Here is a 288,358-nt window from a genome sequence, read left to right on the forward strand (position 1 = left end):
GTTGTGGCTCAGCGGAAATGAATCTGACTAGCATCCATGAGGATGCAGGTTCAATCCCTAGCCTCTCTCAGTGTGTTAAGGATCCGGTGTTGCCATGAGCTGTGGTGTAGGTCGCAGATTCGGCTTGGATCTTGAGTTGCTGTGGCTGTGGTGTAGGCTGGCGGCTACGGCTCAAATTTTAACCCCCAGTCTGGCAAGCTCCATATGCCACGAGTGCGGCCCTAAAAAGACAAAACCAAAAACCAAAAAAAAAAAAACAACAACCTAGTGCCTCAATGAATATTTTGGTACCTGTGTCCCATTGCACATATATGAGTTTCTCTAGTCTGAGGTATTTATCTAGAGTTGGAATTGCTGGTGAGTGGGTATATTTTTAACTTTACTAGATAATGTCATATTATTCTCCAAGGGGGTTACACGCATTTACCCACATATGAGTAGTATTTAAGGCTTTCTGTTGTCCCTCATCCTCACAAACACATTGACTTATCAGGCTTTAAAACTGTGGCCAGTATTTTCAGGCTTTACACAATTACAAATGAAGTTGGATATCTTTTTATTTTTTTAATTTAATTTTTTTTATTTGGGGGGGTTCTTTTTAATGTTTCCTTTATCATTGGTTTTTCCACTTCTGTGAAATGGGTGCCCAGGTTTTTTGCCCATTTTTTAAATTCGTTTGCTTGTTTTTTGTTGTTTTTTTGTTTTGTTTTGTTTTCACTGGAGTTTATAGATGTATATAAATCTAATATTTTGCTCTAACTAATATGTATGGAAATATATCACCCTGGTTTATATCTTGTTGTTTCACATTTAAAAAATGGTGTCTTTCAATAAACAGTTCTTATTTTAATAAATTTGGATTTGTTTCTTTACTTTATGGATTCCGCTATTTTTCTGTCTTAAGAAATCCTTTTTGTGATACAAGTTAGCAAAGATAATTTATGTTTTCTTCAGAAAGTTTAGAAATTTGTATATATTTAATCCATCAGAAATTTACTTTTTGATTATGGTGTGGGTCCATATAGAAAGCGAACTGTGGATGCATTATTTACTATCACTGGTTCCTTCCATACTCCTCTAAAATTGCAGCTCTGACTTCTTTCATGTACATATGTGAGGGTCTATCTCTGAGGTTCCTATTTTTGTTGCATTGATATATTTGTCTATCTCTGCACTACTAATGGATCAGTAAAACTAATTCTCGAAATCTGGCAGATAGATTCTCTTCATCCTCTTATGCACATTTTTTCTTCAATAGTGTATTGGCTATTCTCTTTTTTCCTTGGCTATTCTCAGTCTTTTGCTCTTTTGTTTCAATTTTAAATTAGCTGATCACATTTCACGAAATCAATATGTGTGCAATATTTTTTTGGCCTCACCCATGGCGTATGGAAATTCCTGGGCCAGGGATGGAACATGCACTTCAGCAGTGACCTGAGCCTCCTCAGGGACAATGCCAGGTCCTTAACCCACTAGGCCATAGAGGGAACCATCTCTCAAAAACAATTTAATAAACTTTTTCTGTAGGTGTACTTTCTTTAATTATAATTTTTCTATAACATAGACTGAGTCTGCCTACACAAATAAGTGTTCAGTCATTTTCAAGGAGTGCTGAGAGATTGAGGAATTAATTCAAGTAACATCTATCCTCAGAAATTTAATTAGTAAGATTTTATTTTGTTTAAAAACATGAAACATCACAGCCTATAGAAAACCAGCCAAGGTCAATGAACGGAGATTTTATATGTTCTATCTCAGATATCTCGTTGTTTTTTTTTTTTTTTGTCTTTTTGCCTTTTCTAGGGCTGCACCCGCGGCACATGGAGGTTCCCAGGCTAGGGGTCCAATCGGAGCTATAGCTGCTGGCCTATGTGCCACAGCCACAGCAACGCGGGATCCGAGCCGCGTCTGCAACCTACACCACAGCTTACGGCAATGCCAGATCCTTAACCCACTGAGCAAGGCCAGGGATTGAACCTGCAACCTCATGGTTCTTAGTCAGATTTGTTAACCACTGAGCTGCGACGGGAACTCCAAAGCCAGCTCATCTTTGAATCAGGCCTGTCTCGGGAGAATCTAGGCTTTCAACAAAATCAGTGAATAACTATATTTATTCATAAGCAATTATAATGTGCCTAGCCCTGTTCCAGATAATATAAAAATATGTAAATTAAGTAAAATAGGATTTAGGTCTTCTAAAGATTTATAATTTATTGTGAAAACAATGGCTTAGCAATAAAATTCCAAACTTTGTAATTCTGACCATGAGCTACTGTGAATTAAGAGTTCAGAGAAAGGAGAAGGAATTTCTCATTGTGGCTCAGCAGGTTAAGGACCCAACGTAGTCTCCATGAGGATGTGGGTTCAATCCCTGGCCTTGCTCAGTGGGTTAATGACCCAGCATTGCTATAAGCTGTGGCATAGGTCATGGATGCAGCTCAGATCCAGTGTTGCCATGGCTGTGAGATTTTACATCTGCTGCATGTGTGGCCATAAAAAGAAAGAGAGAAAAAAAAAAAGAGTTCAGAGAAAGGAGAGAATGGTGTGGATTGAGTAATCAAGGTAAATTTCACATTAAATAGTATAATTTTTTAAAATAAGGAAAGGAAGAGCAAGGTCTGGTACATAATGGACATCCAGTAAGTGTATGTAAAGTGAGTGACATCGAGGAAAAATTGACCAAATAGGTACAGCAGTGTGCATGATGTCCAATAGAAAATTAATTTGATAGATAAGTTGGAAGGCAGAGTTAATCAAGGAGAAATGGAGTCACAAGGTTGTTGATTAATCCAAGGTTAAGGCAATAATTGTCTAAAAAAAGTGTCACAGCAATATGAAAAGAACAGAATTGGCAAATTAAAACATATTTGTAAAGGAATCATTGAAATTAGTGACAGGTCACTTAAAAGGAATTATTAACATATAGTAATTAGTAGCTAATTAAAAATAAGAAATGGAAGAATCAAAGATTACTTCAAAGTTTTTCATGAAGTATGATTATGAAGTATGATTACTGATTCTTCTCCCCATCTCCACAAATTAAGAAATTGGACTTTTTGGTAGATTTGATTGAGAAAGATAATTTTGTTCGGGTTATTTTGAGTTTGGGACAGTAGAAAAACATTAGCAATTGGAAGCATGAGATGACCACAGTGTTAAGATTTCAACTAAGTTTTTAAAAGCTAAAATTACAGAGGAGTCTCTCAGCCTGAGAATTTAGATAAAATTCGGTTTGGATGGGACACTTTTTTTCTTTGGCCTCTCCTGGGGCACGCAAAAGTTCCCAGGCCAGGGATCGAACCTGAGCCACAGCAGTGACAGTACCAGATCCTTAACCACTAGGCCACCAGGAAACTCCTGGATGGGATACCTTTGAATTTATCTAGAAGTCTGGTAGAAGTTTGGTTTGATACATGAATTCAAGATCAATCCAAACCTAAATATTTGGTATTTTTCATCAGAAAACCGGAGTTCCCGTCGTGGCGCAGTGGTTAACGAATCCGACTAGAAACCATGAGGTTCGGTCCCTGGCCTTGCTCAGTGGGTTAACGATCCGGCGTTGCCGTGAGCTGTGGTGTAGGTTGCAGACGTGGCTCGGATCCCGCGTTGCTGTGGCTCTGGCGTAGGCCGGTGGCTACAGCTCCGATTCAACCCCTAGCCTGGGAACCTCCATATGCCGCAGGAGCGGCCCAAGAAATGGCAAAAAAAAAAAAAAAAAAAAAAAAAAAAAAAAGAAAACCCTGCTGTCGTGGAATCCAGAATCCGGAAGGCATTGAGAGGCTTTTGGAAAGTAACTCATTCTAAGGGAGACGAACGTTGAATACAGGTTCTGGGATGACAGGCTAGAACTCTTAGCTCCATCCTCCTCACCCCAGAACTAACCATGGCATACCACTCATCTCTTAGCACTATATTGACTGGGAAAAAAAAAAAAGGGCCTAACCTAAAAGTTGAGAGTTATGTTCTGTTCGGTGGACATTCTGAGGACTTTAAGCCCAGGACACAGCATCTCAGAATTGTTGAGAAACTGTTCCCAAGAGGCAAGGAGGAGTCAGGATATATATACAGGAGTTTTTGCAGCAAAAGACCAGGTAGTCAGAACATCAGAAGATTAATTAATTAATTAAGTTTTTTTAGGTCTGCACCCACGGCATATGAAGTTTCCAGGCTAGGGGTCGAATCAGAGCTGCAGCTGCCGGCCTATACCACAGCCACAACAATTCGGGATCTGAGACACGTCTGTGACCTACACCATGGCAACACGGGATCCTTAATCCACTGAGCGAGGCCAGGGTTCAAACCTGCATCCTCATGGATACTAGTCAGATTCTTTTTCACTGAGCCACGATGGGAACTCCCAGATTATTATTAATAAAAGAAAACAAGACATCTCAGATTAACGAATTTAGTGCTTTTCTGTGTATGGGAAGATGTAAGATTCTGGGCTCACTGAACTCGTCCTTGGTGTGCGCCCCAGCTATCTGGGGCCAGTATCCTGTGCTTTCTCATTCTGAGTCTCCTTGGCTGCAGCAGTTGGCTGCTAGATGATGGGCATCCTGTTTCCATCCTGAGTTCTCTCAGGGCTCACCATCAGGGCAGCTGTAATGTGATGGCCTGATGGCTGCAGCATCCTTTGTTTATTTCTATGACAGCAATATTTTGATTCATAACTAACTGTAAGAATGTGGAGGGAATTCCCACTGTGGCACAGTGGGTTAAGAATCCAACTGAGCAGCTTGGGTCTCCATTGTGGTGCAGGTTTGGTCCTCAGCCTAGTGCAGTGGGTTAAAGGATCCAGCATTGCTGCAGCTGTGGCATCATAGGTTGCAGCTGCAGCTTGGATTCAGTCCCTGGCCCAGGAACTTCTATATGCTGGGTGCAGCCATTAAGAAAAAAAAAAGAAAGAAAAGAAAAAAAGAATGTGGAAGATACATGCAGGTTCTGAGAAGCAAGTAGTACCAATGAGTATCTGAAAAGAACTGTAGCAGGAAAACGCACCAGCCATTGATGGACATCACTGCAGAAGTTTGAAGCTGGAAGAAGGAAGTGAGCTGCTGCCATGGGGGAGAGGAGAGGTTTGTGAGATGCCCCCTAGAAACTCCTGTAGTTCATTGCAAGAGATCTAGATCTAGAAGGACAGAGAGAGTTTGGGATGTCTCAGTTTGCACTGTATCATTGAATCTCCCTCAGTTAAGGTTAATACCATACTCTCCAAAAGGGTAATTATAAATGTATGTGGGCATTTTTCCTTATCACAATGACTCTAGGGTCCTGTAGTCATTTAGTGTGTTGGGACCAAAAAAGATAAGTTAATGCAGTGCTCAGAACAATCTCTACATAGAGAATTATCTTTCTGGCCAAAATGCTACCAAATAGTGCTCCTATTGAGGAAACCATGCATTATCTATATATTTTATTTATTTATTTATTTATTTATTTATTTATTTATTTATTTATTTATTTATTTTAGTCTTTTCTAGGGCCGCACCCTTGGCATATGGCAGTTCCTAGGCTAGGGGTCTAATCAGAGCTACAGCTGCCAGCCTGTGCCAGAGCCACAGAAACACGGGATCCGATCCGCGTCTGCGACCTACACCACAGCTCACAGCAATGCCGGATCCTTTAACCCACTGAGCAAGGCCAGGGATCGAACCTGCAACCTCATGGTTCCTAGTGGGATTCGTTTCTGCTGCGTCACGATGAGAACTCTGGAAACCATGCATTATAACCATACCAAATAATATGATAAACTATGAGGTTGTGCTCTAATTTGCTTTCTTTTTTATTTTTTTATTTTTATGGCTGCACCAGTGGTATATGGAAGTTCCTGAGGTAGGGATTTAATTGGAGCTGCAGCTGCTGGCCTATGCCACAGCCATGGCAACACCAGCTCCAGATCCAAGCCGTATCTGCAACCTCCGTAGCAGCTCTTGGCAACACTGGGGCCTTAATCCACTGAGCAAGGCCTCAGATTGAACCCGAATCCTTACAGAGATAACATTGGGTCCTTAACCTGCTAAGCCACAATGGGAACTCTTAATTCTCTTTCTTCTACAAAATTTCAGATATTTGAGAAGTGACGCAACAACTGTGTTTGATGAGCATTAATTTTTTAATCAAATTTCATAATGGAAGTAAAAGACATGATTTGCAAACTCAAGGAAAGTACAAATTAATGTTGAATTACAAAAAAATCTAAACATTAAATAAAGTACAGTGCAGTTTTATATTTTCAATGTTTCCTCTGCCACACATAAAGGTAGGCGGCTTAATTATTATTGTATTCATGTTTTTAAGAGGTGGAGCATTTTCTCTTTTACAAATCCCAAGAATATGGAGATTTTTGTGGACATTCAAAGAATAAAGGACTTAAATTTATTTTATATCCTCTGATTTCAGGGAAAGTAATATATACATTGTTCCAAAAATAGACTTCTCTTTTCTTTGTGGAGAGGGGAAAGAAAAAAAAGAGAACAATTACTTTAACTGGATGTATTCTTCCCTTCCTAAGTAGGTTTAATGTAATATCCTCCTGTTGTTGAAAATCTGTTTCTGAGAGTTCCTGTTGTGGCTCAGCAGTTAATGAACCCGACTAGTATCAATGAGGACATGAGTTCAATCCCTGGCTTTTCTCAGTGGGTTAAGGATCCGGCACTGCTGTGAGCTGTGATATAGGTTGAAGTCAAGGCTCAGATCCCGCATGGCTGTGGCTGTGGTGTAGGCCAGCAGCTATAGCTCGATATGACCCCTAGCCTGGGAACTTCCATATGCTGTGGGTGTGGCCCCAAAAAGATGAAAGAGAGAAAGAAAGAGAAAGAGAGAAAATCTGTTTTTTCCTTGTTCTCCTGCCAGAGAAAGTTCCATTTCATTAAATCTAAATGTGATTTTCCAAATAAAAAAGAAAAAGTGCTTATCCAGAGAAAGAGGAAGATGCTAAGCTATAAACAGAACATGTACCAGGGGAGCATTCCAGGTCAGATATCAAAGAGAGGCTACTTTCAACAGCACAAACTATTGGGCCACCATCATTTCCTCTCTATTATAATCACCAAAGTGGCAAGCATATTGTAGCCCTTTATACATAATGTATCATTATGTTACCCATCTTGACTATTAAGAGGGTTTAGTTCAGAGTTCCTGCCATGGTTTAGCAGAAACGAATCTGACTAGCATCCATGAGGATGCAGGTTCGATCCCTCGCCTTGCTCAGTGGGTTAAGGATCTGGCATTGCTGTGAGCAATGGTGTAGGCCAGCAGCTACAGCTCTGGTTCAACCCCAGCCTGGGAACCTCCATATGCCGTGTGTGGCCCTAAAAAGAAAAAAAGAAAAAAAAAAAAGAGGGTTCAGCTCCCTGAAACTCGTGTATTTTTTGAGAATCACTATCTGTGGAAAAATAGTTTACATTTTATTATAAGTCAAATAACTCAAAATTGGAAGACTCTCCTTGTTGATAGATTGGGGGAATGGGGAAGAAGGAAAGGATACTCATTTTGAATCCAGTTGGCTTGAGATCAGATCCTGACTTTACTAGCTGCTAGGTACTTGGGTAAATTTCTTAGTTTCAATTACTTCATCTGTAACCTCAGAGATTTGCTTTTTCTAATGAAACATGGCAAAATTTATAAAAGAATTTGTAAACTCAAGAATTTGTAAATTCAAGGAAAGTAGAAATTGATATTGAATAAGAAATTAAAAATTGAGTGCAATTTTATATTCTTAAAGTTTCTTCTGCCAGACCTGAATATCTTTTTTTAAATTTTTTAAATTATAGTTGATTTACAATGTTGTGCCAATTTCTGCTGCACAGTAGAATGACACTGTCATACATATATATACATTCCCTTTCTTATATTATCTTCCATCATGGTCTATCCCAAGAGATTGGATATAGTTCCTTCTACTGTATAGTAGGACCTCTTTGCTTATCTATTCTAAATGCAAGAGTTTGCATCTACTAACCCCAAACTCCCAGACCATCCCACTCCCTCCCCCCTCCCCCTTGGCAACCACAAATCTGTTCTTTATGTCCATGGGTCTGTTTCTGTTTTGTAGATGGGTTCATTTGTGCCTTGTTTTAGATTCCACATACAAGTGATGTTGTATGGTATTTGTCTTTCTCTTTCTGACTTAGTTCGAGAATCTCTAGTTCCATCTATGTTGCTGCAAATGGCATTATTTCCTTTTTTTTTTTTATGGCTGAGTGGTATACCACTGTATATATGTACCATATCTTCCTCTTTTTTTTTTTTTTAGTTTAACTGTTTTGTGTTTATTTTATTTTATTTTATTTTATTTTTTCCACTGTATAGCATGGAGATCAAGTTACACATACATGTATACATACTTTTTCCTCCCATTGTTGTGTTGTGATATAAGTATCTAGACATAGTTCTCAATGCTACACAGCAGGATCTCATTGTTAAATCCATTCCAAGAGCAATAGTTTGCATCTGTTAACCCCAAGCTCCCAATCCCTCCCACTCCCTCCCTCTCCCCCCAAGCAGCCACAAGTCCATTCTCCAAGTCTATTATTTTCTTTTCTGTGGAAATGTTCATTTGTGCAGTATATTAGATTCCAGATGTAAGTGATATCATATGGTATTTGTCTTTCTCTTTCTGACTTATTTCACTCAGTATGATATTTTCTTAATCTTTTCATCTGTCGATGGACATTTAGGTTGTTTCCATGTCTTGGCTCTTGTGAATAGTGCTTCAGTGAACATTACTGGGGTGCATGTATCTTTTTGAATTATAGTTTTGTCTGGATATATGCCCAGGAGTGGGATTGCTGGATCGTATAGCAGTTCTATATTTAGTTTTCTGAGGAACCTCCATACTGCTTTCCATAGTGGTTGTACCAATTTATATTCCTACCAACAGTCTAGAAGGGTTCCCTTTTCTCCACACTCTCTCCAGCATTTATTTGTAGACTTTTTAATGATGGTCATTCTGACCAGTGTAAGGTGGTACCTCACTGTAGTTTTTACTTGCATTTCTCTAATAATTAGGGATGTTGAGCATTTCTTCATGCGCCTACTGGCTATCTGTATGTCTTCTTGGGAAAATGTCTATTGAGGTCTTTTGCCCAATACTTTTTAATAGGCAGCTAGAAGAAACCAGTTGGCACTGCCTGGAAATCTCCATAGTAAGTTGCATAAGTTTATTAGGTATATTTTCTATCTTCCAAAGTACCACAGGTGACAGATATGAATTGTTGCACCACAATACAAGTGGGCCACCATTTTCTCAGCCTGCTGTAATAGTTTCTTTATTGTTCCAGTTTTTGTTAATAGTTTGCTCAACCTTCTTTCCAGCCTTTGCTAAGGGCTTTCTTGTTACTATTCCAGGCTTTGCTAACAGTCTTGGTCCACAGTATTTCCTGCTTCTTCAGGCTGCCTAGCCCTAAAGCTGCTGTTACACATTTTATTTTTTTTATTTTTAAAATTTTTTTATCTTTTTATAGGGCTGCATCTGTGGTCTATGGAGGTTCCCAGGCGAGGGGTCCAATTGGAGCTGTGGCTGCTGGCCTATACCACAGTCAGCAACACTAGCAACACAGCAACACCATGTCTGTGACGTACACCACAGCTCACGGCAACGCTGGATGCTAAACCCACTGAGAAAGGCCAGGGGTGGAACCTGCATCCTCATGGAAACTAGTCAGATTCGATACCGCTGAGCCATGAGGGGAACTCCCACTGTCATACATTTTATTTATTTATTTATTTATTTATTTATTTATTTATTTATTGTCATTTTAGGGCTGCACCCACGACATATGGAGGTTCCCAGGCTAGGGGCCTAATCAGAGCTGTAGCTGCCGACCTATGCCACAGCCACAGCAACACCAGATCCGAGCCTCCTCTACGGCCTACACCACAGTTCACGGCAACACCGGATGCTTAACCCACTGAGCGAGGCCAGGGGTGGAACCCTAAACCTCATGGTTCCTAGTCGGATTCGTTTCTGCTGCACCACGAAGGGAACTCCTGTCATACATTTTAGATGTTTTTTATAGCAACACTCCACTTAGAGAATAAAATTTTTATATCAGTTCATTTTTGCTTATAGCAAACCACTCCAAAACATAGGGCTTTAAAGGCATCATCATTAATTAGCTCACAAATCTGTAGATTGGTGACTTTGGCTGGACATATATGGATGGTCTCATTTGGATGCACTCACGTGGCCACATTCAGCTAGCGTGTCACTGGGTTCTGGTTGTTTACGAATGGACTCACATATATGGCAGGTGACAGGAGCAAGAGGGACAGTTGGGCTGTACATCTCCAACATGTAGCAGGGAAGCCTAGGCTCCTTTACATAGTTGCTGAATTCCCAAAATAGCAAGAGAAAGTAAGTTTCAAAGTATAATAACTTTTCAGGGCTTCCCTTGTGTCACATTCGTTATTCTCATTGGCCAAGCAAGTTACTTGGCTAAATGAAAAGTCAGTGTGGGAGGGGAATATCCTCATGGTATAAGGAGAGGAATTTTGTAAACCATCTGTAACAGATGGTAATGACTAAGGCTTGGTTTTGGATACATAAGATTTTACAAATAGACCAGTGGAAGGGAAATTCATTGCAAAAAGAGGGAACATTATATTAAAAGCCATGGAGGAATAAACATCATAACCTACCCTGAAAACTTGATTTTGCCCTTTCTTAATGTTGACACCATGCAATCTTGCATATATAAAGCTTAAAAATAGAACTTATTTTTTCAAATGTCAAACTTGATTTCCAACCCATTTGCTTACCCAATGGTTAAGTTTAAAACTTAAAAATCACAAAGAAAATAGTAAAAAGTATAATTCCTAGGGTTGACATACTTTGCCTTTCAGACTTCATATTGTCATTACTTTCTAAATATGATACAATTTCAAGAGTTAACTCACAAACAACTCATAATAAAATGAATCATTTATGTATTTCCATTGAAGACATTTCAGACTGGGAGTGGTGGTCAGTACATGAAACCAATAAGCAGACCAATGGAAATCCTTGAAAAAATAGACTGTTCTCTATGCTGGATTTTATGTAGCTAGGTAGAAGGGGAACCACTGACTAACTCCAGTTTATTAGCGATGGTCAATTTTATGCAGAAAATAGTTTAACCAGTGAAAGTGTTTGACCTCTTATGTTATAAACCCACTGTATTCTTAAGTGACATTAGTAATTCTCCATGTTCTAATGTTCTCAAATTGAAAGAAACATCTGCGTTTAGATACATTTCACATTTAACTGCAGAGGCTAGCAAATTTTGCTACTAGATTTATTTTATGCTACCATCAAGGTGTCTGTTTTTCATCATTTTACCTCTGTGCTCCAGATGATGAAAATTGTTGCTCAGAGCAGTTGTAGCCCAACTTTATGTCTTGGCTCCCTGGTAACCTATTGGATACAACAATTTTCAGAAGAAGGATGTCATCATTCTTTGAAAATCAGTGAGTTACTAAACCGTTACATCTTGAGTCTTGCAGAATTATCAATATTTTGTCATATCAGTATGCCAAATTTTTTTTTGGCAAAGATGTGGGGAGATTAATCTTTGAGTAATAGAGGTGAATTGGAGATGGGAAATATAGTTCAACTTTTTGTTTTAGCATTGCCCTGGAGAGCTGAAGGAACTTACCCAAAACTACAAAGTCAGTTAATTACAGAGCTGAGATGCTAACCCAGGCCACCCAACTGGACTAGTGTTCTTTCTACCACATAATCCTGCCCCTGATCAAAGTAAAGTTTTTTTGGTACAAATAAATCACTATTTCATAGCTATTTCAAAGAGTTATTTAAATATTTGATATCAGCCCAAACTTTAGGTGCTTAGGATAGAACAGTGAACAAAATATAATACTTGCCTTCATATAGTACAGCTTAGCTAAAATAGCGTATAACTGATGGTTTTGATATCTTACAGCTGTTTGCCCTTACATCCATTCATGCAAGAAATATTTTATAAGTACCAAATATATGTCACTGCTTTTCTAGGCACTGGGAAGATGTCAGTGAATCAGAAAACAAAAACAAAACCAAAAACTTCCATTCTTAGAGGTATACTGTGAGTGCTCATTTTATAGCATTCATTTTTGAATGATCATGTCTTAAATCAATGAGGTTCAAAATAATAAACTGTCATATACACTGTAGTCTGTCCATTCTAGCCTGATTAATTCCAAACTCCCTGCCATCAGGATAACTTCTCCTAGAAGCATTCTGGAAAAAGTTTTGCATGCCAAATGGGACTCATAAATGAATAATTGTCTTGTGAAGTGTGAAAATTTGCTTAGAAAAAAAGACATTCTCTGGATATCCAATGTTTCCTGGCTGAAGCAAGATTGTATCCTAGCCAACATATCCACTACTGATTACAATGCACTTTCCTCCAGTGTTCATTTAGTCTGTATGTAAATATTCCAAACATAATTACCCTTGGAAAGCTGTTACATGGTAATGTTTGCTATAATCTGGGAACATTCCTGGTGGAATAGCTCCACTTTTCTTATTTCTCTATTAATAGTTCTCCACAATTTTTTTTCATGTTACAGATGTTCTTTGAAAATCTGTGCTGGATGCTTTTTGTTTCTCAATAAGAATTTTAAATCTTATACTTTAATCATGATTTGGAAAAATTCAACATCTGTTCTATAGTCACAAATTTAAATTTTTCTTGTCAACAACCACTAAAATGATCAGGGATTAAATAATAAATGAAAAAAAATTACTTACCAATTTTAATAAAAGTTAAGATGTGATCCATAGTTTCAATTCTGTATTTCTTCTTTTCCCGATTATCTTATTTATTATTTAATTTTGAAATGATCTATAAAATATTATAAATATAAATTGCAGGTACTCTTTATATCTGCTGATTAAAACTAAAAAAAGCATGTTTTTAAATCAAAGGTTATTGAAATGCATATAATATCATTTTACTTGGACTCCTAAGAGTCTATAATTACACATGTGGTCTGGGAAGAAATATAAATTGACAATTGTTATTTTGTGTATTTCTCACATAGGCAGAAAAGCATGAATTGTTATAAAAGCAGATATGTTTCTTTCTGAGTTTTCAAAAGTACTTTATCTTTTCTAGCCATAAAAGCTAACATGTTCATAATAGACAAATTAGAACATATATTAAGGAGTTCCCACTATGGCACAGTGGGTTAAGGATCTGGAGTTGCTGCAGCTGTGGCATAGGTTGTGGCTGTGGCTTGGATTCAGTCCCTGTCCCAGGAACTTCCATAGGCCAAGGGTACAGCCAAAAAAAAAAAAAAAAAAAAAAATAATAATATTATATTAAAAAAATACAAAAAATTCCAACAGTTCCATCATCCGAAGACAGAGTTAAAATATACATTTATTATAATTGTATATTGAAGTTTGTTTCTTTTAAAAAATTATTTCCTCTCATCACTAGTAATTTTACATTTTTAATGTTTACAAAATTTAATCATATACCATAATATTTAATTACACTACTATTTATGGTACCTTCAGTTTATTTTTTAAAATACATTTGTGGCAAAAAAAATTAAAATACATTTGTGGGAGTTCCCGTTGTGGTGTGGCGGAAATGAATCCGACTAGGAACCATGAGGTTGCAGGTTAAATCCCTGGCTTTGCTCAGTGGGTTAAATATCTGGTGTTGCCGTGAGCTGTGGTGTAGGTTGCAGATGCAGCTAAGATCTGCTGTTGCTGTGGCTGTGGTGTAGGCCAGAAGCTGTAGCGCCAGTTCAACCCCTAGCCTGTGAATCTCCACATGCTGCTAGTGCAGCCCTAAAAAGCAAAAAACAAAAAAACCCAAAAAAATAAAAACAGGAGTTCTCGTCGTGGTGCAGTGGTTAACAAATCTGACTAGGAACCAAGAGGTTGTGGGTTCGATCCCTGGCCTTGCTCAGTGGGTTAAGGATCTGGCATTGCCATGAGCTGTGGTGTAGGTCGCAGACACAGCTCTGATCCCAAGTAGCTGTGGCCATGGTGTAAGCTGGTGGCTACAGCTCCTATTAGACCCCTAGCCTGGGAACCTCCATATGCCGCGGGAAGCGGCCCTAGGAAAGGCAAAAAGACAAAAAAAAAAAAAAAGCCCCAAAACCAAAACCCAAAAAACAGCATTTGTGATTATTTAAAAAAATTTTTTTTGGCCACACCTGCAGCATATGGAAATTCCTGGGCCAGTGTTGGAACCCTCACTGGAGTTGTGACCTGCACTACAGCTATGACTGGCATTTGTGATTATTGCATATTAGCATATTACAATTTCTGTATGTAGGAGTTTCTTCAAGGAGAATAATTTTAAAAGTGGAATTATTGGGTTAAGGGATACATCGTTTTAAGACTTTTGATGTGCCGCTTATACTACTAACAAAATGGTTTAAATAAGTTTATACTACCAGAGTCTGAGAATGCCTGTTTTACTACTTCTTTACCAGCAGTCAGTATTTTTATTCTTTTTTTTTTTTTTTGTCTTCTTGCCATTTCTTGGGCCACTCCCAGGGCATATGGAGGTTCCCAGGCTAGAGGTCGAGCTGCAGCCGCCGGCCTACACCAGAGTGACAGCAAGGCAGGATCTGAGCCGTGTCTGCAAGCTACACCGCAGCTCAAGGCAATGCTGGATCCCCAACCCATTGAGCAAGGCCAGGGATCGAACCTTCAACCTCATGGTTCCTAGTTGGATTCGTTAACCACTGAGCCATGACGGGAACTCCAGTATTTTTATTCTTGACATAAGAAATAACTGGAGAGATAAAAATGGAATCTACTTGGATTTAATTATTTCCTTTAGAAAAATTTTAAAGACTTTTAATGAAACTAGATTTTTCTACGTTTCTAACATGTATTAATTTCTCTTTGGGTAATTATCTATTCATGTCTTTTTTTTATATGCTTACTGGAAACTTCTTTCACTATTTTTAATTTGAGGAAGCTTCCTCCTTGCAGAAATTTGATAAATATTTCATTTTATGCTTATTTTTTATATTTTGAACATTATATGTAATTCTTTTTAAAAAAGTTTTATTAAAGTATGGTTGATTTACAACATGATAATTTCTGCTGTACAACAAAGTGCTTCAGTTATACATATAGACACATCCATTGTCTTTTAGATTCTTTTCCCACGTAGATTATTACAGAATATTGGGTGGAGTTCTCTGTGCTATACAGCAGGTCCCCATTGGCCAATCATTCCGTATACCTTAGTGTGAATATGCCAATCCCAAACCCCCAGTTTTTTAAAGTTTTTGCATAGCAAAAGAAACCATAAACAAAATGAAAAGACATCACACAGAATGGGAGAAAATATTTGCGAATGAAGCGGCTGACAAGGGATTAATCTCCGAAATATACAAACACCTCCTGCAGCTCAATATCAAAAAAAACAAACAACCTAATAAAAAAAAAATGGGCAGGAGATCTAAATAGCCATTTCTCCAAAGAAGACATATGGATGGCCAAAAAACATATGAGAAGATGTTCAACATCACTAATTATTAGAGAAATGCAAGACAAACTACAATGAAGTACCACCCCTTACAGCAACAAGAATGTCCATCATCAAAGTCTACAAACCATAAATGCTGGAGAGGGTGCAGAGAAAATGGAAACCTCATACACTGTTGGCGGGAATGTAAATTGGTACAACCACTATGGAAGAGTATGGAGGTTCCTCAAAAAAATAAAAATGAAACTACCATATGATCTAGCAATCCCATTCCTGGGCACCTCTCTGGAGAAAACCGTAATTCGAAAAGATGCATGCACCCCCATGTTCATAACAACAGCCAATATATGAAGCAATGAAAATGTCCATCAACAGAGAAATGGGTAAAGAAGATGTGGTTCATATATACAATGGAATATTACTCAGACAATAAAAGAAGGAGATAATGCCGTTTGCAGCAATATGGATGGATCTAGAAATTATCATACTACGTGAAGTCAGTCAGTCAGACAGTGAAAGACAAACATTATATGATATTACACATGTAGAATCTAAAGAAAAGTATACAATATCCAGACAAAACTTTCATTCAAAAAGATTAAGTACCCCCGTGTTCATTGCAGCACTATTCAAAATAGCAAGACATGCAAACAACTTAAACGTCCATCGACAGATGAATGGATTAAGATGATGTGGTACATATGCACAATGGATTACTACCCAGTCATAAAAAAAAAGAATGAAATAATGCCATTTTCAGCAACAAGGATGGAACTGGAGATTCTTATACTAAGTGAAGTAAGTCAGAAAGAGAAAGACAAATACCATTTGATATCACTTATATGTGGAATCTAAAATATGGCACAGATGAACCTATCTACAGAACAGAAACAGACTCACAGATATAGAGAGCAGACTTGTGGTTGCCGAGGGGGAGGGAGTGGAATGGACTGGGAGTTTGGAGTTAGTAGATAACAAACTATTACATTTAGAATGGATAAGCAATGCCATCCTGCTGTACAGAACAGGGAACTATATCCGATCAGCTGTGATAGAACATGATAGAAGATTATGTGAGAAGACGAATGTATATGTGTGTATGGCTGGGTCACTTTGCTCTATAGCAGAATTTAACAGAACATTGTAAATCAACTAATAATTTTTTTTTTAAAAGACATTTAAAAAGGATACAGATGAACTTATTTGAAGACTAGAAATAGACCCACAGGAGTTCTCGTTGTGACAGAGCAGAAACTAGTAACCATGAGGTTGCGGGTTCGATCCCTGGTCTCAATCAGTGGGTTAAGGATCTGGTGTTGCTGTGAGCTGCGGTGTAGGTGGCAGACACGGCTTGGATCCTGTGTTGCTGTGGCTGTGGTGAAAGCCTGTGACTACAGCTCCAATTCGACCCCTAGCCTGGGAATCTCCATGTGCCGTGCATGTGGCCCTAAAAAGCAAGAAAAAAAGTAGAAAGAAATTGACCCACAGACTTTGAAAAACTTATGGTTACCGAAGGGGACAGGAGGAGGGGAAAGGATGGACTGGGGTCTACTTGTAATTCTTAAATTCATTTTGTATGTATTTGATGAAGTAGTGTAAGGTGTGGGTTATAAATAAAGATCTCTAAGTTTATGACTTTTACCAGAATAATTTAATGAATCTTTTCTTTTTTTGAGTTTTCTTTATCATATATTTTAATTTGTGTTAGTATGATTATAAAAATTTTGGCAGCACTATAATATTTAATGTTTGAACATGTTATATGTGTGCTCATAATTATTTTTTGTTTTTAAACTTTGCATGTTTATTCATCTAAATGTATTTTAAGACCATTTTGAAAAAAAATTTTTCTTTTTATGGTTGCACCTGCAGCATATGGAAGTTCCTGGGCTAGGGGTAAATTGGAGCCGAAGCTGAGACCTACGCCACAGCCACAGCAACACCAGGTCCATGCTGTATTTGTGACCTACACCACAGCTTGCAGCAACTCTGGATCCTTAACCCACAGAGCAAGGCCAGGAATCGAACCCATATCCTCAGAGAGACAGTATTGGATTCTTACCTTGCCAAGCCATAATGGCAACTCCCATTTTGAAAAAAAATTTAAATAGTTTTTGGACTGACAGTGAGCCTATAGATCAATTTTGGATGATTCAACACCTCTAATTATTCAGTTTTCCTTTCCAGGGACATGGTATATTTTTAGCTTTTCCTTTATGTAGGTCGTGAAATGTGACTACTGTGAATGAAATGTCTTGTCTTTTACATTATCTAGCCAGATATTGGTAGATACATAATAACAACGTCTATAATAACAATATTTATCTGAAGAATAATACCTCTTTCATTGTCTAACTAGATATTTCTAGATATTTAATAATATAATTATATGTTCTTTGGCCTTGGGGTTTACAAAGCAATTATGTTATTTAATTTTAAAGGCAACCTGAGGAAGTGGACATTTTGGTTTCCATTTTACAATTAAGGAAACTAAATCTTAGCGCATTGGGATAACTTGCCCCAATTTGCAACTTTTGAGTAACAGAGCCAAATCTCTCTGACCTCTGACCTCACAGTCTGTGATGCTAACCACACCCCTCTGCAGTGTGAAAGCGTTCAGTTTTGTGTTTTTGACTTATATTCTGATGGACTGAATTTTAGGATTTAGAGGAAAGTACATTTGAATTACAAATTTCAAGTCAGCATTCTTTATCCCTGTTGCAGGCTCCTCAGTAAATCCTCAATTGAATTTCAAAGAATACACCAGAAACAAGAATTCTCAAATGACTGTCAGTAGAACTTGTCAAAAGAAGATGAGAAAGTCTCTATTAATATTTTTGCATACATTATGTCCTTAACACAAACTTTGCTATTTAAAAATTGTCTCTCCCCCATCCCTGGAATTTGTTATATAGAGAAGCTTCTAGGAGTTTCCCATTGTGGCATGGTGGAAACAAATCCGACTAGTATCCATGAGGATGGGGGTTCAATCCCTGTTCTCACTCAGTGGGTCGGGAATCTGGCATTGCCATGAACTGTGGTGTAGGTCGCAGACGCAGACGTGGCTCAGATCCTACGATGCTGTGGCTGTAGCTCCTATTTGACCCATAGCCTGGGAGCTTCCATATACCTTGGGTGTGCCCTAAAAAGAAAAGCAAATAAATAAATAAATAAATAAATAAGCTAATTAAAAAAAACTTCTAGGAGTTCAGGGGTTGAAGATCTGGCATTGTCACTGCAGCAGCTTGGGTCACTGCTGTGGCTTGGGTTTGATCCCTGGTCTAGGAACTTCCACATGCTGTGAGTGTGGCCAAAAAATTTAAAAAATAAAAATAAAAAACCTTCTAGACACTTTCTGAAATTCCTACTTAATTTTTTGTCATACATTAGACAACCACCCTCATGACATAGTATTGATATACCTACTACAAAGGGAAACAAAAGCAGGCAAAACAGGTCATTTGCCTGTTCAAAGGCCATTGAGAATTGTACTTTTGAGCTCAATCAACCATATAATTAAAAAATGACCATTAAAGGAGTTCCCATGGTGGCGCAGTGGTTAACGAATCCGACTAGGAACCATGAGGTTTCGGGTTCGGTCCCTGGCCTTGCTCAGTGGGTTAACGATCCGGCGTTGCCGTGAGCTGTGGTGTAGGTCGCAGACGCGGCTTGGATCCCGCGTTGCTGTGGCTCTGGCATAGGCTGGCAGCTACAGCTCCGATTAGACCCCTAGCCTGGGAAACTCCATATGCCGCGGGAGCGGCCCAAGAAATGGCAAAAAGACAAAAAAAAGAAAAAAAAAGACAAAAAAAGACCATTAAGGAATGGGTGATGACATATCAAACAATAGGTTATGAATAATAACTGTAGCATTTCTTCATAATAAAGAAGAGTCCTTAAAAAATGAGACCAGACCATATCATTTTCTCAGAAACTTGTACATTATCAAAGATACTTAACGGAAGAAGAAGGAAAATGTCTCAGTCTTACAGAATTAAGGCATCCAGACTCTAGCAGGGTGCAGATGGTTTCTGTCCATCACATCTGCACCCTTCTTGTTTTGATATATCATGTGTGTATGCTTGTCCATGGGGTGGAAAACAAAGAAACAAACCCAACCCAAACAGGCTCAATTTTGGGTTCCCTTCTTTTCACTGGGGTCACAGCATGGATCACCTTCATTTAGATGATGAATGCTGTTGCACTCCCTTCTTTTAACATGTGTGTATCTTGGCTAAAACAGGTTTTATTGTGATTTTGAAGAGGTTCCTCAGAATCCAGTCATGTGTAAAAAAACATGGAAACAGCATCTTCCTCAACAGTCTATACTTTTTTTTTTCTTTTTTGTGCCTACACCATAGCTCATGGAAACGCCAGATCCTTTAACCCACTGAGCAAGGCCAGGGATAGAACCCACATCTTCATGGATGCTAGTCATGGATGCTAGTCGGGTTCGTTACTGCTGAGCCACAAGAGGAAGTCCTAATGCTTTTTTTTTTTTTTTTTTGGCCGCATCTGCCAAAAAAAGTTCTAGGGCCAGTGATCAGACCTGAGCCATAATAGTGACAACACCAGATCCTTAACCTGCTGTGCCATTAAACACAAGGAACGTCAATGTTTTGTGCTTTTATTCAGAGTAACTTTGGGACTGTTAGTTACAATACAGAGGTCATGGCAGATTGGATGGTAAAAATAGAACTTTGTTCTTTGACTTGCATCAGCTGTGAATCTGTCTTTGCTTTCTTCATTTAGCTGTGTAGATTATACAAATGCTTCTCAAAGGAGAATTCCAGCAATGATTGAAAAGCAGCTTCTATATCAAACTGAATACACTTTGGGAGATGAAGTCCTCTGATTTATTACAATTACAGTTGAAAGGGTCTGAATCACCAAGGCAATGAGGAATTGATTCCAAACCTTTTGGCACAGCCTCTCATACTGATAGAGTAACTGCAGTCTGAAATGCTGCATTACCCATTATGAGAAGTATCTGACCTACCTTGACCATCAGTTAACCAGTATAGCATGCACAGAAGTTTGTTGTGAAATTCATAGATGTAGAGCCTTTGTTTTGACAGCTGAGAACATTCCCAAAGCAGACTTGGAATTCTCCTAAATCAGTACTTTTCAAACTTTACTATGCGTACAAATAACCTGGATGAAAGTTTTTATTCTGCAGGTCTGGGGCGGGGCCTGAGATTCTAAGTGCTGTGTGGAGATGCTGACTCTGCTTATTCGTGGACCCCGCTTGGAGAAGCAAGATCTTGGCCCCAAATATCCCAGCTGACTTATAGATAGCCCACTGCAAAGGCAGCCATGGCTCCTTTAATATTTCAGTACCTTCTACCACTCCATTATAAAGAATTCGAGAGATGAGGCTTTGTAATGCCAAAGAACTTGTACATAATTCAAAATTTCTTTACAGCCTGCAATAAAAAAAGCCCACAAGAGGTTCAGTAGAATGCATCGGTCAAAAAGCAACAGTCCCCAGAGTTCGCATTGTGGTGCATCGGAAATGAATCTGATTAGGAACCATGAGGTTGTGAGTTTGATCCCTGGCCTCACTCAGTGGGTTAAGGATCTGGCGTTGCTGTGAGCTGTGGTGTAGGTCGCAGACTTGGCTTGGATCTGGCATTGCCATGGCTGTGGTGTGGGCCAGTGGCTACAGCTCTGATTCGACCCCTAGCCTGGGAAACTCCATATGCCTCAGGTGCAGCCCTCCCAAAAAAAGCAAAAAAAAAAAAAAAAAAAAAAAAGTAATAGTCCCCAATATTTTATGTAGTATAAATGGAGAAAAATCTTTAAAAATTATGAATCACTATGTTGTACACCTGAAACTTAGATAATATTGTACATCAAGTATACCTCAGTAAAATTCTTTTCTTTAAATAAATACGGGCTTGGCAATGGGGGTATGGGGAGACAGTGGTCCTTCAAATTTTGAAATATTGCACAAAAATTCTCATTTGGCCTTCATCAAGAGTCCTTGAAATGATAGATATTTCTTTCTTTCTTTTTTTTTCTGTCTTTTTAGGGCCACACCAGCAGCATGTGGAGGTTCCCAGGCTAGGGGTCCAATAGAAGCTGCAGCTGCCAGCCTACACCACAGCCACAGCAAAGCCAGATCTCAGCTGCATCCTTTTTTTTTTTTTGCATTTTTTAAAAATTATTATTATTGGTTTTTTTAATAGTTATCCCCCCAATACAATTTTTTTCTACTGTACAGCATGGTGACCCAGTTACACATACATGTACACCTTCTATTTTCACACATTATCATGGATTAGCAATGAGCTCCTGCCGTGTAGCAAACAGTGGCTCTTTCAGGAAGAAACTACCCCAGCAGTGTGTCCTTGGGTAAGTTTCAGCTGCATCCTTGACCTATATCAGGCTTCATGGCAATGCCTCATCCCCAACCCACTGATCGAGGCCAGGGATCGAACCTGTGTCCTCATGGATGCTAGTCAGACTTGTTTCCACTGAGCCATGACAGGAACTCCATGATAGATATTTCTAAAGGGGCTCTTTCTCTGCAGTGGGTTGGCATACTCCCCTCGTGATGTTCAAATAACACTGCATCCTTGATTACTGACTTTTATAGAAATTCTTTGCTAGATATTGCGTGGAAGGACATGCTTTTCCGGGACATTGGCGGAAAAAAGTATTTAAAAGAAAGGCACAGAGACAGATGCCATGGTCATAACTTTGAAGTTCAAGAAAAAAAGGATTGCTGGAGGCATTGAAAACTGTGCTAGCGTGGGGGCTGCTGGGCAGAAGCACCTTCTTTGGTAATCAGTTACTTTCTGATAACATTCTGCACTAACCACACCATATGTGATGACCATCCCATAGAAGAATTTAACAGCCTGCATGATCTCGTTTGATTGGGAAAAAAAAAACAAAACAAAACAACACAACCTAAAGTTTGAGAATTAGGTTTTATTCAGTAGACTTAGTGAGGAATGTCTTAAGCCTGAAAGACAGCTTCTCAGCTCTGAAGGAAGAGGTAAGGGAGGAGCCAAGATATATAGGAGTTTTTTGGTTTTTTTTATTTGTTTGTTTAGGGCTGCACCTGAGGCATATTGAAGTTCCAAGGCTATGGGTCAAACTGGAGCTTTAGCTGTCAGCCACAGCCACAGCCATAGGCACAGCCACAGCCACAGGCATAGATAGCAATGAGGGATCTGAGCCAAGTCTGAGACCTACACTGGCAGCTCTGGGCAATGCCAGATCTTTAACTTACTGAGAGAGGCCAGAGATCTAACCCGAGTCCTCACAGATACTAGTTGTTACCACTGAGCTGCAGTGGGAACTCCCAGGATATGTAGGAGTTTTTGCAACAAAAACCAGGTGGTAGAACATTAGAAGATTACTGTTAACTGAAGAATACCAGACATCTCAGGTTAATGAAATTGGCATGTTTCTACCTTAGGGAAGATGCAAGAGTCTAGGCTCATGGAAATCATCTTAGCTATTTAGGCCAGCTATTCTGTTCTTTCCCATCCTGAGTCTCCCCAGGATACACAATTGGGCAGCTGCAGTGGCTGATGGCTTGATAGCTGCAACATCCTTTATTTACTGATATAACAGATGACATTCTTGTCCATAGCCCTGACTCGACCAAGTAAGAACAGCAGTCAGGTGGTCCTGAGGCTAACTCTGTAAGATCATGTCTGGTTTATATCAGGTAGGACCAGCTAGTGCAAATCCAGGCAGCAGCAACTCCAGATAGAGTAGGTCCTAACAGGGAAGGTGATGTTTGTGATTTCAGCAGTAGTCAGGTTTTTATCTTGGTCATATTAAATAAGGCAGGAAAATGGATATGCATGCCTCATCACATGTAAGAATCTAGAGAAGCAGAGGGTCATAGTGGGGGAAAAACCAGGAGTGGCTCAGTGAACCCCATGGCGGGTCAAACTCATGGCTGGTCAAACTCACCATTCCAGTGTCCATGCAGAATTTATTCCTTTTTGAAATCAGTGCCAGCTTCCTCTCTTCAGTTCCAATAGTTCCAAATTTCTGCCTCTTCCTGTTACCAGGAGTTGCCAAGTCCAGCCTTCGCTTTTGGCCTCCTACCCTCAGCTGCAGATTGTTTTAAAGTCTTTATCTGCATGATAATACTTTACAGCAAACCCATGGTTGTGAACTTTCTATGTGTGTATGTGCTTTAAAAGCCTATTTTTTTTCTTATCTTTAAAATATTTTAAATTTTGTTTTTATTATAATTTTATTTTTTATTGAGGCATAGTTGATTTACAATATTGTGTTAGTTTCAGGAGTGCAGGAAAGTGATTCAGTTTATACATATATGTGATGTATACATACATATGTGTATGTGTAATATATAATACCTATACATATATATATTCTTTTTTATTTTTTATTTTATTTTATTTTGTCTTTTTGCCTTTTCTAGGGCTGCTTCCACAGCTTATGGAGGTTCCCAGGGTAGGGGTCTAATCAGAGCTGTTGCTGCCAGCTTACGCCAGAGCCATGGCAACGCGGGATCCAAGCCGCGTCTGCGACCTACACCACAGCTCATGGCAACACCGGATCCTTAACCCACTGAGCAAGTCCAGGGATCGAACCCACAACCTCATGGTTCCTAGTTGGATTCATTAACCACTGCGCCATGACAGGAACTCCATATATTTTTATATGTAGGAATCTTTTCAGATTCTTACAGGTTATACAAAATATTGAGTATGGTTCCCTGTGCTTCTGTCATGGAAAAAATTGTTATTAATAACATGTTATTAATAAAATGTTATATAACATTTTATACATTTTATTATATACATTTTTATTTATATACATTTTATTATATACATTTATATACATTTTATTAATAACATGTTATTAATAACAATTTTTTTCCATGACAGAAGTAATGTAGATAGGAAGGTTGGAAAATGCAGAATTGTAGAAAACCCAAAATTATCCATAATTCTTATCCTTTAAAAACCAAACCAATATTAACCTTTTAGTGTTTCTTTCTGTTCTTCTCTCAGTGAGCATTTAAAAATTTGTTTCATTAAAGCAATATAAAAACTCAGAAAACCTTTTAAATTAATGTTTTAATTTTTATTTTTAAAAATTTTATTGGTATATAGTTGACCTTGTTGTATATATTTTTGAATTATCGACATTTATAATGCTGATATTGAAAAAGAATGGATATATGTATATATGTAACTGAATCACTTTGCTATACACCTGAAACTAACACAGTGTTGTCAATCAACTATACTCCAATATAAAATAAAGACTAAATTAAAAAAAAAGTGCTGATATTGTCTCGTGGCTCTAAGGAGCCCTTCCTTGCTGTATTTATAGGCTGAATTTGGAAACATAAACCCAGGGGAAAGAGAGAGAGAGAGGGGAGCAGGGAGGACCCAGCTGTCTCAGTACTTCTGTAATTAATTACACTGGCGACATCCTCATCCTGAACTGACTTTGCCAACATTACGTCTGAACTTGGAATTTCTCTGGGCCTCCATTAGAAAGGACTCTTACCTATGAAGTTTTGGACTGTAGTTTTTCACTGTTTCCTCCTTCAATCTGATCCTAATTAGTTTCTGTCTTCTAGAATTTCTTCAGACTTTGGTCAACTGCTATCTGCATCCTGTGGAAATATGTCATGTTTTTAAAAATGTTTTTTAAAATTTATGTAATGGCTCTTCTGGTTATTTCCCTGGGACTTTGAGGGGGGCAGGGGTTAGGTGTGTGTGTTCAGTTCACTACTTGACAACACTAGGAATAACTTCCCTTGCGTGGTTGTTGCGTGGGTTCAGCCATATCATGATGAGCCTGATAGCTTCCTAATTGAATTAGTTAATTTAGATCTTAATAAAAATGAAGCTATAGGATCACATCAGTATCTATTCAGATGCCAGAACCTGAAGCTCCCTCTCTCCTTTCATCTCTGTCTTCTGCTATAGGCTCTTCCTCCTCCATTTTCTTCTACTAGGTCCATTCTTATCCTAACCACCTACTACATTGTTCCCATAAATGCACTCTGCAAAAACCGAAGAGAAATTGAGGAGTGATTATGTCTCATTCCTACTTAAAACTACAGTAATTCTTTTTAAAAGTATTTATTTTGGTGCTTACCCTGTGCTGAGCCCTGTTCTAGGTGCAGGGCATAGAGCAGAGACTGAAACAGAGACAAATTTCCTCCCTTATGGTGCTTATATTCCAGAAGGCAGACTATAGCCATCAACTCCATATAAATTGGCAGATGCTGCAAGGATAAAATGTGTAATGCTGCCAGCTTAGTAAGCATCATCATCAAGACTCCTGGCTGGCTTATCAATACCTTAGACTGTGCTCTAATGGATTACTAGGTAGTTAGAATCTCTTTGTCCATGGATCCTTGGATATTTGATAATGATAATGATAATCACATTTAAAGGAACAGTTCAATATTATAATTCAATTCTTAAGACTTCAAAACAAAACAAAACAAAACTAGAAAATAATGACGCCCTACTGTAGAGTAATGATTAAAAAAATTGTGACATATCTGGAGTTCCTGTTGTGGCTCAGTGGTTGGCGAACCCAACTAGCATCCATGAGGATGCAGGTTCGATCCCTGGCCTTGCTCAGTGGGTTAAGTATATGGTGTTGCCGTGAGCTGTGGTGTAGGTTGCAGACATGGCTCAGGTCCTGCGTTGCTGTGGCTGTGGCATAGGCCGGAGGCTGCAGCTCCGATTAGACCCCTAGCCTCGGAACCTCCATATACTGCTGTTGCGGCCCTAAAAGACAAAAAGACAAAAAAAAAAAAACGTGATGTAAAATGGAAATATGAGACTATTACAAATAATATGAAGATTTTTTTAAGAAGATGAGAAAATGATTAAATGAAAAATCATGATATAAAATTGTATATATAGTTTGATTCTGTATATTAATTGAATTGTCCTATTATTACTATTCGTCTTTTTTAAGGCCGAACCTGCGGCACATGGAGGTTCCCAGGCTAGGGGTAGAATCAGAGCCATAGCTGCCGGCCACAGCCACAGCCACAGTAATGTGGGATCCAAGCTGCGTCTGGTCTGCGACCTGTACCATAGCTCATGGCAACACCAGATCCTTAACCCACTGAACGAGGCCAGGGATTGAACATGTGTTCTCATGGTTACTAGTCAGATTTGTTTCTGCTGGGCCATGACAAGAACTCCTATTATTTATTTATTTATTTTTCTTTTTAGGATTGCACCTGTAGCATAGGGAAGTTCCTAGGTTAGGGGTTGAATCCGAGCTACAGCTGCTGGCCTAAGCCATAGCCACAGCAACTTGGGATCTGAGCCATGTCTGTGACATACACCATGGCTCACGGCAATGCCAGATCCTTAACCCACTGAACGAGGCCAGGTATCGAACCCCTATCTTCATGGATACTAGATGGGCTGGTTACCACTGAGCCACAACAGGAACTTCCTATTTATTTATTTTTAAGGGCCTCACACACTGCATAGGGAATTTCCCAGGCTAAGTGTTGAATCGGAGCTACAGCTGCCAGCCCACACCACAGCCACAGTAATGCCAGATCCCAGCCTTTTCTGTGAGCTACACTACAGCTCACAGCAATGCTAGATCCTTTAACTCATTGAGCTGGGCCATGGATCGAACCTATGCCTCCACAGTGACCAGAGTCAATCAGATTCTTAACCCACTGTGCCACGGCAGGAATTCCTCAACTATGCTCTTTTGAATTCCAGGTTAACATCTTGGACAGATGCCATAACATCATGGTTATTTTCAGGTTCTGAAGTACAGTCCAGTTTTAAAACTTCAATCTCAGAGTCCCTGTTGTGGCTCAGAGGGTTCAGAACGTGACTAGTATCCATGAGGATGCAGGTTCCATCCCTTGCCTCACTTAGTGGGTTAAGGGATTTGGAGTTGCTGATTAGGTCACAGATGTGGCTCAGATCTGGCATTTCTGTGGCTATGGTATAAGCCAGCAGCTATGGTGTGGATTGGACCCCATCCTGGGAACCTCTGTGTGCCAGGGGTTTGATCCTAAAAAGAAAACAAACAAACTTAAGTCTCATTTCCGATTTAGTCTTATTTCCTTCCTTCCCTCCAAGCAGTTGAAACTGGAACTCTGAACATAGCAGAAGTGGGAGAGGTGGTAGAGCTGGCTCTGGGGATGGAGATGGTCAGCATCCAGCTTCTGTGATTGGCCCATGGGTCAGAGGGGAGCATCACCAGTTTCACTCTGGTTCCTTAGGTTCTTCACTGACACCAGTGTCCCAGAGAATAAGATGGTCTCCAGGCAGGTGCAGTGTGGGTCCCTTGGGTCGATGCCCAGCTCTCCTCAGGTCCCCTCTGTTGCTGTGAGGACGAGAAGAGCAAACTAGACTTCCTTCAGATTGCCCCATCATTTGCCCTCCTGGTTCCTCTGCAGCTCCAAGCTCTTCTTCCTCTCTCACTCCCTGTTCTTCCACAGGGAATCATGAGACCTCGGATGTCCTTTCTCTAACCTGTAAAATCATGGCAAACAGATGAGGGCACCTCATCTTCTTCTGGACATACTGTATCTTCAAGTCTTACTGATGTGGCTTTTCTTCTCTCATTTCAGAAACTTCTAGGTAGTGTCTATGCAAGCCCCATAAATAATGGAAATCACTCCCCGACTGTCTCAGATACTTTATGCCAGTGGCAACACGAAGTTACAAAGCAGCTATAACTTAGCAAGCATCAGTCAGGGAGAGTGTTGCCATTCTTCTCTTCTTCAAGGAATTCTTCTCCTAGATTTCTTCCCCTCACCCCACGTACCAGGCCTTTCCTTTGGTGAGGGGAAGGCTAAGTAAGGAGTTTCATAGGGTGGTGGTTGATAGTAATAAGGTTGGGTCTATACTTTTTTTTTTTCTTCTCTGTTTAAAGCCATACCTACGGTATATAGAAGTTCCCGGGGCAGGGGTTAAATCACAGCTGCAGCTGTGACCTATGCCCCATCTTGCATCCACACTGGATCTTTAACCCACTGAGCAAGGCCAGGGATCAATCTGGCATCCTCATAGAGACCTCACTGGGTTCTTGACCCACTGAGCTGCAACAGTAACTCCAGTTCTATACTTTATGATAAGCTCTGGTGGAAGGTTTTGAGTCCTAATTATTTATGGCTCTTTTGAGAATGATATCAGCTTTGGGCCATAGCCACAATTCTGGGGCTACAGGAAGAACCCCATGCAGCATTTCGCTTAGCAGGAAGTGGGTAACGGGAAGGCTGGAGACACTTCCAAGTTTAATAACTTGTACCCTACTGTTTCTGTAGTTTAATTTACATTATCTTAAAAAAGTCTTCTCAATGCATCCAATTCTTATGGGTTTTCTTAAATATCTTAGGTAATATCATAGTGTCAGAGTCTGCTTGGCTTCTGGTCACAGTTATTGAAGTTATTGTTATAAACTGGGACATGGCATAAGAAATAACTACCCTGGTCTCCCCAACCTGTTACCTGTCCAGATACCATGACCTCAACCCCATTCTTGCCCTGTCACTGGGAGCAGGCAGATGGCCACCATGACTTTGATAGGAAAAAAGAGAGTTCAGGGATGTCACACAGGACAAGTGGGATCTTGTTTCCTGCTATCTGATGTCTTCTCTGATCGTACATGTCCAGGTCCCTTGTTCTTGTCTCAGGGACCTGAATTGCTGATTCTCCTTTCTTAGCCTTCACCTCACCAAAGGAAAGGCCTAGTTGTTACTGATACTCAACTGCAGCCTGGACTTGCCCTGGGTCCTGCTTTGCCTCTGAATTTTCAGGAGAGCTATTCTGTGCATGTTAGCCTCCCTAAACTCTAATGACAGATCATGACCTATCAATAGCTTCTGACTGTGTTAGTTCACTAAAATTTCTTCCACCAAGGATAAGAACAGCCAGGAATTGCAATATTTTTTAATTGTAGTGAAACCTATACACACACACACCATTTTAATCTCTTTAAATGTATAATTCAGTGGCATTAAGTAAATTCGAATGTTGTATAACCATCACCATTTACTTCCAGAAGGTTTTCATCATCTCAAACAACAATTCTGGAGTTCCCGTTGTGGCTCAGCAGAAATGAATCTGACTAGTATCCGTGAGGATGAGGGTTCGATCCCTGGCCCCACTCAGTGGGTTAATAAGGATCTGGCACTGCTGTGAGCTATGGTGTAGGTCTCAGACCCAGCTCAGATCCCACTGTGCTCTTGTTGTGGTGCAGGCCAGCGGCTGAGGCTCTGATTCAGCCCCTAGCCTGGGAACCTCCATATGCCTCAGGTGCAGCCCTAAAAAGACGAAGGAGGAAGAAAAGAAAAACAAAAAACCCAATTCTGTATCCATTAGACAGTAACTCCCATTCCCTGCCCCCTTCTTTTGTTTCTGGTTATTACCTCTGTTCTATTTTCTGTCTGTATGAGCTTCCTATTTTGGATATTTCATAGGATATTAATGTTTTTTCTCCAAAGCTTACTCACCTCTGGTTATGTTGATCGTTGAGAGGTATACTCTTGTGGTTTTTTTTTTTTAATTGAAATCTAGTTGATGTACAATATTATATGTTACAAGGGTACAATATAATGATTGACAATTTTAAAGGTTATATTCCATTTATAGTTACTATAAAGTATTGGCTATATTCCCTGTGCTGTACAACAAATCCTTGCAGCTTATTTTATTTTATTTTATTTGTCTTTTTAGGGTCATACCCCCAGCATATGGAAGTTCCAGGTTAGGGATCCAGTCGGAGCTGTAGCCACTGGCCTATGCCATAGCCACAGCAACACGGGATCCGAGCTGCGTCTGCGACCTACACCACAGCTCATGGCAACACTGGATCCTTAACCCACTGATCGAACCTGCATCCCCATGGATGCTAGTCAGATTCATTTCAGCTGAGCCACAGCAGGAACTCCATGTTCTTGCTGTTTTTAAAAAATGATTTGTAAGTATTAGCAAAGTGCTAAAAACTGCCACCAGGATGAGATTTTTCTCTTTCCTGAATTCAGAAGGATTTGAAACCAGTTATATAATACTATATCTATAGACCACTGGAGTGATTCCACATACTACTAATATTAAGAGGCCAACATTTTTGGGCAGCACTACTTTGTAAATGTTTTACAGTTTTCTCATGTTTTCCCTAGTGTAATGAAGGTCCTCTATACTTTACTTAGCCTAATACGAATTTCTTATGCAACTGTAGTGAGAAGGCACTTTAAATGATGTCTTTTATAATTTCTTTTCATTTGGAATCACGTTTCTGCAATTATTTTCCTATTGATTTAATTATCAAGAAAAATTTCAGGTGCAGAGATCAAAAGGATTATTTGAATTTACCAAGGCAAAAAAAAAAAAAAAGGTTTGAAAAAAGGAACAAAGGAAAACAAAAAGCATGTTAATACTTCTTTAATAATTCAAGATTTCAGTGATCTGAAAATATTGGGGGGGAAAATCACCTGAGTAATAAACTGTGCATCATTTGAATGGATTAAAGTTCAAATCACTGCAAAGCGGCTTATTTTTCATCCATCACCATGGATACAAAAGGACAGCTCAAGGGCAGGCATCTGACATCACAAGCATGTCCAGACAGGCCAGGGAGGGGAGCTGCAGCAATGCCACAAGGGACTGGAAGAAAAACCACGAAGGGAGGGGAGGAAGAGGCAGAGGGAAAGGGTCATTGTTAAGACGATGAATCAGAAGTTCAGTTGGGAGGATTAAATAGGGGGAGGCTGAAGGCCAACTGAGAGGCTTGGAGACCAGCAGTTGTTTACACTGACCTTTAAATACCTTCTTAGCCAGAAATAGAGCCAGAGAGAGACTGCTGAAAGAAGGTGTATCAGATCATTTGCTACTCAAATGGCAGTTTCTTTTATGGTCTCCTTATTTTATGTTTAGGCTTTAACTGATGTCCTAAGGCTTTCACCTGCCTGGCTCGCTCACTGAAGCTCCATCGCCAAAGTAGCTGAAGTTAACAACAGCTGGAAAGATCCACTGGGACCAGTACCCATAGGACAGTAGGAAGTGGTAAATATCGAGACGAATGGCTACTATAGATACTAAGCTTTTCTTCATGGACAGATACAATTTTTATTACAGTTTATTTTAATTTTTTTATAAGCTCAAAATTTTGTTTCCTATCAAGAGGCAGTGAATGCATCTTATTCACAGGTTGCTGCCTAGTGTATAGAGACCTTGACTCAGAAACTCTGGGTTTGGAGGTATGCTGGTCAAAGTTCAATAACAGTTTGTTACTGAAAGCCAGTGCCCAAGAGGTGAGCTTGGTGGAAAGGAAAATCTGCTTTATTTTGGAGGCTGGTAACTGGTGGAGAGGGTGGACTCATGTCCAAAGGCTGACTCCCCACCACTGACAATCAGGGGGCAAGAGCTTTTAAAGGGGAGATTCAGGAATGCGTAGGCAGAGGGAGGGGGCTACATGCAGAAACAGCATGGTCAGCTCTGACAGTCATCTTGAAATTGGTCATTGTTAGTCTGAGCAGCATCATCTTGATTGTTTTAAGTACAGTTAGACTTCAGTTCCAGGGTCCATTTGTTCCCATTTCTTTGAGATGAGTTCTCAGAATTGTGGCAGCTTATATCATGGTTACAGTTTGGTCATCATGTAGTTAACTTTTTCCACCTGCTGGGGGTTTCAGTATCTACACAACAGCTCAAAAGAGATGGCTCAGAATATTATCTATGGCCCTTGAAGAATAGCTACAGGTCCTTGAGTTTGCTTCTATATTTTCTCACTTCTCTGCTTAAACTTATTCTTTGGGTAAAGTTTTTCTATAGACAAAAGGCAGGTAGAGGACATGGCAGGGGAAGAACCACAGAGTCCTGCTCTGTTTCAGGTTCTCTGAGGAAAGCCCTGATTTGTAGCATTTGCTAATTTGTGGTGTAAGTATTTTCACCATGACTGATTTCCAGCTACCAATGTGATGTCCCTTGGCTTGCAAAGTTCTGAAAATGTAATAGTTGGCTCCTGGGAGCTGGTACCAGTGAGCTCCCGTGGATCAGTGATTGGATTCTGTAGCTGCTCTCATACCAACTTGCGGTGGAACTTTGCGTACCTAACTAGGTCTAGGTTTCATTCTTGTATGAAAGGGTTGGAGCTGTGCTTAAATGTTAAAAATTCTGCGTTGGTTTGTCCTGGTTGTTTGAGAGAGGATTCTTGGGGGCCTTGCGCCTGGGAGGGTTGTTTGGGAGATCCTCACATGTGCTTCATCTTTGCAAGGCTGTCCTGACTCTGTCATAGAGGTATATTTTAGATTTCTTTGTATGCTTCTATTACTAAGGGAAAAAAAATCAGAAAGCCACTTTGAATAATTGATCTTAAAGACTCCCACTTTTAAAAACTGATGATTCTATGAAACTAGAAATGTGAGTCAAATGCTTATATACTGATGTTGGTGGATTGAACTTGGCTTACAATAGTGCTTTTTCTGGGTTTAATCTTTTTTTTTGGATTTTTAGGGCTACACCCATGGCATATGAAAGTTCTCAGGCTAGGGGTCAAATTGGACTTATGGCTGCTGGCCTACCCCACAGCCATAGCAACACAGGTTCCAAGCTGCGTCTGTGACCTACACCACAGCTCACAGCAATGCTGAATCCTTAACCCACTGAGAGAGGCCAGGGATGGAACCTGCAACCTCATGGATACTAGTCAAGTTCTTTAACCACTGAGCCACGAAGGGAACTCCTCTGTGTTTAATCTTAAACTAAATGCTGGCTGAAAGAGTCAACCATACCTGAGTGGAATTGTATCCATGGAATCATAGACTTTAAAATGAGAAGGATCTTAGAGATCATTTTCTCCAATGGTTTTCAAATATGCCCAAGGACTTTGTCCAAGTCCTCTCAGAAGATGCTCTATGCATGTGCATCTGTGTGCGTGAACATGTGTGTACCGTAAACAGATTGAGGAGCCACTTCTCATCCCCACCTCACTGCCACTGAGGGGAGGGACCAAGCAGCTCCCTCACTCACAGGTTAAGGGCCATGCCTCCTTAAGCAGAAAAACAGATTTAAGTTTGAAATATTGGTGTTCCACTCAAGATCTCACTTGAGGTAAGGACTGTGTTATGTGGGAAGGGGGGAGACTGGGAAGGAAGTGAAGACAACTGATGAATGACATTCACTTTGTTTTAAGAGGAAAGAATGCCTTGTCTGTTATCCCACAGCCAGTAAGAGGCTAAATCATATCTGGAATTCAGGTCTCTAGGTTTCCAGACCATTGTTTCCTTTTTCAGAAGCTGGATGGCTGTTACATGCCTCGGGTACATAATCCAATCCTATATTGTCTCTTAGGATAGCCACAACCCACTGTTGTTTACTTGAAGTATGGCTAGTCTGAATTGAGTTGTGTTGTTGCTACGGAGTCCAAACTCATTCTGCTTACTGCAGGATGGGCCAACAAATTGGGAGACAAGTTGCTGGGGCTAGGAATAATGACTTTATTTGAAGAGCCAGCAGACGGTGAAGATGGCAGACCAGTGTCTCAAAGAACCATCCTCTCCCAGTCAGAATTCAGGCTTCTTTATACAAAAAGGGGAGGGAGGTGTGGTAGGTGGTTGCAAATTCCTTGGTGCAGAAATCTTTTGTTCTTGCAGCTGTCCTTGTAGGTCAGGTTAGGGTCAGGTGATGCTGTAAACCTCCAACAAAACAAATATTATTCTCTGTTCTGAAACTTTTACTCTTCATGTGAATGGAAAAGTGTTATACTCTTAAGGGTCAGAGCCCTGAGAATAGATTATCTTGTATATTTCAAGCTCTAGGCAAGGTTCTTTTATAAAAGGTGCAGGGCTGGCATGAAGCACAGGCAAGAGAGCACAAAGATTGAAGTAAAAGAAACAGATCTAGTATGGAGTCAGATTTGTTCTTCCCACTTGCACTGTAATTGTAAAATAGACACTTAAGTGTCAAAGTCTTAGAAAAAAAAAAGGTGAAATATCTCATTGATAAATTTAAAATATTGATTGTGGGAGTTCCTGTTGTGGCTCAGTGGGTCACAAACCCAATTAGTACCCATGAGGATTCAGATTCCAGCTCAGTGGGTTAAGGAACTGGCTTTGCCACAAGCTGTGATGCAGGTCACAGATGCGGCTCAGATCCCATTGCTGTGGCTGTGGCCTAGCCTGGCAACTGCAGTTCCAACTAGACCCCTAGCCTGGGAACTTCCATATGCCATAGGTGTGGCCCCGAAAAGAAAAAAAATATATGTTGACTGCATTTGAAAATGATCATACTTTAGATATGTTAAGTAAGATATATTGTAAAAATTGACTTTAATGTTAAAAACTTATTTTGATGTGACTACTGGACCATTTAAAGTTAAACATAGGAACTTACATTATGTATCTATTAGAGAAATCTAACTTAACCTCTGTCAGTTTACACATCTATTGAAAGAACATCTCCTCAGAAAAGAAAATCATGGACTTGGAGAAGAGACTTGTGGCTGCCTGATGGGAGAGGGAGGGAGTGGGAGGGATCGGGAGCTCGAGCTTATCAGACACGAGCTTATCAGACACAACTTAGAATAGATTTACAAGGAGATCCTGCTGAATAGCATTGAGAACTGTGTCTAGATACTCATGTTGCAACAGAACAAAGGGTGGGGGAAAAAATGTAATTGTAATGTATACATGTAAGGATAATCTGACCCCCTTGCTGTACAGTGGGAAAAAAAAAAAAAAAAAAAAGAAAGTGGGAAAGAGCTGCTCTTTCTATTTCTCAGAGTTGTTTTAAAATCAAATGTGGCAATCTTTCTGAAAGATGCCACACAAATATAAGATCGTACTCCAAGGCATTGATGCTCGTTGGGTCACCCATTGTGTTAGTTGCTCCCTGGAACGTAGTAAAGGTTTCGTGGAGTTCTCTCTTTGTTATCATTTATCTGTTTTTGGAGGGTGGGGCGGGGAGAGGCAAAGTAATGTAGGCTGTAAACATAATAATAAGCACATTCTGTCAGTCTCCTCATTTATATTCGGTATGTGCCTGGAGTCTGTCAACTCATTAGCCTTGGTACTGAGCTGCGTAGATGGAAGATGCGACTCACTTGCAGTGAGGATCTCAGCTTGAAGCTCAGACCCATTTCAGTCCAGCTCCCTACTGTGTGTATCATCAGGCAAGAGAAGTGTAAGCATTGTTTCACTAAATTATGTAAAACGTCTGGGCATCATGAGTGTCTTAGTTCAGGCTACTGTCATACTATAGACTGGCTGTAACAACAGAAATTTTTCTCACAATTATGGAGGCTGAGAAGTGCAAGATAAAAATGCCACAGATCTAATGTCTGGTAGGAACCCACTTTCTGGTTTGCAGATGGCTAGCTCATTGTATCCTCACATGGCAGAGAGTGGAGAGCTAGCTTTCTGGCCACTTATAAGGGCACTAATCTCATTTGTGAGGGCTCCACCCTGATGACATAATTACCTCCTAAAAGCTCTATTTCCTGGAGTTCCCATTGTAGCTCAGTGGTTAATGAATCCGACTGGGAACCATGAGGTTGCAGGTTCAATCCCTGGCCTTGATCAGTGGGTTAAGGATCCGGCGTTGCAATGAGATGTGGTGTAGGTTGCAGACGCGGCTCGGATCCCCTGTTGCTGTGGCTCTGGCGTAGGCCGGTGGCTACAGCTCTGATTGGACCCCTAGCCTGGGAACCTCCATATGCTGCAGGAGCGGCCTGAGAAATAGCAAAAAGACAAAAAAAAAAAAAAAAAAAAAAAAAAAGAAAGAAAGGAATCAAAAAGCTCCATTTCCTAATACTATCACATTGGGGATCATATGAATTCGGGTGGGAGGGACCACAAATATTCAGTCTACAACAGCAAGTAACCCTTCACTGGGATCTGTCTAGCAAAGAGTAACATACAGGGAAGGGGGCTTATCATCTTCACATCCAAATCTTGGCTCTACAAAACTAGGTCAATCAGGATGCTGTTGGGAAACCTGAAACTGCACTAGATTTAAATAGAGGGTACCTAATACAGGGAACTGGTATACAGGTATCGAAAGGCTGAACACTAAGCCAAATATTTATTACTGCAAAAAGCAGTTAACTTGAATGATGCCACTGGGATAATCTTTCTTTCTTCTTCTTTTTTTTGTTTTTTTTTTTTTGCCTTTTCCAGGCTCACTTCCTGCGGCATATGGAGGTTCCCAGGCTAGGGGTCTAATCAAAGCTGTAGCCACTGGCCTATGCCAGAGCCACAGCAACTCGGGATCCCAGCCATGTCTGCAACTTACACCACAGCTCACGGCAACGCCAGATCCTTAACCCACTGATCAAGGCCAGGGATCGAACCTGCGACCTCATGGTTCCTAGTTGGATTCGTTAACCACTGAGCCACAACAGGAACTCCCAACAGTTGGATTCTTAACCCACCATACCGTCGGGAGAACTCTTGAGGTCATCTTTCTAAAGTACAGATCAAATCCTCTATCAGTCCTCTGTTCAAAAATTCATTAGTTACTACTTTTGGCTCTGGGATTAAATATAAGCTTAAAAAAACATTTAAACATCTAGCCTTTGCCTACTCACCAGCCATGCCCTGGAGAGAGAGGGGCCACTCCCTCTCCCAGTGTATTCTTTGTCTTTCCCCACATTTTCCCCTGTCATGATTTGCCCCATCTCTCTAATGCCTGTGTACATACTGATTTATTTCTACTTTATATACCTTCCCACTTCTGGTTAGCTTTAGGTAACATAGGCTCTAATCCAAGAGTTATTTCTTCTGGGAAGCACATCCAGGCCACCAAGCTAAGAGTCCATTCTCAAAGTTCCCTTAGCACCATAGGCATACCTTTATAATTGCCTTTATTGCAGTACCTACAATCAGAGAGCTTATCTTTCCTGTTTATTAGATAGCAGGCAGCTGGAAGACAAGGACTTCATTTTTCATGTCTGTATTCCCCAAGTACTCAATATGTATTCAATGAATCAGAAGGTTTCTAACTCAGAAATTTTCCATTACAATGCTGCTATGCCATCTTCCTGAAGAAATAGCTATTTTATTATGCTAGAACTTCAAAATAGTAAAAACACTTTCTTTCTTTACCTAGCATATTTATTGTCAATTAAAAATACAGTCACTGATTTTAAAAGAATATCCTGTGGATTATTTTCACTTTAGAATAGGCAATTGTTGGAGTTCTTGTCGTGGCTCAGTGGTTAACGAATCCAACTAGGAACCATGAGGTTGCGGGTTCGATCCCTGCCCTCGCTCAGTGGGTTAAGGATCCCGCGTTGCTGTGAGCTGTGGTGTAGGTCGCAGACATGGCTCAGATCCCGGGTTGCTGTGGCTCTGGCATAGGCCAGTGGCTACAGCTCTGATTAGACCCCTAGCCTGAGAACCTCCATATGGCACAGAAGCAGCCCTAAAAAAGGTAAAAAGACAAAAAAAAAAAAAAATAGAATAGGCAATTGTCTACTAAGAATGTTGTATTAATATTCTCCCTTTCAAATCTAACAATGTGAATACAAATAGAATTACGTTTTCCTTTAATGTTAGTCCTACTGTGTTGGAGAGAGCATTTGATTTGTAGGTCAATTTACTTAAAATGTAATTGTGGAGTAACAAAACATGAAAACATGTATTAAAAACTTGCTTATGAGTTCCCTGGTGGCTTAGGGGGGTTAAGGACCCAGCACTGTCACTGCTGTGACTTAGGTCACTGGTATGACTTGGGTCACTGCTATGGTGAGGGTTCAATCCCTGGAATGGGAACTTCTTTTTTTTTTAGGGCCACACCTGTGGCATATGAAGTTCCCAGGCTAGGGGTCAAATCAGACCTGTAGCTATGACTACGCCGAAGCCACAGCAACACAGGATCCGAGCCAGGACTGCAACCTACACCACAGCTCATGGCAATGCTGGATCCTTAACCCACTGAGCGAGGACAGGGATCGAACCTGGGCCCTCATGGATACCAGTCAGTTTCATTGCTGCTGAGCCATGATGGGATCTCCTGGAGTGGGAACTTCTGCATGCTGAAATGCAGACCAACCCCCCCCCCCAAAAAAAAAACCTAGCTTAAATAAAATTTTGGTTTAGTTTTTTTAATGCAAAAGAAAAGCAGAAGCCCCCCCATATTCAAATAAACTCCATGAAATTGAGAAACTATTATTTACTCGCCAGTATGAAAGAAATATACTAGTAAACATCTCAAAAGTTTTCTTTCTTTGTCCACTCACAAAATAATTAACTTATTAATTTCATCAGGTGATCAAAAGAGATTTATCCTCTAACTAAAGAAAGAAATAGTCAAAGAGTATCTTCAGCTTTCCATACTGCAAAGGCAAATAATATCAATTAGATTAAATTTGTTTTCATAAGAACAGACCACTTTCTGTGTCTCTAATTTTACTGTTCTTTAAATCCAACTCAAATTTTCCTAAGCCATTCAATTTCTTTTTAAACAGCTGGTGTCTTTATTAGATAATGTTTAAAAGTTAATATTATATGCTGGCAATCTACTATTTTTAACCTGGAATTTATAATAAATTTAAAAATCTCTAGCAATATGGACATCAAGAAGTTAGATTTAGAGTTTTTGAACTTTCTAATATTTGTCATGCATTTAGTAAAATATATAAAACTGTGACAGTGTGGGTTTTTTTTTTTTTAAAGAATTATATTAAATGGATAACAACTTTAGCTAGGAATAATTATATGTTGGTGTGCTTTCCAGGTTATTATTTCTAGTACTACCCTTTTAAATTATAGTCTTTGTAATTTCTGGATTTTCTACAGTCGGAAGGTCTACTTACTGATTTTAGGAAACTTCTAACAAATTGTTCAAACTCTATAATTTCTCCATATGGAAAATGGGAATATTTTTAGGAAGTTTTTTTTTTTTTTTTTTTTGGTCTTTTCTGTATTTTTAGGGCCGCACCCATGGCATATGGAAGTTTCCAGGCTAGGGGTCTAATCAGAGCTGTAGCCACTGGCTTACGCCAGAGCCACAGCAACATCAGATCTGAGCCGTGTCTGTGACCTACACCACAGCTCATGGTAATGCTGGATCCTTAACCCACTGAGCAAGGCCAGGGATTGAACCCGAAACCTCATGGTTCCTAGTTGGATTCGTTTCCGCTGAGCCACAACAGGAACTCTGGAAGATTTTAATTAATATCATCTGAATCACTGTCACACAGCACTAAACAAGGTAATAAAAGTCCTGCAAAAAATTAATATTCTGTTAATCCTGGAAATACTGCAAATCAATATAAGCCCAAAATATTAAAAATAAAACTCCAAAGTGCTTAACGATTATTAGCATAATTTTTTCACAAATATAATCTTTAAAAAAATAATAAGCTACCTGGTTCCTGCTGATTGTAATTTCAAGTGGCTGAAATACAAAAATGTAGTTTTGTTTCCTTTTGTTTTCTTTTTTAAAAAAGCAGAATTCTGTGTAGTATATAGTGAAATGAAATGTACAATCTTAGAAAATTCCAGTCCTATCAAGATGGTATCAAAACCATGTAAAATCACATAAAAACATTAGAAATGTTGTCATATTTGGGGATAACCTTTTAAAGAATTAGTTCCATAAACAGATTTTTAACTTCTGTAGGTTTATAAATTCTTTTGGTCTTTTCCCAAGGTCAAATACATTGACAGTCACTGCTATTCCAAATAGGATAGAGTGAATAAACTGTACATTGTAAAGATCTTGAAAATGTTTTATGTACAATTAGTCAATTTTGAGGACACTCCTGAACTTTTAAATTCTAAGAAATTTAACTATCAATACCAGCAACTGCCTATAGGTGAAACACATTGAAAGCATTACCTTTGAAACCTGGGATTTAGCCAACCTAGGCGTGAATCTTGGCCCCAACACTTAGGACTCTAGTAACTAGTGGTAGATCCATTCACCTCTCAGAATCAGTTTTCTCAGGTAGAACAATGAATAAGAACACCCGCCTAGATTCTGAATGAAGATGGAATGTGATTACACTGCCCAGAACATTGTGAGGGCTATGAATAAATATTGTTTCATTCTCAACTGTCCTTGAGTGCTAGCAAACCCCAGCTGACTCTGGGGATATACTTTTTTAATTTGGTTTTTTAAAAAATCTAATTATGAGCATGTTTTTTGACCCTTTAAAGCAACGTCCTTTAAAAGTAATCCATCGATGAGTTTATTAAACTACATAGTATTAACTTTAACCAGGTAATAAGCAGTGAGCTATTTTAACGAAGAGTATTAGCAAATTTAAACAAACTAATGAAAAATTATTTCAGTTCATTTTTTTTTTTTTTTGCAGTACTCATCTTAATTTTTCACTGACAGGTTAGAGCTATCTCCTACCATTTATTGTGGATATAGAAAATTACCTTTAATTATGGTATTGCTTAGGTGGGTTAATCTTTCACTTAAAGTAAAATATCTTGACAGAATAAAATGGAGGGTTTGAAACAGTGCAAAGATGAAAACAAGGTCAAGCAAGAAAAGGAATTACCCTAATTCATCGTCAGAAGATTGATTAGAACGCTTTTGCCTTCAAGAATTAGATTCTCTGCAGAATGGAGATTGTAGAGAAATTAACAATGGCGAGAAAAGCAGACTCTGGTGTTAAACCATCACGATAATCAGAAGGCTCAAGAAGGCTTAAAGAACCGTCGTCGAAGAGAGGATTTTCTTCCTTGCCTCCCTCAATTAATGCCTTTTAATGCACTGTCAATCATTTACGGGGACGACACGGCACGCAGTAGCTCTCAGTAGGTTACTGAGACCCACAACAGATGTTTCCTTAAAAAAAAAAAAGTGTGCAAACGTTTCAAATGTCATTCCAACTCAAACCCGTTCCAAAACCCAAGAGCCACTTTCAAACCAATCTCGGGGTGCTTTCCTGACTCACGAAAGCTACGAGCTCGAGGCAAGAACATTAGGACTCTAACTCCTGAAAATCAGCAGAGAAGCAAATAGGTTTTTGTTCATAATTACTAATTCAAAACCAAGCGATTTCCAAAAAAATTCGAGTCAATTTTCAGTGTTTTCAGTTACTCAAGTCGCTAATTTCTACAATTCACTCCACGAAACCCCCTTTCCCCTCCCACCAGCCGCGGCCCTAGACGCTTCGCTGTTGCTCTTCGGTTCCGCAGAGCCTAAAGGGCCGAGCGAAATTCTCAGAGCTTCGGCGCCGGACCATTCCATTCTCCGCAGCGGCTGCAGCCAGGGCGGTCAACCAATGGCCGCCTTTTCTCGAGCTCATCGTTCTGCTTTCCAGTTCCACTGAAGCCAATAGAAAGAGCCCGCTGGAGACAGTAGCCAATAGGAGGCCGGGGGCGGGTTTACAATTGGCTGCGGGCGTCCCGCGGTGCAGTGTGGGCCCCCGCCTCCGTTACCCTGGAGCCGAGGTCGCCGCGCCTCTGCCACCCAGGAGCTGCTGTCCCCGCCCCTACCCTAGCCCGGTGTTCAAATTTCCCGCACCCCGGCCACCTTAGCGCCAGCCCCGCAGCCCCTGCGGGAGGCAGGCACCCCTCTTCGGGGGCCGGACGCGGCCCAGCGGAGAGAAGGCAAGGAGGCGAGCGTATTGCCGGCTCCGAGGAGGGGCCGCAGCGGGTTGGGGGTGGGCTTTAGGGTGGGCGTGGAGGCAGTGGGGGCGCTGGAGGGCGGCGAAACGGAGTCCGTGGACCGGGACGTGCGAGTGGAGATGTTAAAGGATTAGGGGCGAAGGAGGCTTTGGGGACGCGAGGAGAAGAAATCCTAGAAAAATAAGAGAGCTTGGCGGCTGGGAGAGGGCTTGGGAGGAGGGGAGGTTACTGCCAGTTGCGGGATTGGGAGATTCCGAGGAGAAAGCAGGGGGATCTAGAGAAGGGATTAGGAGTTAGAAACCCTCAGAGGTCTGTGGGTATTGAAATAGCAAAGGAAAGACAGGGCCAAGAAAGGGAAGGAGGCCCTGAGGCTTTTGGTAGCTCTGGGGTAGTAGTAGGAAGACTGTGGTTAGAGTGGAAGACTGTGGTTAGAGTGCACCAGCCTCACTGGTGCAGGCTGTGAAATGTTTGCACATCCTTCAAAGAGACGCTGAGAGGAGGGAAGAGTTGGCAGAAAATGTGCCTTCCTGGCATTGATGAGTTGGAGTGGGTGCTGAGATAATTGGTGTTTTACGTTGGCAGGACCACAGAACAGTGTTTAACAGTGAAGAGTAGGCGTCCAGTTTACTTGAGCTTAAACCCCTCTCATTCACTTTCACCTGAGTTTAGACACCTCTTGCTCGCTTTCACCTGAGCTTAAACTCCCTCTCATTCACTTTGTGACCTTGGACAAATTGCAAACATCTTTTGGGAACAGATTACTAGCCGGGATCAAGTTACTAGCATCACTTTCCCCCTCATTTCAGAATGGGAATAATAGATACTATTGTGAAGATGAATTTTATTGAGATGCTTGCATCAGTACTCACATACATGAAAGACATTGGGTGGTTTTGTTAAAGTAAATTTGTTATTGGAATTTGGTTTGTGTGAGTTATCTTATGGTCTGCATTGATGGACGATTTTTCTTACTCTTTCTGCGCTCCCTCTGAAAGTCTGAACAAGGTTTTGACTTCTTTCTCTACAAAAGTACACTTAATTACATACATGTTTATGATAGTCCTTTACACTCAGTTTAAGAACTGGATTAGGTATCTCTTTGGGATCAAAAGTTATCATTTAAATTATTTTTGTTGTTGAGTGGGCTATAGGCAGTTTGGAAAACAGTAAAATTGAGAAAAGGATCCAGTTCTGGAGATTGTTTTTCTCCTCTCTTTCTTTAGCATGTTTTTTATTTTAACCTATTTTTTTCCCCAGTTGTAATTCTACACTTGAATTTTATATTACTACTCTCAATATTTCACTTCTGCGGCATGTTGACTTGTATGTTTATCCAAAACGTAATAGGAAATAATAGTTTGTTTTGATTCTCTAACTTTACAGAGTGTCATTTCAGGTATGAAAAAAATAATTGTGGGAGTTCCTGCTGTGGCTCAGTGGGTTAAGGACCCAACTTTGTCTCTGTGGGGATGCAGGTTCAGTCTCTGGACTCACTCATTGGGTTAAGAATCCAGCATTGCTGAAAGTTGCAATGAAGATCACAGGTGCAACTTGGATCTGGTGTTGCCATGGCTGTGGCATAGGCTGCAATCTGTAGCACTGGTTCAAACCCTGGCCCAGAACTTCCATATGCTGCAGGTTAAAAAAAAAAAAAAGAAAAAAAAAAGTAATTGTGACTTTGGAAAAGAGATTTACCTTCTTTTATCAGAGTTACCATGATATTCCATATACATATCTAAGCATAGCTTAGATATGCTTTCTGATTCATTTGAAACTTAATTTATATATCCTTTTTGGAGGCAATTCTGGTACTGCAGGAGCTTATGGTAATCTTTTTCTGACCTGTTGTGTGTGATGTGTACTACTTTGGGCCTTTTTAAAAATTTTTTATAAAAGCTTACTTTTGGAAAAATGACAAGTGCTAGATTTGATAGCTTTCTGGCATTGCCATAGTAGCACTCTTGGCTATTTTTAGAAGATAAACAATTCTTAGAAATTAAAATTGGACAAGGCTTGTAGTTTTTATTTTTATTTTTTTTTATCTAGTTACCCCTGTATAAATAAGGGAAACAGACGAACAACTGTTAAGTGGTTCATTCTCTGATAGAAGGAATTAGTTTAAATTAGCTGTAGAGCTATACACAGAATATAAATATTTTGTGTTCTGTCTGTTGATTTAGATAACTTTTCAAAAAAATATTATTCACTTAATAATATTGTGACTAGTTTATATGAGTCTAATAGAAATTATTGTTATATCTGCAGGTGAAATTTATTTTGCCTGAAGCCCTGTAAGCCCATCTCTGTCATTGAAATTAACCCAGTGAGAATATTCCAATTTTATGATGGTAATGGCTCTGGGGAAAACTTTTTGATTTGCTCACTTTTCTCCTTTCTTAGGCATTTTAGAGATTTAAGCACGTCTTGACGCAATTATATGAGAGAAGATTTAATATTTCCTTAAAAACAGGCACATTTTATAGAATCAAACTATTAATATTCTGTTGGAAATAGCATTATAGAATAATCATTCATTCCACAAAAAGTTAATGAGTGGTGGTGTGGTTACTGTGGTGAACTAAACAGATAAGATTTTTGTTCTCATGGGTCTTGTATTTAATAGTAGAGAAAGACAATAAAGGTGAGATTATTCCCAGTAGTAGCAAAGTCTGGGAAGACAACAAAACAGAGTGGTAAGATAGTGACTGGGCTCACTTTAATAAAACTGCCAGGAGAGCCATCTTTGAGAAGGTGACATTTTTGGTGGGACCAGGATGAAGAGAAGGAGCCACCTTTGGGCTCCTTCTAAGCCACCCTTTCTAAGGGCAGGGCCTTCTAGGTAAAGAGTGCAACGGGTCTGTGAGTTGGCAACACGTTTGGCATATTGGAGGCACAGAAGAAGGCCACTGCAGCTGAAAAAGCAGATGAGAAGGGTGGCATGATGTAAGGATGGAGAAGTAGGCAGAAGGGCCAGGTCTTACAGGAGTTGCAGGTCTGGGTAAGAAACCTGATGACTGTTGAGAGCCATTGAAGGGCATTAAGCAGGAGGCTAATGCTGTCTGATCTCTGTGTCAAGTAGCTTTCTCTAACTGGGGCAACAAGAATGCAAGCAGGATATTAGGAGACTATTGCAGAAGTTCAAGTAAGAAAAGTTGGTGGCTTGGACCAGAGCATAGCAATGGGGATGGTAAGAAGTCATCAAATTGGGAATATATTTTGGCGATAAAACCACCTGGTTTTACAGATGGCTTGAATGTGGGATGTGAGGTTAGGAAGGAATCCAGGATGATCTTTAGATTTGTGACAAGGATAATCTTGTAGATGTAAGTGCCGTTTAATGAGGTCAGAAACAGCAAAGAGTGAGAGTAAAAAGAGGACAGATCGTGATTTTGGTTTTGGACATGTAAGGTGGAAATGATGTTTAGATACCCAGCTGGGGCTGTCAGATAAGAATGTGAATATGTGAGTCTGGAAGGCAGGGTAAATGAATCCTAGACGAGATCACCTACGGAGAAAGTGGATAAAGAAAAGAGGGCCAGATAGGTGGTGCCCTTAGAGATCAGGAAGAGGAGGCAGATTCAGCAGAGGAGACTGAGAAGAGAGAGCCAGTGAGGTAGTGAGAGAACCAGGAAGGCAGGTGGAAGAAAAGAGAGTGTTGTAGAAAGGAAAGAATGGTTAGTCTCATCAAATGCTACTCTAAGATTAAGGACAAATAGGACAGAAAATGGTTATGTGGTTTCACCAAGATAAATGTCATCGTTTGCTTGGACAAAAGCTGTTTCAGTGAAAGGGTGAGGATGAAGACCTGACAGCTCTGGGAAAACATTGCTCTTCAATTTTTTTTCTTTTTCTTTTTACACCCCCCCCCCCTTTTCTTTTTTTCTAAGGGCAGCACCTGCGACATATGGAAGTTCCCTGAGCTAGGGGTCAAATCCAAGCTGTAGCCACACCACAACCACAGCAGTGCCAGATCTAAGTCACATCTGCAACCTCTGCCACTGCAGCTTGTGGCAACTCTGGATCCTTAACCCACTGAGTAAGGCCAGGGATGGAACCCGCTCCTTATAAATACTAATCGGGTCCTTAACCCACTGAGTCACAACAGGAACTCCAACTTTTCAAAAATTTTTCTTGGCAAGTTGGAGTGGAGAAATTGGGTTGTAGATGTAGTAGGACATGGAGCAACAGCTGTGTTAGAGCCTCTGCTGATAGGAATGATCTTGTAGAGAAGGCAGAGGTGTAGGAGCACAGTCCTTGGGATGGAGAGAAGGTGTGGGAAAGAAAGAAGTTGTGGGAAAAGTTTAGTTCTCAAGGGGCCCAGACGTGGTGCTTCAGTTTTAGCGCAGGGAGTACAACAGTAGGATGGATGCAAACGGAGGGGGCTTTGAAGATAAGGTAGTTCTCATCTGATTGTTGATATTGAAACATTAAATAAGGTCCTCAACTATTCCATTTCAAGTGGTCTATTTCATGTTTTACTAACTTAGCTCTGTGACCTTAGATAAATTGTTTTTAAAAATTTGTTTTAAGTTACAGTTGATTTACAATGTTTGGTCAATTTCTGCTGAAGTGACCCAGTAATGATAAATTGTGATCTTGGGTAAGTCATTTTGTTTTTCTGGGTCTCAGTTTCTTTTATGCAAAGAAAGGAGTGTTTCTGCAGAGTTCCTTCCAGTGCTAAATTGTTATGTAATCTTATTAGCTATAGAAATTCATTTGTTAAAAAAAATTTGTTATTTTTCTAAAAGTTACCTTATCTCATCTTTATCTGTTTCTTCCTTTTTTTCTTTTGGTCTAATATTTGATGTGTTTTCATTTTTTCTTTAACTTGTTAACTTTTGTTTTCCTGTCTGCTTGTTTGAACTGTTTTCCTGGCAGCACTGTCAGCCAGGCAGCAATGTTTCTATAAGGACCAAGGATAATTTTATAAAAGAAAATTTTTAGAAGTGTCTAAATTTCCTTTCTCTAGGAAGGTTTAAACCTTTGGTTGCTATGTTTTCTAAGGAATGCTTGTTTGTTGTCATAAAGAACTGTAATATGAGATACATAGATTAGAGATACCTACCCTATATCAGCATAGAACCTCAGTAATTAGAAGTTTGGCAAAAGTAAGAAAAATATTCCCTAGTGTCCCTAGGGCTATTCTTGAACTTATCACTCTTAAATTGTTCTCATGTAATTAGCATGTAAAATTTTTAGAGAATATGTAAAGGCTACGTATGTAATTTATTGTGACTGTTTTTCTTACTTATCTCTCTCTGATGGAATAGCCACGCCCTGCCCTAAAAGAACTCATGATGTATTCTTGCTCATCTTGGTTTCCTTATTGTCTAAAATGGCATCTGTATCACCAGTACTTGTTCATGGAATAGGCCTATGGGTTGAATATCAGTTTTATGAACTTTGGAAAAGTAATGGCTTAAGTTGTGTTAAAAGGTTGAGAAAAACTGTTAGAAATAATTGGCCTAAAGATGACTTATATTTGCTGTTAAAGATGTTGATCTGACCATATGTATTTGTCTCCTCTGTCCTTGAAGATAACATTAAAATCATACTAAAGAATAAAAGAGGCTAAACCTCTAACACTGGAGGGATGTTAGAGCACTCTAAGTGGACGAGAGATTGCAGCACATTTCAGAAACAGGAAAGAGAAATGAGAGCAGAGAGAACTATGTACTAAGACATTCAAAAGGGAACTGCAGCAAAGAAATAGTCTGAAGTATCCAACAGAGTCTCAGAGAATCTAGGGATTTATAAAGAGAGAAAGGAGAATTGAAAATGAGAAGGAAGAATAAATGAAAAACCTGTAAATGGAATAGTTGTGCCTCCTTTTTCACCCAGGCCTGGGCACAGTGACTGTCAGTATAATATACCACCTGCCTTCCTTCCCCTGGCCTTTTCCCATCAAAAAATGCAGAAGTAATTTCTTCTGGAAATTGAAAACAGTGATGACACTAAAGAAGAAGTAGAGTTGCCTGGGTGGACCTGTGTTTGGAGGGGCCCCTCTGCATGACTAGCTTTTAAGGTGTCCCCCACATAATGTTCTCTGCTGTTTCTCCTGAAGCGAAGCATGCTTGTCAGGAAGCTCTGCTCACATGTACATGGTTTGCTCTGCTGTTCTTCCTGAAGCGAAGCATGCTTGTCAGGAAGCTCTGCTCACAAGTACATGGTTTGCGTTCATTCTTTCTTTTCCTTCTTTCTTAAATACTAATAGGCATCCAGAAGTTATCTTCAAAGAAATAGCACCAGCAGTATATACGTAAAAAGCCTTGATAGATAAAAGGACTAACTGTGTGAAATAAAGATAATTTCTGTATCAGAAGGGACCTTAAAAGAAACTGTTTCGTGCTCTTGGAATTGACAGAGTAATTATTTAAAAAATCAGAACAAGGAGGAGTTCCTGTGGTGGCTCAGTGGTTAACAGACCCGACTAGTATCCATGAGGGCTCAGGTTTGATCCCTGGCCTCGATCAGTGGACTAAGGATCCAGCGTTGCCATGAGCTGTGGTATAGATTGCATTACTGTGGCTGTGGTGTAGGCCGGCGGCTACAGCTCCAATTTAACCCCTAGCCTGGGAACCTCCATATGTCGAGGGTGCATCCCTAAAAAGAAAAAAGACAAAAGAAAAAAAAAATCAGAACAACGAGTTCCTGCTGTGGCACAATGGGATCAGTGGCGTCTCTGGCACACAGATTCTATCCCCAGCCCAGTACAGTGGGTTAAAGGTCCAGTGTTGCCACAGCTGTGGCTTAGGTCGCACTGAGACTGGATCTGATCTCTCTGACGTTGTAACTCCATATGCAGCAATGCGGCCAAAAAAGAAAAAAAAAAAAGAACAAGAAAAAGTTCTTGGAAATTAAGTTGTTTGCACAAGTTTTAAAAACTCCTGGATGGTTTAGATGATAAATTGAGGAAATGTCTTTGAAAATAGAACAAAAAGACCAAGAGAGCAAGCCTGTTATTTAACTAGTAGAAGTTTCAAAAAGAGTAAAGGGAGTGTCAGCTATCAAAAAAGTAACCTAGGAACATTTCTAGTTCTTAAAGACACAAGTTTCCAGATTGAAAGGGAGAGTGGAAAAAAGAGCAACACATGTGACACATCATTGTGACATTTCAGTATAACAAGAGGGAAAATCCTAGAAAGCTCCTTGAGAGTTAAAAAAAAAAAAAAATTCCCTGTGAAGACTGAGATGAACATAAGTAACTAGGGTGTAAACTCCATAAGGGCAGGGATTTTTTTGCTTGTTTTTTTCATTGCTGTTACTTAGTGTGAGCTCAAAATTATATGACTGTCACATCTCATAAGCAACTCTGAGGGTTTAGAAGACAGTGGAGCAGTGTCTCCAAAGTTCTGAGAAAGAACTAGAATTTGGAACTTGTGAAAACTATCAATTGTGAGGCAAAGACATTCTCAGACATGCAAACAGTCAGATGTTGTACCTCAGATAATGCTTACTGAAGTTACTTGAAGATATGGGACAGTAAAATAGCAGTGAAAAGTAATAAAGATGATGACACAGGTTACTGGAAATGGTGGATTGACTCAGGAGTACAATAAAAGTAGTTCCAAAATGACAGTGGTGCAGCAGGTGGAACGTAATTGGTTTATGTCAAAAGAGGATCTTATTGCTCTCCAGGAAAAATGTTTTTAGGAGGAAGAATAATGAATTTCAGGATACAGATAGAATAAGAAGCTGGTAGAGATCAGCATATGCATAATAAGACGGATTTTTTTCCTCTAAAAAAAGACAATTAGGAATTCTATGGAAAAAACTGCATAACCAATATGTAGTTGCAAGTTGCAGCTATTTTAAATGAGGTGTGAGTTAAATCAACTTTTGGAAATTCCCTTGTGGCACAGTGTGTTAAGGATCTGGCATGGTTACTGTAGCAGCTTGGGTTGCTGCTGTGGCATGAGTTTGATCGCTGGCCTGGGAACTTGCACATGCTGTGGGTGTGGCAAAAAAAAAAAAAAGTTTGGAATTCCCGTCGTGGCTCAGTGGTTTACAAACCCAACTAGTATCCACTAGTCTTGCTTAGTGGGTAAGGGATCTGGCGTTGCCATGGCTGTGGTGTACGCTGGCAGCTGCAGCTCTGATTCGACCCCTAGCCTGGGAACTTTCATATGCCGCAGATGTGGCCCTAAAAAGCAAAAAAAAAAAAAAAAAAAAAAAAGTTGTTCCCAGGAAACAGGACTTGGATGATTGGGCAGTGGATAGATAGTCCTTAAAACAACAACAATTTTATGCGTATATTTGGGGTGGAAGGTGGGGAGAGAGCTGTTGTTGTCTCATAGGAGATAATTGGGCAAATGGTGTTTTTATGGATTCTTACTCTTCACAAGAGAGTTATGTAGCGCCCCTGGCTTAGGTGGGTAGGTCATAGGGAGCTACTTCTGCTATGTGCATATAAACAGAAGTAATCCTTATCCATACGATAAAGTAACTTTCTTTTAAATGAATTCTTTTAACTCAATGAATTTATTACGTTTATAGTTGCACAACAATCATCACAACCAAATTTTATAGCATTTCCATCCCAAACCCCAGCGCATCCTCCTGCCCCCAGTCCTGTCTCATTTGGAAAACATAAGTTTTTCAAAGTCTGTGAGTCAGTATCTGTTCTGCAAAGAAGTTCATTGTGTCCTTTTTTTAGATTCCACATGTAAGTGATAGCATATGATGTTGGTGTCTCACTGTCTAACTTCACTTAGCATGATCATTTCTAGGTCCATCCATGATGCTGCAAATGCCTTTATTTCTTTCCTTTTTATGGCTGGATAATCCATTGTGTATATGTACCACATCTTGATCCACTCCTCTGTCGATGGACATTTAGCTTGTTTCCATGTCTTGGCTATTGCAAATAGTGCTGCAGTGAACATTAGAGTGCATGTATCTTTTCAAGTCATGGTTTTCTCTGGATAGGTGCCCAGGAGTGGGATTGCTGGATCAAATGGTGATTCTATTTTTAGTTTTCTGAGGAATCTCCATACTGTTTTCCACAGTGGTTATACCAAATTACAATCCCACCAACAGTGTAATAGGGTTCTCTTTTCTCCACCCCTTCTCCAGCACTTACTGTTTGTAGACTTTTTGATGATGGCCACTCTGGCCAGTGTGAGGTGGTACCTCCTAGTGATTTTGATTTGCATTTCTCTAATAATGAGTGATGTTGAACATCTTTTCATGTGTTTTTTGGGCATCTGTATGTCCTCTTTGGAGAACTTTCTGTTTAGATCTGCACATTTTTTGATGGGGTTGTTTGGTTTTTTTTTGGTATTGAGCTGCAGAAGGTGTTTATAAATTATGGAGATGAATCCCTTGTCAGTCGCTTTGTTTGCAGATATTTTCTCCCATTCTGTGGGTTGTCTTTTCGTTTTGTTTAGGGTTTCCTTTGCTGTGCAGAAACTTAGGTTTAATTAGGTCCATTTTTGTTTATTTTTGTTTTTATTATCATAACTCTAGGAGGTGGTTCTGAAAAGATACTGCTATGGTTTATGTCAGAGAGTATATGGCCTACGTTTTCCTCTAAGAGTTTTATAGCAGATGCTCTTATATCTAGGTCTTTAATCCATTTTGAATTTATTTTTGTGTATGGTGTTAGGAAGTATTCTAATTTCATTCTTTTCCATGTGGCTGTCCAGTTTTCTCAGCACCACTTATTGAAGGGGCTGTCTTTTCTCCATTGTATATTCTTGCCTCCTTTGTCATAGGTTAGTTGACTGTAGGTGTGTGGGTTTAATTCTGGGCTTTCTATCCTGTTCCCCTGATCTATATTTCTGTCTTTGTGCCAGTACCATGCAGTTTTGAAGACTGTAGCTTTGTAGTTTAGTCTGAAGTCAGGGAGCCTGGTTCCCCCAGCTCTATTTTTCGTTCTCAGAATGGCTTTGGCTATTCTGGATCTGTTGTGCTTCCAAACAAACTTTAAAATATTTTGTTCTAGTTCTGTGAAAAATGTCCTTGGTAGTTTGATTGTATTGAATCTATAGATTGCCTTGGGCAGTATAGTCATTTTGACAATATTGATCCTTCCAATCCAAGAGCATTGTATGTCTTTCCATCTGTTTGTGTCATCTTTGATTTCTTTCATCAGCATCTTATCATTTTCAGAGTACAGGTCTTTTGTCTCTTTAGGTGGGTTTATTCCTAAGTAATTTATTCTTTTTGATGTGATGGTAAATGGGATTGTTTTCCTAATTTCTCTTTCTGATCCTTTGTTGTTAGTATATAGAAATGCAGTTGATTTCTGTATATTAATTTTGTATCCTGTGATTTTGCCAAATTCATGGATGAGCTCTAATAGTTTTCTGGTAGCATCTTTAGGATTTTCTATTTTCTAATCATTGATTTTCTACAATCATGTCATCTGCAAATAGTGATAGTTTTACTTCTTCCTTTCTAATTTGGATTCCTTTTATTTCTTTTACTTCTCTGATTGCCATCGCTAGGACTTCCAAAACTACGCTGAGTAAGAGTGGCGAGAGTGGACATCCTAGTCTCGTTCCTGATCTCAGCGGGAATTCTTTCAGCTTTTCACTATTGAGAATGATGCTAACTCTGGGTTTGTAATATATAGGCTTTATTATGTTGAGATAGCTTCCCTGTATGCCCACTTTCTGAAGGGTTTTTGTCAGAAATGGGTGTTGGATTTTGTCAAAGGCTTTTTCTACATCTGTTGAGAGGATCATAATGGTTTTTGTTCTTCAGTTTATTAGTGTGGTGTATCGCATGGATTGATTTGCGGATATTGAAAAATCCTTGCATCCTGGGATAAACCCCACTTGATAATGATGTACAATCCTTTTAATGGTTTGTTGGATGTGGTTTGCTAGTATTTTGTTGAGGATTTTTGCATCTATGTTCATTAGTGAAATTGGCCTGTAATTTTCATTTTTGTGGTATATTTGTTTGGTTTTAGTATCAGGGTGATGGTGACCTCATAGAATGAGTTTGGGAGAGTTCCTTCCTCTGCAAATTTTTTGGAATAGTTTCAGAAGGAGAGGTGTTAGCTCTTCTCTAAATGTTTGATAGAATTTGTCTGTGAAGCCATCTGGTCCTGCACTTTTGTTTGTTGGAAGTTTTTTTTTGTTTGTTTGTTTGTTTGTTTTTGTTTTCCTTTTCTAGGGCCATTCCCAGGCTAGGGGTCTAATCAGAGCTGTAGCCCCTGGCCTACACCACAGCCACAGCAGTGCCAGATCTGAGCTGTGTCTGCCACTTACATCACAGCTCTCGGCAATGTGTCTGCCACTTATGTCACAGCTCACGGCAACGCTGGATCCTTAACCCACTGAGCAAGGCCAGGGATTGAATCTGCAACCTCATGGTTCCTAATCGGATTTGTTAACCACTGTGCCACGACAGGAACTCCTGTTTGTTGGAAGGTTTTAAATCACAGTTTCAATTTCAGTTCTTGTGTTTGGTCCATTCATCTTTTCTGTTTTGTCCTGGTTTATTCTTGGAAGATTGTGCATTTCTAATTTGTTTGTTTTTTCTAGGTTTTCCATTTTATTGGCATATAGTTGCTTGTGGTACTCCCTTATGATCCTTTTTATTTCTGTGATGTCCATTGTAACTTCTCCTTTTTCATTCTAATTTTATTGATTTGAGTCCTCCTTCTTTTTTTCTTGATGAATCTGGCTAAGGGTTTATCAATTTTGTTGATCTTTTCAAAGAACCAGCTTTTTGTTTCATTGATCTTTTCTATGGTTTTCTTCATTTCTGTTTCATTGATTCCTGCTCTGATCTTTATGATTTCTTTCCTTCTACTAACTTTAGGTCTTGTCTCTTCTTCTCTCTCGAGCTGCTTTAGATGTAAAGTTAGCTTGTTTATTTGAGCTTTTTCTTGTTTTCTGAGGTGGGCTTGTATTTCTGTAAACTTTCCTCTTAGAACGGCTTTTGCTGCATCCCATAGATTTTGGAGTGTCGCATCTTTGTTGCCCTTTGCTTCTGGTATTTTTTAATTTCCTCTTTGATTTTTTTCAGTGTCCATTGGTTGTTTAGTGCATGTTGTTTAGTCTCCATGTGTGTGTGTTTTGCAGATTTTTCTTGTTTTTGATTTCTAGTCTTATAGCATTGTGGTCAGAAAAGATGCTTGATATGATTTCAATTTTCTTAAAGTTACCGAGGCTTGATTTGTCACCCAGAATGTGGTCAAACCTAGAGAATATTCCGTTTGCACTTGAGAAGAATGTGTATTCTGTTGCTTTTGGATGGAATGTCCTATAAACAATAAGTCCATCTGGTCTAATGCCTCATTTAGGGCCTATGTTGCCTTCTTGGATTTTCTATCTGGATGATCTGTCCATTGCTGTAAGTGGGGTGTTAAAGTTCCCCACTATGATTGCATTATTGTCGATTTCTCCTTTTAAGACTGTTAGCTGTTGACTTATATATTGAGGTGATCCTCTGTTTTAAATTTAAATATTTAAAATTGTTATATCTTCTTCTTGGAGTGATCCTTTGATCATTATGTAGTGTCCTTCCTTGTCTCTTAAAATATTATTTATTTTAAGGTCTATTTTTATCTGATGTGAGTATTGCTTCTCCAGCTTTCTTTTGATTCCCGTTTGCATGGAATATTTCCTTCTATCCTCTCACTTTCAATTTGTATGTGTCCCTAGAAGTGAAGTGGGTCTCTTGAAGATAGCATATATATATGTATCTTGTTTTTGTATCCGTTCAACCAGTCTGTGTCTTTTGGTTGAGGCATTTAGTCCATTAACATTTAAGGTAATTATTGATATATATGTTCTTATTGCCATCTTTTAACTGTTTTGGATTTGTCTTTGTCATTCTTTTTTCTTCCCTTCTTCTCTTGTTCTCTCCTCTTGTGGTTTGACGACTATCTTTAGTGTTGTATTTGAATTGATTTTTCTTGTTTGTGTGTTCATCATTTGTATTTTTTCAGTTTGCAGTTGCCCTCAAGTTTTGATATAGGTTTCTATATATATATATATATACACACACACGAGATTATTTTAAGTTGTTGGTCTCTCTCTTTTTAAAATTTTTTTATTTTTGTCTTTTTAGGGCTGCACTCATGGCATATGGAGGTTCCCAGGCTAGGGGTCAAATCAGAACTGTTGCTGCTGGCCTATGCCAGAGCCACAGCTATGCAGGATCCAAGCCGTGTCTGCAACCTACACCACAGCTCATGGCAATGCTGGACACAATCCCCACTGGCCTTCAATGACAGATGCTTGGGGGCTCTTTCTCCCAATGTCAGATCCCCTGGCATGCGGACCTGACATCGGGCTCAGAACTCTCATTCTTGTGGGTGAGTCTCTGTGATACAGTTACTTTGCAGTCTGTGGGCATCCCACCCAGTAGGTATGGGATGGCTTATCTTGTGTGTTTGCCCCTCCTGCCCTCTTCATGTGGCCTCCTCTTTATCTTCTGGAGTAGGATATCTTTTTGAAAATTTCCAGTTCATTTGGTTGAAGGTTGTTTATCACTTTGTTGTAATTCTGTTGTTTTTATGAGAGAAGGTGAGGTCCAGTCCTTCTATTCCACCATCTTAATGCCTTTCAAAAAAAGGCTCTCCATAAATCAACTTTTGATTATACTGTTGAAATTAAAATGAAAGAATTGATCAAGCATCTTTTATATTTGAATTAGAAATATAATTACTGACATTTATGAAATGCTTATTATATGATCGGTATTATCTCATTTAATTATCACAATACTCTAAAGAAGTTACCATCAGCATTCCCACTTTACAGCTGAGAAGATTGAGATTTAGATTGAGATTGTGAAGTTAGGTGACTTTTCTGGATTTGCACAATTAGTAAGTAATGGAGCCATTTAATTGCTTTAATCCATCATCTTTTTTTCTTAGACAGTTTTTTTTAAAGGTATAAATATTTTTTTCATGATTGCACAGTGAAAAGATTCAGGCTGATTTATATATATTTATGTTATTAGGGCTTGTTGGAGTTGCTGATTTCAGTTCCAGTAGCTAATTGTTTCAGACTGCGAATGCCAGGTACTAATAATCTACCAGGAAGTGAAATCAGAGCTCTAAATTTATTTGCCGGTTTTTTTTTTTTTTTTTTGGCTTTTTCCCCCCTAGGGCCATACCCGAAGGCTAGGGGTCAAATCTGAGCTGCAGCTGCCAGCCTACACCACAGCCAGAGCAACACTAGATCCCAGCCATGTCTGTGACCTACACCACAGCTCATGGCAATGGTAGATCCTTGACTTACTGAGTGAGGCTGGGGATCAAACTCGTAGCCTCCTGGATACTAGTTGGATTTGTTACCACTGAGGCACAATGGGAACTCCCTGTTTGCATGATTTTGATTTTGATTTTATTTTTAATATTTTATTTATTTTTTTGTCTTTTCTAGGGCTGCACCCACGGCATATGGAGGTTCCCAGGCTATGGGTCTAATTGGAGCCGTAGCTGCCGGCCTATGCCACAGACACAGCAATGTGGGATCTGAGCCGTGTCTGCAACCTACACCACGTCCAACGGCAATGCTGGATCCTCAACCCACTGAGTGAGGCCAGGGATCAAACCCACAACCTCATGGTTCCTAGCTGGATTTGTTAACCACTGAGCCATGATGGGAACTGCTGCTTGATTTTTAAAAAACCTCTTTACTAAAGAAAATTTCAAACAAATATGAAACAGAGATAGGCTAATGAAGCCATATTTAATCTCTACCTTTATCTAGATTATTTTGAAGCAAAGCCCAGACATTATGTGATTTTACCTATAAATATCTCAACATGTATGTCTGAAGTAAAGGGTCTCTTTAAAAAAACCCTCCAGGAGTTCCCGTCGTGGCGCAGTGGTTAACAGAATCCGACTAGGAACCATGAGGTTGCGGGTTCGGTCCCTGCCCTTGCTCAGTAGGTTAACGATCCGGCGTTGCCGTGAGCTGTGGTGTAGGTTGCAGACGCGGCTCGGATCCTGTGTTGCTGTGGCTCTGGCGTAGGCCGGTGGCTACAGCTCCGATTCAACCCCTAGCCTGGGAACCTCCATATGCCGCGGGAGTGGCCCAAGAAATAGCAACAACAACAACAAAAAAAAAAAAAAAAAAAAAAAAAGACAAAAAGACAAAAAAGACAAAAAAAAAAAGAACCCTCCAAACCCCAAGACCATTATCTCACCTAAAGCAATAGCAATTTGTTAATGTCATTAAATATCCATTACATTTTATAAATTGTCTGTTTTGAGTCAGGATTGAAATAAAGTACAATTTGCAATTGTTTTCCCTAAGGCTTTTAAAATATATAGATACCCTCTTCCATCTCTTCTTTTTCTGCTTGCAATTTATGCATTCAAAAAGCCAACTTGTCTTATAGAATTTGCTACAGTGGGGGTTTTGCTAATTGCTTCTTTATACATCTATCCCTTGTATCTTCTATAAATTGTTATTTCAATTTAGAGGTTTGATCAGAATCAGATTTTATTTTTCTTTTAGGGAAGTAGATTACTCCAGAGGTAGAGTTATGTCCTATATGGAGGCACAAAGTGTGAGATTATTTCTTTTCTCTGGTGGTAGTGGCCCTTAGAGATCATTGTCAAGTTTCATTAGTGGCTGCAAAATGCAATGTTATAATTCTGTCATTGCACTATTCCCTTTAAAATTTATTAGCTAGAATAATTCTGTAAAGAGATACTTCCCCTTATGCATTACTTTGTTATTTTAAGATGCAATATCAGCAGGGTACCTGGTTGATTTAAATGATTGAGTTCATCCCTTAGTATCTTTCAAAGGTGACTAATAAGTTTTTTTAAAATATATGAGCTCATGAATTTAAACATACTATATGTGTTTTAATCTTTTGCTGATGTAGTTCTTACAGTTGTCCCATCTTCAGCTAGTAGGAGCTTCTTGGAGTGTGGGCCTGAGCCCTCTGACACACCAACAGTGTATCTCATAGCTTTCTTGGTTTCTAGTAAGACCACATTTCTAGATTCTTGAGTTCACTGTTTATGTTTCCCCTCATATGTGGAGAAAGACATTTTACAAGGAGCTCTTGTTTCTTTTAAAGAAAAATGGTATTTAGACACTTCATTTGGGTGCTAGGAATATTTGTTGCTACTAGTTCTTGTTTCTAGGATTTTTCAATGGACAGAGCTAGGAAATAGGTTGTTTTTTTTTTTTGTTATGTAAAATCTATTATAAGTTCATACTGGTACTCCAAATTCACATTTTGTGCTCCAGAGTTTTAAAACCCATATTGGCTTATATTTGTTTATTCTCAGGAAATTCTGATGCTTAACTGCACCAACATAATTATTCATATGCTTTATCTCACCATGCACATGTACTAGTCTGAGAATAACAATGCCAACAAGGCAATTACAGAAAACAGTGTTAAGAGAAATTTTGTACTTTTTGTTAGTAGGATGTATCTTACTAGGGACTGTGTTTTTTGTTTTCCTTTTTTTTTTCCTTTCCTTTTTTCTTTTTTGTTGGCTGCACCTGTGGCTTGCAGAAGTTCCTGGACCAGGGGTCAAACCTGAGCCACAGCAGTAACAATGCTGAATCCTTAACCACTAGGCTACCAGGGGACTATGGGATTGTGTTTTAAAGTTGTTTGAACTGGTTAATCTGTGTGGTTTTGCCACCAACCGTATATATAGTTAGATTTATTTGTTGCATTTTCTTTTGATTTATAGGAAATGCTTTTTAAAAATCTAATATCTAAAAATCACAGTTTCCAAAGTGTGTCTTCAGAAATTATAAAGAAGTCTAACTCCATGTCCCTAAATCTGCTTCTTCCTTTCCTCTATAGCTATATTGTACAGCTCACCACCAGGACATGTGGCTTTTAATATTTAAATTAATTAAAATTCAGAATAATTAATTTTTTCCTCACACTGGCCACATTTCAAGTGCTCAGTAGCTACATGCAGGTAGCTATCATACTGAACAGATTTTGGAACTTTTCCTTTGTTGCTGAAAGTTCTGTTGGACAGCCCTGCCCTAGGGAACCCACTTTTTTTTTCACTGTTTGTTTATTCTTCTACTTTAAAAAACATAAAACTTATGTATACAAATGTATAACCCTCCTTCTTTGATAAATGGGAGCATAAAATACATGCTTTTCTCCCTTTTCCTTTTCTTAATATATCCTGGGGGTCACTCTAGACTGCAGAGAATATTTATAGATTGTCCTCATTCCTCTAATAACTTGGTGATGCTGTACTTCACTGTGTAGGGCTTTACCCTGTATGGAGCCTGGTCTCTATAGATGGTCGTTTTGGTGGCACTAGTCATTTACCATGACAACAGTGCTGCAGTGAATCATAGTAGCACTGCCTTGAGCATGTGTCTTTTTTCATCTGTTACTAAAACCAATATACTTTTAACACTAATTTCATCAATGGGGTTCTTGTTTCTTCTAAATATTAAAAACTACTCTAATTATAAAAGTAATTTTATAGGAGTTTCCGTCATGGCGCAGCGGAAACGAATCCGACTGGGAACCATGAGGTTGTGGGTTGGATCCCTGGCCTCACTCAGTGGGTTGAGGATCCAGTGTTGCCGTGAGCTATGGCATGGGTCACAGATGCGGCTCGGATCTGGCGTTGCTGTGGCTCTGGTGTAGGCCAGCAGCTCTGATTAGGTCCCTAGCCTGGGAACCTCCACATGCCATGGGTGTGGCCCTAAAAAAAAGGACAAAAGATACACACACAAAAAAGTAATTTTATAATTACTTTTTTACTTTTAGAAAATAAAACTGTTAAGAGACAGATAAAATTATCTAAAATTGATGTTGCCTACCTAAAAATTGATGTTGCCCAGACATAATTTTGGTCCATATGTATACCTTGGTTTGTAGTTGTTTTCAGTTCTTGATTTCATTTAAAAAGAATACTCAGTATTTTCAGTATTTTTCAATGACTGTGTATAGTTGAGATCATATTGTATACACCAGCTTGGATTTTTCTTTACCATAGTAATGTAAACATCTTCCTTGTTAACACAAACTTTTTGTAAACATTTCTAACAGCTGCATATTATGCTGTATGGATTTTTACAATACTTTTCTTAGCTTCTTAATTATTTTGCAATAGTTTGACCTTTAGATTCCTTCCATTTTGTTGTTTTTTTAATTGTACTGCATTAAACATTTGTGCATAACTTTCCCCCTATTTTTAAGGTAATTTTCATAGTATCCAGGAATGGAATTATCGAATCAAAGATTAAGGCATGATTAAAGATTTAATGCATTTTGCCAACTTTCTTCCAGTTTTTTCTTGATAATTTTAGAAGCACTTTCTTCCAGTTTTTTCTTGATAATTTTAGAAGCACTGAATGTTACTTTGAGAAATCTTTTATAGTTTGATAGGTTTAAAAATGGTATCTGAGGTTGAAAATTTTTATGTGCCTATTGTTTGTATTGCTTGCTATGGGTCTTAACATGGTATTTGCCCATTTATCCCCCCCGCTTTTTTTTTTTTTTTTGCTGCCCTGCCACATATGGACTATAAAGTCCTATAGTCCTGACCTAAGCTTAACGCACTGTGACGGGCTGGGTATCAAACCTGTGTCCCAGCACTCCCAAGATGCAACCAATCCCATAGTGCCACATTGGGAACTCCTGCCTATGGCATGTGGAAGTTCCTGGGCCAGGGATTGAACCTGCGCCACAGCAGCAACCCACACTGCTACAGTGACAATGCTGGATCCTTAAACTATTGCGCCCAAAGAGAACTCCTAATTTAAGTGTTTTTTTTTTTTTTTTTTTTTTTTTTTTTGTCTTTTTTAGGGCTGCATCTGCGGCATATGTAGGTTCCCAGGCTAGGGATCTGATCAGAGCTACAGATGCCAGCCTACACCACAGCCACAGCAATGCCAGATCGAAGCTGTGTCTGCCACTTACACCACAGCTCACGACAACACCGGATCCTTAACCCACTGAATGAGGCCCGAAACCTCATGGTTCCTAGCTGGATTAGTTTCTGCTGCATTGCACCATGACGGGAACTCCTAATTAATTTTTAACATGTTTTAGTTTTACATTTTTATGCAATCTTAGATGTTTTTCTTTGTTAACAGACTTTGTTGATTTCTTTGATATCCCCACACCACCAAAAAAAGAAAAAAAAAAGAAACTGGTGATTTGATCATTCTTCACCTTTAAAATCAGCATTTATAAATATTTATTTATTTATTTTTTGCCTTTTCTAGTCCTGCTCCCGCGGTATATGGAGGTTCCCAGGCAAGGGGTCTAATCAGAGCTACAGCTGCCGGTATATGCCAGAGTCACAGCAGCTCGGGATCCGAGCCGCCTCTGCGACCTACACCACAGCTCATGGCAATGCTGGATCCTTAACCCACTGAGCAAGGCCAGGGGTTGAACCTGCAACCTCATGGTTCCTAGTCGGATTCATTAACCACTGAGCCATGACGGGAACTCTGGCATTTATAAATCTTAAGATTGAAAGGAGTCAAATTCACTTAACATTTATTCAGAGAGTTGTATGTCAGGTACTTTACATCTTCTCTGTCTAGTCTATAACAGTCTGCCTTTGCTCCAAATACTGTGAATAACTGTGTGAAAATATAGATGAATTAAATTATAGCCCCTTTTAAAAATTACAAGCAGTATATTGTTTTGCTTTTAGTATCTTTCATTGTAATTAGCTGTAAAAATCCACTTCGTGAAATATGATGAGTTTCCCTCCCCTTCCTTAATTATAGCAGAAAAAGTATTTCTTCTAGTCGCGCTGTGGATTGCGGACTTCAGAGACACAGAGAAAGCAAATTGCACAGACATGAATATAATCCCCAGGATCTGAAGACTCTAAGAAATGGTCTTCAGGTTTGGATTTTTCTGAAGAAAAGAATCTGTGAAGTTATGTGAATAGAGACCATTTTTCAAAGCCATGGGGGAAAGAGAAGGAAGTCCAGATACTGATCGAGAAAGTAAGGCAGGCAGACACTGTTACTCTGACTGCTCATCTGACTTTGGAGGTACGCCACGGTCCTCCAGACGGTCATCGCTGGTTCACCCTTCCTCACCTACAAGTATTAAGGGCAAAAATTCTAAAAAACAAATTTCAGATAGCCAAGTGCATCATCAAGGTAAGCATCCTTTAAAATAGTCTCTAGACCTAGCATATTCATTTTGAGTGCTTGAGGAAAACTCGTATGAATGATGCTCTTCTATTAATACATATAATGCTGTGCATGGAAATGGGCTGATTTGTGTTTAGAAAAGGATGTATTTTTATAAATATATATAAATGTTGCTTACGGTATTGTGTATTAAGTATCCTTTGTTATTTTCAAAGTCATGCTATACATAGAAGAAAGAACCATAACTAATTTTGTTTTCTCCTGTTCCTAAATAAATGATTGTCTTGGGGTTTGTGAGGTACTGTAAAGGCCAAAAAAAAAAAAAAAAATCACAAAAACATTTGTATCTTTATCTTCATTTCTAAAAAGTAGTGAAAGGCATTGATGTAAAGTGGTTAAGGGGCATTTTTATAGATTGAGTAAAATTACTTCTGCCTACCTACTGCAGAAGTTCAAATTCAACCTAGAAATGTAGTTTGGGACTTGAGACCACCAGTGTGTTTTTTTTTTGTTGTTGTTGTTGTTAAACTGTGTTATCATGAAAACAACATAAATAATTAGAAACTTTTTTTTAAATTAAAATGTTACTAGTCTGGAGCTAGGTATCAATACATATTTGACCAGGTAATGTTCTAGAAATCTCTTCTTCATCTTTTTTTTTTTTTTTTTTTTTTTTTTTGTCTTTTTTTGTTGTTGTTGTTGTTATTGTTGTTGTTGTTGCTGTTGTTGCTATTTCTTGGGCCGCTCCCGCGGCATATGGAGGTTCCCAGGCTAGGGGTCGAATCTGAGCTGTAGCCACTGGCCTACGCCAGAGCCACAGCAACGCGGGATCCGAGCCGCGTCTGCAACCTACACCACAGCTCACGGCAACGCCGGATCGCTAACCCACTGAGCAAGGGCAGGGACCGAACCCGCAACCTCATGGTTCCTAGTCGGATTCGTTAACCACTGCGCCACAACGGGAACTCCTCTTCTTCATCTTAATAAATCCCTGGTCAGTAAAACCCTGGTGTACTTAATAACAAAATATCTAAGGCTTATTATCATAGAAAAGTAAGTTAAATGAGGTTTTATAGTATACATTAATAAATGCAGCACAGCTATAACAGCAGTTGCTTAGAATGATTGGATTGCATAGTGGAGAGTGGTAAAGTTGGGAGTGAAACAGGAAAATGGGGGCGAGGCATGAAATGCCTGGAATCCTATTAATATACTGACAGTTTCTGTTGGAAGGAATAGTTAAGTAATTGAAAAGATTGATGCAGGGATATGATTAAATTTCCCTTTATGAATTTTTACTTTGAAAAGTAATACTTGCTTTTTTAAAATCTGCAAACAATGTGTGTTCCTTTAGAAAGCAACCCTCTGATTGGACCCCTGATCTAGCTTCCCAGGGATGTCGAGGCTTTTAACAATTAGGTGCTTTTTCTTTTTTTCTTTTTTTGCAAGGGCAGTGCTACAGATTTCTTGGTCTCTTCCTCCAAATCTGTCTCCATGCAATTTTCTTATTTTGATTTGTTGTTGAGAACATGATGTGATATTAAACTTTTGTTGTATAATTAAGAACAAACAGACCTTAGGGTTAAACCTTAGAAATCCACAAAATCATTTACATACCTTGGGAATATTGGCGGGAATACTTTAATTTTTCTCTCCTTACCCAGAAGCATTCTAGGAGGCTATCCAATTAAGGAGCCAGAACTTTTTATGCCTTATCTTATTTAAGAAGATAATTGAGAGAAAGCTGTGAGAAATAGTTTTAGCTAGCATAGCCCAGAAAAATTTCAGTTGTCTGCTTTGCATTGTCTTGTGAATTAAAATCTCTGTGGTAATTTTTAGATCACTCAACAGGACCATACTGATAACTTTCCTTAAACATTAAGTAAATTTCTTTTGCTTTAAGTTGCAATTTCCAGTGTAGTCTAAACTAAGGAAAAGAACAAATGTAATTAAAAAAGGATCCTGAACACTTGAATTTGTGGAATTTTGTGTTTGACAACATATTCTTCCTTTAAAATTTTCAGCACATTTTATTATTTTAAAAAATAAAGTCTGTGCTCTATCAGAAGTTTTATATATATAATAAAATTTAATAATTTAGGTTATACATGTTTGTATATTACATGTTACATACTTGTTCTATTTCTTGTTTTATCAGTAATATAAGCATATTGAATTTTTGGTAGATGCATAGTTTATCTTTGTTACATGTTTTTTAAATGGAGTCATTGTAATTTTAACACCTCAAGGAAGGAAAAAAGCAATATTTGCTCACTTTTTTGATGGTGACTTAACAAGGAGAGGATAAAGAATGATAAACACAACAGTCATCTTCATTTTTACTCTTATTAGCCCTGTACTTCATCTTAATGTTTCTAAAAATGAAAAGGCAAGAGGTAGATGAAAGCTGAGAAACATTTTTGAGTTCTGGTCAAGTATACTTTGTAGACGTAAGTAGAATATGCTACAAATAAATGGTCAGATATTTAGGATGTCAGAAGTTGGTTGTGGAAGCCCTTTCTGTCTGGCTAAATAGTTGAATAAAATATTAGTGGAAAAATTTTACCCTAATTCATATATCTAGGCTTTTGACTTTTCTAATTAAGTTTCCATTTATATGAAGTCTTGTCTGTTGAGCAATACAGTTTTGTACATAAAAGCCAGAGATTTGGAATGCTTAATGAAAATCCATATGTACAGTCTTTTAATGTATAAAGTTTGTCACTCCAAGAGATGAGTACATATTCTATAGTAGCATATAGATACTAAAACTCTTTTAACCCAGTATTTTGGAAAAGAAAGAAAATCGAAATGATGAGGCTCCAATTTAAAATTGAAGCAGTTGTCTCCAATGTAAATGCAAGTCACAAATACAAGCTACACATATAATTTATATTGCCACATTTAAAAAGAAAAACAGGTGGAATTAATTTTAATAATGTATTTTATTTAACCCAGCATATCCAAGATATTATCATTTCTAAATATAGTTAATATAAAACATAGTGTGTGGAATACTCAGCCTTCTCTTTTTTTTTGAACTAAGCCTTTGAACTCTGGTGTGAATTTCACAGTTGTGGGTATCTCGCTTGGACCACCACCATTTCACATTTCTCAATAGCCACATCTGACAACTGACTACTATATTGGATAGTGTAGTTTGTTTGTTTGTTTCTTTTTCTGTCTTTTGTCTTTTTAGGGCAGCACCCACAGCATATGGAAGTTCCCAGGCTAGGGGTGGAATTGGAACTGTAGCTGCTAACTTGTGCCACCACCAGAGCAACCCCAGATTTGAGCCGAGTCTGTGACCTACACCACAGTTCTCAGCAATGCCAGATCCTTAACCCACTGAACGAGGCCAGGGTGGAACCTTCGTCCTCATGGATGCTAGTCAGATTTGTTTTTATTGAGCCACGATGGGATCTCTGGATAGCGTACTTTAGAAGTCACCAGTAGGTTTTCCCTCATTTCTTTTTATTACTACCTCCTTTCATGTATTCAGGCATTTATAGAGCTGGAATCCCAAATCAGTATACCTTCAATATACTTTCTCTAAAACTTCCATCTCTTTAATAAAACTTTATAATGTTAGGTTGTAAGTATTACTTGTAGTATTACTTGTTATCTTTTGCTTGTTTACCTAATCAAATCAAGATGTCCACTATCTGGTGAGATGGGTAGGGAAACGTTGGGTTTTGGGGTTTTCTACTTTTTCTCCATCCCCTCCCCCCACTGGAATGCATTTCCTTCTTGAAAAAATGCAGTCACCTTGGAGATTAAAGTTGGTTAATTCTCAACTGTGGCAGATTTCCAGATGCCTCTTTTAAAGGGCAGGTGTTCTGTATATGAAGGGCTAAGTTTAGTGGACTTTTAGTAAAAATAGTAACATTCTAAATTTTTGTGAAATGTGAGTTAATAAGATTTCATATGTTTATATTTTTTAGGATGTAGTTTTTTTGTTTATCTTTTTCTTAAATTATGAAGATTTTTTGTTTTTGGTGGTTTTTTTTGGCTTTTTTTGGCCTTTTTTTGCCTTTTCTAGGGCCACTCCCGTGGCATATGGAGGTTCCCAGGCTAGGGGTCTAATCAGAGCTGTAGCCACTCGCCTGCACCAGAGCCACCAGCCTGCACCAAAGCCACAGCAGCGCGGGATCCGAGCCGCGTCTGCGACCTACAACACAGCTCATGGCAACGCCGGATCCTTAACCCACTGAGCAAGGCCAGGGATTGAACCCGCAACCTCATGGTTCCTAGTCGGATTCATTAACCACCACGCCACGACGGGAACTCCATGAAGAAGTTTTTGATTCGACTATCACACAAAAGCAAGCCCTGGGAAAGCATTTACAATCACATCTGTACTGCTGAAGTGTTTTCCATTTTCAATCACTGATACATGGGATTAAATTTTTATTACTGACAGAGAATATTTGTGGAGAATCTTCTATCTTACATGCATACTTCAGTTAATCCTCACTGTGAAATGATATCCTCATTCTATAAGGGGGGGGGGGAAATAGACCTGGAAAAGGTTTGGTTGAATTGCCCAAGGATTTATTAAGTATAAATCTGAGTCCCAAATCTTCTTGCTGTCGTATTGTCATCCTCTTTCCCCAAATAAAGATTTCTAATTAATTTTTTTTAAAAAACATACATTTCCACATTTCAAATAATGATCCCAAATATCTTGGCACAAACGACTTGAGTATTACAGTGTTTTGTCCAGTGTTTATCAGGCACCATGCTAGTGCTGACAGTGTGTCTATTTGAATTCTGGCTTGCCATCTTATCTATAAAGTTAAAAATGGTAAAGCCTAATATCTCCATCTTTTAAAGCAATGTAAAGTAATCCCCTATAAACTATTGGGATATTATTTTGATGGATCAGAATATAATTCTTGAAGTTTCTTAAAAGATTTCAGACCTTTCTTAAAAACATTGTATTAGGTGCTCTAAGTAAAACCTGATATTTAACTAAATATTGTAAAAATCATTTTTTAAGGAAACAAAATGACTTAAAGAATATTATGGATCCACTTGTGTTAGGATAAGTAAATAATACTGCATCTGGTGCAGCTTCTACTTTACCTTATTACTGTTTCTTTTTTAGTCCCTAGGAAACCAAGCCCTAAGGGTCCGCCACACAGAAAGGGAGTCCAAGTGGGATTTCGCTCCCAGAGCCTCAATAGGGAGTCACTTCGGAAAGATACTGATCTTGTTACAAAACGGGTTCTTTCTGCAAGACTGCTAAAAATCAATGAATTGCAGAATGAAGTAACTGAACTCCAGGTCAAGTTAGCTGAGCTACTAAAAGAAAATAAAGCTTTGAAAAGGCTTCAGTACAGGCAGGAGAAAGCCCTGAATAAGTTTGAAGATACCGAAAATGAAATATCACAACTTATTGCTCGTCATAACAATGAGATTACAGCACTCAAAGAACGCTTAAGAAAATCTCAAGAGAAAGAACGGGCAACCGAAAAAAGGGTGAAAGATACAGAAGATGAACTATTTAGGACAAAATTTTCCTTACAGAAATTGAAAAAGATCTCTGAGGCTAGACACCTACCTGAACGAGATGATTTAGCAAAGAAACTTGTCTCAGCAGAGTTAAAATTAGATGACACCGAGAGAAGAATTAAGGTAAAATTTCTGCAGTGTCTAATTGTGCTGTTTTGCGTTGTTTTTCATTGAGCATTTAATGTGCTCTTTTAAGACTGCTTTTGAAGTTCAGCATTTACTTGGAAATGAAAACTAACTTTTTAATATTATTTTTCTCAGAGGTTAGGAAAAATTTAGGGTTGTATCCTTAAGAGCAAGGTGTAAAAGACTGTATACATTATTGGGCCACATATTAATGGATGTTTAATTCTGTGGATCCTAGCCATTTGGGGAAAATATAGTATTTGATTATGTGATTGTTTCTCTAAAATTGAAAATGATACTATAATAGCTTTAGCATATAAAACTGACATTTGGGACCCATTGTGTAAGAAATACCACGTGAACAATAGTTTCTATATTTCTTTGAACATTTGTGAAAGATATATTTTGGAACAGGGTATGCCTCTGCCAGTTCCCTCCACCCTCCTCCCACATGAAAACTGATGTGAGAGATTTAGTTAATAGTTCGATGTTGAGTTAATAGTCTGAAAATACCATACACACACACACACACACACACACACATATATATAATGTATCTCACAAATCAGATAGTATATTTCCTCTAAATGGCTAAGATCCATGGAATTACATGTCCACTAATACATGGCATGTGTGCACGCATGTGCACGCTCTCTCTCTCTGTATATACCAAACAGAAGCCCTGAGTCAGAACTTAGGAGTGACAAAGTAGCTTGGAAAACAAAGGTAGAGAAAAAGTATAGGAATAAAGCCTGCTATCAGAGCTCTCTGACTAAGGAAAGTCAGAACTGCAGATAAATTAGCCTTCTGCATTGTGTTAGGTGTTTTTAGTACATGTTAAGTTATAGTACTTTTTAGTCTCTGTGTAACATACCATGCTCAATATACAATGCTATATGCCCAGGGTACCCTAGCTTATTTTCCAAAATTAGCAATCATTATCTTGTTTCAATGCATAGAAGATAACTTTGTTGGATAGGTTCCACCACTGATCAACTCAAACTGCAAGAGCAAACATATGAAAAGTTTTTTTAAGGGCCACTCACCTAGTGAGATCGGGGGTAGGGGATGAAAACAGCTGTTGTCATAAAGAGCTGACATTTCCATTATTTTTAAAGTGAAATATAAAATATACCACTTAATGGATTTTAAAATTAGAGACCATGAGCATAAAATGCGAATTAATAAGTATTATTAAGAAACTTCCATACCTCTGTCCGTGTTTGTATGAAACTAGAGAGTGCATGGAAACATGTGAGCACAAACACACACACACTGCAGTTCTCTTCTAACCAGTTATAAATGGAATTGATGGAGTGGTAGAGAAGGAGGAGAAAGAAAGGAGAGAGGAAAAATGGAGTAAGTCTGTGGATTCTGAGTTGTAGATGGGGTGAAATTATATGTCTTGCCCCCTCCAGAGCATGAAAATCAGTCCTCTGTGATAATAAGTCTTTGAAATGCTAAATTGTATTCCTACTTATTTTCTTACTGATTTAAGGAAATTTAAAACTTTTGGAGTTATAGATTGACATGGAGTTGTAAGAAAATCATATAGAGAGATCTCATATAACCTTCATTTAGTTTCCCCAGGGGGTACATAACTGCTTAGCTATAATATACAGTTATAATCAAGAAATTGGTAGTGATGCACTGATAGAACGCATCAACCTTATTCAGATTTTACCAGGTTTACATGGACTCTGTGTGTGTGTGTGTGTGTGTGTGTGTGTGTGTGTGTGTGTGCGCGCGCGCGCGCACGTGCATGCATTTAGTTCCATGCAGTTTCATCACGTGGGTAGGTTATGTGACCATCGCTGTAGTCTGGATGTAGAACAGTTCTATTAGAGGGATCCTTTGTGTCACCAACTTTTATAGGCACAGTACCTTCTGCCTCCCCCAGCTTCTTGACCTGTGGCGTCTACTGATCTGTTCACCATTTCTATAATTTTGTTTTTTTAATGATATAATGTAAATGAAATTATACAGTGTTTAACCTTTTGAGATTAGCAGATTTCTTTTTTTTTTTTTTTTCCTTGAGCTCTATCCAAGTTGTTGCATATATCAATAGTTTGTTCCTCTTTTAAAATTTCCAAGTAGTATTCCATGGCATGGATATACAACAGAGTGTTACGGTATATCCCATTGAAGGACATTTGGGTTGTTTCCAGCTTTTAGTTATAAACTAATAAAGCTGCTGTGACCACTCATGTATAGGTTTTTGTGTGAACATAATTTTTCATTTCTCTGGGCTATATGTGGGAAAGTGTGCTTGATGGACTGTGTGATAAGTACATGTTTGGTTTTGTAAGAAAGTGCCATTCTCTTTTATAAAATAGCACTACCATTTTACATTTTTACCAGCAATGTATAAGTGATCCACTTTCTCCACATCCTTGCCAGAATTTGGTGTTATCACTTTAAAAAATTTTAGCCATAATTTAGCCATAGTATGTAGGTAGCGCTGTCTCCTGGTTTTAACTTGCATTATTCCAATGGCTGATGATGTTGAACATCTTTTTATATGCTTATTTGTCATCAGAAGATCCTATTAATTTTGTTCATGTTTTTTGCCTGTATTTCTAATTGGATTCTTGTGCTTCCACTGTTGATTTTTTGATAGTTTTTTTAGTTTTAATTTTATGGCTGTCCCCACAAGCATGTGGAAGTTCCTGGGCAAGGGACTGGATCTGAGCTGCAGCTGTGACCTGTACTGCAGCTGCAGCAATGCCAGATCCTTTAACCTGTTGTGCTGGGCTGGGAATCAAACCCACACTTCTGTAGCAACCATAGCCACTGCAGTAGAATTCCTAACCCACTGCCCTACAGTGGGAACTCCTGATAGTTCTTTATCTGTACTAGATACTGGTTCTTTTGCAGATGTGTGGTTTGCAAATATCTTCTCCCAGTCTGTAGCTTGTCATTTCATCCTCTTCACAGGGTCTTTCAGAAGGAAGGTTTTAAATTTTGATGTGATCCAGTTTATCACATTTTTCTTTTATGGATTGTGGCTTTTTGGGTCAAGTCTAAGAATTTTTCCCTATCCCTGTCACCTTTTGCCAGTAGCCTCAATGATTTTCTAGTATATTTTTATTCAGAAGTTTTATAGCTTTATGTTTTACTTTAAAGTCCATGATTCATTCTGAGCTAATTTTTGTATAAGTTGTGAGGTTTAGGTCGAGGTTCATTTATTTTTTTCCTACCCATTTGTGGTGCCCAGTTGTTCTAGCACCCTTCATTGAAAGGCTATTCTTCCTTCATTGAATTTGGCACCTTTGTTAAGAATTGGTTGGGCATGGAGTTCCCGTCGTGGCGCAGTGGAAATGAATCCAACTAGGAACCACGAGGTTGTGGATTCAATCCCTGTCCTCGCTTAGTGGGTTAAGGATCTGGCATTGCTGTGACTCTGGCGTAGGCCAGCAGCTACAGCTCCGATTAGACCCCTAGGCTGGGAACCTCCATATGCTGCGGGCATGACCCTAAAATGACAAAAAGACAAAAAAAAAAAAAAAAAAAAGAAAGAATCAGTTGGACACATTGTAATGGGTTTATTTCTGGATTCTTTAGTCTGTTCTGCTGATGTATGTGTCTGTCCCTCTGCCAGTACCACACTCTCTTCATTGTAGGCTCTGTAGGGAACGCTACATATATGATTATGGTAGAGTAAGTCCTCTCATGTTATGCTTTGTTTTAAAATTTTTAGCTACTCCAGGTTCTCTCTCTTTCTACGTAGACTTTAGAATAAGCTTGTCTCTGTTTGCCAACCCCTTCTTGAGATTTTGATAGGAATTGCATCAAACATGGATCAGTTTGTGGAGAATTGATATCTTTATTATGTTGAATATTTGATTTTTTTTTTTTTTTTGTCTTTTTTAGGGCTGTACCTGGAGCATATGGAAGTTCCCAGGCTCAGAAATGAATTGGAGCTGCAGCTCCTGGTCTACGCCATAGCCACAGCAACTGGGGATCTTAGCCACATCTGCAACCTACACTGCAGCTTGCGGCAGCACAGGATCCTTAACCCGCTAAACGAGGCCAGGGATGGAACCCATGTCCTCATGGATGCTAGTTGGGTTTCATGACCGCTGAGCCACAGTGGGACTCCTAAACTGCTTTGTTTCTATTGTGATTGAAATGATATTGGAGTCAACATGTAATCATTATTATGAACCTGCTTCTCCTAAATCAATCTCACATCAGCTGTCATACCTGTACTAACTCTCTTCTGAGTGGAGGAGCCCATGCAACCCACCTGAAGGTGATTATTTTCTACTTTTTAGCTTACCTTGTCATACTTCCTAAAGTTTTTGTCCTCTTGTGTATAATTATATCTTTCATAATCTCAGTCATCAATCCAGACTTTGAAATTTTATTAATTTTCTTAATTTAGTGTAAAATTTAGCTTTAGTTTACATGCTTCAGTTTGTCAAATTTTCCTTCATTCAATACTAGGTTAATCATTTTTCTTCAGACTCGGTACCACTGATTGTAAGGGTAAGGGAGCAAGCTAGGACCTCAATTGTGGCAAATTAACTAAAATCTAGAAAGTCCTGAATAGCCCTTGCAATTTCAGTAAATTCCTAGTAGTGCTATTTCTAAGTTCTGTGCAGTTCTTCCCTAAGAATGGCTGTGTGCTGCTTTTTGTTTGTTTGTTTGTTTTGTTGTTTGGTGTAGCATTTTGTTTTAAGAGTATGTCCTTAAACTGGAACTTGTGACAGGCAGCTTGGTGTATTTGTTTAGAGGTAGCCTCATTTCAGGACTCAGGCCACATTTTCCTTTTTTGGTCTTTTTAGAGCCGCAGTTGCAGCACATGGATGTTCCCAGGCTAGGGGTCCAGTCAGAGATGTAGTTGCCAGTCTACACCACAGTCATAGCAACTCCAGATCCGAGCCATGTCTGTGATTTATACCATAGCTCACAGCAATGCTGTCCTTAACCCATGAATGAGGCCAGGGATTAAACCCGTGTCCTCATGGATACTAGTCAGGTTTGTTAACCACTAATCCATGATGGGAACTCTCAGGCCACAATTTCTTATTCCTCTTGTGAATTTCTTTTCTTAGTTGAGGGGGGCTCAAGTTTACCTCCAAATAGGTCAACTGTGAAAAACTTCCCTTTGCACCCTCTCTGTAAGTTGGATATAGGCTCATTTTGTTCATTGGTGGAAGTGACTGAGTACAGTCTCACTAATTTAAGACCTCAGAGGTTAACATGGTTGAAGAGATGGTGGTTAACATGGTTAACATAATTAAAGAGACAACCACACGCATGACTGGGGACAGTGGTCTGTGTCAGTTGTTTTTGGCCAGCCTTGCACAGTGTGGTCTGCCGGATCCTAGGTGTGTACCAGGAATGGAGAGCTGCTTGACGTGTTAAACTTGTCGAGCTCTGTATGGAGGGCAAATAGCTAAATCAGACTACGTGTTGATTTCGTAATTTATGGTTGGCTTTATACTTTCGTTTTGGCTTTTACTTCAATACGTTTATTAAGTAAGGTCCTGTCAAGGTATCAGCCTCACTTAAGTATATTTATTTTAATATTAGTAGTTTATACATTATTAATATTTAAATAAAGCTTCAAGAAACTGTAAAAACTGTCACAAACTGTTAAAGTTGTGCCAATATTTTTAGCAGAAAAACATTTTTAGTTATATAATGCAGTGGTTCTCAAAAGTTTTGGCTTTTAAGACCCTTTTGTACTCTTAAAAATTATTGCACATCTCCCCCCCCCCACAGGAGCTTTTGTGTATTTGGGTCTAACTATTGCTATTTACCACATTAGAAATGAAATAACATTTAAATATACTGCTGTATTTAAAATTAATAATAGGAGTTCCTGTCGTGGTTCAGTGGTTAACGAATCTGACTAGGAACCATGAGGTTGCGAGTTCTATCCCTGCCCTTGCTCAGTGGGTTAAGGATCCGGCATTGCCATGAGCTGTGGTGTAGGTTGCAGACACGGCTCGGATCTTGTGTTGCTGTGGCTCTGGCGTAGGCCAGTGGCTACAGCTCTGATTCGATCCCTAGCCTGGGAACCTCCATATACCGTGGGAGCGGCCCAAGAAATGGCAAAAAGACAAAAAATAAAAAATAAAAATAAATAAATAAAATTAATAGTAAACAACTCACTGCATGGTATCATAAAATCTTTTAATGAAAAATAACCATTTTCTGAGCTCAAAGTAAATTAGGATAAGAGTGGTAATCATATATTTGCATTTTCTTCAGTGTCAGGCTTAATAGAGGACAGCTGTGTCCTCATAGCTGCTTTTGCATTCTGTTTGTTGCAAGATGTTATGGGTTGATAGGAGTTAGAAAATGGAGGAATATTTGGCAGTTCCCATCATGGCTCAGCAGTTAATGAACCTAACTAGCATCCATGAGGACATCCATGAGGCCAGCATCTCTGGCCTCACTCAGTGGGTTAAGGATCCGGAGTTGCCGTGAGCTGTGGTGTAGGTCATAGATGTGGCTCAGATCCCACCGAGCTGTGGCTGTGGTGTAGGCCAGTGGCTATAGCTCCGATTGGACCCCTAGCCTGGGAACCTCCATATGCCACGGGTGTGGCCCTAAAAGACAAAGAAATGAAAAAAAAAAAAAGGAAAATGGAGGAATATTTAAAAACTTTTCAGATAACTGCATATTCTTTGATACTACATTAAAACTTAAAAGCAGTGTTCTCAAAGGTTTATGAAAGAACTTTTTGTACTCTATCACATAAAATCCATCAGTCTTCTTCAAATGAATGTTTTACCCATGAATGATTTTGTAATACCATGCATTAGTCATATGGAAAATATTCATCATTTGGGAAATGTTTCTTCATTGCGTTAGATACATTTTGCAAATGTTGACATGTCTCATTATGTAACATCATAATGTTACATATAGCCTTTGGAAAACTCCAACATACACTCATGAAAAAAAGTGAAAACAGCAAATAATATTGTCTGATAAAACACTTCTGACCTTGCAAACTCCCAAAAGTGTCTCCAGGACCTGATTTAATATAAGTGGTTCTTTGTTAATGACTTCATTAGTGATTCTGCAGTTTGCAGTTTCTATTAATGACTGCCAAACTGCACCATTGCTTACTAGTCCTGGAACTGGCCTCCAGTAGGGCTGAAGGTAAGGCATCAATTCTGTCCCATCTCGCATAAGAAAGACAGTTGGGGTTGCATTCCTGATCTAAGGATGCAATAGCAGATTAGTCATAGATATGACCGACAATCTGTCATAAAGCAAATACTGTGAATTGTTAACTAGCATAAGAATCCTAAATCACTAAAATGGGGAATTATCTATTAAGTTTTATTAAAAGATCATAAATGTAATAGCATGTACATGATTATTAAAAGTACTCCAATAAGCTAGGCTACACATTTAATACATTAAAAATCCAAGTGTATTTTAACATTAAATTGGCACAGAGTGAATTACCTTGTCAGAAAAATGTAATGAAACTGTTAACAAGACTTTCTCTCCCTTTTTAGAAATTTATGGGAGTTCCCATTGTGGTGCTGTGGAAATGAATCCAACTAGTATCCGTGAGGATGTGGGTTCGATCCCTGGCCTCACACAGTGGGTTAAGGGTCTGGTGTTGCCGTGAGTTGTGGTGTAGGTTATGGACGTAGCTCAGATCCTGAGTTGCTGTGACTGTGGCATAGGCTGGCAGCTGCAGCTCCGATTGGACCCCTAGCCTGGGAACCTCCACATGCTGCAGGTGCAGCCCTAAAAAGCAAAAAAAAAAAAAAAAAAAAAAAGAAATTTCTGAAGATTTGTGGGATGGATTTGAGTAGCCTGAGTATCATAGTATCATAGAGCTACAAAATAAAGTTTGAATCAATGTTTCCTTTATGGTTTTTCTTGTAAGAGATTGGTATTCAAATTCCCTTGGCCTTAGTGCTACCCTCAAGTAGGTATTTGTTTCTTGTTGATAAAAAATAGTGTAAATCACTTTCAGAGGTAAAGGTTGCTACAGCTTATCTTCTCTAACTCTTCTTAGATTATTCACAATGAGAATTGAGCTGGCTAATATTGGTCAGGTAGATTCCTTTTCCTGAATCTTTCTATGTCATACCTTAGTCTTGTGGCTGGGTCTTTGCTCTTAATGTTTTTCTGCCATCTCACCCTCTAGAAACCCACATCCAGATGGCCTGCCTTTGCCTCACCTACCTACTATGTTTCTTTAAAAATGAAGCTATTAGGACAGAGCAGTGGAGGTCAAAGCAGGAGACAGCTGTGTTCTTGTCCTACTCTGATGTTGGGAATACTTCATTGTGATTTTGATTGCATTTATCTAATAAATAGTGGTGTTGAGCATCTTTTCATGTACCTGTTGGCCTTTCATATATTTTCTTTTGGAAAAATGTCTATTCAGGACGTTTTTATATTTTAAAATTTGGATTATTTGTTTTTTTGCTGTTGAGTAGAATGATTTTTTTTAAAAATATATTTTGGATATTAACCACTTACTAGATACATTGTTTGCAAATATGTTTTTTCCATTTCACAGGTTGTCTTTTCATTTGTTGATTCTTGCCTTTGCTGTGCAGAAGCTTTTTAGTTTAATGTAGTGTCATTTTGCTTGTGTTTTAGGTGTCATATTCAAAAAAATCATTGCCCAGATGCATATCAAGTTTTCCCAGAACCACTTATTGAAGAGACTGTGTTTTTTGCATTGTGTATTCTTTCCTCTTTTGTCAGATTAATTGACCATCTGTGCATGGGTTTATTTCTGGGCTTTCTCTCCTGTTCAATTGAGCTGTGTTTCAGTTTTTGTGCCAGTACCATACTGTTTTGATGACTCTAGCTTTGTAGTATAGTCTGAATTCAGGGACTCAGGTTCCTTCAGCTCTCAAGATTCCTCTTTCTCAAGATTGCTTTAGCTATTTGGGATCTTTTGTGTTTCCATGTGAATGTAAAAATGTTTTATTCTAATTTTGTGAAAAATGCTGTTGGTAATTTGATGGCAATTGCATTGAATCTGTAGATTGCCTTGGGTAGTTTAGTCATTTTGACAATATTGATTCTTCCAATCCAAGAACATTGTATATCTTTTTGTGTTCATTTTCTTTCATCAGCATCTTACAGTTTTCAGAGTACAAGTCTTTTGCCTCATTAGATAGGTTTATTCCTAGGTATTTTTATTATTTTTGATGTGGTGATAAATGGGATTGTTTCCTTCTCTTCCTGATCTTTCATTGTTAGTGTATAGAAATGCAACAGATTTCTGTGTATTAATTTTATATTCTGCAGGTTTACCAAGTTCATTGATGAGCTCTAGTAGTTTTCTGGTAGCATCTTTAGGATTTTCTGTGTGTAGTATCATGTCATCTGCAAGCAGTGACAGTTTTACTTCTTCTCCAACTTGGATTTCTTTTTCTGCTCTGATTGCCTTGGCTAGGACTTCAAAAACTATGGTGAAAAAAAGGAAACATAAAATAAAAAGACAACCCACTGAAAGGGAGAAAATAAATTTACAAATAGTGTGACTGACAAGGGATTAATCTCCAAAATACACAAACAGCTCATACAGGTCATTATCAAAAATGAACAACTCAATCAAAATGTGGGCAGAAGATCTAAATAGACATTTCTCCAAAGACATACAGATGGCCAAAAAGCACATGAAAAGATGTTCAGTATCACTAATTATTAGAGAAATGCAATTCAAAACTACAACAAGGTATATCACTTCATACTGGTCAAAATGGCCATCATCAAAAAGTCTACAAATGATAAATGCTACAGAGGGTGTGGAGAAAAGGGGACCCTCCAACACTGGTACAGCCAATTTGGAGAACAGTATGGAGGTTCCTTTAAAAACTCAAAATAGAGCTGCTTTATGATCCTGCAATCCCACTCCTAGGCATCTACTCAAAGAAAACCATAATTTGAAAAGATATATGTACCCCAGTGTTTATTGCAGCACGTTTACAATAGCCAAGACATGTAAGCTACCCAGATGTTCATCGACAGAGGAATGGATAAAGAAGATGTGGTACATATACAGTGGAATATTATTCATCCATAAAAATGAATGAAATAATGCCATTTACAGCAACATGGATGGACCTGGAGATTATCATACTAAGTGAAGCCACACAGAAAAAGACAAATATCATGTGATATCACTTAATGTGGAATCTAATAAAAAATGATACAAATGAACTTATTTACAAACACAGATTCACAGACTTAGTAAACAAACTTATGGTTACCAAAGAGCAAAAGTGGGTGGGGGGAGGGATAAGTTAGGAGTTTGAGATTAAGTTATACACAGTACTGTATATCAAATATATAATCAACAAGGACCTACTGTATAGTTCAGGGAACTCTACTCAATGTTCTATAATAATTTATGTGGAAAAGAATCCGAAAAATGATGTATGTGTATGTATAACTGAATCATTTTGCTGTATACCTGAAACTAACATAGCATTGTAAATCAAACTGTACTCCAATATGAACTAAAAATTTTAACAAGACCCATATCAGGGGGCTTATTTCCAATGTTTTCTTCTAAGGCTTTAATGGTTTTGTCTTACATTTAAGTCTTTAATCTGTTTTGAGTTAATTTTTGTGAGTGGCTTAAGATAGGGGATTTAGTTTCATTCTTTTATATGTGAATGTTCAATTATTTTTGCATTTGTTGGAGAGACTGTGTTTTTCCCACTGAGTATTCTTGACTTCCTTGTCAAATATTAGATTTTTTTCCATCTTTTGTCTTTTTAGGGCCACACCTGCTGCATATGGAGGTTCCCTGGCTAGGGGTCTAATTGGAGCTGTTGCTGCTGGCCTACACCAGAGTCATAGTAATGCCAGGTCCAAGCCACATTTGCGACCTATACCACGGTTCATGGCAATGCCAGATCCTTAACCCCCTGAGCGAGGCCAGGGATTGAATCCAAAACCTCATCGTTCCTAGTCGGATTCGTTTCTGCTGCACCATGACAGGAACTCCTGGTTTGTTTTTTTTTAAGGCTGCACCTGCAGCATATGGAAGTTCCTGGGGCTAAGGGTAGAATTGGAGCTGTAGCTGCCAGTCTATGCCACAGCCACAGCAACACTGGATCCTTAACCCACTGAGGGAGACCAGGAATTGAAGCTGTATCCTCATGGATACTATATTGGGTTCTTAACCTGCTGAACCACAATGAGAACTCCCTCAAATATTAGATTTGCCCATATATACTTGGGTTTATTTCTGGGTTCTCAGTACTATACAACTGACCTCGTTTTTATGTCGCTACCATACTATTTTAATTACTATAGCTTTGTAGTACCTCTTGAAGTCAGGAAACAATGATGAAAGAAATCAAAGATGACTAAGTAAGGGGAGGGAATGGGATGGGCAGGGTTTGGGGTTGGTAGATGCAAACTATTACTTTTAGAATGGATAAGCAATGAGGTCCTACTGTACAGCACAGGGAATTATGTCCAATCTCTTGGGGTAGAAAATGATGGAAGATAGTATGAGAAAAAGAATATATGTGTGTGTGTGTGTGTGTGTGTGTGTGTGTGTGTGGAGAGAGAGAGAGGGAGAGACTGGGTCACTATGCTGTGCAGCAGAAATTGGCACAACATTATAAATCAACTATACTTAAAAAAAAAGAAAACAACCTAGTGGTTACTGGTAGAGATAAGGAACAATATAGGAGTAGGGAATTAGAAAGTACAGACTATTATGTATCAAATACAAATAACATACTGAAGAGGATGTGGAGGAAAGGGTACCTTCCTACACTGTTGATGGGAAAGTAAATTGGTACAACCACTATGGAAAATGTATGGAGTTTCCTCAGAAAACTAAATATAGAACTACCATATGATTCAGCAGTCCCACCGTGGGCATATATCCCAGATAAAACTATAATTCAAGAAGGTACATGTTTTCTATATCTGTGAGTATGCTTTTTTTGTTATATTCATTAGTTTGCTGTATTTTTTAGATTTCACATAAAAGTGATACATAGAGTATTTGTCTTTGTCTTTGACTTGTATTGCTTAGCATAATGCCTTCCAAGTCCACCCACATGGCTGCAAATGGCAATATTTCATTTTTTTTAATGTCTGAGTAGTATGCCATGGTATAGGTATAAAACACATCTTCATTTAGCCATTTATTGATGGACGCTTAGATTGCTTTCCTGTCTTCGCAGTTGTAAATACTGCTGTGAACATTGGGGTGCCTGTAGTCTTTTAGAGTTAGTGTTCTTGTTTTTTTCTTCATATATACCCAGGAGTAGACTTGCTGGGTCTTATGGTGGTCATATGGAAGTTTTGCCTTTATGTCACAAAGCTACAGTTACCAAAACAGTATGGTGCTGGTACAGAAACAGATGCATACATCAGTGGAACAGAATAGAGGGCCCAGAAATAAACCTACAAACTTATGGTCAATAATCTATAAGGAAGGAGGCAAGAATATACAATGGAGAAAGGACAGTCTTTTCAGTAAGTGATGCTGGGAAAACTGGATAGCTACATGTAATAGAATGAAATTAGAACATTCTCTACTACTATATTAAAAAACCCTAAAAACGTACTGAAGACCTAAATATAAGACCGAAGTACTATAAAATTCTTAGAAGAAGACACAGGCAGAACATTCTTTGACGTTAATCGTAGCAGTATTTTTTTGGACCTGTCTCCTGAAGCAAAGGAGTAATAAAAGCAAAAATAGCCAGTGGGATCTAATTATACTTAAAAGCTTTTGCACAGCCAAAGAAACAATCAGAAAAACGAAAAGACAACCTACTGAATGGGAGAATGTGTTTTCAAATGATATGACCAATAAGGAGTTAATATCCAACCTATAGAAACAGCTCATAGAACTCAATATGAAAAAAAAAAAAAAAGCAACCTGATTAAAACATGGACAAAAGAACTGGATAGACATTTTTCCAAAGAAATGCACGTGGCCAATAGGCACATGAAAACATGGCACATGCTGAGCATCACTAATCGTTAGAGAAACAAAACCGTGATGAGATGTCACCACACACCATCAAAATGGCTGTCATGTAAAAGAACACAAATAACAAATGCTGTCGAGAAAAGAGAATTCTTGTACACTATTGGTGGGAATGTAGATTGGTGCTGCCACTGTGGAAAATAATATGGAGGTTTCTCACAAAACTAAAATTAGAACTACCAGTCTTGTTAGTTTGTTTCTAAGAATCTGTACATTTTCTAGGTTGTCTGGTTTATTGGTATATAGTTGTTCGTAGTAGCCTTTTAGGAGATTTGTATGTCTGGTGTAAGTTGTAATGTTTTCTTTTATTCATATCATTTGTTGATTTGCACCCTCTCTCTTTTTTCCCTTGGTTAGTCTAGCTAAAGGCTTGTCAATTTTATCTTTTCAAAGAACCAAGCCTTAGTTTGATTAATCATTACTACTGTTTTCCTGTTCTCTACTTCATTCATTTCTGCTCTAATCTTTATTATTTTCTTTCTTCTACCAACTTTAGGCTCAGTTTGTTATTCTTTTTCTAATTAGTTTAACCACGCAGTTATTGAGATCCTTCTTGCTGCTTTTTTCTTAAATAGGGGCACTGCAGCATGTGTGTGTATCTATTGTAGATTTTTGGTTTGCAGTTACCCTGAAGTTTTGATATAGGAGTCTCTCTATATCTCATTGTTTTAAATTGTTGGTCTCTTAATTGCATCTCCAGGGTCCTCTGTTTGTACCCTCTTCTTTTCATGGTTTCTGATTTTGGGAGCATATTTGTGTGTAGATGATTTCCTACCTTTACCATATTTATGACTTTAATAGTGAATCTTGTCATTTGTAATTTTTTTGTTTCTGGTTATGGCCTTTTCTTTTCCACCTAGAGAAGTTCCTTTAGTATTTGTTGTAAAGTTGGTTTAGTGTTGCTGAATTCTCTTAGCTTTTGCTTGTCTGTAAAGCTTTTGATTTTTCCTTCAAATCTGAATGAGAGCCTTGCTGGGTAGAGTAATCTTAGTTGGAGGGTTTTTCCCTTCATCACATTAAGTGTATCCTGCCACTCCCTTCTGGCCTGCAGAGGTTCTGCTGAAAAATCTGCCGATAACCTTATCGGGGTTCCCTTGTATGTTATTTGTTTCTTTTCCCTAGCTGCTTTTTGTATTTTCTCTTTATTTTTATAGTTTTTGTCAGATTGATTAATATGTGTCTCGGAGTGTTCCACCTTGGGTTTATTTTATATGGCACTCATTGTGCTTCCTGGATTTAAGCTGGTGATTCCTTTCCCATGTTAGGGAAGTCTTCAGCTATTGTCTCTTCAAATATTTTTTCTGGCCCTTTCTCTCTCTTCTTCTTCTTCTGGCATCCTTATGATATGAATGTTGGTGCATTTAATGTTGTCCCGGAGTTCTCTTAGACTGTCTTCATTTCTTCTGCATCTTTTTTCTCTTTTCCGTTCCACATCAGTGATGTCCACTGGTCTGCCCTCCACCTTGCTTATTCATTCTTTGGCCTCCTGTATTCTGCTATTGGTTGCTTCTAATGAAGTTTTTATTTTAGTTATTGTATTCTGCATTTCTGCTTGCTTAAGTTTTAAACCTTGTATTTCTTTGTTCAGTGTTTGCTGTAAATGATCAATCTTGCTTCCAGTTTATTTCCAGTATCTTGAATCATCTTCACCATCATCAGTCTAAAGTCATTGTCATGGAGGTTGATAATCTCCAGATTACTTAGCTTTTTTTTCTGGGTTTTTTTTCCTTGCTCCCTTTTCTGAGTTATAGTTCTCTGCCTTTTCATTTTGTATAGATTTTTGGTGTGGTGTCCTTTTTGCAGACAAGAGTGTTGTACCCTCTCTTGCTTCTGATGTCTACTCCTCTGGTGTCTGAAGTTGGTACAGAGGCTTGCTTTAGGCTTCCTGATAGGAGGGACTGGTGCCTGCCGACTGGTAGGTGGGGCTAATTCTTATCCTTCTGGGTGAGATGAGAGGTGTCTGTGTGCCTGGGGGTTCTTTAGGCAGCCTGTTTACTGATGGGTTGTGCTGTGATCCTACCTGGATTATTGTTTGGCCTGGGGCTTTTCTGCACTGATGGGTGGGCCAGGTTTTTCCAAAATGGCCACCTCTAGAGCAACACATGCTGATGAATATTCCAGAGACCTTTGCCTCCAATGTCGTTCCCCTGCAGTGAGCCACAGTCACCCCTATTTTCCCAGGCAATCCTCTAAGAACTGCAGTCAGGTCTGACCCAGATTGCTACAGTGTGTCTTCTTTGCCCTGGGACCCAGTGCACATGAAAGTCTGTGTGCACCTTTCAAGAATGGGGTCTTTATTTCTCTCAGTCCCATGGAGCTCCTGCGTACAAGCCCTACTGGCCTTCAATGCCAAATGCTCCAGAAGCTCCATCTCCCAATGCCAGATCCCTAGGCGTGGTGACCTGATGTGGGGCTCAGAACTCTCACTTCCATAGGTGAGTCCCTGTGGTAAAGTTACTTTCCTTTCTGTGGGCTGCCCACCCAGTGGGTATGGGGTGGCTTATATTGCGTAATTGCCCCTCTTATCATCTTGATGTCACCTCCTCTTTATCTTCTGGAGTAGTATATCTTTTGATAGTTTGCAGTCTGGTTGGAGGTTGTTCAGCAGTTGGTTGTAATTCTGTTGTTTTTATGAGAGAAGGTGAGCTCCAGTCCTTCTGTTCTGCCATCTTTAATCCCCTGCATTGCAGTATATGGAAGTTCAAGCCGCAGCTACAACCTACACCACAGTTGTAGCAATTTCGACTCCTTTAAGTAGTCTGCTGGGCTGGGGATTGGACCCATACCTCTGCAGTGACCCAAGCCACTGCTGTCAGATTCCTGACTGCTGCAGTGTTAACTCCTTGCTTAATGTTGGCTTTTATTCCTATGAACTGCTTTTGGTGTATTCCATAAGTTTTGGTATGTTTTCATTTGCTTGTCATGATACTTTAAAAATTCTGCTTTAGTTTTTCTTTGATCCATTGGTTGTTCAGGAGAATGTTGTTCAGTTTCCATGTATTCATGAATATCCCAGTTTTCCTCTCATTATTTATTTCTGATTTCATACCATTGTAGTCAGAGAAAATACTTGGTATGATTTCAGTTTTCTTAAAATTTGTAAGACTTGTTTTGTGGCATACCATGTGATTACCCTAGAAAATGTTCCATGTCCACTTGAGGAGAGCATATATTCTGCTGCCAGATAGAATGTTCTGTGTATGTCTGTTACTCCCATTTGACCTATAGTACTGTTCAAATCTCCTGTCTTCTTATTGATGCTGTCTGAAAATCCCCAACTACTATTATATTGCTGTTTATTTCTTCCTTTAGCTTAGGTGCTCTGATGTCTGGCACATAAATATTTATAACTGATACACCTTTTTGATGTATCAAACCCTTTTTCATTATTTTATGTCCTTCTATATCTTTTAAAAAAAATATTTTTACTTTGAAGTCTGTTTTATCTGATGTAAGTAGAGCTTACCTGTGCTTTGTTTTGGGTTACCATTTGCTTGAAATATCTTTTTCTATCACTCAGTCTCAGTCTGTGTGTCTTTAAGGCTAAAGTTGGTCTCTTGCAGGTGGAGTATTGTTGGATCTTGTCTTTTAACTTATTCAGCCTGTCTGTGTCTTTTGATTGGAGGATTTAATTTATGTTTAAAGTAATTATTGATAATTTAGGACTTACTATTGCCATTTTGTTTTATGGTTGTTTTGTAGATCCATTATTCTTTGTTTCTCATCCTGCTGTTTTTTCTATGTGTTTTGATGTTATGTGGTATCAGTATGGTTAGAGATTAGCATGTTTTCTTGAATAATTAATACAGAATTTTCTCGTCTGGTTACCATGGAACTTACCTAAAATTTCTTAAAATTATAGTGCACTATTTTATTTTACTTTTTCATTTTTATTGAAATACAGTTGATTTACAATGTTGTGCTAGTTTCAGGTGTACAGCAGAGTGATTCAGTTATACATACATACATATATATCTTTTTTCAGATTCTTGTCACTTATAGGTTATTACAAAATAGTATAGATCCCTGTGCTATACAATAGGTCTTGTTGGTTATTTATTTTATACATAATAGTATGTATATGTTAATCCCAAATTCCTAACTTATCCCTCCCCATAGCATCTTATCTTAAACAAATAACAACTTCAATAAGATTCCTGAACTTTACACTTTTACTTTTACCTCAGCTCACGTTTTAGGTTATTGACATTACATTTTGCATATTTTTTATATTTTGTAACTAATAACGGATTACTGTAGTAACAGTTATTTTTCCTAAGTTTGTTTTCTTAACTTTAAACTAGAATTATAAGTGAATTATTCACCACCATTGTTATATTACGGAATCCAAATATACCTACATATTTTCCTTTACCAATGAGTTTTATATTGTTGCCCTCTGTTTTTATGACATTAATTAGCATCTTTTTATTTCCATTCAAAGAACTCCTACTGGGGTTTCTTATAAGGCAAGTCTACCGGTGATGAATTTCCTCAGCTTTTGTTTATTCGGGAAAGTGTTTTTCTCTCCTTCATTTCTGAAGAATAGTTTCCCCAAGTATAGTTTTCTTGGTTGAGATATTTCTTTTTTTTTTTTTTTTTCTTTTTGGCCTGCCCATGGCATGTGGGAGTTCCCAGGCCAGAGGTCGAACCTACGCCATAGCAGCAACCTGAACCATTGCAGTGACAGTGCCAGATCCTAACCCACTGTGCCACAAGGGAACTCCCAGATTTTTTTTTTCTTTCAATATTTTGAAAGTGTCATTCCATTCTCTTCTGGCCTGAATAGTTTCTGTTAGGAAATCTGCCAGTGGTATTATGAGGTTTCCCTTGTATGTCACTTCTCTCTTTTTTTAAATTGCTTTCATAAAATCCTTTGTCTTTGACTTTTGACAAATTAATTATAATGTATCTCAGTCTAACTTTATTAGAATGCAACCTATCTGTGGTCTTTTGGACCGCTTAGATGTGGTGATCTGTTTCTGGCCAAGAGATTGAGAAGTTTTCAGGCATTATTGCTATAAATATACTTTCTGTTCCTTCTCTCTCTCTTTCTCTGGAATTCCTATAATTCAAATATTAGTTTTGTTTTCATTTTGTCCCATAAGTCCCATAGGGTTTCTTCACTCTTTTTCATTGCTTTTTCTTTTAGCGCCTCTGACTGGATTTCAGATGTTCTACTCCCAGGTTGTGGGTTCTTCTACATGTTCGAGTTTGCTTTTGAAGCTCTCTGAATTCTTCGGTTTAGTTATATTATTCAGCTCTAGGATTTCTGTTTGTTATGGTTTCTATTTCTTTGATGAACTTCTTGTTTGTACATATGATGATTTCCTCTTTTTCTGTTGTTGTTGTCTATGTGTTCTTGTAGTTCACTAAACTTATTTAAGAGGAAGATTATTCTGCATTCTTTGACAGTTCATGAGGTCCGATCATAGTCCCTTTCCTTAGGGTCATTTATTAGAGCTTTATTAGTTTCCTTGAGTGGTGTCAGATTACTTGATTGTGTGTGTGTGTGTGTGTGTGTGTGTGATCCCTGATTCCTTGCATTGGTTATCCGTGCATTTGAGTAAGTGGTATCCACTTCCTGACTTTGACTTTGCAGGTTCGCTTTGGTATCACCACTTCTTCACCAGTCAGCTCAATTTGGGTTTCTGGATGTTTCTGCTGGTCACGTCCCTGGGCAGCAGGGCCTGCTTTTAGGGTCTGTTTTTGGCCGAGGCAGCTATTTGAGTTCTGAGGCCGGGACTGGTGGGGTGTGCCGCTGGCTGGAAGCAGCCGGATAGGACTGCTGACTTGGTCCTCTGCCCAAGTGAGCCTATAGGATGGCCTTGCTATTGCCTGGAGTCTCTGGTCAAAATTCCTAGAGAGTCTGGACCAGGTAGTGTCCTCAGCAGTAGGTGGGGCTAGGAATCAGCTTCCCATCCCTGGTGGGGTCACAGGACTAGACACAGGGCCTGGGTGGCTCATTGTTTGGGGACCCACCTCAGGCAAGCGTGTGGGCTGAATATCCTGGTCAGGAGAGGCCACGGGTTTGGCCCCGCAGACGGGGAAAGCCACGGCTGGGCTCTCTGTTCAAGTGCCACTGTCAGCAGGGCTGTTGGCTGGGCTCTCAGCTCCCCATGTGCCCTGTTACAGTCCCTGGTCAGTGGGCTGAAGGCTATCTTCAGCTGGAAGTGGGGCTAGGATACTTAGTTTCCCTTCTCAGACTCATCAACTGAGTATCTCCAAGGCCATGAGTGCTCTGGACTCAAGCCTGCCTGTGCCCCAGTTCTCAGTGGCTGGACAGTGCTACCGACAGCTCTGGGGGCCACCAGTTCTGCCCACTCTCCCGCCCTCCCGCCAGGTCAGGAGTTGCTGGGTTGTGCAGCTTCCAGGTGTTCTTGTCAGCCCTTCCTGTCAGATGGGTCTAGGGCCCACACTCCATGGGTGGGGGGGCTCTGACCCAGACTTCTTCCTGGGTGGGACTGGGAGAGCCCACTTCAGGCAACTGCCCCATTTTCCTGCAGGGGCTTTCTGGTTGGGAGGGGCTGAGAGCCCCTGTGACCTGCAGCCGGCGGGGCTGTGACTCAGCTCTGCCACTGAAATGGGCAGGAGCAGGCTCCTGGGCTGGCAGATCTCTTCCTTTGAAGACCTGAATTAGGTAGGCTTGCAGGTCACCGAGTTTCCTCGCCAGACTGTGCCGCCAAATGGGGCTGCAGGTGAGCAGAGATGCTGGTTGGGTTTCCTGCTGGAGCTCTGCAGGTGGACACTCAGTCTGCCCAGCTCTGAATGCTGCTTGCTGGAAGACCCCGCCCCTACTTCCTCCATCGCCATCAGATGCCCAGTGGTTGAGCCCGCAGGTGCTCCTGTGATCCCCGGGAAGTGACCCACAACTGCTGGTGGTGCTGGATGTCATTGCTGGGCCCTCTTTTGCCACAGGAGGAGCCGTGGGAGTGGTGCCGGGCTGGCCTTGGGAAAGGGCCGTGCAGTCAGTGTGCCGCTGTTCCCCTCACCCTTCACTGCAGTCTCTCTGGGTGTGTGTGGGGCGGGAGGTGTCTCAGCCTAACTCCCGTGTCCTGATAGTCTCTCAGTGGTGTCTGTACATGCATAGTTGTCTGTTGTTCTTCTTGGGAAGAGGAGCCAAGTCAGGAAGGAGCTCTGTCACCATCTAGGTTATGTCATTCACTCCAGTCTCATTCTTTTTAAAGGCTTTTTACTATGCCATCTCACACACACACACACACACACACAAACACACACACACACACACACACACACACACACATTTCATAATATGTTGATTCCCTTCCCTTATTATCGTATATTTTAGTTTCTTTTTTTGAGGTGGTCTAGATATGCATGGCAGTAAATGTCAGTTTTTGCATGCATGTGTAAGTGTATTAATGGAAAATTCCTGCAGGTTAATGTCTCTGTGTCAGTAAGTTATTTAAAAATTATTTTTGCTACTTGTTAATATAAAAACCTAAAGAATGCTACTGGATAATAATTTTTCTTGGAGTAATAAAACATATTCTATTTTTTTAAGGATTAAATTGCCCTTCCTTGTGGTTAGTATCACTTAAGAAGATTCTAAAATGTATGCTTTTTATGTAAGCATCTTTAACATGAAAACATTGAATTTTACCAACTTAGTTGTCAGTAGTTATTGCCTTAGAATTTAAGGCCACATAAAAATTATTTAGTTTATACTTTATGCTATTAATTAATACCTACCTCTTAAGCTGTTAAATTCCTAATGAAACTTGGAATTTTATACACACACATTATATAAACAAACGAGGTTCAAAGTCTCATTCTATACTGGATTAGCTTTATGATGTGCTTTAGCACTTAGATTAGCTGAACCTCAGTTTTCAGTCTTTAAAAATCTTGCAAGTGGTGATGAAACATGTTAAAGTTCATAAAGGGTCTGGCTTAGTGCCTGGTGTTTATTGAGTGCCTAAAACATGGATGAAAGGAGAAAAGAAATGCACTGAAGGAAAAGTACATTATTTAAAAATAATACATCATAACATGTTAGTAGCCTACAATTTGGATTTTTTTTTTTTTTTTTTCTGGCGTGGCCTGCGGCATGTGGAAGTGGGCCAGGGAGCAAACCTGTACCACACCAGTGACCCGAGCCACTGCAATGTCAGTGCTGGATCCTTAACCCACTGCACAACAAGGGAACGTTAATCTTTTTTTTTTTTTCCTTCGGCTGTGCCTGCAGCACGTGAAGTTCCCAGGCCAAGGATCAAACCCATGGAACAGCAGTGACAGCACCAAATCCTTTGCCCTCTGAGCCACCAGGGGACTCCAGTATCCTACAGTTCGAAAAGACTATAGAAATGGTTTAGTGCATTGATTTTCAAATTGAGCTCGGTGAACTTTAAGGGTTCTTTTTATTATTGTTATTATTATTATTATTATTATTATTTTTAAGTTTATAATTACCAAACTGGTCCACTGGTTTTTCACCTTTTATCATATCTTCATGGGCAGCCAGACAAAAACAACTTCACCTACTCTGTGTGATCATTGGTGAGTCATGCTGCAAAGAGGCCTTTAGAAAGTCACTTGCCCAGCACTCTTAAATTCCTTCATGAGGGAACTCTGTAGTCTAGTCCAGATCAGCATTATTAAAAAATAATACATCATAACATGTTAGTAGCCTACAATTTGGATTTTTTTTTTTTTCTGGCGTGGCCTGCGGCATGTAGAAGTGGGCCAGGGAGCAAACCTGTACCACACCAGTGACCCGAGCCACTGCACTGGTAAGTTGAAGAGGCAATGACAGAGAGCTGTAATTTGCCATGTTCCAGGTCAAGGAGAGTTGCACAGGGCATTAGAACCACTGCCTAGGACCAGTGCTGCAGTCTTTGTCTCCCCTTCTGTTGCTCTATTAGTCTTATTTTATAAAAATCTTGGGGTTGTATTATATAGCTAAAAGCTGAATAATTTGTTCCTCTTATAATAGTGCATTTTTTCATAATTTTTAATGACAGCATGAATTAAGATACTAAAATTAACAACTTTATCAGTATCCATGCGTTGTTAAAGAAACCATTTTTTCAAAATCTCTCATATTAATTTTTTATTTGCAGTTTTTTGAACAAGAACCACTCCTGAAATCTTGTTTTATTTTTGGTTCTGATAACTACTATGGAGTAAAATCTAACAATGTTGGAAGACAAAAACTCAGAGTAAGCAAAGGTTTACAAACATTTTAAAAGAAAATGGTACAAGTTTCATTAGAGTAATACTACATGAAGTGGTCAAAGAAAGCATAATTTTTGGATTCTCTGTTGCTTCTTACTTGTCCTGTTTAAAGCAGATAAAGAAATAATAAATGTGTCAGTATACTTTGAGGATTTAGGAAGCATAAGAAAGGAGAGAAAAGTAACAAAAAACAAAAAAGTAACAAAAAACAAGCATAAGAAAGGAGAGAAAAGTAACAAAAAACAAGTATGTTTTCAAAGAATGGTGGAAGTAGATATTAGAAATTATCGATCAATATACTTAATGCTAACCGCTACCAAATTTTTGACTATGTTTCTTACTTAGAAGTATCCTCACTTTTATCCCCTTGAGATTGTTATTGTTAGATTGGTACATCAAGGTGTACTTTATCTCTTATATTTTACTCTATACATGTACTATGTTCATCTATATTCTAAACTATATGTTATGCTCTATACTTTATAATATATGCTTCATATAATCTATGTACATCTGTATTCTATAGGTATATACTATAGATACTGAATTCTAGTAGATATATCTCGATATGTAGTAGATATGGTATATCTTGATATATAGTAGCTACAGTAAATTTTTTATTTTTATTGAAGTATAGTTAATTTACAAGGCTGTGATAATTTCTGCTGTATAACACAGTGACCCAGTCATACATAGACATACATCCATTCTCTCTCAGATTCTTTTCCCACATAGATTATCACAGAATTGTAGAGTTCCCTGTGCTATGCAGCAGGTCGCCATTGGCCAGTCGTTCCATATACCTCATTGTGCATATGCCCATACCAAATCCCCAGTGCATCCTTCCCACTACCGCCACCCGTAAGTTTTTCAAAGTCAATACAGTAAATTTTTCATGTTTGTGATTCAGTGGAGCAATGTGGACTCGTTGAACATCATGTTGGAAAGCTTTAAAATTATATCAGTAACTGGACCCAAAGAGGGCAAATAAGTAAACAGCTATCAGCTTGAAGAGAACATGTCTAGGTGGGTACTTTGGGGTGCCATATTTGGCCCTGGCCCTTTAGCATGCTTATCAGTGAATTGAGTGTGCTTCTTAAAGGCAAGAATAGGTCTTATTTGATTTTGTACTTGGAACATTTAACACACTGTCTGGCTAGAATTAGTGTTGGTTAAAGGAACGAACAAATGGATAGATCAATAAAATAAAGTGGCACTCATGCCAGGTTCACAAATAGGAGGGACAGCTAATTTGATGGATGAGAAGATTAAGATTGAATTGATCTCCTTAGGTTCACAGTCTGGCAGAAAACAAGATAACATTTAATCAAGTTAACTGTTAAGTCCTGAATTTTTTTCCATCCATTTTATGGATACTGTATAGGGATACCTGGCTTGAAAGTTGTTCCTGTTTTTTTGTTTTTTTGTTTTTTTTTTTTTTAAGTATATAATGTTTTAGTTGGAGAGCCTGTAATCATATAGCTGTTTTATTTTATTTTTGCTTTTTTTTTAGGGCCGCACCCATGTCATATGAAAGTTCACAGGCTAGGAGTTGAATCAGAGCTGCAGTTGTAGGCCTACATCATGGCCACAGCAATGTGGGATCTAAGCTGCGTCTGAGACCTGTACCACAGTTCTCAGCAACACCAGATCCTTAACTCACTGAGGTCAGGGATTGAACTTGCATCCTTGTGGATACTAGTTGAATTTGTTATTGCTGAGCCACAGTGGGAACTCCTAATCATATAGCTTTTTAAAAAGATAACTGAAGAAAAAAAAATAGCTACCTGTGTCTGGTGGTGCTCAGGCTCTCGAAATAATATCATAATATCAAGTAATTTTATTAGCCAAGTCACATTGATAACAGGTACCCAATTTTAGGTAAAAAAAAAAAAAGAAAACTTGACATGTAGAGAACAAGCAGGAGAACAGGGGTGTCAGAACTGGCATATAAGAAACAGTGGAAGAAACATGGAACTATGGATAAGATTCAAATTAAGGAAAAATGTAATGGAGTATTTAGGGAGCTGTTGTGAGGAAGAGGAGAAATAGATACGCTTTTGGTTGTTCTTGAAGGCAGTGTGATTGTAATAGATATTTCTGGGAAACAAATTTCCACTCATTAATAAAGAAGAGCTTCCTAATAGTTGGAATTGTCCGAGGATAAAGAAATCAGTATTCTTTTTTTTTTTTTTAATTAAAATTTTTTTTTTTTTTTTTTTTTTTAGGGCTGCACCCGCTGCGTATGGAGGTTCCCAGGATAGGGGTCCAATCAGAGCTATAGCGACTGGCCTATGCCAGAGCCACAGCAACTTGGGATCTGAGCTGCATCTGTGATCTACACCACAGCTCATGGCAACACTAGATCCTTAACCCACTGAGTGAGGCCAGGAATTGAACTTGCATCCTTGTGGATAATAGTTGGGTTTGTTAACCACTGAGCCACAACAGGAACTCCATGAAATCAGTATTCTTAATTATTGAGCTTTTCTGTCGCCAGAGGCATTTTCACACAAGCTGAATGACCACTTCCTGAGAATGTAAAAACTGTTCCTATAAGGTATTCTAGGGTCTTTCCTTATACAAGAGCCTAAGGTCTTCAGAATTGAGTTATAGTAACACTGAATGACAAATAAAACAATAGACATTTATAGACCTGTTTGCACAAATGCAGTATTGTTATTTAAGTATATATTGCTTTATTAATTAACAAAAAATGAGGTAAGCTCAGTAATTTTTTGGGTTTTCTTTTTGGGTTTCTGTCTCTTAAAGGGTTAGAATTCTGCTCTGTTTCCTTTTGGGAAAATACCCAGTTAAGAAATTAAAATATTTCTTGTATTATGAAAATGTTGGTTAAAGACATTTTTGGATTTGCAGTGAAGTAGAAAAACACCTATAGTCCTTCCAGCCAAAGATGTTCTTTTTTTAAATTCTGTATCTTTAATTCTTAAAGCTTATGAAATATGCTGTACTTATAGAAAAGAGAATAATGTTTAAAACATTCATCTGCCTACTCAATTTTTTGCTTTAGGTCATTTTTTAAAAAATAATATATTACTTTAAGGTTCTCCTGTACACTTTGTCCAAAATATCCCTCTTCTCTTCTCCTTTCTCAGAAGTAACTATTCTGATGTTGATAGATATATCTTCTTCCTATTTGATTTTTTTTACATTTAGATGTATTTTTAGATATTGTCTTTTTAGTTTATGTAAGTAGCACCTGTACATTTTTTAAAACCTGAGAAAAATAAAAACTTAACATTCTTACCATCAAGATATCAACAATTTTAGCATCTTCTTGTATATCCTTCTGGATCTCTTCTCTCTGTGTGTAATAGTATGTATCATAGATGAAGAAATTTCCTTCTATTACTGACCTGCTTAGATTTTTGTTTTAAATCAAAGATAATGTGGAACTTTATTGAATGTTCTAATGCCTTTTTTTTTTTTGCTTTTGTTAAAGTGAGCGAGTATTTTTTTTCTCATTTAATTAACATGGAAAATTATATCTATGTGTTTTTACTGTTACACTCACTCTCATACATTGCTTTTTTCGGAGAAGTGCTACTTATTTGTGATGTAATTTCTTTTGCTAATATTTGTTTGGGATTTTTTTTTTCTTTTTGTGGCCACACCTGTGGCATATGCACAATCCCAGGCTAGGGGTTGAATTGGAGCCACAGCCACAGTGTGTAGTACCTTGCAGCAACACTGGATCCTAAATCCACTGAGGCCAGGGATTGAACCCATATCCTCACAGACACCATGTTGAGTTCTTAATCTGCTGAGCCACAGTGGGAACTCCATTGTTTGGGATTTTTGCAGCAGTATGCATATATTTAAGAATAGTTAATGATGCAGTTTTTTTCAAGCTGTTCTTATCCAGTTTTGGCATCAAGGTTATGAAAGTTCTCACAAGGGATGACTTGGAGAATTTTTCCTTTTTTGTTTTACAGGTTATAAAAGATAGGGAATATCTCTACCTTAAAATTTGGTAGATTCTGTTTTTGAAAACTAGATCTAGTGCTTATTTGTAAGTTTGTTTTGGAGGTTTTTTAAAATTTGAAATATAGTTGAATTACAGTCAGTTAATTTCTGCTGTATAGCAGAGTGATTAAGTTACACATATATATCTACATTCTTGTTAAAAATGTTCTTTTCCATTATGGTTTATCACAGAATATTGAATATAGTTCCATATGCTATACAGTAGGACTATATTTATCCATTCTGTGTATAATAGTTTGTATCTCCTAACCCCAGACTCCCAATCCATTCCTCCTCTACCCCACCTTCTCCCTTGGCAACCACAAGTTTGTGTCTGTGAGACTGTTGCTGTGTTGTAGATAAGTTCATTTGTGTCATATTTTAGATTGCATATGTAAGTGACTTCACTTAGTAAGATGATCTTTATTTAGTTCCATGTTGCTGCAGATGGCATTACTTCATTCTTTTTTATGGCTAAGTAGTAGTCCAGTTCATGTATATGTACCATATCTTCTTAATTCATTCGTCTGTTGATGGGCATTTACATTGTTTCCATGTCTTGGCTATTGTGAACAGCACTGCTGTGAACATAGAGGTGTATGCATCTTTTTTTTCTTTTTTTGCTGTTTAGGGCTGAACTCATGGCATGTGGAAGTTCCCAGGCTAGGGATCAAATCTTAGCTACAGCTGTGGGTCTGTGCCACAGCCACAGCAATGGGGGATCCAAGCCATGTCTTCACCCTACACCATAGCTCAAGGTAATGCCAGATTGCTGACCCACTGAGCGAGGCCAGGGGTCAGACCGACATCTTCATGGATGTTAGTTAGATTCATTTCTGCTGCGCCACAATGGGAACTCCCAGGTGTATGTGTCTTTTTTTTTTTTTTGCTGTGTGTGTGTCTTTTTGCCATTTCTTGGGCTGCTCCTGCAGCATATGGAGGTTCCCAACTAGGGGGTCAAATTGGAGCTGTAGCCAACGGCCTATGCCGGAGCCACAGCAACACAGGATCCGAGCCACGTCTGCAACCTACACCACAGCTCAATGGCAACGCCGGATCCTTAACCCACTGAGCAAGGCCAGGGATCGAACCCACAACCTCATGGTTCCTAGTCGGATTCGTTAACCACTGAGCAACGACGGGAACTCCTGTATGTGTCTTTTTGAATTATCATTTTGTGCAGCTACATGCCCAGGAGTGTGTTCGGAGAGTTCCCTTTTCTCCACACCCTCTCTAGCATTTGTTATTTGTAGAGTTTTTTTATGTTTATTTTGTTTTATTTTCTCTCTCTTTTTTGGTCTTTTTGTCTTTTTAGGGCTGCACCCATGGCATATGAAGGTTCCCAGGCTAGGGGTCTAATTGGAGCTGTAGCCCCTGGCCTACACTGCAGCCACAGCAACACCAAATGCCGAGCCGCATCTGCAGCCTACACCACAGCTCATGGCAACACCGGATACTTAACCCACTGAGTGAGGCCAGGGATCAAACCTGCAACCTCGTGGTTCCTAGTTGGATTCATTTCCGCTGCACCACGGTGGGAACTCCAAGTTTATTTTATTTTTATTTTATATTGGAGTATAGCTGATTTACAATGCTGTGTTAGTTTCAGGTGTACAGCAGATGATTCAGTTATGCATATACATATATCCATTCTTTTTCAGATTCTGTTCTCATACAGGTTATTACAGAATATTGAGTAGAGTTCCCTTTGCTATACAGTAGGTCCTTGTTGATTATCTATTTTATATACAGTGTGCATATATGTTAATTCCAAACTGCTAATTTATTCCCCCCCCCCCACTTTTCCTCTTGGTTAACCATAAGTTTGTTTTCTAAGTCTGTGAGTCTGTTTCTGTTTTGTAAATAAGTTCTTTTATATAATTCTTATTAGATTCCACATATAAGTGATATCATATGATATTTGTCTTTTTTTGTGTGACTTAACTTCATTTTTAGCATGATAATCTCCAGGTCAGCATTATTTTGTTCTTTTTTTATGGCTGAGTAGTATTCTATTGTCTATGTGTACCACATCTTCTTTATCTCTTCCTCCATCAATGGACATTTAGGTTACTTCCATGATTTGGCTGTTGTAAATTGTGCTGCAGTGAACTTTGGGGGTGTATATATCTTTTAAAATTATGCTTTTCTCTGGGTTTATACCCAGGGGTGAGATTGCAGGATCATACATTAGCTCAATTTTGAGTTTTTTAAGGAACCTCCATATTCTTTTCCATATTGGTTGTACCAATTTACATTCCCACTGATAGTGAAGAAAGGTTCCCTTTTTTCCACCCCTTCTCCAGCATTTATTGTTTGTAGACTTTTTGATGATGGCCATTCTGACCGCTCTGAGGTGTTAACCTCATTGAGTTTTCATTTTCATTTCTCTAAAAATTAGCAATGTCAAGCAACTTTTTAACAATCTTTCAACTGTTTTTGTTTTTAAAATTTTTTTCCTTCTTCATTTATAGGTTTAGATCTTGTATTTTTTGTTGCATTTAATAATTTATATTTTTATGGAAAATTATTTTATCACAGATTTTGTATTTGTTGGTATTAGGTTTTTCACAGTATTTATGATTTTTAAATTTCTATAACTTCTATAGTTATACACCCTTTTATTCCTATTATAGTTAATATGTATCTCTTCTTTTGCTTGGTAAAGCTTGCCCCAAAATGTAACATGTTTGGAAGCTTTGTTATTTATAAGTTCAGAATTGAACCTAAAAAATGTCCAGGGTTGTTTTACCTTTCTGGTAAATTTTTTTTAGTATTAAAAATTCCTGTCTCTCCATAATAATGCTTTTTGTCTTAAAGTCTATTTAATCTACACTGCTTTTCTTTTATTTATTTTTCTTGCCTGATACATTTTTTCTTTTACTTTTGTCTTTTTATGTTAATGTTTTACCTCTGTGCTTGTACAATATTTTACTAAATTTATTTTTAAAAGGAATCCAACATTAGAGTATCTTGTTCAACCATTATAGTTATTTATTTATGTTTGTTGGAATTACTTATTTAGATGTACCTGAGTTATCTTTAAAAACAAAATTATCATTTGGTTTTTTTCCCTTCCTGCCTTTTACACTTTACCCTGCTTTTCTACTGATTTCAGAGTAACACATTCTACTACTATTCTTTCAAAGTTTATATCCTTGAGTTTTTAAGTTATGTGTACTTAAAGAAGTCTAAAGGAATTAATATCTATATTTTTCAAATTCTGTCAGTACAGTAGAATACTTTCTCCAGTCTCTTCTCAGGTCATCATCTTATTTTGAAACTCAGTTTTTTAATCATGCTTATGAGGTTTGCCCTTAGTTTCTTTGTTCACCATTGTTGCTTGTGTATCACCATTGCTCATTATTGCTCCTTTCCTTCAGGTTTTTTTTTTTTTTTTTCTTTCTTATCCTTCGTTCATTCTGTCAGTGATGGTTTCTGAATAGTATAAGTTTCCAGTCTTCGCACATAATCTATCTTCACTCTTTTTTTTTTTTTTTTTATATGGAAGTTCCCAGGCTGGGGTCAAATCTTCATTCATGAATGATAGTTTTACTAGGTCTTGGAGGTTGACAGTTACTGTCATTTAGAACTTGAATTTTTTTTTCTTTTACCTCCAGTAGCTTTTAGCATTTTCTCTTTGGGTTTAGTGGTTTCCTGTTTTTGTTTCCAAATATCTAAAGGTACATTGTACACTATTTTTTTTTCTTTTTTTCTTTTTATGGCCACACTCACAGCATAGGAAGTTTCCCAGGCTAGGGCTCTAATCAGAGCTGCATACACCACAGCCACAGCAACGCAGGATCCAAGCCACATCTGCAACTTACACCATAGCTCACAGAAATGCCAGATCTTTAACCCACTGAGAAAGGCCAGAAATTGAACCCGCAACCTCCTGGTTCCTAGTTGGATTCATTTCCACTGTGCCATGAGGAGAACTCCATTAAATTAACTTTTTGTATGGGAATAATTTTTTGTTTGTTTTTAGGGCCGCACCTGTGGCATATGGAGGTTCCCAGGCTAGAGGTCAAATTGGTGCCGTGGCCACTGGCCTAAGCCACAGCCACAGCAACGCCAGATCCCAGCTGCATCCTCAACCTAGGCTGCAGCTTTTGGCAGTGCTGGAAACTTAACCCACTGAATGAGGCCAGGGATTGAACCTGTGTCCTCATGGATACTATTTGGGTTTTAACCTGCTGAGCCACAATAGGAATTCTGTGTATGGGGATAAGTTTAAGGTTACTGAGAGTTCCAAATATATATGTAGTACTAACAACATTCTCATACTCTTTGCACAGTTCATGTTTTGTTAACATTTTATCCCATTTGTCTTATGTACACGTTTTCTATCATGTATGAACATAGACACATTTTTTTTCTTAACTATTTGAGGGAAAGTTCATCATGTCTTTTCCTTCTAATACATTATGGTTATATTTCCTAAGAATAGGGACATGCCCTTGTGTAACTATAGTACAGTTATGATATAAATTTACATTTATAAAACAATTTAATCTCTCCATAATACGGTTTTTTTAGTTGACATATTACTATCTTTTATAGCACTTTACTCCTTTAGTACAAGATCCAATCTAGAATCAAGTATTATGTTGATTCTCCAGGTGTCTTTACCCTTCATTAGTCTGGAACATTTCGTCATACTTTTGTTGTCTTTTTTATGACACTCACATTTTTAAAAGTATGATACCCCGACCCTTTTTGTTTAACAGAATATTTTAAATTTGCATTTCTGTAATGTTTTATTGTTATTAGACTGAGGTATTCAGTTTCTTGGCCAGAATATTGAATAGGTGATGTAGTTTCCTTCTTAAGATACCACGTCTGCAAGTATGTGATGTTCATTGCTGGTTAATTATGATTGCCTTGCCAATGTATTGCTTGGTTTGTCTATCATGAAACAAGGTTTTTCTTCTTCAGTGAAATCAGTAAGCACTCTGGTGTGCCACTTGGAATGTGAATATCTTATTGCCTATCAGAATTTAGCATCTATTGAGGATTCTTTCCTGATCCAGTTTTTATCATTATGATTTTTCCAGCTCCTCCTCTCTTCTTATATCTTCAGTTATAGAAAATTCTTAGTCTTATTGTTTATTTGTTTCATTTTTTTTAGCATTGCTTCCTCCCCATTTTGTCGTTATCCTTTAAATTCCTTTTACGCCATATAAAAGCAGTTTATACAGAATATGGATAAACAGTAGACATAAAAATTGACTCCAGTAATAATCCAAGAAATATAAATTAAAATAGTTGGATCCTTTTGTTGCTAGTCTAATAGATTAAAAAATTTCAACATCCAGTTATTGCAAGTGTGTAATAAAATAAAGGCTACTAGACTTTTGAAGAGAATAAATTGTTACAAATCTTTCCAGAGGACATTTTGGTTATGCTTTTCAAAACCGTTAAAATTATACAAATGTTTATCAACCCAGAAACTTTATTTCTTGACATTTACCCTGAGGAAATAATAAAAATATAAGCCCAACTTTATATATAATAGTGTTCACTATAGGAAGAATTGGAAGCACCTGAATGTTGAGCAGCAGAATATAGTTAAATAAATTATGATCTGTAAAATAGAATATTATTTCATTGAAAGTTTTTGTGGTATTTATTGACATAGAAAGGCATTTATGATATTTGCAGAGAAAAATATATAAAAGTATCAAATTATATACACCAAAATATTGGCAGTGATTATCACAGGATCATGAGACTGTTGCTTTTTAAAATTTTCTATTCTGGGAGTTCCCGTCATGCCTCAGTGGTTAACAAATCTGACTAGGAACCATGAGGTTGTGGGTTCGATCCCTGGCCTTGCTCAGTGGGTTAAGGATCCGGCATTTCCATGATCTTTGGTGTAGGTTGCAGACATTGCTTGGATCCTGCATTGCTGTGGCTCTGGTGTAGGCCGGTGGCTATAGCTCCTACTGAACCCCTAGCCTGGGAATCTCCATATGCCATGGGAGTGGCCCAAGAAATCATAAAAAGACAAAAAAATAAAATAAAATTTTCTGTTCTTTGTTATGTATAATATTTTAAGATAAATGCTACGTTTGTCATCAAAATTTTAAATTATAAGATGGTAATTTTTTTTGCTTTTTAGTGCTGCACCTGCAGCACGTGAAAGTTCCCAGCCTAGGGGTCGAATCAGAGCTACAGCTGCTGGCCTGTACCACAGCCATAGCAACGCAGGATCTGAGCCCTGTCTGTGATGTGCACCACAGTTCATAGCAATGCCAGTTTCCTGACCCACTGAATGAGGCCAGTGATAGAACCCACATCCTCATTGATACTAGTTGGATTTGTTTCTGCTGCCCTACAACAGGAACTCCTTAAGATGGTGATTTTTAATTACCATTTCATCCAGATGTTAGAAATGGTATCTTGACAACTTATTTTAAAGGAAAAAAAAATTTATTGTTTTCTTTCTTTTTCAGCTGCCTTGCAGTATATGGAGTTCCTGGGTCAGGGACTGGATCAGAACCACAGTTGCAACCTATACCACAGCTTCAGTAACACCCGATCCTTAACCCATGGTGCCAGGCCAGGGTTGAACCTGCATCATGGTGCTACAGAGACATCACTGATCCTGTTGCACTACAGCGGGAACTCCAGAAAAAAATTTTAATTGGCTGTTTGACATGTAACGTTTTATAAATTTAAGATGTATATTGTATTACAATGATATACTTAAATGTTTATCAATATTATATAATTATAGTACAGTATTGTTGTCTGTATTCATTATATGGTATATTAAACCTCTGTGGCTTCTTTAGTACTCATTACAAGTTTTTACCCTTAAGCACCATCAGTCTTATCTCCCTGGCCCTCTTCCCCTGGAAACACCATTTTACACCGGTTTTTTTTTTTTGACTTTGGTTTGGTTTTGTTTTAAAACTAACTTTATTGAAGTGTAGTTGAGTTAAAATGCTGTGTTAATTTCTGCTATACAGCAAAGTGATTCAGTTATACATTATATACACACACACATTTATTTTCATATACTTTTCTATTGTGATTTATCACAGGGTATTGAATATATCCTGTTCACTGTGCTATACAGTGGGACCTTGTTTATCCTTTTTTTAAAAGTTTTATTGAAGTATAAATAAATATTTATCACAGTCTTATACATTAATGTGCAAGGCTGTGATAATTTCTGCTGTACAACAAAGTGACCTGGTCATACATATACACATACCCATTTTCTCTCAGATTTTTTTCCCATATAGATTATTACAGAATAACAGGTAGAGTTCCCTGTGCTATACAGCAGGTCCCCATTGGCCAAATATTTCAGAGTGCATATGCTATTCCCAAAACCCCAGTCTATCCCCCCTGTCCCATGTCCCCTTTGGCAGCCATGAATTTTTCAAAGTCTGTGAGTCTGTTTCTGTTATGCAGATAAGTTCATTTGCATCCTTTTTAAAAGATTTCACATATAGGTGATATCATAGGATGTTTGTCTTTCATTGTCTGGGTAACTTCACTTAGGGTCATAGTTTCTAGGTCATCCATGTTGCTGCATATAGCATTATTTCATTCTTTTTTATGGCTGAGTAATATTCCATTGTATACCACATCTTCTTTGTCCTTTCCCCTGTTGGTGGACATTTAGGTTGCTTCCATGTCTTGGTTACTGTAACTGGTGCTGCAGTGTATATTAGGGTGCATGTATCTTTTTGAATTATGGTGTTCTACAGATTGATGCCCAGGAGTGGAATTACTGGATCATATATGGTAGTTTTATTTTTAGGTTTTTGAGGGCATATTGATCTCTTATCTGATAATTGGTTTGCAAAAATCTTCTCTCAGGAGGCTGACTTTTCAACTTGTGAATTGTTCCTTTTGCTCTTCAGAAGCTTTTGAATTTTATGTATTGCCATTTGTTGATTTTTGCTTTTGTTGTTTGTGCTTTTGATGACCTGTCCAAAAAATCATTGTGGAGATAAATATCGGTGAGCTGCTTCTCTGTATTTTCTTCTAGGAGGTTTATGGTATCAGGTCTTATATTTTAAGTCTTTGATACATTTCAATTCAATTTTTGTTAAAGGCGTGAGGTAAGGGTCCAGTGTCATTGTTCTGCATGTCTTTTCCACTTTTCCCAGCACTATTCTTGAAAATACTATCCTTTCCCATTACATGTTCTGGCTCTCTTGTCAAGTTATTAGTCGACTGATAATGCTGGGATTTAATTTTGGGCTCTCTATTCTGTTCCTTTAGTCTAGGTATCTTTTTTTCTTTCTTTCTTTCTTTCTTTTTTTTTTTTTTTTTGTCTTTTTTGCCATTTCTTGGGCCGCTCCCGCAGCATATGGAGGCTCCCAGGCTAGGGGTCGAATCAGAGCCATAGCCGCCAGCCTACGCCAGAGCCACAGCAGCGCAGGTTTCGAGCTGCATCTGCAACCTACACCACAACTCAAGGAAACGCCAGATCCTTAACCCACTGAGCAAGGCCAGGAATCAAACCTGCAACCTCCTGGTTCCTAGTCAGATTCGTTAACCACTGAGCCACGATGGGAACTCCTCTAGGTATCTATTTTTGTGCCAGTGCCATATTGTTTTATTATTTTGGCTTTGTAGTTAAGTTTGAAATCAGGAAATGTGCTACCTCTCTCCAACTTTGTTCTTTTTTCTCAGGATTGCTCTATTTGTGTTCTTTTGTGGTTGTACACAATTTTGGGATTGTTTCTTCTGTTTCTGTGAAGAATGGTTTTGGTATTTTAATGGAGGTTGCATTGAATTTGTAGATGGCTTTGGGTAGTACAGCTGTTTTAATAATATTTATTTTTCTGATCCATGAGTAGGTATGTCTTTCCATGAGCCTGGCTAAAGCCTCAAATTTATCAATTTTCTTTAAATAAATAAACCAGCTCTTAGTTTCATTGATCTTTTCTGTTGTTTTTTAAAATATCTTTTATTCTGTGATTTTTATTATTTCCTTCCTTATGACTTTGGGCTTTGTTCTTTTTCTAATACTTTTAGTTAGTAGGTTAGGTTGTTTGAGATTTTTCTTATTTGTTGAGGAGGGCCTGTATTGCTATGAACTTCCCTGTTAGAATTGCTTTTGCAGCATCTCATAGATTATGCATAGTTGTGTTTTCATTTTCATTTATCTTTAGGTATTTTCTGATTTCCTCATTGATCCATTGTTTATTTTATGAGTACTTTGCTTAATATCCACATGTTTGTTCTTTCCCTGCTTTTCTTTATGTAGTTGATTTCTAGTTTCATACTGTGGGGTTGAAAAAATTTCTGTCCTCTTAAATGTGTTGAGGCATGTTTTGTGACTTTGTAGATCTGTCCTGGAGAACTTTCCATGTGCACTTATATGAATGTGTATTTTGCTTTTCTGCATGTCGTCTCATGTAGGTATCAATTAAGTCCAACAGGTCTGTTATATCATTTAAGGCCCCTGTTGCCTTATTGATTTTCTGTCTTGAATATCTGTCCATTGATGTCAGCGGGGGTGTTAATGTCTCCTACTATTATTATATTATTGTTGATTTCTCCCTTTATATCTGTTAGTATTTGCTTTATATATTTAGGTGCTCCTATGGATGTGTATATGTTAACAAGTCTTCTTGTATTCTTCTTTTTATCATTTTATGTAGTCTTCTTTATCTTTCATTTTAGTCTCTATTTTAAAGTCTATTTTGTCTTTAGCACTAAAGTAAGTCTCTCTCTCTTTCTCTTTTTTTTTTCTTTGGTCTTTTTAGGGCTACACCCTTGGCATATGGAGGTTCCCAGGCTAGGGGTCTAATTGGAGCTGTAGCTGCTGGCTTGTGTCACAGCCATAGCAGTGTGGGATTTGAGCCACGTCTGTGACCTACACCATAGCTCACGGCAACGCCGGATCCTTAACCCACTAAGCAAGGTCAGGGATCAAACCTGCATCCTCGTGGATACTAGTCAGGTTCGTTAACCATTGAGCCATGATGGGAACTCCCTGAAGTGAATCTCTTGGAGGCAGTATATTCAAGGGTCCTATTTGTTTTAATCTAGTCAGCAACCTTATGTCTTTTGATCAGAGCATTTAGTCAATTGACATTGAAAGTAATTATTAATAGGTAGTACTTATTGCCAATTAATTACTCGTTTAATCATTGTTTTTGTTGTTCTTTCCTGTTCACATTCTTTCTTTTTTTTTTTTTTCTACCCTTATGTATGATGGTTTTCCTTAGTATACTTTTGTTTCTTTGTTTTTGGTTTTGTGTATTGGTTATAGGTTTTAGATTTGAACCATGGGGTCATATATGTTGACCCATAATTATATCTTCTAGTTTTAAAGTGGTAATCATTTGAAGTTCAAACAGATTATAAAAGATCTATATTTTAAACCTCCATAAACCCCATTTTATGTTTCTAATATCATATTTTACATCTTCATGCTTATCCCTTAACTTTATTTTAGTCATAGTTGCTTTTGTACTTTTTTAATCTTTTAATCTATGTACTGGTTTATTTATGTGATCATTCATCTTTACTGATATATTTGCCTTTTCTATTCAGATTTTCCCTTTCCTATAGATTCTTACTTCTTTTAAATTTAAAGAAGACCCTTCAACATTTCCTTTAGGGTAGGTTTAGTAAAACTAAATTCTTTTAGTTTTTGTGTGTCTGAGAAGTTAAATTAGCTCTCCTTCTATTCTAAATGATAACCTTGTTGGACAGAGGATCCTGGCTTGCAAGTTTCTTCCCTTTCAGCATTTAAAATATGTGATGCCACTCCCATCTGGATTATAAAGTTTCTGCAGAGAAATAGGCTGATAACATTATGGGGATTCCTTTATGTATAACTGTTGTTCTCTTGCTGCCTTTAGAATTTTCTCTTTAACTTCTCCCATTTTAATTATATGTCTTGGTGTTGATATCTTTCAGTTCATTTTATTCGGGACCTTCTGTGCTTCCTGTGTCTGGATGTCGATTTCCTCCTTCGTTTGGAAAGTTTCATCTATAATTTGTTCAAATATATTTTTGGATCCTTTTCTCTCTCTCACTCTCCTTTTGGAACCCCTATAATGTGAATATTGGAATGCTGAAAGTTATTGGAGAGATCTCTTAGATTGCATTCTTTTTTTTTTTTTTTTTTTGGTCTTTTGTCTCTTTATGGCTGCACCCTTGGCATATGGAGGTTCCTAGGCTAGGGGTCTAATTGGAGCTGTTGCTGCCAGCCTATGCCAGAGCCACAGCAACACCAGATCTGAGCCACATCTGCGACCTACACCACAACTTACGGCAATGCCGGATCCTTAACCCACTGAGGGAGGCCAGGGATAGAACCCACAACCTCATGGTTCCTAGTTGGATTTGTTTCTGCTGTGCCACGATGGGAATTCCACATTCATCTTTTAAAGTTTGTTTTTCTTTTTGCTGTTCTGATTTGGTGATTTCCATTATTATATCTTCCAGGTCAGTTTTGTGGTTTTCTGGATCACTTAGTCTGCTATTCATTCATTCTAGTGTGTTTTTTATTTCACCTGTTGAATTCTTCATTTCTGATGGGGTCTTTTTTTATATTTTCTAGTTCTTTGTTAAGATTTTCAGTGTTTAGATCAATTCTTTTACCTAACTCAGTTAACCTTTTTATTACCACATTTTGAATTACTTTGTTATTTATTTTGGTTTCATTATTTTTTCAGGGTTTTTCTCCTGCTCTTTCAATTGAGAGTGGTTCCTTTGCCTCTTCATTTATACTTTATTTTTTTCTGTTTCTATGAACTTTGGTGAAACAGTTAACCTATAATGGTCATAAAAGAGTGTTCTTATTTGGGAGCATCCCTGTGCAGACAGCATTTGCACAGTGCCTTTGGTAGGAGGGCTGGATTTGATGTAGATGCCAGCCACATCTTTCCTGAAGTTATTCTGGCAGCTTTCACCTTGGTAGTGGTTGCAGCTGGAGGTGGTGTGGCTAGAGCTCACTCTTGGTGTAAAACAGAACTTCCTTTCTGCTCTGTGGCTGTCACCTCCCTGTCAGGGGTGGGATCTGTTTTCAAGTTGCTGAAGCAGAAGCCCTGAGTGTCAAGATTAAAATACCTCTGTTCCCTTTAAGTGTGTGTATTTCTCTCTCCCAGAACCGGGGCCTTTGCCTCCAGAATAGGGGAGTGCTGAAGCAAATGTGGCCTGTTCACATATAGAGATTCAGTGTACTTCTTGTGTAGGTGTCTGTGGCTCTTTTCAAGTGCAACCCATGGTCAAGTCTTTTCCCTGGTCATGGCTGTCTCAGATCCAGTGCTGCACTGTGATGTGGACTGAACAGGGCCAGAGCATTTGCTTGGCTTTGGCTGGGGCTCACAGTGAGATGGTCATGGGAAACCCAGAAGCCACTAAAGCAGACTTCTCCCAGCCCTACTTCAGGGGCAAGACCCCTTTTTTTCCCTCAGAGTTGGTTACTTTTCCCAGCTTCCACCATGTTCCATGGGGGGGTGTGGCCTGTGTGGTTTCTCTGTGTTTGGGGGTCAGGGTGTTGAGGTGTGGTGGAATGGCTGTTATCAGATATCTGACCTGCTTTGGTGTCACTTAAATAAGTGCTGATAATATCTACTTCAGTCTACCCAGCCTCTGCCCTGGGACTGGGTTGTCTCTCTTCCCCAAAGTTTGAATCTTTACCCTGGTCCTGGCTATCTTAGAACCACTGCTGAATGATTGCATGGGGTGAGCAGGGCTGGAGTGTTCATTCAGCTTGAGCTGGGGCCCTGAGTGATGCAATTGTGGGAGACTCAGCAGCTGCTAGAGTGGACCTCTTTCCACCCTGCCAGTGATCCTCATGATTGGAGTCTGGGCTTCTCTAGCCTTTTTGTCTGCACCAGGGTCCTCCAAGCAGCCAAGGAGGCTTATCTCCTCCACATAGGTCCCCAGGACTGGGACACCCAGTCTGTGGCTTGACCTACTCACTCTCCAGGCATGTGTTCACCTGTGCAATTTCTCATTTCCTCCGAGTTCCCTCCTAGCAGCACAAATCCCTGCCCAATCCCCTTTCTTCCATTCCTATCTGATTACCTATGTGTCTTCCTCATAGCCTAGGTTGTACAATCCTGTTTCCAGTTTTCAGTGAGAATTGTTCTACCTGTAGATGTTTTTTTCTTTTGTTTTGTTTTGTCTTTTGTCTTTTCTAGGGCTGCTTCCTGCGGCATATGGAGGTTCCCAGGCTAGGGTTCTAATCAGAGCTGTAGCCTCTGGCCTACACCAGAGCCACAGCAAAGCGGGATTCGAGCCGCGTGTGCGACCTACACCACAGCTCACAGCAACGCCGGATCCTTAACCCACTGAGCAAAACCAGAGGTTGAACCCGCAATCTCATGGTTCCTAGTCGGATTCGTTAACTACTGTGCCATGACGGGAACTCCTGTAGATGTATTTTTGATGTGTATGTGGGGGGAGGTGAGCTCCATGTTCTCTTACTTTGACATATTGATCTCCTCTCTTCCATGTTGAGAAATTTTTGATTACTGATTGAATCTCTTTACTCATTTTTAATCTGTTTAGGTTTCCTGTTTCTTCTTGATTCAGGCTTGGTAGGTTGTGTGTTTCTATAAATGTATCCATTTCTTCTAGGTTATATAATTTTTTGGCATATAATTGTTCATTGTAATGGCTTATAATTCCTTGTGTTTCTGTAGTATCAGCTGTAAGCTCTCCTCTTTCATTTCTAATTTTATTTAAGTCTTCTCTCTTTTTTCCTTAGTCTAAGTAAAGGTTTGTCACCTTTGTTTATCTGTTCAAAGAACCAGCTTAATTTCATTGATTCTTTCTGTGTTTTTTTTTTTTTCCTGGTTTCTTTTTCATTTATTTCCACTTTGATCTTTATTATTTCCTTCCTTCTGCTAACTTTGGGCTTAATTTATTTTTTTTCTTTCAAATTTCTTGAGGTGTTTATTTGAGATCTTTCTTATTTCTTAATATATGCATTAGTGCTCTAAACTTTGTTTTTATTGCACCCCCTCAATATTTTGTGTGTTGTGTTTCCATTTTTATTTGTTGCAAGATAATGTTTTAATTTCCCTTTTGATTTCTTTTTTAACCTAATGTTGTTTAGAAGTGTGTTGTTTAATTTCCACATGTTTATAAATCTTTTCACTTCCCTCTTGTTGATTTCTATTTTTTATACCACTGTAGTCAGAAAAGATAAATTGGTATGATTTACTCTTCTTAAATTTACTAAGATTTGTTTTGTCATCAGCATAATCCATCTTGGAGAATGCTCCAAGTGTACTTGACAAGAATGTGTATCCTGCTGCTCTTGGGTGCAGTGTTTGCTCTATTTCTATTAAGTGCATTTGTTCTAAAATGTGGTTCCAAAATTTCCCTGTTGATTTTCTATCTGGACAGTCTTTCTATTGCTGATAGTGTGGAACTGGAGTCCCCTGCTATTATATTGTTGATTTCTCCCTTGAGATCTATTAATATTTGCTTAATATGTTTTAGTGCTTTGGTATTGGGAAGTGTATGTATTATGATTGTTGTATATCTTTGTATTATGATTGTTACATATCTTCATTTTTTTAGTTATTTTTATTTTTTCCTTTACAGTTGGTTTACAGTGTTGTCAGATTTCTACTGTACAGCAAAGTGACCTAGTCACACATATATATACACGGTCTTTTTTCTCACATTATCCTTCATTATGCTCCATCACAAGTGACTAGATACAGTTCCCAGTGCTATGCAGTGGGATCTCATTGCACATCCATTCCAGTGCAATAGTTTGCATCTGTTATATCTTATTGATTTATTGTCCGTTTGTCATTATCTAATGAGCCTCTTTGCCTTTTGTTACTCTTTTTGGCTTGAAGTCTATTTCATTTCATATAAGTATGGTTATACCCACCTTCTTTTGGTGTCTGTTTGCTTAGAATATCATCCATCCTTTCACATTGACCTTACTTGTGTCTTTAGAGCCAAAATAAGTAAAAACTGGAATGATAATCTCTGCACCTTGAATAGTGCTGTGTAATTTTACATAGCTGTCTCAGTATCTATTTGCCCATACAATGATTCCCATTTCCCAGACAGTGACTTCCCCCAGTGTTTCTCATCACATCCTTTGGCTGTCTCTTGCTCTCAACTTAAATGACTCTTCATGCAGATGCTTAAGAATTTATCTATGAATCCATTGCTAAAAACAAACAAAGGAATAATAGGCTAAGTATGTTACTGAACTGTAGGTAAATCTACATCCTATTTTATTTTATACTTACCAACACTAAGCCCAACCTGATTTGTATGTCTTGTTCAGTACCACTAAAAATATCATTTGGACACTAAATGCAGTATTTTACTGTTCACTGAATTCTTTTTTTTTTTTTTTTTTTTTTTTTTTTTGGCTGCACCTGTGATCAAACCCGCACTGCAGTTGTGACCTGTACCATAGCTGTGGCAATGCTGGATCCTTAACCTGCTGCACCACATGGGAACTTTCTGAATTATTTTTTTATGTACTATTTTTTATCTTTATATACATAGGAACTATCAAGAAACCTTGAGCTAAGTACTAACAGTTTCCAACGACAGTTGCTTGCTGAAAGGAAAAGGGCATATGAGGCTTATGATGAAAATAAAGTTCTTCAAAAGGAACTACAACAACTCTATCACAAATTAAAGGTAAGCACTTTATTTTAAATTGCATCATTTCTCCCTTTAATATATTTTAGATGAAAAGTCACATTTTAAAATACTTATTTATATTTGGACCTCTGGTACAATATCATTTACCAAATTTGAATATTTAACATTTGTAAAGAAAATATTTGTTAATATAATCACTTATAGCCAAAAATGAGACATTAGATACACTAATAGGAATGACGTAACTGGAGAAAGTTATAAAATCCTGGAAGGAAGTTATGTGACCTAGAGTTTTTCTGAGTTGCACAGTTGGATAATCTATTGTTCTTCCTTCAATGATACCATGATTGATGATTTTTGAAGTTCCAAATAATGCTCTTCATTTTCACATTGTTAGAAGATGCTTTCAAATTATTTAATTTTGTTAAAGTTGGTGTTCTTAATTCTATCCAGAGGTCATTGATGGGTTGAAATTTTGTGCAAAATTGTTTATGCATTAACTTGCATAGAATTTTCATTTTGTTAATCAGATTCTCAGAGAAAATCCATAGCTGCAAAATGGTCAAGAACACTTGTGTTTGAAAAAGTAGTCTAATTTTTACCTCACTGTTGTTAATTTGGAGCCCACATTTGAGAGTTGCAAACTAAATGATTTGCCTCTGTGAGTAAACCTAGAAGTCAGTTGAAGACAGTACTACCTGTCATGTGAGAGTGGGTAGAGAATGAATTTTGCCTCATTTGTTCTGATTTTCTTTACTGCCAGTGCCTTTTGGATTTTTAAGGAAAATCATCGTTCTACCCTAACCTAAATGTCCTAAAGACCGTCCTTTCTGTAGTTGGTAGTTACAAAGGGAAGCCGAACTTACATATATTCCAGTTTGGTGAGAAAAATACTACTTGACAAGGTGAGGGATTTTGCTTTATTTTAAATTGAGACTCTACATTCTTAATTATATTGGGGTTTTTTTCAGGAAAAGGAGAGAGAGTTGGACATTAAAAACATTTATTCTAATCGTCTTCCAAAGTCTTCTCCAAAGAAAGAAAAAGAACTTACATCAAGAAAAAATGGTATAGTAGTTTTTATTGTTGAAAAACATATTGTTTTTAATAATAAATTAATTTTGAAGTAGAAGGAAGATAAAAGAAAAAATATATTGAAATAAATTTTAATGTCCTTTTAGGTACTTTTCAGAAATCTTTTCACTTTCTCAGTTTTTTCCTCCAAGGTCATTAAAATTATGTTTTTCCTAATTTAAAAATTTTTTCTTATTATAACTTATATTTAAAATTTTTGTGAAAACATAAGCATACCCTAAATAGAGATTATAGTATATAATAAACCTTTATTTATGTATATAACTTATCTTTAACAGTTAAATATTTTACTAATTTTATCTATTTTTCTCCACATTTTTTCTAGAGTATTTTGAAACAAATCCCAGCTGTAATTTCATTTCACTCATAAATATTTTATTATTTTTATGCATATGCTTTTTTAAAAAAACAAAAGTATAACTTCGTCTCTGGAATATAAAAAGTTAAAAACATAAACTTTGTAAAACTTCAATAGAATTTATCCCTCACAGTTGTCCTCAAATCAAAAATTGCTAGTAAATCCTAGAAGTAAAAACAGTAATAGTGAGTAGTCATGGAGCTGAGAAACGTGTGTTATCTCAGTTAGAGGGTGAATTCCATATGTCTTAGCACTGTTCAATACGATTAGAAAAATTCTTTTATAATTTTCATGGTAGCTGCATGCCAGAGTGATATTACAAACCAGTGTACAAAAGGAGTACAAACCAGTGAAGACTTGGAGCTGAAGGAATATCCTCTAACACCACAGACAGTTATGTGTTATGAAAACAAATGGGAAGAACCTGAACGTCTTTCTTTGGTGAGTTTAGCAATATGATGAGGTACTAAACTCTAGGTTTGAAATTATTCCTAAATACCCAATATCAAACTTTTAAAAATTTCAGCAATGAAGCTAGTGTCGCTGTATAAATATGCAACTCACCTTTTACAGAGAAAGAGATAACATCTGTGCATTTTATTAAACTCCTTTGGATTGACTCTTAGTTAACATTGCATCTTTCAGATGCTTTCAGAAAGGTTGGTTGTACTTTCTGGATTGGAGGAAGAAGAAGAAAAAAATGTCTAAGTTTCTTACCTTTTATATCTCCTACCAGATAGTCTCTAAAAACCCTTCTTGCTTTAATGTTTAATAGCAAGTTATAGTAGCTTTCAAATGATTTGTTAGAATTTGACTATATGAATTTTTTTGGCCTCCTTTACAAGAGAATTTTATAGGTTAACTGAATGTTGAGCAAAGTAATTGCAGTGGAATCAGACTTTAGAACATTCAAATTAGAGTGGAATTCAGGGGGATATGTTGGAGCTTCATTTAAAAAGACTCAGTACTGGAAGGTCCTTTCCTCTAAGAGGGTTTTATCTTTAGTATTTACAGTTGAAACTCTAAAGAAAATAAAGTATGAGGGATTCTGTATATTTCATATAATCCCATGTTTTTGTGCCTTGTAAATATCCCAGTGATCCTTAGATCTCTTCCTGTGGTATAAACAGAAAGGATGGGCTCAATTGTTTCCCATTGTACTCTAGTTTTTTGTTTCTTCATTTTTGGTTTCCAATTTGGGTAAGTTAACTGTGTCTGCTAAGTGTGTTTCTTCCTGTATTTATGTATCATTAAGACTAGGTCATGTTAATTTGGTTTTTTTAAAGGTAAAGTGTGGAATAGCAATGTAATTCTTAATTTTAGAAGAGAAGAAAAAAAATTGCCCTTTGTATTACAAGCTTCATCAGAAGCAGCAGCAGTGTGATATAGGGAGAAATGATATGGCTCTGGAGTTAGCACTGCTTTTTAGTTAAATTATGGTTCTGACATTTTAGTGACTTGTGTGACTTCTTGGAGCTTCAGTTTCCTAATCTATAAAATGGGTGCATTATACTTTAGGGTTGTGGAAATAACTAATCATGGAGTTTATAGAGCTCTTAAGACTAATCCTGACTCTTTAAGGGGTCTTGGCAAATGGGGGAGCTGTGTTAAAGCAGAGGCTGTTGCTATTAAAAAGAGACCCAGGAGTTCCCCTTGTGGCTCAGTGGTTAATGAACCTGACTGGCATCTGTTAGGATGCAGGTTCAATTCCTGGCCTCCCTCAGTGGGTTAAGGATCCAGCATTGCTGTGAACTGTGGTGTAGGTCACATACACGGCTTGGAATCCATGTTGCTATGGCCCTGGCGTAGGCTGGCGGCTACAGCTCCAATTGGACCCCTAGCCTGGGAACCTCCATATGCCCTGGGTGCAGCCCTAAAAAGACAGACAAGAAAAAAAAAAAAAAAGTAAAGAGACCCAGAATACAGTAGCTCAAGCAGGATACAAGTTTCTTTCTTTGGTAATATACTGAAGGTCACTCAGTAGTCCAGGATAGGCAGACTTCTTTGTTCCATAGTAGTCACCCTAATCATTCTCTGTCTTGTCGTTCTTCAATCATAAAGAGTGTAATATCATCTTTGTGGTTGGAATTGGCTTACCACACCTGGGAGGAGGAATGCGGAAGTGGAGAGCAAGCAGCTTTTGTTTTTATAAATGTGACCAGAAGTTGCATATGTACTTCCACTCACACCCCACTGGTCTGTCTAGCTGCAAGGGAGGCTAGCAGAGGTGGTTTCCATTTGGGCAGCCCTATGCTCTGCTAAAACTCAAGGGATTCTGTAACTCAAAGGAAAAAGGGGAAAATGGACTCTACCAGTCCACTAATGATAAATTTTACTTTTATTAAGAAAATTACACATACACATGTGAAAGGGACCATAAGAAACAAATTTTAAGCTTTTAAAAAAATTGATTTAAATATAAGATTTATTAGTTGAAGGCTTTGGACATAGTATAAACTCAAAAGATTCACTGCAATTGTCACTGAGGGTGTTATAGTTCAACACTGTCTCTCTCGGCTTTTAATAGGTTATTAATAGCCTTTTCTGGTTAACTTAATTCATCAGATTTTGTTGTGAAATGTACAAAGCAAGGATGCTTCAGATACTTGTCTCTTCAAAGTTTTACATAATGGTTTTGCTTCCATTATATTGGTTCTGATATGTCTTCCAAATGCCTCTTTAAAAACTTTAACTAAAGTAAGACAATAACCTGTGTGCTTTTGAAAATATTTCAAAAGGTGGGTAATTGTGTCTTGCTAAGAAATTGAATATCTAACTTAGTTGGTATTAATGGGGCATAAATCTTTGCTCTTTAAATTGCTTTCCCCCTTTTCCTGCATGTGAACGTGCATTTTTTCAAAAATTGTGTAATAGGATCTGAAATCTCAAAAGGGAAATGATCATGAAGAAGCAGGGATTCTAAACCCAGTTGTGGAAAGAGAAGACAAATTTGTTAAAGATCAAGGACTCCGCATTGTGAAACAGGAGGTTGAGAAGCTGGAGGATGGTAAGAAAGAATTTGTTTAAGTGAGTGATGATGAGTCAGCATTCCTTGGGAATGAAAGGGCTAGATTCCCTTGATATTTTCTAGCTGAACAGTGAATTGATTATACAGAACAAAAAGAGTGATTCAGGTGAGGGGAGTCTATCAAGAGTCACAAACATTTGAATGAACTTACTAAGGAAAGAAAAAGAATAAAGGCGTCAGTTATTATTTGGGGTTTGGGGAAAAAGACAAGTTTACCTTCAGGAAATTCAGATGAAATAGGACTCAGATGAAAGGGGGAAAATTCCTTGTGTATTAACTGAAGCTTGATGTAGAGATAACTGAAAGGCAACCCTATTTTATTGGTTTGACCTTGAGACGCTCTAGTTTATAGACGAGCCCAAACATTAAAATTAATGAATTGGGAGTTCCCGTCATGGCTCAGTGGAAACAAATCCGACTAGGAACCATGCATGAGGTTGCAGGTTCAATCCCTGGCCTCTCTTAGTGGCTTAAGGATCCAGTGTTGCCATGAGCTGTGGTGTAGGTCGCAGACGTGGCTCAGATCTGGCATTGTTGTGGCTGTGGCGTAGGCTGGCAGCTATAGCTCTGATTAGACCCCTAGCCTGGGAACCTCCATATACCGCAGGTACAGCCCTAAAAAGACAAAAAATAAGTAAATAAATAAAATTAGTGAGTTGTGAAGCCTTGAATATATTCCTATAATTTTTCTTTGGTTTTAGTATATAAAATAAATCTTTAACATATTCATCCACCAGTGTGCTAGTGTAGTGAACCAACTCACATAGTTTCAGATATTGGAAATGAAGTTCATTTCCGTTTGGATAAAGTGTCGTAAAGGTATAAATGGGAAGGATCCCACACTCTAATCCTTTGCATGCGTTTTCTTAGTTATATATCAGCTATCTCCAGAGGAATACTTTTTCCCCTCTTAAAGTTAATGGAATGTAAAATCATGACCTAATTGTTGTTTAAATTTGTGTGTATTGTGTGTGTATTTAAAACAATATAGCAGTTGAAATAGAACCCATATTTATATCACTATTGGCTAACGCACAAAGGGAAATGCTTCCATATGTTAAAATATAGAATAGAAAATTGGGTAATGTGGTCAGTTCTGATAACACAACAGGAAAGGGAATAAAGTAGCAGAGGACTATCACTTTGTCATTTTGACCGATATTTTACCCCTGGAGTCAGTGTAGAACAACCTGATGTCAGAATATATGTCATTTACTGAAGTTATTAAATGTGTAGTAGTGTTCTTAGATATTTTAATATTTTTAACCTTTTCATTTAGAAATCCTTAGAAAATTTTAGCAAAGTGGCACTAATGACTAAAGAATCATTTAAGAGTAAGTTGCATACCTCATACCCATACTCTAAAATACTTTCATATGTATTTCTCCAAATAAGGACATTCTCTTTGATTATGCCAGTCTAGTTTTCAGCTTCAGGAAATTTAACTTTGATATAGCACATTTCTCTAATCTGCCATCCACATTATAGTTTTTGTTGGTTGACAAAATATTGCCCTTTATAGTAGTATCTTCCCTCTAGGATGGGATCATGATTGCATTTAGTTCTAATATCTTTTCAGTCTCCTTTAATCTAGAACAACTTCTCAGTCTTAAAAATATTTTGTAAGATTAACATTTGTGAAGAACACAGACTCATATTTTTAAATAGATTTTTCTTATTTGGGGTTTATCTGACGTTTTAATTAGATTGAGGTTATTGCGTCTCCTGTCTGAATACTACATAGGTATTGTGTCCTATGTGTCGTCCTCAGGTTATGACGTACAGAGCTTCGGTTTCTTTTTAAGATAAAAGTCTCAGGGGAGGGAGTTCCCATCGTGGCTCAGTGGTAATGAACCCGACTAACATCCATGAGGATACGGGTTTGATCCCTGGTCTCGCTCAGTGGGTTAAGGATCTGGCATTTCCATGAGCTGTGGTGTAGGCTGGCAGCTGCAGCTCCAATTCAACCCCTAGCCTGGGAATTTCCATATGCCACAGGTGTGGCCCTTAAAAAAAAAAAAAAAAAAAAAAAAAAGATAAAAGTCTTTGCTTCTTCCATCCCAGCACCTTCCTTCAGTGTACAGGAAATACTAGATGTGAAAATGAGGCAAGGGAACCTTCTTTCTCACCACTAAATTGAAGAACAAAATTTTTCTATAAATGTGAATCTTAAATATGTATAAATTTTTTGAAACCCAGAATATCAAGTATAAAAATGAAGCTTATGGTGTCCACCCTTACTGTACTGATCATACAGAAATTAAAGATTATTGTTTTGTAAAAGATGAGAGTAGAGTTTTTAATTTAAAAATATTGACTACTATAAAATGCAATTTTAAAAATTTGATTTCAAACAGAGTGGGAAAGAGAAGAACTTGCTAAAAAGCAAAAGGAAAAGACAGCTTTGTTGGAGAGAGAACAAAAGCCAGTGTTGGAAACTGGAAGATATCAAATGGAAATGTACCAAATTCAGAATATGGATAAACTGGAAGAAGAGGAAGAAGAAAGGCTGAAGAAAGAAATGCTACTTGCTAAACTGAATGAAATCAATAGAGAGCTCCAAGATTCTCAGAATCTAAAATATCCTTCTCTGCCATTGCTTCCCCATTTGGAATCAAAACTGCACTCCCGAGAGAGAAACTCCAGAACATACATGTTCTCTGAATCCTCCGAGACATCTAATGGGCATCATTTGCAAGACATTGGTCTTTTAGCTGCAAAAGGAGATGGTCCGAATCCAGGAGACATCAGCAGCCCAGCCTCTGCGGATGAACTTGCATTTGGTAGCTATGTGCCTTCGTTTGCAAAAACATCAGGGAAGTCAAATCCACTTAGCCAAAAAAGTGGCCTTTTGGATTTCCAAAGAAACAATATAGAGAAAGTTAGTAAAGACAGTGTAGATTTAATCACAAGAAAAGAGAAAAAAGCGAATCTCATGGAACAGCTATTTGGTACCAGTGGCCTCAGCAGCATTTCCTCTAAAAGCAGTGACCCAAATTCTCTGGCTGCCCCCAAAGGAGATTTGGACCCTCCAGATTTTCTCCCTGGGGATAAAAGCAGCAGGGGTAGGGAACATGATGATGATGATGACAGCTTTTTCCTCAGCGAAGGGAGAAGTTTTAATTCGAATAGACACCGGTTAAAACATGCAAACCATAAACCAGCAGTAAAAGCAGTTGATTCTGTAGAAGATGAAATTGAAGAAGTAGCACTGAGATGACTGACTAAAATATATGTTTTTTCCAATTGTAAATATTAAAGTATTTTAATACAGTATTTTTTTATTAAACATTTAGACATTTTAATATTAAAAAGTCCTTGTTAAGAAATAATTTTTAATGTATGAATACAGTGGAAATAAGAAGTAGAAGATCATATCACACCACATAACTAGTTTGCCAAAAATGCAAGAGGTTCTTTTGATTGAGACCAAAAGTAAAGATTTATCTTACTTGGTTTTGACTTTTTATTTACAAATAGGTTTTACCTCTTAGATTAGTGATGGAGGAGTTTCACTCCATTGGCGTCCATGTTCATTTTCTGCTTTATCCCTGTTTATTTTTGGTCCTGTCCTCACTGAATTAAATCCAGTCTTCCTGATGATTGCGGAATGGAAAGTAAGAGTGAGAGGCTCCAATCAGGGCATAGCTCCCGAGAGGCAGGGAATGGTGCCGGGAGCCCTGCCCTCTGACTAGGGGTGGGGGGTCCCTCTGTGCACAGCAAGGCTGAGCTGCTTCTAAGGAGGAAGCGGTGACAGCATTGTGATTTACCACTCTTCTGGAAGTGACCACACTTAGATGCTGCTCCTTCCCAATTTAAATCACTTACCCACAGCTGTGCTGACACACAGTAGACATTTGTCTATTTGCATGGACAGTTGCCTGTCACGGCTCCCAGAGGCTTGGGTACAGTGTAATCACTAATTCCTCTCCTTGACCCCTTACATTTTTAGTATCTCAGTGACTGGATGTGAGATTTCATACCAAATACAAAGAATAGAAGACGTTTCATTCCAGTTTTGCAAGATTTTTCAACACAAGTTTCCAGAGTAATGTAACTTAGAAATTTTAATATGTCCTTTTAAGATGTGAACTTGCTGTCAAACCAAAGAGACAACAGTAACGTGATATATTGGACTTTCAGGACTGATTTTAAATCACCCTCAGTTAAAAGTGCTGTGTAAGATGGGGCTCCTGCCTCGCAGAATAGGGGGAAGAGTGTGTTCTGTTGAAAAGCATTTAGTCTTTGCTCTTTGTAGCTCACTTCAGCTGCAAAGGAATAGATGACCTTGAGTCATGCTGGGCATGACTGGTCTTTGAGAAGCAGTAATATATACCACCAACCAAGGAGAAAACTCTCAGATGAAGAATAGTGGGAGTAGTGTGTCAAGGGAAGAGTAAATAAATGTTGATTGACACTTATACTAAAGTGACCTGTTGTTTTCAAAAATTTACCACGTATTTGCTCATAGATTTTTGATGCCAAGCATACATACCGATGAGGGAACTAGAGTTAACGTTTTATCTTGAGTTCTTATAAGTGCTTATTGAATATAATTTCATAATTATTTGACAATACTTATGTGGTTAGGTCTTTAATTAAAAGATGTGCCACCTAGCATCTTCGAAATTGTGTTCCTCTTACTTTTTGGGAACTGAATCTGCTGCTGAATCGACTCCTGAACTATATTAAATTTTTTAAATAGATTTTTTTATGACTGATATTAACAAGCATTTAGTATGTTGTAAATCATTCTTATATATAAACTACAATATTATTGTAATGCAGTTTCTGATAAATTATGTGATATTAATTTTGTTCATGCTGTGCCCAAAGTATTCTTATTTTTAGGTTTTTGGTTTTAAAGGCTTTTTAAAAAAAGTAAAGCTTTATATTCAGGTCATTTTAATTAGTCTCTTGCTGTTTTCTACCTGATGTTTTTTAGTCTCTATAATCAGTTGCAATCAGACAGAATTATTAAAATAAACCTAAAATTCAGTTGTAGACCTAGAAGCATTATGGTATTAAGCTTTAATTGGAGATTAAAATGTACAGAACAGGCTTTTCTTTGTGACAAACCTTAGTGAATAACTTTTTTTCTAAATGTCAAGTGAAATTTATTTGTACTCAGAACTCTTACTAATAAAATTGTAAAACACACTGTGACTCTTTTATTTGAATGATACCTTAAGTCACATCACAGTGGAAATAGGACCTACAGGGTTTTTATGTCATTATTCATCTTTTTTTTTTTTTTTTTTGGTTCGGTATTTTTAGTTGAAGTAGATGAATTTTCCCTAAATCAGGTTAGTGTGCTTAGTCTTATCAGGTAATTATCGTTTTAATTAATCCTTTTACCCTTAATAGCTATCAATATGGCATATATTGCTTATAATGTAAAAAGTTGGGGTAAGGAGGATTCGATTGAATCATAAACTTATTTCATGGCTGACTCACTGTTTTTCGTATCCTCCTTTCCATCTCATATTCAGACATAGTAAATTTCTGGTATTCCTGGTTGGGTGTCAATTAAGTAGAGCCTGCAAGTCTGCCTGGTGAAAAGAAAAGGGAAATAGGTATTACAGTGACCATGCGGATTTCTTTTTTTAGGATTAAAGAAGTTACCATAAATTGTCAAGAAAGGATCTGCTTTGGAACTTTTTCCTTTTTACGCAATAAACGCCCCTTTAACATTAAAGTCCCCTTTTGTACGATTTGAAGGAACTCTTTTTCAGAAAGAGCATGTCATGTATTCATTCATTAACCCTTTGTTTGAGTGCTTCCTGGGGGTGCCTGGGCACGATGTCAGTGCAGGAGGTAGGACCCTGCCCTTGTGGTGTGGGTGGAGCACGGCAGATGGGCTGCACCCGGGCCCACCCCCCCTCCTCCACCTTCTACCTGCTCCCTGGGTGGTGTTTGCTTCCTTAGTTGTTACTGATCTTTCCTAATACTTCTTAGGGTGGCTGTGAGGAGTAAATTCATTACTTAGAGTAATGCTTTGTCAGGTGCCTAGTGCATTATAAGCACTCAGTAAACATCAGCTGTTGTTATCACAGCTGTTAAGAGTTTCCTTTAGGGAATAATTGAAAAAAGAATCAAGCATAAGTGTGTATATATAGACACATTGACACTATACTTTGAGGAAAATACAGCAAACCTCCAAATTAACCATCATAAAACATCTGTACTAAAATGTATCCTGTCCCTGAGGTCTGCACTTAGAATCGTCCTTTATTCAGCACTAACTATGCAGGATGATTGATGATCTTGTTTCCTAATCTACAGCTACATTTTGGAAAAGTTTTCTAAAGATAAGTTTGGTGACATAAGGAGAGGTGGGAGTTGGCCTCAGAGTAAAAAGACTGTGAAATCCAGAAAACCCAGGACTTTGATTGTATAACGTGACTGACTGTATCCCTGCTCTCTCAATGAGTGCGTCCTTGGGTACAAACAGGATGTGTGTACCCAAGGATACACAAAGCCTCCCTGCTTTTCCCCTGTGTAAGATGGGGCTAATGATAGTTCACACCTCCTGGTTTGCAGATCTTCAATGAGTTGACACATGAAAAAACACTCAGAACCATTTGATGCTCAAACTGTGGGTGATATCTTGAGAAGATAATGGAGAAAAAGGGGAAATGAAGTGGTATTGTTGAATTCTGTGTGGCAGTTGGTGTTTTCATTGGCTTCTCACAAAGTATCTTCTAAAGAAGGCACTTAATGCTCCCATTTTACAGTCGAGACTAACAGGTTGTAATGTGTAAGTGATTGATTACACACGTGATAGACTGACTGCATCCAACAGTCTCAAGCCATCCAAAGAAATAAAATACTTTAGGAAGAGTTTTACATTAGTACTCTCTAAGTGGTTAAGTCACAGAAACCCAAAGAGGACTAGCTTAAGCAAAACAAGGAAATTAATTTTGACTAGAATCTGGAAGCTCAAGAAAGTGTGGTTTGCTCCAGAGGTTACAATAGTAGCGCTTACTCTGTCCACCTCTTAGCCTTGCTGGCTGTCCTTTCCAGATAAACCCTACATTTGCTAACAGTATTGGAATTGGCATCCCTTTGGCTGGCACCCATCTCAAAACAAGAAAATCTTTCCTGTAGTTTGTGTTGTGTGCTCACCTATAGGGCCGGTGGCACCCTGCCTACCCCTCTTCATGGAATGCTCGGTGTTTCTGTGCAATGGGGGAGGCCTTTTCCCCTGATGAAGACATTTTGACATATAAGAATATAACCATATTTCCTCTATTTTCCAACTAATTAAAAAAAATAACATGGAGAGGCTCTTAATGAAATGAGCATTGGTTACTTAACATGCCTTATTCCTAGGGACAAGCCATTTTTGTGATAAGATCAGACTACGCCACAGGGTTGTGCTGTCAAGTTCAATTTACTATTCAAGGTGAGCAGGTCAGCAGTAGGTAAGGTGTGTATGCAAGACATTTAAACTACACTTTAGAGCTCATAGAAAAGGCTTAGAGATTCAGACCCGCAGCTCCGCATACTAAATGCTACATACGTGAAATCCCCTGTAGAAATGAAGATATTCTATCTCAATCCAGAACAACCCCCAAATTAGAAATGGGTAACCAGGGTAGGGTAGCAAGAACACGGGCCTGGGGGTTGGAAGATTGCCACTTACTAATTACAACTTTGGTCAAATAATTGAACTTTTCTTAAGGTTCCTCAGATGTGAAATAGGGCAGATCATATCTTACAAGGTTATTATGAGGATTAATGAGATGGTGTGCTCTTGAGAGATGAGAATAAGAACAGTGTGGCCTGTCAGCAGAGGGAGAGCGTTCCCTAGGCGTATTTTATTTCTGTCTCAACACGCCAAACTTTTTTATTTTATTTTATTTTTTTACAACAGACGTCTGTTAATGTGGAATTTTAAAACCTAAACATGTTGTTTTGCCCTATAATCAGCCATGTTTGAAATGGCTCTTGTCTTCACAGACCCACGCAGAGACTAGTCTTGCAGAGAAGGTGCTTGGCTGCTTGTTTCTAGAACTGTGGGGGAAGCAGTTTGAAACACATCGTTTTGCTTCACCAGCCGTTTCCATGGAGGAGGAATAGATGGAAATCAGGAGCCCACATTGTGGTCTGAAGTCAGGGCACTGACGCTCAGCGTGCAGGCTCCCTGCTTCAGAGCTGGGGTCGCCCAGAATAACACGGCCAAAAGCAGCTGCCTTTCCTCTCTCATTCACTGACCTGAATATCAAATTTCAGAATTCCTGTCCCAGTTGGTATTGATCCTGGCTAGACATACTTTTCACACAATCTATATATAACAGTACGTCGTGGCTTTCAGATTTTTTTCATCCTGATAAAAAAGAACTCAAGAGTTAACCTACATGGGCAGTCATGGATACTGAAAACTTCTGGGTACAACTGATGGAAGTCTTTTTTTCTTCTCTAAGAACTAGCCCCCCATCTTAAATTTAGCTTCTAATTTCAATAACCTGTAGTATTTACTCCCATGAGCACTTAGAGAGGAGTTCCTTGAAGTAATCAGCCAAAGCTGTTCTTTATCTAAGATATTTTCCGTAAAGTGTAATCAGCAGAACCAAAGAACAGAAGCAGGGAAACAGTTAATGTTATCACCTCCAACATTATCAGTGGGGCCCATGACTCTGAAATCCAACTTCATAATAAATAAGTAACCTTTGGTCAAAGCAGGAAATGGCGCTTTCCTGGACAGTAACCATGGTTTTCCTTTTTAAGAACAGATTCAGCATCATTCATTCATTTATTCATTTATTTATTTAGGGCCGAAGCTGCGGCATATAGAGGTCGCAGGCTAGGTGTCAAATTGGACTACAGCCGTCAGCCTACACCACAGCCACAGCAACGTGGGATCCAAGTCGCATCTGCGACCTACACTGCAGCTCACAGCAATGCCAGATCCTTAACTCACTGAGTGAGGCCAGGGATCGAACCCACATCCTCATGGATACTAGTCAGATTCATTTCCACTAAGCCACCAAGGAAACTCCAGATTCAGCTTCATTTAAATAGACAATCGTGCTTTCTACTTGAGGCAATAGTTCTCATGTGTGTGCTCACCGCCCACGCCCCCAGAGCTGCAACAGTGTCCCCTAGGAACTTGTTTGAAATGCCAGTTCTTGGGCTCCACCCCAGACCTCCTGAATCAGAAACTCCAGGGATGGGGCAGGCTGTATTTGAAGAAGCCCTGCAGCGGATCAGAGTGCAGCTCAAGTTTGAGAGCCACTGCTCTAAGATAACACTCGTAGGTGGTGGTGGTGGGGGGTGGGGGGTCAGACAGAAGTGGTTTCCCGCAGGACTTGAGAAATCCAAATCTAACGCTTGGGGGTCCAGTGTGCAGGTGCAGGATACGGACCCACCTTTGCCCCCTCACACTGCACACTGTCTAGACTAGAAATAAGCCACTGTCTCTTTTATGTCTGTAACCAGATATGGTCTGTCAGCTCTCTCTGGTTAATATCAGAAGATTTAAACTAGTCAGGAAAGAAAAATGCTATTGGAACCACCAGAACCAAAAAATTGTTTAGTTCATGGAGTTCCCTGGTGGATCAGTGGTTTAAGGATCCAGTGTTGGCACTGTTGTCGCTTGGGTTTGATCCCCAGCATGAAACTTCTGCATGGGCATGGCCAAAAAAAACCCTGGGTAGTTAATATGTCATTCCTCTGTCATAGCCTTTAACCCCTAAGCTTCCAGAAAAGCCTTCAAGACATCTTATAGGACTCCCTGAAGGAAAACTAATCAATACGGTTTAAATTTGATGTTCTTTGTGAACATGCATTTGATTATAGCAACAAATTCCTTAAATTTGCAAGCTCAGCTTTTTCAGTGTTCAAGATGTGTGTATTTACTAGTAATTTCTGTGCCCAAGGTTTAAGAAATACTGAATTATCTGAAAGAGGAGTTCCCATTGTGGCACAGCAGAAATGAATCCGACTAGGAACCATGAGGTTGTGGATTCAATCCATGGCCTCGCTCAGTGGCTTAAGGATCCGGCATTGCCATGAGCTGTGGTGTTGGTCATAGACGCAGCTCGGATCTGGCCTTGCTGTGGCTGTAGTGTAGGCCGGCAGCTATAGCTCCAGTTAGACCTCCATATGCTGCTGGTGTGGCCCTAAAAAGGACTATATATATATAATATACACACACACACACACACACACACACACACACATATATCTGAAAGAAATTAACCTATATACAGGGAATATGTTAAATAAAAGAAGATTTTGAACTAAGCATTCAGATTTCTCATGTGTCCATTCCTTAGCATCAGTGAAGACAGATGTATATAAACAAGAATGCCTATACACATTCAGGCGAAGTTTTTATTTATAGACAAAGTAGGCCATGTGCTCACGAGTTTGGATTTTGTTTGCTGTACAAGGTCTCCATCTGTCTTTCTCTGGCTTCCTTGAATTATGCATTAGCCCCCCCAAAACCCATCTCATCTAGGACAAACCTGTTTTCCGTGTAATCTGTTATAAATAGCTATATATATACACAGATAAAGATGGGACCAACATGTCTGGACTTGTAAAACAGTGGTGGTGATTCTGGGGTGTGGGGACTGGCAGTTGGAGGCAGTGGTGATGAAATTAGCTATTTCCAAACGTGTACTCAAGAGAGATATATTTCTGCAGGGCTCGGTTCCCTGAAAACTTTTCACCACTAGAAAATGTACATTTAGATAATCCATTGAAAATGTAGTGAGGCTTCAGGTTTGAATCTATCTATAAAGCTATGATTATTTCAATGTAATTTTGATCCTGGGACTAGCAATCTCTTAGAGTAGTTAATATACTGGTTCTGACACCCTACTGCAGTCATAGCTTTTCCAATTTCATTGCTACTTGGCTTATTGATAACTGTGTTCTAGAGTAGAAAGTTTTTTTTTTTTTATTTTTTTTATTTTTTAAGAAAATCTTCCCTTTTAGGAGTTCCCATCATGGCTCAGCAGAAATGAATCTGACTAATATCCATGAGGACGCAGGTTTGATCCCTGGCCTTGCTCAGTGGGTTAAGGATCCAGTGTTGCTATGAGCTGTGGTCTAGGTCGAGGTTTTGGCTCAGATTGTGCATGGCTGTGGCTGTGGTGTAGGCTCAGATTCGACCCCTAGCCTGGGAACTTCCATATGCCATGGATGTCGCCCGAAAAAAAAAAAAAAAGGAAAAATAGAAAAACTTCCCTTTTGCTCCTGCGGCAGTAATTCTCATTTTCAGCTGTGGCTTAATTTCTCTTTCTGTCTTTAAGTATCTTTTTGATTAACTGCAAAGTTTGATGGAGACCAGTAGCATAATTAAATCAGTGCATATTGTCAGCTGGGTCTTTCCTGAGCTGCTGAGAGGTTGCTAGGAAACTCTCTTAAAGGTACAATTGCCTTAACTGCAAAACCCCAAATGCCCAAATAAAATTTTTATTAATTCATAAAAATACAGGCAGGGATTACATTTAAATTTATAGCAAGATGAGCACTACATATCTCTGGATGCTTTCAGCTTTACAGAAATGCATTTAGATCCACTTACAAAGAATGTGCTTTGAATAACAATTTAGTGGTTGAGAATTACTCACTTTTTTTAGGGAGAGTATTTCTCTGTGTTATACAACTTGTATGGATTTAGAACTGAAAGAATTCTGAATTTTAAATTACCACTAGGAAATACAGCTTGATGGTGCCTATAGTGCTTCAGAAACCCTATTGTGGTTATTATGATTATTATTTGTCAGTTTTTTCAAGTTCATAAACGTGCCATCATCTCTGGTTGATTTAACAAAACAAAATCAAGAAACTTACAAAGAAAAACAACTTCATCTGCAATAGTTTGATGTAACGTGGACAGTTGTTTCAGAGGTTAAGTTCTAGCCAGTGGCTTTAACTGATTGACATTTCTTCTAACAATTGCTTTATGGCTGCAAATTATTTTGATAAATCTACTCACTGCCCATCATCCAGGTGTTCATTTATTCATTCATTGAACAAGGGTTTGTGGACCTTCTCTTATGTAAATTGCAATTTACTAGAAGTCAAGAGAATTTTAAGATGACAGTTCTATACTAATGTGGAGAATGGATTAAAACATACAGGAATTGCAAATAAGAAGTAATGAGAGAATGACATCACAAAGACGGTCCTTCCTGACTTGGCTCCTCTTCCCAAGAAGAACAACAGACAACTATGCATGTACAGACACCACTGAGAGACTATCAGGACACAGGAGTTAGGCTGAGACACCTCCCGCCCCACACACACCCAGAGAGACTGCAGTGAAGGGTGAGGGGAACAGCGGCACACTGACTGCAAGGCCCTTTCCCAAGGCCAGCCCGGCACCACTCCCACGGCTCCTCCTGTGGCAAAAGAGGGCCCAGCAATGACATCCAGCACCACCAGCAGTTGTGGGTCACTTCCCGGGGATCACAGGAGCACCTGCGGGCTCAACCACTGGGCATCTGATGGCGATGGAGGAAGTAGGGGCGGGGTCTTCCAGCAAGCAGCATTCAGAGCTGGGCAGACTGAGTGTCCACCTGCAGAGCTCCAGCAGGAAACCCAACCAGCATCTCTGCTCACCTGCAGCCCCATTTGGCGGCACAGTCTGGCGAGGAAACTCGGTGACCTGCAAGCCTACCTAATTCAGGTCTTCAAAGGAAGAGATCTGCCAGCCCAGGAGCCTGCTCCTGCCCATTTCAGTGGCAGAGCTGAGTCACAGCCCCGCCGGCTGCAGGTCACAGGGGCTCTCAGCCCCTCCCAACCAGAAAGCCCCTGCAGGAAAATGGGGCAGTTGCCTGAAGTGGGCTCTCCCAGTCCCACCCAGGAAGAAGTCTGGGTCAGAGCCCCCCCACCCATGGAGTGTGGGCCCTAGACCCATCTGACAGGAAGGGCTGACAAGAACACCTGGAAGCTGCACAACCCAGCAACTCCTGACCTGGCGGGAGGGCGGGAGAGTGGGCAGAACTGGTGGCCCCCAGAGCTGTCGGTAGCACTGTCCAGCCACTGAGAACTGGGGCACAGGCAGGCTTGAGTCCAGAGCACTCATGGCCTTGGAGATACTCAGTTGATGAGTCTGAGAAGGGAAACTAAGTATCCTAGCCCCACTTCCAGCTGAAGATAGCCTTCAGCCCACTGACCAGGGACTGTAACAGGGCACATGGGGAGCTGAGAGCCCAGCCAACAGCCCTGCTGACAGTGGCACTTGAACAGAGAGCCCAGCCGTGGCTTTCCCCGTCTGCGGGGCCAAACCCGTGGCCTCTCCTGACCAGGATATTCAGCCCACACGCTTGCCTGAGGTGGGTCCCCAAACAATGAGCCACCCAGGCCCTGTGTCCAGTCCTGTGACCCCACCAGGGATGGGAAGCTGATTCCTAGCCCCACCTACTGCTGAGGACACTACCTGGTCCAGACTCTCTAGGAATTTTGACCAGAGACTCCAGGCAATAGCAAGGCCATCCTATAGGCTCACTTGGGCAGAGGACCAAGTCAGCAGTCCTATCCGGCTGCTTCCAGCCAGCGGCACACCCCACCAGTCCCGGCCTCAGAACTCAAATAGCTGCCTCGGCCAAAAACAGACCCTAAAAGCAGGCCCTGCTGCCCAGGGACGTGACCAGCAGAAACATCCAGAAACCCAAATTGAGCTGACTGGTGAAGAAGTGGTGATACCAAAGCGAACCTGCAAAGTCAAAGTCAGGAAGTGGATACCACTTACTCAAATGCACGGATAACCAATGCAAGGAATCAGGGATCACACACACACACACACACACACACACAATCAAGTAATCTGACACCACTCAAGGAAACCAATAAGGTTCTAACAAATGACATTAACAAAATGGAGATCTATAAATTGTCGAAGAATTCAGAAGTTCATCAAAGAAATAGAAACCGTAACAAACAGAAATCCTAGAGCTAAACAATGCATTAACTGAAGAATTCAATAGAGAGCTTCAAAAGCATATTCGACCATGCAGAACCAGGAATCAAAAATCTGGAAGTAGGAAAGTAGGACTTTTGAAATTATCCACTGAGGGGAGCCAAAAAAAAAAAGGAATGAAGAAACCCTATGGGACTTATGGGACAAAATAAAAAAAAAAATCCCAATATTCAAATTATGGGAATTCCAAAAGAAGAAAGGGATAGAAAGTATATTTAAAGCAATGATGGCTGAAAAATTTCCAAGCCTGTAGTGAGAAACAGACCCCCACATCCTAGAGGCTCAAGGGACCCCAAATAGTTTGAATCCTAATAGGCTACAGCAAGACACATTTTAGTTCAATTGTCAAAAGTCAAAGTGAAAGTTTTTTTTTTTTTTTTTTTTGCTCTTTAGGGCCATACCCATAGCATATGGAAGTTTCCAGGCTAGGGGTTGAATTGGAGTTACAGCTGCCAGCCACAGCCACAGCCACAGCAACATGGGATCCGAGCCATATCTGCGACCTATACTACAGTTATGGCAACACCAGATCCCTGACCCACTGAGCAAGGCCAGAGATTGAGCTTGCATCCTCATGGATTCTTATTGGACTCATTTCTGCTATACCACAATGGGAACGCCCAAAGACAAAGAATTTTAAAAGCAGCAAACAAGGGAAACCCCATAAGGCTATGGGACAAATTTCTCAACAAATCAACAGAGTGAAAGGACTATGGAATGTGAAAAAAATATTTGCAAATGATATATCTGATAAGAGGTTAATATCTACAATACATAAAAAACTCATACAACTCAATAGCAAAATTCAAATAATTTGATTTAAAAATGGGCAAATGACCTGAACATTTTCCTAAAGAAGATACGTAAAGCAAACAGGTACATGAAAAGATGCTCAACATCACTCATCATCAGGGAAATGCAAATCCAAACCACAGTGAGATATCACCTCACACCTATTGGAGTGGCCATCATCAAGAAGATAAGAAATGACAAATGCAGGCAAGGATGTAAAGAAAAGGGAGGCCTTGTGCACTGCTGGTGGGATTATAAAATGGTACTGTCACTACGGAAAACAGTGTGGAAGATCCTAAAAAAAAATTAAAGACAGAACTACCATATGGGCCCCGGCAATTCCACGCTGGGGACTACGTCCCAAGAAAATGAGAATACTGACTCAAAAATATAGCTGTACCTCCATGTTCATAGCAGCACTATTCACAATAGCCCAGGCATGGAAACAACCCTACTGTCTTATCAACAGATGAATGGATAAAGAAGTTGTGAGATACACACTATTCAGCCCTAAAACAAGAAAATCCTGCCGTTTGCAACAACATGGATGGGCCTTAAGGGTATGACATTAGGTGAAATTAAGTGAAATAAATCATATAAAGACAAATACTATATGATCTCACTTATATGTGGAATTCAAAACAAAGTCATAGAATAAGATCCTACCCCAAAGAAGGCAGGATAGGCCCTGGGGTGGGTTGGTGGGCAGGTTGGAGGAAGGTAGTCAAAAACACAAACTCCTAGGAATTCCTGCTGTGGCTCAGCAGAAATGAATCTGACTAGCATCCATGAGGATGCAGTTTCGATCCCTGTCCTCACTCAGTGGGTGAGGATCCAGCATTGCTCTGAGCTGTGGTGTAGGCCAGAGCAGCTACAGCTCCGACTGGACCCCTAGCCTGGGAACCTCCATAAGACACGGGAGTGGCAAAAAACAAAAACAACAACAACCAAAAAACAAAAACAAAAAACCCCCACAAACTCCTAGATTATAAGAAGCATTCAATATGAGGGCACATAAAATCTGATGCCTATAGCTAACGTTGCTATATATTATATATGACAGTTTTTAAAAAAGCTCTAATAGTTCTCATCACAAGGAAAACAATTCTTGTCTTTTTTTGCTTTTTCTTTTTTTGAGTCTATATCAGATGAAAGACATTCCCTAAACTTGTTGCAGGAGTCACTGCACAATATATAAGTTAATCCATCATGCTGTACCACTTAACCTTATACAGGAAGGAATGTCAATTATATCTCAATAAATCTGAGAAAAATAGAAATAACAAGAGAAAGAACCAATGGGATACACTATTGATGAACTGTTGAGTTATTGCTGAGAAGGAATTGACAGCACGTGGTAATTCATTGGGTATGGGGGAGAGAGAAGAGGCCTGGAGTAACTGACGCTATGAGAGTGACATGGCCTGATGGGGACTATGACAAGAGCAGGTGTGGGAGGTAAAGGGGGATGGGGAGCTGCAGTTTAAGCTGTTGAGTCTGTCATGGGTTGTCCATATGGGCATGTCCAGCAAGCAGAAGGAAGCTCCACACCTGAGATACCGATCTGGGACTCAATCGCACATGTAGGGAATTTGTAGCCCTGCAGAAGATTATCAACTGTGTAAAAGGTATAAATAGAAATGTCTGGGAGTTCCTGCTGTAGCACAGTGGGTTAAGGAACCAACTGACTACAGTGTCTTGGGTCGCTGCAGAGGTGTGGGTTTGATTCCCAGCCTGGCACAGTGGGTTAAAGGATCTGGCATTGCTGCAGCTGGGGTGTAGGTTGCAGCTACGGCTTGGGTTCAGTCCCCGGCCAAGGAAATTCCATGTGCTGTGGGGGCAGCCATTTTAAAAAATGTCAATAATAGCAAAGAGATGATTTTATCAATTTCTTTAAAGACCATTACTCACTTTTAATTCTGTGTTTCATAAATACCTAAACTGTACAATTAATGAAACTGCTGGATCTTTCTCCTTTCTTTTGCCCTTCAAATCCTTCAAGGTTAGAAATGTATTTTTTTTTTTAAAAAATAGGAGAGGCTATCACTTTTTGAACATTTTCATGAAGATGAATTCTCTGATTCTCAAAAGGCTTTTGATCCATAATTGTTTGCCTCTGCTAAACTTTCCAAGAGGGATTAACAACATTTGTTTTTTTTTAATGCAGCCAAAGAAACGAGTTTATTGAGGAAATAGGCAATACAGATAGGGAAAAAAAATGGTGTGTGTGTGTGTCTGTTTGGGACTTTGTATCTTGTTCTAATGATCTGCCTTTTCTTACACCAGTACCACAGATTTTTATGGTTGATTCTTCTTTTTTAATTTTTATTTATTTGTCTTTTTAGGGCTGTAACCACGGCTTATGGTGGTTCCCAGGCTAGGGGTCCAATCGGAGCTGGATTGGACAGCCACAGCCACAGCCACAGCAACATGGGATCTGAGCCACGTATGTGACCTACACCACATCTCACAGCAACGCTGGATCCTTAACCCACTGAGTGAGGTCAGGGATCTAACCTGCGTCCTCATGGATGCTAGGTGGGTTCATTAACCACTGAGCCATGACGAGAACTCCACATCTTTTTTTTAAATTAAACATTTCACTTGCATAATACACTCTATGGTTCAAAAATTAAAATATGACAAAGTACATAGTATCCCAACCAATTACACATGCATACATATAACTATGAGACTCCTTCCAGAGTTTATGCAAATGCAGGCAGTATGAATTCTTGTTCTTACACTTTGTAAATATAGCATATTTTACTCACTACTGTTTATCTTATTTTCACTTAATATATTTTTTGGTGATTGTGATGGTTGGTTTTACACGTCAGTTTGGCTAGCTGTGGTACCCAGTTGTTCAATCTAGAGAACACCATATGAGGGTGGAGGCAGATACTGAAGTGGTGTCTACAAGTCTAGAACTGGCAAGGATTGCCAGCAAGCAGTAGAAGCCAGGAGAAAGGCATGGAGCAAGTCCTGCCCAGGAGCTTCAGAGAGCAGTGGCCGTGCTGAAACATCTTGATTTTAGATTTCTCCTTTCCAGAACACTGAGAGTATTTATTTATTTGTTTATTTATTTATTTATTTATTTTTACAGCCTCACCTGTGGCATGTGGAAGTTCCCAGGCTAGGGGTCAAACAGGAGCTACAGCTATAGGTCTACGCCTTGGCTTGTGGCAGCGCCAGATCCTTAACCCACTGAGCAAGGCTATGGATCAAACCTGCATCCTCATGGAGACTATGTCAGGTTCTTAACCTGCTGAACCACAACAGGAACTCCTCTGTTGTTTTAAAAACACCTGATTGGTGGTTATTTGTTACAGCAGCCCTGAGAATCTAATACAATGATATTTTTACATTATTACATAGAAAGCATCCTTATTTTTAAGAAGTAGCATCATGGAGTTCCTGCTGTGGTGCAATGGGATTGGCAGCGTCTCTGCAGCTCCAGAATAGAGATTTAATTCCCTGCCTGCACAGTGGGTTGAAGGATCCAGGTTGCTGCAGCTGCTGCATAAGGTTGCAACTGCGGCTCAGATCTAATCTCTGGTCCAGGGAACTCCATATGCTGCAGGTGAACAAAAAAGAAAAAAATAGGAGTTCCTATAGTGGCTCAGTGGTTAATGAATACCCGACTAGCATCCATGAGGACTTGGGTTCAATCTCTGGCCTCACTCAGCAGGTTAATGATCTGGGCGTTGCCATGAACTGTGCTGTAGGTTGCAGAGCTATGGTGTAGGTCGCAGACACGACTCAGATCTGGTGTTGCTGTGGCTACAGCTCTGATTTGACCTCTAGCCTGGGGACCTCCATATGCTGTCGGTGCGGCCCTAAAAAGATAAAAAGAAAAAAATAATAAAATAAATAAAAATATCTTCACAGTACTCCACTGTTATGAATAACCAGTTAACTTCCTGGTCCTCTTATTGATGGGCATTTGTATTTTCCAATCTTTGCTATTACAAACAATACTTCATTGAATGACTTTGAATGACAGCTTTACATCGAAATATATCTGCAGGACAAAGTCCCAGAAGAGGAACTAATGGGCCAGAAGATACATCGTTTGTTTTGACAGATACTAGGGTATTACCCTCTGTGGTTTTAATTGATTTACACACTCATCAGCAATATAAGTGCCTGTTTTGCCTATTTGAAAATATCTCAATCTGCTTTTCATTTGCATTTCCCCTCCCTAAGTGTGGGATTGTGTTTAAGAGCCATTTACATTTCTTTTTTTGTTTGTTTGTTTGTTTGTTTTTTTGGGGGGGTTTTGTTTTGTTTTTTTGCTATTTCTTGGGCCGCTCCCATGGCATATGGAGGTTCCCAGGCTAGGGGTCGAATCGGAGCTGTAGCTGCCAGCCTACGCCAGAGCCACAGCAACGTGGGATCCGAGCCGCGTCTGCAACCTACACCACAGCTCACGGCAACGCCAGATCGTTAACCCACTGAGCAAGTGCAGGGACCGAACCCGCGACCTCATGGTTCCTAGTCGGATTCGTTAACCACTGCGCCATGACGGGAATTCCCCATTTACATTTCTGAACTGCCTGGTCATATATATATTTAAAAATTTTTCTATTAGGTTATTCATCTTTATTTCTCACGTTTATTTATATAGTAAAGAGATTAGCTCTTTACCTATGATATGACTTGAAAACTTTTTCTTCCAAGGTATCTCTTATCTTTTGATTCCCTTAAGTGTTATTTTTTTCTTTTCATCATGCATAATTCATTTTATGTAAAATTTATCAGTCATTTATTTTGAATCACTGTAAGGTTAAATTAGAATTCTTCTTTATTTTCAGCTTACAATTTTGTGGTCTTATTTTGTATAGAATGTATACCTGTATGTACTCTGAGATATGATTGCAACTCATTTTTTTCCCCCAAATGGCTATCCAGTGATCTTGACACTATTTGTTAAAAGCTCATCTTTGGATTTTGACTTGAAATTCCACCTTCAAAATAATTCCACTAAATTATTTTTATGTATTTGGATGTATTTCTAGTACTTCTATTCTGTTTCTTTGGTCATCTGTCTATTCATTTCCTAGTATTACAGTGTTTTAACTTTCAAAACTATAAAATATATTTTAATATCTAGTGGTAGTAGGCCCTCTACCCCCTTATTCATCTCATGTTTTTCAGAGTATTCCTTGATATATATTGCTTTTTGCCTTATATAATTTAGAGTCATTTTGTTAGTTTTTAAAAATACTTTTGGGTACTTTTTATTAAAATTGTATTAAATTATACTTTTATAAATTTGGCTGACTTTTCTAAGAATATAGTTTTGTTTCCATTTGTTCATTTTTTTGTATCTTTCATATGTTTTAAAATCTCATTGTTATTGTTTTTGTCTAGGTCTCACACATTTCTTGTTAAAGCACTCCTAGGTTTTTAATCTTTTTGTTGCTGTTGTAACTAGCAACTTTACTTTCTTCATATTTTTATCTAATTACTATCTGTATGTGTAAAAGCTACTCTTTAAGTTTTCAGGCTTGTGATAATTTTGTTAAGGGTAGTGTTGCCTCCTTGTTTTCATTCCACCTCTATAATTTCTTTCTCCTGGTTGATTGCATAGGCTTCTTCCTCAAGCACAATTTTATATAATAGTCATAATAGTACTCATACTTGTTTTGCACATAATTTTTGGTTGGACGCTTCTTTTGTCTTTCCTTTAGCATGATTCTGACTTTTGGCCTGGAATAGATTTATTTTATCATGGTAAGCAAATACTATTTTCCCTTTTACTTGAGGGTTTGTAATCAAGAATGATTGTCCAGTTGTTTTCCAAATGCTTTTTTTGTGACTATAGGTAGGATTATGATTATCTCTTCAGGTTTAATAATGTGATGAATTATATAAGTATTTTCATTCTATTTCTCCTTGTAGGTTCTGTAATTTTTGCTTTATAAAATTTGCAGCAGCATTAGTTGGTGCATGAAAGACTCTTAACTATATAGTCACCATGAATTGTGCCCATTAGGTTTAAGAAAACCCATTTTTGGGTGTATTGCTTACTGCTTTTTGGTATGAATTCCATTTTTTTTGATATTAACATCCTTACCCTATTTTTATTTTGCAAGTGTTTACTTAATATTTATTTTGAAACTTTCTAGATCATTTTGTTTTAGATATGTCTCTTGTATAAATGTCTTTCATTATGTGGTTTATTTTCTTTCTACTTGCATAGGCCGCTGTGTATTTTTTTCTGACATTAAGAAAGGTTTCTGTGGAGTTCCCATTGTGACTTAGTGGAAAAAAACCTGACTAGTATCCATGAGGAGGCAGGTTTGATCTCTGGCCTTGGTCAGTGGGTTAAAGGACCTGGTGTTGCCATGAGCTGTGGTGTAGGTTGCGTATTCGACTTCGATCTGTTGCTGATCTGATCCCTGGCCTGGGAACTTCCATATGCCACACCTGCAGCCCTAAAAAGGAAAAAAAAAAAAAAAGGTTTGTGGGTTTTTTCTCCTACTGCCTAATACCCTTACTCAGTCTTCTACTACTTTGGACAATATCTGTTAATTTCCTACCCAGCAGGGTTAAGAATCAGCATGTTCCTTTTGTCTGACCCCTTTTCTCCAACAACACATTTTAGCTCATAATATAATCTTCTTTGTGTATTTTTTTTTTTTTGTCTTTTCTAGGGCTGCTTCCTGCGGCATATGGAGGTTCCCAGGCTAGGGGTCTAATTGGAGCTGTAGCTGCTGGCTTACGCCAGAGCCACAGCAGTGCAGGATCCGAGCCTCGTCTGCGACCTACACCACAGCTCACAGCAACACCAGATCCTTAACCCACTGAGCAAAGCCAGGGGTCGAGCCTGCAACCTCATGGTTCCTAGTCGGATTCGTTAACCACTGTGCCACAATGGGAGCACCTGTATATTGTTAACTATTATTATATTTCTACTTCTTGGGTCATAAGCTTTAAATTATATATTCTAACTTGATTACAGATGAAGAAATCAGGTTCTATGATAGCTCCTATTTTTCCCTTCTTTTCTCAAGTTTTATTCATTTTATAATTTCCATAATATCAGAACATGAAACATTTACACACTCTTCCGATACCATCTTCTGCATCTGCCTTAGTCATAGTGCTACCAAGGTTACATATATTCTGCACTCAAGGGCCACAGTTCTTCCATGCTGATACTCAGTGGAGTTCTTATTGCCTTCTGACTGGCACACTGGGTCCCAGATAACACCCTGAGGGTAAACATTCCAGAACCATTCTCAACCCGCCTTGTGCTCCTGAGAAAAGGAGTAAGCCTGAGACAAGAGCTGGTGTACAAGTAGTTTATTAGGGAAGTGACACCAGGAGAAGGAGTGAGAGACCAGGAAGAGTGACACAGGGAAAGGAGGGACACTTAAGGTGACGTGTCATGGAGTTGATGATCATTATGTGAAGATAGTCCTTGATCCCATGAGGACATTCTGAGGACTGTACTCTGTCATGGAATTGTCTCCCCAAAGATCAAGGTAAGAAGTAGTTCCCCACTGAGTCCAATCCCCATTGGCTGAAGCCTTAACTTCCCTACATGTCTGGTTGAGAATCCGTGAGTGCTGATATGACCCACTCTTGAGGTGCACGGCTATCAGCACAAAACAGGCACAGAACAAGCCGTGTGGAAATATTTGCCACAGAAATAGACGGAATCAGAGGTGAAACCAAGAAGGATGTGAGGTACGCAGGAGGCATCTGATGTAATTTAACTTTTCTGAAATTGAAATTTGAATTGTCTCTTTGCCTTGAAGTTTAAGATTACTGAATATTTCTTTTTTGTCCTTTTGTCTTTTTAGGGCCACACCCACAGCATATGGAGGTTCCCAGGCTAGGGGTCTAATTGGAGCTACAGCTTCTGGCCTATGCCAGAGCCACAGCAATGCCAGATCAGAGCCGCATCTGTGAAGTACACCATAGCTCACGGCAACACCGGATCCTGAGCCCACTGAGCAAGGCCAGGAATCAAACTGCAAAGTCATGGTTCCTAGTCGGATTTGTTTCTGGTGCGCCACAACTGGAACTCCCCTAGGATTACTGAATATTTCTAATCTGCTTAAAATTTTGCGTTACTATTGTTTGTATTGTTAATCTTCAGCTTTATTTTTTTATTTTTTATAGTCAGAGAATATAGCAGAATTGTCTTTTTTTTTGGCAGAGGGGAGCTGTGTCCACAGCATGTAGAAGTTCCCAGGTCCAGGGATCAAACTTGTGTGAGAGCAGCCACCCAAGCCACTATAGTGACAATGCTGGATTCCCACAAAGGAATTTCAGAATTGTCACTTTTTGAATTTTATTGAGTTTTTATTTTGGGGCTTAGTATATGATCAAATTTTGTAAATTTTTCCATAAATATATGAAAAGAATGCATATCCTTTTTGTAAAGCACAAATTTCAAAGTATCTTTTCATTTATATTATTTGTTCAAAGCCTCTACATCCTTTTTTATTCTTTGTCCTTTTGTTCAGTTATAGGTTGAAACAGTTTATCCCTTCTAGTTCTTTTTGGTCTTTTTAGGGCCACACCCACAGTATATGGAGGTTCCCAGGCTAAGGGTCCAGTCGGAGCTATAGCTGCCGGCCTACACCACAGCCACAGCAATGCAGGATCTGAGCTGCATCTTTGACCTACACCACTGCTCATAGCCACGCTGGATCCTTAACCCACTGAGTGAGGCCAGGGATTGAACCCACAACCTCATGGTTCCTAGTTGGATTTGTTTTTGCTGCACCACGGTGGGAACTCCCCAATTTATTCCTTTTAGAATGGAGTTTTGTCAATTTCTTCTTATGTATTGCTTTAATGTATTTTGATTGAAGTTAATGGTCCCCATTTTGAAGGTTTGGAGGGTCTGATTACCAGCTGAGGGTCTGATTACTCTCCTTTCTCCTAATTGGGGACAATATTCAGAAATCACATTGGGATGAAATATTAGTCTCATTGCGAATTAAACTGAATTGGAGGATTTAGCTTGCATTTCTAGCCAAAATAGACTTTCTATTACTCCTTGACTTTATTTAGTCCTAAGTGGAAGAGCCAGGATAGGAACAGGTGGTGGGCCCAGGATTTCTACATAGGTGGTGGTGGGGGGTACAGTAAGGTTGGAAGAGCACCCCAGAGAACAGATCATGAAGCCATGTAAGCAGAGCAAGTGCACTGTTTTCACCCTTCTTTCTAGTGGCTTCCGCTGGGAGGGGCTGTACTTCTCCAAAGCCACACCCCAGTGGTATCATTCTTTGTTCCAGGGAGATCTCCACGTGAAACGCATTGTGTTGCTAGGTAGGTGGCTCTAAGAAAGTGTGCCAAGTCAGGAGTCCTTGAATGAGCAGTGATCCTTGTCTCATTTCACTGATCTTGGGACATTGGAGAGCAGCGGGCAAGTCACCACTGGAGGCTGGGTTCTTAACACTTCTGAGAGGTGGGGCAGAACTTCAAGAGGGAGAAAATAGTATCTCTCCCCGTTGTCATCACTGTGTAATTTTTAGCAACATTAAAATCTCTTCTTTCCTCCAATTTTTCTTACCTTGCATTTAATTTTTGTGTTGATATCAAGATGTCCTACAGTCTTTTCAGTTCGCATTTCTCATATCTTTGTCTATCCCTTGATTTTATGCTTTCTCTATGATTTTGTTTTTGATAGATGGCTTATAAAGAACACAGTGGATTTCTTTAAAAGCCAGTAAAATGTTTTTGATTTTTACACATATAGTTGTCACTATTGGTTTTGTTTTGTTTATTTATTTATTTTTGCAATGGCCACACCCATGGCATATGGAAGTTCTGGGCGAGGGACTGAATCTCAGCAGGATCTGTGGTAATGCTGGATCCTTAACCCCTGCATCAGGTCAGAGATGGAACCAGCACCTCTGTAGCCACCTGCGCTGCTGTAGTCAGCTTCTTAACCCACTGTGCCACAGTGGGAACTCCTATTGGGTTTTATTTTACATGCATCATCTGACACTAGAATTTCTTTCCTTTAAAAAAATTGATTATAGTTGATTTACATTGTTCTGTCAATTTCTTCTATATAGCAAAGTGACCCAGTCATACATCTATACACACTCTTCTTCTCATATTATCTTTCATCATGTTCCATCACAAGTGATTGGACATAGTTCTCTGTGCTGTATAGCATGACCTCATTGTCTATCCATTCTAAATGTAGCAGTTTGCATCTATTAACCCCAAATTCCTATTGGGTTTTATTTTACACTTGTCATCTAATACTAGAATTTATTGATTTTTTTCTCTATTATTTTCCTTTATTTGAAAGATATTAATCCTAATGCTTTTCAGTTACCTTAGCATTAAATAGGTATGTGTGTATATATATGTATGTATGTTACCTAAATTTTCCTATCGGCATCAAGAACTAATCCAAATCTGTTGACTCCCTCAGTGTAGAATATAAAAAGTATGTCATTCTTTTTTATGGCTGAGTAGTATTCCATTGTGTATATATACCACATCTCCTGAATCAATCATCTGTCGATGGACATTTGGGTTGTTTCCATGTCCTGGCTATGGTGAATAGTGCTGCAATGAACATGCGGGAGCATGTGTCTCTTTTAAGTAGAGTTTTGTCCGGATATATACCCAAGAGTGGGATTGCGGGGTCATATGCAAGTTCTATGTATAGATTTCTAAGGTATCTCCAAACTCTTCTCCATAGTGGCTGTAAGGGGGAGGGAATGGGAGGGATCGGGAGCTTGGGCTTATCAGACACAACTTAGAATAGATTTACAAGGAGATCCTGCTGAATAGCATTGAGAACTTTGTCTAGATACTCATGTTGCAACAGAAGAAAGGGTGGGGGAAAAATGTAATTGTAATGTATACATGTAAGGATAACTTGATCCCCTTGCTGTACAGTGGGAAAAAAAATATAAAAATTAGCATACAAGTAATTGCATATATTTCCCTGTGCTACATAGCAGGATCTCATTGCTTATCCACTCCAAATGCAATAGTTTGCATCCAATAACCACAAACTCCATCCCCCTCCCCCTTGGAAACCACAAGTCTGTTCTCCATGTCCATGAGTTTGTTTCTTTTCTGTAGAAAGTTTCATTTGTGCCATATAGTGGATTCCAGATATAAGTTATATCATATGGTATTTATCTTTCTCTTTCTGCCTTACTTCACTTAGTATGAGAATCTCTAGTTCTACCCATGTTGCTAAAAATGGCATTATTTTGTTCTTTTTTATGGTTGAATAGTATTCTATTGTGCATATGCACCACATTTTCTTAATCCATTCATCTGTCAATGGACATTTAGGTTGTTTCCATGTCTTGGGTATTGTGAATAGTGTTGCTATGAACATAGGGGTGCATGTATCTTTTTCAAGGATATATCCTGATATATGCCCAGGAATGGAATTGCTGGATTATGTGGTAGTATTGTATTTAGTTTTCTGAGCTATCTCCATACTGTTTTCCATAGAGGTTGTATCAATTTACATACCCACCAACAGTGTAGGACGGTTCCCTTTTCTCCATACCCTCTCCAGCATTTGTTATTTGTAGACTTATTAATGAAAGCCATTCTGACTGGTGTGAGGTGGTACCTCACTGTAGTTTTGATTTGTATTCCTCTAATAATTAGTGATGTTGAGCATTTCTTCATGTGCTTGTTGGCCATCCATATGTCTTCTTTGGAGAAATGTCTATTTTGGTCTTCTGTCCATTTTTCAATTGGGTCGTTGGTTTTTTTGCTATTGAGTTGTATGTGTTGTTTGTATATTTTGGAGATTAAGCCCTTGTCAGTTGCATCATTTGGACTATTTCTCCCATTCCATAGATTGTCTTTTTTTGTGTATGTGTGGTTTCCTTTGCTGTGCAAAAGCTTGTCAGTTTGATTAGGTCCCATTGGTTTATTTTTGTTTTTATTTCTGTTGCCTTGGGAGACTGACCTAAGAAAACATTTGTAAAGTTGATGTCAGAGAATGTTTTGCCTATGTTCCCTTCTAGGAGTGTGATAGTGTCTTGTCTTATGTTTAAGTCTTTAAGCCAATTTGAGTTTATTTTTGTACATGATGTGAGGGTGTGTTCTAGTTTCATTGATTTACGTGCAGCTGTCCAGGTTTTCCAGCACCACTTGCTGAAGAGACTTTTTCCCATTTTATATTCTTGCCTCCTTTGTCAAAGATTAATTGACTTTAGGTGTCTGGGTTAATTTCTGGGTTCTCTATTCTTTTCCATTGGTCTGTATGGCTGCTTTTGTACCCAGTACCACACTTGTCTTGATTACTTTAGCTTTGTATCATGTCATCTGCATATAGTGACAATTTTACCTCTTCTTTTCCAATTTGGATACCTTTTGTTTGTCTGATTGCTTTGGCTAGGACTTCCAATACTGTGTTAAATAAAAGTGTTGATAGTGGGCATCCTGTCTTGTTCTGGATATTAGTGGGAAGGCTTTCAGCTTTTCTCCATTAAGTATTATATTGGCTGTGGGTTTGTCATAAATGGCTTTGATTATGTTAAGGTATGTTCCCTCTATATCCACTTTGGTAAGAGTTTTTATCATGAGTGGATGTTGGATTTTGTCAAATGCTTTTTCTGCACCTATTGACATGATCGTGCGGTTTTTGACTTTTTTGTTGTTAATGTGGTGTATGATGTTGATTGATTTACATATGTCGAACCATCCTTGTGAACGTGGGTTGAATCTCACTTGGTTGTGGTGTATGATCTTTCTTATATGTTGTTAGATTTGGTTAGCTAAAATTTTGCTGAAAAATTTTGCCTCTATATTCATCAAAGATATTGGCCTATAATTTTCTTTCTTGGTAGTATTTTTGTCTGGTTTTGGTATTAGGGTGGTGGTGGCGTCATAAAATATCTTTGGGAGTGTTCCTTCTTCAACCTTTTGGAAAAGTTTAAGAAGGATGGGTATAAGATCTTTGCATGTTTGATAGAATTTGCATGTCAAGGCATCTTGTCCTGGACTTTTGTTTGTAGGGAATATTTTTATGACATATTCAATTTCATTTCTAGTGATTGGTCTATTCAATTGACCTATTTCTTCTTGATTCAGTTTTGGCTGGCTGTATATCTCTAGAAAGTTGTCCATTTCTTCTAGGTTGTCAAATGCGTTGGCATATAATTGTTCATAGTATTCTTTAATTTTTTTTTTTATTTCTGCAATATCCATTGAGATTTCTCTTTTTTCATTTCTTATTTTGTTTATTTGAATTCTTTCTTCTTCTGGGTGAGTTTGGCCAGAGGTTTGTCAATTTCGTTGCTGTCTCTTTCCTCAGTGTGTGCAGGGTGTTATCCCTGTGCTGGTATACAGCCCGTGGTTGCTTCCAGGGAGACAGAAACAATGGGCAGGACTAGTAGCCACTACCTGGTTGCTGGAGAGGTGGTGCTGGCTGTTCCTGGTTGCAGGGCCCTGGTTGCAGTGTCCCTCAGGCAGGTGTAGGTAGCTCCCAGAGTGTTTGGCAGTGGCAGCAGCAGGGTGAGTACATTTCCAGGGGAGTAAGAGCAACAGTGGGTGCTTGGTTACAGTGCCCTCCTCTGTGCTGACCTCTGAGGTGAATGGGGCCGCAGGTGGTGCCTGTTCACAGACCCCTAGTGGTGGCAGGCCACACCTACCTCTAGATTCTGAGATGGCTGCAGTGGTTTGCCTCTGCTGACCTTAGCCCACGCAAGAGGTGCCCTGCTGCCCATAGCCTGCATAAGAGGTGCTCTGCTGCCCAAGGGCCCACATATGCACAGTGAAAGATATTCCTGTGGCAGTTTGCCCTCCTTCTCTGGCCCTGCCCAACAATGGTGCTTGCTTCTCCTTTGGGCCCAGGCCTCCTCCTGGGTTTCCTCCACTGTGGTGTTCTGCTCCCCAGACCATGGTGACTGCTCCATAGCCCTTCAGGCTATTTCTACACAGCCAACCCTAGTCTTCTCCCAAGAACTGACCTCCAGGGCCTGAGTCTCAGCACCCAGCCCCCACCAGAGTGTCACAGGCTGTGATGTCCAGGGATCGTGGAACCCATGGTCTATGTGGCTCTCTCTCTGCTTTGCCCTCCTGAGTATGACAGCTGCACTTTTTTGGAGTCTTTGAGTTCCTTCCATTTTGGCTGATCTCCCTGTCAGTTAGGTGGCTTCCCAGGGTGTGGGTTCCTTTTCTCTTTCACAGTTCCCTCTCAGGAGTGCTGATTCTGTCCTGATTCCTTTTTTTCCCCCCTGTTCTTTCTCTCTTTTTTGTCTTTGTTCTACCCAGTTATGTGGAGGGTTTCTTGCCCTTTTTGGAGGCTTAAGGTCTTCTGCCAGTGTTCAGTAGATGTTCTTTGTGAATTGTTCTACATGTAGATGGTTTTTTAAAATGAGTTTGTGAGAAGATGAGTGCCATGTCTTACTGCTCTGCCATCTTGATCCTGCTCAGCCTACTTTCTTCATTCCTCTTTTCCCACTTAGTTTTTTGTTGTTGAAATAGCATAGGATTTTAAATTTGTATTGTTATTTTACTTGAGCTTTTAAGACTTTTGCTTAATATGCATTTTAAGTTTAGTAGCCATTTTACAATATTTTGACGTTAACTATTTTATTAGTTTTACTGCTTGCCGACTTTTCTTCTCTACCCTGCTTTGCTTTTCAAATTTTTATTTATTTTTTTTTTTGGTGTCTCAAATGTTTCCCTAGTAAGTTACTATAAAGTACTAAGTTACTTTAGGTGTGGCTACTAAGACTAAGACTATTTATATATTTACCTCAAATTGAAGTAAACTAACATTTCCCAAATAATGAATGACTGTCATTCTGAATGTGTTTGAAGAATACAAGGGTAAACAAAATTAAGCATGCTTCTTTATTGCAAGCTTCTCAGAGTCTGTACTATGCAATTACATATTATGAATCTTTAAGTGGAGCATGCATCATTTCCTAAATTTGATACCACTCCAGTTTTCTTGCTACTTAATATTATAGAGAAGAACTATTATTCTAATTCCAATTTCCTCCCCTCAGTAGCTTCTTTGTTTGCCTAAATTTCCTTTCTTTATTACTGAAACTAAAATATCAACAGGCCATGTCTCCTATTTTTTCCTGGTCCTCTGCGTATCAGCGTTTAGCATAAAACAGAAACCACTCTAGAGATATTGTGCAGAAAGGCTTTAATACTGGGAATGAGGTGATTATGAAAACAGACGAACAGGAGGAGCAGGCTCCAAACTGACTCTCTAACAGGTAAGACTTCAGAAATAGCTTAGAGTTTTCTCCTCAGAAAACTCAGAAAGCAGTTCTATTTGCCATGAATATTGTGAACCAAGGCTGGTTTAGGTACAGGGCCCACAGACTCCTGCCTGCTCTTCTTTCCTTAATCTGTCTCACAGCACTTCGAAACTGTCCCCCAAACTGTTTCTGCTATTCCGGTCACCAGAGCTCAGATCCAGTCCAATAGAATGAAGTTTGTGAGAACAATTGCCCCCTTGTATAACAGAAACATTCTGAATGACTATAATTGAATGACTGCAGGGTTCTGGCAGCAAGTTTCCACACCGTCGGTCACAATCCTTTATCTAACTGATGTAGTGCTCACATCCTGTCTCCTAGTCCCATCCCCACACCCGTGACCTGACAAAGAGCAGAATCCTATGATCTGGGCCAGTTTTCTTGAACCACTGAAAGAGCTGTGGTGTGTTCCTGAACCTCCTATATGAGACCTTAAAAGGTGTACATTTACACATTGCTTTTCATCACCCCTAAAAGGCACAAGAAACAACTGTTTTTTTCCAGCCTCGCATTCTTACTGAGATGGTCAACATTTTAAGATACTATCTCCAGAAAGATCTTCAGAGGTGAGACCAAAGGGAATCACTCTCGATCTCCTCCCACTGGCTGGTTCTTTTATCAGATCGCCTCATGGCCACATGGCACAGCAGGGAAGGGAGGGTGGGAAAATGATGTAAAGCCAAGAGCACTGCTTACAGGGTGGGAGCCAAGTATGGCCAGCCAGTGGTGTCCTCAGGCCCGATCATTTCATTTCTCGCTTGGTTTCCTAGCAGCAAGAGGGGGATAATTATCCTTGCTCTCCGACCTTGTGGATTGGCTGTCCATGCCAAATCCAAATGTGACAACTGTATAGAGCAGAATAATAATGATCCACAGGACAAGGTGGATCTGGTCTGTGACAGTGAGGTGACTCAGTGGTTGTGGAGTAAGTAGGAACTTAGCAGCCCTCCTCAGGGCCACAGGCTCTGGCCCCAGACAGAGTTTAATGCAGAAAATACAAAGTACTCTTTCCATTCAGTGACCTAGGTGCCAATGGCAGATAGCTTCTGGCCCTCAGTTGTACCTACACTGTTTCTGTGTTGCTCAGGCTAGAAACTTTCTGGCTCATCCCTCCAGAACCCCCCCCCCCCCCATGAGCAGAAACCCCATCAAGAGCCATTTTTCCCAAAGCAGAGCCTTGGTTCTAGAAGAGAATTCTGGGAAAAGGCTGCCCATATCCTACCCCACACTGAGATGGACAGTCAGACCCAAGGATCTCTGGGATCCTGCCCTGCCAGTCACAGTGCTGTGCTGTTGTGGTGATAAGCCCTTTGAAGTACATCTTTGGCACCTGCTTTAAAATAGCCTCTTAGCTAAAAAGATTTAAGTCATGGAAGGAGGGATTTTGTGTAACCTCCTGCCCTGGAGATTTAAAGAAATAGAGTTTCTAGGATCTGTGTTTTCCAAGAGCCATTTGGAAGGGAAACCTAAATGAACATATAAAACCCCTTTTAACTCTAGCCCGTGAAGTTCAAAATGCATCCTAGGAGGCCTGTGAGTCAATTCAGTGCTGTGAGTGAGCCAGCAGCTCTCGGCAGCTCCTGCACACCTGCTGCTTCAATGATGTACCTTTTTGCTTTGGTTGCATTTTGAGGAACCTGCTAAGAAGGACGCCAGTTGCCATAATTCTCATCTAATGGGTCACATCTAATTAAGATGAGACGGTCCTTACTCTGCTAACCACGGCCATCTCTGCTAAAATGTGCCACTTCATCTGGACTGTTCCAAAAAGTGGGACACAGCTTTGCTGTGGCTAATGGATCATCTTAGCAAATTTTAAAAATTTCCCTTTGTATTGAACCTCATACATCTTCAAGTGTTTTCATATCCCAATCAATAAGTAGAAAAAAGGATACTGGAAAATTAATTTTCCCACACAATCTTACTCCTACTCATGTAATTTCTTTGTGGTTCTGCCATTATAGTAATTGACCTGCTGACTTCACTAGATCAAGGTGAAGCTCAGGTGACATCTTATATTTGGATACACCAGGTAAGCTGTCTCACAGGCTGCAGGTGTTTGTGCTGAGTGCCAGCCTAACCATGATCTTCATTGTCTGACAAAGCTGGACTTGAATCCTGAAGGACAATTTTTGAAACATGCATAATGCTCTATCCACGTAGTTTCGGCAATAGAAGGAATGAAATATTTTAAACTTCATTCTCAACCATCTCATCGTGACAATAATAACCTGCTGTGGCAATTTACATCTGGGATTAACATTTTGGCACTTCTTGACTTTTTATGCCTCTAAGGCAAATGTTAATCTCTAAGGCTTATCTTGCTCCTAATTGATAGTAACAATATAAAATTTTGCCCAATATTTCTTGTAACATTATCAAGTCATTTGTGACTCATTCTCTGTGTATTGTGCAAGGTGGATAGAAGGAAAAAAAATGTTAAGAATAAGCCACAAAATTAGATGGACAGATACAAATCCATGAATGCCTTTTTTTTTCACTTTTTTTTTTCTTTTTCAGTCACCCCCTTGGCATAAGGAAGTTTCTAGGCTAGGGATCGAATCTAAGCCAGAGCTACAACCTACACCCCAGCTCCAGGAACACCAGATCCTTAACCCACTGTACTGAGCCGGGGATTGAACTGGTGCCTCAAAAGAGACAAGCTGGATCCTTAACCCACTGCTCAACAGCGGGAACTCCTATCACCTTTTGCTTTTAATTTCGTTTGTTTCAGTCAGAACACACTCCCTGTCCTCTGTGAATTCAGCATATTTGTCTGTCTGCCCGATATTCAGGTTTTTGGTGTTCGAGCAGGACAAAAAGGTGAGAAGGCTTCTTTAGGACCCACATATTTTTCCTTTCATGCAGCACATTTTCACAAAACACACACTTAGATTCCTTCCTGAGTTTCCCATCCCTCAGAGACTAGGTTGTCCAGCTCACAACTCAGAAACCATCACCTTTTCCTTTTCTAGGAATTTTCCATAAAGATGGTGACAGTAGTTCACAGTGGGCAGAAGCAACCAGGGCTGAAGAATTGTCTTTCCTGCTCCAGTAGCCTAGGACTGGTATGGGCAGCTACCTGGGATATTTATGATAGAGGTTGGCCTGCATTCTTCTTTATAATTCTGTTTTTTGTTTGTTTGCTTGTTTGTTTTATCTTTTTAGGGCTGCACCCACAGCGTATAGAAGTTCCCAGGCCAGGGGTCAAATTGAAGCTGTAGCTGCCAGGCTACACCACAGCCACACCAATGTCAGATCTGAGCTGCATCTGCAGCCTACACCACAGCTCTTGGCAATGCTGGATACTTAACCCCACTGAGTGAGGCCAGGGATCAAACCCAAGTCCTCATTGGATACCAGTAGGGTTTGCTATCACTGAGCCACGACGGGAACTCCATTATAATTTGAATCAATTTTTTGATTTACAATTGAGTAACATTTTGATAGAATAACTGCTGATTTAAACCTGGATATTGAATGCAGCTCATGTGGAATTCCTTTAGAGGGCACTATTTATTCTCGGGAACTATGGAAACCTTCCTATTTCCTTGGTAAAGTTGGCCAATTTTGAAATCATACTGGGTTCCACATCTTCTTGCGTGGGAGAATATTAGTACTATACTCATTACCAAATCGACACTTTGCAGATATTGTCTGTGTACAGAATAATTCAGAAGCTAAACCAGAAAGCTGATTGTTAGAAGTCATTGATATAACCCATATCATTCTATATTTAGAAACCTCAACTGGTTTATTTGCTTTTGAAAATCCTCTAAATGGCAATTTCTTTTTGTAGGGTGACACAAAACTTAAACAATTCAGTCTTTTGTTTAAAAAGACAAATTAGCATCTCTTTGGGAACTGTCTCATTCTAGAAATGGATAATTGTTAACATACTTTTTGGAAAAAAAACATTTATGGTATTTTCATTCACACATTTATTAAAGTCTAGAGTTAGTCTATTAAAATTCGTCCTGTAAATTTCTGTGTTTCATAGCCTCTGTCAGTTCATAGAATTTTGATAAAGGCCACAAGGGAGAAAATTTTCTTTCTTTTTTTTTTTTTTTCATTCCACAGAATTAGTAGAAATAGAGGTTTGTAAGCTAGCTTACCTCAGTCTTTGTCTAATGTCAAAATAATCAGAAAAACCAAATATTTCAAAGCTCAGAAACATACTTTTTCCAGATGTAAATACAGTCATGCCACCATTTACCAGAAGATCACCTAACTTTCATATCTTGAGATATTACTTCAACACATGAGCTTTGTAGAGTAATTTTTTACTAAATAACCAATATGCTAGGAAAGTAGTGGGTAGTAATTCCACAAGTTTTTTGTAAACAGGCAAATTAACAAATAAAAAGATCATGTATGTAATAAAAATCAAGAGAAAAAGATGGATTTTCATCATCTAATGATTTAAATATAAATTCATCAGATCAGCCTTTACAACTCAGAGTGGTCCTAGTCTTTCTTCTTAGCCTCAGCTACCTCTGCCAGGAACCTAAGCTCCCAGCAATGATATCACCCACTATTATCTGGACGGTCATGTTTTCCCACATTCCTGCCTTTACTCACTCATTGTCTTCCACCTGGAATGCATTTTCCTCTCCAGCTGCCACCCCAGACCCAACAAAATCCAATCTATCCTTCAAGGGGCATTTTTTTTTTTTTTTTTTTTTTTTGGTCTTTTTCTAGGGCCATGCCTGCTGCATATGGAAGTTCCCAGGCCAGGGGTCTAATCAGAGCTGTAGCTGCTGGCCTACACCACAGCCACTGCAACGGGATCTGAGCCACATCTGTGACCTACACTACAGCTCAAGGCAACTCTGGATCCCTGACTTGAGCAAGGCCAGGGATCGAACCCACAACCTCATGGTTCCTAGTCAGATTCATTAACCACTGAGCCACGACGGGAACTCCATCAGGTGGCATTTTGAATACAACTCACTCCCCTGAGTCCCTTTCAGAAGTGATCTACTTATCCTGTGACTTTTTCTGGCTAGTTAGGTATAATTTCCAAGTGGAGTGTATTGATTTTTTGTATTTAAATGATTTCAGTGTTCATCACTCTTTCTAAATTACAAAATTTTTAGAGTTCATTTCAGAATCTGTGTCAAGTTTAGTATCCAACAGAGGGTAAGTGCTCAGTACATATTTTTTTTTCAAATGAGTTGGATTAAACTGAGACGTTCCTGCCATTTGTCTAATGAGGGACTTTGAAGGCAGAACTTGGTCAGTGTTGGAAAAGGGGTGAGGATAAATGCCAAAGGCATTAAAAGTGAAGGGAACTTATTGGACATTGCAAGCAAGCACTCTGTCATTCTTAGGCTCTTTATCCTATTGTATTTTAAATCATTCCACTTATCTAATGCCATGTGTAGTCCCTCACTATAATGACGCAGGCACTTTGTTCAGATCATCACTACATCTATAGCACTTAGAAGAGTTTAAGAAATATTGTAGGTGCTCAATCATCTTTGATGGGTAAATGAGTGAACTAATAAGGATGCAGAGGTGACAGCAGATTGTCCAGCTAAAAGGATAACAGCACCACCAACAGATTAAGAGAGAGGGGGGTGGGAATAAGTTTGGAATGAAGACAATGATTTCAGTTTAGTTAGAATGGGTAGGTGGACATCCAAGTAAAGGCATTGAGGAAGCAACTGAAACTTGACATTGGAATTTGAGAAACAAGCCAGACTCAGATACGTAGATTTGGAGCTTATGACATGGTTGTAGTAGTTGAAGCCATAGATTACATAGTGTTATGAAGGGAAGAATACAGGAGATCTGCTCTGACTTTATCAATGGGAAGCAGCTCCACTCCAGGGCTGGGCTAAGAGCCCCAGCATCAATAAGAAGTGATCATAGAAGTAAGGAGAAAACCAGGCATAGCCTCTCTTCTTTTTGTGACTCGGCTCTCTGCTATTTGACATTATTGAATTTCTCTCTCCACTTGGTTTCTCTATTTTTTTTAACTAGTCCTGACTTCCTATTCCACACTAAATGTCTTATGTGTTTATTTCCTAAATATCTTTTGAATTTATTCTACTTTCTTTACATCCACCACCATAGTTATTGTTCAGAAACATCATCATCTTTACCCAAATTCTTTAGCACCTTCCTTACTGGTCCTCCATCTTCTGGGCACCTGCCTGCCTATTCCATACCCCACTGGAATGATGAGAAAGAAATAGATCAGAAAGAAATAAAATCTGATTGTGCCGTTAAATGGCTCAGACTCCTTCAGCAGCCACTCACGACCCATGTCACCTTGTCCAAACCCTTGAGTGACCTGGCTTCTACCTTCTTGAACAGCTTAATCTCCCTCCCCTCGTTCACCTTCTCTGCCATGCCCCCCACCCCACCTACTCCAAGCCACTTGTAGTTTCCTGATTGTTCCATGCTGTTCCTTGTGCTTTTGACATTTTCCAATCAATAGTCTCCTAACTTTTTAAAAAAACAGTCCAAGAACTGCCTTTTTAAGAAGCTTCTCTTATTCCTAGCAGAGTTAGATCCTTGCTCCACTATGGCTCTACCTATTGTTTCATTGGCTGCCATCCCACTGCCTTTATCACCTCCTTGAGGGCAAGGACTGGATTCTTTTAAAGACATTTGCATTCTCAGCATCAACTCTGGTGTTTGGCACATGGCAGAAGGACAATTAAAATTGATCAAATAAATGGACAGAAAGGAAAAGAGAGTTTCAAGGAAGAAGATGTGGTGATCAGAGAAGTTGGAAGCGGCCTGATGTTCAGGTTTATAGAAAAATGATTCTAAGAGAGCAGATTCAGCAGAGTACAGGAGGCAGAGAAGCCAGATTACTGAGTGGGGGCAATGAATAATATAAACCATGCTTTTAATAACTGTGCTGGGGAAGCCAAGGTAGCTTGCTGGAGAAGCAGGTATGGAGAAATTTTAATTTTTAAATTTTAATTTAATTTTGTTTTTAGTTTTGCTTTTTTTTTTCTTGCTGCACTTGTAGTTCCTGGGCCAGGGATAGAGCTTGTGCCATAGTAGTGACCCAAGCTACTGTAGTGACAAGCCAGATACTTAACCCACTTAGCCACATGGGAACTCCCTGTTTTTGGTTTTGGATGAAGAAGAATGAGCACAAACAAATGATCCAATAACAAGGGAGCTGATGCTAATTCAAGAAAAATGACAAATGGGAGTTCCCGTCATGGCTCAGTGGTTAACAAATCTGACTAGCATTCATGAAGGTGCAGGTTCAATCCCTGGCCTTGCTCAGTGGGTTAAGGACTGGCATTGATGTGAGCTGTGGTGTAGGTCGCAGACGCAGCTTGGATTCTGTGTTGCTGTGGCTGTGGTGGAGGCCGGCAGCTACATTCCAATTCCACCCCCAGCCTGGGAACCTCCATATGCCGTGGGTGCAGCCCTAAAAAGCAAAAAAAGCGAAAAAAAAAAAAAAAAAGGACAAATGAACAGGGGAAAGAAAGATCCATAGGTAGGAGGAAGAGACAGACTCAAAGGCACATGGTGGGAGGTGGACTTTGTGATGAGCTATCCAGTATCTAGTACCCCTTCATGCCTTGAACTTCAAGGACCTCTTTCTAAGTCCAATGCCACCAGCTGAATAACTCCAGAAAGCACCATTCCCATTGTATTTTAGGTGGATAACATAGAACACAGATCTGGAAAAGAAATCCATAGGAATCACACCTTCTGGAACTGTGCTATTGGACAACACAGCCTAGTATCCCCAAACCCTGTATGCAATGGGAAAATGTGACTCCACCTTGTTTCTAGAATGCTAGCATGAGGTTCTAGACTAAAATGGCATGGACTTATCACCTGACTAGTTTAGGGAAGGCATTTTTTCTAACTTAGACCAATGAGATTTGAGAGGGATTTTCTTTAGGCTTTTGAAAAATTTTTTAATTTCGATTTTTTTTTTTTTTTGGCTTTTTAGGGCTGCGCCTATGGCATATGGAAGTTCCTAGGCTAGGGGTCGAATTGGAGCTGTAGCTGCTGGCCTACACAACAGCCACAGCAACTCGGGATCCAAGCGAAGACTTCAACCTACACCACAGCTCACAGCAACGCCAGATCCTTAGCCCACTGAGTGAGGCAAGGGATCAAACCCGCATCCTCGTGGATACTAGTCAGGTTCATTAACCACTGAGCCACAGCAGGAATCCCTTCTTGAGGCTTTGGAAAAAGAAGCTTCTTTGCTCTTCTGAATAATGTTCTGGAAGCAATTCTCATTCTCTGTTGATTGTGAAAAATGAAGCATGGTGTCCTGAACTTCTGCAGCTCCCTTTGATCCCAAAAGGCCCTACCTTAACCTGAAGTTCCAGTCAGCAAAGGCAGGGGAGAGAGGCAGAATGCTATGCCTCATGGCGCTGTTTACAGCTGAAGTCTGTCCTCCCTCTGGAACTTTTTGCATTATATGAACCTGTAATTCCTCTTTCTTGTTTTAAGCTGGAATAGAAATGGATCTGCGATAGCCTCAGAAAAAGACTATGTACCCTACTTCCTCCTCCTCTGAGACCAGGGGATGAAAATGCAGAGAAATTTTAGAAAAATGTGAAGGTGTTTCTTTTTCTTTCTTTCTTTTTTTTTTGGTTACCATCTATTTGTGTGCTTTCTATGTGCCAGACAACATAGTTAACACTTTACACTCTTTCTTGAACATATCCTCATCATGGTCCCATGAGAATTTGCATCCCTGTTCTATATGAATAAATGGAGGATCTGTAAGTAATTCAGGGATAGGCTCTGTCCCTCGGCAGAAAGAAGCAGAGTTCACGGTGGAAGGGTGGGCAAGTCTAGGCCTGAGAGGCTGCCACAGCTAGACCTCAGGTGATTTTCCCAGAGAGCAGGCAGTGGGCACAGGGGTGGGTGGCAGGGGGAAGTGCCCAAAGAGCGTAGAAAAGGAGGAGTAAATTTGAGACAAGTGAAAGAATTGCTGAGCCAGAGGCAGGTTCTGGAAACATCAAATCTCTGTTCCACAGAGAACCGTGCACAGCATGATGAGCAAAAAACTGTAAACTGCCCCTGGACGGTGTATCAACTTATCTCCACATCAACAGTATTGAGCAGAGAAGACTTGAAGTTCACCAGGTTGAGTTAAACTTCCTCACTGCATGGAAACTGTGGATGCTGTGGGATCATGATAAAGACAAGAGAAATTCACAGTTGACTAATTCTCCCAGGAACTGGGTTCCCCCATCCAAAGATTTTCTGGAGGGCACATCCCAAACAAATGGACCAGATAGCAGTGGCATTTACAGGGGAAGTGAGGCAGAGGTCCAACCCATCACTCTATTTATAGCGTCTTAGCTTCTCAGTGGTAGGTTTAAGCGCTGATTGATACCAGGCATTTTGTCCTCTCACTCATTTTCTTTCTTTTGGGAAAACTCCACGAGAAACTTTAGTTTTGTCTCTACATATGTATTTTTATGATGGAAGTTTCCGGGCTGGGGGAGCCACTGCAGTCAGATGCTTAACCCACTGCACCACAGCAGGAACTCCACTTTCGTACTCTTTATATAGTGCCTGGTGCTGGGAAAAGCACTGCAACTCGACTGTGGGAAATTCAGGGCTGTTTCCTCCCAGGCTGCTGGCCAGGCCTGTGGGAGGTGCCTCCTCTCTCTCCTAGCAGATGCCTGCTGGCTTACCCCAGAGTCGTGGTACCTGACTAGGGGGGTTGTCCAATGAAACTCTATACTCAGGTCCTCTGTGCAAAGCAGGTTTGGAATTTCAGAGACTTTTGGTCTTTGCCCATGATTTTTGGAGATGAGTAAAGATAGAGATGGTGCACTTATCAACACAGGAAGGAAAAACTCAAAAGGAGGTAACATATTGCCAGACAGGATGAAGATTTAAAATGAGTCTGATAGGAGTTCCCCCTGTGGCACAGTGGGTTAAGGATCCAATGTTGCTTCAGCTGTGATGTAGGTTGTATCTGTGGCTCAGATTCAATCCCTGGCCCAAGAACTCCCATATGCTGTGAGTGCATCCAAAAAAAATTAAAAAAAAAAAAAAAAAAAAAGAGTTTGAGGAGTTCCTGTCGTGGCTCAGCACAAACAAATCTGACTAGCATCCATCTGAACCCAGGTTTCATTCCTGGCATTGCTCAGTCGGTTAAGGATCTGGCATTGCCATGAACTGTGGTGTAGGTTGCAGACGTGGCTCGGATCCTGTGTTGCTGTGGCTGTGGTCTGATTAGACTCCTATCCTGGCAACCTCCATATGCCCTGGGTGCAACCTTAAAAAGACACACACACACACACACAAAAAAAAAAAAAAAAAAAAAAAAAAAAAAAAAAAAAAAAAAGAAAAGAAAAAAGAGTTTGTTAGACTTGGATATAGAATAAAACAAATAAGATAATGACTTAGTAAGGGTGACTAGAAAGGCTGGAAACTGAATCTCAGCTTGTTATATCTGTGTAGCTCCTGTGTTGGAGTCAAAGAATGAATGAATGAATGAATGAATTTGCTTTTTAGGGCTGCTCCAAGAGCATATGAAACTTGCCAGGCCAGGGGTTGAAATAGAGCTGCAGCTGCCAGCCTATACCACAGCCACAGCAATGCCAGATCCAAGCCTTTTCTGCAACCTACACCATGGCTCATGGCAATGCTAGATCCTTAACCCACTGAGCAAGGCCAGGCATCAAACCCACATCTTTATGAATACTAGTCGGTTCATTACCACTGAGCCATGATGGGAACTCCGGCGGTCAAAGAATTAATAGAATGAATTTAAATGGGGGGAAATGGCCCTTAATAGTTGCTCATACAGGAATTCTCTGGAAAAGTTTTAGTTGACTTCAAGTTGATATGAACTATGGCCTTTATTGGTTAGAGATCAAAAGAGCAAGCAGGTCCCCTGGATTCTGGCTGGCCTGCGTGCACTTGGACGTGGAGTTTGCTCTGGATGCTGACAACTCATCAACCTCCAGATAAATGTGTCAGGGCCTTGGGACAAATTGGGAAAGCACCAAAAATATTGAATGAACTGGGGATGTTACACTGAAGAAAGAAGATTAAGTAGGAGTAGGCTTTAAGTACCTGAAGAACAGTGATGTATAAGGAATTGGATTTTGTTTTTCTTTTGAGGCTGTACCTGCAGCATATGGAAATTCTTGGACTAGGGGTTGAATCAGAGCTGCAGCTGCAGGCCTACACCACAGCCACAGCAGCACCGGATCCAAGGTGCATCTGCAAATTATGTTGCAGCTTGCAGCAATGCTGGATCCTTATCCCACTGAGCCAGGCTGGGGATCAAACCTGCATTCTTGGGGAGAAAACATCAGGTCCTTAACCCATCAAGCCACAAGGGGAATTCCAGGAATTGGATTTATTCCACAAGTTTCCCAAAGGCAGAGAGAGCACCAGCTACAGGAAGGCAGGTGGGAGTTCCATTTAAGAGAAAACTCCCAAATATTTATTGGGCTCAGTCTGTAAATAGGATGAATGATCTGGTGAATTAATGAGTAACTGAATTCAATGATCTCCAAGCCCCTTCAACTCTAAGATTTAATGATTTATTATCTTTTCAAGTCATGTCTGGTTTGTGCAGAAACCATGACTAACCTGGTATAAAGAGCCTTTCAGGGTTTTCTATGCATGTTTATATTCATTATTTATTCAGTCTACATTTTTTCTTAATAAAATAAGGACTCTATTATGTATACTGATTATAGTCTTATTTTTTTCTCTTAATGTATAGTAAACATTTCTCTATGTCACTACATGGTCTGGATGCTACATAACTATGCAGCCAGCTCCCTATTTTTGGACACTTATATTGTATTCTTTTTTTAAAATTTTTAGTTCTGTGCCCATGGCATATGGAGGTTCCCAGGCTAGGGGTCGAATCAGAGCTGTAGCCACTGGCCTACACCACAGCCACAGCAATGCAGGATCTGAGCTGCATCTGTGACCTACAGCACAGCTCATGGCAATGCGGGATCCTTAATCCACTGAGCAAGGCCAGGGATGGTATCTGTGTCCTCATGGATGCTAGTCAGATTCTTTAACTGCTGAGCCACAACAGGAACTCCCTGTATTAAATTTTTAACGATTACAAATAATCATGGAATAAGCCTTTATGCCTTCTCTTCAGCAAAAAGGGCCTCATCTTTAGGAAGATGTTTCATGACTATATCAAACAAACCAAAAATCAAACCAAATAAAATAGCTAACTCTTGACATTTTAAAAGCATCTAATTTTCCTCATAATTTCACTTTGCCTGGAAACATTTTGAGGCAGGAATTCTAGCTTTTAAATGTTCTGTGCAGCAGGGAACCCACCAATCAATTTGGATGGTTTTCTTTTTTTCCACTTATAAAATTGTCCCCTTCATGTTAAAATTGCCTAAGGGTATAAGCACAAAATAGAAAACATTTAATTAAAATATATAAAGCAGAACCCCAGAATGGTAGCATAATCAATGTTGATGACAATATAAGAATATCATGGTGACTTTCAAAAACGATGGAGAAAACCCTAGGTTCGTTTTTAAAATATGGGATATGAAGTATTTCAAATTACAGTTAAATGTAAGAAGTTAAGAATACCACGTGTGACCACATTAGATACAAATTGCATTATTTTAAAATAATGCTTTTTACTTTCCCTATTTATTTCATTCCACGATTCTCAGATAAGTGCTCTGGAAACAAAACACTTAAATCAGGAGGGTTATTGACCCCAAGAACAAAAAGCAGATGTGGGCAGGTATGAGCACTTTTGAAAGGGTTTTCCTTTGCAAATAAACATCATTTTTGCCCATTCAAGCCCTCTTATTTTTGTACTGTATGATTTGGTTAGACAAGTACTTGTGGAAAACATTTCATCTGAAAATGAAGCCCTTTAGCATTTATAATGTAGGCCTCAGCCCGAAGCTGGCTCAAGTCTGCTTTTTCCAAAGAATTTTAAAAAATTTTAAGGCAGGCAATGCTCATGGAAATCTCTAAGGATGATGAAGGAAGCCTGAAGAGGTGCTGTGTTTCAAGGTGACAAAATCTCCAGGAAGAAGACATCTCCCCGCTATCTCAGAATGTTTCCTCTAGGCTGAGCATCCACTGAAGGAAACAGGTTGGCCAAGAAAGGAATTGCAATAAAATAAAAAGCCACCTAGGAGAGCTTTGAAAGGAGCTGTCCTAAGGCTTTGAGGCAGACTTATTTGAATTACTTTCTTTGGGGTAATTTTTTAAAAAGAAATCTTGGAGTTCCCTCTACAGCACAGTGGGTTAGGTATGTGACTGCAGTGGCTCAGGTAGCTTTGGAGGTGCTGGCACAGTGAGTTAAAGGATCCAGTGTGGGTGCAGTGTAGGTAGGTTGCAGCTGCCACTCAGATTCAGTCCCTGGCCCAGGAACTTCCATAAGCCTTAGCTGTGGCCAAATAAATAAATCTCATTGTTTGAGAATAGATGGCCCCAGAATAAGTCTTCAACACATTCCGTTTCAACATTCTCCATCCAAAGCAGAGCTCCATCCATATGTCACCATGGAAATCAGACTTTTAGTCCTTGGCCTTGGAGATAACTTGTATTTGTTGTAATTTTCCAAGTTAGTAGAAGTTATCCTTGCAGCTCACATTCTCCTGGGGCCTGGCGCCATGAGGGAACCAGCGTCCTCTGTGGACTCTGCCAGTGCCCTTTGTGTATCAACTTATCTCCACATCAAAAGTATTGAGCTGAGGAGACTTGAAGATCACCAGGTCAAGTTAAACTTCCTCACTGTGTGAAAACTGAAACTGGCCTTGGGGCCCTCACAGGTGTACTTGGTGTCACTGTGAGAGTGGTCCTGTGGACTGCTCCTTAGCTCTGCACCCAGAGGCCACCCAGTCCCCACCACTGTTCCTCATAATGGACCCCCTGTGAGCTGTCATCTTCTCCTCCACATAGTGGAGTGGTTTTTAGCTCCCAAACCACTGCTCTACAACCCAGCATGTCCGCATGTCCGCTGCTATGTAAGATGACCTGTCAAAATAGTTCTCTTCAGCCTTCCACTATTTTTTTTTGGCCTCACCTGCAGCACATGGAAGTTCCAGAGTGGGGTGGGGGGAGCAGAGATCAAATTCATGCCACAGCAGTGACCCAAGCGGCTGCAGTGACAATGCCAGATCCTTTACCTGCTGAGCTACTAGGGAACTATATATATACTGTCTTAACACAGGCAGCTTCCCCTGCCTGGAGAGTCTTTTTTCCCTCATATCTTCCAAATCCTACTGGATGGACATTTAAAAAGAGAGAGGGGAAAACTACCATGTCTTAGAAACTCTGTTTGAAATCAAGATCAAGTATAAGCTGGTAGGGTCCATGACGAGAGAATGTTCTATAGTGAAGGTGATGGAATAGAAACAACACTAGGGATCACCAGAATCCAAGCCTACAAAACCTCATGTCTATTTCTCAGGAGCAAAATTTTCTAATATTTGATTCTACCGAGGATCCTTGTTATCCAATGATAGGTTTTGTGACCAGTATTTTCCTCATTCCTGGAAAAAGGAATGGGAGCAATAGATTGTTTAGGACCTCATGGATGTGATATCTCTCTGTAGATTTTATTGAAACATGATTTGTCCCACTCTCAATTTTCTAAGTGTTACTCTTTTCTTTTCTTTGTATAGATAAAAGGAATAAAATAAAAATACAGACTTACACAGCTGTAATCCAGTAACACCAAAACATAAAGGCACACGAACTACTTAGAACCATCACAAGTTTTGAATTGCTGTTACCACCACCATGAAATTTCTCTGGTCATCTGCCATAGGTGCACAGCCATGTCCCTAAAGCTTAGGTGGGGCTGGTGGCATCAGAGATTGGTCACTTACAGTCCAGAGGCTATACCCTCACTCCAAGTTGCACACCACTGCAAACTACCCTACAATGGTTTTATATTATAATTTGTATGTACATATATATCATTTATATTTTAAATATAATAGTAGGCCACACTGTTCAGAATGGCCACCAGTAATAAGTCTACAAAAAATGAACACTGGAGAGGGTGTGGAGAAAAGGGAACCCTCCTACACTGTAGGTGGGAATATAAATTGGTACAACCACTATAGAAAATAGTATGAAATTTCCTCAGAAAACAAAATACAGAACTACCATGTGATCCAGCAATCCCACTCCTGGACATATAGCCTGAAAAAACTACAATTCAAAAAGATTCATGCACTTGTATGTTCATAGCAGCACTATTACAAATAGCCAAGACATGGAAACAACCTAAATATCTATTGGCAGATGAATAGATTAAGAAGATGTGGGGCATATACACAGTGGAATACTACTCAGCCATAAAAAGAAAATAATGCCATTTCCAGCAACGTGGGTGCAACAGAGGTTCTTATACTAAGTGAAGTAAGTCAGAGAAAGACAAATATCATATGATATTACTTATATGTGGGATCTAAAATATGGCACAGATGAACCTATCTACAAAACAGAAACAGACTCACAGACATAGAGAACAGACTTGTGATTGCCAAGGGGGATGGGGGAAGGAGTGGGATGGACTGCTAGTTTGGGATTAGTAGACATAAACTATTTCATTTAGAATGGATAAGCAATGTGGTCCTATACAGGGAACTATAGCCAATCTCTTGGGATAGACAATGATGGAAGATAATATAAGAAAGGGAGTGTGTGTGTGTGTGTGTGTGTGTGTGTGTGTGTGTGTGTATGACTGGATCTTGCTATATAGCAGAAATTGTCACAAATTGTAAATCAATTATATGTCAATAAAAAATTTTAAAAATAGTAGAGTTGCAAAATGGATAATCACTTAAAGTTCCCTTTGAAACAATTCCATGGCAGGCTTGCTTCCAGGGTTTCAATTCTGTAATAAATGACCTAGTACCATTTTTGTACTTGATTGTTCTCTAACAAAGAATCTTTACGGTATTAAAAAATTCCTTTTACCATCTGTGGTGAAATGAATGTTCTTAAAATGTCATGTCCTGACTTTTGTCAGATGTTTACAGATTTTTCTGATGCTCTTTCATCTCAATATAGACAAGGAGGTAAGATACCTAAAAAGAGCAGATTACTTGGCCTTGGACCTACAGGGAGTTCTGATTGGTGGCCCTGCCCTTGGGTTGGGAAAATCCCAGTTCTTCCAGCTCTGGGGAAGAAGCTTTAACACAGTACATAGCCCTCCTCCTCTCTGCACTTCAGAGCTGCTCCCAAGTTCACATGGCCTTAGGCAACTGTCAGGTTTATCAGATAATATATGAACAGCTGTCAGGTTTTTGCCAAGCTCATCACTGCCTCAAACACTTTTCAACTCTCCTCTCTCTCCACGGGGCTCTTCCAGCATGCTTCTTTCTTCCTCCTGTAGTGTCTTCCTCGCCCGGCGCCTGCCGGGCCTCTTCCACATCTGGGACACCCTGAACAACCTTTTCCTTGCCTCAGCTCCCAAACCTATCAGGGCTTCAAAGCAAAGCCCCAAGAACCTCCTTTCCATTAAGCAGACCGCTTGGCTAAAACCCCTTCTAATTGTAGTTTCTCACCTCTCTGACCTCCAAATGAACTTGTATTTGCGCTCTCATAAAATGTTTAGTTGGAAGGGCCCTTGGAGGCCTTTCAGTTCAGCTCCCTTCAAATGCGGGTCTGAACTGAGAGGTAAGTCCAAGACCTCAGGAGGCTGAATTGTTAGGAGTTCTCCTTATGCCCAGCAGTGGTCTACTCCCTGCAGCCTTCATTTGTCCTTTACAGCAAAAATCAGTTCCAATAATGTCACAATCTATGCAGGTTTTTGTTTTAAAGTGAACAAATTCAATATTAACCCCAGTCATCACCCAGAAATGATGGTAAATATGATTTTGTGTACATAGTCTCTTCTTTGAGAAAAGCCATGATGGCCAGTTTTTTTAGCTCCATTTTGGGAACAGATTCCTATTTCTTTGGCTGAACAAAGGTTGTAGTTGTTGACTTGCAATGAAAGGCCATTTAGTTTTAAAATGCCTGTTTTTTTAAATGCTAGCATCATATTAATACAGAGAGATATTCTCAAGACAGCTGAGACCAGTGAAATGATGCTAATATATGTTCCCTCAAGGACAAACTTATTCCCTGTCATGTCTGCCCAGCTTTACATATTTCATGTTAATGCTTAGCTCTCCCAATTATTTGTGTTGCTCAGTCACTTTGATGACCCCCCCAGCCCTGCTGTCCCCTACTGTTCCTTGTTCCTCAGTGATTTTGTTCCTTTTTAATCTTTTTTTTTCTTGGCTTTTTACGGCCAAACCTGTGGAGCATGGAAGTTCCTAGGCCAGGGGTCAAATTGGAGCTATAGCTGCCAGCCTACACCATAGCTCGCAATAACTCTGGATCCCCAACCCACTGAGTGAAGCCAGGGATCGAACCTGCATCCTCATGGATACTAGTCAGATTTGTTTCTGCTGCTCCACGAAGGGAACTCTAGTGATTTTGTTCTTTTACCAGACAACTCTGAGGCTGATGTTGGGAATTTCGTGGCTTTTCTGAGAAAGAGCAAAGTTTCAGGTTTAGAAATTTTGAGTTCAGGGCAGCCAAGCAGAGACTGTCCGGGAAGCAGACAAACATTTAAAATGTTAGTTCTGAGAGCTCCTGCTATGGTGCAGTGGGATAGACAGTGTCTCTGGAGTACCGGGTTGCAGGTTCCAGCCCCAGCCTGGCATAGTGGGTTAAGCCTGGCACAGTGGGTTAAAGATCTGACATTGCTGCAGCTGTGGCATAGGTCATAACTGCGGCTCGGATCCTATCCATGGCCCAGGAGCTCCATATGCTTCAGGTCAGGCAAAAAAAAAAAAAAAAAAAAGTTTTAGAGCTGAATTTCAGGCAAGAGATCAGAAATGAACACCGAAAAACTTAGAATTACTCTCAGGAATGGGAGCATCCTGGCCTCACCATTAGATTACATAATTTCTTCTTTTTTTTTTTTTTTGGCTTTTTAGGGCCACACCTGCAGCATATGGAGGTTCCCAGGCTGGGGGTCTAATTGGAGCTGCAGCTGCCAGCCTACACCACAGCCACGGCAATGCTGGATCCAAGCTGTGTCTGTGACCTACAGCACAGCTCATAGCAACACGGGATCCTTAACCCACTGAGCAGGGCCAGGGATCAAACCTGCGCTCTTATGGATACTAGTCAGGTTCGTTACTGCTGAGCCACGATGGGGAATCCAGATTATCTATGGGTGGGATGGCTCCATATAGTTCTTGGAAAGCTCACATCATGATAGAAGCTCAACAAGAGCTAAACAAGAATTTGCTGGATTAGGAGTCACTCCAAGCTCTAGGGAGCCCAGCATACAAAGCAAGTTAATTTAAAAAAGGAATAAAAAAGGGGGGGGGGGATAGTGTTCAGCATGTTAACATTTTTAGGAACAATAGAATCACTTTCCTCTCCACCTCACCTCCAGACAGGCACACCCCCCCACCCGTGAGCACACACACACACGCTGCCCACACATGGGGCTGTGTGCAGAGTTCCTCAGGTGCTGCGAGGTGGGCAAGTAAGTTGGGGTGTTTGTCTCCCCACCACCTCCACCTCCAGCAAAGCAGCCCTGTTTTTAATTTGCTGTTCACACTGAGCATCCTGGCAAGAATTTCTTTGACAAAAGCATTTGCTCTGAGTAGTATCAAGAAGATGGAGGAGAAGAGGGAGGAGGCAAAGAGGGGATGAGGGGACGAGGGGGAGGCACCTGGAGGCTGGGTTGAAACCACTGCACCCACCCACAGGAGAGGACTGGTAGGAAAGCCATCTGGGCCCAAGAGGTCTCAGGCGGGGGCTGTTCAAGCCCTCATCCTCAGGGTTAACAGCTAAAGGACACTCAGTCTGCCTCTTGCTTCTACTATGACCCTCTAACAACCCTCTTTTTTATTTTATTACTTTCTCTATATATTTTGTTGAACTGATAACATGCACCATGGCGCGTCACTGCAGAAGAGAAAGTAACAGAATAGCTCGGATGAGCCCAGATTTTGTGCTTTGGAAAACTGAACATGATATCTCTCTTTCCAGGCTCTGTCTAGTGGCAGAGAAGTCTTGACAGTCTTTAAAATGTGTCTGAGTGATGGCTCCTGTTCAATGAAAAATCCAAGGGCTCCTTTGCAAGAGAGAACATACGAATGGCAGTTGAGACGGGTGGTGAGAAGTGAAGAGAGAAGCTTGAGCTCAAAGGAGTGGAGGCAGGACCTGGGAGCATGGCTGCGGGGACCCTCCAGCAGGAGTGAGGAGTGGCAGACAAAGCTGAAGATACTGGGCATCAGATTGGATGGGAAGTCCCTGAACACTCAACCAGACAACCTGGATTTCGTTCTCTGGGTGATGAAATGCACTGGGTGATGTTTTCCTTCATTTTTTCTTTTCTTTTTTTCTTTCCTTCTTTTTTTTAGGGCCACACCTGTGGCATATGGAGGTTCCCAGGCTAGAGGTCAAATAGGAGCTACAGCTGCCAGCCTACACCACAGCCACAGCAATGCAGGATCCGAGCCATATCTGTGACCTACACCACAGCTCATGGCAATGTCAGGTTCTTAACCCACTGAGCAAGGCCAGGGATGGAACCTTCATCCTCATGGATACTAGTTGGGTTTGTTAACCTCTGACCCACGATGGGAACTCCCATTTTTTTTCTTTTTAAAGGAGTAATCAGAGCAGTGCATTCAGGAGTTCCCACTGTAGCACAGTGGGTTAAGGATCCACTGTGGCTTAGATTCCAACCGTGGCCTGGAAACTTCCATATGCTATAGGTGTGGCCAAAAACAAACAAAGAAAATAGTGTATTTAGAAGATTAATTCCCCACCCCCACCTCCGTTGGGCTGCACCCATAGCATGCGAACGTCCCTGGGTCAGAGATCAAACTGGCGCTGCAGTTGCCAAAATGTCAGATCCTTAACCGGCTCCACTACAAGGGAACTTCCTTGAAGATAAATCTTGATGGGGGTGGGTGAGTGGGTGGATAAGGAGAATGAGATCTGGAGGTGTTTCCAGTCTGACCCTCTTTGAGCTTGGTTTTCCTGTCTCTACAATAATGGCAATACCAATGTGGACAGGAATGACAGAAGCTGTTGTTGCCACTACTGGTCTAAGAGCTATGTGGCTGGAAGGTGGTGTATCTCTGGCCTCAGACTGCCTGGATTCAAGTTCAGCTCTGCTTAGAAACTCTGGGAACTGAGGAAGGCTCCTGGAAAATGGGTTGATAAGAGGGTGCTTACCTCCTAGGGCTGTTGTGACCATTAAAGTTGATAACTGTGAAGTACTTAGTACTTAATAAGTGAGAGTCAGAATTAGGATATTGTCAGAGGGAATTGTAAGGAGTGGTTAAATGTGAGCGGTGTTATGAAGATTGAATACGATCATAACTGTATGTGGATGATAAGGGAGCCTGAAGATAACAGTGAGAAATCCCTAATGATCTAAAAAAGTGGTGTCATTAATAGGAACAGATACAGCAGGAGGAGAAGCTGGCCTAGAGGACTCAAATGCATGATTTGGTGTTGGGGTTTATTGAATATGCTAAGACATCCATAGGGAGCTACTTGGAAGGTGGTCAGTATTGCAGGAATGGAACTGAAGCTCAAGGCTAGGGCTGGCTCCACAGGACAAGGTGTTTATGTGTTAGAATCAGTGGTTGAAGCTGTGACATTGACTGATATCACTCAGAAGACAGTGAAGAAAAAATGTGACAGAAGACAGACATTTGGGGAAGCTTAGAAAAATCCCCCTCTCCCCCTCTTTAAAGAAAAAAAATTTATGGCCGCACCCACCCACAGCATATGGAAGTCCCCAGGCTTGGGACTGAATCTGAGCTGCAGCTGTGACCTAAACCACATCTGTGGCAACGCTGGATCCTTTAACTCACTGTACTGGACTGTGGATCGAATCTATGCTGCTACAGAGACAAAACTGAATCCTTAACCTGTGTGCCATAGCAGAAACTCCTCCCTCTTTTTTTAAAAAAGATTAAAAAAATTGTAGTAATTTATAATGTTTTTTCTGGTATACAGCAAAGTGATTCAGTTTCATTTTATATATATATATATATATATATATATATATATATATATATATTCAGTTTCTCTCTCTATATATATATATATTATGTATATATTCTTCAGATTCTATATATATTCAGTTTCTATATATATATTTTATATATATATATTCTTCAGATTCTTTTTCATTATAGATTATTACAAGATACTGAGTATAGAGAAAAGTCCCTTTTATAACCAGTTTTTAATGTGTAAAATGTTATCTTTCAGTATAAGAACGGGGAGATGGGGAGGGAAAAAGCTATGTTTCATGATTTTTAGGAATTTTTTGAGTTATAAAAGTAATACTTGCTCACTGTAAATAATTCATAAATACAGGGAAGTACAAGAGAAGGAATAAAAATCTCCCAAACACCAGTATTAACATTTAGATATATTTCTTTCCAAATAATTGTATTTCTAGCTCAATGGGAATTACACCATTTTAAAAGTTTTATATTCTACTTTTCTTCATGTAGAACTTGTGTGACCCTCCCATGAGAACTTTCTAACATCATTAAAGATTCTAAAGAGGTATCATAACGAATGGCCGCATAGTCCTTATACACACATTCCTGAAAACTGAGAAGTCAGACATGTGGTCAGTCAGGGCTTTAACATTTCTATTTGAATTTCACAGGGAAGAGGGGTAGCCAACACTTCCTGGGACATAACACCCCCCCCTCCCATCTCTAGGACGAGGCTACTAGCCCCTCGCTGTAAAGAGATATTCCCGTTGGTGAAACATTTCAACCAGAATGAACAAGAACAGCTGTCAACAAAACCAACTGTATTTTCCACACTCAGTTGTTGCCAATTGCATTCTTTCTAGGAGTTTCCACTGTGGTACAGCGGGTTAGGAATCCGACTGTAGTACCCCAGGTTGCTGCAGAGGTGTGGGTTCGATTCCAGGCCTCGGGAAGTGAGTTATAGATTCCAGCAGTTGCTGTAGCTGTGGCTCGGATTCGGTCCCTGGCCCAGGAACTTCCACATGCTTGGGTGCACCCATTAAAAAAAGAAGAATAAAGAAATTTCTAGGAACAAGTATAGTTCCACTCATCTTCAAAAGCCACTTCTGGGAAAGGGGATCTCTGGCTCTTTGGCCAGAAGACTACCATCCTCCACCTTAGCAGCAAAGACCTGATCTCAATAGATGTTCTCAGCCTGACCCCAGCATGTCAGATAACTTCTCACACAATTTATAGCAAACCCAGGAGAAAAAAAGTCTTGATTCTCTTTTCTTTTCTTTCTTCCTTCCTTCCATTCTTCTTCCTTCCTCCCTCCCTATTCCTTCCTTCCTCCCTATTCCTTCTTTCCATCTTCCTTCCTTCCTGTCTTTCTTTCTTTCTTTCTTCCTTTTCTGCTTCATATGGAAGTTCCCAGGCTAGGGATAAAATCAGAGCTGCAGTTGCCGGCTTACACCCCCAGCCACAGCAACGCCAGATCTGAGCCTTTTCTTCAACCTACACCACAGCTCACGGCAACCTGAGTGAGGCCAGGGATCGAACCCACATCCTCATGGATACCAGAAGGATTTGTTTCTGCTGCAGCACGATAGGAAACTCCTGATTATATTTACCTTTTTATCAGCATCTTACAAGCCAAACAGACTACTCGAGAGGAAGGAACCAGTAAATTGTTCCCAGAAGCTCGTAAATCTGAATTATCTACAAGGGTGTATTACATCAACTTCTCCCATTAAGTCTCTTTATCAAAACAATCTTACTTGGCTTACTCACCAGAAAACAGAAGAAGGTGAAATTAAAACTTTGTTGGCCTCTGATAATAAAACCTACAAGCCAAATGATGGGAGGATACGTAAATTCCCCTCGAATCTTGTCTCATCTGCTCAGTAGCAAGATAAATCTCTTAGCGAGCACATGTGATGTGTTTTCCAAATTATTTATCTTCAGTAGACGCTACACAATTGCTCAGATAGTACTCGAGACAGGCTTATCAAGGGAAGAGGAGAAACATTATTTTTAAAATGAATAAGGAATCCAAGGAAAATCATCTCTCTCCATTTTCCTTTATGTTGCCTGAGAGTCATGTAGTTTGGTGCCGACAAGAAGCAGAGTCTTGCAAAGCATGGAACAGACGGGTATTTTGACTGCAGCATGAATTTGGTTCACAATCAAGGAATTTTTTTTTAAAGATAATAATGTATTCTCTATTGAAATTCCAATAAAAATACAAGATTTCAGAAAGACATGTAAAACAGAAGTAAATTAAAAACTCAAGGGAAAAAGCTTTCCTTCAAAGACAGAGATTAACATTGCCTCATGCTCCTGATTTTTGCCATGAGAAGAGCACGCTTTGTTTAGCTGTTGGTCCAAGGAGGATGAGAGACTCTTGGAGCAGACCTGGGCCCAACCTGTAGCCTAAGGCCCTCTAAGAAATCCACAGGTGCAGAGTGAGGAATGAATGCTTCTTGTTTTATGCCATTGAGATTTGATCGTTGGTTGTTACTGACACAGTGGCTGGGCGTTACTATGCAATGGCGGATGGACACAACGCATATTTATATAGCACTGTTTAAAGTTCCTTAGGTCATTTAATCCTCACAACACCCCAATGAGGTAAGTACTAGTATCTTCACCATTTTACAGTTCAGGAAGCTGAGGCACAGATGTTAACCAACTTGCCTAAAGTTCCATAGCAAGCAAGTGGTGGCACATTTGAACCCAAGCCACCTAGATCAGAGGCTGAACCCACCCCCACAGGCTGCCTCTTGCAGCAGATGCTTCCATCCACTGCCTTTGAAAATTCTCACTCACCCGAAACTAATAATTAGAATAATAAAAACCATCACTGATTTAAGTATCTAACTATATGAAACATTTGCTAAGTCTAATCACATTTTTGTAAAATGTGAGATGAATGGGGCGGTTCCCTCCCATGCAGTTTGTGTATGTTTGGATGAATCCCTTATTGCTTTAAGGGGACAGAGTTCAGATTGAGAAGATCTTGTTCACACATATAAGTAAGTGAAATAGGAAGTGAAAGCATCCAATTATAGCAATGTCACTCAATTCCTTGAACTCCACCTGAACTGGATGCCCCAAACACAATAATTTTCATGCAAAATTATTTTAATCTTTTATGTATTGGGTATCTTCCACTCATTCTTCAAACCTTCATCCTACATCATCCTCTTCTAGCCCACTATCTATCTGCAGGCTGACCTGTACAGACTACAATGTGCTTTCTTGCCTTCTTGCTTCCAGTTGGGTTTGGCCAATGAAGACCTTTTGGCAGGAGATGATAGGAAGATAAGAAAAGGATATTTATTCTCCTCACTCCTTCCCTGCTGAGTTCTGTCTCCTTTCAAGGTGACCCTCTCTAGACTGATCAGTTCCTTTGGGTTCTAGTCGACTCTGGCTCCAATTATCCCTTCAGACCCAAAGAGGGTAACAAGCTTCCTGTTACTATCCCTAGGGTATTGCACTCTTTTGGGGTTTTCCCTACATCCTGCTCACTGTTATCAATAGTCCATTTATTAAATAAACCTTCCTGCAACCATTCTCCTAATGTGTCTTATGTTTGTTGCTGTGAGACCATGGGTAGTAGCTACGACTCATTCAGTCTATCAGTGGACAATACAATTATGTTCTTTAAGTCTTGAAAGAAAAGAATTATAAACCACTTAACCTGAAAAAGGACTTGTTAGATCTGATGGGGTGTCCCTTCATGGCTCAGCAGAAACGAATCTGACTAGTATCCATGAGGACACAGGTTCAATCCTGGTCTCGCTCAGTGGGTTAAGGATCCAGTGTTGCCGTGAGCTGTGGTGTAGGTCGCAGATGAGGCTTGGATCTCGAGGTGCTGTGGCTGTGGTGTAGGCTGGTGGCTACAGCGCTGTTTGGATTCCTAGCCTGGGAACCTCCATATGCTGCATGTGAGGCCCTAAAAAGACAAAAAAAAAAAAAGGACTTGTTGGATCTGAACTGTTCAATGTAGTAGCCACTAGTCCCATTTGGCTAAATTTAAATTAATTAAAATTAAAGAAAATTGAAAGTTTCATTCCTCAGTCATATGAACCACATTTCAAGTGCTTGATATTCTTTTCTCCTTTTTCTTTTTTGGCTATGTCCACGGCATGCAGAAGTTCTTGGGCCAGGGACTGAATCTGCACCACAACAGTGACCCAAGCACAGCAGTGACAATGCTGGATCCTTAACCCACTAGGTTACAAGTCGACTCCTTCAAGTGCTCAGTATTCAAATGTGGCTAACTGCTACCGCAATGGAGGGTGCAGCTATAGAACATTTCTATCATTGCAGGAAGCAACATGTTAGACAATTGTGGAATAGTGACTATAAAATTAAATATCTACACTGGGAGATATATGGAGTTTAGAAAAATTCATTGATGGAAATAAAAAAATTAATTTTCTTGTATGTACTGACCTACAAAATCATTCAATTTAAAAACCATTTTCAAAAATAAATGTTTTCCAACATAATAATATATATCAACATAGATGAAGAAATTCTGGGCCTAGAATCTGAAGTCAAATTGGATGAGACTTTGGAAGTCTTTGGAGGAGCTGAGTATGGTTTACATGTAGAAGTGATGTAAACTTTTGTGGCCTGAGAGCAGACTGGGAGATCTGTCTGCGACTGGAGCCTCATCCCAGTGTGCCTGTGTCACTCCTCTGACCATGGAGGCAGGTCACTCTCCCTGTACCTTAGATCTATGCTGGACTTGTGATCCATTCTGACAAATTGAATGTAGCAGAAAGGAAAATTTGGGGTTTCTGAGCATAGGCTTTCAAAAGTCATACAGCTTCTGTTTTCAATCACAGGGAAAACCAGAGGACATCAAAAGAATCCTTGTAAAGACAGGCCACGTGGAAAAAAAGATGGTCTGGAGTAGAAGAGCCTATGAGGAAGGAGGAAATGAGAATGGGGGCGGGGGAGGCGGGGGGGTGAGAGAGGCCCAACCAGCCCCTAGCCATTTCAGGAAATCAGCTAAGTGAGGGAAGCAATCATGGATTTGCCAGCCAACAACACACTTCACAGAAATAAGCTTTCCCTATGAGTACTACTTGAATTCTTACCACCCCTACCCCCTCACTCATAGTATATGGAAGTTCCTTGACCAAGGATTGAATCTGAGGTATGGCTGCAGCAACATGAGATCCTTAACATGCTGTGCCACAGTGGGAACATCACTATTTAAATTCTTAAACAAAAGAGTGTTATTAGATGGTCATTTTAAGTCAATAAATATTGGAGTGGTTTGTTATGCATGACTGCTCAGTTTCTACTTTTTGAATTTATCTAACATACACCTAATTGTCATTTCTCATGTGTTATGGACCGAATGTTTGTGTCCCCTCTCCCCAAATTCATATGTTAAAGCCCTAACCCCCCAGGGTGACTGTATTTGGAGATAAAGCTTCTAAGGAAGTAATTAAGGTTAAATGAGGTCCTATGGGTGGGCCCTTATCCAAGAGCATTACTGTCCTTATAAGAAGAGACACCACATGACACAGAAGGGCCTTGTGAGGATGCAGCCAGGAGGTGGCCACCTGCAAGCCTGGAAGAGAGTCCTCACCAGGAAGCAATTCAGCAGGCACCTTGATCTTGGATGTCTCAGCCTCTAGCACTGGGAGAAATAAAATTCTGTTGTTTAAGCCACCCAGTTGATGGTATTTTATTATGATGGCGCAAGAACACTAGGAGACTATGTTTGCCACTGACCTTGCTGACTGGGAGGCCGGTACATGCATCCTACATGGCTTATGGCACAATTTGCTGAAAAATGGAGTGGAGAGCTGGGGACAGCAGCACATGCTATCTTTGATAGGGCAGTTTTAGTCATGTCCGTCTGAAAAGGCTCAGGAAAAGGGAGAATGGGGCATTGCTGGCCTTCTTTCAGACCCAACCCATGTTAAAGTGGCAATTCTCTTCTGCACACACACGTGTGAGAAGTTGAAAGTACAGAGGGGTGCTCTGCCAAACCCACTGCAGGTGACTTTCATTCAACTATTGGTAATGATATTGGTATAAAATTTTAAAGTATTTAAGATAGATGATAAACTGGATGGGATGTTGAAGCCATAATCCAGTATTTTGCCAGACAAATTAAAAACTTTTCAGTTTCTCAGTTTTTGTTAAATATACCTTGAAGCCATATCAACATAATTCACACAAAAACTACTAGAACAAATAAACAAATTCAGTAAGATAGCAGGATACAAGATTAATTTACATAAATCCATTACATTCCTTTATGCTAACAATGAAGTATCAGAGAGAGAAAGTTAAACAAAGTCCCTCTTAAAATCATATTAAAAATACATATGTACTTAGGAATAAAGCTGACCAGGGAGGTGAAACACTTATATGCTGAGAACTATAAAACATTAATAAAAGAAATTGTAGGTGATTCAAGGAGATCATGCTCTTGGATTTGAAGAATTAATATTGGTAAAATGGCCATACTACTCAAAGCAATCTAAAGATTTAATGTGATCACTGTCAAATTACCGATGACATTTTTCACAGAACTTGGACAAATAATCTTAAAATTTGTATGGAATCATAAAAGACCCAGAATTGCCAGAGCAATACTAAGGAAAAAGAACAAAGGTAGAGGCATAACCCTTCCAGACTTCAGACAGTACTACGAAGCTACAGTAATCAAAAGAGCATGTAATGGGCACAAAAACAGACATACAGATCAATAGAATAGAATAGAGAGCCCAGAAATAAACCTAGACACCTATATTCAATTAATCTTCAGCAAAAGAGGCAAGGATATACAATGGAGAAAAGAAAATCTCTTCAGAAGAGGTTCTGGGAAAGCTGGACAGCTGCATGTAAATCAATAAAGTTAGAATACACCCTCATGCCCTACAAAAAAATAAGCTCAAAATGGCTTAAATACTTAGTTACATGACACGACACTATAAAATTCCCAGAAGAGAACATAGGCAAAATATTCTGACATAAATCATACCAATATTTTCTTTTTTAAAAAAAATTTATTATAGTTGATTTACAGTGTTCTGTCAATTTTTTCTGTACAGAAAAGTGATCCAGCTTTACATACATATACATTCTTTTTCTCACATTATCCTCCATCATGTTCCATTACGAGTGATTAGATATAGTTCCCTATGCTATATAGCAGGATCTCATTGCTTATCCACTCCAAATGCAATAGTTTGCATCTAATAACCACAAACACCCAGTCAATCCTACTCCCTCCCTCTCCCCCTTGGCAACCACAAGTCTATTCTCCAAGTCCATGAGTTTCTTTTCTCTGGAAAGGTTCATTTGTACCATATATTAGATTCCAGATATAAGTGATATCTATGGTATTTGTCTTTCTCTTTCTGACTTACTTCACTTAGTATGAGAGTCTCTAGTTGCATCCGTGTTGCTGCAAATGGCATTATTTTGTTCTTTTTTATAACTGAGTAGTATTCCCTTGTGTATATGCACCACATCTTCTTAATCCATTCATCTGTTGATGGACATTTCAGTTGTATCCATGTCTTGGCTATTGTGAATAGTCCTGCAATGAACATAGGGTGCATGTATATTTTTCAGTAAAAGTTTTGTCCTGATACATGACCAGGAGTGGGATTGCTGGATCATATAGTAGTTCTACATTTAGTTTTCTGAGGACTTCCATACTGTTTTCTGTAGTGGTTTTACCAATTTACATTTCCACCAATGGTGTAGGAGGGTTCCCTCTTCTCCACACCCTCTCCAGCATCTGTTTTTTGTAGACTTATTAATGGTGGCCATTCTGACTGGTGTGACGTGGTACCTCATTGCAGTTTTGATTTGCATTTCTCTAGTAATTAGTGATATTGAGCGTTTTTTCATGTGCCTGTTGACCACCTGTATGTCTTCTTTGGAAAAATGTCTATTAAGTTCTTCTGCCCATTTTTCAACTGGGTTTTTTTTGCTTTTGAGTTGTATGAGTTATTTGTATATTTAAGAGATTAAGCTCTTGTTGGTTGCATCATTTGCAACTATTCTCCCATTCCCTAAGTTGTCTTTTTTAATGGTTTCCTTTTCTGTACAAAAGCTTGTACATTTGATTAGGTCCCATTGGTTTTTTTTGTTTGTTTTGTTTTGTTTTTATTTCTATTGCCTTGGGAGACTGACCTAAGAAAACATTTGTATGGTTGATGTCAGAGAATTTTTTGCCTATGTTCCCTTGTAGAAGTTTTAGGCTGTCTTGTCTCACGTCTAAGTCTTTAAGCCATTTTGAGTTTATTTTATTCATGGTGTGAGGGTGTGTTCTATTTTTTCTGATTTACATGTAGCTGCCCAGTCTTGCCAGCACCACTTGCTGAAGAGATAATCTTTTCCCCATTTTATATTCTTGCCTCCTTTGTCGAAGACTAATTGACCATAGGTGTCTGGGTTTGTTTCTGGGTTCTCTAATTTGTTTCATTGGTCAACCAGTATTTCCTTAGGTCTGTCACCCAAGTTTATAGAAATAAGAGCAAAAATAAACAAATGGGACCTAATCAAACTTTTAAGTTTTTGTACAGCAAAGGAAACCATAAAGAAACAGAAAAGACAACCTACACTGGGAGAAAATATTAGCAAACTCTGTGACTAACAAGAGCTTAATTTTCGAAATACACAAGCAGATCATATAACTCAAGAGAAAAAAAAAACAACCCCAGTCAAAAAAGGGGCAGGGGACCTAGACATCTCTCCAAAGAAGACATACATGGAGGGAGTTCCCGTTGTGGCGCAGTAGTTAACGAATCTGACTAGGAACCATGAGGTTGTCTGTTCAATCCCTGGCCTTGCTCAGTGGGTTAAGGATTTGGCATTGCCATGAGCTGTGGTGTAGGTTGCAGACGCGGCTTGGATCCTGCATTGCTGTGACTCTGGCGTAGGCCGGCAGCTCCAGCTCCGATTAGACCTCTAGCCTGGGAACCTCCATATGCCGCAGGAGCAGCCCTAGAAAAAGGCAAAAAGACAAAAAAAAAAAAAAAAAAAAGAAGACATACACAGAAAGATGTTCAACATCACTAATCATTAGAGAAGTGCAAATCAAAACTACAATGAGGTATCACTTCACACTGGTCAGGATGACCATTAAACAAAAATTCCCCCCTTGTGGCACAGCAGGCTAAAGATCCAGCTTTGTCACTGCAATGGCTCAGGTCACTGCTGTGTCATAGGTTCATTCCCTGGCTCAGGAACTTCCACATGCCAAGGGCATGGCCAAAAAAAATGTCAACAAATAACAAATTCTGGAGAGGGTGTGGAAAAAGGAAACCTCCCATCCCACTGTTGATGGGAATGTAAAATTGTACAACCACTATGGAAAACAATATGGAGGTTCTTTAAAAAACTAAAAATAGAACTACCATATGATTCAGCAATCCCACTCCTGGGCATGTATCCTGATAAAATTATAATTCAAAAAGATACATGACCTCCGATGTTCATAGCAGCACTATTCACAATAGCCAAGATATAAAAGCCACCTAAATATCCATTGACAGGTGAATGGATAAAGAAGTTGTGATATACATACACAACGGCATACCACTTAGCCATAAAAAATGAAATAATGCCATTTGCAGAAACATGGATAGATTTAGAGATTATCATACTGAGTGAAGTAAGTCAGAGAAAGACAAATATATGATATCCTTTATACATGGAATCTAAAATATAACACAAGTGAACTTATATATGAAGCAGAAACAGACTCACAAACATGGAAAATTTATGGTTACCCAAGGGAAAAGGGAGAGGGGGAGGAATCAATGAGGAGTTTGGGATTAGCAGATACAAGCTACTATATAAAAGATAGATAAACAATAGGACTTACTATAGAGCACAGGGAACTATATTCAATATCCTGTGATAAACCATAATAGAAAAGAATATGAAAAATAATATGTATAAACATACAACTGAATCACTTTGCTGTACACCAGAAACTAACACAACATTATAAATCAACTATGCTTCAACTGATAAAAAAGACAACTAATTCATGATTAGTTGCAGCTGTTATACTTTCTTTAGAGGCATTTTGTTTGTGGAGATTGATTTGGACCAAACCTGGTAAAAACAACCTAATAAAACTGGAGATTGCAAGAATTTTTCTTCACCCATGAACAAAGATGTATTTTATGCCAATTTCAATATTTTAGATTGACTTGAAGGACCTGAAAAAGGCATGACAGATGGCTCTAAAGACAGACAGCTGAGAATTGTTACATATGGACCGCTTAGGAATTTCATTTCCAGGAGGAAAATTATTAAGTTTATGATTACACATTTGACAGTATTAAAATATCAACATCTGAGTGGAAGGAACTAAGCCTTATTAAATAAAATGATTTTCTTTTCTTCTTTTTGCTTTTAGGGCTTCACTTACAGCATATGGAAGTTCCCAGGCTAGGGGTCCGAATCGGAGCTACAGTTGCTGGCCTATACCACAGCCACAGCAATGCAAGATCCAAGTCATGTCGGCAAACTTCACCACAGCTTATGGCAATGTCAGATCCTGAACCCACTGATCGAGGCCAGGGATTGGACCTGCATTCTCATGGGTACTAGTTGAGTTCATTACTGTTGAGCCATGATGGGAACTCTTAACATGATAAAGTTCAGGGTGTAACAGCTTAGACTGCATTTGCAGACTGTTTTGTCATACACCCATAGCTAAGTAGACGCTCTACTTTAAAGAATGCAGTCTTCTCTTGGGAATTAACAGCAAAGAAAAGAGAAGGTGTTTGGTCCCTAATAACTGTAAAAGAACTTACAAAAAGTGAATGAATGACTGCTGTTAAGTGTGTAAGGTACAGCACAATGTTAAGTTCATAAATAAATGGAATGAATGATGAGTGACAGTGGGATTTCTGTCTCTGTAATAAAAAACAACAAAGAAAGAGTTTCCCTCATTGCTCAGCAGAAACAAATCTGACTAGGATCCATGAGGCCACAGGTTCGATCCCTGGCCCTGCTCAGTGGGTTAAGGATCTGGCATTGCCATGAGCTGTGGTGTAGGTTGCACACATGGCTCAGATCTCACATTGCTGTGGCTGTGGTGTAGGCCAGTGGCTGCAGCTCCTATTTGACCCCTAGCCTGGGAACCTCCGTATGCTGTGGGAATGGCCCTAAACAAACAAACAAACAAAAAACTAAAAAAAAAAAAAAAAAGATTTCTGTTTACTATAATCTTAAAAAAATTGATGAAAGTAAATGTGGACATTTTTATTTCTTCTTCCTGGAAATCATGCAAAACAAGCCACCAAGACACAGACCAAGATAGGCTAATCAAATGAATCATAAGCTCACCCTCGCTACGGAAAGTCATAAGTGTGACAAGAAAATGTACATCTTAGCTGATTATAAATTCCCAACATGCTTTTCCCAGTTCAATATTTGAATTCCATGATCAACAGATAAAAACATTTGGTGAAAAATAATCTCACAGGACTTCCCATGTGGCTCACAACATAACTAGTCGGTGTTGCTTCTACAGTGGCTGTGGCTTGACCCCTGGCTTGGGAACTTCCATATGCCACAGATATGGCCACTTAAAAAAATGTCATCTCACAAATTTGTCACCTACATGACATAAGGCATCTGGGCCCTCCATATTTCTTATGGATGATTTTTTTCTCCCCCATTTTCTGTGGCAGTAGTCTACATGTTAAGTGGTCCCCTAGGGTGGATGAGAGAATTTTCTACCCTGGGAGAAGGCAACATGGTGGATTCAAGAAGAAAGTAGAACAGAAGTATGTTTTTCTTTGCTGAAGTGGGAGACAGATGACAACGGCTAGAGGAGATGGGCGTGGGTAGGCTGATGGGGTCAGGAAGGAGTTCATGCAGAGGGTAAGGCTCTTGATCCTTTAAAGCCACCCACACCAGGGCTCTTAGGGCTAGTGTCATGACCTCTAATATTTCCATACTTCAGTATGAAGAGCACTGCTTTTCATTGTCTTACGTTCAGTAACCAATCCCTTTAATCAGCTATCTACAAAGGATTAGCACACATTGCCATGGCCTGAAGCATCAGTTCTCATTTCTGTCCAGGAAGCCAAGCGTATTCTGTGTAATTTTTATTTTTGTGACTTTCAGTAAGATCATCAAATTTCCTCATTTTACTCCATCTCTATGCTTCTCTCTGCTCGATGCATGCCAAATACATAAATATTTTTTATTCCAGGCGCTTTATTTCTCAATAATTATCAGGAGTCACCTGATTTAATTATGCCAATCTGTTACTTTCAAGAATTTTACTTTAAAAATTCCCCTTTCCCAGTTAATATTATGTGTCTCTGGTTTTCTTAATCTAAAAATATTTTTAGAAGTTTTATAATCTTATGAGAGATCATTTAAAAGTGTTTATGGAGGTGATTTCTTTCATTTTTTTTTCCCCAGTGGCCACACCCATGGTACATGGACATTCCTAGGCCAGGGATTGAATCCAAGCCACAGCTGTGACTTACTCTGCAGCTGCAGCAACTGCCAGCTCCTTTAATGGGGGATTGAACCCATACCTTTGCAGTGACCCGAGATGCTGCAGTTGGATTCTTCACCCACTGTGCCACAGTGGGAGCTCCTGAGGGTTTTTTTTTCTTATACTATAACAAAGCTTAATAACAAAGAATTGTATTTACAGGTTAATATTTGGGGCTAATTTTAAAAGGCATTTCTAGCAATGATCTCCACACTTTCCTCATGAGTACAAAGCAATCTGCTTCTGTTTTTCTGGAACTAGAGTGGGTAGTACAGTGATAGAACTCTTTCTTCAAAACATTGTTGCAGCTCCATATTAAAAACATTTTTTTTGCTTAAATAATGAACACTTTGCTTATCCATAATGAAGCCACATGAAAAAGAAAAAAAAATTTTCCCAGATGGTTCTTTTTGCATTAATATTTCTAACCCTGACATCAAACATGAACAATAAGGTGTTGAAATGTATAATTTGAGCCAAAATATCAAAGCCTTGAATGTTTAATGGCTTTGTAATTTTAAGAGGACAGCTGGGTATGCCATGAAGTCAGCCTGGCTAGCACTCTCATCTTGTTCATGTTTCCCTTTTCTCTATAGTTATTATGTGAAGACTTTCCTTCTTTTGGAAAAAGAAGAATGGTTACAAACATTGCTGAACTTGGGAAAGGTATAGACATGCTTATTTGTTGTAAAGAAAAAAAAGAAAACCCAACCTGTTTTAGTATTTATGGTGGAATCAGCTGCTTTTGTTTGCCTGTCATCCTTGTATTTTTTACTAGTAAAATAGCCCATATTTTGTGAGGGGGGAATCACCCCTTTTCCATTCTTATCCAAGTGAAAGTAATAGCTCCAGGGCTGGGCCAATGATCTAGAGAATCAAATTCCTGTAGCCCCTCTGATTGCTTCGGGAAGGGCACATGCTCCAAACTGGTCCAATGAAATAAATCTGGGGACTCTTTTTTTCTTCTTCTTCTTTTTTTAATGGCTTCACCCATGGCTTATGGAGGTTCCTGGACCAGGGATTGAATCTGAGCTGCAGCTGCAATCTACGTTACGCTGCAGCTGTGGCAACACTGGATCTTTTAACCCACTGTACCAGGCCCTAGGACTGAACCTGCACCTCTGTAGCAATCTGAGCTACTGCAGTCAGATTCTTAACGCACTGCACCAGAGCAGGAATGCCAAATCTTAGGACTTTTCTAGAACTGTTGGGAAAAGGAAAAACTTACCTTTATCAGGAATTTCTGGAATTACTGTATGGCAGTAACATCCAAAAGGAAAACGGAGTTGAGACAAGGCAGAGGGAAAGGGGGAGAGGAACGGCAGAGGGAAGGGTAAAGGGGAGGGGCTGGTTCGGGGTATTTTTAACCACATGGACCCCAAATTCATTCCTTGCTTAAGTCAGTATGAGTTGGATTTTTCTGTCACTTACATCTAAGTTCTAACACAAAATCTATCCAGCTATGATCATGTTCAAAATGGGGCAGTTCATCAGATGTGAGGAGATTCTATGTCCTCAGAGGTACTCTGATGGTCCCCAGGGAAATGCAGGGTCAATAAGATAAGGCTCCTCTGTACAAGGATGCTGTTCTAAACACTTGAACTTTTTCCAACTCTCAGGGACATAATGTCTTTTTTCTAAGCAAGATGTTCTTCTACAAAGATTTTTGCAAGTAAGGGGAAAAGGCTGGGGGGGGGGGAGGAAGAGTCCTGATTGTGTATTGTTACTGTACAGTAAACATATTTCTTAACTCCCAGAGAAATAGCTAGCACTCAGAAAATGGGTTTTGGGGACATGAAGAAGAAGGGCCATTATTATCTAATGAGGGCCTTAGGCAGAATCCTTGAAGAGGGCCAAAGACTGTTACCAGAATGACTTGGCTGAAATTATACTTATGTATTCATTCTGATGGAATATCAGGTGTGCAGTAAAATATTAGATTACATTACTAGACACTCTACTAAACATAGATTTTATATGTATAATTTTTTATGGAGGGATAAATATTTTAGATTGGTACTGGCTTACACATGAAGGCGTTTATCTGCTTAAGATTTCTCTTTACTATTTCCATATAATCCTTGTGTCTACCATGCATTCATGCACCTGTATCAGAGGAAAAGAACAATGATCCTTATACTCTACTTCATACAAATTTTACATTTTAAAGCTCCTGGAAAATACTGTTGACTCACCAAACATTTTATTTTTATTTAAAAAATTTTTTGGCCACTCTCTGAGCATGCAGAAATTCCCAAGCTAAGGACTGAACCCACATCGCAGCAGTGACCTGAGCCGCATCAGTGAAAATGCCAGATTCTTAGCCGGCTGAACCACCAGGGAACTCTGTGACTCAAAAATGTTAAAAGAACAGATTATCTGTTCCTTTTTTTTTTCTTTTGAAGAAAGGAAACAGTAGAGATAGCCAGTAATGAATTGTCCTCAACAAGCCCAGTGAATGCATGTGTATAGAAATATTTGCAGTACAGTGGGGTGAGAGAATAGTATCATTTAGAGAATAACAGTGTGTGGAGCAATGAGAAGTCACTGCTCCAAGCCAGAGGGTGTCAAGATCAGTGTCCATCTGTAAGAGAGGCTCTTGTGATCACCATCAGTCACCCCAACACTGGACAGCCCCACCCCCTCACTCCATGGTGGAAAGTCAGATGCACAGGGCAGCCCACTGAATTTACCGTCACTGTCTCTGTTCTATGCAGAGTTCCTTGGGAATGCAGTGATAAATGCTCCAGCTTCCACAGACCCAGCCACAGGTTTCCCATGACAGATATGGCCCGGACCCCAAGGCCTTCGGGAGTCAGTGCTGTCTGAACATACCCTCTGCCATTTTGACCCAGGATGCACCCACAGTGCTGGGATTACCTGTCCAAAGAGGTTCCAGTGTTAGTGTTCTGCTCAGCTGATCAAAGCCTTGGCACTGAACCAGGGACACCACTGCAAATCCTCCTGGTTTATAGCAAACTGAGTCTGAGGACTTAATTACCCCTGCTGGCCATCTGGGGCTTTTGAGGGCCAGCAGGCCACTTTGATGGCACTGATCCTGACTGTGGAGGAGTCTGCATTAGATGCTGATGGAGTGTGAAATCTCATCTATCCAGAGAGCTAGAGCTTGAGGCTCCACCCCTCAAACACACAGTTCTCTCCTCTCTTGGCACCTGGGTGGCTATTTCCTTTACATTTATATCACACACGGATTATTTGTGAATCCCACCCCCCACCCCCGCCCCCCAAAAAGGGAAGCCAATTCTAAAGGTAAGCTGACATTTTCATAATTTAGAGAGAGAGAACTGCCAATGATTTTTAACCAGTTTTCAAGGTTAAAAGAAAACAGTACACTGTATCTATTGTATGGTTTAAAAAGAATCAGGCAGGAGTTCCCGCTGTGGTGCAGTGGGTTAACAATCCAACTGCAGTGGCTTAGGTCGCTGCAAGTACAGGTTTGATCCATGGCCCAGCACAGTGGGTTAAAGGATCCAGTCTTGCTGCAGCTGAGGCATAGGTCATAGCTGCGGCTCAGATTCAGTCCCTGATCTGGGAACTTCCATATGCCATGAGTGCGGCCATTAAATAAACAAATAAATAAACAAATAAATAAAATCAGGCAGTGTCAATACCTTTAGTATTGAAACAGTTATGAACTAGGTTTTGAATAATTAAGAAGCACCTGAGGTTATTATTATAGATGCAGAGGAATAATTAACAGAACATCACAATTAGTAGAAGCCTGACTACAAGATCATTTGCCTATTTATGATGTAATCACAGGCATGCTGCCAGAGCTTAAGAAGTTTGTAAAGTCATCATAACCTTTGCCACCTGGGAACTTTCATAATATTAAGTGAAAACATTGTCAGAACCACTGCAGTGTAACTCTGTCACTCCATCAGTGTTTTCCCAGGTATTGTCCGAACTCCTTGACTCCTTCATTGTGGGTTTGGGAGGGTATTAAAATAGAAAAGAACAACTTGGGGAAGGCACAAGTGTGGAATCGGGGTTAATGAGCCAAGTTCAGGAAAAGTGATTTTGGGCTGGAGCAGTGGTGTCCATGGCACTTTGTTCAGGTGTCTCAGACTCTCTGAACTGCGTATGGGTACAAGGGGAGTAGAGATTGTGTGGATGAGCTGTAGACACCACTGTTGCTATGAGCTAGGTTTGTAGCTGACCATCTTCATGACTTGACACCTTGTTTAGCTATAGATACGTATATTAGCATTCCCTGCCAGGGAGATGGCAACTTTGGACTTTTTTTTTTTTTTTTTTTTTTTTTGTCTTTTTAAGCCCACTCCCATGGCATATGGGAGTTTCCAGACCAGGGGTTGAATTGGAGCTGTAGCTGCCAGCCTACACCACAGCCATGGCAACACCAGATCCTCTAAGTCACATCTGTGACCTACATCTGAGCTCATAGCAACTCTAGATCCTTAATTCACTGAGAGAGGCCAGGGTTCAAACCTGCATCCTTATGGATGCTAGCTGGGTTTGTTACCACTGAGCCACAATGGGAACTCCCTAGGTCTGTTTCTTTAATATGACCTTCAATATGTTTTATCTTGTATAGAAGGAACTGTATAATGAGTTAAAACAGATGTGCCTTATAACTAGACTGATGGACTCCAAATCCTGCCCTCCAACTTACTTGCTTATGACCTTTGCTAAGTTAAATAACTTCTCTGTGCCTTAGTGTACTCATCAGTAAAATGATGTTAATAATAGAATTTCTTGGCGTTCCTGATGTGGCACAGTGCGTCAAGAATACGACTGCAGTGGCTCGGGTTGCTGTGGAGGCGCGGGTTTGATGCCCAGTAATGCGCAGTGGGTTAAAAGATTCCGAGTTGTCACAGCTGCAGCATAGGTTGCAGCTGCAGCTCAGATTCATTTCCTGGCCCTGGGACATCCATGTGACACAAGTTAAGCCATTAAAAAAAACAGAAGAATTTCTTTCTTAAGCTTGCTTTAAAGATTAAATGCACTAATACAGGCATTGGCAAAAGTCTCCTGTGAAGAGCCAGATGATAAATAGGTCAGGTATCACAGGACATAGGGTCTCTCTTACAACTATTCAAGTACCCCATTGGAGAGCGAAAGCAGCCAGAGACAATATGTACATGATTTGGCTTGACCATATTCCAATAAAACCTTATTTACAACAGCAGACATGGGCTGAGTATGGCTTGCAGGTCATAGTTTGTCAGCCACTGGGATACCAACACTTTGGCCTATTGTTAGAACTCATTAAATACTAGTTTTTTTTTTTTAAATCATGATCATCATCACTCATTCCACAAAGAATTATAGCCTATTATTTGTTAATTTTACAATGTAGTCTCAGAATGTTGCATGGGCTTTGCTGTCAGATCCAAGCATTTCCTAAACCTAGGATCTCAAATCTTCTGCAAAAGTCCCTCTACTGGCAAAGGACAATGACTTCCAATCTTTTGGTTCCTGGAGCAGCAATAGTTCTAAAAGCATATCATGTCTTTCAAGTATCATATTTAATCTTAGAAATTCACATGACTTTTGTCTTTTATTCATAGTGTATTTAATGGAGATTGAAATCATTCATCACTGAATAAAACTGACCACGCTTGCCAAGCATCTTCTGGTTTTCATGACAGGTACACTTACACAAGTTTGAGAAAGATGGCCTAGGATGACAGGAATTCAAAATTCAAGGTAGGTAATCTCCTTAGGGATTAAGACCCTTAGCATTCTATGTGGCTGTTAGATCTTTCTAAAACACAAAGAGAGGAGCTAAAGTTTAGGAAACACGGACACCAAAGAATACACTGACAAGTGTAGAGAACTCCAATCCTTGCTCCTACCTAGCAGGTGACAAGGTGCATTTCTTGGCCCTTGCAGTTCTGGCCTCACAGCTCAGCAATACTGATGACACCCAGGAAATAAGCACGTACTCATCAGGCCATGACTGACAGAAAGTTCCCTGGGCTTTATCTTAGAAGGAACATCCTAAAGAGTTAAATAAAAAACAGAATAATTTGTGTGTTAAGTTGAGCCATATAAAAATTTCAAGGTGTGACCATTCTGAAGAATAAAAAGGTCAATGTCTAAGGTTCAAGCTAATGTTTCCGCGAAGTTTATTAAGTAAGAGTGTGCACAGTGCTGGTTTTAAGTGAAATCCTACAAATGTAAATCACAATAAGAGTAATCACTTTTGGGAGTTCCCATTGTGGCTCAGTGGTAACAAATATGACTAGTATCCATGAGGATTCAGATTCGATCCCTGGCCTTCCTCAGTGGGTTAAGGATCTGTCATTGCCCTGAGCTGCAGTATAGGTCACAGACACAACTTGGATCCCACATTGCTTGCTGTGGCATGGGCTGGCAGCTGCAGCTCCAATTTGACCCCTAGCCTGGGAACTTCCATATGCTGCACTTGTGGCCCTAAAAAGCCAAAAAAAAAAAAAAAAAAAAAAAAAAAAAAGAATAAGTACTTTCAGACTCATTAAAAAGTACACCCGTACACCCAGAATGCAAAAGATGGAAAGAGAAAGTAATATTTCGTGGATGATGCTGAAAATAATCAGGACATTTTGCCTTTAGTGGCCTAAGGGGTTGCACCGTGATCACAGTTCATAGTCGGAATCCTTTCAGACAATTTGGAGAAATGATCCTATGGGTGCTTGTTGATGCAATGGGTGCTAAGAAATAAAACATCTGGACCAGAATAATTAACCTTGGGCATTGCAAGAAAGCACTTGGCTAAGATGAAGTCCCCTATGCTCTTCAAGGCCATAAGCTAAGTGCATTTTTTTCAACCGTTTTATCAGTGTGAGATGGAGAGAAAGTATACGTTATTTACCTTCTCTGTTTTCGTCAGTTTCCAGACAATACAGTCAGTTGTACCTTGGTGTCCAGGAGGCACTGGTTCCAGGACCCTTCTGGCTTCCAAAATCCACAGATGCTCAAGTCCCTTACATAAAAAGGCTTAGTGTTTGCGTATAACCTACACATGTTCTCCAGTATACTTTAAATCCTCCATAGATTACTTATAATACCTAATACAACACAGATGTTATGTAAGTAGTTGCCTATCTGCGGCAATTTCAAGTTTTGCCTTTTAGACTATTGGAATTTTTTTCTCAAATATTTTCGATCCATGGTTGGTTGGTGGAATCGGCAATGCAGAACCCATGGATACGGAGGGGTGACTGTGCTCTGAAGCCTTATGATGAATTTCTCTTAGCATCACCATTTCCTTTAGTAGGCAGCTAGCTGAGTGCCCATGACAGATTTTTTCAGACTCATGTTTAAACCAAGATGCAGTCTTTCCTAACACTCATTTAAATTCCAGTCTTTGTCTCAAATCTTAAGTCTTAAACAGGAGTGGAACCACTCAGAGACAGAGAAAGTAACCAAATTCAGTAGCATGCATGACACAGGAAGAGCACAAGCATGATATGTACTTTAAATTTTGCAAGTTAGTGTAGCACTTTTGTCAGCCCTGCCTGCTTCTTTAGATTTATTTTTTAAATTTTTATTTATTTATTTATTTATTTATTTATTTTTCACTTTTTAGGACCACACCCACAGCATATGGAGGTTCCCAGGCTAGGGGTCTAATTGGAGCTAGAGCTGCCAACCTATGCCACAGCCACAGCGATGCTAGATCCGAGCCATGTCTGCAACCTACACTACAGCTCATAGTGATGCCAGATCCTTAACCCACTGAGCAAGGCCAGGGATCAAACCTGCAACCTCATGGTTCCTAGTCGGATTCATTTCTGCTGTGCCATGATTGGAACTCCTGAGTCTTTAGATTTAAATTCCCAGATCTGGATCTAGATTGGGCGGAGAGGAAAAATGGTAGCTTAGCAGTATGTATTTGGGGAGTTCCCTGATGACTCAGTGGGTTAAGGATCTTGTGTTGTCACTGCTGTGGCTCGGGTCGCTGCTGTGCTGCGGGGTTTGATCCCTGGCCCGGGAATTTCTGCATTCTGGGTGCTTCCCCCAAAATTATATAAAATGAAATAAAATAGTAAATCAAGAGCTTATAAGAAAAAAAAGGAGTATGTATTTTGGCAATTATGGAGGAAAGCAGCATTTCTAAGCACATGTGAGGGTTTCTATATTCAGTTTGGCACAACTTAAGTAGCCTTAGATTTTTGATTTGCTGCCTTCATTCTGTCTTGGATTTTATGACTCAAAGCTTCAACTGAGCAGGCAGAGCAAGCGAAACCAAAGCAAAACCAAACCAAGATCAGAAGAAAATATGAAACAACTAATAAACAAATGGTTTTCTGATGGAAATTTAACTGTTAAATTCACAAAGAACCTCGCCTCCCACAACCTCAGAAACTTGATCCAAGTGGAAAGCATTTCCTAATTAAAAGTTTTAACCATACACCACAATTGAGGGACTAGTAAAGAAACTACTTAGAGTCAACAGTTTTCAAAAATATTCCATCCTTGCTTTATCTACCCCCTTTCATTTTTGTCTAAGTACCTGAAGCAAATCACAGCCCCATTTCATTTTACTCCCATATATACTTTAGCATGTATCTCTTAAAATTAAGGATTTTCTTTCATAACTACAGTTCCACATGGGCAAAGTTTTAAATGACAGTTTATCACTTAAAAATAAAGTTTTATACTCAGCTATAAAATAGAATAAAATAATGTCATTTGCAGCAATTTGATGGGCTTAGAGATGATCATACTAAATGAAGTAAGTCAAAGACAATATCATATGACATACATAGAATCTAAAAAAATGATAGAAATGAACTTATTTACAAAACAGAAATGGACTCACAGACTTCAAAAACAAATTTGCAGTTACCCCAAGGGGAAAGAGGTGGGGAGGCATAAACTAGGAGTTTAGGATTAATACACACACACTGCTATATAAAAAATACATTAACAACAAGGACCTACTGTATAGCACAGGGAACTATATTCAATATCTTATAATAGCCTATAGTGGAAAAGAATCTGAAAAAGGACATATATACATGTATTATCACACACATATATACATATATATGCATACATATATTTGTGTATATAACTGAACCATTTTGCTGTATACCTGAAACTAACACAACCTTGTAAATTATGCTTCAATAAAAAATAAAAATAAAACTTGCACTGTAAACCGACTATAATGGAAAAAATAAAAATTATTAAAAAATAAAAATAAATAAAATAAAACTTGTATTCCTTGTTCATTTATATTCTGCATTGCAAAAACACATATGAGACAAAGAGATAATGCTAAAAAGAAAATGAGGTTAAGGTAGCAAAATGAAGTCAGGAGCAAAAGTACTGAACAAGGAATATGGCTGGTGCAATCCTTTCAACCCAGTCCCTGCTTCACAGGGGTTAAAGCTGGAGGGAAACCCTGGCTAGTCACCAGAGGTGGAAGTTGTGCATGCAGAGGGGAAGAGCACGGCTCCCTGGAGAACACAGCTTTTCCTGACTGTCAGGTCTATGAGGACCTTTCTCTTGGGTATCTTTCTGAAGAAAGCAGTGTGAGAGTTATTGGGCCATAAGCTTCACAAAATCCTCCCCCAAAAATCCAAAAGAGGTTCTGTGCCCCTTCTGTGCCCTTGTTGCAAATGAAGGCATTAGCCCCAGTCCAGGTGGGTAGACCCTTCGTACCAGAAGCCAGAGCAGTGGGTTCTGTCTGCCTGGTGGCCACCATCCTAAGGTGCAGCCTCAAACCCATGCATGTCAGCTTAGCTTTTAATCTTCCTCAGGTGCTCATCTTCCCAATTCCCCCGAGAGTAAGACAGCCCTAATTTTAAAATCTTGAACCAGCTGTTATTACTTGTAAGTGCTGTTATCCAGAGCAAGTGATGTGGTACCTCAAGTGTCTTCCACACCCATCCCTCATTAGTGAATTTTGCCCAGCCCCTGGTTTCCATCACATAAGTGCCCCCCGCCCTGCACACCCACTCCTGCCCTGCCCTGTTGTTCAGGAAGGTTGCAAATGCCAAAAGCAATCAATCTATGAAGCAAATCAATGTGTACAGCCATCAGGGGGAAGGACTGGCCCTGAGGCTACCTGCTATTTTTTCTTTTCTTTTTTTCCCTTCCTTCATTCCTTCCTTCCTTCCTTCCTTCCTTGCTTCCTCCCTCCCTCCCTCCCTCCCTCCCTTCCTTCCTTCCTTCCTTCCTTCCTTCCTTCCTTCCCTTTCTTTTCTTTCTTTCTTTCAAAGATCTGCTGAGCTCTTTCTTTGGAACTAATGACCAGACCAGAATACCCATGCACTAAAGGAGCTGTCTCGCTCTAGCTTAACAAAACAAAACAAAATGAAACCAAACCAAATCAAACCAAACAAAAAAAACCCTTTCACTTGAGGCTAGCTTTGCAGAGTTTCCAGGCTGCAGGAACAGCTTGCGGCGGCAGTCCTGCTCCGTCACCCTGGTAACCTGAGGCTCTGCATCCTCTCACCTGCAGCCACGGGGGGCACTGATCCTACAGAAGCGCTCTGGTTCCCCAACATTCTGCTACTCACCATCAATATCTTTACCGAGGGTGCAAAATGCAATTTCTTTGTGTCCTTAGTGTGTGTGACATAGCTCGTCATGCTTTTAAAGATTTCCTCCTGGCTTCTGCTGACAGCCTTTGCTTGCTTCCTGCAGTCTTGTGCACCACACGGCTAAATAAACCTGTTTGACGCTGCCATCTCTCAGGAATCCACCCAGAAAACATACCAAAATCATATATTTCAGTGAGCCGACACCAAGGAACAATGAGGAAAAATAATCTCAATAGAGAGGAAGAAATCTTGAATGCACAAATATTTTCTTGTCAAACTGAAAAAAAAAAAAAAAAAGAAAGAAAAGAAAACAATGAAAATATTTGGGGAAATTTGAACGTACCTACAGTGGTGAATTGTGCCCTTATTTTCCTGGGTATAATATTTCTATTTTAAAACTGTCGCAACAGATCCAAACAACAAATGTCTTTGAAAATTCCATTTCATGGAAGCACCATTGTATGCATTTAAGCTTTTTCTTCCACTGAAAATTATTGCAAACAGCATGAAAAATGTCAGTGCAGGAAACAGAATAAAAATAATGAATGGTCTTTCAAAAGCAGAGGGGTAAAAATGTTTGTGAAATACTATGCTTAAATGACTAATGTTACTATTTAGGTAAAATTATTCCCTATAGGCCAGAAAATAAGTTAGATGCCTACAGAAAAACATGGAAAATAATAGTAGCATGGGAAATAAAGTTAGAGAAGTCAGTAGTATTTTTAGATCATTTTAGGCAATTGGCAGAGAGAATATCTAACAGTAGAATAAAATTTATTAATATCACCCAGAAACTAAAAAATGTTTATTTTTACAGTATTTTGTTGTTGTGGGTCTAAAATAGTCTAATTATCTTCATTTCCTATGTCACTTTGCAGAATTTTTTTTTTTTTTTTTTTTTTTTTTTGCTTTTTAGGGCTGCACTCAAGGAATATGGAGGTTCTCAGGCTAGGGGTTGAATCAGAGCTGTAGCTGCCAGCCCATACCATAGCCACAGCAACTCGGGATCCAAGCTGCATCTGCGACCTGCACCACAGCTCATGGCAACGCCGGATCCAGGGATCAAATCTGCGTCCTCATGGGTACTAGTCAGATTCGTTTCTGCTGCGCCACGAAGGGAACTCCTCACTTTGCAGAAATCTGAATTCTTATTCTTTTACACTCTCTTCCAGTTATATCTGTCCAACTTTCTTTTTAGATTTCTATTTATGATGAACAGTATTTTAAGTTTCCTAAATGCAGTCCTTTATTTTATCATTAAAAAGTCTAGCTGAATTCTACTTTCCTTTCTCCTTTAGACATTTGCTTTCCTAAATTCCAGAACAACAGGCGTCTCACAGTTGCCTCACCATTACCGCATTTTCATTGAAGGCCCCTTATTAGCACTGTTTTCAGAACCCAGGTGGGTACAAAGCCATATAATTAAGGGACTCACAAACTTTTTAAGACTTTGAGTCTAACCTGCAGACACTTGCCTGGAGGAGGTGAAGTTCAAGCTCCCTATTACAGAACAGGAGTGACTTAGGTGTGATAAAGAGAAGAGGTGCTTCCAAATGGAAAGCATGAGATATAAACCTCTCAGTGGCAGAGGGGAAACTTGAGTCTGAGAGGCGTGCCTGGCGGAGAGAGGGGTAGAGGCAATTTTTCTTTGCGTAGGTTGTAAAAGGCATACTACTGACAAAGTCCAGTGCGAGTTCTGGGAGGTGTTTGATATGCCCTTTTTATTTCCACTGGGGGAAAGCATAGGCGATGCACCCACTCAATTCCGCACCAAACCACACCAGTAGAAACAGGCACCCAAGATCAGGACACACAAGGAACCCCTCGAGGACAGCTCTGGGCATGATTAAAGTGTTTGGGAATGAAATGTTCCACACCACTTTAGATGTAATGTTGCATTGACGACCCAACTCTTCCAAGGCAGAGAGCCCCTCTGGAACCCATCAGCATCTTCATCTACCATCTCTGACTTTTTTTCCATCCTAATTAAGGGCCTCCAAGTCTTAATTGCCTAAATCTCTCTGGGGAAGTCTCAATACACAAATCACAGATTGGCTTGTTTGTGGTGGGACAAAATTACTGTTTTTAGTTTTAAATTCCCCTCTAAATACCTATAAGAATCTGTGCTTGGGGTCATTCTTTCTGTAAAGTAGGAGCATATTACAGGAGGGGAGATTCTCAATGACCCAATCCACCTGTAGACTCACTGCAGATACAAGGCACCAAGCTTTACCATCAGATTCCAAGATTGGAATAAAGAGAGGGATGAGGATTAGGGAGAAGGCTTTCATTCACTATTTGATACCCTAATCTGCAGTAATAAATGAGGGTAAATATTCACTCTATCTTAAAAATTAAGCCCTGAATCCTTCATATTCTTTTTTCCCCAGCTTTGTTGAGATAATAATTGACAGATAACATTGTATAAATTTAAAGTATACAATGTCACCCCAGGCATATATCCAGACAAAACTATAATTCAAAAAGATACATGCACCTCCTATGTTCATAGCAGCACTATTCACAATAGCCAAGATAAGGAAACAATTTAAATATCCATCGACAGATGAGTGGATTAAGAAGATGTGGTAGACATACACAATGGAATACTACTCAGCCATAAAAAAAGAATGAAATAATGCCATTTGCAGCAACATGGATGCAACTAGAGATTCTCATACTAAGTGAAGTAAGTTAAAGACAAATATCATATGATATCACTTGTAGGTGGAAATCTAGAAAAAGATACAAATGAAATTATTACCAAGCAGAAACTGACTCACTGACACAGAAGACAAACTTATGGTTACCAAAGGGGGAAGGGGTAGAGGGATAGATTCAGAGTTTGGGATTAACATTTGCACACTACTATACATAAAACAGATAACAAGCAAGGGCACAGGGAACTATAGTCAATATCTTATATTTATTGATAACTAAATTGTATTAATGATAACTATATTCATTATCTATAATGGAAAGGAATCTGAAAAAGGGAGTTCCTGTTGTGGCTCAGCAGGTCAGCAGCCTGACTAGTATCCATGAGGATACAGATTTGATCCCTGGCCTTGCTCAGTGGGTTAAGGATCTGGTGTTGCCATGAGCTGTGGCGTAGGTCGCAGACACAGCTTAGATCTGGTATTACTGTTTGTGTTGTAGGCTGGCAGCTGCAGCTCTGATTCTACCTCTAACCTGGAAACTTCCAGATGCTGAAATGTGGCCCTATAAAAAGAAAAAAAAAGAATCTGAAAAAGAATATATATATATATGTATGTATGTATTTAACTGAATCACTTTGCTGTATACCTGAAACTAACACAACATTGTAAATCAGCTATTCAATAAAAATTTTTTAAAAAGTATATAATGTGCTCATTTGATACATATATATTGCAAAATGTTTACCACAATAAGGTTAGTTAACATATAATTGACCTACAGAATTACCATGTTATTGTTGTTGTTATGGTGAGAAATTTAAAGCTGCACTCTCATAGCAACTTTCGAATATACAGTATTGTTATTCCTAGTCACCATGCTGTATATTAGATCTCCCAAACTTATTCATTTTATAACTTAAAGTTTGTACCCACTGATCAACATCTCTCTATTTCCGCCACTGCCCCTCAGCCTCTGGTAAATTTCACTCTACTCTTTGTTTCTATGAAATTGATAAGATTCCACATATAAATCAGATCATATGGTATTTGTTTTTTTCTGCACATAGCACAGTACCTTCAAGGTTCATCTGTGTTGTTGCAAAATGGCAGAATTTTCTTCTTTTTTATGAATAATACTCCATTTATTTATTTATGTGAATAAATTTTCATGTATCTCACATTTTCTTTACCTACTCATCTGTTGATGGACACAAGTTGTTTCCATATCTCAGCTATTGTGAATAGGGCTGTTATGAACATAAGGGTGCAGAAATCTCTTTGAGACAGTGATTTCATTTTCCTTAGGTATATACCTAGAAGTTGGAACTTAACTGCTGAATCACATGGTAGCTCTATTTTTAATTTTTTGAGGAAATTCCATATTGTAGTCCATCATTGCTGCACCAATTTGCATTCCTACCAACAGTGCATCAAAGTTCCCTTTTTTCCACATCCTCTTCAGCATTTGTTATCTCTTATCTTTTTCATAATAGCTATTCTAACAAGTGTGAGGTGATATGTCATGGTTTTGACTCATATTTCCCATTTCCCTGATTAGTGATGTTGAGCACCTTTTCATATACTTAACTACTTTTAATGTTCTTTAGAAAAATGCCTATTCAAGTCCTCTGCCCATTTTTATTTTTTTCTGCTAGTATTGAGTTCTTTATATATTTTTGATATTAACCCCTTATCAGATATATGGTTAGCAAGTATATTCTCCTATTCTGTATGTAGATTGCCTTTTCATTTTATTGATTATTTCTTTCACTATGCAGAAATCTGTAGTTTGATATATATTCTTACATGATGATTGTTGTTGTTGCTTCTGATATTGGTGCCATGTTAAAAAATCATTTCTTTTTCTTTTTTTTTTTCTTTTTAGGGATGCACCCACAGCATGTGGAGGTTCCCAGGCTAGGGGTCTAATCGGAGCTGTAGCTGCTGGCCTATACCACAGCCACAGCAACGCCAGATCCGAGCTGCGTCTTTGATCTACACCACAGCTCATGGCAAAGCCGGATCTTAACCCACTGAGTGAGGCCAGGGATCGAACCCACAACCTCACGGTTCCTAGTTGGATTTGTTTCTGCTGCTTCATGACAGGAACTCCTAAAAAATAATTTCAATGACTGATGTCAAAGAGTTTTTCTCCTATGTTTTCTTCTGAGTTTTGTGGGTTTTGTTCTTACAACTAAGTACTTAATACATTTTGAGTTAATTTTTGAGTAATATAAGATAGGGGTCCAATTTAAATCCTTGCATGTGAATATCTAGTTTTCCAAACACCATTTATTGAAGAGACTATCCTTTTCCTATTGGTTATTCTTGACTCTATTGTCAAACATAGACCATATATGTGTGGGTTTATTTATGGACTCTCTATTCTGTTCCATTTGTTTATGTATCTGTTTTTATGCCAGTACCATACAATTTTGTTTTAGTTTTAGTTTTTGTTTTTTGCTTTTTAGGGCCTCATCTGCAGCATATGGAAGTTCCCAGGCTAGGGGTTGAATTGGAGCTACAGCTGCAGCTGCCAGCCTATGCCACAGTCACAGCAAAGCCAGATCTGAGGAGTTTCTGTGACCTACACCACAGCTCATGCCAATGCTGGATCCTTAACCCATTGAGCGAGGCCAGGGATTGAACCTGCCTCCTCATGGTTACTAGTTGGGTTTGTGACCACTGAGACACAATGGGAACTCCAGTACCATACAGTTTTGATTACTATAGCTTTGTAATATAGTTTTTGGTCAGGAAGTGTGATGCCTCCAGCTGTGTTCTTTCTCAAGGTTTCTTTGGCTATTTGAGATCTTTTGTTGTTCCATATAAATTTTAGGATTTTTTCTACTTCTGTGAAAAAAATGCCATTGGAATTTTGATAAGGATTGCATTGAATCTATGAATGGCTTTGGGTAGTATGATTATTTAAAAAATATTAGCTCTTATGATCCACTAACATGTTGATCTTTCCATTTTTATGTCTTTAATTTCTTTTATCAATGTCTAATAGTTTTGGTGGGTGTATATATCTTTCATTTCCTGGTTAAATATATTCCCAAATACCTTGTCCTTTCTCATGCTATTGTAAATGGGATCTTTTTATTTCTTTTTCAAATAGTTCATTGTTAACATATAGAAATGCAACTAATTTTTGTATGCTGATTTTCTATCCTGAAATTTTATTAAATTAATAGATCTAATAGGTCTAAATTTATTTATTAGGTCTCTTTCAATGGAATCTTTAGAATTTTCTATATACAAGATAATGTCATCGGCAAACAGATAATTTCTTCCTTTCTGATTTACATGGAAATTCTTTATTTCTTTTTCTTGTCTTATTACTCTGGCTAGGACTTCTGTACCACACTGAATAGGAGTAGTGAGGATGGGAACCCCTGTCTTGTTCCTGACCTTAGAAGGAAAGTTTTCAACTTTTCACCATTGATTATGATGTTAGGTATGGGCTTGTTATATATAACGTTTTTTATGTTGAGGCATGTTCTCTCTATACCAATTTGTTGAGCATTTTTTAATTATGAAAGGATGTTGCATTATTGTCGAATGCTTTGTCTGCATCTATTCAGATGATCATGATTTTATCCTTTATTTTGTTAATGTGGTATACCATATTCATTGATTCACACATATTAAACCATTCTTGCATCGTGGGGATTAATCTTGCTTGATCATGGTCAATGACCCTTTTAATGTACAGTTGAATGTGGTTGCTAATATTTTTGTTGAGAATTTTTGTGTCCATATTCATCAGGCATATTGGCCTGTAGTTTTCTTTTCTCTTAGTATCCTTATCTGACTTTGGTATCAGGGTAATGCTGGCCTTGTAAAATAAACTTGGGTGTGTTTCCTCCTCAGTGATTTCTGAAAGAGTTTGAGAAGAATTGGCATTAATTTTTCTTTAACTTTTTGGTAGAATTTGTGTATGAAGCATCTGGTCCTGAGTGTTACTCTTTTGGGAGGTTTTTTTTTTTTTAATTTTCATTACTGATCCAGTCTCCTTACTTGTTATTGTTCTGTTCAATTTTTCTATTTCTTCATAATTCAGACATGGTAGCTTTTATGTTTTTAGGTATTTACTAATTCCTAGAGATTTTTATATGCTGTTTCCATTTTGGTTTGTTTCAGTATATGTTTTGATTTCCCTTTTAATTTCATGTTTGGCTCATTGGCTTTTCAGGAATGTGCTGTTTAATTTCCACATTAAGTTAACTCTTGAACAATGTTGGGGTTAGAGATGCTGACCCACCCATCCAGTTAAAGATTCAACTATAATTTTTGATTTTCCAAAACAACTACTAATAGCCTACTGTGAATCAGAAGGCTTACTGATAACATGAATAGTTGATTAACACATAACTTGTATGTTTTATGTATCATGTACTCTATTCTCACAATAAAGTAAGCTAGAGAACAGAAAATGTAAATAAGACAATTGTAAGGAAGAAAAAACATTTACAATACAGTACTGAATTTATTGATAGTATAAGTTTACATTGTCTGTTTATAAAATGAATTACCTGTCATTCACCTTGAAGTATCTACATCATATTGTTTTATATGGTACAAATAGATGTTATATATATTACTAACACCAGACATGAAAAATGAAAAGAATGTGAAAAAGAAATTCATAATCACTTATAGGTATAATAATTCATTCACTGATAGTGAAGAAGCATCAGTATGATTGCCTTATGATAGCCTGGTATAATTGATATGATTGCTTCATGGTAGCCTTGTCTATTTGCTAATGAATGAATCATTATCAAAGTTTAAAGGCATAGAGAATTACAGTCATATTCATAATACAGTATTAGAAAAATTGTTATATTAAAAAAACATTCATGTGTGATAATAGGCTGATTCATAGTTGTTCCAATTATAAGAGAGGCATACTTATGGTAATGCAATTCTTTGGAAGATAGTAAAACTTACAATAATTTTATATTAAATATTACTCATTTTATGCTTATGTAATGATAGACTATGCACTTTATTTATTTATTTTTTTGTCTTTTTGCCTTTTCTAGGGCCACTCCCACTGCACATGGAGGCTCCCAGGCTACGGGTCTAATTGGAGCTGTAGCCACCAGCCTACACCACAGCCACAGCAATGCCAGATCCAAGCCATGTCTGCAACCTACACCACAGCTCACAGCAACGCTGGATCCTTAATCCACTGAGCAAGGTCAGGGATCGAACCTGTGACCTCATGGTTCCTAGTCAGATTCGTTAACCACTGAGCCACGACGGGGACTCCACGATAGGCTATGCACTGTAATACAAGTCTTGTACACAATGTTCTACAGGATGATACTTAGGCAATGATGATAATGATGACACAAACATGTCTCATACAGCTCTTGTCATACAGTTATTAGATTTGCACATAAAGAACTCACAAACATACACAACAGATAAGTTTATTAATTGTATGGCATGACAATTATTTACTATTCACTAAGTGGAAGTAGATCACCTAAAGTTTGTCTTCACATTAAGTAGGCTGAGGATGAGGAAGAGCAGGGGTTGGTTCTGCTGTCGTAGGAGTGGCAGAGGTGGAAGAGTTGGGGGAGGTAGAATGGGAGTAACACTTGTATTAAGGAAATACATCATAATTTCTTTCTGACTTTTTTTTTTGCTTTTTTATTTCTTTAAAAATATTTCTATATGCTACCAATTTTTCTTCGACCATTTGCTTTGTATTCAGTGCCTGTATCATAGAAGGGTTCATGTCGCAAGAGAAGCCAAAAGCATTCTTGAATAATCAGAACTCTTTTGCCCAGGTTATCTTATGTCAGTTTGCTATCTGGCACTGCTTCTTCTAAGTTTTCCTCATTGTCTGGTTCTAGTTCAGAAGCTCTCATCTACATCAAGTCCTTTTCTACTAAATCCTCTGGGGTCTATTAGCCTTTAATTTCTCCAAGATCCATAACTTGGAATCCTTCACCCTCTACTGTTTTTCCATATCCACAGTCTTTTTTATGGTTTCCTTGGTTGGCTCTGTTGTAAATCCTGTGAAGTCATTCACAGCATCTAGACACATTGATTGTTTGGGTCTTTATGGCTTTCACGGCCTTTTCTATAACAATAAGAGCATCTTCAATTGTGTAAACCTTCCAGATTTTCATGATATCTCTATTGGAATTTTCTTCCACAGTGTTGAGCAGTCATTTCCCCAGAGTACCATGTGTAATAAGCCTTAAAAGTCTGTATGATCCCCTGATTTAGAGGCTGAATTAGACCTTGTGTTTGGAGGCAAGCAGACAATTTTGACACATTTGGTGTTGAACTCATGTGGTTCTGAGTGCCCAGGGGCATTGTCCAATATCATAAGAACTCAAAATGCAGTCTCTTACTGCCAAGGTACTTCCTGACATCAGGGTCAAATCATCCAGAAAAAGGGTTTTTGTTGTCTAGGCCTTTTTGTACAAACAAAAGATCAGCATTTTCTATGCAAGGCTCAAGGAATAGCAACTTTACAGATAAGGGCAGTCCTGATCATAAATCCAACTGCATTTGCACAAAACGGTAGAGTTAGACTTTCCCTTCCTGCCTTAAATCATGGTTCCTGCTTCTCTTCCTTACAAATAAATGTCCTTTGTATCATTATTTTTCCAGAATAAGCCTCTTTCATCTGCATTAAAAACCTATTCAGGCAGATATCCTTTCTCCTTGGTGATTTTTCTTTCTTTTTTCTTTTTTTTATCATATATATATATATTTTTTTCTACTGTACAGCGTGGTGACCCAGTTACACATACATATATACATTCTTTTTTCTCACATTAAGTGTTCCATCATAAGTGACTAGACAGAGTTCCCAGGGCTACACAGCAGGATCTCATTGCTAATCCATCCCGAAGTGTATATTCTGCATCTATTTACCCCAAGCTCCCAGTCCCTCCCAGTCCCTCCCATTCCCTTCCCTTCCCCCTTGGCAACCACAAGTCTATACTCTAAGTCCATGATTTTCTTTTCTTTGGAAAGTTTTCTTTGTGCCGTATATTAGATTCCAGATACAAGTGATATCATATGGTATTTGTCTTTCTTCTGACTTACTTCACTCAGGATGAGAGTCTCTAGTTCCATCCATGTTGCTGCACATGGCATTATTTTGTTCTTTTTTATGGCTGAGTAACATTCCCAGTGATTTTTCTTAATGGTGTCTAGGAATTTGCCTGCTGCCTATTGATAAGCAGAAGTTGCTCCTCTTGTTGTCTTTATATTCTTATGCCAAAACTTTCCTAAAATTATCAAGCCATCTTTTTTGGAGGGGGGCATGCTTACCTGCAGAAATTCCCAGGCTAGGGATTGAACCTGAGCCACAGCAGTGACAGTGCTGAATCCTTAGGACACCAGGGAATTCCTATCAAACCATTTTTTCTGGCATTAAATTCTCCAGTTTTAGATCTTTCACCTTCCTTTTGCTTTAAGTCGTCATGTAATGACTTTGCGTTTTCTTGAATCATGTTAGAGTCTATGCCTTTCTTACAGCAATCCTGTACCCACATAAAAACTGCATTTTCAAAATGAGATGAAAAGGTGCTTCACAAAAAGTGCAAGGTTTTCACGCCTACTGGCATAGCTGAAGTGACAGCTTCATAAATTTCACTTTCTTTTTAAAAAATTGGTCCTTATGCTGGATTCACTTATCTTGAAATAGTGGGCAACTGCACCTACGGATTCCAATCTATGGTAGATGTCAAGCAATTAAAATTTTTCTTGGAATGTTGAAATTTTGCTTCTTGGGTGCACTTTGAGCATCACCATATGGATCCCATATTGTTACTCAAGGTTTAAAATATTGCACTAAACATGGTGAAAGCATGCGAGCATGATGACACATCACTTTTTACAGCGATATGCAATTTACTGGAAAGACAAACTACTCATGTGGAGGTGATTAGCTACACACAATATTTTTAGCATATACTTGCCACACTTAAGCTCAACACAATTTCTAGAAAGAGGTGGCTATGAAATAATTACAGTAGGACAATATATAGTACATATATATATATATATATAATTTTATATATATATAAATATATATAAATATATATATAATATATATATATATAAATATATATATATAAATATAAATATAAATATATATAAATATATATAAATATAAATATAAATATATATATAAATATAAATATATATATATAAATATAAATATAAATATAAATATAAATATAAATATATATATAAATATATATATAATTTTATGCAGTTATTATTTAATTCTGATCTCTAAATTTGTTTATGGCTCTCTTGAATGTAAATAGTATCATGTATGGTTTGTAAGTGTTAGTGTGCAATAGTTTAGATAAATTTTGACTTTTTATAATAGATTTACATATATTTTATGGTAGTGTATACCTATATTTTATGCATTTATGACATACCTTCTTATTAAATTTTTTTGCTATTATTTCTAGGCTATACAGTGCATCTGTTTTTTCAAATTGTAACAAATCTCCAAGAATTTTTCAATATATTTATTTTAAAAATCCACATATAAGAAGACTCATTCAGTTCTAACCTGTGTTTTTCAATGTCAACTGCATTTGTGAATTTTCAGCTTTTCCCCATTATTAATTTCTAGTTTCATCCCTTTCTGGTTGAAAAAAATACTTGGTATAATTTCAATGTTTTGAATTTTTCTGAGAATTGTTTTATGACCTAACATGTGATCTACACAATGTTGTTCAAATCTATTTTTTTCCTTACTGATTTTCTGTCTGGATTAGCTATTATTGAAAGTAGGGTATAGGAGTCCCCTTCTATTACTGTCTATTTCTTCTTTCAGAACTGTTAGATTTGCTCAATACATGTATTCTTATGTTTGGTACATATATATTTACAATTGTTATATCCTCTTGATTAATTGACCCCTTTATCATTATATAATGATCTTTTTAATCTCTTGCTCCAGGTTTTCACTGAAAGCCCATTTTGTCTGAATATAGTTACCCTGCTCTCTTTAGGTTTTCATTTGCATGGAATATATTTTCCCATTTATTCACATTGAGTCTGTGTGTGTTTTTGAAGCTGAAGTCAGTCTGTTGTAGGCAGCATATAGCTGGGTCTTTAAAAAAAAATCCATTCATTCACACTATGCCATTTTATTGGAGAATTTTATCCATTTACATTTAAAGTAATTATTACTAGTTAAGGAATTATAATTGCCATCTTTCCAATTCTTTTTTTTTTTTTTTTTGGCCACATCAGTGGCATGTGCAAGTTCTCAGGCCAAGGATTGAATCCAAGCCACATCAGTGGCAAAGCTGGATCCTTAACCCAATGCATCACCAGGGAAACCCACAGTCACTTTTTTTTTTTTTTTGGCTGTTGTGTAGTTTGGTTGTTCCTTTCTTCCATTCTTACTGTCTTCCTTCATGAAATTATGATTTTCGGAGTGGTACGATATGATTCTTTTATCTTGTATGTATTTACTATAGGTTTTTGCTTTGTGTTTACCTTGTGGCTTACTTGAAACCTCTTAACACATGCAACAGTCTTTTAAAACTGATAAGAATTAAACTTTAGTCACACACAAAAACACTTCCCTTTTATCCCTGCTCCATGCATTTTATGTTTTTGATATCAAACTTCATATATTTCTATATTATGTATCATGTTAACAAATTATTGAGGCTATATATATATTCTTAATACTTTGTACTCCAATTTTTATACTAAAATTATTACTACACCACCATAAACATTATTACAGTAATCTGAATATGACTATATACTTAACTTTGCCAGTGTTTTTTTTCCCTTATATGTTTCATGTTAATAGTGAGGTGAGTGTCCTTTTGTTTAGCTTAAGAACTCCTATCAGCATTTCTTGTAAGGCAGGTTTAGTAGTGATAAACTCCCTCACCTCTTGTTTGTTTGGAAAAGTCTTTATCTTGGCTTCATTTCTGAAGGACAACTTTTATGAATGCAGTATTCTTTGTTGGCAGTTTTATCTTTCAATACATTGAATATCATCTTATTTTCTCTTGGCTTGCAGGATCTCTGCTGAGAAATCTTCAAATAGTCTTATGAAGAGGGGTTTCCTTGTATGAGAGATTTTATTTTCTTTTGCTATTTAAAAAACTATCTCTTTCTCTTTGAATTTAAGCAGTTTTATTGTGACATATCTTGGAGAAGGTCATTTTGGATTAAAATTTGGGGGTGACTTACTAGCTTCACCAACTTTGACGTCTAAATCTCTCCTTGGGTTTAGGAAGTTATCAGCCAGTATTTCTTCAAGATTTCTACCCCTTTCTTCCTTTCTTCTTCTCACTCTCCAATAACATGAAAATTATTTTTCTTAATGGTGTCCCATAAGAACTGAAAGTATATTCACTACTTATTTTTTTTCTCTGACTGGATAATTTCAAATGGTCTATCTTTGAACTTGGTGATTCTTTCTTCAGCCTGGCCTCCTCTGCTGTCAAGGCTTTCTATTGAATCCTTCAGTTTAGTCATTGTATTCGTCCACTCCAGAGTTTGATCATTTTTTATGTGTTCAGTCTTTTTTGGTTGAACTTTCCACTTTGTTCTGGTATTGTTTTCATGATGTCATTAAACTGTGTATGTGGATGCTCTTGCAGGTCCCTAAGCAACTTTAGAACAATTACTTGAACTCTCTGTTGGGAAATTCCTGTATCTCCATTTCTTTGGAAGATTACTATGTTCCTTTGGTAGAATCACGTTTCCCCGATTCTTCATGATCCTTGTAGCCTTGCACAGGTTGAAGAAGCAGAAAGCACTTCTAAACTTCCTGGACTGATTTTGGTAAGCTATGACTTTTACCTGTGGGTGGCCATGTTTGATCAGCCTGTGACTCCAGGTCTTATGGTTTGGGGCACTAAGTCCTAGGGTGTGTGGTGACACCAGGTCTTGGGGGCATGGTGACTCAGTGGCTCAGGCCTTGGGGGTCCACATCATCAACTACTAGTAAGCACTGCAGGGGATCTACAGATCCTACAGTGGTGGTTGGAATCCTCAGCAATGCCTGAGGTCCAGTGGCTAGGGACCAAGGTAATAAGCAGTAGTGGTCAGAGCTGGTGATGTGCACATACTTGGCTATGAGGGCTAGTTGCAGGTAGGTAGGGGATGATTGAAAACACATGTGTAGTGATGGGGCCAAGGCCAGCAATAAAGGCCAGAGCTAAGTGTAAGTACACTGGAGCTGTGGGCACTGTGGCTGTTGGTGTGTACTACTGTGGGTATGCACATGGCAGTGGAGACCAGTGGTGAGAAAATGCACAGCTGGAGGGGCTAGCCTTGAGTGCATACACAGCAATGGAGGTAAGTTGTGGGGTCTAGGCTGGCATCTTTTTTTTTTATTACTCAGATAAGTTTATCACATCTGTAGTTGTATAATGATCATAACAATCTAATTTCACAGGATTTCCATCCCACAGCCCAAGTACATCTTGTACTTGCACAGCTGCAGAGGCTTGGGCTGCCAGTGAGATTCCTGGGCTCTGGTAGGGGTGGGGGAGAGGAGTGAGCTGAGTGAGACTCAGGTGGCTGGTATCAGTTAACACGAATACCTGTAGGGTAAAACCTGGTGACATCTGCAGGGGGTTTCTGGCAGGTCTGCTGGCCACTGATTTCTTCAGTGGGGAAAGCTACTGATGTCATTTACAGACCAGGTCACTGGAAGCCTCAGTCTCTATCTTGGTCTGTGGCTGATGCTGGTAGCACCTGTTTTTCTTGTTTCTAGCCATCTGCATGTCTCAGTTTGGCCAGTCTCTGGTGGGGTGACACTGAAGTGGGACCTTCGTGCTGTGCCTGAAAGGCTGAGGACAAGCTGGTCACTCATCCTCCTCTTCCTTCCCCTGAAAAGAAAACTCTAGTTGGAGAGTTCCCTCTTGGTGCTAAGTAATGCCAACTCAGGGGATGGGGTGATGCAGGTGAAAGAAGCTATTCTTTTGTCAATATTGTGCTGTTATTCCCACGCTCTTTTATTCACTGCATTGCTAAAACTTCTTTTTTTTTTTAATTTTCCCACTGTACAGCAAAGGGGTCAGGTTATCCTTACATGTATACATTACAATTACATTTTTTCCCCCACCCTTTGTTCTGTTGCAACATGAGTATCTAGACATAGTTCTCAATGCTGTTCAGCAGGATCTCCTTGTAAATCTATTCTAAGTTGTGTCTGATAAGCCTTCAGAACTTAGACTTCAGAACTCTCCTGGAACTGTTTTTGTTCAGGGTTACCTGTCTAATTGCTGACCTTATAAGGGGTCAGAGGCTGGGATTTCCATTTTGGGAAGGACAGAGTCTTTTCACGTAGAATCCAATACCCAGAAGGCGTCAGTGTTTTCAGTGTCTGCAGAGTTTGGTGAGTAGCCTGGAAAATCAGTTGTTCCAAGGAGCACAGTCTAGGTCCTTGTCACCGAAAACGTATCTTCCTTAAAGTCCAGAACCACAGCTCCAGCTGCTTCACCAACAGTAAATAATTATCTCCCTTCTGGCACAGCTGGAGGTCTGTCTGTAGAACTGCTTGTCTCACAGAGATATCTTGATCAGTTTTTCTGCCATTTTTTTCCCCCAGTAAGCCAATAATAAGGATATTTACATCTTGGTTAAAATGAATAGCAAGGCATAGGACTGTTATTTTAAATTCTGGGCACTGTTCCAGAAATGTGGGAATTATGAGTGATTCTCTTGAGGAGGGATTTCCAAGTATCGCAGGTATCATTGGGATGTCAGCTACATAGCCCAGTCATATTTCTGGTTGTAATAGTAAGAAATTATATACCAATTCTTTTATTTCTTTTTTAATTTAAAAAATTAAAAAATTTTTATGGCTGTACGTGCAGCATTTGGAAGTTACCAGGCCAGGGATTGAATCTGAGCCGCTGTGGCAATGCCTGGTCCTTTTAACCCTCTGTGTGGGCTGGAGATCAAACCCACACCTCCTCAGCAACCCAAGCCACTGCAGTTAGATTCTTAACTCACAGAACCATGACAGGAATTCCACACACCAACTCCTTTCAGAGTTGGCCTTGTAAGGACCCCACTTTTATAACCTACTATTTTGGGGAGCAGTCATTTAGAAAGAGATTGGTTTAAGATGCCCAAGAATGATTCAGTCAGAATAGTCTGTGTTTTAGTACCAGAGGTGTTTGAGCTGGGCAAAACTGTTGTATGATTCAGTCATCCTAATAATCCTTTATACATTTTTCCTGCTCTGTCTCTCTTCATGGTCACTGATGAAAATGTAATAAACACAGAGCCCTTAGCAATGAATGTGTCCCAGCTCCAGCTACTGCCTGAGCTTACTATTTAAAAACAGCTCATGATTCAGGCAGGTAGCTCACTGAATCTGTTTTCAGCTGCCTGTTTCTGTCGTGGGCCTTTCTCTGTCCTAGACACTGCAATCTAATCACTATGAAAAACATCCAATACAGTAAATGCCACTTTAATTATAAGCTTGCTCCAACTGGATTAGAATCAAAATAAGCATGCTTAAGACAAGAATTAGATCTGAAAGGCAAAATCAGGAATTGAGCCTCTGAGACAGGAGTCCATTTCTATTTCATGATTAAGTGATTTTCTTTTCTAATTCTTATTTTAATATTCTCATTTCCACCATAAACCTCATTTCCATCATCCAGTCCCATACATTGTTTCTCAAGTAGTTCGGTTTCCTTTTTACTTGCCTTTTATTTATCTTTCTCGCCTCACTTCAGGTTTATTGCCTCTCTCCCCTTCGGGGCACCCCAAGTTTGGGTGCAGATCTAAGTATTGCAATGAAGCCTTAGCAGCAGAGATTAGCAAGCAATTATGAACACTGGCTTTATGTATAATACCATGTCATCTGCATCTAATGACCATTTTACCTCTTCCCTTCTAATTTGGATATATTATATTTCTTTGTCTTGTCTGATTGCTGTGACTAGGACTTCCAGTACTATGTTGAATAGAAGAGGTGAGAGTGGACATCCTTGTCTCATTCTGGATTTTAGCAGGAAAACGTTCAGCTTTTCCCCATTGAGCATTATGTTGGCCGTGGGTGTGTCATCAGTAGCTTTTACGAACATTGACTTTAGAGTTAGACTTGGTCTCAAATTTTGACTCCAACATTTAGTAGTAGTGTAATTTGCACAAGGTATCTGTCTTCCTAAGCTTCACTTTCCTTGGTCATATAATAGGAAGAAATCACACTTCTACAGGGTAGTTTTTAGGGCAGATGAACTTACATAAGCAATGCCCTTGGCCAAGGGTCTGGCAAAGCAGTAATATCACCTGATAGATGTTATTTATTGATATGAGTAGGAGGATGTTCACCAGATCAGTGTGTAAATCTGGAATTAGGAAGAGTTCAAATTCCAGATCTGGCCCCTGAGAGTTGCAAGAGTACAGGCAATTTGTTTAATTTCTCTCTGCTCAGTTGGCTCTTGGCAAAATAGGTATGAAAACATCTATCTTATAAGTGTCATTTCCAGGCACTGGGTTAGTTAATGCAAGCTCCTCTGAAAAGGTAAGTGTCAGGTTGTATTTGCATATAAGAATAAAGTGACCGTTGCATATCTTTCTCTGAAATACCCTGGTAATGAGAAAGAAATACAACTATCATCTTGTAAATGTTCCCAGGGACAGTAACTCTTGTTCCATCATCATGGCCATAAACAGCACTGTCTATTCAAATCATACAATTACAGACTTTTTTTTTTTTCTTTTTAGGGCCACACCTGTGGCATGTGGAAGTTCCTGGACTAGGGGTTGAATCAGAGCTATAGCTGCTGGCCTACATCATAGCCACAGCAATGTGGGATCTGAGCTGCATCTGCAACCTACACCACAGCTCATGGCAATGCTGATTCCTTAACCCACTGAGCGAGGCCAGGGATTGAACCTGCGTCCTCATAGATCCTAGTCAGGCTTGTTACTGCTGAACCATGAGAGAAACTGCTAGTTACAGACTTTTTACTTTAGGGGAGTTCCTTGTCATTAGAATGGGTAGAATTATGAACTAGTTTTCCCTGCCTTGCATTCATTCTGCAGATTCAGATTTCAGGAGGAGAGTGACCAGTGCAGCTGAACTGACATTGAGGCTGATCAAAAAACTCCAGAAACCACATTGGCCTATGGTTGATAATGCTGAAGAACCAAACACCTCAGCTGTTCTAAAAATGAGATATCTTTTTCTAGTCAGAGATAAAAATAACACCTAGGGACCAGTTTCATGATATAAGGATATTTAGAAGACAACACCTGAGCTATTTATTTTACTACTAGCAAAGGGCTTTGGGGTAGGTTGTACCGTTGTACCCAACTGCTTTACTGTTCTCTGTAAAGAGATGGCACTTCCTACTCTGTCGACATCATGCCTCTTGTGACTTGATTTGACCAGGGAAGATGAGCAGCACACCACTTCCAAACAGGAACTTTAAGAGCCACTGGAAATTCTTTGCTCTTGGGAATTCCTTCCAAGAATCCTCTCCAATTTTGATTTGGGAAATCTACTCAATATTTTATGATAACCTATAGAAGAAAGGAATCTGAAAAAGAATAGATGTGTCTACATGTATAACTGAATCACTTTGCTGTACAGCAGAAATGATCACAACACTGTACATCAACTCTACTTCAATACAACTTTAAAAAATGAAGAAAAAAAAAAGATTCCCATATGTGGGACAGAAGTATGGTGATGGTCACTGGACTTGACTGACCTCTCCTTGGTGGTGTTGCAGGATAGGCAAAGTGTTGTCCAGCTTTTCACTTTAAGATGTAGGAACACGGAGCTCCTGTTGTGGCTCAGAGGAAACAAATCTGACTAGCGTCCATGAGGACTTAGGTTCGATCCCTGGCTTTGCTCAGTGGGTTACAGATCCAAAGCTGCTGTGAGCTGTGGTGTAGGTCGAAGGTGTGGCTCAGATCTGGCCTTGCTGTGACTGTGGCACGGGCTAGTGGCTATAGATCTGTTCAACCCCTGAGAATCTCCACATGACGCAGGTGCAGCACTACAAAAAAAGATGGAAAAAAAAAAAAAAGATGTAGGAACGTGCTGTCCTCAAGTTTGGTTTTCAGTCAATACCAAACATGCACACATCACATCCCTCATATATATTTATTTTTTCTAGATTGTTGAAATAAATTCCCCTGTCTTTTATCTTCTGTGAGATAATTGAACTTCTTCCTGCAGTTGGAAAATGTGATGCCAATGATACTGTAGTAAATGAAAGAACTTCATCAACTTCTAATTAGAAACTGAATCACTGTGTGGAGAGCATAATAAAATAGCCTGCTTCTAGTCATCTATGACAGCAACTGGTTCCTGGAGGAGTTATTGAAAGTATAAGATAAAAAAGTTCCCATTAAATTTATTTTTAAAATACCCCCCTAACTTCTGGACCAGCACTATCCAATAGGATTTTCTACAATGACAGAAGATTTCTACATCTGTGATGCCCCATGTGGTATCCATTAGCTACCTGTGACTATGGGGCACTTGAAATATGTTAGCATGACTGAGGAGCTTAATCTTAAATTTAATTAATTTTCTTCTTTTTAGGGCCACACCTGCAACATATGCAAGTTCCCCAAGCTGGGGTCTAATCAGAGATGCAGCTGCTACCAGCCCAGTCCACAGCCACAGCAACACCAGATCTGAGCCACATCTGCGAACTACTCCAGAGCTTGTGGCAATGCTGGATCCTTAACCCATTCAGCAGAAGCCAGGGATCGAACCCACATCCTCATGGATACTAGTTGGGTTCTTAATACACTGAGCTACAACAGGAACTTCAAATTAATTTATGTTTAAATTTAAATTTGTTAGCTAACAGCTAACAAATTAGACAATATACCTTAGACCCTCCAATGGAAGAGTACATTTTTTTTTTTTTTTGTGGCTGCTTCTGTGGCATGCAGAAGTTCCTGGGCCAGGGATCAAACTCATGCTACAGCAATGACCCAAGCCACAGCAGTGACAATGCTGGATCCTTAACCCTCTGAGCCACCAGGGAAATTCAAGAGCATCTTTTCCTAATAACCGAAGTACTCTTACATGTTACTTATCTAACACTAAGAGACTATATATATGTAGTTATCTCTTTACGCAAGTCCCAGACAACCTCACCCTTTTATGTTCAGACAGCCATATAATGTGGATTCGAGAAAATACTGTCTGTTCTGTTTCAGACTCATACTAGTCTCTTCAGTAGAGTTCTAATCTTGCATTATGGCACAAATGTTACAATTATTTCCCCTGGATAGTCCCAAGATACAGATGGCTATTACCAAATCCTAGAATCACAAGTCAAGGACATTCTTATTTAGTCCATTCATTGATTTAGAAAGAACCACTCCCAAATGAGGCTGACAATTCCCATATGTAATTGCAAATCTCTAGGCTTGAGCTCTTCATACTGGAAATTAGACTCCCAAATTCCTCAAACAACCAGATTTTAGTGTTCCCCATCATTGAACTGAAAACTGAACTGTATTTCCATCTCAACGTGTAATTAAATAAGGGGTTTATGTCCCCCTGTTTTCATGGGATTCATCTCACTACAAAGACTTAATATTCAGGGAACTACTATAATTGTTAGGACCACGGGATTTGGAAAATAATAATTCATTTTTTTAAAAAGATACAGTGCAAATAGTATGCATTTATTTATTTGTCTGTCTGTTTATTTATTTATTTATTTATTTATCTTTGCTTTTTTAGGGCCGCACTCAGCATATGGAGGTTCCCAGGCTAGGGGTCAAATCAGAGCTACAGCTGCCAGCCTTTATCATAGCCACAGCAATGTGGGATCCCAGCCGCATCTTTGACCTACATCACAGCTCATGGCAACACTGGGCGAGGCCAGGGATGGAACCTGCATCCTCATGGATTCCAGTCGGATTCGTTTCTGCTGCACCACAAAAGGAACTCTGAAAATAATTCCTGACTGTGAGGATGTAACTATTTGGGAAGGCTGGAGGCCAGTGTTATTATTAAGCACACTGGACACTGACTCTTTTTTACAGCCTTCTTGATGGACTTTCTCAGGGGGTCGAAGCCAGGGAAATCCTTTCCAAGACTGCCCACATTGGTCACTGCTAAGAGAGGTTCTTTATCCTTGACCAATTAACTAAGACATTGGATCTATTCTTAATGAGAGTGTGGTGTGTTCTCTCCTCCTTAATTATATGGCATCAGAAAGGCCGGGCTCTGCTTCCTAGTGACAGCGTGAGAATTAAGTCATCTGTAGGACTTCACCTAGCAACAATTATCATGACCCCAGTAAATGATTATTGATGTTGTTCTGGTTTTATTGAATTCTAAAGTTAAAATATAACTGTACTCCAAGAACAAAAAAGATTCTAAGAAGAATAAGACCTTTCGGAATAAAAGTAAAAGACTCTTCAGCAGAAAAAGATGTCTACACCAAGCATATGACACCAAAATTACTCCCCTAATACAAAATTTTATAGCTTTCTATTTTAAAAAACAAAGCACGACGAGGTGACTAAATTAAAGACCTGCTCCCTTCTGCAGACAAGCTAGGCATGACCAACCATGACCTTTATTTATCTGAGAAAAGGAATGAGAGAATATAAAGAAGGGAAGCCTGGTTGCTTATGTGCCAGACTCTGCATTTCTCCCAGATTTTTTCTCCACTTTCCCTCACCCCAATTAGGGTGTGTTCATAAAGTTCCAAGACACCTACCCTATAAGCAGTGGGTCTCCCAGTAAGCTGCCAGTGTGGTTTTGGGGCTCCTCTCTGCAGATGAGCAGCAGAGGAGAGAGCTTGTCCTCATTCTTCCCATAATAGAGAAGCAACACCAGAAGGAGTAGCCTAGAATCCACAGGGTGACACACTGAGTCTGATTTTTTTTAACCTGGCAACTAAGTTGGATCATTTTGGACATGTATAAACTCTTTCAAACACTAACCTGAAAGATTTGATGAATTTTTCCAAAATGGTTGACCAGCCTCAGGACCTGACTTAAGCAAGGCAGAATTCAAACTTAAAACAAGAGAATATTAAAATATGGGAGCGGATATTTTACAATGTTCCCTGTAAACCAGCTATCAATCTCACATGGGTTCTAGCTAATGCAAAAGAGAGCAAATCATGATTTTTTTATTTCTTAACATATATACGTATACAGCAAGAATTAAAAAGGATGGATTTATCAGGAAAAAAGTTTACATATTTTTTGAGTCTTTCATCTCTAGGAAAAAATGTAAAACTCTGCAGCTAAAGCATCAGCTTGATTGCTTAATGATGGTTAACATTTAAGAATTTGCTCTGGGGGAAATAAAGTGGAAATTTAAATAGGGCTGAAACTTGCCATTGGTGTGGGTCTTCACTGTCTTTTTCCAAATGAGGGCACATGAGTGAAAGATAATGGGGAAGCTGCTTGGACTATATTAAGTTCAGTCAAATCCTTTTCCTTTTACTGACTGTGTAGATAACATGCTGCTTTAATTGCCTCGATGAATTTGTTTTTAAGCTGTTGGTCTTTAAAGAAAATTTAAAGTTTCCCTGTTTGGCACATATTCTTACAGTCTTTAGAGGCGAAATGTCTACATGTGCATAGAGACACAGAAATATATTTTATATTTACCAAACAGGACAGCAATTTATTCCAAGTTCCAGAGTCACCTCCTCTAAGAAAATATTTACTCTCTTCATTGCTGATAACATATACTCCTTCCTCCTTGCCAGATTATGTCCTGTCCTTTCCCTTTATTTCTAAACCTCAGCAAAGGTTCCACTAGCCCGTCAGATGAGTCTAATTACATTTTAGGGTACAGTCAAATGCTGGAAATAAACAAAAATAAGACAAGATCTCATGCATAACAACAATAGGAATCATCAGAGCAGTCATTTAAATAAGTGCTTTTAATCAAGCAACCGAAACATCATAATGCCAGAGTAGAATAGAATTTAAATTGAAATCAACATTCTATCCCATAAAAAAGCAGCCACAGCAGAGCGGGAGTGAAATCGACAAAGATACTTTTACTTTACCCGGTATAAACATCAGACTGTTTTTTCTCCCTAGGCTTGCTTTTCTCTCTTTGGCATGACAGTTCTGATTCTTCAGCCTCCCCACGAAGAAGAGAAAAATTCCCTTGAAGCTGAACTAAATTCATCAGCAAATGAAATTACATTCATTTGATAAAATGCTAAATGGAAAAAGGCAGGTTTATTTTAAGCCGTCAACAGGCTGTTTTAGTTAATCATGCACAGTGCGGAAGACAGGGTTTGGTTGCTAAGAAAATGGTTGGCATGTTTCCACGAAGATCCATGTGATGTGAAATGCATCTGCTCGTTTTAATGGAGAAATAGGAAAAAAATAAACAGTTCAGGGTATATTTGGTGAGTCACTTTGGAATGTGGAGCCAAAATCACTTATGTGTTGTCAGTTTATTTTATACCACATTATTGTTAGTCTTTTCTTATAATTCAAAAATTTTCATTATAATAGTGAGTTTTTGTTAGACAATTGATAGTCATTGTAGATAAATTGGAACATAGAAGAAAATTAAAATCTGTTATTGCACACACATCAACACCAGTACCAGTATCTATAATGCCTGATGTATATATAGTTGGGTCTCAATATTTATTTGCTGAATAGTATTAGTACAATTAATATATATTACAAAGATGGGATCATACGGTATATACTTTAATAAGTGCTTTTTGTTCATTAAGAGATTTAGCAGAATCATCTTCCTATGTTATTAAATATTCTTCTTTAGCATTATTTTCATAGTTTCATCATTCGCAGACACACATGTTGTTCTCTTGTAAGACTTCTAGAACAGCCAGGAACTACACACAAATATCTCTCTGCCTCAGGCTGGGACTATGGTGTGGATGAAATCTGAACACATTCAAGATTCTGCTTGGTTGTTACATTTATTTTTCTGGTTGTTGAGATAGTCATTGGAATCTCAGCTGTTCTGATTGTGTGAGATTTCACCATTTCCCACACCAGACACAGACCTCTACAACTTTGAGTCCATCAGCATCCAGGCATACTAACGTGAGAGAGACTAGTCAAAGATGGCAACCCGCTCAGCTCCCCGCTGCAGGCCATAGTGGTCCTCAGAGGGAAGGAACCATGGATGCTCATGTCCATAGCATCTTCAAGATGGCCATTGTGGACAAAGGGGACAGGCCAAAGGAACAGTATTAAATCACAATGTGGAAGAATATATAGGTTAATAAAGCTCTGGTTACATTTAGAATGGATAAGCAATAAGGTCCTACAGTATAGCACAGGGAACTATATCCAGTCTCTTGGAATACACCATGATGGAAGATAATATAAGAATATATATTATTTCATATTATATATGAAAGACTGGGTCACTTTGCTGCACATCAGAAATTGGCACATTGTAAATCAAGTATATTTTAATTAAAAAAAAATGAGAAAGCTCTGAATTAGGTGATCCAGAAGGCTGAGAAGGTCAAAGCAGAGAAATGAGAAGTACAGAAACATAGTTGATGACTCCTGAGAACTCACTTGAATCCATGTCTTCACTAAGGACAAAGTGAAAAAGAGAAAAATTCAAGGCAAAAACAATGACAGAGGGCAAACTAAAGACACTTGAAGATTCACTAAAATTATCAACTGGCTAAACAAGAACCAACCAGCTGAGAAGGAAAAATTTGAGTATCTGCAGAACTATGAAAGAATTCCAATATTCTATAAGTTCACCATCACAGGTTGTACTGGGCTGAGGTCCCTGGTCACAACTTGCCTCGTCTAAACCCACCATCAGAGAGGGTGACTGAGCTGACCAGAAGGGAAGTAGGTTCCCAGATCTGTCACAGAGTTTAAATATGAACCAAGTCAACTCAGTGGCAGCTTAAAACATTGTATTTAAACTGTGAATTAAGCTGCAGAGATTAAATAGATCCAAATATGCCAAACAGCTCAAACAAAATAGAAGTTCATTTCTCGCTCACTTAACAGTCTAAAGCAGGAGTTCCTGGTTGGCGGATGGTACTTCTCCATGCAATGACTTAGGATCCAGGCTTGTCTGGTCTCCTCTAGGGCTGATCCTCATCATCTGCCTCCAGGCAATGAAGGGAAATGAGAGCAGAAAGGGACCGCACCTGCTTCTTTAACACTTTGTCTCAGAAACTGCAGTCCTCATCCCAGCTCAGTTGTGTGATCTAACTGCAGGGAGGCCCAGTGAGTGTAGGCAGATTGTGTAACTGCAGGGAGGCCCGGTGAGTGTAGGCAGATTGCGCGCCAAGGAAATAGAGAAAAATGAATTGGGGAGTTCCTGTCATTGCTTAATGGAAATGAATCTGACTAGCATCCATGAGGACGCAGGTTCAATCCCTGGCCTCGCTCAGTGGGTTAAGAATCTGGCATTGCCGTGAGCTGTGGTGTGGGTTGCAGGTGCGGCTTGGATCTGGCATTGCTGTGGCTGTAGGCCCACAACTACAGCTCTGATTCAGATTTGACCGTTAACCTGGAAACGTTCATATGCCATGGAGGCAGGCCTAAAATGTAAAAAAAAAAAAAAAAAAAAAAAAAAAAAGAATTGGTGGGGAAGAGAGTTAGCATAGTTTGCAGTTGTTTAAATTCAGCTATGTTTTGGATACTTGAGTGACTCTCATTGCAGGCCAGCAGTGTTGTGAGCGCTTAGAAAATCAAACGTGTGTCTCCATGAATAAAGATCCACTTTTGGTGCCATAAAAATGAGTAGAATTTCTGCGCCATGTGCCATACAGAATTCTACCCTTTTTATTAAATATCATCAATTGACCTTGAAAAGTTATTCGATTTATATTCTCAATTCCATGTGACTGTCTATACCATTGCTAATGCTGTACACTATTAACTTTGTTAAGCTTATATTATATATATACGTATATTCATACACACACAAGATAAAGTATTCACAACCAATGGAAAAGAGATAAGTGAGAGATATAAAAGAAAAATCTCCAGAGGGAATCACTACTAATTTGTTGACCGTTTTGTCATACGACTCTCTATACAGATGTATTCCACACACAAAATTACATTTCACTTGCTTTTTAAAAGTTGTGAACATTCTTCTTCTTTTGTTCTATTTTCCTTCTTTATGGTGGAAAATACTCCCTTCCTCCCTCCCACCAGTTTCTCATGCTTTGCTTTTAATGGTTGTAATTGAGTCACTTCACTGAGTCAGTTCTGACTCCAGGAGGGACCACCACTTGGTAACTGAAAGCAGGGACCCCAGAGCCACACTGCCTGGATCTGAATTCTGCCTTGTCCGTGAACGTGCAGTTATGACCTCCCTGACTTATCTATAAAATGGGATAATAATAGTACCTAACTCATCAAGCACTATTAACCTACGAGGATTGAATGAGTTAATATATGTGTCATGAAGAGCATCTGCTACATAGTAGGTGCTGTATGTGTTTGCTATTGTGTGTTTTTTGGGTTTTTTTTTTTTTTTGTCTTTTTCTTTAGGGCCGCATCTGTGGCATATGGAGGTTCCCAGGTTAGGGGTCCAGTCGGAGCTGTAGCCATCGGTCTACGCCACAGCCACAGCAACGTCAGATCTGAGTGGTGTCTGTGACCTACACCAGAGCTCATGGAAATGCCAGGTCCTTAACTCAATGAGTGAGGCCAGGGATTGAACCCATGTTCTCATGGATGCTAGTCGAGTTCATTAACTGCTGAGCCACAGCGAGAACTCCTGTTTGCTATTATTATTGTTAATCTATCATATATGTTACTAATATTTTCTCCTGCCTACAGCTTGTCTTTTGGCTTAATTTATAGTACTATTTTCCATATAGATTCTAAAAGACTTTTATGCACAAAATATATCTAGGCTTTCCCTTATAGCTTTTGTATTTCCAAATGTGTCTTATAAGGGTCTATCTCTTTTTTAAAATAATTTTTATTATAGTTGATTTACAATGCTCTGTCAACTTCTGCTGTACAACAAAGTAACCCAGTTATACATATATATATGTGTGTGTGTGTGTGTATATATATATATATACATATATATATATATATATATATATACATTTTTTTTCACATTATCCTCCATCATATTCCATCACAAGTGATCAGATATAGTTCCTTGGACTATACAGCAGGATCTCATTGCTTATCCACTCTGAATGCAATAGTTTGCATCTACTAACCCCAAACTCCCAGTCCCTCCCTGCCCCCTTGGCAACCACAGGAGCACATACTTAAGGTCTGTCTCTTTATTTCCTATTAATGTATACATGTCAACCATGTCACATATACATTTTTCTGCTTTCTTTCCATTAACATTGAGAGTACAGCCTTGTTAAAGTCAAAACTCATTCTTTTTCCTTAAGTTTTCTGCATTGGTGTTTGTTTAGAAAAGTGTTTGCCACTCATTTACAGCTTCACTAATTTATGGAGAATTGATGTATGTAGAGATATAATTTTTTTTCTTAGACGGTTTGCTAGTTATCCTGACAGTAGTTGTTATTCTCTGTTCTGATTGAAGGGGTCATTGAGGACTGGTCCCTTGTTGGACAGAAGCCATACCCCTCCTTTGGTTACAGAGTCAGTGGAAACAGACATCTGTGGGTGCAGTCAACTCTTAATTACCATCCCATAGATAACTCACTAGGAGATCAATGAATTAAAAAAGACTCAAAAAAAAAACAAAAACCTCAGCCTGAGGTCCTCATGCTGCTCTCCATTGGGCTCTGCTCAGAACTGTCAGCTAACATTAATTTTACATAAGTCAGTGGAGAAGAACACTTTTTTAAAGGCATATAAATGTTTTACAAAGCTAACTATAAGTGAATCTTGAAGTTTCCGCCATTTAGTTCTCTGTGCATTAGGCTCTTTAATGATTACAAGTAATGGAAAGCTGAAGAGTCTTTGAAAAAATGAAATCCACGTGCTATTTCTCTGAATTGAGCTCTCTGGTATGATTTTATAGATTGGAATGAAGACAAAAGGGATGAAAGGTAGTTTGGCAGAGATTAGTCACCCCGAAATAGATTTCTGACTCTGCAATTTAGGATGAGTTAGTCAACAGCTCACAGAATGTTTTTATAAGACCCTTTCTTGTCATGAAGGGCTTGGGTCTAAGATTCTATGAAGGAGATGCTTAGACAACCTCAGATGGTGCGTCTTTTTTTTTTTTTTTTTTTTTTTTTTTTGGCATTGCCCACATCATGCAGAAGTTCCCAGACCAGGGATCAAACCAGTGTCACAGCAATGACCCAAGCCACTGCAGTGACAATGCTGAATCCGTAACACACTGAACCATCAGGGAATTCTGCCACCAGTTTTTTTTTTTTTTTAATTCAAAAAAATCTTATTCACAGAGCTATGGACCTTGGATTGTCATACCTATCTCTTAAAATAATTACATCTCAGGACCCATGGCAATGGTTTTTTTTTGTTTTGTTTTTTTTGTCTTGTTAGGGTTGCTGCCCATGGCATATGGAAATTCCCAGGCTATGGGTCAAAATGGCTCTGCAGCTGCAGGCCTATACCACAGCCACAGCAATGCTGGATCCAGGTCCGGCAATGCCAGATCCTTAACCTGCTGAGCGAGGCCAAGGATTGAACCTGTGTCCTCATGGACACTATGTTGGGTTCTTACCCATTGAGTCACGTGGGAACTCCAGTGCTCAAATTAAGTGTAATGAAGAACCAGTTGTTTTTTCCAAGCTGCAAAGGAACGGTTCTCTAAAATATAATAAAAATGAATTACTAGAAAAATTAAATGACAATGAAAACAAAGGTATGAGGGTTCCTGTCATGGCACAGTGGTTAACAAATCTGACTAGGAACCATGAGTTGCAGGTTTGATCCCTGGCCTCGCTCAGTGGGTTAAGGATCCAGCGTTGCCTTGAGCTGAGGTGTAGGTCACAAAAGCGGCTTGGATCCCAAGTTGCTGTGGCTCTGGCATAGGCCGGTGGCTACAGCTCCGATTAGACCCCTAGCCTGGGAACCTCCATATGCTGCGAGTGTGGCCCTAGAAAAGATGAAAAGACAAAAAAAAAAAAAAGCAAAAAAACAAAAAAAAACCCCACAAAGGTATGTAAAAAAATAAGCCCCAATTTTTTATTATTAGGTTTATTAAATATAAAATTACTCTTTCATGTGGCTCGAAAATTTCCTAAATGCTAACTTTTAATTTCGTCTTAATTTCCTTGCAGGTCAGAAATAGCGACTCTGAGGGGCACTGCTTTACACCATTCCTGGCTCCTAAATGAAGGCATTTTTCAAAGCCAGGACCCCTCCATCAGAGAAGGGTGAAGAAAGGGTTAATATACTACAGTGAACTGTGGTCTATGTAACTGTGGCAAAGTCAGGTCCCCCTCATTCTTGTGAGCTTGTCAGATACTGTGCCCCAAATATGTCCTGTGGTCTAATACATAGTTCTGAACTCATAAAGTGACAGGACACGTGGAATCTCTCATTTTGGACATAATGTTCAAAAGTTTAAAGGTGCAGACTGTGTGACATAACCCCTTCCCAATTAGAGTTTATTCAACATTTTCCATGTTTAATAATCTTTTTGTTGTTATTGTTTTAAATCAAAGTCTATGAGACTAGTGTCGTGTGGAATGGTACGTTGCACAAAGCTTCAGGTTCTGGTTTTACTCCAGGCAAGGAGTCTCAGAATCCCCTTTATTCTATGGTTCCATCAACTAGGAGCTCTTGGCCTTTTAGGCTCTGGCTCTGCCTTTCTCTTCAACACTGAGAGGAATCCAAATTTAGAGCATTCATGGCGTTTTCTTTTCTTTTCTCTTCTCTTCTTTATATTGCACCCACACAAATGGAGGTTCCTGGGCTAGGGGTCAAACTGGAGTTGCAGCTGCAGGCCTACACCACAGCCACACACACACTGGATCTGAGCTACATCTGCAACCCACACCATGACCTGTGGCAACACTGGATCCCCAACCCCATGAGCAAGGCCAGGGACCAAACCCTCATCCTCATGGACACTATGTCAAGTTCTTAACCCCTGAGCCACAATGGAAACTCTGGAGATTGTTTTTCTGATTCCTTTTCTCTACCTCTATGACACTTCTTAGTTTTGCTTATGTTATATACCAGCATCCTGTGTTTTGCTTATGATATATACTGTTGGGCATGATTACAGTGGGAGAAGGTACCGGGAACCACCAAAATGCTGTTAGACTGTAGGGAAATCCATTTCTTGACTGTCCTTTCTCTCTGAAAAATGTGGATTTAACCTCCCAGAATAAAAAACATCAAATTTTATGCCATTTACATAGTGGCATGATCACTCCATTTCACTGCTTAGACATCAAGTAGTAATTTTCTTCATGGGTATTATTACTTCATACAACAAAATATTGGTCTTTATAATACCTTTAAACATTTGCAGAGATGAGAAAAAAAATTAAGCCACCTATTCACCTTTTAGGACACAGTTCTTTCAGTTATCTTTGATCAGAATGTGTTTAGAAAAATTCAGTTTCTGGTTAATATAGCAGGCATGAGGAGTTCCTATTAAGGCTCAGTAGGTTAAGGAGCCTATGTTGTTTCTGTGAGGATTTGGGTTTGATCCCTGGCTTCACTCAGTGGGTTAAGGATCCAGTGTTGATGCAAGCTGAGGTGTAGGTCACAGATGTGGCTCAGATCTGGTGTTGTCATGGCTGAGATGTAGGCACAACTGCAGCTATGATTCAGCCCCTACCCTGGGAATTTCCATATGACCAAGGCGCTGCCATAAAAAGAAAAAAATATGTATAATAGGTACAAGAAATAAGCTAAATAGGAGTTCCCATTGTGGCTCAGTGGTTAATGAATCCGACTAGGAACCATGAGGTTTTGGGTTCGATCCCTGGCCTTGTTCAATGGGTTAAGGATCTGGCATTGCCGTGAGCTGTGGTGTGGGTTGCAGACACGGCTCGGATCCTGCGTTGCTGTGGCTCTGGCGTAGGCTGGCAGCTACAGCTCTGATTAGATCCCTAGCCTGGGAACCTCCACATGCCGCAGGAGCGGCCCTAGAAATGGCAAAAAGACAAAAAAAAAAAAAAAAAATAGAAAAGAAAAAGAAATAAGCTAAATACTAGTGTCAAGTTTCCAGTGCAATGCTATTGCACACTTAATTTTATCACCATCTATCTTAGCTGATTGACCTCACCAACTGCTCTATCTTAGCATTAACATATTAGCTGAATTCTTTTTTTTGGTTAATTGCTATCGTCTTTCAGTTCTTAAATTTGTTCTATTATCATCTGAAGAAAGACAAATGTGCTAATGTAAAGGTCCGCATTTACCAAACAGACACTACTCCTAAATTGTATGCCCAGCAATAATATATATAATATATGGGGTTACACATACTGATTAACAATCATTATAAACAGGGATGATTTCTAAGCTCTACTGTAGATAATACATTTTAACCACTCACCACAAGATCAAATCAATCCATCAATAGTCTTAAGAATGTCTCTGAGTCTGCTTCAGGGAAGAGGCTGTACAAGTTAGAAGGAAGAGGTTCTGAATACCCAGAATTCAGGCATTTGTCCAAGGATGGGGAGAGAGGATGAGAAGTCCATGGCCAGGTCAGCCCCAGAGCCACTAATTATTAAAACCTGGAAAGGCTTCCAGAAAACTACAGACTTCAGGTCTGAGCAGCAGACATCTTCCTCGTGTCCTGATCTCGTGCTGCCACTTCCATTCTGGGTCCCATCTCTTCCAGCTTCTTTCTCCCCAGGGACCTTATCCCATTCATTTTTTTTCCCACTGTACAGCAAGGGGGTCAGGTTATCCTTGCATGTATACATTACAATTACATTTTTTCCCCCACCCTTTGTTCTGTTGCAACATGAGTATCTAGACATAGTTCTCAATGCTATTCAGCAGGATCTCCTTGTAAATCTATTCTAAGTTGTGTCTGATAAGCCCAAGCTCCCGATCCCTCCCATTCCCTCCCCCTCCCATCAGGCAGCCACAAGTCTCTTCTCCAAGTCCATGATTTTCTTTTCTGAGGAGATGTTCATTTTTGTTGGATATTAGATTCCAGTTATAAGTGATATCATATGGTATTTGTCTTTGTCTTTCTGGCTCATTTCACTCAGGATGAGATTCTCTAGTTCCATCCATGTTGCTGCAAATGGCATTATGTCATTCTTTTTTATGGCTGAGTAGTATTCCATTGTGTATATATACCACATCTTCCGAATCCAATCATCTGTCGATGGACACCTGGACAGCAACATGCAAAGCAATGAAACTAGACCACACCCTCACATCATGCACAAAAATAAACTCCAAATGGCTGAAAGACTTAAATATACGACAGAACACCATCAAACTCCTAGAAGAAAACATAGGCAAAACACTCTCTGACATCAACGTCATGAATATTTTCTCAGGTCAGTCTCCCAAAGCAATAGAAACTAGAGCAAAAATAAACCCATGGGACCTCATCAAACTGAAAAGCTTTTGCACAGCAAAGGAAACCCAAAAGAAAACAAAAAGACAACTTACAGAATGGGAGAAAATAGTTTCAAATGATGCAACTGACAAGGGCTTAATCTCTAGAGTATATAAAAAACTTATACAACCCAACAGCAAAAAAACCAATCAATCAATGGAAAAATGGGCAAAAGACCTGAATAGACATTTCTCCAAAGAAGATATACAGATGGCCAACAAACACATGAAAAAATGCTCAACATCGCTGATTATAAGAGAAATGCAAATCAAAACTACCATGAGATATCACCTCACACCAGTCAGAATGGCCATCATTAATAAACCATTCATTATTTGGACATGTGGCTGCATACGAATCAAGCTTAGGGAGCTCCACCAAATTCTTCTGTCTGTTCATACAAAGATGAGAATGCCTCTAAAGCTGTTCTAATCCACACATCTCCGATACCTGGGACTTCACAAAAGAAAACCCACTTTTGACTTTCATTACACTAATTATCAAAATCTCTGCTATTAGAAATGAAAGGTAAGTAAGGCACCTGGAGCTGCCTCTCAAGGCAGCATTTTGATGAAATGCTACCAATAACCACCGCTGGAGTATGTATTTCCAATTAGACTACTGCCTGCCTTAGGGTCTGGATGCAAAAGAATTGAAACACATATTTGCACCCATACTGTCTGCTGAAGTATTTTAAAGTACATTACAGACCACAAAATACCTTCCCTTTAAAAAGTCAAGCTCTGTGAAACGGGACTACATTTAGGATGTTCTCTTCCTATTCATTCTATTTTTTAAAAAATCGAACCTCAGCCATTTAAAAAAATTGAAACATGGTATAGTTAGTTGATTTACAATACTGTGTTAAATTCAGGTGTGCTGCACAGTGATTCATTCTTTTTGAGATTCTTTTCCCCAATAGGTTACTACAATATATTGCGTAAAGTTCCCTATACTATATACAACAGGTCCTTGTTGGTTATCTATTTTATATATAGTAGTTGTATCTGTTAACCCTATTCATTCTTTTTTTTTAAATGAATTTTATTACGTTTATAGTTGTACAACGATCATCACATCCCAATGTTATAGCGTTTCCATTCTTAACCCACAGCTATCCAACTCCCATTCTTTTACCATCACAATAAGACCAAGCCTGCCAAGATTGTTTATAACCTAGCTGCTAAATGCACTGTGTCAGGTCCTAGCCCACTTCCTGAAATACAGCTTTAAAGCATCCATATTCATTTCTGTACTTTTAAGAGGAATTAAACATGGCTCAATCCTTATTTTCCCCTTACCCTACATCCTGAATATTTTAATTACACTTCTGAAAAACCTTGATTCAGGTGTAAGACAGGAGAGTCTGGAAAAGTAATTAAGTGGAATATGCCATGTTCATTATTTAGTGGATGAATTTTCACCTCCCGTGAAATGATTTATAGAAAAATTAAAAGTCAGCTTATTTCATCAAGTCCCCAGGCTCTCTGAAAAACACCCAGCCTGTGACAATCCAACTATGTCAACACACCTGAAAATAATAGCTAAATGCCTCTGGACAAAGCACAGCTAGTAAAGAGTCTCACATGGATAAATCCCACATTTTTTTCTGGAAAAACTTGTAGTCTACCAATGGCTGACCACGAGATTCATTTTTGTGTTAAAAACATACTGCCTCCCTCTACCTATCAGTTTTAACTTCTCTTCAAAGACTCCATGTTAAATAAAGGAATTAGAAGTAGTGCGTTCCCATTGTAGCGCAGCGGTAATGCACCTGACTAGCATCTGTGAGGATAAAAGTTCGATCCCTGATCTTGCTCAGTGGGTTAAGGATCTGGCATTGCCATTAGCTGTGGTGTAGGTTGCAGATGTGGCTTGGATCCCATATTGCTGTGCCGCAGTCTGGCAGCTGTAGCTCCAATTGGAATCTTAGCCTGGGAACTTCCATATGCTGCACGTACGTCCATAAAAAACAAAAATAAATAAACAAACAAAACAAGAAGTAGATGACAGCTTCACAGGGTTTTAGGCATGCAATAGTTATACTATACTACATCCTGTTCGGAAACTGAATCTCAATGCAATTCAATAAGGAAATGTACGTTTTCCACTCCACCAAGTATTTGAGTGCTTCATCTCCCACAGAATGGAACGCTGGGCATGCCTTTATTTTGCATCCTGTGGGTGATAAAGAGGTGCATGAAATGCAGGAGAGGCTACTAGGAATAACTGAACATTTCACTTGAGAAAAGTGCCATCGCAGAGGAATAAAAACAGGTTCAGAGTGGGTTTGAGGAGCTGCCAAATCATGAGTAGAAACATGTTAAAAAAAATTCCTCTCCTCTATTTTCTAACACTCAGAATTTTGAAAGCTTCTCTATCTTTGAAACAGCCCCATCGTTCCCAGAGAAAGGTGCGAGGAGCAGAAGGGACAGCCGTGTGAACAAAAGCCCTCCGTGAGGAGGAAGAGAGAGCCAGGGTCTGATTCAACTGCCATTAAGTGCCTCTGATGAGTTTCAGACACTGCTTTCTGCTTTCCCAAAAGTCATGTGTTACCATGTAGCACTGTCTGCTTTACTTGTATTCAAACATGTGAGTTCAGGAAAGGAAGACAGAGAAAATATGTAGGTGCATATATATTTTTCTTTTTCATTATGCACATATATGTATTTTACAATTATGTATGTATCTTTATCTAAAATACACATTTATTGACTTAAAGATATATATTCATTTAACCATCCCAATGATTCATCCTGTATTTATTTATTTATTTTTTAGGTCCACACTCACGGTATATGGAAGTTTCCAGTCTAGGGGTCAAATTGGAACTGCAGCCGCTGGCCTATACCACAGCCCCAACCATGGCAGATCCAAGCCGTGTCTGCCACCTACACCACAGCTCACGGAAACGCCAGATCCTTAACCCACTGAGTGATGCCTGGGATTGAACGAACCCACATCCGCATGAATGCTAGTCAGGTTGGTTACCACTGAGCCACAATGGGAACTCCCCGTCCACCACTTTTTTTAATAATTAAAAAAAATTTTTTTTTGACCTTGCCTGCAACATACAGAAGTTCCCAGGCCAGGGATATAACCCAAGCCACTGCTGTGACAATGCTGGATCCTAACCACTTGGCCACCAATGAACAAGTCAAAGCCCCCTCAGAGATTTAGTAGGCTTGGTAAAGTATAGAGAAGTTCTGCCCTGGCTGGTCTCAGTCTCCAAGCATCTCTCATGTTGGGAGCATCTCACTACATACAAAATGATCCTGGGGTTTCTAAGACAAGCGGTCTTTCGTGTAACATGACTCCCAAATGCCAGCCAAATTCCCCCCACATTCTCTTACTGAAGAATCAGTCATTCATTCTAGTGTTGGAAGTAAAACTAGTTGTGTCCAGTAGGTTGGGTTCTAACTAAGAGGAGTTTTCCCCTAACATTCTGGACTTTACAGCCTAATGCTGACACAAACTTCCTTTAGTTGAATTACAAACTTTCTTGTTTGCACTGAACTTCCTTTTATTTTTGGTCTTTTTAGGGCTGCACCCGTTGTATATGGAGGTTTCCAGGCTAGGGGGTCAAATCGCAGATGTAGTTGCTGGCCTACACCACAGCCATGCCAGACCCAAGCCAAATCTGCAACCTACACCACAGCCCATGGCAATGCCAGATCCTTAACCCACTGAGGGAGGCCAGGGATCAAATCTGCATCCTCATGGATGCTAGTCAGATTTGTTTCCACTGAGCCGTGACTGGAACTCTTAAACTTCCTTTAGTTGAATTACCAACTTCCTTGTCTGCACTGAACTTCCTTTAGTTGAGTTCTCACAAGAAACTTGTGAGGATGTGTGGGTTTATTGACTGTGTCTTCCCACTCCATCTGCAGTTATAGCCCACCTCACCCCCCCATCTTTGGAGCAAAGAGGCTACCCTGACTCCAACCCCACAGTTGAGGTGATGACTGATGGTTGCAGTTTCCTGTATCCTGGAACATGAGGGAGGTCACGTGACTCCAGAGCCAATCAGAAAAACCCATGAACCTGGCCCCTGTAACTGGTCCAAGGAGACACACCTGAGACCTAAAGCCGGCCCCTTAGTGTCTTTCCCTAGACGTTTTCTATTGGAATTAATAGGAAAGAGCCTTTCTCACCTCTGTGATTAGGTTCTGTAAAAACAATTACCTTCAAATGTCAGCAGATCATGTCCCCACCTCATAAAGATGTCTGAAAATATACAACCAACACTCAGAGTGGAACAGAGATGTGGGGTACCACCCTGCCAGCATCCCAGACCCTGCATCTAGTCATCTTGAAGGAAGATCCTACTCAGTCCTGCTCTAGGCTTCTTTTCTGTGTTTTGTTTTGTTCTGTTTTTTTGTGACTTATTTCAGAATCCTAATTTTTGCCTCTTTTTCCCTCAGCAAGTTAGAGTTAGTTTCTTCCATTGATGATACTCTGTTTCATATGTGAGGGCAGGTTAAATACCTTGCTGGGTTCCCAAGGCTGGTAAATGGCAGGCACAGTCAGCTCCTTGAACCACCCACATCTGAGGCATGGTGTCAAAGTCTGTAAGGCTGAAACTTCATGGTTAGTAAAAGTTTCATAAAGTAGCATAGATTTTTGTCTTATTTTTTACATGAGAGAAACTCCTTTTCTGCATAGGTGCTGGCAGAAAGTCATCTCAGAGGAGAACTTTTGGGGGGAAAGTCATTAAAGTGATGCCCCCTCCATGATGTAACTGAAAAACAATAAATATTTTCCTTGGGCAGAAAAATAAAGCTTTGTAAAATTCTGTGAGCCCACTTATAAAAGGATCCCAGTGCATTCTGGAAAGACAGGGACTAAGACCCAATACTTGCTCTCAGAGTTTCAAATTTAAGAAAACAGGTAGCGGGGAGGATGGACTGACCCCAACCAAGACCTTGGACAGGAAAGAAGAGCAGGGCCTTTATGTGCTGAATAACCAGCAATTTTGGCTCTTCCAGATGTGACTAACTATATGTCTTTACTCCTCATTCCATCGCTGAGATGAGAGAAAAACTCAGGACCAGTTGAAGGGAGAATAGATCAGTCCCTAAGGGAGGGCCCTCTGTGCTGCCTGAATGTCACCCACTGAAATTATTCCTCCCGGACCTTCTGGTCTTAGGGAGCAGCCCTGACACCCAGATCAGTAGTTAAGGGGCCAATGAGAACAACAAACAGCTGAGTCAACATAGGCAGCAGGTCCTAAGTTAAGAGCTGGAGAGAAATGTACACTATGACCTTATCTGCAGGAGCAGCCCTGTCCCTTGAAACAACCTAAATGTCCATCTTCAGAGGAGTGGATAAAGAAGATGTGGTACATATACACCATGGAATACTACCCAGCCATAAAAAAGAAATAATGCCATTTGTAGCAACATGGATGGATCTATAGATTTTCACACTAAGTGAAGTGAAGTCAGATGATATTACTTGTATGTGGCATCTAAAATATGATACAAAAGAACTTATCTATGAAACAGAAATAGGCTTAGAGAAAGAGAACAGATTTCTGGTTGCCAAGGGGGAGGTGGAGTGGGGGAGGGATACACTGGGAGCTTGGGATTAGTAGATGCAAACTAGTGTATATCTGTATAGTTAAATCAATTTGCTGTATACCAGAAACCAACACAACATTGAAAGTCAACTATACTCCAATAAAATAAATACATAAACTTATTTATGTATTTATTTACTTATTTTCTTTTTGGGGCCACACCATGGCATATGGAAGTTGCAAGGCTAGGGATCAAATCAGAGCTAGAGCTGCAGCTGTTGCCCTATGCCACAGCCACAGCAACACGGAATTCCAGCTGCATCTGTAACCTACATCACAGCTCAGGGTAATGCCAGACCCTTAACCCACTGAGTGAGACCAGGGATCAAACCTGTATCTTCATGGGTACTATTCAGATTCTTAACACACTGAGCCACAACGGGAACTCCTAAAACAATATTTTTAAAAAAGCAGGAATTCCCTCTGTAGTGCAATGGGATTGGTGGCAATTCTGCAGCACCAGGATGCAGGTTTGATCCCTGGCCTGGAAACTTCCATTTGCCATTCATGCTGCCCTAAAAAGACAAAAAAAAAAAAAAAAAAAATTTCATTGCCATTAGTGGTTGAACAATCTCCAGCCCCTATTTCCTCCCCAGAAGTCATGGAAGGGGTGGGTAGAAGGGAACTGAAAATTCCAACCCACTAATCACACACTTGGTTCTCTGGCCACTAGCCTCTATGCTTTTTAAAATATCACAAAAGACAATCTCATCACTTTCCTCACATAGAAAATTCTAAGGGTTTTAGGAGCTCTGCCAGAAACAGGATATATTTTTCAGTATATCTGTTTATTATTATAAATGACAATGTCATACGCTCAAACTGAAAAAAAAAAAAAAACAAAAACAAAAACCAAAAAACCAAAAAACAAAAAACTAAGAGCTGCATGAGAACAGAACTCTGTGTCATTAACCTTGAACCCAGACTGCTGGCAGACCTTGGGTTTCCAATTAAAATTCGTAGAATGAAAGACTGCACCAGAAATTCATCATCAGAACACTATGGGACAAGCAATGGACAAGTTAAGGAAGTTGCACAAAACAACACTGCTAGCAAGTAACAGAATAGAGACCCGAGTCCATTTTGCGTGATGCCCAAGCCTTCACTTTGAGCCACCAAGTTATGCTGGTTCCTGATACAAAGTGGTGGCTGGGGCACCCTGAAACATTTATTGAGTAAATATCAGGAAACAAAGAAGAGCAAGGACCGTCCATTTCACATCTCTGGCCTGGGCTTGACTTTGCCACCAATTTCTGCTAAAGCACAGGCTTGGAGGTTAAATCTGAGCCCCCTTCCTGAGTCTGCCACTCAAGGCCACCTCCCTTTGCACAATTTCTATTTCCTCACTTGCTGTCTGCTAAGCTTGATGCAAGATTTAAAAGAAGAAATGGCAGCAAAGCATGTAGAATAATTGCTGCCTCCTAATAAATTCTGAAGACATGGAGAGACTGGTTATAGGGCAGGGAGCTGCCCAGCCCTCCTCTGCCCCTGGCATGTTCTAGGCCGGCTTCTAGCCAATGTTGTCAGCAGGATGTGTGTAGAACAAGGTTCCCCTACAATGGCTCCTCTCTCAAAATGTTCTTGGGAGTTCCCACTGTGGCTCAGTGGTTAAGAACCCAACTAGTATCCGTGAGGATGCAAGCTCAATCCCTGGCCTGACTCAGTGGGTTAAAGATCTGGCATTGCCATGAGCTGTGGTGTAGATCACAGATGCAGCTCGGAACCTGCATTGCTGTGGGTAGCCCAGGAGCTGCAGCTCTGATTCGGAACCCTAGACTGGGAACTTCCATATGCTGTGGGTGTGGCCCTAAAAATGACAAAACAAAACAAAACAAAACCTTCTGTTCCCTGTCCAGGCCCCTAGAAGTGCCTCAAGAGCCAAGTCAGGGATGCTGGCAAGGGCCTGGCTTGCAGTGAAGACAGGAATCCAGCAGCAAGTGCATGGAAGGGCACATGGCTTGCAATGGGTCGTTGGGCCTGTGCCCTGTCCTTTCTGAGGAAGCACAAGCCCTCTGCTCTGCAAACATAAAGGATTGAAAATATAGCCCCCCCACCCCGTGCTCTGGCCATACCTTTGAGGCTTGAGATATGTTGAAATAACTTTCTAGGCCCAGATGGAACCCCTCTTGCCTCCGGTGTCATGTCAACAAACTGAATCTTCACTTTTGTATTCTCGTAAATGCTCTGCTTGACCAGAAACAAGGAACATCCAGTCAGCAGGGCCCCAAACGCCACACCAGCTCTGGGCCTTCTCGCCCCAAACAAGCCTGACTCAGTGGCCATGGCCACTCTGATATTTTCTATTTTTCCCTTCCCTGGTTTTTCTTCCTTATCCCATAAAAGCTTCTTGCCTTCCACCCCACTTGGCAGTCCTCCAAAAGGAGACTGTCTGCCTCATGAAGTGTTAAATAAACCTGTCTGTATCATCTAAATTGTCTTCTTTAGACATTTTTTTGATGGATATTTAGAGCTATGTGCCAATGGCTAATCACTGCCAACTGAGGGGAGCTAGGTCATCTGACAATGAGTTGGGGAGGTACTTACTGTCTCTACATACTTTTAACAAGAGAGGTGACCTCTGTTGTGCCTGTTTTCTCTAGTCATGTATCTGTCTTCGTTTTCAGTTGTGAGGATCTCTTTTTAATTTCTAGAAATATGATATAATATCATTCCTCCCCCAACTGTCCATTGACTGAAAAGACAGATAATGAATAAATTACAGTGACTCAACTAAGACTTTTAAATGACTCGCAGTGGAAAGAAGCACATTAGCATCTAGATACATCTGGAAGATGGAAGAACATTGATGTGTATGAGTCTAATAGCATCTTAGTGATTCAGGGAACAGCCATCCAGGAAGCTGGAAATCCCCACATTAACATCCTGGCGCCTCAAAGACCTACATCCTACAGGCTGGGAACCAACAACTAAAGGTATTTGATAATTTGGTGGAGAAAATACCACAAAGTTAATTTGAACTTTATCTCTCTGAGTGGTCTATAATTCTACTAATGACTGGCTGAGCTTAAAAATTAAAATAATGAGAGGGTGACTGTGAATAGAATTTTGTTTTGAAGCAGGAAAAATAAATTTCTGCTTGCTTCAGAGTCTAATTTTTAACTACAGTAGACTAAGTTTTGGCAGGACACTAGACATAATTGGAATGCATGAAGGTATAAATCCAAGAGAAAAATGCTTAAATGATGATCAAACTGATCAGGGGATGACTAGGGGGACTTTTTTTTTTTATTTTCCCACTGTACAGCAAGGGGGTCAGGTTATCCTTACATGTATACATTGCAATTACAGTTTTTTCCCCCACCCTTTGTTCTGTTGCAACATGAGTATCTAGACATAGTTCTCAATGCTATTCAGCAGGATCTCCTTGTAAATCTATTCTAAGTTGTGTCTGATAAGCCCAAGCTCCCGATCCCTCCCACTCCCTCCCCCTCCCATCAGGCAGCCACAAGTCTCTTCTCCAAGTCCATCATTTTCTTTTCTGAGGAGATGTTCATTTGTGCTGGATATTAGATTCCAGTTATAAGTGATATCATATGGTATTTGTCTTTGTCTTTCTGGCTCATTTCACTCAGGATGAGATCCTCTAATTCCATCCATGTTGCTGCAAATGGCATTATGTCATCCTTTTTTATGGCTGAGTAGTATTCCATTGTGTATATATACCACTTCTTCCTAATCCAATCATCTGTCGATGGACATTTGGGTTGTTTCCATGTCTTGGCTATTGTGAATAGTGCTGCAATGAACACGAAGGTGCACGTGTCTCTTTTAAGTAGAGTTTTGTCCGGATAGATGCCCAAGAGTGGGATTGCAGGGTCATATGGAAGTTCTATGTATAGATTTCTAAGGTATGTCCAAACTGTTCTCCATAGTGGCTGTACCAGTTTACATTCCCACCAGCAGTGCAGGAGGGTTCCCTTTTCTCCACAGCCCCTCCAGCACTTGTTATTTGTGGATTTATTAATGATGGCCATTCTGACTGGTGTGAGGTGATATCTCATGGTAGTTTTGATTTGCATTTCTCTTATAATCAGCGATGTTGAGCATTGTTTCATGTGTTTGCTGGCCATCTGTATATCTTCTTTGGAGAAATGTCTATTCAGGTCTTTTGCCCATTTTCCCATTGATTGATTGGTTTTTTTGCTGTTGAGTTGTATAAGTTGTTTATATATTCTAGAGATTAAGCCCTTGTCGGTTGCATCATTTGAAACTATTTTCTCCCATTCTGTAAGTTGTCTTTTTGTTTTCTTTTTGGTTTCCTTTGCTGTGCAAAAGCTTTTCAGTTTGATGAGGTCCCATGGGTTTATTTATGCTCTAGTTTCTATTGCTTTGGGAGACTGACCTGAGAAGATATTCATAATGTTGATGTCAGAGAGTGTTTTGCCTATGTTTTCTTCTAGGAGTTTGATGGTGTTCTGTCGTATATTTAAGTCTTTCAGCCATTTGGAGTTTATTTTTGTGCATGATGTGAGGGTGTGGTCTAGTTTCATTGCTTTGCATGCAACTGTCCAGGTTTCCCAGCAATGCTTGCTGAATAGACTTTCTTTTTCCCATTTTATGTTCTTGCCTCCCTTGTCAAAGATTTATTGACCATAGGTGTCAGGGTTTATTTCCGGATTCTCTCTTCTGTTCCATTGGTCTGTCTGTCTGTTTTGATACCAGTACCACACTGTTTTGATGACTGTGGCTTTGTCGTATTTCTTGAAGTCTGGGAGAGTTATGCCTCCTGCTTGGTTTTTGTTCCTCAGGATTGCTTTGGTGATTCTGGGTCTTTTGTGGTTCCATATAAATGTTTGGATTGTTTGTTCTAGTTCTGTGAAAAATGTCCTGGGTAATTTGATAGGGATTGCATTGAATCTGTAGATTGCTTTGGGTAGTATGGCCATTTTTACAATATTGATTTTCCCAATCCAGGAACATGGAATATCTTTCCATTTCTTTCCATCTTCTTTGATTTCTTTGATTAAAGTTTTATAGTTCTCGGCATATAGGTCCTTTACCTCCTTGGTCAGGTGTATTCCGAGGTATTTGATTTTGTGAGGTGCAATTTTAAAAGGTATCGTATTTTTGTATACCTTTTCTAATGTTTCATTGCTGGTATACAGAAATGCAACTGACTTCTGAATGTTAATCTTTTTTTAATTTTTTTAAATTTTTTTTATTATTTTTTGTTGTTGTTGTTTTTGCTATTTCTTGGGCCGATCCCACGGCATATGGAGGTTCCCAGGCTAGGGGTCGAATTGGAGCTGTAGCCGCCGGCCTACGACAGAGCCACAGCAACGCGGGATCCGAGCCGCGTCTGCAACCTACACCACAGCTCACGGCAACGCCGGATCGTCAACCCACTGAGCAAGGGCAGGGACCGAACCCGCAACCTCATGGTTCCCAGTCGGATTCGTTACCCACTGCGCCACGACGGGAACTCCCAGAATGTTAATCTTATATCCTGCTACTTTGCTGAATTTATTAATCAGTTCAAGTAGTTTTTGGGTTGAGTCCTTAGGGTTTTCTAGGTATAGTATCATGTCATCTGCATACAGTGACAGTTTGATCTCTTCTCTTCCTATATGGATGCCTTTTATTTCTTTTGTTTGTCTAATTGCTGTGGCCAGGACTTCCAAAACTATGTTGAAGAGCAGTGGTGAGAGTGGGCATCCCTGTCTTGTTCCAGATTGGAGTGAGAAGGCTTTCAGTTTTTCCCCATTGAGGATTATATTTGCTGTGGGTTTATCATAAATGGCTTTGATTATATTCAGGAATGTTCCCTCTATACCCACTTTGGCGAGGGTCTTGATCATGAATGGATGTTGAACTTTGTCAAATGCTTTTTCTGCGTCTATTGAGATGATCATATGATTTTCGACTTTTTTTTTGTTAATGTGGTGTATGATGCTGATTGATTTGCGTATTAAAATTATTGAGCAGGAGAGTGTTTATCAGGAATGGGTGTTGAATTTTGTCAAAAGCTTTTTCTGCATCTATTGAGATGATCATATAGTTTTTATTTTTCAGTTTGTTGCTGTGGTGTATCACACTGATTGATTTGCAGACAGTAAAGAATCCTTTCATCCCTGGAATAAATCCCACTTAATCATGGTGCCTGATCTTTTTAAATATATATTTGGATGTGGTTTGCTAATATTTTGTTGAGGATTTTTGCATCTATGGTCATCAGTGATATTGGCCTGTTTTCCTTTTCTATGGTATCTTTGTCTGGTTTTGGTATCAGGGTGATGGTGGCTTCATAGAATGAGCTTGGGAGTATTCCTTCCTCTGCAATTTTTGGAAAGAGTTTTACAATAGGCATTAACACTTCCCTGAAATTTTGATGGAATTCACCTGTGAAGCCAGCAGGTCCTGGACCTCTGTTTTTTGGAACTTTTTAAATCGCAGTTTCAATTTAAGTGCTTGTGATTGGTCTAGTCATATTTTTGATTTATTCCTGGTTTAGTCTTGGTAGGTTGCACTATTGTAAGAATCTGTCCATTTCTTCGAGGCTGTCCATTTTGTTGGCATATAGTTGCTCATAGTAGTCTCTTATGACCTTTTGTATTTCTGTGGTATTAGTTAAACTTCTTTTTCATTTCTAATTTTATTGATTTGAACTCTACTGTTTTTTTCTTGATGAGTCTGGCTAAAGGTTTATCAATTTCGTTGATCTTTTCAAAGAACTAACTTTTGGTCTCACTGATCATCTCTATAGTTTTCTTTGTCTCTATGTCATTAATTTCTGCTCTAATATTTATGAATTCTTTCCTCCTACTAATTGGGGCTTTGTCTATTCTTCCTTCTCTAGATGCTTTAGGTATAAGGTTTAGTTATTTATTTGAGTCTTCTTTCCTGAGATAAGACTGTATTGCTATGAACTTCCTTCTCAGAACTGCTTTTGCTGTGTCAAATAAGTTTAGGATTGTTGTTATATCTTCATTATCATTTGTCTTTAAGTATCTTTTGATTTTTTTCTTTGATTTCCTCAATGATTTATTAGCTTCCAGGCATTCATATATATATATCTATAGATATATATATAGATATGTATATATATATATATATAATTTTTTTTTTTTTTTTTTGCTTTTTAGGGCTGTACCCATGGCATATGGTGTTCCCAGGCTAGGGGTCAAATTGGAGCTGTAGCTGCTGGCCTATGCCACAGCAACGCAGGATCCAAGCCATGTCTATAACCTACACCACAGCTCACGGCAACGCTAGATCCTTAACCCACTGAGTGAGGCCAGGGATCAAACCCACATCCTCATGGATGCTAGTCAGATTCATTAAGCATGGAGCCATGACAGGACCTCCCAAGCATTTGTATTTTTTGCTGTTTTTTTTTTTCCTTGTAATTGGTTTATAGCCTCATAGCATTGTGGTCAGAGAAAATGCTTGAAATAATTTCAATTTTTAAAAATTTACCAAGGCTTGATCTGTGGTCCAAGATGTGATCTATCCTGGGGAGTGCTCCATGTTCACTTGAGAATGCATATTCTGTTGCTTTGGGATGGAACATTCTATTAATATCAGTTAAGTCTCTTTGGTCTAGGGCATGTGTTTCCTTATTGATTTTGCATCTGGATTGATTTTGTGTCTGTTGATGTAAGTGGGATGTTAAAGTCTCCCACTATTATTGTGTTGCTGTCAATTTCTCCTTTTATGGCTATTAGTGGTTGCCTTCTACACTGAGGTGCTCAATGTTGGGTACATATATACTTACAATTATTATATCTCCAGAGAGTTGGCATGGAAGTGAACTACCTCAACATAATACAAGCCTCATATGACAAACCCTCAGCTAACATTGTTCTGAAAGGTGAAAAGCTTAAAGAATTCCCTCTGAGATCAGGAACAAGACAGGGATGTTTGCTGTCATCCTTTGTGTAAGTCCTAGCCACGACAATCAGAGAAAAAAAAAAAAGAAATAAAAGGAATCTAAACTGGAAAGTAAGAAGTAAAACTATCACAGTTTGCAGATGACATGATATTATACCTAGAAAATCCTAAAGACACTACAAGAAAACTGTTAAAGCTCATCAATGAATCTGGTAAATTTGCAGGATACAAAATTAATACAAAAAAATCAATTGCATTGCTATATATTAACAATGAAAGATCATAAAGATAAATTAAGGAAACCATCCCATTTACCATTACATCAAAAAGAATAAAATACCTAGGAATTACCTACTTAAAGAAACAAAAGACCTGTACTCTGAAAACTATAAGATGCTGATGAAAGCAGTCAATGATAGCATAAACAGATACAAAGATATACCATGCTCTTGGATTAGAAGAATCAATATTATCAAAATGACTATACTACCCAAGGCCATCTACATATTCAATGCAATCATTATCAAATTACCAATTACATTCTTCACAGAACTAAATATTAAAAAATTTAATATTTGGAATCACAAAAGGCCCCAAATAGTCAAAGCAATATTGAAAAGAAAAAATGAAACTGGAGGAGTCAAGATTCCAGAACGGCCATGTATTAACAAGTCAACAAATTACAAATGCTGGAAAGGGTGTGAAAAAAAGGGAACCCTCCTTCACTGTTGGTGGGAATGTAAATTGGTACAACCTCTATAGAAAACAGTTCCTCAGAAAACTAAATATAGAACTAACATATGATCCAGCAATCCCATGCCTGGGCATGTATCCAGACAAAACTGTAATTCAAAAAGATACATGCACTCCTATGTTCACTGCAGCACTATTTACAACTGCCAAGACATGGAAACAATCTAAATGTTCATTGACAGATGAATGGATATTTCCCATCATGGTACATATACACAATGAAATACTACTCAGCCATTAAAAGAACAAAATAATGCCACTTGCAGCAACATGGATGCAACTAGAGATTCTCATACAAAGTGAAGTAAGTCAGAAAGAAAAAGACAAATACCATATGATATCACTTATATGTGGAATCTAAACTATGGTACAGATGAACCCATCTGCAGAAGAGAAACACACTCACAGACATGGAGAACAGACTTGTGGTTGCCAAGGAGGAGGCGGAAGAGAAAGTGATGGATGGGGAGTTTGGGTTTGGTAGATGAAAAGTACTACATTTAGAGTGGCTGTGTAATGGGGTCCTATTGTGCAGCAAAGACAACTGTGTACATTTTCTTGGATTAGAACACAATGGAAGAGAGTATGAAAACAAATAATGTATACATTTGTACAGCTGGGTCACTTGGCTGTACAGCAGAAATTGAAGGAACATTGTATATTAACTATACTTTAATAGCAAATTTTCAAAAAAATATTGGACAGGAAAGTGCATGTAACTTTAATATAAAAGGTGATTTGCAATTGCTATTCTACTTTCCCTCCACTTTCTGTTCTAATCTTAGTGCACAAGCAGTTTGCACAAAACCAGCTTTTGCATCTCCTGAGCTTCTTATATTTTCGCAGAAAAAAATTCCACCATGTAACAAATTGCTCTAAATATATAAAAATTTAGTCTCCATTCTGGCCTCTTTACTTGCCCTAATATTAAATGGAGTTTCAGATTTACATAATGAGAAGCAAATTCTTTTCCTTCTATCAATAAATGATCAGGGAGGTGACACTGACAATGTTTTCAAGATCCTAAAGATAAAATGGATATTTATGCTACATTATAAGAGTGAAGACTTTCCCCCCCAAGGCATTTCAGTACTGTAAAAATGGAATAAAATCAAATTTATGTATTTTAATCATTTTGGATTAATTTAGCTCTAGACCATCTAAAAATAAATTTCCTAATATAAGAAATAGAGCTGTTTAAAAAACCCCATAATTTTGGAACTTATATATCTCAGAATCCTAGATAATAAGAGCACTCAAAAAATGATAATTTCTCAGGGATTTAGGCATGAAAATACTACTATTTTTTCTATGTTGTGTTTTGTTTAATTTGTTTGAAGTATAGTTGATTACAATGCTGTGTTAATTTCTGCTGTCCAGCAAAGTAACTCAGTTATATATATATATATATGCTGCTGTCCAGCAAAGTAACTCAGTTACATATATATGTGCTGCTGTCCAGCAAAGTAACTCAGTTATACATATATGTTCTCTTTCATATTCTTTCCCACTATGGTTTATCACAGGATATTGAATATAGTTTCCTGTGCTATTCAGTAGGAACTCGTTTATATATCCTATATATATTAGTTTGCTCTATGTTGTTTTTAACTTGAGGATTTTAAGAATTAAAATTGAAAGCTAAGGTCTAGAGAGTAGTTCCTGCTGTGGCACAGTGAGTTAAAAATCCAACTGCAGTGGTTTGGGTGGCTGTGGAGGTACATGTTCGACCCCCAGGGTTAAGGATCTGGCATTGCTGCAGCTTCAGCACAGGTCATAGCTGCAGCTCTGATTCAGTCCCTGGCCAGGTAACTTCCATATGCCATGGGTGTGGCCATTAAAAAAAAAAAAGCTAAAGTCTAGAGAAAAATTTCACAAATGAACATGTAAACAAACAGTGCATAAAAGCACTTGGTAAATTAAAAAGTAACAGTGAACATACACCCATCAATATTTTAATTGAAATTTAAAAAACTATTTCACAAATAGGTTTTGTCATCCACTTCACTTACTCATTCAAAGGGCATTTATTGGGTAACAGGGATTATGCTATGTGTTTAGAATTTAACTCTGCCCAAAGGAGTAGGGAAGCCATATGTTTCAGGCTTAAAACTCTGGGTTTGAATCCCAGTGTTGTTCCTTGCTTATTGTGTGACTTTGGGCAAACTAAGTGACCTTTGCAAGCTTTGCTTTCTTCTTTGGTGAAATAGGGATATTAGTGATACTTAATTCATGGAGAGGTTTTGAGGATTTCCATAACATTATAAAATCCTGAATCCAGAAAAGTGCTTGGAATGGTTGTTTGTAATGTTGGCCATGTGTTAGAATCACCCATACGGCTTTTTAAAAATGTTGGAGTCCCCACTGTGGCACAGTGTGTTAAGGATCTGGTGGTATTGCAGCTGCAGTGTAGGTCACAGACATAGCTCAGATTCGATTCCTGGCCTGGGAATTTACATATGCTGGGCATGCAGCCAAAACCAAAACAAAACTATCTATCTATCTATCTATCTATCTATCTATCTATCTATCTATCCATCAATGCACCCTTCAGTGGTTACAGCTCTGGTGAACTGAGAGCAGTGATTCGGGCTCTGAATGCTGACAGACAGTGTCAGAATGAGGACATTCAAGCCTGGCTTCTCCCAGCTCCTTCCAGAAGAGCCCAGTGTAGACTGAAACCTTGCCAGTGGATTTTGGCCACTTATCGCTTTCCCCAGTCCATCTGGATGTTCACAAATATCCTACAAGCATATGAAAGAAGCATCATCTTTAGACTGGGCCCCATTTTATAAAGAAGAGCCAAAGAACCTGGTTTGTCAATTATCTTGCCATGAAAGGCAGCTTGATCAAAGCGAATCTGAGAAGGATGTCACAGGCTGTTCCATCCAAAGAGAAGCTTACCAAGGAGTCAGTGGCAATTTGTGGGAATCACGTGCACTGCCCCCAGTTCAGAATGCTGCCTCGGCATCCATCACCTGTGTTGCCACAAAACCCATACTTTGGCACCAAGAATGTTCTTAGGTCTGTACCTGGGAACCTGTGTGCAATGCACCACTGTGCTGGATTATGCCGCTAAAGCAGGGGCCGAGAAGCGAATGTGAGGGAATTAGGAATGCTCTGCGCAGCATCTCTGAGCTATGGGTTTGGGAGTGGAGGCTACAAGCTCAGAAGCAAGAGGTATCCCAGGGTCTAAGAAGGTTCTGTAGCTTGGGAGGAGATGGCTGCGTCCTGCTCTGAATGAAGCCTGGTTGGTGGGAACCTGATTCCCCAGCACCTTTGGATCTAGAACCTCCAAATATCAAGCAGCAGAGATGCTGAGAACTCCCCAACTGTCCTCTTCCTAGAGAGGTGATGAGGCTTTGGATTGATTTCTTGTGGCTGCCATGCAAAATTACCACAAGTTCAGTGGCCTAAAACAATGTAAATTTGCTTTCTTACAGTTCTTGAAGTCAAAAATCAGAAAATGGGTCTTATAGGTAAAAAGCAAGGTACTGGCATAGCTGCATTCCTTCTAGAAGCTCTAGGGTATAGTCCTTCCCTTGCCTTCCTTTTCCAACATCCAGAAGCTGCCTGCATTCCTTGGCCCATGGCCTCGTCCAACTTATAGGCCAATAACCACATCCCTCTGCCCTCTGCTTCCATTGTCACATCTCTTTCTCTGAGTCTCCTGCCTCCTTCTACTCTTTCTTTCTTTCTTTCTTTCTTTCTTTCTTTCTTTCTTTCTTTCTTTCTTTCTTTCCTTCCTTCCTTCCTTCCTTCCTTCCTTCCTTCCTTCCTTCCTTCATGTTCCTTTTCCTTTTCTTTCATTTCTTTACTTTGTTTTCTTTTCTGGAAAAGTAGCTGCATATGAAAGTTCCCAGCATATGGAAGTTCCCAGTCTAGGGGCTGCATCGGAGCTGCAGCTTAGGCCTATGCCACAGCCACAGCCACATCAGATGCTAGCCACATCTGTGACCCACGCTGGAGTTTGTGGCAACAAACTTAACCTTAACCCACTGAGTGAAGCCAGGGATTGAACCCATATCTTCATGGATACTAATTGGGTTCTTAACCTGCTGAGCCACCATGGGAACTCCCCTTCTTCTATTTTTTATAAAAGCTCTAGTGATGATACTGGGCCCACTCTGATAACCCATAATAGTCTCCCCATTAAAAAATCTTTAACTTTATCTGCCAAGTCCCTCTCGCCATGTAAAATAGTGGATCCACAGGTTCTGGGAATTGGGCTCCAGGCATGTTTGGGGAACCATCATTCTGCTGACTGGAGCATCAGGGGGCAAAGCACTCAACTGCAGAGGTCAAGGAAGAGGCAAACCTTCACCACTGAGAGGAGAGGGGGCAGAATGACATGAGCAAACACCACCCCCCTCTTTGCTCCATGTTGGCCTTGGTGTGTCTAGGACACAGTGTAGTTGAAAGAATCCTTAGCCTCTTGGAAATACCACCCAGTTGTGAGATATGCTTTATACTTACTAACCTCTACATTCAACTGCTGTTCTGGATCATTCTAGTTCTAATTCCATTATTTTTTATGCTGCTAGAATGGATGACACCAGTTACTTAGCACCAACCAAGGCTATTCATCTATTGGCCTCTAGATGAATTGTTGTCTAAGTGCAGAGCTTTTAATGGGATACACATATGTGTATGCCTTTGGGTAATTAAAACAATTGGGGGGGTCTGCCTTTGGGTAATTAAAACAAATTGTTTCTCTTAATGGAGAGTTGTGTGGGGTAAAAGGAAGGAAATTTACATGAGCACTTGAACAATTCTCAAGGATTTAAATCATTCAAAGAGAAACCATAAGATCCCTGAACTGTGCTGATGGCATTGTGTGCCCATGAGAAGAGCCACTACCTTGGCACCAAGAATCCTACAAAAGTTCATATCATAGGATTCTTCAAAAACAAATCATGTTTTAGGCTCTTTCTTCTCTCTCTAAAGAGACTTCTTTTCTCAAATAAATGATCATTGTGGTGGGTTTGGGGTCGGAGGGGATTCACATATCCATTTTACAAGGTTCAATACTGCTTGTCGAATGTCTTTTTCTGGCTTCTGAATAACTCGTGAAGTGCCAGCAATGTCTCTCGTGGGGTCTCAGCCATAGGGGGTGAGAGTTGCTCTTGGGATGTAAGCACTGTGTGGTTATATTCGTTCCTCAGCCCAAACTGTGCTCCTCTGTCCATCGTAACTATCCTCAGTTCTCCATCACCCTTTCCCTTCTCACAAGGTGGGGATTACCATGGCACACCTGCTGTGGGCCAGTCCATATAGACAGACTCGTCAATATGGTAGGAAGGCTCACTGCCCATAAAGGTCACGTCACCTTGAATTAAGATATAATTGCTATCCTGGCTGCCTCATCCTTACCGAGGAGAAACAGGTGGGTGCAGTCGGCAGTAGCTGATCCCTTTTTCTGACTCAGAAAGAACCTGGCACACTCCCCACAATGGTTAGCAAATCCTGGAAGCCCTAGTCATCACGTAATTGCTTGATGGGGACCAGATCAGCCCTGGGGGCTTGCAGTAGCTGATAAGGAAAGGGATAGGAACTTGGAACTAATTATTTTCCTGTTACATGTGATGGTTTAGTAGAAATAAAACCTGAATCGTGTCAGAATTTTAACCAAGAGATGTTTCATCCGAGTCTTAATCAGAACATCAGGTTCTACTCACCTATTGCATCTTTCTTTTTCCTTTTTTTGTCTTTTCTAGGGCCGCATATGGAAGTTCCCAGGCTAGGGGTCTAATCGGAGCTGTAGCTGCTGGCCTACACCAGAGCCATAGCAACACCAGATCCAAGCCGCATCTGCGACTTACACCACAGCTCACGACAATGCCGGATACTTAGCCCACTAAGCAAGGCCAGAGATTGAACCCTTAACCTCATGGTTCCTAGTTAGATTTGTTAACCATTGAGCCACAACAAGAACTCCCTTTCTTTCTTTCTTTCTTTTTTTTTTTTTTTTTTGTCTTTTTAGCAATGCCAGATCCTCCACCCACCGAGCAAGGCCAGGGATGTAACCTGCATCCTCGTGGATGCCAGTCAGATTCGTTTCTACTGAGCCATGACGGGAACTCCGATTGCCTCTTTCTTTGGCCACACAACCCTCACCTAGAAATTGGTGTGTGTTCGCTATGCGGTGAGGCCAGTATATGCTCAGAGAAGCAACCTGCTGGACCAGGAAAACAAGTAATTATTTGAAAAAGTCTGACCCCTCATCTTCTGTGTCCTGCGCTGCTCAGATAACTCAGGTGAAAATGGGGCTTTTCCTAAATTGTCTCAAAATTGCTTCAATTTCCTCCTTGGCTCATAGAGATTTTGTTGCATTTTTTTTTTTTCCCAGCTGAAAGATGTCTCCAACAAGGTAGGGGCTCAGATATTGTCCATAGGTTGGGAGAGCATTTTCTGAGACATTGGGGTGACTGCATGTGTTTCTCTCCACTGAGGGGGCTCTCAAACACCCCCCCAATGCTCATGTGAGGATGATGGACTGGGAGAGCTGGAGCCTTTGGCCAGGTGGTTATGGAGGAAGAGAGCCTGGTGGGCAGAGTAGACCCTGTGGGCAGCTCAACCTGCATTATGGCCCTGCCACCAGCTGCCTGGGTGTTCACTCTCTCTCTAGCTGTTGTTTCTGCTCCAAGACAGGACAAGCTTGAGAGGATTATTGTGATTATCAGAGGAGACAGCCTAGATTTAAGTGGTTGACAGTGCTGGAGAAATATCAGCCCTCAGCATCTCATCTCCGTTCTGGACCACACAGGAAGGTTGTCCATACCTCCTGCTTTTGCTGGTATGTCAGTCCAACTATGAACAGTGCCCCGAGAGTCCTAGTTAAGATGATAAAGCACATGGTTACCCTATACCCAGGTGATACTGGCTTGTGATCACTGTCTTTATCAGAGAATTTTGTGGCAAAGGATGAAACCTCCTTTAGCAAGCTTAAACAAAGTGGGGAGTTTATGGTCAAGATGAAGAGGTAGTTCACAAAATGGCCAGGCTTCACAAGGGACCAGAACCCAGAAGTCCCTGTTTTTCTCTCTCTGGAGCTGTGTGTTCTGATGGCTTCTCCCTCAACATCTGATATTGTCTTTTTTTCCTTTGAGCGAACTGACTTTCCTCCACCCCCTCTGGCTTTATACCATCTTCAATTCACATTGACTAAGATCTTGAACGCTGACTTCCATGTTCCTGGAAAAAAAGGATTCCTGGCTTTTTTTCATGCACACAAATACATTCCACATGCATTGCCTGGGGCATAGCTTCCACTGATGGCTGAGTCAGCTGCGACTGGGGGGGAAGGAGGGGGATCTGTGCCTTGCTGCCCCCTTAGCAAGGCTTTTTCTGTGATCAGGCGCTCTGTGTTCCCAGGGGAAGGCTCGTAAAAAGGGGTGTGGGGTAAAGAATGGTCAGTGAAGGAAAAGATGACCTCTTTAGTAACCCCACCTCTCTCGGATGACATTCTGATGTCCCAAGGAGGCACTGTCTCACTGTTGCTCAGTGGAAATGGTTTTCATGCTCCCAGAACTCAGTTGGACCCTCTGCTTTCAGGATCTCCTTACTTCATGTGTTTTCTGTGTCAGGTGAATCCAAGCTAATAAATTCATTTGTCCTCAAGTGCTCACGTCTGGCAGGGCCTGTAAATGTCCCCTCACTACTGCCAGTCAACATGTTCTCATTTTCTCAGAAGCTTCCTGGGGCTGGGGGCCTTGACCTAGAACTTCTCAAGCTTTTCCACCGAAGTAGCCCTTACCATGGAAAGAATTAATGTGCATAGGGTTCTGGGTTTGCAGCACAAACCTAACATTGCTCACATTTGAGCTTGTAGCTTAACTCAGATTTGTTCTTGATAAAACATTCATGTTGGTTATAACCTTTTTTTCCCCCCTCTCAAATTTTGGCAGGAAGCCGCTGTTTTCAAACAACATCCCCTGATTTTCCTGTAACTGCGTATTCACCGGTACATTGCCACACACCTGCCAGGCTATATGCACAACCTGGTTGGATGAACATAGACTCAGCCCAAAGAAAAGGAAAGATAATTGTGGAAATCTAGGCATTAGAATAAGTCAGTGGCCCCCTTGCTGTACAGTGGGAAAATAAAAAAAAAAAAAAAAAAAAAAAGAATAAGTCAGTGGAGAATCCATTTTGGAGTAGAGGGCCTCTCTCGCTCTCTCTCTCTCTCTCTTTTTTTTTTTTTTTTTTTTTTTTTTGGTCTCTCAGATCCTACAACATTTGAAATCTGTGTATAGGGTTGAATCTGAATCATATTCATACTTTCTCCCACTCTCCAAAGGTAGATCTGGCTTCTAATCCTGGCTCTTCCTGAGGTCTCCTCCCAATACACACACTGACTATTGGCTATTATATTATGAGGCTGGAAAAATGAAGTAGCCTTATGTCTTTTTCAGACAAAGCATCCTGCATTCTTTCTACTGTCTTGAATGCACACCCCCCAGCTCCTCATCCTTTAGGCTAAGGTTGCTTGTCAGCTGTGATCTCATCAGGTGCAGGGGGACCATCCACCCTCCCTCTCAGCACAGCTGGCTTCTCAGTGCTGCCCAAGATGGTTCAGAGTGTTGAACAGCCCAGGCATGCTCTGAACTTGTGGGCATGCCCCCTCCCACACTTGCTCAGCAGTTTCCAAATGAATAATTATTAACTAGTCTTCCTGACACTATATTTCTACAGGAAACTTTTCTTAAAATTTAGTGCAGGGTCTTACATGTATTCTGATTAATTTTTGCCTTTTCCTTTGCTTATCATTTTAGGATTTTTCAAATTTTTTGACTCCTGAGTTTTTTATACTTGACTCAGTTTTTTCCATTTTTAATCTCTGTAACTTTTTTTTTTAACAGGGTAAATTGTAAACTCAAGGCATTATGTGACTCTGCAGGCCTCCTGAATGCATTCATCTTGTGTAACTGTAACTTTTTTTTTTTGTCTTTTTAGGGCCACACTCATGGCATATGGAAGTTCCCAGGCCAGGGGTCCAGTCAGAGCTGTAGCTGTTGGCCTACACCACAGCCACAGCAATGCAGGATCCAAGTTGTGTCTGAGACCTATACCAGAGCTCATGGCAATGCCGGATCCTCAACCCACTGATCGAGGCCAGGCATCCAACCTACGTCCTCATGAATGCTAGTCAGATTCATTTCCACTGAGCTGCGACAGGAACTCCATGTAACTGTAACTTTATACCCGCAGAACAACTCCTGATTTCTGCTTCCCCCCAACCCTGTCTCTTGGCAACCATCATTCTATTTTGTTTCTACAAGTGACTATTTTAGACACTGTATATAAACTGGATCATACAGTATTTGTCTTTCCGTGACTGACTTAAGGTCCACCTGTGTTGTTGCAAATGGTAGGAGTTCCTTTTTTTATGGCTGAATAATATTGTGTTACATGTCTCTGCCACATTTCCTTTATCCATTTGCTTGTGCATGAACACTTGAGTTGTTTACGTAGCTTGGCTATTGTGAATGATACTTCAGTGAACATGGGAGTGCAGCTATAGCGTCAAGCATCTGATTTCAATACTTTTGGATCTATATTTCAGCAGTGGGATTGCTGGACTATATGATAGTCCTACTTTTTAATTTTTTGAGGTTTTATCTCTGTAATTTTCATGAGTGTATCTTTATGATTTCATCCAAATCACCAGCAACTATATTAAACAGGACAAAGAATCCTACAGGACTCCATTGAAGTCTATTCTCTGAGTTCTTTCATTCAATTGTCAACAACGTATTTAGCGTATACCGAATGCCAGGCCACTTGCAAGGTACTAGGGAGATGGCGGTGAGAAAAACAGCCAGGTCCATACCCTCATGCACCTTATGCATATAAATGTGTAATAATGAGGTGATAAAATATTTTGGAGGAAAAAAAGAGGGCATCAGTGGGAGAATTTGACCCGGTCTCAGGATTCAAGAGAGTTCCCTGAGCGGGTGCTCTTTAAAGTGGGAAGCAAGAAGGTAAAGACGGCACCACACAAGCAAAGGGCTAATAATGAAGCCTCATGGTTGAGAAACAAGGGAAGGCCACTTCTGCAGGTGGCATGAGACATGGGCCGATTTAGAAGCAGGGTCTTCATCAAAAGAAATGTGGAGAGCTTTGACAGCATCAAAGCATGGAAATAGCAAAGTAAGATCTCTGTTCTTAAAAAGATCCATCAATGTATGCAGAGTAGGTTAGAGAGAGGGTGTTTCTGGGGAGACCATTCAGGAGACTGAATGAAGTAATTCAGGCAAGGGATGAAAGCAATTTGGACCAGGGTGCCAGCAGTAGGGATGGAGGGAAATTGATGGGCTTAAGAGGTACGTAGGGATAAAGGAGGCAGGACTTACTGATAGCTTAGACAGAAGGAGAAGAGGCATAAAGATGTCCCTTATATTCTCATTTGTATAACTACAGGAACAGTGGTGCCCTTGATCATGACAAGGTATACTGCAGGGCGAGCAGGTTGGGGAGCAAATGGGGTAAATTTGATTTCAGGCATGTAATGTTTGGGTACCACTGAGATAGCCAAATAGAAATGTTGAAAATAGTGACAGCAAGCGCTTATGTCATATTAACATGGTAGGCACTGTTCAAAGCATTCTGTACACATGAATTCACTTACACTTCATAGTACCCCTGTGTGGTGGGTAATGTTATGAACCCATTTTATAGATGAGGAAACAGAAGCACGGAGAGGTTTACGTAATCTCAGAAAGAAAACTATCATACAATATCACTTACATGTGGAATACAAAATATAGCACAAATGAACCTATCTACAAAACAGAAACAGACTCACAGACATAGAGAACAAACTTGTGGTTGCCAAAGGGGAGCGGGGAATGAGTGGGATGGACGGGAAGTTTGGGGTTAGTAGATGCAAACTATTACATTTAGAATGGATAAGCAATGAGGTCCTACTGTGCAGCACAGGGAATTATATCGAGTCTCTTGGGATAGACCACGATGGAAGATAATATGAGAAAGGGAATGTGTATATATGTATGACTGGGTCACTTAGCTGTATGGCAGAAATTGGCACAACATCATAAATCAAATATACTGTAATAGAAAAGTAATCTTTTCAGAGTCACACAGCTAGTCAGGAGAGGGTTTAATAAGTAGATAAGAAAGGTCTAGACTAAAGTTATACATTTAAGAGCCATTGGAAAACCATAGGTATAGAGGAAACTGTTCCAGAAAGATAGCTTAGAGAGAAAAAGAGCTGAACATTGGGATAGAAAAATTACCCACAATTTCTAAATAAGGCCAAGAGGATGACTGCATGTCCTCTCATTACATCCTGAGTCAGGGCTTAATGCAAGTAACCCATGTGTTACTTGATTTTTCTAGGAAAATATGCCATTGTTTAACTTTGCTTATTTTTACTATTAATTAAGGGTTTACTCTTGAAGTTCCATTTATATGTACATTTGTGCCCAATGGATATGCAAATGACTTCTATCTGGCAGAAAAGAGAATTCCAAAAGTTAAAACTAATAAGGACACTCAATAGCTTTGTATCCAAACAGCAATCTTATTCTAACTCTCTTGTCTTAAAAAGGACTACAAAAATCTGAATTCTTTAAATCTTAGAATCAGCTTTACCATTTTGCTGGTTCCTTCATTAATCATTGAGTTGAATAAAACCTTTGACATGTTTATTCTCTATTTGGGAGAGAGTCGTGATTTCCCTTCTGTGAACTGCCCCATGAAAGAAGTAAGTCTTGAACACCTTCAACCATCTTGGGAGAACCTTTTTTATTGAGCACACATGAATTCTTCTTTTCATATATTCATTCTTTAAAAAGTATCATGGGGAGTTCCCATTGTGGTGTAGCAGAAACGAATCCGACTAGGAACCATAAGGTTGTGGGTTCAATCCCTGGCCTTGCTCAGTGACTTAAGGTGTTGCTGTGGCTCCAGTGTTGCTGTGGCTCCAGTGTTACTGCTGTGGCAGTAACACCTCTGATTAGACCCCTAGGCTTGGAGCAGCCCTAAAATTACAAAAGACAAAGAAAAAAAAAAGTATCATGGGAAAAGTACTTAGTACAAGGGGTTCTATAATGCTCAGGGCATGGGAAAGGGAGACTAAGATATGGAAGTGATGCTTTTGGGGTGCTTATGCTCTCTTATGGGAGGGGAGTGGGGTGCAGACCCATCATCAGAAAACCATAATATGAAAAGTGCCCCACCCCGGAAGAAAGCTATGAGAAAGGAGAACCTTAAATGATGAGGAGACTTTGCCAGGTGGAAATGAGAAGAAAGGATGGAAGCAGTAAAATGAACAAAGGTGATACAGAGCAAAAGACGGTATCATGTTAAAGTCTTGGTGATGATCAAATATGCTTTGGTTTGGCATTCTGCACGTGCCGGTTTAGATTCTTTGGAAATGGCTAAACCTGGAACTCAAGCTGGCTCTCAGTGCTCCCTGCCCCCTGTCCTGAAGGCTCAGAAATGGTTCATGATCAAAGAATCTCCTGAGAAGTGGCTTCCCCATCTGGAACACAGAGAGACACTAAGTTCATCCCAATTGCGACATCTCCTCATTGCTCTGTGTGTACCATCCACGTAGGATTTTTGAGTTAAGAACTAAGCTTATCCTTATCTATTGACTCTAACAACTGTAAAAACAGAAAAGTAAACCTTAGTTACCTAGGCTTCTGGATTTTTTTTTCTAAGGTGAAGGTTCTGAAACGTATAAAATGGAAACCAACTACTGAAAAGTGGGTCTTCAAAAACTATTATTTTTGAGTGGGTCCTGTCTGTTCTGTGGAAGTGGTGTGTTTCTGTGCCCCCAGAAGAGTTGGCGTTGTTTGAGTTCTTTTCACCTGATCTTCCATAATTCTAATAATACTCAGCAGGCAGATCTGTTCTTTCTATTTTATAGAAGAGTAAAGGTGCTTTCGAAAAGACAACTCACACAGCTCAATATAAAAAAAAGAAGAAGCAAAAAAATGGGCTGAGGATCTAAACAGACATTTCTCCAAAGAAGACATATAGATGCACCCCCCCAAAAACCATGAAAAGATGCCTAACATTGCTAATTATTAGAGAACTGTAAGTCAAACCACAATAAAGTATCACCTTACACCAGACAGAATGGCCACCATCAAAAAGTCTACAAAAAATAAGTGCTGGAGAGGGTGTGGAGAAAAGGGAACCCTCCTACACTGTTGGTGGGAATGTAAATTGATGCAATTACTATGGAAAACAGTACTGGGGTTTCTCAAAAAACTGAAAATAGAACTACCACATGATCCAGCAATCCCACTCCTGGGCATCTCTCTAGAGAAAACCGTAATTTGAAAATACGCATGCACCCCGATGTTCATTGCAGCAGTATTCACAATAGCCAAGACATGGAAGCAACCAAAATGCCCATCAACAGAAGAAAGGATAAAGATGTGGTACATATATACAATGGAATATTAGCCGTAAACAGGAATAAAATAATGCCATTTGCAGCACATGGATGGACCTAGAGATTGTCATACTGAGTGAAGTTAAAGACAAATATCACATGATATTACCTACTAAAAAAAAGGATACAAATGAACTTCTCTGCAGAACAGAAACAAACTCACAGACTTTGAAAACAAATTTATGGTTACCAAAGGGACAGGTGGCAGGGAGGGATGGACTGGGGGTTTGGGATTGGCATATGCACATTGTGGTATGCGGAATAACTGCCCAAAGGGGACCTGCTGTATAGCATAGGGAACTATACCCAGTATTCTGTGATCATCTAGATGGAAAAAGAATCTGAAAAAGAATGGATGTGCATACATGTATAACTGAATCACTTTGTTGTTCAGCAGAAATGATCACAACCTTGTAAATCAACTACACTTCAATAAAAGTTAATTAAAAAAAAGAGTAAGTAGTGGAGTTCCCACTGTGGTGTAGGTCATGGTTACATCTGGGATTCAATCCCTGGCCTAGAGCTTCCATAGGCCACGTGTGCGGTGCACCTCTCCCTGCTCAAAAACAAACAAACAAAAAACAAAAACAAAAAAACCCAGAGTGAGTAGAGTGCCAAAAATCATGGAATTGGGGCTTATCCCAGACCTAACTTGTAGTGCACAAATGCTGTACGTTCTTTAAAGCAGTTATGCTTCAGGCAATATTTCCTGTTTGGCAGGTTACTGTGACTCTGTGTTCTCATCGGCATGGGATTGCTGGCCAGATTCTGGCCATGCTCAGGGGAGACCCCAGAGCTCAAGGCCTTTTTATTCTTCATTCCCTGGCCCCCATCCAGCTGTCTTTACTCTCAGAATTTCCTGTTAAGGCCTCAGAGAATCTTATTTAAGATCTTCATTATAAGAGCACATCTAGCTAGGCTGTGCATTGATAAAAACACTTAAGCTATGGGGAAGAGATCAGAGATCTGCCACAAAAACCAAAGAGCCCCTTCCTTGCCTCCAGGAGAAACCTGGTGTTTTACATCTATGAAGTTCACTTTGTTTCCACAAACATCATCTGTATTATGTGCCAAGGTCTGTTTCATGTCCCTACCCCCATGGATGTGAGGATGTAAAGGGCACAGTCCCCGCCCCAAGAATATTATGTCCTCATAGACTCAGGTAGATCCTGTGGACAATGCTATTAAGGGAGGGTCTGGGGACCCTAAACTGGGAGTAGGGGTTTAAACTGGGAGAGCCTATCTGGAGGACAATTAGGCAATATCTACCAACATTATCAGTATATACACTCTTTGACAGAGAAATTTCACATCTCTAATGTGTCCAGAGATGTGCTCGCAGTCATACGCAGAGATCCATTTAAATGTACATGTCAGATTTGTTTTTAAACAATGGAATATCAGAAAAGACCTATCAAGCAAGAAATGGCCATCTGAGCATTCCACTGAAAAGAACAAATTCCATTATTATGTCCTGACATGAACACAGGTCCAAATATAATCTTCACGTGCAATTCCAAAACAATGCAGACTATGTTTTCATTTATGAAAATCACTAGCCTCTAGTGCATGTGTATCTGTGACCACTTGTGTAAAGGCCAAGGGAAAGCTCTGGGTGCATGCCGGATGAATAACCAAGAGGTCCTCCTTCCAGCTCCTTCTGGAGATTGGACTGGGATATGCAGTCGGGGTAAAGACAGTCTCCTTTTTACCCTACAAATCTCTATGTAATTTAAATTTTTTTTTATTACCTTGGATGTTCACCTAAATTAACTTAACAGTTGTGCTATGAGAAAAGCATGGCCAGCTGTAGGAACTCATAAAGGTAATAATAGGTCCTGCTGACCTGGGGCAATCACAGTGGATAAATAGGTCCGTTTCGGGCCAGATCAGGAGTATTTTAAAACAAGAATGACGTATGCCAGATGAGGAAATGGAGTGAACGTCAAGCGTGCTGTGTAATCTGCAAGGAGGATTTTGCCAACAACTAGCCGAGGGCTTGGGCACCCAGGAAGTCCCAAAGGACTGAACTGAAGCATTAGCCTCTCAGAGGAAATATCTGTGATTCTCCTCTTTGATTTAGATCTTTCATGTGTTTGCCCATGACTTGTTTCATCCTAGGTTCTTGATAAATATTTGCGGACCAAGTAAATTAAATCACCATTGATTATTTAAAGTATAGTATCACGTGTACCCTTCCATCAAGGCACTTTTACTAAACTCCACCAGGACTGTCTCTTCTACTTGACTAGAAGTCTTTTCAGAACAAGAAAAATGTCTCTTTTTTTTTTTCACATCTGGTGGGCATAGTACTCAAAACAAAATAGACAATCCAAAGATTTCTGTTGAATACATGTCTATGTTAATATCAAATGAACTAATCAAGTATGAGATAAAAAGTAAACAAATAGGAGTTCCCATTGTGACTCAGTGGGTTAAGAACCCAACATAGAATCTGTGAGGATGCGGATTCAATCTCTGACCTCGCTCAGTGGGTTAAGGCTCTGCTGTGGCTGTGGTGTAGGTCACAGATGCGACTCGGATCTGGCATTGCTGTGGCTGTCTCTGCTGTGGCTGTGGTGTAGGTCACAGATGCGACTCGGATCTGGCATTGCTGTGGCTGTGGTATAGGCTGGCAGCCGCAACTCAGATTCAACCCCCAGCCTGGGAATTTCCATGTGCTGCAAGCGCAGCCCTAAATAGAGAAATAAAATAAAATACAAATAATAATACAGAAATAAATGTAAAGGGGGAGGGTGCTGTCAGTAGACTAAGGCTTGAACCTATTCTGAGGGGAGTGGGAAACCACTAAAATTTGTGTGCAAATAATTGATATTTTCAGAGCTGGTGAGCTGGTTTGACTAGACCGTCAAATAGTCAAGATATGAGAGTGTGAACCTATAAACCTCCCCAAATCTGATCAGGCTTGATGCAGTTGGCAGAAAAAGCATCCCAGTGAGAACACATAAAGGAAACACAATTAACACATTTTCATCAGCGTTCATATTCCACAGGAGTGCTTTTGCCTTTCCTCAAGGGAGGGGTAAGAGAAAGGCGGTGGGCTGGACCAGGGGAAGGGAGGGAGTGAGAATAAATAGGTGACTGTCAGCTCCAGGCAAAGCTCACCCTGCTCCCTGCTCTCCAGGACAGCATCTTATTTTCCTCCATGCACAGCACAGTGCTGACCTGCCTGCTTACTCTGGCCACTTTGCAAAGATGCTGGTTCAAGATAACCATGAAATCATGAAAAACCTTTGCTCCTTTATTTTAAGACAATATAAGTAAGTGAGAAATAGAAGGGGACTTAATTTTATACTGACAAATGATAAGGAAGCTGGAAAGAGAAATGGAGCTTTTAGAAATGTAAAATCCTAAGTTACTGAAGTGCAAATTTCTGAGGACTCTTGTACCAAAAGAAGCCCCCCCCCCCCCCTTGCTGGTGTAGCTTCTTTACTGCATGTTGCACAAAGGAAATAAATAAAATTGTTGTCAGATGAAATATCTACAATTTTGACTGAAGAAAATATGAAAAATCAGAAGCTATATTAATAGACTCTAGGGACCACTTTCTGCTGTAAGTTCTGGTGGCACCATTTGGCCAACTAAGGCATGAAACACTGGGGGCCACGTGTGCTGTCACCTGAGGGAAAACAACGTCCATGGGTGGAAGGAGAGAGTGACTCGGTGGGCCTGCTTCAGTCAGAGGCTTCGACAGATCAAACAGGAAGTTTTCTCCTTGAAACAAAGGAATAAACTCCAAAAATTAAATTGTTTTTAATGCATGTGTCTTTAAAGGTAATTGAATTCATGTCTGATTTCCTCAAAAAGTTCAGGTATAAAACAGGAAAGTGTTCTCGAATTGTCACCTGAAAAGATATATCACTTGCTTATGGTTTTTTGTTTCATTTTCTTTTTAGGGCTGCACCCGGCATCATACGCAATTTCCCAGGCTAGGGGTTGAATTGGAGCAGTAGCTGTTGGCCTATACCACAGCCATAGCAACATGGGATCCCAGCCATGTCTGTGACTATGTGCCACAGCTTTTGGTAATGTAGGATCTTTAATCAACTGAGTGAGGCCAGGCATCGAAACTGTGTCCTCATGCATACTAGTCAGGTTCAGGTTCGTTACTGCTGAGCCACGACAGGAACTCCCTGTTTTTTTTTGTTTGTTTGTTTTAATTGAAGTATAGTTGATTTACAGCACTCTGTTAGTTTCTGCTATACAGTAAAGTGATTTAGTTATACATAGATATTCTTTTTTATGTTTTCCTCCATAATGGTTTATCATAGGATATTGAATATAGTTCCCTGTGCTATATAGTAGGACCTGCTGTTCATCCATCCTACGAAGAATCATTTGCCTCTGCTAACTCCAAACTCCCACTCCATCCCTCCCCTGCCTGCTACCCCTTGACAACCACAAGTCTGTTCTCTATGTCTATGAATCTGTTTCTGTTTCATGGTTAAGTTCATTCTCTCACATGAGTTGCACCCATGTTTTCTTAGGTCAGTCTCCCAAGGCAATAGAAATCAAAACAAAAGTAAACTTGAGTTCCACGAAGCTCAAAGCGGACAACTGGATACACAGAAGTCTAAAATAATGAGACAGACGTTTCAGGCAGACATTAGCCTCTAAGCAACTGGTATTTAATTGAGCGGCCAGATGAGCTCTCCTCCACTGGGACACATAGCCCCCAACCCACCCCCACTCCCACAGTAATTCCGGTCCAGGACGGGAATCTCTCTCTGGGGGGATGACCTTAAAGTCCATTTACCAGACACGTCAGAAGAGCAGCCCTGTAGCTTTACAGTCCCACTGATGGCTGTTACTATATTAACCCTCTGAGTTTCAACGTGATTTTCTTAGTAACGCACTGCTCCTGTTTCTGTCAGGCAAAATGGGGAGCGTAAGGAAACACAATGGCATTCATTTATTTCCTCAACAAAATAGGTGCTGGAGAAAAGGTAAAATTTGGAGACAAAAATAGCAAGCAAAATGATATGTCTAAAAGGACCCCACTGGGGGCTCCTTTGATGTATGATTCCTTATAATGTGATGAATTCAGAGGAGAAACAGCAACCAGCCAGCCAGCCAGCCTCCAGAGAGCAGGCCTCAGATTTTGGAACCGTTCAGAAAACAGTGAACACAGCAGGTCTGTGACTGCTATCCTTAGAAAGCTGTGCTTGCAAGGTTGGCTCTTGGCTGGCATCTGGGTATTTGGGTTTGGGGAGCATTTCCATCATTTCCTAACTGATAAGGGTGGTTTAACGTGGTTAAACTCGAACACCTGTTTTCTTCCTGGGCGTCTAGAATTTTGGTATGTGTAAAGCAAAGTGTGCCTACATCACCAGTGTCTAATAAAAACACTGAGCATTTAGTCTCTAACAAACCTCTCTTGTTTTTACATCTTGTTGCTAGAGTAATTAAGCATGTCCTGTGTGTCTCTGCTGGGAGGAGACTCTGGGAAGCTTGTGCCTGGTTTCCTCCAGACTTGGTTGCATGTGCCTTTCTCCCTTTGCTGATTGTTCCCTGTATCCTTTTGCTATAATAAATCATAGTCATAAGACAACTACTTCTGATTCCTGTGAGTTCTTCTAGCCAGTCACCAAACCTAGAGGTAGGGAGTTCCCATTGTGGCTCAATGGTAACAAACCCGACTAGTATCCATGAGGATGCTGGTTCAATCCCTGGCCTCCCTCAGTGGATCTGCCGTTACCGTGAGCTGTGGTATAGGTTGAAGACATGGCTCAGATCTGGCATTGCTGTGGCTATGGTGTAGGCCAGCAGTTGTATCTTTGATTCCAACCCTAGCCTGGGAACTTCCATATTCTGTAACTGCAGCCCTAAAAAAAACAAAAACAAAAACAAAAAACCATAGAGAAAAATACTCCAGTTTGCTGAATTTATCACCAAAGCTCCTTTCAGAGTTGTTTTCCTTCATTTTAAATGAACTTTCATTTGTCAATCTATTTAGCAATGAAAACATCTCTAAGGCAATTATATACTTCTTCTAGAAATTGAGTATGTAAGCATGTACATATGTGCACATGTATACCTGTGGGTGCATAGAGCAGAAGACTTTAATTGCCTATTTTCTCTTCCTTTTCTTTAGCTTACAGACACACATTTCTTTCCTACAAATTCAACTATAGACCCTCTCAATTGGGCCTGAAAGTTTTTGAGAAGGTGGCAAACAAATAAGTGTCCTTATTTGCATTTGTTATCTCCCAAGCTTGAAGCACTTTTGATGGTTCTCTTTGGCAATGAACCTGGTTTGCATACCTTCAAACCAAATGCTTCCCTCTTCCTCCTTTGCTAACAGAACCCTGTTTGGGGGTGGGCATCTGTATATCAGCCTCCAGGAGGTGAATCGTGATTGGCCTAAGGTAATAATTGCAACTGTGTTTCTCTTCTATGGGAGTTGTAATAGGCATGTCCAGGTGACCCAGTTCTGGCTGACACAGCACAAAGGAAGTCTGATGGGAACTTCTAGGAAAGGTTTTCTTTTCCCTCCATAGGAAGAAAAATATCTTTTGCTTCCTTTCCTCCATTTTTGGCTTTTGTTCCTGGCCAGGGATCAAACCCGCACCACAGCAGTGACCCAAGCCATAGCAGTGACGATGCTGAGCCACTAGGGAACTCCTTGTCCTTTTCTTCTTTAGACACAATTAGTTAAGGACTTGACTTCTGAAGGTGGGGCATCTATCTTGTGACCAGGAAGGTCCAGATGTGAGCATGAAAGCTAACATCTCATGATGGTGGAATGGAGGATGAAAAGTGCCCAGTCCTTGCATGATTATTAAATCACCAAAATAATAGTGGAGCTGATATTCTCTAGGTTTCTTTTCATGTTGAGAATAGATGTTCTTATATTTTAAGCCTAAAATATTTTCCTCTTCCTTTAATGCAGTTTGACTCAAAATAAAACAACACTGATCGGTGTAGGGACACCATGATGCCCTGTTCATACCTACTCTTTATATCCTCAGTGCTGATTTGCTGGCTACTGGGAACATGAGCAAGTGGCTTACAGCTGTAATGGGGAACTGTCTCACCCGAGGTTACAGTTCCAACCATAGGGTAGCTGATGTGGACATTCAATGACCTAGCCCTCTTCTCTCAATTTAGGACAGACCTGAAGTGTCATCTGCAGGACAATGGCTGTTCTATGGCATTATGGTGACCTTGCATGTTCCATGCACAGATCTTCCTCAACTTATGACATGGTTACATCCTGATAAACCCATTGTATGTTGAAAATACCATAAGCTGAAAATGGTATTTCAGCATTTTTATACCCAACCCACCTAACACCCTAGCTTAGACTTGCCAACCTTAAATGTGCTCAGGACATTGACATTAGCCTAGAGTTGGGCAGAATCATCTAACAAAAAGCCTATTTTATAAATGTGTTGAATATTGCATGAGATGTATTGAGTACTGTACTGAAAGTGAAAACCAGAATGGTCATGGGTGGATCCGGGGTTTACCTGATTGTGGCTGGCTGGGAGCTATGCTTCACTGCCCCTACCCAGAATCATGAGAGATTATCTTATTGGCCCAGGAAAAAGCAAATTTCCAAAATTTAAGTGTGGTTTCTAATGAATGCGTATTATTCTCATACCATCGTAAAGTCAAAAAATGTTAAGTTATACCATTGTAAGGTGGGGACAATCCTTAGTTAAGGTTGAAACTGCAGCTTATGTGAGTCTTGAAGGAACACCTTGTGACCCTCCCAAATTCCAGAGGATAGGAAGACCATAAGAGGCTCCCTCGAATCCATCTCCTGCTTGTCTTCCCATGTTCCAGGAGACTATCATGAGTTAGCCCCTTATTCCCTGTAGGTTCTGATGGGGTATAGGGCCTTCTGTTCCCTGTCCCTCACAGGGGAGCTGCAGACACACAACTGCGGTGCCATGGGCCAGCACTGGCCTCTCTGCAGCTGTGAGTCCCCTGGTGCATGTGTTTGGTTCCTTTCCTTCTAGCATTTCCATTTCCAGTGTGTGGGATCAGGATCATGGGGAATGGCACTTTTGACTTCCTCTTCTTTTGCTGTCTAGATAACTAGTAACTAGTCTAAATCTAAAAGCGGCTCATTGCAAGCTTACTGGTGGACTCAAGCAAGCTTTGGCCTTTGGTCTTGTCCTATACAGGTGTGCTTGACACACATAACAACTCCTGAGGTTTCTTCAGGAGCCAATGAGCCTCAGTTGTGACCAGAGAGCAGGCTAGCTTTTCTCTACACCCGTGGTCACTGTCCTTATTTCCATCTGTGTGGATCTCCCAAGACATTTCCCAAAAAAACCTGCATGCAACTCTGTCTTGGCATCTGTTTCCAAATCTAAAATAATTGGTCCTAGCAGTGGTCCTAGAAAGTAGACTCTAAAATGGGACATTAGAGATGGATTTTTCACCCACCAGCTGGCAGGTAGGACCTCGTCTACAAAGCAGGTGGTAGGTAGAATCCCTGAGATGATTTAGGGGTACAATTGTTAAAACCTTTCTTAATAGTAAGCTGGGATGGGTACTAGTAGAAATGGAGCAGTACCTCTGCTGCTGGAGAAGCTGGAGGAAATTATCCCTAATAGACTGTGCCATTGGGTGGCTGTTTCTGAGTGCCACCTATTTGTCAGAGTTAATGACAGGCTCAGCAAGATGAATTATCAATTCAAGGCAAATTATGAAAGCATCAAGCCTTGCATTTAATAAAACCTCATTTCCTATAGCCAGAGGGCAGACATAGAGGAGGACCAAACCCAGGACTTAACTGAAAGATTAGAAAAGCTTCAGAGAAAGTTGAATTCTTAGCCCCAGCAAATGCCATATACCAAGGCCAAGGCCCTTATAGGGAATAGCCGAGACACTGAGGTCTCCCCAGATCTGGGTAAGTTCACTTAGCATCTTGAAATATCAGACCCCACCTACTCCACTGAGCCCAGGGAAGTGGCCCACTTTCCCTTTTTGTAACATAATTATCCTTGCCTCAACCCTACCTGGAGAAATATACCTTACAAAGATTTGAGAGACACTACCCCCCTTGCCACTGTATCAGGGAAATGTGGTGGGTACTGCGGTCTGGGTCATGACAGAACGATCTCCTCCAAAGTAAAGACTGATTCTTATTTGTCCTTTTTACCACTAGGAAAGAAGCACATCTCTCAGGAGGCCTCAACAGCTTTCAGAAGCAACTTTTTTTTTTTTTTGTCTCTTTAGGGACATACCTGCGGCATATGGATATTTTCAGACTAGGGTTCAAATCAGAGCTGTAGCTGCCAGCCTACACCACAGCCATAACAATGCCAGATCCAAGCTGTGTCTGCAACCTACACCACAGCTCATGTCAACACCAGACCCTTGACCTATTTAGCGAGGCCAAGGATTGAACCCATGTCCTCATGGGTACTAGTCAGGACACTGAGCCATGATGGGAACTCCTGGAAGCAACATATTTTGTACTTGGGAATAAATATTGCCTTGATTCATTTACCAAGTAATATGAAAGACTGCTGGCCCTAGTGGGGCCCAGAGCAAGCATATTTCTGACCCAGCTCTATTGCTTGGGTCATGAGATCTGGCAGATCCTCAAGTACTAGACATGTCTGCAGTGGGAAAGGACATAATGCAGAGTGTAAAGCAAGCCCTATGAGGTGACACAGGATCTACTAAACCACAGGGTAGGCAGGTTGAGTAGCAATTTTCTGTTGGATGACAGTGGTCCACCTGCGATGGGGCATTAGTGAGGCCACAGGGCCCAAACACAACAGGGTCCAGCCCCCTTCATTTGTCACAGTGGCCATGACAATTCCACTGCAGCCTATACCTATGCCTCCAGGAAGAATTTTGTAAAATAGTTGAGTGTGAATAGCCAAAGCAATCTTGTGAAAGAGCAAAGCTATAAACTTTACATTCTCTGATTTCAAAATGTATGACAAAGCAACAGATATCAAAAGAATATGGTAACTGGTGGAGGGTGTGTGCATGTGTGTGTGCACATGTGCATTCACATGCATGCACATGCTCATGTCTATGCCCACCACTTACACAGGAATGAATGAATGGGTTCATTAATTTTGGAAGGGAGATGGAGGGGCATTTAAGGCATGGAATATGTAAAAACAAAAGTAACTGTCACCAAAAATACCCCCGTCTTGTATTGATGTAAAACAGACATACGGATTAATGGAATAGAAGAGAAAGTACAAAAGCAAACCCATGCATATATGGTTAATTAATTCATGACAAAGTAGCCAAGAAAATACAATGCAGAAAGGATAGGCTCTTTAATAAATGGTATGGGGAAACCTGGACAGCCAAATGTAAAAGAATGAAACAGGACCACTATCTTACATCACACATAAAAATTAACTTAAAATGTATTAAAGATTTGAATATAAGTGCTGAAGCCATAAAACTTCTAGAAGAAAACATAGGTGATAATTCCTTGACATCAGTCTTGGTGGTCATCTTTTGGATTTGAGACGAAAAGCAAAGAACAAAAGCAGAAATAAATTAAAGGAGACTACTTCAAACTAAAAAGCTCCCACACAGTGAGAGAAATCATTAACAAAATGAAAAGGTAACCTATGGAACATGTCTGCTAAGAGGATAATATCCAAAATATATAAAGAACTTATATAATTTGATAGCAAAGAACTAAATAATTCAATTGAAAAATAGAGGATCTGAGTAGATATTTTTTCAAAGGAAGGATTTTTCCAAAGATGGCCAACAGGTACATTAAAAGATGCTTAACATTATTAACCAGGGAAATGTAAATGAAAACCACTGTCTCCTCACGTCCATTAAAATAGCTATAATTAAGAAGACAAAAAAAATAACAAGTATTGGAAAAGATGCGGAGAAAAGGGAACCTAGTACATTGTTGACAGGAATGTAAATTTCTGCAGTCACTGTGGAGGACAATATGGAGATTCCTCCAAAAATTAGACTCACCATATGATCCAGCAGTTCCACTTCTGGGAATTTATCTGAAGAAAATAAATCACTAATCCAAAAAAATTTACATACATCCCTACATTTATTGCACCATTATGTACAATAGCCAAGACATGAAAACAACCTAAATGTCCATTGATGGATGAATGGATAAAGAAAGTGTGCTATAAATACACAATGGAATATTATCCAGCCATAAAGAAGAATGAAATCTTTCCATCTGCAACAACTTGGAGGCATGTTGAGGGTGTTAGACTAAGTGAAATAAATTAGACAGAGGAAGACAAATACCATATGATCTCACTTATATGTAGAATCTAAAAAGACAAAACTGGGCTTATAGACATAGAGAACAGATTGGTGGTTGCCAGAGTTGGGGGTGTGTAGTGGAAATGGGTGAAGAGGGTCAAAAGATACAAGCTTCTAGCTCTAAAATGAGGACAGAGTATACAGCATGGTGACTGTAGTTAATGAGATTGTATTGCATATTTGACACTTGCTAAGAGAGTAGGTATTAAAAATTCTTATGACAAGGAAAAATGATTTGCACCTATGTATGGCAATGGATGTTAATTTACTGTGGTCATTTTATAATACATATAAATATGAAATCAATACACTATACGCCTGAAACTAATTGTCATCTGGCACTTATACTCCAAACTCTTTTTAAGAAAGGAAATGTACATAAAAATACTTGAGTGTGTTATGGGCTCCACTGGATCCCCTTAAAACTTCCAAGTTGACATCCTAATCCCCAGTATCTCAGAATATAACTATATCTGTAGAGAGGGTCACTAAATAGGTAATTAGGATTAAATGAAGTCACTGGGGTAAATCCTAATCCAACATGACTGGTGTCCTGCTAAGAGATTAGGACACAGACACACATACACAAAGAGAAACTGGGGAAATACATGGCAAGAAGGCAGCCATCTACAAGACAAGAAGAGAGACTTCACAAGAAACCAAACCTGTCAACAACTTGATCTTGAATTTCTAGTCTCCAGAAGGTTTCATTAAAAAAAAAAAAAAAATCCAAATTCTGGAGTTCCCATCGTGGCTCAGTGGTAACGAACCCAACTAGTATCCCTGAGGCTTGTGGGTTCGATCCCTGGCCTCCATCAGTGGGTTTAGGATCCAGTGTTGCCATGAGCTGTGGTGTAGGTTGCAGATGTGGCTCGGATCTGGCATTGCTGTGGCTGTGGTGTAGGACAGCCACTACAGCTCTGACTTAACCCCTTGCCTGGGAACTTCCATATGTGGCAAATGTGGCCTTAAAAAGACCAAAAAATAAAATAAAATAAAATAAATCCAAATTCCCTTGGCTATGATACTCTCCTCAGTCTATTTTATATTCTTTGAGTGTAAGAATTATGACTAATTTTCTTTGAATAGTTACTATCTACTGCCTGACAATTGCTATATAGGCCAATGATATTTTCCAAATGAGAAAATGAATGAGTTAAATACAAGTAAATAGCGTGTGTATGCCAGTAATGTTCTAATATTAAACAAGCGCAAGGTGTTGGGTTTTTTTTTTTTTATTCATTCATTAATCAAAATCTTGGGGTTTGCTTTGCGCCAGGCAAAGACAGTGGAAGATGCCATGATTTCTGGACTTGAAGAACTGCTACTTCTGACAGGCATCTTCCACTGTCTTTGCCTGGCGCAAAGCAAACGCCAAGATTTTGCTTGAAGAGACTTGTGGCTGCCTGATGGGAGGGATCAGGAGCTTGGGCTTATCAGACACAACTTAGAATAGATTTACAAGGAGATCCTGCTGAATAGCATTGAGGACTTTGTCTAGATACTCATGTTGCTACAGAAGAAAGGGTGGGGGAAAATGTAATTAATGTATACATGTAAGGATAACCTGACCCCCTTGCTGTACAGTGGGAAAATTAAAAAAATAAAATAAAATAAAATCTATTCTGTGACAGCATCAAAAAAAAAAAAAGTAGCAGTTCTTAATACTGGAAAAACTTATTAGCGAGCGCCCATAAAAAAGTTACTGTCACTAGACAGTCAAGCATGAAGGGACAGTAAAATATCTGAGTAGCAAGCAAGAATCTCACTTTGATTTTATAAGAGATCTGATGCATAGAAATGGAAGTAACATTCTAATTTTAGTATTTAATGAATCAACACATTTTACCCAAATGTACCACTTCTCGTCTTCCTGTCTTCTCTTTTTCTTTTACTTCCTCATGGCTAAATTCACATGTTTTAATGCTTTATGTTTAAGGAGACAGATCAAGAGTGCCAAATATGTTTTGAGCCTGTAATGTGTGAATAACATCACTTTTTTTCAAATGAGAGATGTATTTAGCCTTTGGACCTTCTCCAGTGATCGCTAGTGAGCCAATAGGGTTCTTCCTCTAGAAACTGTTGATGACGCACTGAAATGTCAAGGTGATTAAACTTTCATTTGAAAGAACAGTAAAGCAGGTCTGACAAGCCAGTCAATAAAGTCAGTTACACAATTTAATTTCCACAAAACATGTTAAAATCATATTATATACCAAGCCAGGTTCTGGTGTGCATACCATATTGATTTAAGTATCACTGCTGCCTTCATGAAGCTTAAATTTAGTATAAGAGGTAAGACGTGCACACACATACCCAGTCATAATTGGGGATGACATATCACAAGGAAGGAGTTAATTTATACGTTGTCAAATATTCAGAGAGAAATTGCTGTTATTGTAAATGGATCATAATGACAGCCTCATAAGGTGTTATAATTGCTTCTACAGCCTTGAAATAATTAACAAAATTAACTCCAGTGGAAAACCAGTCATTTCCTAGTTATTACCCAAGCCTTTACCACCGAGACTCTGTGCTCAGTTTCTGAGGCTTTTGTGGAGTAACAATGATTCATCTTGTGTTTTACGCAGTCGTTTCTGTAATTATTATTTGTACTTCTAACTATAGTCCATGCAGACTCAGATTTTCAATGCAATATTAATGTTTCACATGCATAGAAATGCTCTCATTTACCTGTCTTAACTGTTCTTATTCTAGTATTTTATATGCAGTTTGCAGGTGACCTGTTTGTTCTCATCATGTGAGATGGGCTTTCTGCTCACAGGGAGGGGAGGCATAATAGCTGAATAGTTTTTATTTTAGCCTGGAAGATCGTAGACCTGCCCCCACTGGGATTCATGCTGTCATTTCAAACCCCAAGCTAAGAAAAGTGTGTATTGTCAGACTTGTACTGTTCTTTCAGGTGAAAATTTAATCACCTTGACATTTACTCACGGAAAGGAGTGTCTTGGTGACAGTGTTTGTGGAGCACACAACAATCTCTATTCAAAAGTAACTATGAAAATGAGGAGTGAAGAGAAATGGTTGAGCCTCAATCCAAGATGCCAAGTCTAAAAACAGGCTTTCAAGGGGTGAGATATAACTGAGCTACTGTCTCACATGTGAAAGGCCATGCTTCTACCTTCATGCTGTTTATAGGTTTCATAAGGGAGCAAAAAGGATTCTTTAGCCAAATAAGTTTGGGAAACACATAGGTCAAACACAAGAAAGAATGTTTCAAACATCTCAGAACTTTTAGGACCTTGATAGGCTATTCAAACGTCTATAAGAGCTATAGATTATGCACCTTTCTGGAACTCTTTCATGATTATAGGAACTTATTTTTTCATGGGAGATCTTTTGGGAGAAGTATTCTGTGGAAGGTATTTTATTTTATTCATTTTTAGGTGATTTTTATTTTCATCTTTTGCTCATCTGCAGATTTTTAATTGCATTTTTACTATGTACAACAATAAAAAGAAATGGTAATAATCAATATAAACAAAATTAAGTAAAACAAAGCATATGTGTGAAAAGAGAATCAACTATAAGAAAATACATCCACTATTCCTAGTGGTTGTCTTTGGCACAGATATAAGTGATGGGTAGGTTTCTACTTATTTTTACTTTGGTTATTCTCCAAACTTCCTAAAATGGGCATGGAAAAACAATTCTTGTAGCATGTAAAAAAATTAATAAAACTTCATACCTATATAATACATAGTTTTTGCAGGGAAATTTTTCATTTTTAAAATATTTCTTTATTTTTCTTTTGGCCACACATGTGGCATGTGGAGGGTCCCAAGCCAGGGATCAAGCCCAGGCCACAGCAGCAACCCAAGCCACAGCAGTGACAATGCTGGATCCTTAACCTGCTAATCTACCAGGGAACTCCTAATTTTTTCATTTTAAAGTAAGAATTTAATTTTAATTAATTTTAGAAATAGAGTTGTAAAGATAGTATAGAGTTTTATTTTCCCAGTTTCTCCCAATGTACACATATTATGTCACCATGACACATTGGGAAAACACTATACCAGCAAACTAAATTCAACAATACATTAAAAGGATCATACACCATGATCAAGTGGGATTTATTCCAGGGATGCAAGGATTTTTCAATATATGCAAAGCAATCAGTGTGATAAACCACATTTACAGACTGAAGAATAAAAACTATATCATTATGCTAATAGATGCAGAAAAAGTTTTTGACAAAACCCAACACCCATTTATGACAAAAACCCTCCAGAAAGTGGGCATAGAGGAAAACTACCTCAACATAATAAAGCCCATATATGACAAAAGCACAGCTAATATTATTCTCAATGGCAAAAAACTGAAAGAATTCCTGTAAAGATGAGGAACAAAACAAGGATGTCCATTCTCACCACTTTTTTTTTCAACATAGTTTTGGAAGTCTAGCCATAGCAATCAGAGAAGAAAAAGACATAAAAGTAACCCAAATTGAAACAGGAGAAGTAAAACTGTCAATGCAGATGATATGATACTATGCACAGAAAATCCTCAAGATGCTATAAACTACTAGAGTTCATCGATGAATTCAGTAAATTTGCAGGATATAAAATTAATACACAGAAATGTCTTGCATGTCTATACACTAATAATGAATGATCAGAAAGATAAATTAAGGAAACAATCCCATTTACCACAACATCAAAAAAAACAAAACAAAATGAAACAAAACAAAAAAACACCTAGGAATAACACTACCTAAGGGGGCAAAAGACCTATATTCTAAAAACTACAAGGTGCTCTTGAAAGAAATCAAAGACGACAAAAAAAGATGGAAAGATATACCATGCTCTTGGATTGGAAGAATCAATACTGTCAAAATGAATATTTTACCCAAGGCAATCTACAGATTCAATGCAATCCCTATCAAATTACCAATGGCATTTTTCACAGAACTAGAAAATATTTTCACATTTGTATGGAAATACAAATAAATAACCAAAGCAATCCTGAGAAAGAAAAATGGAGCTAGAGGAATAAGTTTCCCTGCCTTCAAACTTTACTACAAAGCCCCAGTCATCAAAACAGTATGGTTATGGCACAAAAATGGAAATATAGATCAATGTAACAGGGTAGAAAGCCCAGAAATAAACCCAAGCACCTATAGTCAACTAATCTATGACAAAGAAGGCAAGAACATGCAATGGGAAAAAGACAGTCTCTTTAATAAGTGGTGCTGGGAAAACTGGACAGCTACATGTAAAAGAATGAAATTAGAACACTCTCTAACACCATACACAAAAGTAAACTCAAAATGGAGTTTTAAAGTTAAGGACCTAAATATAAGACTGGATACTATAGAACTCTTAGAGGAAAGCATAGGCAGAATACTCTCAGACATAATTCACAGCTATCCTTTCAGATCCACCTCCGAGAATAATGAAAATAAAAGCAAAAATTGGGATCCAATTAAACTTAAAAGTTTTTTGGCAGAGTGAAAGAAACCATAAAAAAATGAAAAGAAACCCACAGAATGGGAAAAATATTCACAAATGAAGCAACTGGCAGTGGATTAATCTCCAAAATATATAAAAAACACATGCAGCTCAATATCAAAAAAACAACCCAATCAAAAAATGAGCAGGGGCGTTCCCATCATGGCTCAGCAGTTAATGTACCCACCTAGCAACCATGAGGATGTGTATTAGATCCCTGGCCTCGCTCAGTGCATTAAGGATCTGGCATTGCTGTGAGCTGTGGTCTAGGTTGCAGACATGGCTCAGATCCCACATTGCTGTGGCTCTGGTGTAGGCTGGTGGCTACAGCTTCAATTCAGCCCCTAGCCTGGGAACCTCCATATGCTCTGGGTGCAGCCCTAAAAGACAAAAAAGAAAAAAAAATGAGCAGAAGATCCAAATAGATATTTTTCCAAAGAAGACAGATGGCCAAAAAAATACATGAAAAGATGTTCAACATCACTAATTATTAGAGAAACACAAATAAAAACTACAATGAGGTGTCACCTCACACCAGTCAGAATGGCCACCATCAAAATGTCTGCAAACAATGAAGGCTGGAGAGGGTGTGGAGAAAAGGGAACCTTCCTACAATGTTGGTGGGAATGTAAATTGGTGTAGCCACTATGGAGAACAGTACGGAGGTTCCTTTAAAAACTAAAAATGGCATCACCATATGATCCAGTGATCCTACTCCTGAGCCATATATCTGGAGAAAACTCAGTTTGAAAGATAATGAACCCCAATGTTCATTGCAGCATTATTGACAATAGCCAAGACATGGAAGCAACCTAAATATCCATTGATAGATGAATGGATAAAGGAGATATGGTACATATACACAGTGCAATATTACTCAGCCATAAAAAAAATAATGAAATAATGCCATCTGCAGCAACATGGATGGAACTAGAGACTCATACTGAGTGAAATACGTCAGATAGAGAAAGACAAACATCATGAGACTGCTTAAAGTAGAATCTAAAAAAAGGACACAAATGAACTTATTTATAAAACAGAAACAGACTCACAGACATAGTAAACAAACTAATGGTTACCAAAGGACAAAGCAGAGGAGTTATAAATTAGGAACTTGGTTTAAACACAGTACAATATATAATAGATAAACAAGGACTTAGTGTAGAGCACAGGGAATTATACTTCATATATTGTAACAACCTCTAAGGGAAAAGAATCTAAAAAAGAATAGATATATATGTATAACTGAATAATTTAACTGTGCACCTAAAACTAATACAACATTTTGTCAACTAGGTATCAATAAAAATAAAATAAAATAAAAACTAGAATGATGGCAGCTGTGGTCTGGGGGAAGGGAGAGAGGGGAGATTTATTGTTTAATGGGTATAGAGTTTCAGTTTTGCAAAATGAAAAAGTTCTAGAGATTGGTTGCATGTAAATATGCATATGCTTAACACTTCTTAACTATAACTAAAAATAGCTACACTGCAGTACATGGAATGACTGGCTAACGGGGACCTGCTATGCAGCACAGGGAACCCTACCCAATATTCTGTAATAATCTATATGGGAAAAGAATTTGAACGAGAATGGATGTGTGTATATGTATAATTGAATCACTTTGTTGTACAGCAGAAATGATAACAGCATTGTAAATCAACTATACTTCAGTGAAAGTTGAAAAAAAGGAAAAAAAAGGCTAAAATGGTAAATTCTTTGTTATATATATTTTATCACAGTTTCAAAAAATGTAATATGATTTTGTAAAGACAAAAATCAGAATTGATTGAATGTTCAAAATTATTTATCTCTCTATGACAAAAGAAAACCGGTGGGGAAAATAATCCAGTTCATGACAATAGAAATCTGAAATAATCTTCTTAATCAAGGTAGCAACTAACAGTGCAAATACTTGGTGTTCTAGTGAAACTCTTCAAAACTGCATGGATCTTAAAATGCACTTTAAAATTTCAAATTGAGGTTATTTCCTCAAATATACATATACCACAAGTTATTATTAATCACATTTGAATGTATATTGATTTGTGTGTGTGTGTGTGTGTGTTGTTTTTTTTTTTTTGGCTTTGTAGGGCCACACCCATGGCATATGGAGGTTCCCAGGCTAGGGTGTCAAATCTGAGCTAGAGCTGCTGGCCTACGCCATAGCCAGAGCAACACCGGATCCAAGCCATGTCTGCAACCTACACCACAGCTCACGCAACACCGGATCCTTAACCCACTAAGCAAGGCCAGGGACCGAACACACAACCTCATGGTTACTAGTCGGATTCATTTCCACTGTGCCACAATGGGAACTCCTTGATTGTATATTTCTAAATAAACTTCTATTACCATGAATTGAGAAATTTATCCCTCAATCTTAACTTCTGGTGCTCCAGTAATATATAACACATATAATATAAATTACTATTATAATTGCCCATAGATTTCTGGATAGACTTACAGAAATATTTATGATCTTTTAGGAAAAGGATGCTCCTTACAATGGGGAAAATATGTGTCTGTACATTGCTCTTTCCTAGCTCTGTTCTAGAGCACAGTTTATATATGCAGTATTTGTTATTATTATTTTTTCTTTTTTTCCATCGCACCTGAGGCATATGGAAGTTCCTGGAAAGGAAGTGAATCTGAGCCACAGCTCTGAGCTGTGCCGCAGAGCCCTGGGCCAGGGATCGAACCCACACCACCACAGAGACAATACTGGATCCTTAGCCTGCTGCACCACAGCAGGAACTCCCTATACATAATATTTATTAAAAGCATAATTTCAGACTTTCCTTGTGGTGCAGCAGGTTAAGGATCCAGCATTTTTACTGCTGTGGCACCAGTTCAATCCCTGGACCCGGGAACTTCTGCATGCCACTGGGGGCATGGCCAAAATTTTTTTTTTAAAGAGCGTAATTTCTTCAGGAGTTTGAGGGCATGTGGGGAGAAAATAAAAACTGCACACATTACTTAATAATCATGAATATTCAAATTTTAAAAAGCAGGATGTGGAGTGTAACACAGAATATCTCACATATCAAGCATTTGCTGTCCACTCCCCAAGGCAGGAGCTCCTGGGAAATAGATATGGGACTTGCCATTAATGAATGAGACTAGACACATTAATATTTCTGCCACACAACCAGATGCATCCTGTATGAACTGAAGCTATATTCACTGTGTACAAAGAGCAGGGTAAATGCTCGCTGTGAGGTGGTAATTGAAGAGGGAGTTGTAGGAAACCTAGGTGAGGAGAACTGCAGTTACCTGCCATTTGTCTTCCTTATAGCCCAGGATAGACTTTAAGAGCTCTTTGTGTGATTAAAGGAGGAAGTCTGGGGAACTGTTACTAGGCCAGCATTTCAGGAACAAGGAGAGACTGTGAGACAGGGTGACTGGAGAAGATGAGCTTGGGAACAGGGAAAAGAATTTCATTTGTCCCTGGAGAGAACACAAATGTCTTCTCTCACGATCAGAAAGATGTCTGTCTTGAGCTTCAAGGCAATTAGACACTTCCATTGTGCTAAAAGGACAGATGATTGATGCTTAGGTTTCACCTGATTCACAATTTCTTATATCAACCTGAAGCATGTGGAGACTGAAGGCTGATGGGGAGGCTGCCAAAAGTTATAAAGAGGGAAACAGAAGACCCTCTGAGTTCCCGCCTATTTTCTCAGCCCCGAATCTCCAGGAAATCTGCCTAGAAAGCAGGTCCTGTAGGTGTAAGAATGGTCCCTGTAAAGAAGGGAAGAGGGAGCAATGGGGTTAGCTCTATACCCCTCAGTTCTTAAAGATGCAGGTGATACCAGAGACTTCATCAGGATGATGCATGGAGGGGTCCACGAAGAAGGTGGGAAAAGGAGCCCATTTGCAGGCTAGGAAAAGACAAGAGTAATGAGTACGTGAGCTGTTGGAGATTTTATAATTTTTTAAAAATTAAATTATAGTTGATTTTCAATGTTGTGCTAATTTTTTGCTGCACAGCAAAGTGACCCTGTTTTTACACACACACACACACACACACACACACACTCCTTTTCTTGTATTATCTTCTATCATGGTCTATCCCAGGAGACTGGATATAGTTCCTTGTGCTGTACTGCCGGACCTTATTGCTTATCCATTCTAAATGTAATAGTTCACATCTACTAACCCCAAATTCCCAGTCCATCCCACTCCCTCCCCACTCAGGATACACGAATCCATTCTGTTGGGAGATTTCTTAAAAGCTTTCTACCCCACATGTCCATTGCTTTTGCTCCCTTCTGCCTTTTATGGTATTTAGTAGCAAAACCCTAAAATAAAAAAAAGGTGTGTGGTTTTTTAATTACAGGTCAAAGAGAAGCCAGGAAACTCAGGAGATTGTATCCTAATTACACACACAGCTTTGAGAGTGAGAGTGGCAGGAGGAGAGGAGAGACCAACCATCTCACTGAGATCCAGATGAATGAGAGGCCGTGGGAAAGCCTGCTCAGGATGGAGCAGTGAGCCCAGGAGTTTTACCCACAGGAGACCCCATATAGGCTCCGGCCATCAAAATCACAGATTTGAATTTACATATTGGTTATTGTTTTCAGTTCAACTGTAATTGAGTCATTTCTATTCAATGTCCAGATGTGATAGCACAACTTACTAAGCTGAATGGTAAGATGAAGAAAGGCATCTTTTAGAAAGCCAATGAAAAACAAAAACACAATGGAAAATCCTGGAATTCCCTTTGTGGCTCAGCCGATAATGAACCTGACTGGGATCTATGAGGATGTGGGTTCAATCCCTGGCCTTGCTCAGTGGGTTGGGGATCTGATATTGCCATGTGCTGTGGTGTAGGTAGTAGACATGGCTCAGATCCCGAGTTGTTCTGTGTGTGGTGTAGGCTGGCAGCTGTGGCTCTGAGTCCACCCCTAGCCTGGGAACTTCCATATGCCGCGGGTGCAGCCCTAAAGAGAAGAAAAAAAAAATCCCAAGTCTAGTTATTTGACCATCTGTGATTTTTTTCCTTTCCTCTAACAGTGAATCATTTGAATTAAGAGATGTCCCTCGAGAAATTTAAAAAGATACCCTATGAAATTTTAGAGAACACCATGAAGTGTTTCATCTTGACTCATAATTTCACAGCACCCAGGCTGCATTCTTTTCTCCCATGCACTCTTGTTCCCATATTAGTAGTGACACAAGGTCAAGTGTCATCACTACTTTCTTCTATTTATACAATCAAAAATTTTTTTGGCTTCATGGCTTCCTGCTGAGGTATCTTTTTCTGTTAGCTCCCACATTGTGTTCTTTGAAGGGTTGTCTCTGTGGATAGTCCTGGAACAGAGCATGCTCCTTCCTGCCATAGGTTCAGGGCATTTTCTACACCAACTCCCAAACGCCCAGCCATGGCTCTTAACCCTCCCCAGCACAGAAACCACCTCAGGGGTCTGGTTAAAATGCTGACCACTGGAGTTCCCATTGTGGCTCAGCAGTAAGGAATCTCACCAGTATCCATGAGGACACGAGTTTGACCCCCTGGCCTTGCTGGGATCTGGCGTGGCCTTGAGTGGCGTAGGTTGCAGATGCAGCTCAGATCACCCATTGCTTGTGGCTATGGTGTTGCCTGGCAGCTGCAGCTCTGATTCGATCTCTAGCCTGGAAATGTCCATATTCCATGGGCATGGCTCTAAAAAACAAATAAACAAATAAACAAAAAAGAGAGAGGGAAAAAAGAAAAAAATGCTGACATCTGTTTTTACACTTTTAAACTAGTTTGCTCAATGGTTTGATTGCAGATTATAGCCTTACCTCCTAGTTTATCCAACCTTGCTTTATTTTTCCCTTTCTTACGTCCCTGACAGATATTCCCCATACTGGTTTCTTCCTCAGACTCCAGATACCCCATACTGGTATCCTGACCTCTGATTTAACCCTGAGTAGTTCATCCTCCTTCATTGTCATTTATTTTATGTGCTTACATCTCTGTTCTGAACTCTAGGGAGCACTCTTGGAAGAAGCCTCATGTCTTAAATGATGGTCATGTGGTCATGTATAAGAAGCATTAAGTAATATTGGCATGGAGGAGCTCCCATCATGGCTCAGCAGAAACAAATCTGGCTAGTATCCGTGAGGATGCAGGTTCGATCTCTGGCCTTGCTCAGTGGGTTAAGGATCCGGCATTATGTGAGCGGTGGTATAGGTTGTGGATGCGGATCAGATTCCCTGTGGCTGTGGCTGTGGTGTAGGCCAGCAGCTGCAGCTCCAATTTGACCCCTAGCCTGGAAACCTCCATATGCCATGGAAAAAAAAAAGTATATATATATATATATATATATATATATATATATATATATATATATGTATGTATATTGGCATGGAATGCCCATGGAAGACAGTCTCTCATAGCAAAAGAATGCAATTATTTATAGCTTTGAAGATGAATGGAGAATGAGGCCTGGGGAGAAAGTAAAGGCATTAAGTGAAGGAAGAATTGGTATGAGGGCGGGGTTGCAGCCCCCTCCCTTCCTGCTGCTGCAGATGTGGAAACATGGAGGCCAGGTGCCAGCAGCTGATCCCAAGGGCTGGCCCTGCCCTTCCTGGCTATGTTATTTGGATATGCTCTTGCTCTAGAGTCTCTAGAGCCATTAGAGAAAGGAATTTTATTATATGATCTCTAAAATCCCTTCTGATGCTACAGAGTCTGGGAATTTATGCACACTTGGGAAAGGTATCAGGAAGACTGGTGTTACCCAAAGGAAGTATTTCCTGGCTGTGAAAATTGTCAGTACCTTTGTTCTCAGCTTTCTCTTTCTAAGTTTAAATTATTTCCTCATTTGAAAAATCTTTCTTTAAAAAAAAAAAACAAATTTTCTTTAAAGCTCTTATAAATATGAGAAGCAATGCCATTTTTTTTCCCCCTTTGGGGCCGCACCCAAGGCACGTGGAAGTTCTCAGGCTAGGGGTCAAACTGCAGCTGAAGCTGCTGGCCTACACAGCAAGGCCAGATCTGAGCCAAGTCTGTAACCTACATGGCAGCGTACTGCAATACCGGATCCTTAACCCACTGAGCAAGGCCAGGGATCAAACCTCCATCCTCATGGATACTATTGGGTTTGTTACCACTGAGCCACAACAGGAACTCCAGGAAATGCCATTTGATGTTGGATGTAGTCCTTCTGAGACTTTTTAGCACGTTGGTATTCCTTTCTGCCACTTCTTGGGACAAGTGTCTCCTTTGAAGCTTTTTGCATTTGAGGATCTTCCTGAGATATTGGTTTTATTATGGTTTTCTTTTTGTGCCAATATCATTCTCCACTTCATCTCCCAATTTATTTTTCTTTTCCACTGCTCTGTATCATGTGCATTTCATAATAAAACCACATTATACAGGTCCTCTGGCTCATCCTAAAATAATGCCTATAGTTTCATAACTAAGATTTTTACAAGTTAATTCCAATTATTCATCTAGTTGATGCATAGGTATCATTTAAGTATCTTTACTTTTATAATACAAAGGATAATAGGCAAGAGGATTACTTTTCAAGTTTTCCTTATAATTTCTGCTCCAAGTACTTAACGTTGACCTCTTGTCAACCTTTTGTAACATAGTTCTTTCAAGGTTTAACTAATTAATTTTGATTGATGTTAAATAGTATCACTTTTTATTATTAAGGAAATATCACAAAAGTTAAATATTTAAAAAGAAAAATATTCATCATAATCCTCTCCATTACCACAGAAAATCTCATTCACGCATGTTGTTGACACGAATATTTTAACGAGGTTACTACATTCATAGCATAATACCATTTTTTTCTTCATTTTTTTTAATTGCTAATAGAAACATTGTTATAATTATTAGAATTTTTAATGGTTGAATAATGTTTCATTGAGTCTGTGTGACGTATTTCCTTCTTTTTGCAATTTTTTTTTTTTTTTGGTCTTTTTAGGGCCTTGCCCTCAGCATATGGAGGTTCCCAGGCTAGGGGTTGAATTCGAGCTACAGTTGCCAGCCTACACCACAGCCACAGCAACACCAGATTCTTAATCCACTGAGTGAGGCCAGGGATCGAACTTGTGTCCTCATGGATATGAGTCAGATTCCTTTCTGCTGAGCCACGATGGGAATTCCCAAGCCATGATGGGAACTCCCTGTATTTTTTTTTATCATTTTTTAAAATATTGCTATGTTCATCTTAATGCTACATTTTTAAATTATTTTTTGATACTGCTTTGATCATCTTAATGCAAATAGAATTTTACTGCTTTAAGATTACATCCTTAGGAATAGGGTAGCTGAGTCAAAAGAGAGGAACATTTGGGGGGTTTCTGATAAAAATTACCATACTGCTTTCCAAAATTGGTGGTATAAATTTACCTTCCCACCTTCACTATAAATGAAGCACAAATTTGAAACACAAACTTACCCTAAATAGTTACCCATGTTTTAAAAGATTTTGGTCAATTATATATACCACAAAAGATGGTTAAAAGGGTGCATCTTAGGCGTACAATTCAGGGGTACTAAGTATCATTAGGTTGCAGTATTGTGCAACTATCACCGCTATCCTCTTCCAGATGCTTTCATCGTCTCACACAGAAACTCTGTAGCCATTAAACAATAATTTCTCATTCCTCCCTCCCCTCAGCCCCTGGTTACCACCACTCTACCTTCTGTCTCCTGAGACCTAGTCTCGGAAACTCACATAAGTGGAATCACAAAATATTTGCCTTTTATGTTTGGCTTATTTCGCTTTGCAAAATGTTTTCCAGGTTCTTCCAAGTTGTAGAATATATCAGAATGTCAATCATTTTCAAGCCTTGAAAATATTCCATGGTATTTATATACCACATTTTTCTTATCCACTCATCTGTGGATGGACATTTGGGGTGCTTCCATCTTTTGGCTATTATGACTAAGGCTACTATCAACACTGAAGAACAAATATCTGAGTCCCTATCTTTAATTCTTTGGAATATATCCTGAGTAGAATTTCTGGGTCATATGGCAATTTTGTGCTTAACTTTTGATGAATGCTCATCTTATAATGCTTGAAAAAGTTCTCTGTTTCTTGGTATACATTTTATTTGTAATAAGATTTGAATAGTTTATTCATCTATACCGCTTTATATTGCATAAATTAATAGTTTGTATCCTCGGTCCATTTATTGAGGGGTTTTTCTTGATGTCTTTCCAAAATTCTGAATGAGCCCCATGGGGAAGCTCTTTGGCCTGGTGAAAGTCCTTTCTCTTTTATACCTGGATTTTCCTCTGGGAATACTTCTCTTCCACTGTAGGCTGCATGGTAGGGCATCAAGCATGTTCCCACTCCCCAATCAATTAGATTCTCCCTGCAATTTGAATGTTGAGAAGAATGAAACAAGGACAGAAAATGATGAAAGCTCCATCCTGATGCTCACAGCTTTCTGAAAATACAGCCCAACACTGGAGTTTCTGTTACCCATATTTACATACTTCTCCTGGTCTCATTCATAATGAGAATTGATTTTTTTTTCCAGAGTTTAGTTTTTTGTTTGTTTGTTTTGACTACATTGGTGGCATATGGAAGTTCCTGGGCCAGGGATTAAATCTGAGCCACAGCTGTGACCTATGCCACAGCTGCAGCAATGCTGGACCTTAACATTGCACTGGGCAGGGGATCGAATCTGCACTGCCCTAGAGACAATGCCAGATCCTTAACCTGCTGTACCACAGTGGAAATTCCTCCAGTGTTTAGTTTTGCAAGCTATATCACATACATGAATTCCAACAAGTTTCTTCTTTAAAAAAATTTTTAGCTAGAGTTTGTTTCTATTGTTTATAATCAGATGATAAAATATCTATATTCTATAATTCTTAGTCAAATTTCATGAAATATTTTTCCAATCCATTGACTCCTCTTAAATTTTAGTTTTATTACTTTTTCTACTGGTTAGAATGTTCAATTTTGTAGAATTTCAGAAAATTAAATCTTTTTACATGATTTTCTAAAAATTCATTCTAAGCTAAAAAACTGTCTTCCTTCCAGTCAATAACTAATCTCTTCATTTTCTCTTTTTTTGTTTTGTTTTGTTTTGTTTTTCAGGGATGGACATACAGCACATGGAGGTTGCCAGGCTAGGGGTCGAATCAGAGCTGCTGGCCTACACCACAGCCACAGCCACACTGGATCTGAGCCTCATCTGCGACCTACACCATAGCTCACAGCAACACCAGATCCTTAACCCACTGAGTGAGGCCAGGGATCAACCCTGAGACCTCATGGTTCCTAGTCGGATTCATTTCTGCTGTACTACAATGGGAACTCCTTCACTTTCTCTTTTGATTATATCTAAATGATTCTTATTTACTCCCAACTTTCCATCATTCCTAAATATGTTATTTTTTTCACTCTTCCTAGAAGGCAGTGACTTTAGATTTATGAATATCTTTTTAGATGGTTCCAACTTTGCAGGCTCTGAAAGTGTTTAATTTTAGGGTGTAATAGATACTTTCCACTTGTGGAGGAATCCATTGCAAAGGTCCTAAGGGTGATGCTGTTCTATAAATATTATTCTTTACGAAGGAAGGAGACATGTGTAGAGCTATGCCTTATTTCTCTTCCTAGTCTCATTTTTTTTTCTCTCTCTCTCTTTTTCTAGTCAAGCTAGGATGAGAATCATATAGGAGACAAGAGAAAGGTTCTGGACTGTAATCTAGGAGGGAAGCAAAGGCCTGTGCTGGAAGGGTTCCTCAATTTAGAGCAGTATCTATAGAGGAGGTGGCAGAATGTGAGAGTTCACTAAGGGTAACAGACATGAAAACAGTGGAGGCTCACCCTTGACCTTCTGAAGAAGTCAACCCAAGAGCCTAAAGTAGTGATGACAGTCATCTAAAACTGTCTCATTCCTTGAAATTTTATCCAGGGGCTAAATATCTACAGCAGGTAACAGCAGAGCCATTCTGTCAAAACCCAGCCTATCTCATCTCCTCTTATTCTGAAACCATCTCAATAAGACCCTTGGGACTCAAGGATTCTGCAGGCCACAATTTGACAAGGACTAGTTCGAAGAAAACGGGGCATTGTACATCATCCCAATTTGTGCCCAGGAGAAAAAGGCTGACAGTAGCTTAAAGCACACCTCTCTCCTGGGAGTTCCTCTTGTGGACCATCAGAAATGAATCTGACTAGCATCCTTGAGGATGTGGTTCAATCCCTGGCCTTTCTCAGTGAGTTAAGGATCTGGTGTTTCCATGAGCTGTGGTGTAGGTTGAAGATGCAGCTCCGATTTGACCTCTAGCCTGACAACCTCCACATGCTGTGGGTGTACCCCTAAAATAACAAAATAAAACAAAACAAAAAACAAACTCTCTCTGAAGCAGTTTTCCTTGGAAGAGGGATTGAAGGGACTGAGCCTCGATAGGGGATTTTCATCAGTCAGAGCGAGTAGAAGGACTGGCTGGGTAGGGAAGATGTAGCAGTCACCGAACCAATTCAATGGTGCTCAAATCATATCATGTGTCCTGTCACCTGCTTCCTGGTTTAAGTGCTGGCCACAGACAACTTATAGTGAGGCATCATCATCACAAGACACTTGACACTTTTTTAGGAGCCCTCAGTGCCCTGTTCACACAAATTCATCCTAGTCCTACCAAATAAGCCACCCTGTGTCTATACCTGACAACAAACATATATTTGAAATGATTCCCAAGACTGACTGGGAGAGGAGAGGACAGTTCGAATACTGTTATGGCAAAAGAGAAAGAAGAAGGTTAAGGTTATCTCCAAGTCAATCAAACAAGGCTAACATATTTACAGGCAAAAGGGCAAGTTGTGATTATTTAGTGCCTGCGAGCCTGACAGAGGGTTTTGTCTGTACTCTCAGCAGAAGAACTGAATGTTCCAGAATGTCGCCAGAGAACAAAATGTCATCTGGTGGAATTAATGGCAGATAAATTTAGAGCAAATTGAAGAAACAATTACTTTGTGGCATATTTAGCCAACCTGTGAAACCCACTGCCATAGGAGGTTATGGAGTTAGGCATTTCATTGGATTTAAAGCAGAATGAATAACTTCATGACTAGCAAATGCCCATTTCAGCTCCTTGTGCTAAAATACAGAGGGTAATCAGAGGACATATTTGAGAGCCCAGGCCAGTTGCTGCAGAGTCAAAAGGAGGGGTCTTTCGCTTGTAAACACAGAGATGTAATTAGCTGGATGGAACACAGAATCTGCTCTATGAAGGATCCCTGAACATTATCCTTCCTCACGAGTGTTCAAAAATCAGGTCCAAAAAAAAAAAACAAAACCGAAATCCAGGTAGGAAATAAAAAGAGTGCATCACCTCAGGTACAAGGATATTGTGTGTGTGTGTGTGTGTGTGTGTTTAGGCTTGCACTGGCAGCATATAGAGGTTCCCAGACTAGGGTTCAAATCGGAGCTGTAGCCACTGGCCTACACTACAACAACAGCAATGCCAGATACAAGCCACATCTGCAACCTATACCATAGCTCAGGGCAACAGCAGATCTTCAACCCATTGAGCAAGGTGAGGGATCAAACCTGCATCCTCATGGATGCTAGTCAGATTTGTTTCTGCTGAGCCACAGTGGGAAATCCCTATAAGGATATTTAATGTCCACAAACAGAGTCAACATTCTTTATTGTTATGAAAATAGAAGAGCATGGCAAAATCTAAATCTATATGATGAGATTTTGGATTTAAGGTTAAATACAGAATAAAAAGATTAATTAAAAATGTCCTGTTGTGAGCCACACGGGAAGTCCAACAGCAAAAAAGCCAAAAACCCAATTGAAAAATGGGCAAAAGACCTGAATAGACATTTTGCCAAAGAAGACAGACAGCCAACAAGCACATGAAAAAATGCTCAGCATCACTGATTAATTATTAGAGAAATGCAAATCAAAACTACTATGAGATACCACCTCATACCAGTCAGAATGGCCATCATTAATAAGTCCACAAGTAACAAATGCTGGAGAAGGGGTGGAGAAAAGGGAACCCTCCTGCACTGTTGGTGGGAATGTAAATTGGTACAACCACCATGGAAAAGAGTATGGAGATACCTTAGAAAACTAATTAAACTACCATAAGATCCAGCAATCCCACTCTTGGGCATATATCTGGACAAAACTTTCCTTGAAAAAGATGCATGCTCCTGTATGTTCATTGCAGCACTATTCACAACAGCCAAGACATGGAAATAACTTAAATGTCCATGATAGATGATTGGATTAGGAAGATGTGGTGTATATATACACAATGGAATACCACTCAGCCATAAAAAAGAATAAAATAATGCCATTTGCAGCAACGTGGATGGAACCAGAGACTCTCATCCTGAGTGAAGTAAGTCAGAAAGAGAAAGACAAATACCATATGATATCACTTATATCTGGAATCTAATATATGGCACAAATGAGTCTTTCCATAGAAAAGAAACTCATGGACTTGGAGAACAGACTTGTGGTTGCCAAGGGGGAGGGAGTGGGTTGGTCTGGGGTTAATAGATGCAGACTATTGCATTTGGAATGGATAGGCAATGAGATCCTGCTGCATAGCACTAGGAACTATGTCTAATCACTTGTGATAAATCTATACATGTATGTGTAACCGGGTCACCACACTGCATAGTAGAAAATTGACAGAACAGTGTAAGTCAGCTATAATGGAAAAAATAAAAATCATTATTTAAAAAATGTCCTAATCCCAATTCTTCCAATTTGGAATTAGAAAACTAACATCTTTTCTCCCCTCTGCACAAGATATAGTAGGTCTTGTATTTCTTTTTGGAATGGACAGTCTAGAATTTGGCCTTATATCCCTTAATTGGGAACAATATTTAGTTTGATTCCATTTCATAATGGAGAACAGATGTACCCAAATATAGCTACTTCCAAACATAGTTGGTTTTATATTTAGAGTAACTACTCTCAAGACATTTAAAGAAATCTAATTTTCCAACACCATCATATTTAACTTCCAGAATCATATTATACTGCTATATGATTTTGCTTGATAATTCTTTCTTCATTCTATCAATATTAGTTGTGAGAGACAAAGTGAACAACATTAGTTTATTCTCAAAATGTTTGAAGTAGAAAACCATATTTGGAATTGAATTTTTCATCTCTTGCATTTGAGGAATTTCTGTAATTTCCAATTCTGAAAACAGAGTTTAGTTTCAAATGTGGTAGATTATTCCTTGTCAAAGAAACAAGTCTCCAAAAAAGAAGTTAATCAAAATATAGAATTTAAAATTATTTATAAGCTCCTTCACATTTGTATTAATAGATCATTATTTGTTTTCAAGATAGAAGTCCATTGAAACTTCTATTGTTTTTCAGTTCATTAAAATTTCCACCACACATTGTTTTTCTATGGTTTGTTCATAATGATGTCTTTTTTAAAAGACTGTTTAATTTATGTATTTATTTATTTATTTGTATTTTTTCTTTTTATGGCTGCACCTATGGCATATGGAAGTTCCCAGGCTAGGGGTTGGATCAGAGTTGCAGTTGAGGCCTAAACCACAACCACAGCAACACAGGATCCAAGCCACACCTGCAACCTATGCTGCAGCATATGGCAACACCAGATGCTTAACCTATTGAGCAAGGCCAGGGATTGAACCTGCATCCTCACAGAGAAAATTTCAGATTCTTAACCCTCTGGGAACTCCCATAATGATGTCTTAAATTGCTTTATTTTGACAGAGACATGCTTTGTATCATAAACATGTAAGTGAAGTCTCTAAGTTAACAAAGAACTCTGCTTTCTCCTATTTTCTTGAATTATATTGCCCTCTCAGTTTCTATTATTTTTTTCACTTTTTCTGGAGACATGGAAAAACTAAACATTTCTTACCTACAGAAAAAAAAATAATCAGTACAACTGTGATGAAAAAGAGAACTGACACCCTCAGCATCAAACCTATAAAATAAGATGTGATTCCAATAAACTGGAGAGGACATGCCAGTCTAAAGAAAACAGAAGTTACAAAGCTCCAGTTAATTGCTGTCTTAGAGCATGGAACCCTAGTGTGGCCAGAACATTTCCAAAAGTATCAGACACCTAGATCTTCTCCCAAGTTTTAAACATTACTGATTCATTAAACCTAAAAAAAAAAAAAATACAATGCATACACACCCATTAGAATGGCTATAATTTAAAAAGATAAGCAATATCAAGTATTGGTGAGGATGCAGAGAAACTAAAACCCTCATATCATCGCTGGCTGGTCAGAATATGAAACAGTATACTTACTTTGGATAACATTTTAGCAGTTTCTCAAAAAGTTAAACATAAATTTAACCTACAACCCAGTACTTTTACTCCTATGAATTTATCTAAGAGAAAGCAAAGCAGATGGCCTCACAAAGTCATTTTTGCAAAAGTTTATATCAGCTTTGTTCATGGTAGCCCCAAACTGGAAACATCTGAAATATTCATCAGCTAGTGAGTTAACAAACAAAATGTCATCTATTCATCTAATGGAATACTACTCAACCATAAAAAATTGCCTAATAACATACTCTATAGCATGCATGAAATGCAAGTCATTATGCTAAAAGAAAGCAGCTAGATGCAAAATGCTATATATTTTACATCTCCATTTATGCAAAATGTCCAGAATAGGAAAAACTATATGTAGGGAAAATACAGCAATAATTGCCTAAGAGTTCAGGGAGTGGAGGAACTGGAGGAAAATGGGAAACAGCTGATAATAGGTAGGGGGATTTCTTGAAGGGATGGCAAAAAAAAATTCCAAAATTGATTGTGGTGACCACTGAACAAAATATTCTGAAAACCAGTGAATTATACACTTTAAATGAATGTTATGGTATGTGAATCACATCTCAATTAAGTTGAGAGTTTTGTTCTGTTTAATGAGAAAAATGGGAAGAAGCAAAAGTTTAAGACAGGAAACATGAGGAACCAGAAACTGGTGGGAAAGAACAGGAGTGAGACAGGAAGCTGGGCATTAGACAAAGTGGTCTAGTGAGCAGAGGTCTGGAATTGGTGGAGTGAATGGCTGAGAGGTTTATCCCTATATCTACCCAGAGTTGAATGCTTGATGGGTATGGGAAGATGATGCTTGGTAGCCTTAGGGAATAGAAGGAGCAACCTCTGTGACTCACCATCATCTTCCCTGCTTTTCTTTCATTCTTTCCTTCCTTCCCTTTCTTTCTTTTTGGCTGCCCCCATGGCACATGGAAGTTCCTGGACCAGAGATAGAATCCAAGCTGAAGCTATGACCTACACCACAGCTGCAGCAATGCCAGATCCTTAACCTACTGTGCTAGTCTGGGTACTGAATTGGAGCCTCCACAGAAATAAGCTGGATCATTAAGCACAGCAATGCAGTGGGAACTCCTCCCCTGGTTTTTGGAATACATGATTGCATAGAGATTGGGAAACCCAAAGCTTATGGAAATTAAACGTCTTATTGGTATGGGTGGGATCTCAGTGTAGATTAAATCTGACTTAGAGCTGCAACAGAGCTGCATTGCTATTGGTTTTCTGCTGCCCATTTATGTAGCGGCCATGAGGTTGGTGGAGACTGACCCCTAAGGACAAGCCCTTGTTAGACTTAGTATCAGGATAAACCCATTTCCTTTGCCACAGTACAGACCTACCTCCCATAAATGTTGTGCTTTTTTGCTATAATAATTCTTGAAAAGTCATACTATTTTCAGAGATTTTCTTTTTTCCTATGTGAGACTTATCCTTTTTACCCTAAAACATAATTAACAAACAATAGAAGGAATAAAAGAAATAAATTATAAAGTTAATGAATATCCTAAGCAATACTATTAAGATTATGGTTTCAGGCAAAGATATGTTCATAAGTTTACTCAATAAACATTTTCTAATCAGATAATATAATATGAACATAATTTGAATTGCATGCTCTGTTTAGAAAAACCCAAAACAACTGGCTGTGCTTATGTATACCAAATGAAAGGGGTAACATTGTCACATCTTCAACAACCCTTAATCTGTTGTGAACATGCACTATTTCCATGTGTTCCAAAGCCTTATTTTGCTTAGCTTTTTTATATATCCTAAAAGTGCTTTCCTATGATGTAACTTTTAAGTGCAGTGGAATACAAGATCAATGGAGTCCCGAGAGTTTTGAACAAGTGACAAAGAAAATGGTACATAAACAAGAACAAATGAACAGACTTATTGCATCTTATTTTATGTATAAACTTGTATTATTTACTTTCAAATTACTGGATTTTTAAACTATGTAAATGTTTTTACATTGTTCAACTACTGTGTAAAATAATTAGATATCTTGAGTTGGGAAGAAATGCATGATTTTTTTTAATTAATGGAAATGTTTTCCATTGAATGACTCTTCACTTAGCATCAGCGGTTTTGGGAAGGAATTAGTCATGACACAAGGCACAGGTGTACTTGTTTCAGGTGACTAAGTTAACCAGAGCATGACATTTCTCTAGCTCTAGGATTTGGTTCAGTGTTTGCCCATTGGAAAATTTCAGGACACTCATTTGATGGTTGGGAAAGGGACTGGCTCTTTTTTCCTGAATGTAGATAATGAAGTATAGCCCTGTGAGTAGCTGGCAGCCACTTTGTGACCATGTTAGAGAGGTAGATAACTCCAGATCAACATAAAATGTAGAGTGAAGAGACAGAAATAATTGATGGCTTTTGTGATATATCTTCTGAGTCAGACTAAACAGAAAAAAAAATCACCCTATTTCTAGAGTTTATAATTATGTCTTTTAAAGGCAAACTGATCCAGGTTTTGATCCAGGTTTTCTTTAAGTTACAACAGAAAGTGTCATAAGTTGGGTCTGCAGACTACACACACTGAGGAGTCCCTTCAGGAGCAAGAGAAATAATACAAAACAAAACATTTTCAAAAACCTTTCTTAGGAGTTCCTGTTGTGGCTCATGGTTAACAAAGCCAACTCCAGGAACCATGAGGTGCAGGTTCAATCCCTGGCCTCGATCATTGGGTTAAGGATCCAGCATTGCCATGAGCTATGGTGTAGGTTGCAGATGCGGCTTGGGTCCCACACTGCTGTGGCTATGGTATAGGCCAGTGGCTACAGCTCCAATTAGACTCCTAGCCTGGGAATCTCCATATGCCACCATATGTGGCCCTAGAATAAGACAAAACAAACAAACAAACCAACAAACCAAAAAACCAAAAAAAGCCTTTCTCAAAGCATAGCTGAGCTGAACTGCAAAGTGAAGAAATAAAATTGAGAAGACACACAATGAAAAGGCGGGATTCCATGAGGATCCAGGTTAGCACCAAAGCCAGTATCATCCCTTAGGGGAAATGCCAATTATAATAGCCTCATCTGGGTATGACAGCCTCTTTGGCTATGTGTTTGGGGAGTGGAAGCCAAACCCAGGGGCCAGAGCAGAGGAGAAATTCTGCTCATAAATGGGACTACGGAGTTCCTGTCATGGCTCAGTGGTAACGAACACTCCTAGTATCTGTGGGGACCCGGGTTTGATCCCTGGCCTCGCTCATTGGGCTGAGGATCTGGCATTGCCCTGGGCTGTGGTGTAGGTCGCAGATGCAGCTTGGATCTGGCATAGCTATGACTGTGGCCAGAATCTGCAGCTCCAATTCAACCCCTGGCCTGGGAACGTCCATATGTCATGGATATGGCCCTAAAATGACAAAAAAAAAAAAAAAAAAAAAAAAAAAAGAAGAAGAAGAAGAAGAAAGCAACAGGACCATTTGAAGAGTGATGCTGCCAGTGGGTGAATAAGAAAATGAACATGACCCACAGAAAGAAAGGTGCTTGTCCCAACCATCCCTCTGATTGGAGCAGAAATAAGGGTTCGATCCTTGGCCTCGCTTAGTGGGTTAAGGATCCGGCATTACTGTGAGCTGTAGTGTAGGTTGCAGAGGTGGTTCGGTTCCTGCATTGCTGTGGCTGTGGTGTAGGCAGGCAGCTCTAGCTCTGATTAGACCCCTAGCCGGGGAACCTCCATATGTTCGGTTGTGGCCCTCAAAAGACAAAAGACTAAATAAATAAATAAATAAATAAATAAAGGGAAAAAGTCCCCCTTGATAGTTCTTAACTGCAAGCCATATTCTCATGGGTTTGCTACTGAAATTTATACAACCTGAAAAAACATTTCAAAACTTCTGGAATGTAGCCAAAAGTTTTTAAAGGGAAATGTAAAGCCTAAAAGGTTCATATCAGGAACAAAAAGCAAAACTCAAAGTCAATTACTTATGCTTTTATTTTAAGGTATTAGAAGAAGAGCAAAAAAAAAAAAAAAAAAAAAAAACCAGAAAATATAGAAGGGATAAAATAATAAAGAGCACAAAAGTATGAAGTAAAAAACAGAGATAGGAGAGGATTAACAAAACCAAAAGCAGTTCTTTGAAAAAAACTAATGAAATTGACAAACCTCAGGTGAGACTGTTAAGGAAACAAAAAAGGCAGCACAACACTAGAAACGGGGAAAAAAAAAGGGCATAACTAAAAGGCTGCAGTGATCAAAATGATAAGGAAGTAACTTTAATGTTAACACATTTGAAAAATTAGGTGAACTGAAAAACACACTTTTAAAAGTTACCAAAATTGTCAGAAAATTGGTCAAGAAATAAAAAACCACAATGGTCATCAGTAGTTCAAAATTCTCACTCAAAGAAAATAGCAAGACAAGGTGATTTTATAGGAGAGTGTTCAATGAAATATTCAAAGACGAGGTAGCTCCAAATCTAAACTTTCAATTAATAAAACAAAAGAAGATATTCCAATTCAGTCTACATATCTAACTTTTTTTTATCAAAAGTAAAGGAGAAAAGAGGAAAAAACAGGCCAATCTTATTAACGCAGGAGCAAAAACTTTCTAAAAAAAGAAAAGGTGCAAATCAAATTCAGCAATGCATAAAAAGATAATCTATCATCACTGAGTTGGATATATTCTGGGAATATAAGTTGATTTAACATTAGAAAATCTATTAATTAAGTTATTTACCACATTAACATATAGAAGGAGAAACAGAGTAGAAAATGAAAATTTGAGAATATACTATTTATTTTATTTTTTATTTGTTTTGTTTTCTTGTCTTTTCTGGGTCACACCCAAGGTATATGGAGGTTTCCAGGCTAGGGGTCTAATCAGAGCTGTAGCTGCCGGCCTACACCAGAGCCACAGCAACGCAGGATCCTTAACCCACTGAGCAAGGCCAGGGATCAAACACACATCATGGTTCCTAGTTGGACTTGTTAACCACTGAGCCATGACGGGACCTCCCTTTTTATTTTTTATATTTTTGCCTACTATTTATTATGATAAAAAACTTTTAGGTACCCAGGAAAATATTCTAAAGTGTATAGAAAACCTGTTTTTGTTTTGGTCATTTGAGGCTTAGCCCATAAAACAAGACAAAGCAAAGAGAAACCTAAGCTGTCATTTAAGTGAGGTTTCAGAGAGGAGTAGAAGCGGGTATTTCTTACACAGACTGTCAATGAACTCTTTTAGCCTCATCTGCATCCCATATCCAGAACTGTGAAGGTCATGAATCTTGGAATCTTTGCCAATTTTGTAATGTAAATTAGTGTTTTCTAGACTTGCCCACTGACGGTTTGGTATTCTGCTTTCTTGGATCTGTGATATTGGTTACCACACATCCAGCTACCATCCAGATTTCAATATCTTCTGTCTCATTCTCTCTGTCCTGAGGGTCTACACCTTCCAGACTCCACTCCAAAATCCCTTTACTGTTGTTTGAGAGGTTCTCGAAGAGCATAAAAGTGAGGGCATGTGTGTTTAATTCTGAACTTCCTATGGGCACACCCTAGGGGAAATAGGTAGTCATTTGGATATTAGATAAATAGTATATTTCCTTGGGAACTGAAGAAAGAACACGCTCTTTTTTTCAGCAGAGCAAATGGTTCCTAGAATCTCTGCCAGTGAACAGCAATCCTGTTAATTGACTTGGCCTCTATGCCAAGTTTATTTAACCTAAGTTGTAGGTATCAGGGACTAAGGTGTGTGGGGGGGTCAAGTCTAACATATAGGCTACAGGGGGTACCACAGTATTGCTCTTTGGGGCCTGGATAAGTGTAGACGTCATCATGAGTGTAGGCTGCAAAAAATGGAAGGTTGACCAGTAGGCTGTGATGCTTTCGTAAGGCATATCAGTAAGGGCAGAGAGCAGTGATTTTCCTGTTCTTTTCTTTCTGAGCCTGAGAAGGAATAATGTAATGACATGTCTTTGAGGTTTCCTCCTTTGCTACTGATGTTTAATATGCACTGTTTGCTACTGCTGTTCTTTTTTGAGTTTTCATATTACACATGTACCTCAAGGTGATTGCTCACAATTGACACAGTTTTAGAAATACTTTTAAATGATGACTTTAAAAGATAATAGTTAAAAGAACTTTACTAATTTAAGCTGCGGATGCTTATCTATAGCTGTACAAAATTACACTCTAATTTTCTTCAAAACTTGTAATTCAGCACAGAATCAAATCTTTCCTTTCATCTTCAGATCCTCTGCCTAGTTTCCAAATCCCCTGAGATCAATCTAATCCTTTAAGATTTTCTTCCCTTTAACTCCTTCCTTCTCAGGATCTCAAATCAGGAAGGAACCGTGGCTCAGAACCTGTCAGTGGGAGTTCTGCTACAAATCCTGGGCAATATTTTAATTATATTAAGCAATTGATCAGGAGGTTAGGATTTTGTTTTTAAATTTATCATGAGGTGGCCCTGGATCTTGGAAAATACCTTAACCCTGCTTTTTCTTCTCTCATGAATAAAAAGAATAGTATTTACAAAGGAAAGGGTACTGATTATAAATATAAGTGTATATAGAAAGATAAAATATAAAGATAGATGTATGTATTACTGTTCCCAGTTCTTGATACTTGAGTACTGAAATGTTATGAAAAAGAATAGAATTCTAAGTTCTAACATGAAAGGGGAAAAAGATCAATGTGAATTATATAAAAGAATATAATTTGACTCTTCTAGAGAGAAATGTAGGGACTCTCTCTATCCAAGAACTCTCTCTATCCAAATAAATGATGTAGGAAAAGTCATCATGAAATACACAAAACAGGCTTAACAGAAAGACTGACAAAAGAGTAAATAAAAATAAAAGGAAGGCTTTCTTTTCCTTTCCTCCTTTGGCTACACTCATGGCATATGGATGTTCCTGGGCCAGGGATCGAATCCAAGCCACAGCTGCAATCTACACCACAGCTATGGCAACGCTGGATCCTTAACGCACTTCACCACAGCAGGAACTCCAAGGATGACATTCTTATCTCAGAGAAATGGGAAGTGAGAAGTATATTTCATAAACAAAATTGTTTTAAATATGCTTCATTAGGGTCTTTTTCAGTGTTCAGAGAAGAATAAGAAATATCATGCTGCTGTTATTTTACCTTTAAAAAAATCATCTGCTTGGAAATTTTCACTGAACCTGTGCTTATCTCTAACATCATACCCACCTGGATGCCTTTTCCAGCTTCCAAAACAAGACTAATTATTCTCCCCTTAAGATCTCATAGGACTTGGAACTTAATGTTCTTGTAACATTTATAGTTAACATTTTTTGAGTTCTCCCCACCCCAAGCTATGAGCTGCTCTAAGAAAAAAAAAATTGTGACTTATTCTTTTAACCCCTGTGCCAAGGTATATAATAGGAATAAAAGGATAGTTTCCTTTTTATCCTTACCCATTAATCATTGGCTTTTTAAGGTAAATAATTAGCTGGACAGTTGTGTAGTTTATTTATAATGTCTATTCACCCTTATTTCAAAGTATATTTATCAGTTCTTTCATTTAACTAAGATATAGTCTCTTCTTAAAATTCTAGTTCTATTGCATCAAGGGCCATGAAATAAAATGGCAATGGTAATTGACTTTCATTTGTTGAATTTCCTCATAAGCAGAGAATTCTTCATTAGTAAATTGCTACGAACAAAGCCAAATGTCCCAGAGTTCCCTTTGTGGTGCAGGGGAAACAAATCTGACTAGGAATCATGAGGTTGTGGGTTTGATCCCTGGCCTTTCTCAGTGGGTTGAGGATCCGGCATTGCGGTGAGCTGTGGTGTAGGCTGCAGACATGGCTCAGGTCCCGAGTTGCTGTGGCTGTGGTGTAGCCGGCAGCTGTAGCTCTGATTCGACCCCTAGACTGGGAACCTCCATATGATGCGGGTGTGGCCATAAAAAGAAAAAAAAAAAGAAAAAAAAGCCAAATGTCCCAATATAATAATTAAAAAGTCACCTCTACTTTACTACAAGTTACTTCCAAATAGGACTTACACAATGACAATGGCCTGTTTCATTGTCAGTTTGAGGTGTGTCTGGTCAGAAAGCTGCAGAGAAAAATCTATGTCTAACTTGCAAGACACAGTTGACTCCTTTATGCCTCAAAAATTGTCTAAATGGGAGGAATAGTAATGAGTTGGGGTTTTTTTTGGTCATGCCCACATCATGTGAAAGTTTCGGGCCAGGGATCAAACCCTCACCACAGCACTGAGAACATCAGATCCTTGACCCGCTGTGCCATCAGAGAACTCCCATGAGTTGTTCTTTTTTAAAACTGCATTTTTTTCCAAGAGAAAGAAGAAAGTAGGTAACACAGAAGCCCCATTAATACAGTGTTAGGATATTGATCTTAAAGTTTCCAGTCTGGTTCCAGTTTCAACACCCCTGTCATTAAGTCTATGCTTTTGTTCATGACATTTAAATCTCACTTAAACAAACAAACAAAAAGATGTAGGACTAGATGACTGACAACTTAGATTTCCAATATTTCTACAGGGTGGCTAAGCTGGAACAAAGCCTTCTCCTATTTCTGTAAACAAAGTGCTTTGGATGGGGTTTAATCCTTCCCCACCCCATGTGGAATTCAAGTCTATACCATGTATAGGTGTAGTATTAGAGGGAAGGTTGGCTGCATCCACAATCACACCCCATTGCCCATGGGGTTGGAAAACCAGTTTTAGCTAATGCTATGGAGTAA

General features: G+C 39.3%; 1 protein-coding gene across 7 annotated transcripts; it reads left to right on the forward strand.

The window, feature by feature from the left end:
* The first annotated feature begins 31,061 nt into the window (after nt 1–31,061).
* Nucleotides 31,062–163,235, forward strand: LCA5 (lebercilin LCA5). Of its 7 annotated transcripts, none has more exons than XM_084964402.1 (8): nt 31,062–31,468; nt 61,668–62,051; nt 67,156–67,685; nt 109,333–109,470; nt 110,406–110,502; nt 111,186–111,328; nt 113,762–113,894; nt 162,900–163,235. In XM_084964402.1, exons 2-8 carry the CDS (start codon nt 61,853–61,855, stop codon nt 162,908–162,910), a joined length of 1,251 nt encoding a protein of 416 aa, XP_084820528.1. In that variant the 5' UTR covers nt 31,062–31,468; nt 61,668–61,852; the 3' UTR covers nt 162,911–163,235. The 7 variants fall into 7 exon arrangements, with proteins under 7 accessions (XP_084820528.1, XP_003121446.3, XP_084820527.1 ...); XM_003121398.7 differs by lacking the exon at nt 162,900–163,235 and adding an exon at nt 116,273–119,075 and having other exon boundaries at nt 31,116–31,468; XM_084964401.1 differs by lacking the exon at nt 31,062–31,468 and adding an exon at nt 41,782–41,976.
* The last annotated feature ends 125,123 nt before the right edge of the window (nt 163,236–288,358 follow it).

Source organism: Sus scrofa, chromosome 1 (assembly GCF_054392235.1).
Source record: "Sus scrofa isolate SSC_HxYL_T2T_F1_AM1 chromosome 1, Sscrofa_HxYL_maternal_Yorkshire_Landrace_v2.0, whole genome shotgun sequence".
NCBI lineage: Eukaryota > Metazoa > Chordata > Mammalia > Artiodactyla > Suidae > Sus > Sus scrofa.

Bases quoted from the DNA above. Each gene is read 5' to 3' on its own strand.
- LCA5 (XM_003121398.7), top strand. From the start codon at position 61,853: ATGGGGGAAAGAGAAGGAAGTCCAGATACTGATCGAGAAAGTAAGGCA. The intron at 62,052-67,155 runs GTAAGCATCCTT...TTTCTTTTTTAG, and splicing joins TAGCCAAGTGCATCATCAAG to TCCCTAGGAAACCAAGCCCT. The intron at 67,686-109,332 runs GTAAAATTTCTG...TTATATACATAG, and splicing joins ACACCGAGAGAAGAATTAAG to GAACTATCAAGAAACCTTGA.